This window comes from Thunnus thynnus, chromosome 12 (assembly GCF_963924715.1).
Source record: "Thunnus thynnus chromosome 12, fThuThy2.1, whole genome shotgun sequence".
In the NCBI taxonomy this organism is placed as follows: Eukaryota; Metazoa; Chordata; class Actinopteri; order Scombriformes; family Scombridae; genus Thunnus; species Thunnus thynnus.
The window spans coordinates 30,643,322-30,909,617 of NC_089528.1; the positions used below are offsets into that span (position 1 = coordinate 30,643,322).

General features: G+C 35.9%; 14 protein-coding genes, 1 long non-coding RNA gene and 2 pseudogenes across 21 annotated transcripts; 2 read left to right on the plus strand and 15 right to left on the minus strand.

Annotated features, from left to right (window-relative positions):
- Nucleotides 1–15,118: 15,118 nt before the first annotated feature.
- Nucleotides 15,119–19,402, minus strand: LOC137194727 (uncharacterized). Of its 2 annotated transcripts, none has more exons than XM_067606846.1 (2): nucleotides 16,445–19,402; nucleotides 15,119–16,281 (listed from the first exon to the last, which is right to left on the minus strand). In XM_067606846.1, the coding sequence occupies exons 1-2, from the start codon at nucleotides 16,955–16,957 to the stop codon at nucleotides 15,958–15,960; spliced, it is 837 nt and encodes a 278-aa protein (XP_067462947.1). In that variant the 5' UTR covers nucleotides 16,958–19,402; the 3' UTR covers nucleotides 15,119–15,957. Both variants share the same exon structure in this region; 1 of them encodes a protein (XP_067462947.1).
- On the plus strand, nucleotides 19,291–39,269 carry slc39a6 (solute carrier family 39 member 6). Of its 5 annotated transcripts, none has more exons than XM_067606844.1 (12): nucleotides 19,291–19,371; nucleotides 23,035–23,263; nucleotides 24,135–24,660; nucleotides 26,774–26,930; nucleotides 28,245–28,352; nucleotides 28,507–28,676; nucleotides 29,446–29,640; nucleotides 29,868–29,952; nucleotides 31,413–31,817; nucleotides 32,639–32,719; nucleotides 33,114–33,304; nucleotides 34,203–39,269. In XM_067606844.1, the coding sequence occupies exons 2-12, from the start codon at nucleotides 23,037–23,039 to the stop codon at nucleotides 34,353–34,355; spliced, it is 2,298 nt and encodes a 765-aa protein (XP_067462945.1). In that variant the 5' UTR covers nucleotides 19,291–19,371; nucleotides 23,035–23,036; the 3' UTR covers nucleotides 34,356–39,269. The 5 variants fall into 5 exon arrangements, with proteins under 5 accessions (XP_067462945.1, XP_067462944.1, XP_067462946.1 ...); XM_067606843.1 differs by having other exon boundaries at nucleotides 19,297–19,371; nucleotides 23,032–23,263; XM_067606840.1 differs by lacking the exon at nucleotides 19,291–19,371 and adding an exon at nucleotides 19,538–19,769 and having other exon boundaries at nucleotides 23,032–23,263.
- A 1,148-nt stretch (nucleotides 39,270–40,417) lies between these two features.
- LOC137194740 (uncharacterized) lies at nucleotides 40,418–44,388 on the plus strand. Its single transcript, XM_067606862.1, has 4 exons — nucleotides 40,418–40,476; nucleotides 41,240–41,351; nucleotides 41,495–41,593; nucleotides 42,033–44,388. Exon 4 carries the CDS (start codon nucleotides 42,216–42,218, stop codon nucleotides 43,899–43,901), a length of 1,686 nt encoding a protein of 561 aa, XP_067462963.1. The 5' UTR covers nucleotides 40,418–40,476; nucleotides 41,240–41,351; nucleotides 41,495–41,593; nucleotides 42,033–42,215; the 3' UTR covers nucleotides 43,902–44,388.
- Nucleotides 44,389–49,078: 4,690 nt separating this feature from the next.
- LOC137194728 (uncharacterized) lies at nucleotides 49,079–53,538 on the minus strand. 2 transcript variants are annotated; one of them, XR_010931013.1, is made up of 4 exons: nucleotides 50,826–53,538; nucleotides 50,340–50,723; nucleotides 50,153–50,197; nucleotides 49,079–49,599 (listed from the first exon to the last, which is right to left on the minus strand). It is a non-coding gene; the product is annotated as an uncharacterized lncRNA (long non-coding RNA). The 2 variants fall into 2 exon arrangements; XR_010931012.1 differs by having other exon boundaries at nucleotides 50,340–53,538.
- A 16,189-nt stretch (nucleotides 53,539–69,727) lies between these two features.
- Nucleotides 69,728–76,352, minus strand: LOC137193485 (immunoglobulin lambda-1 light chain-like). Its single transcript, XM_067604703.1, has 5 exons — nucleotides 76,310–76,352; nucleotides 75,906–76,217; nucleotides 73,395–73,496; nucleotides 71,614–71,922; nucleotides 69,728–71,504 (listed from the first exon to the last, which is right to left on the minus strand). The coding sequence occupies exons 1-5, from the start codon at nucleotides 76,350–76,352 to the stop codon at nucleotides 71,338–71,340; spliced, it is 933 nt and encodes a 310-aa protein (XP_067460804.1). The 3' UTR covers nucleotides 69,728–71,337.
- A 4,749-nt stretch (nucleotides 76,353–81,101) lies between these two features.
- On the minus strand, nucleotides 81,102–87,780 carry LOC137194729 (immunoglobulin lambda-1 light chain-like). Its single transcript, XM_067606848.1, has 5 exons — nucleotides 87,738–87,780; nucleotides 87,313–87,645; nucleotides 84,827–84,868; nucleotides 83,046–83,345; nucleotides 81,102–82,936 (listed from the first exon to the last, which is right to left on the minus strand). Exons 1-5 carry the CDS (start codon nucleotides 87,778–87,780, stop codon nucleotides 82,770–82,772), a joined length of 885 nt encoding a protein of 294 aa, XP_067462949.1. The 3' UTR covers nucleotides 81,102–82,769.
- Nucleotides 87,781–91,783: 4,003 nt separating this feature from the next.
- On the minus strand, nucleotides 91,784–98,305 carry LOC137194730 (immunoglobulin lambda-1 light chain-like; annotated as a pseudogene).
- A 4,781-nt stretch (nucleotides 98,306–103,086) lies between these two features.
- On the minus strand, nucleotides 103,087–109,707 carry LOC137194733 (immunoglobulin lambda-1 light chain-like). Its single transcript, XM_067606851.1, has 5 exons — nucleotides 109,665–109,707; nucleotides 109,251–109,572; nucleotides 106,746–106,786; nucleotides 104,914–105,213; nucleotides 103,087–104,804 (listed from the first exon to the last, which is right to left on the minus strand). The coding sequence occupies exons 1-5, from the start codon at nucleotides 109,705–109,707 to the stop codon at nucleotides 104,638–104,640; spliced, it is 873 nt and encodes a 290-aa protein (XP_067462952.1). The 3' UTR covers nucleotides 103,087–104,637.
- Nucleotides 109,708–113,975: 4,268 nt separating this feature from the next.
- LOC137194732 (immunoglobulin lambda-1 light chain-like) lies at nucleotides 113,976–120,275 on the minus strand. The gene is made up of 6 exons (XM_067606850.1): nucleotides 120,233–120,275; nucleotides 119,821–120,140; nucleotides 119,728–119,731; nucleotides 117,661–117,699; nucleotides 115,838–116,137; nucleotides 113,976–115,728 (listed from the first exon to the last, which is right to left on the minus strand). Exons 1-6 carry the CDS (start codon nucleotides 120,273–120,275, stop codon nucleotides 115,562–115,564), a joined length of 873 nt encoding a protein of 290 aa, XP_067462951.1. The 3' UTR covers nucleotides 113,976–115,561.
- Nucleotides 120,276–124,860: 4,585 nt separating this feature from the next.
- LOC137194731 (immunoglobulin lambda-1 light chain-like) lies at nucleotides 124,861–130,786 on the minus strand. Its single transcript, XM_067606849.1, has 5 exons — nucleotides 130,744–130,786; nucleotides 130,322–130,651; nucleotides 127,850–127,891; nucleotides 126,022–126,321; nucleotides 124,861–125,912 (listed from the first exon to the last, which is right to left on the minus strand). The coding sequence occupies exons 1-5, from the start codon at nucleotides 130,784–130,786 to the stop codon at nucleotides 125,746–125,748; spliced, it is 882 nt and encodes a 293-aa protein (XP_067462950.1). The 3' UTR covers nucleotides 124,861–125,745.
- A 6,221-nt stretch (nucleotides 130,787–137,007) lies between these two features.
- Nucleotides 137,008–142,140, minus strand: LOC137194734 (immunoglobulin lambda-1 light chain-like). Its single transcript, XM_067606852.1, has 6 exons — nucleotides 142,098–142,140; nucleotides 141,692–142,005; nucleotides 140,374–140,375; nucleotides 139,182–139,231; nucleotides 137,411–137,719; nucleotides 137,008–137,301 (listed from the first exon to the last, which is right to left on the minus strand). Exons 1-6 carry the CDS (start codon nucleotides 142,138–142,140, stop codon nucleotides 137,135–137,137), a joined length of 885 nt encoding a protein of 294 aa, XP_067462953.1. The 3' UTR covers nucleotides 137,008–137,134.
- A 27,761-nt stretch (nucleotides 142,141–169,901) lies between these two features.
- LOC137193486 (immunoglobulin lambda-1 light chain-like) lies at nucleotides 169,902–175,018 on the minus strand (annotated as a pseudogene).
- Nucleotides 175,019–202,769: 27,751 nt separating this feature from the next.
- On the minus strand, nucleotides 202,770–206,730 carry LOC137194735 (GTPase IMAP family member 9-like). The gene is made up of 2 exons (XM_067606854.1): nucleotides 206,640–206,730; nucleotides 202,770–205,161 (listed from the first exon to the last, which is right to left on the minus strand). Exons 1-2 carry the CDS (start codon nucleotides 206,662–206,664, stop codon nucleotides 204,209–204,211), a joined length of 978 nt encoding a protein of 325 aa, XP_067462955.1. The 5' UTR covers nucleotides 206,665–206,730; the 3' UTR covers nucleotides 202,770–204,208.
- Nucleotides 206,731–207,758: 1,028 nt separating this feature from the next.
- LOC137193459 (GTPase IMAP family member 9-like) lies at nucleotides 207,759–211,782 on the minus strand. Its single transcript, XM_067604682.1, has 2 exons — nucleotides 211,292–211,782; nucleotides 207,759–209,383 (listed from the first exon to the last, which is right to left on the minus strand). The coding sequence occupies exons 1-2, from the start codon at nucleotides 211,320–211,322 to the stop codon at nucleotides 208,404–208,406; spliced, it is 1,011 nt and encodes a 336-aa protein (XP_067460783.1). The 5' UTR covers nucleotides 211,323–211,782; the 3' UTR covers nucleotides 207,759–208,403.
- Nucleotides 211,783–224,770: 12,988 nt separating this feature from the next.
- LOC137193460 (immunoglobulin lambda-1 light chain-like) lies at nucleotides 224,771–229,954 on the minus strand. The gene is made up of 5 exons (XM_067604683.1): nucleotides 229,912–229,954; nucleotides 229,487–229,819; nucleotides 226,986–227,033; nucleotides 225,177–225,485; nucleotides 224,771–225,067 (listed from the first exon to the last, which is right to left on the minus strand). Exons 1-5 carry the CDS (start codon nucleotides 229,952–229,954, stop codon nucleotides 224,901–224,903), a joined length of 900 nt encoding a protein of 299 aa, XP_067460784.1. The 3' UTR covers nucleotides 224,771–224,900.
- A 5,377-nt stretch (nucleotides 229,955–235,331) lies between these two features.
- Nucleotides 235,332–240,854, minus strand: LOC137193461 (immunoglobulin lambda-1 light chain-like). Its single transcript, XM_067604684.1, has 5 exons — nucleotides 240,812–240,854; nucleotides 240,387–240,719; nucleotides 237,931–237,975; nucleotides 236,184–236,492; nucleotides 235,332–236,072 (listed from the first exon to the last, which is right to left on the minus strand). Exons 1-5 carry the CDS (start codon nucleotides 240,852–240,854, stop codon nucleotides 235,906–235,908), a joined length of 897 nt encoding a protein of 298 aa, XP_067460785.1. The 3' UTR covers nucleotides 235,332–235,905.
- An 11,382-nt stretch (nucleotides 240,855–252,236) lies between these two features.
- LOC137193462 (Ig heavy chain Mem5-like) lies at nucleotides 252,237–257,254 on the minus strand. Its single transcript, XM_067604686.1, has 6 exons — nucleotides 257,212–257,254; nucleotides 256,806–257,119; nucleotides 255,496–255,497; nucleotides 254,312–254,361; nucleotides 252,546–252,854; nucleotides 252,237–252,435 (listed from the first exon to the last, which is right to left on the minus strand). The coding sequence occupies exons 1-6, from the start codon at nucleotides 257,252–257,254 to the stop codon at nucleotides 252,269–252,271; spliced, it is 885 nt and encodes a 294-aa protein (XP_067460787.1). The 3' UTR covers nucleotides 252,237–252,268.
- Nucleotides 257,255–266,296: the final 9,042 nt, after the last annotated feature.

Consider the following 266,296-nt stretch of genomic DNA (forward strand, 5'->3'; position numbering starts at 1 on the left):
GCAGAAATAAAATATTAACATGTTTTTAAAAAAAGAGTTTTATATATGTTTATTAATTCCAATTCAAGACAGATTTTTCTTTTTATTGCTTGTGTTCTCTTCAGTCTGTGATGCTGATGAATGATTTTTTTGTCCGTCTCCATACAAACCCTGTGTGACTGTTTCCCATCAGCCCCTGCTCTCCCTCACTGTGGGTGTACAGTACTCACCGCTTCGCTTCATTGATCACCATTCTGACTCGATCAGGCTGTCAATCGGTTAATGAAGAGGACCTATTTGAGACCTGCAGATTTAATCCTTCGGTCCAGCAGGAGCGTTATCGACGGAGCTCTCCTCACACCGGCTCCATGGAGGGTTTTTTTTGGGGGTTGTCACATGACCCCCCCCCCACCCCCACCCCCACACCCACCCCCATGCCAACAGCTTCCTCTGAATCTGCCTCCTAGTGACAATCGATTTAGCCAAGCCACGGATCAGAGAGCAAGCTTACCAAAGCAGCTTGTATTGATTTGACCCCCCAACATGTTATGAAGTCAATTCAGTCTTGACCTATAAGAAACAAGTCGGTCCACAGTAATCATGGATCAGAGAAATAGATACTACCTGGTAATAACATGGTTGAAAAGCTGCATCAGAGGCTCAGAAAACACTGAGTGCTGCGGCGCGGTGATAAGGACTGCTGCAAATATTCATCTAAAACATTTCTGAATGAACAACAATAAAGAAAAAGTGACCACACGGGAAGGAAAAGTGTCCCCTCAACTATTTTATATAAACATCTGATGTTTTTCACGTAATAATTCTGTTGTAGTTGAGTATTCAGCCATGATGGCTCTAAATAAAAACGTATGTATCAAAATATTTGATCAATGGATATCAATTTATATAATGATTATCTTGACAGTCTCAGATACAAGATATGGGTCTTATCACTCCCATCAGAAAGAACAGATTGTGATAACCATCTGTGGAGGTTCTGTCATGACTGTGTAGTGTTTGGACATTAATAATAATATTCAGCCTGAATCAAAGATGTCAATAGTCCTAAAATCAGACAAATTAAACAACCAAATATGAGGTTTGACCATGTGACTCTAAAGGTGATTTTTAACTTTTACCAGTGCTGTCTCTGTGCTATGATGCGCTGTAAATCCTGACTGAAAATCCTCAAATAAACTATTGATGTGTAGACAGTCACACAACTGATTGGTGACTGCTTTCTCAAGGATCTTAGAGAGAAAGGGAAGATTGGATATAGGTCTATAGTTGGCTAAAACACCTGAATCAAGAGTAGGCTTGTTAAGAAGAGGTTTAATTAAAGCTACTTTAAAGGACTGTGGTACATAGCCTGTTACTAAAGACAGATTGATCATATCTAGTAAAGAAGTGCTAACTAAGGGTAAGACTTCCTTAAGCAACCTAGTTGGGATGGGGTCTAAGAGACACGTTGAAGGTTTAGATGAAGAAATCACTGAAGTTAGTTCAGGAAGCTCAATTGGAAAAAAAAACAGACTAAGTATATATCAGGTTTTACAGCTGTTCCTAAGGGTCCTGTATTTGAGGATAAATCGGTGCCTGTTGAGGGCAGGAGGTGATGAATTTTGTCTCTAATAGTTAGAATTTTATCATTAAAGAAGCTCATTAAGCCATTACTACTGAGAGCTATAGGAATACACGGATCAATAGAGTTATGACTCTTTGTCAGCTTGGCCAAAGTGCTGAAAAGGAACCTAGGGCTGTTTTTATTCTCCGCTATTAATGATGAGTAATAGGCAACTCTGGCATTACAGAGGGCCTTCCTAAATGTTTTAAGACTATCTCTGCCAGACTAAGTGAGATTCCTCCAGTTTGGTGGAACGCCAAATCATTTCAAGTTTCTTGATATTTGCTTTAATTTGCGGGTTTGGCAGTAATAACACAGAGCTAACCTCTTCTGTGGCCGACTGATATTATGACCTGTTGTGTTGTTTTTCTTGGGAGGACTGTCTCCAACAGCTGGACTGATGTTGTGCAATATACTGTGGTGAATAGTGGGATACACTTGGCTTTGAATATCGCTTTGAATCAGTGTTTGAAGTGTGCATCACATCTGTGTTACAACTGTTGGCATATTTCAGACATGGGACACACCTGTCTACTGCCTGGTGGTGCATCAACGTGCACTTAAGCGCTCAAGACTATAAGTGTGGGTGTTGGAACAGCCACAATATCTCATCTCTCTAAAAACATGTTTCCTTGATTCTTCTCTCTTCACTTCTTCAGTGGGATGGACTATGACGCAAAGAAAGAACACAAGTAGAGAAACATGGATGCATTTGAAGGATAGACGATTATTATACAGAACCATATATAAAGCTAAACTTACAGAGAAGGCAAAGGTCCCTGTGTGCTTAGTTAAGAACTGGTACTTTACCATTGGCAATTGAGGTAGGCAGATATAAAGGTATTCCTTAAGAGGAACGTTAATGTGTTTTTTGTGATCTTGGTGTTGTCGAGGATGAATTTCATTTTGTATTCTATTGCCCTTTCAATCAATCAATCAATCAGTTTTTATTTATATAGCACCAAATCACAACAAAAGTCATCTCAGGGCACTTTTCACATAGAGCAGGTCTAGATCGTACTCTTTAATTTACAGAGATCCAACAATTCCCCCCATGAGCAGCACTTGGCGACAGCGGTAAGGACAAACTCCCCTTTAACAGGTAGAAACCTTAAGCAGAACCAGGCTCTTGGTGGGCGGCCATCTGCTTTGACCAGTTGGGTTGAGAGAGGAAGAAAGATAGGGGGGGACAGAATTACAGCAATCACAACAATAGCAACAACAACAGCAGCAATAGCCAGGGAAGGACACCAACAGGACTACGAAGGACCGCGAAGGCTCGGCCTGCATCCCAGGGTTCCCTGTGAGATGTACAATGACTTGAGGAATTGTTTGTTTGAAAAGATAGAATTGAAAAACCCTGATTTGTTTTGGTTATCTGATGCTGATGTGTTGAGTTGGCTTTTTAATACGGAAATTTTTATTCTAGCGAGATTTACAGGAGATGCTGGGCAGTTAAGACAGAGGTCATTGTATCCATCATAACAAGACATTTCTTCCATGTAAACTAAATGTTCTGAATTTGTGGAACTGTACAATATGATATGTCATGTGGCCATCCTGGTTATTTTTGTCTAGTGTCTTGTAAGCCCACTTAAATAAACAATTCAATCCATCAACTAATCAAAAATATGGCTAGAGATTTTCTATACTGTTCTTATTGTGAATGAATCCCACGTATTACTCTGTAAATATGTCAAAGAACTTCAGTACAAAGTCAAGAGGTTGTGATGTAGCCCAACAAACTAGCAAAGCTGTAAAGAGAACCACATTCCCGCACATGCTCAGTGGTGCCTTACACAGAACTACTCTCCGGAGACTGAAAACACAATCGCTGTTATTTGTCTTTGGAGCCGTTTTTAAACAAACTAACATGATGAAACTCTTCATGATGAAGAAACATGTGACCCAGTGCAGCTGTGTGGCTCATTGATATGTTTTTAATAGAAACAAGCAATCAAAAAAATAAGCGCCATAAGTGCCAAAATAAATGAATGGATGAAGTATGAAATTAGTAGGACAAATTAGGGCTCGGACACATGACACTGGTTAAATAAATATTTAAATTTTTTTTAAAAAGCACAGAGGGTGTTTGACTCTCATCAGGCTGTCAGACTGTGTGTCTCCGATGTTGAGCAGGGAGGCTGATGGGAATCTGTTCATCGTCAGACTAAATGATATTGACAGCAGTTGTGTCACCGCTCATCAGCTGCTCAAGGACTTCAGTGTGCAACCACTGGCTGTGTTTGCTTGTTAGAAGAGAAACTAGAGAGGAAACTGAACATGATATGAGTCTGAGAGCTGCTGGTGGAAGTCACATCAGGTCAAAAAATACCACTTTCCAAAATGACAAAGGAAATTTTTCAACATTTAATAATTATCTCAAGACTTTTCATAGTGTGTTTATGACTGCTGCAGCTGTGAAACTCGCTCTACTGTTATACTCTTCATTGGTTTCTGTTCATACTGTCACACGTCACACCTGCATTCACTTGTACTGTACATTTTGCATGTTGCTTTTCCTACTATATCTGCATCATCTGTTCATTCATTCTGCCAATTTGTTTTTTTTATATAAGAGAGGGTGTCTGCAGGTCTTGAAAAGTCTTAAATTCAGCTTCTTCAAACAAAAAAAGGGGAGCATTGGTTTTTACGTCTGCTGACCATGTGACTCCAGAAAACAGGAAACATAGGAGTGTTTCTCTTGTGTAAAATCAGTGAGTAGTTGTGTCTTCTTGTAATGTTTCACATGTTTATGAGTTGTTAACAGCTCCACCAAATAGTGATTTTTCCCTCTAAACTTCTCACATGCTTTCATTTCAATAAATGTTCAAATGATCCAATATTTCAGCAAAAATCAAAGAAAAAGTCCAAAAACAGATTAGACCATTAATCATCTCACGACCCCTCAGATTTATCTGCTGACCCTTTGGAGGGGCCCGACCCCTAGGTTGGGAACCACTGGACTAAACTAGCTAACTGTATATAAAGTAGTGTAAACTAGCTCCACCTCCAGCAGCTACAACAGTAACATGCTGCTCTAACACTGATGCTTCACTATTAATAATCTAATGATGTCATATATAATAATATACAATTGTATATAATGAGCTCTTTCATGGCTGATACTTGAAGTACTTTTAGTTGATGATACTTATGTACTTTTACTTAAGTAGGATTTTAAGTACAGGACTTTACTTGAGAAAAGGGGCTGAATACCAGGCTTTCCAGCTGGGTCACAAATTAATTAAAACCAGTGTCATGCAGAGCTTCCGTTTAACATGTTGTAATGAAACTAAAAAAACTCAAATAGCAAACAAAAGACGAAAAAACAGCATACGAACACACCTGAATATGAGACTTAATGCCACTACATTTCACAGCATGCTTCTGGATCACTGAGTTGGATAATTGTTTTGAGTGTCAGACTTGTTTACATATTGAGTGCATTTCTTGAGAACATGGCAGAAAAAGAAATATATATATATATGTATATATATAAAAACAACATGCGTGGGCGAACAATTTCAGCTAAAAGCCATCCATTGTGTTGTCTCTCACACGCATGTCTTCCATTCCTCTCAAAGTCTGAACAAATACCGCTGGTGGAGGCTCGTACAGCTGTCACAGAAAACACACAGCTGAATATCTGAATATTAATGATACAGCAGCAGCTCTGTGATGAGTCCGTCAGTCTGGCGGCGCGCGGCGGCTCACCTGAGCTCTGACTGATCATCAGTCCAGTCACTCAAATAACAGGCAGAGCAGACAAGATGGAGTGTAATACAGGACAATACAGGATTGTCTGTGTGTTTGTGTGTGCTGTTTTTCTGCAGAGTTTGGTCAGCTACATCTTACTGTCGTGTTGAACATTAATAGTTTGTCTATTTCGGTTGGTTTGTTGGGCAGATGTCTGTCCAGATCTGCCATGCTGAGAGACTGAAATCTGAAAATGTGGACTGATGCTACGATCTGGATCATTTTTATCTGCTCTAGCTCAGAAATCACTTCTACTACCACAAAATAGATAAATATTTTAGAAACAAGTTTTAAAAGCAGCATCTAGGCTGCAAAATTGTACATGCATGCGATGATTCTCTCACACTTGAGTCATTGCATTACAAGTTGGTCCTAAACTGGAGTTCCTACATTAAAGCTGATACATTCTGTCATGATACTGTCACCGTCCTGTCATTCCTGTCATTATTGTGTTATTTCTTGTAGACTAGCATCCTGTACGTCTCTCCAGCCTGTTTTCCCCTCCTCAGCCCTGCATCCAGTGTTTCTCCCAGAAAGAAAGAAAGAAAGAGAGATAGATAGACAGACAGATAGGATGTTTCTTATCTTGAGAGCTGAACCCCACTGACACAGAGATAGTAGAAATAAATAACAGAAGGTGGATTTCCTCCAAATCCACTTAGGAAAATCTCCGCCGTATAAGCTATTTATTTAGTTTATATGCTATTTTACTGTAGAAAAACAAACCCGCAGAACGTGGAAACACACATTTGGCGTGACAGAAGGAGGGTTTTTAGCTTTTAAAGGTGAGCTGGAAAGTGAATTTTAAAAGCCAGAAATCTCAGCTGCTGAGCAAGAAGCTACTGAGTCACTGACATCGATTGAAACCGTCAATGCCCATAAATATATTATGGTCATCGTATCTGCTGTGTGTCGGTAAAAATCCAATTTCTCTCCTCTTTGATCACAGAAGAGGCTTCTGAAGCCTTGTCATAAGGTTTATTATTCAGATTAAGCAGTGATGTGACTAACAAGACCTGTGAAAAACAAAGGAACACTCAGCTGTCAGAAAACCAAGAGAGATGTGGAATACGAGTCTGAAAAGCCTGGAAAATAATTCTTAAAAAGGTTAAAATAGACATCTGGAGCAGAAAATACAGTTTCATCATATCATGCCATACACATTTCATCATATATATCGTATTAAATGGCTTAAAAAGAAAGTTGATGAAACTGGCAGACACACTGTAAAACCTTTCACTGGGAAATAATCAATGTATATTTCAACAGAGAAGTGGGTCATTCATCACTTTCCAAATGAATAGCGGTTTTGAATAAAAGCTGAAAGATGAGAATTTCCTTCATCAGAACAAAGAAGAAAACCAAATTGGTTTATACTTTTCATTTGTCCTGCAAAATGCTGCCAGTCACTCAAAACGTTTAACTCAATAAATTCATCATCCAATGTCCCTTTTATTTATTTTTTTTTTTATTTATTTGCACATTAAATACATTTTTTGTAAAATAATCTAAAATTTTATATGTACACACAGACATTTTTATATTATATATAAATACATGTTTTTGCATACATTTGTTCATCTTTACATAAGTTTAAACTAAACAAACACTTGTGCAGCAGATGCATGAAGCTAAAAGCTTTTACTCTCCTTAAATCTCAACACTATATATATATATATATATATATATATATATATATATATATATATATATATATATATATGCTACTATAAATGCTAGATCAGGGGACTTTGAGTAAAGTGTTACCACAACCATTCAACAAGTTACAGTTTTTGTCAAACCCCTCGAAGGAAAATTCTCAAATTCATAGTTATTTTATCGCAACAGTCTATCTTGTTCTACAAATATCTTCAGCTGACACTACTGAAATGACAGATAACTGCAATTCATGACTCTTGTGCTGAAGCAACTGAGGAAAACTGAAGAAAGAATATCGGATGAAGAGACGAGCAACATAAGCAGCAAAATACCCCCATGTCTTCAGAAACAGGATATATAAGTGTATTCTGAAATGAGCTGAAGTGGTATCTCCTGTGTCTCATGTTGCAGTCAGGAAGGTTTGTTGTAAAGAGCCGCCCTCTTGTGGACATTTAAAGTAATACACCAGTAAACATACACAGAGACAGTTCTGTAGTCTCAGTCTATGTGGTGTTGGCACATAAACGTGAACTTGGACATACATTTATTCTCTTAAAAGTTATAATGTTCTACTATGATAAACATAACACAGCAGAATTTCCAGCTCACTCAAAACCTCTAAAACACCCAAAGCAACATCCTAATGAGTCTACAGAACCTTTATTTTACATCTGTCTTTCTCTTCAAGACACTTGGAAACATTTCAAGAATCCCTAGACCTTTAAAAGACCTATGGAGCACACTTAAGAGTCTACAGAACTTGTAGAACCTGTGGTTTCCCCTAGAGCCTTTGAGACCCACCTCAAGAATATCTGTAGTTCTCTTAAGGACTCCTGGAATTGCTTTGAGAACTCTACAACCCAAAGGACCCATGAGACACCTCCAACAGCCTACAGAGCACTTCTAAGAATTTCCATAAACCCACGCCAAAACACCAAATGACACCTGGAAGTTTCTAAAGGACTCAGGGAACATCTACATCAACTCAGGGCCTCTAAAACAATAAAAGCAGGATCTTAATGAGTCTACAGAACATCCTCAACAATCTACAGAACCTTTGAAAAAACATCTGCCTTTCTCTTCAGGACTCTTGGAAACATTTCAAGAATCCTTAGACCTCTAAAGAACCTCTGGAGTCTACAGAACATCTTCAAGATCATCACTGATTGACATTCTCAGTTCTCAATCCTTTAGAACTTATTTAAGTCCTATTTAAGACCAGGACTGTGCTGCACCAGCTGTTTGTAAATCCATCACTAAGTTCTTAGTAACTACTAGCTAGTTTCAAACTAGTGATTTACTTAATCAGGTTGCACCATTAAAAACGCAAGAAATTTCTTAGCTAGTTAACACTTTAGTAATGTGTAAATTGGTTGCTAGGAAACATCTGTAAAACCGTCCAAGAAGAAGCAACCAACAGGAAGTGACTGTAGCATCATGAGCTGTAACATAGAATAACAGTTTTAGGAGCCAAAAGATAAAATAAACTTAACTGCCAATACTTTGTGAATGTAGGTCTGATATTGTTTTATTTCTATCTACATAGCTGCAGAAATATGTGTTTTAGAATCAATAGTATCAATGCAGTTTACAGTGAGAGGTTAATATCTGATTATGCTAAGCTAACAATCATTGTTTTGTCATTTAGTCAAACGATAGTAGCATAAAGTTTTGTAATTTGAGGTATATTGTGTTTTTTCTTTTAAATGTAAAGTGTCAGGTAAGATATGTCAGCTATATTTCATATTACCTCTTTTAACGTTAGCTTTGTCAGTCGGTTCATTCAGCTAGCTTACGCAACTTAACCTGGCAGTTAGTAGCTGTAAATTCATTATAGTAACAATTCATTATAGCAACTAGTTTGTGCTTTTAATTTAGTGACATGTAAATCTACACTGACATTATAACGAGGCTAAATTTGAACTTCCATACAGCTGCTTCAGCCAACTCCAGGACCTAATGTATAGATCCCCAACAAGAGCTCACCAAAAGTCCCCAAAACTGCTGAAACCTCCTCAAGAACATCTGAAACCTGAATGGAACGACTGCACAAAGCCAGAGTTCAGCAATTAGGTTCAACCATGGGCCATTTTTTTTCAGGATTTTTCATTTGGTGTGCAGTTACATGTTCTGTTTGTTTCTTTTAATTAATTTAAGAATCAAATTGATTTATAACATTGTTTAGGACTGAGCTGTGAGACGTTCATGAAGTGGAGCATTGTGGGAATGTCTTGGCGGTTGAACCTGTCCCACGAGTTTAAACCCTGCAGCTAAACTTTAATAGTTAATGACGGACCGGTCGCCTCGTGGCTGACCTGACTGTAATCTCTCCGCTGGCTCAGAGCAGACTACACAGCCACTCATTTATATGGAAATGACTCCGTCCTCTTGGTCTTTCCACACCGTCTGAGAAAAGCCCTGAAGTCAAAAATAAAACGGTGAACCACTAAAGAGGAAACTTTCAACTGATGTAATCTTCCTGTTCGTTAAGTGACTCAGTGGGAGCTGAAGAGTCAGAAGCAGGTGTGAAAAACAATATGAACAGTCATAACAATGTTTTAACACATCTTTACAGGCAGACTGGTGGAAAGTTACTAAGTACATTTACTCATTTACTGTATTTAAGTACAATTTTGAGATACTGGCACTTTACTTGAGTATTTCCATGTGATGCTACTTTCTACATTTCAGAGGGAAATATTGTACTTTCTACTCCACTACATTTATTTGACAGCTTTAGTTACTTTTCAGATGAAGATTTGACACAATGGATAATATAACAAGCTTTTAAAATACAACACATTGTTAAAGATGAAACCAGTGGTTTCCAACCTTTTTGGCTTTTGACGTCTTACAAAAAGCAGTGTGTAGTCGGGGTCACATTTCACATGTCTATGAGTTGTTAACAGCTCCACCTAATAGTGATTTTTCCCTCTAAACTTCTCACATGCTTTCATTTCAATAAATGTTCAAATGATCCAATATTTCAGCAAAAATCAAAGATTAGAGAAAAAGTCCAAAAACTGAAAACAGATTTGTGTATCAGAACTTTGTTTTTTCTTCTTTCCTCTCCCATTAATCATCTCACGACCCCTCAGATTTATCTGCTGACCCTTTGGAGGGGCCCGACCCCTAGGTTGGGAACCACTGGACTAAACTAGCTAACTGTATATAAAGTAGTGTAAACTAGCTCCACCTCCAGCAGCTACAACAGTAACATGCTGCTCTAACACTGATGCTTCACTATTAATAATCTAATGATGTCATATATAATAATATATCAGTCAGAGGGACCAAACCACTACTTTTACTGCAATACTTTAACTACATCAAGCTCATAATACTTATGTACTTTTACTGCAATACTTTAACTACATCAAGCTCATAATACTTATGTACTTTTACTGCAATACTTTAACTACATCAAGCTCATAATACTTATGTACTTTTACTGCAATACTTTAACTACATCAAGTTCATAATACTTATGTACTTTTACTGTAGTAGGATTTTTCATGCAGGACTTTTACATGTAATGGAGTATTTTTACATTGCTGTATTGGTACTTTTACTTAAATAAAGGATCTGAATACTTCTTCCATGATTACAACATTTCTATAATGTTTTTGCTTCTTTGTAATCTAATTAAAGAAAAATCTCAATATAATTACGGGTTTTAATCTATATATTTATACATTTACTCAGACATTTATTCATGTCTTTTTGGTTTGAAGAAATATTGTGTGAGATTCTATGAATCACCTCTGTATCCATTACCAAAATGATGATTGAAAGAATGTAAAATAAAAATAATGCATGGGAGCTGTTGTGTGCAGTTTTCCTCTTTCTTTTTCTGATGTCTACATCTGGTTTTCTGTCAATTCATCATACTTTAGAATAGTATATAATAATAATAATAATAATAATAATAATAATAATAATAATAATAATAATAATAATAATAATAATTTTCAAATATTTGAAGGAGCTGGAAGTCCAAATAAAGCATTGTGCCTGATCAGCTTGGTGTAATTCAGTCTACAGTGCAGCAACATTTCATACTGTAGAAAAACAGAAACACACCTGCCCAGCAGCCACAACTCCATCCAAAACCAATATTGTTCTTGTGGGCTGGGTGAGAGGAGCCTTCAGCCTCGTTTCAACATTTGAGGGGCGGATTAAAAGCTTTCCAGGGGAGGCTTGGACCTGCGTGTTGACCCCTGTATGTCCTGATGGGTTTATGAGTTTTAAAAAAGTAGGAGCAAAAGTTTCTCTGCGGGATAAAATACTGTCACCGGTTGAGTTGAGTTGCAGAAGTTTACTGACTATCATCTATTTAAGTTGTTTATTTAAAATCACACATGAGTTTAAAGGATAAGGCTGCTGATATTCTATATTTTTCTTACTGAAGAAACATGTCACACACGTCATAGCGAGCCGAAGTCGTGACATCACTTCCTGTAGCTACTGTTGGTCTTTCTGAAACAGTGAAGCGTGTTCCTGGAGTTTATTCTCCATATTTGCAGACCGCTCGGCTCCAGCTGCTATCATAAATTTAAACCTTTGTTATTTTAACAAAGTTGAACAACAGAAAGAACTACACCTCCCGTTAAAATAACAACCAGCTTGGCAGCACGGATACGTGCGTCACCATGACTTGGTTTCCATAAAACATCCATAAAACTCCCCGACGCTTTCTGCTAAAGTCATTGTTCATGTTTGTGACTTGTACAGCGTCCTGTTGTTATTACAGACGTGTCTGGTCTTGCTTTTGTTTGGCTTTCTGCTCTTATTTTGCCTTCTGAGTATCCTGCTTGTGCTTTGTCTGTCAAAGCAATTTGTAGACTCTGTTTTTAAAGGTGCTATTTAGTTATAATCATGCCTGAACTCACCGCGACCCCTCCGCTAGTCTTTCCTGTTCAGCCGTGCAATTTAGTGGATTTATGGGAAACATTTGTTATTGGATAAACAACAATATTCAGACGGTTTTTCAGAAAACTCCCGTCCTTCCAGAATCCAAGGCTGGATTTTTAACTTATTAACATTGTTAAACATGTTTTGAATTTTGGTTGTCCTACTTCTGAAGCGAAATCCGGATGTTCTGGTTCTGACTTCGGCTCTCTAAAGAGCTCCTTTGTTGTTCGAAAGCTTTTAAAAACACATCAGTGAGCCACATCGCTGCACTGGTGACATGTTCCTTCAGTACCATGAACACACACACACACACACTGTAGTTTATTTTGGCTCAATCCCACACACACACACACACACACACACACCATCCTGCTGTCAGAAACACTCACTAGAGTGACAAATTCATCCGCCGCTGAAAATAGTCCCCAACAAACGCACCGTTTCCTCCTGCTTTGAGTAATGTTTTAGGACATTACTGAGCTTATATATTACTGAGATGTTTTTAAAGCTTTACACTAAGAACCAATGAGCTTCGGACAGAGTTGGGAAGGAGGAAAAGTGTTGAGGGACAGACTGACACATTGTTGGTTTGGGTGTTTTGACAGGATTTGTTGTAATAATGACAGACTAATCCTTTAACTCTGCTTCATTTGCTTTTTTTTTTTTTACTTCAACAGCTTCATTTCCTGACGTGAACTGAAATACGTTTAAGGTTGTTTGGCCTTGAAGCCTTGTTAGTCTAAATATCTCACCTGACACAGTTTAGACATGAAGTCCAGGTAAATATTACCTTGAGGGGATGTAAACAACAAATAGCAGTGAGAACCACCTAAAAAACAAACAGATTCATGTCTTATGTTCTTGGATTTACGTCACCAACATAAGCAGGTAGCTTCTTTTTAAAGGTGTGTTTTACCTCCTCGTTTTGTCCTTGTTGGTGTTAAAATAGAGAGAAAGATGTCGGCAGAATGACCTCCTTCTGTTTGTTTTGAAGGTGGGTTTGGTTGCAGATTTTTGGCAGCAGGTGATTGTTGGGATCCACCTACATGGGCTCAGTTTTCTGCTCTGTTGGGTGTTATCTCAGCTGTGGCTTTTACCAGCAGATTACAGCCGCAGCAGCTCCAGTAGATTTGTTGTTATCTTAATACACGATATACCGAACCAGATAACTTCACACTGAGAGAAAAGTTAAACAAGAGAATAAAGGACGGGGTTCACAGTTTCTCAAGTGTGTCTTAAAACATCAGTCAGGTGTCCATATGAACAGTGAAAGAGGTTTTCCTCGCTGTAATCATTCCTCCTGTTCATACTGGATATTAAAAGATCCTTCAAATGTGCTTTCAATGGAAGTGATGGAGGCCAAAATCCACAGTGTGTCCACACAGTCATTTAAAAGTAGATGTGAAGCTTATATGAGTCTTCCGCAGTCTGAGTTAGTCACATCAAGTGGATATCTGACACATTTACAGTCTTTTTAGCATCAAAGTCCCTCTTTGTGTTTCATCAGACAGTGTTTCCCTGTTGAGCTGCAGTGGAAGTATAGTAACAAAAAGAGGAACTTTGGCACTAAAAAGACTGTAACGTTGAAAGATATCTACTTGATTTGACTCATTTGGAAGCTTTATATTAGCTTCAAATAAACTTTTAAATACATTTTTGCTCAGAGGGAGGACTTTTTTAATTAATAAAATTGAGAAACTCATCTATGTTTATAATTTGAGGGCACAAATGACTAATTAGAGGGAGTGATCTCTTCCTGACTCCTAGAAAGCTCTCTGTACAACCAGCTAATGTTGAGAATTTTTTCCAGCTAATCCTTTTCCCCTCACTTTTTTTTTTTTTTTTTGCCATCAGACACAAACCTGGACACTGGTACCACTGTCACATGCTACTAAAGCCCAGTCACATGTTCTGCCTGCTATCCTCCTTCACAGCATCTGCTGCAGGTCCTCCTGTGGTGCCTTCAAGTGCTCCTCGTAAAATACTTCCTCAGAGTTTCTTAGCTCCAAAATGAATACTCTATTGTTGTTTTGCATTTACTTGTAGCATTTGCAGTTTCCATCCCAGCGAAGGTAAACTTTGTTGTACGGCATTTCTTAACTCAACATGATGCAGAAGAACTCATCAACGCTTTTATAACTAGCAGACTGGTTTATTGCGCTACCACATCAATTAACAGGTTTGCAACTAATTCAGAACTCTGCTGCTGGGCTTTTAACCCGAATAAAGAAGAGAGATCACATCATGCTGTTCCTGGCTTCATTACATTGGCTCCCTGTAGCTTTTAGAATTGATTTTTATGATCCTCTTGTCGGTTTACAAAGCTTTGTACGGCTTAGGTCTGGCCTCTTTAACACAACTCTTAAATCCATACATTCCTGCAGGAACTTATAGGTCCTCGAATATCCAGCTGAGATTAAGTTTTTTTTTCCATCTACGCCCCTAAACTGTGGAACAGCTGACCAGCAGACATCAAACAGGCAACCTGAGTAGTTTCCTTTAAAAGCTAAAAACTTCTCTTTTTAAAGTTTTTAGCTTTCTTTTTATGCGAAGCACTTTCAATTACTTCCACTGTATGAATCGTACTAAATAAATAAATGTTGATTGATGAATTGCTTTGAATGATTCTGTACGATCACATTCAAACCCCTCATGTGTCTTATACACAATGTTCTTAAAGGAGACATTTTCCCCCATCTTACCCTAATGTAAAAGACATGCTTTAATCCATAAAAGAGGAAACTTCAGCTTCCATTAGGGGCCAAATATCTTCGTTGGAGGGCCAGATTAACCCTTCTGAAGTCCCGTCTTACCACTAGAGGAGATTATGTGTTTGCTGTTTGAGCCCCGTTATGAAATTAAAACGTTCTTTTATTGGAAAGTGCTTTTTGTAATGTATGTTTTATGTCTGTTTCTTTCTTTTATATTTGCTTATGTGTGTATATTGTTTATGGGCATGTATATACATGGACATATGTAAAAAATCTTTGTTTTATTTCTGTTTTTATTTATATTAGTTGAGCACTTTGTAACTGTCCTTCTACTCAAAAACATGTTTTTCTATCTTGTTCCTTCAGTTGGATGTTTGTTCTCTTCTCGGTGCAGAGTTTGTTTTCACATTCATCTGCTGAAAGTGGAAAGTTTCTCTGAGCTCACTGAAAAATCATATTTTTAAGGGGCGGGTCTATAAGCAGGATTTGTGACATCACAACTGGTTTGGAGCCAATCGTGGTTCAATATTCAACTTATTACACAAGTGTGATGTGGAAACTTGAAGCCTCTGCACTGAGAATGTACTTTACATTGAATAGGAAACATCTTGCATCATACAGGAAATTACATACTTTAGAAATATAATTATAAAGTAGTGTAAACTAGCTCCACCTCCAGCAGCTACAACAGTAACATGCTGCTCTAACACTGATGCTTCACTATTAATAATCTAATGATGTCATATAGGGTGGAATCAGGTAATTTGGGACACTTTTTGGTAAAATTACCAGGAGACCATCAAAAAAGCTAGTTACTCACTCCGCCAATGTTTTTATAAATTATCACGAATCTCTACAGTATACCTCTTTTGAAATTATGTTGTAAAGTAGTAGTGTTGTTTAGAAACTACAGACCTTCAAACACACCAAGACACCTTCTCTCACGTTGTTGGCATGTTCAGGTAAAATGGGACAACTGGTAAGGTAAATTGGGACATTCATTTTCAGCTGAAATATTTTTTTTATTTGAACATATAGTGTATAGTACAATTGAACATAGTAATAGAAGGGCTGAACAGAGTAAAATAGGGAATCAGGTGTTGTATGAATACAAAAATAATTAAAAAATGATTTAACCTTAAACCTTAACATAACTCTTAAATGTTTCATATTTCATCCCACTATGTTATTTGGGTTTTAATTTTAATTGTTAAAACTTAAAAGGGCTGAACTTCCCAGTGAAACAAGCCAGAATACTGGTTATGAAACCATTCATAGGCCTACTGTGCGTAGCCTACTGCTACTGTGAAATCATACACAGTCTTTGCAGACAAACCCCTCATCTTCCATTATGCCATAGTCTTCCCCACAGCTCTCGTGGAACCAGCAATGGCACTGTTGACAGCTAATCCACTCCTCTGTCACCCCCATACGTTTTCCTACAGACCTCACAGGGGTGGCTGCTGCAGGTTTGGCTTTCTGCTTGGCTGGCTGCTTGCTTAGCCTTTGTTGGCTTCTTGGTTTTTGTTGGCTTCTTGTGCTGGTAAGTCGATAGCTGGGGGGTTTAGCCCTCTTTTGGATCCCTCTCTCTCTCTTTGGAATGGGAATCAGGTCAATGAATGTCACTGGCTTGGCCTGAGGGGAATCAAGAGACAGAAGACAGAAGGTTGACTTAGGTGACGGATACAGGTAAGTGACAGGTTACAGTGACAGGTAAGTAGTTAAAGGACCATACCAATAGTTTCGAGTGTTCTTGCCTATAGTGGGTAATGTTTTACAGGTTATCTAGGCTACCCACCGTTGAGGTTGATGGCTGCTCATCATCCTTTTGGGTGGTTGGGTCCTCTGGCATTGGGGTAAAGCAGAGGAAGGAGGTATCATCAAGTGGAGACATGATGATTTCCTCTGCACCCAGATCTTCCATGCTCAAAGTCATCTCAGTATGTGAGGGTGGCATGGCGTCTGTGGGTGGCACAGCGGGTGAGGGTGGCAGGGCGGGTACTACAGTGGGTGGCAGTGGCACGGCTCTCTCCGTGGTGGTACTTGGAGCATAGACCTCAGCAGGGACAATGTTTTTGTTCAGGGGAAACATTCCCGTTCCCCTGAAGCCAGCCTGGGCGTTCTCAACTGTGGCAGTCTTCTGCCATGCCTTGTTGAAAAGGGAGAAGAACTCCATTTTTGGCAGCTTGAGTCCTGCTCTCTCTCTGGTCCACCTTCTCCCTTCCTCGTACCAATTTCCTCTTAAAAAGTGCCTTGTCAGCTGGCTGCAGGACATGTGTCGTGTGGGATGGATAGCACATGACGTGAACATTGTTGTCCTTCATCAGCTGGATGAAAGGCATGTTATAGACATGGCTGCTGTGGCCGTCGAGTAGTCCTTCGGCAGCTGCTGCACAAACAGCTTACCCCACTCAACGAAGAGCTCGCTGTTTATCCAGCCATTCTCTGAGACACTGGCAATCACATGACTTGGGCACCCATACAGCCATTCCATCCTCAGTCGTTTTCCTTTGAAAATTACAAGTGTGCGACTGTACTGGCCCACAGCATTGAATGCTGCCAGCACTGTTGTGGTTTCTCCTTTCTCCCCAGCCGTTATTTCCACACACTGTTTCCCCACTTCCCCAACTACCCGTGTGGAGCAGAACTGGTCTTGTAGTCCTGATTCGTCGCAGTTCCACAGATGTGAGGGAACATCCACAATGTTTAGCTCTGTGAGCAGGGCTTCATACTCCTCAAACCATTTTCCCACCACCACTGGGTTCAGGCCTGCAGCCCTTGCTGCAGACAGTGCTTCAGGTTTTTTGATCTTCAGTTCTTTGTGACGTTTCATGAAATTGTTGAACCAGTGGTAACCAGCTGAACCCTTAGCTTCCAAAAAGCATTTAATGCCATTAGCTTTGGCAAAGCTAAAAGCAAGCTTTTGAATATCTTTCTTGCCCGAGGGGAAACCACAATGAGATAGCATTTTTACTATGCTGGAAACTTCTTTTTCTGCTGCCTCTGACAGGTAGGGTTTCCTGCCAGAGGCATGTTTGGAGCCACTGATCTTCCCATTGACCCGTCTTTCCAAATTTGACTTTGGCACGTTCCATGCCCTTGCCAAGAATCTTAGTTTGGGATTCTGCCCTGCCTCCACTGTCTCCCTATATTCTTTAATAGCACCCTCCATCCTGTCCTCTCTCCACTGATTGTATTTTACCTTGACATTCTCTCCCTGTCTTTTCTTCCCTGTCTCTCTCCTTGGTACCATGTCTATAATAAATAGTTTTACAAAATGTTAATTTTAGGCTACTAAACTGTTCAGAGATAGCAAGTGAACAGAGCTAGCATGAATGAATAAACTCTGATCAACTTTTATTACCTACATTAGCCTAGGCTAATGCACATTAGCCTAGCATATTGTGTATCTGTGCGAGGCAAAATGTGTGACATGGCTAATGTACACACATTAGCTTAGGCTAATATACACACTTTAGCCTAGGCTTATGTACACATATTAGCTTAGGCTAATGTACACACTTTAGCCTAGGCTAATGTACATTAGCTTAGGCTAATGTACACACATTAGCTTAGGCTAATGTAGATTAGCCTAGGCTAATCTACATTAGCTTAGCGTGTTGTGTATATGTGTGAGGCAAAATGTGTGACATGGTCAAAATAATACAAGAAAAAGTCTATAAAATTGATTAAATCACAATCTTATTGCAAATATTAACACTTAAACAACTGTCCCAATTTAGCTGAAATTCTAATTACACATCCCATTTTACGAAATGCTGTTTGATAAAATGGGACGGTGCTTCAAATGCTTATTCACAAATAAACAATGTGTATTTGGCAAATATGTCTATTATAATTAAAAGACTTCCTAAAACACTTCATCATAATACAGTTCTGCAAATTGTTAAATAGTCTGTTATTGGTTTAGCACCCTTATTATGCAAAAGTACAATTCAGTATGTCACAGCACTTACTGAGCGATTTGCCTGACCTGATGACCTTGAGGGTTTTGCCACACACTTCCTGGGTACCACAGATACAAAATGATTGTTTTATGTTAAGTAGTATTGTAGCAACAATTCAACGACCTTTTCAGTGATTGGCTGCTAATATTTAAAGAGCAGAGTGCCTCAAAGCTTATATGTCCCATTATACCTGATGTCCCAAATTACCTGACATCACCCTATAATAATATATCAGTCAGAGGGACCAAACCACTACTTTTACTGCAATACTTTCACTACATCAAGCCCATAATACTTATGTACTTTTACTGCAATACTTTCACTACATCAAGCCCATAATACTTATGTACTTTTACTGCAATACTTTAACTACATCAAGCCCATAATACTTATGTACTTTTACTGCAATACTTTAACTACATCAAGCTCATAATACTTATGTACTTTTACTGCAATACTTTAACTACATCAGGCTCATAATAGTTATGTACTTTTACTTGTAATGTAGTATTTCTACATTGCAGTATTGATACTTCTTGCTTAAGTATCTGAATACTTCCTCCACCACTGTCTGCCCTACAGGGGTTTGTTCCGTTTACTCTGCTTTTTTCCCTCCTCCACTCAGGAGTAATTCAGATGTCCGGAAGTCCTTGAATGCAACATTACCACATTGATTATCAGAGCGGAGAAATACCGAGCGGCGCCGTGAAGCTCACATACCAACCGGAGAGGACCAAACACCACACTTACATTACCTGTGAGTAATTCCACACATTTAAAGGTTTGTTTATGTGTGATCTGTAGCTGAGTAGAGATGAAGCGTGTCCGCTCCGCACGGCACGGCGGCGGCAGCGGCTCAGTTTCCGGGTTTGCCGTCTTTGTGCACACGGCACCGGGCTGGTGCAGCGCGCAGAGATCCAACGTGTTTCTGTTTATATCCAGTCAGACACATTCAGTTCTTCACACGGACACGTATGGAGGTAGATTTTTATATGTTTAATGGCTTAATATCGCCGTGAAGCCGAGGCCGAGCCTCCGGGCGGGCAGCACCAGGCCCGAACCTGGGCCGCGGATGACTTCTCTCCGCATCCTCCGGGAAGTTTGACGAAATAAACCCGCGGCTAAGCTAGCTGCTGGCTAACCTAAACTGAAGAGGTGAGGAAGGTTTAAACGTGTTAGCATCAACATGACTTATTCCTGAATATCAAACCATCACGGATTTACATTAATCGTCAGTACAAATGACGAGCCGTTTGTTTATCCAGCGTTTTAAACAGCCATCCGTTAATTTAGATGAACCGGGCGCCAAACTCCGTTTAGAAAACCTGTCAATTTAATATTTAATTTCCTCTCAGTGCGCGAACATCATCACAACATCCATTAAATGTTCGTATAATTATTGATTAGACGTTGTTCTTCAATTCGGCTTTCAACCCAACTAACAAGGAAACCGTTTTTCTAGTTTTATCATCCATTTAATTCTCATCATATTAGACACAGTTCATATTCTGACCCTTCACTGTATCCCCTCATAATTAGAAATGATTCATAAATACATCATAAATACATAAATATATGATTAATACATAAATATATGATTAATCCTTAATGAAGCTTTCAGGGAGCAGAGAGTTTATTCTTTAGTTTTTACACTTTTTGTTTATGGAGAAAAACTATTTACAGTCACACTATATAATAATAGTCATATATCACAGAAAACAGGAGAACATAACAGTTTCAACGATTTATATTAAATGTGAAGAATGCAATAATATTTTTGAATGGTGATATTTATTTTGTAATAAATGTGGGTTATTTCTCTACGAAAACGTGTATCAGCTGCACAAAAATGTTTGGTTAAAGGAAAGAAAAGTGTTTTTGCTGCTCTCAAATGTAAAAATTAGGTCAAATTTGGCTTTAAAACACGACTGTGCTTCAGCTCAGCTGCTAGACTAATAGGATTAATTGAATAACTGGTGTTTTTTTATTGTAATTACTATATCCGGAATTAACCATAATCAGTGAATAATAGATGCTCTGCGCTGACATCTGTCGTCATGCTCTCAGTTGTGTAATAATTCTTTCAAATCACGGTAATTACGGCAACTTTGCAGAACTTGCTTTGCTTTATTTGAGTATTTTAATTTGATGCTACTTTATAAATCTGTCTTTAAAACTTTATTAATATCATTTAGGGTATTTAACACCTATAGATACTGGTGTTATATATATATATATATATATATATATATATATATATATATATATATATATATATATATATATATATAAGGTGTAGCATTTTGCACTTTTTACTCAGATATCTGCCTCTAAAACTGTAAGGAGTTTGATGTGATAGTTGTCACAGCTTTTAGTTTTATTTACATTATTTTATTAAGTGACAAGTCAAACTAACTTGTATTGTTTTGTCTGGCAGATAAAACATGTTTGCGTTATGTTATTCTATTTTTTATATTAATAAACTCTTTTAAAGTTGAACTAATGAACCTTGTGCTTTATTCAGGCTTCAGTCATTATCAGGATGCTCTACCTGATCTACTGCAGGGTTTACGTTAGCCGTAGCATGTGCTTTCTGCTGGTGTAGTTGTCCAGCAGATGCCAAAGAAATAAATGAGTCAGTTCATTAGATAGCCTAATATTGTGTGACCTGTAAGATATGTTGCCAAGGCAACTTAAATATAAACTTATATTATGAAAAAAAATGAGTTTTTGCCTTTGCTGTTAAGACATTGAGAGATTTGGTCAGATGTGACTGAAGCTGGATTCAGACCAGTACAGTCCTGCGCTGTGGCTCGACACCAGTTAACATGACTGTGAATCAGCCGGCAGCTCTGCAGTTAAATAACATGTAAGTGACCAGTAGGAGGTTTAACTTTTCCCAGTGCGGCCCTGGTGAGAGGTGGAGGTGGAGCTGCAGGCTGCCTGCATGGCTGCATTAAAGTAACAACAGCAAGGCTATTATATAATATAATAAACGTAGACTATTATATGACTATTAAAACATACAGACGAGGGGAAAAATTCAAGGAAAAAACAGTCCAGGTCTGAATGCTGGACCCCTACATACAGTGAGGGGATCTGGTGGCTCTGCTCTGCTCTGGGGGGGGGGCATTTTGAACACCTATGGGAGATTTTGGACTGACGTGTCTGACACATCAGTGCAAAATCTACCATAGATGTTCAGTTGGGTTGAGATCTGATGACATATGATTCACATCATCTTCATACTCATCAAACCATCCAGCGACCCCTCGTGCCCCCCCCCAAAGCATCACAGAGCCACCGGATCCCCTCACTGTAGGGGTCAAACATTCAGACCTGGACCGGTTTTTCCTTTAATTTGTCCCCCGTCTGTATGTCCAGTAGTTTTTCCTAAATGGCCGTCAGAAAGAAGTCCAGCGTAAACACAGGAACTCACTAGTACAGATGGAAATCTCTGCTTCCAGCTTCTTAAATGTGAATATTTTCTGCTTTCTTTAATCCTTTTACGACAGTAAACTGAATATCTTTGTGTTGTGGACAAAACAAAACATTTGAGGACGTCGTCACGGGTTTTGTGAGACATGTTTCACCGTTTTCTGACATTTTACGAACCCGAACAACTAATGGAAAAAAAAAAAAAATTGACAGATGGTAAATATTAGTATCAGTTGCTGGAAGGTCGGCTGCAGGTAGACGGCGAGCAGGGAGAGGAGTTTAGGAAGATATGTGGGGATTTATCCAATCAGGGTCGAGTAAATAAGTGTTTGCTGACAGATTGAGAGAGAGGCGGGAGACCGGGGGGGGGGGGGGGGGTTGTGGTGTACGTTGCACAATGGCGGGTATGACGAGGAGCTCCTGTTGCAAATCTGAGGACGCAGTGAGGTAATGAGTCGTATTCAGCCAGGAGACTCAGCAGCAGAGCGGTTAACGGAGTCACCGCAGCCACAAAGTGTTAATACGCAGGATTTAATCAGCGAGGGGGGGGGCGAGGGGGGGGCAGGCATTGAAGCAGGATTTGTTCCTGTACAGGAAACCAAAGCATGAGGAGGATGTTTGTTGAGAAGTTGAGGAAATGATCACTATTTAGATGATTGATTAATAGTTTTAAGTCATTTTTGTCAAACAGAATTGCAGCTGTTGCTGTTTTTATGTGATAATAAACTGTTTCTTTGAGTTTTTGGGTTGTTTGGATGAAAGGATGTGATGATGTCACGTCAGGGCGGGATTAAGAAACTTTTAAGAATGACTCAACATTTAGAGTCACAGAAACATGATTCATGAACTCTGTAGTATGTGTTTGGTGTCTTTTTAAACTAGTTTGTTCTGAAGTTTTTGCATTTTTATGTGTTGTTGTAACTCACCTGGTAGCGTTAATACTCGTTGTTGTTGTTGTTGTTGTTGTTTTCCCCGGCAGCAGAGATGATGACTGAGGCGAAGAGTCGAGCCGTCCGGGTCGTGATGTTCCTCCTCGCCGTGAGTTTGTCCGGCGGCGACGGGTTGACCGGTCCGGACTGCAGCAGCAGCAGCAGCAGCAGCAGCTCGTCCGCCGCGGAGACGAACGGCGCGGCGTGTTTACTGACGGCCGTAGTGGACACACACAGAGCAGAGCAGAGCCAGAGACAACACCTGGAGGCTCTGTTCAACAGGTGAGACCCTCTACGCAGAAAACTCACTGATAACTGTCAGTTTATTTAGTTTTATTATTTCAAGAGACAAAGATTTTGTTTGATGACATCATAGAAGAGTTTATATGGCGACTGATCACTTTAGAGGCTTTTAACTCTGAATGTTTGCTGCTTTCAGCTTCTCAGATGTGATGATTTAATGTTTTTCTTTGTCAAACATGACAGTTAACCTTTGAACCTGGAAAATTATAATTAGCGTTTTTTTTAAACCATTTTCTGACATTTTAAGGACAAAACAATTAATTAATTATTAGGTAACAACTAATGTAAACATTAAAGCAACTTGAGACTAACGCACACAGGAAATTAGAAAATAAAAATGATGTAACAGTAAGTATAAAAGGCTGCAACTAACAGTTATTTTCATTATTGATTAATGTGCTGATTATTACATTTGTGTCGCGTATAAACTTATATAAACTCGTGTATAAAACTTCACTTTTTCAGTTTCATACAAACGTTATTAAAAGTTTTCTTCAGAGATGCAGCGATCGATCAGCTGCCGATCAGATTTACACACACACGTGCACACAGCGGCACAGACAGTAACGTCACACACACACACGTGCACGTTGGTCAGACTTTTAAAGAATCGAAAATTGCAATCTGTAAAATCTTTCTTCTTCTTTTTAATACAGTAGAACTCGCTGTTATTAATCTGTAAAGATCATTAAATAGTTTAAAATGTTGCGTCCTGAAATGTATTAAATGTTTTTACATTAGTTGCTGAGAATAAATGGAAACGTCAGCTGACGGGTCATAAATATCAAACCTGGAAGTTTCAGAGTCGTATTGTGATGATTATTGTTTATTTGTTTTATTGATCTTACAGATACGGAGAAAACGGCACCATCTCTCTGGCTGGTTTAAAGCGTCTCTTACAGAACGTGGGCTTGGGTCGCATCAGGACCGTTATGGCGCAACATCACGAGCAACCGGGCCACCGCGACCACCCGCACCACCATCACCACCACCACCACCACCACAAGGGCCACAACCACCACCACCATCCCCATGACGACAGCGACGACAACTCGCATCACCAGAAACACAGCGAACCCTCGCAGCCCAGGAAGTCCCCGAAGACCCCCGACGTCACCAAAGAGGGCACGACGGGGAAGAAAGCGGAGAACCCGGACAGCCATAACAGTCTGTACGACAAGAAGAGCGCGGCGGCGGTGGCTCAGGAGGTCGGCACCACGGCGGCGTCCAGCGCGCAGCTGATGGTGAAAATGGATGCAGGAGAGGAACCCACCGCAGCCAGACTGGTCACTGAAACTCAGACGCAGGAGGCTGCGGTCACGCACGACCATACGGACCATGATCTCCTTCACAACCGAAGCCTCCCCGCTGCTGAGGTACCACGTTTACAGCGATGAATCGATGAATCTGTCCTTTTTGTTTTCTCGATTGAATCGCGGTCTGTAAAACATCAGAAAACCCAAGAGAGGTCGTCAAAGGTCGTCGTGTTTTTTGTCCAAGCAGCTCTCCAAAACCCAAAAGATATTAAATGTAGAAGTAAGACGTGTAAACGCAGACGGTTCTCACGTTCAGGAAGCTCGAAGTGTCAAAAGTTTGTCTGAAAAATGACATAAACAATTATCAAAATAGTTTCAGATTAATTTTCTGTAAATTCATTAATCTACTAATTACTGCAACTCTAAAAGTTGTGAATATCTGCAAACAATACTCAAAATATACCAAAAATACTAACACTACTAATAGTAATGATTATTAATCATAAATAACTAATAATACTTCTTTAATAATAACTTTTCAGTATTTTTTTGCATATTTTGCACAATATAAACATGTTTTAACCTTTTTTCAGTCTTAACGACAGCTAAACTTCATATTTAGCTTACAAAAGGATCTTTCTTGTCATCTTTTCATCTTTTTTATTGTCTTTCTAGCTTTTCTTTACTGTGTTTTTACTAGTAATGGATCACAAAACTCACGGTTCGGATCGGATCATTTTCATTTTTTCAAAAAAAAAAAAAAAGGAGGAGACAAAACTTTGCTTTCCATATATTCTGTAAAACATTTACAGCAAAGAACTTTTGCCCATGGTCTTAAATGAAAACAGCATTTACGATGTCTAATGTTTAAATAAAATCTATAAAATCTATAAAATATTCAAAGCTCAATTGTTAAATTAAATATGAAACATGACACCTTCCTCTTTTAAACTCGGTAGTGAATGAAACAGCCTGATGTCCACATGATGATGAAACATGAACACACGTCTTGTCCTGCAGCTTGTTGAACGAGACAACAAACAAACGTCCACCGCTAACGTCAGTTAGCAGCTAGATGCTAATTAGCTGCTCAGCTGCAGCACATCAAACAGCGTGTAAACATACCTGCAGATGTTACCCTTCAAAATCCCTGTTAGCGACACGCTGTCTGCTATGACGTCTACTAACAGCAGTTTGTTTACTTTATTTTAAATGAGATGTTATATTTTGCAATTAATCCGCAGTTCACGTGCGTGCTGAACCGTGGACGATCCGTTACACCACAAGTTTTTACATATTTTATCATAACTTTATTTAAATTTGATCTCACCTTTATTCATTATTGTTAATATTATTATTATCATTATTTTTATTATCTAACTCTCTAGAAAGCCAACAAGCGTATTTCACTAAATGTCAAACGTCCTTCAAAACTGAGCGTCACAACTTTAAAGGATGAGTTCACAATTTTTTATAAGTATTTTTTTTAAAACAGCCAAGAGCCCAAATAATGAACACTGAAACATGTTTTTCTTGCTGTAATTATTCCTCCTTTTCATTTTATTTAATCTTTATTTAATCAGGGAGGCTCACTGAGATTAAGATCTGTTTTCTAAAAGAAACCTAAGAACAAAAGAAAACACTCATAAGAACACAATCAGTGGACAGAAACAACACAACTACACAAACCAGAATCTGAAACCAGTTCAGCCAACACTAGTGTGAACATGAAGGAGGTTCAGTAGTAACTGGATTTACTGGATTTAAATGAGAGGAGATGTGAGGCAGTTTGGAAGCTTTATAGACGAATAACACAAGATGTATTTTTCTTCTTCACTGTAAGGAAGTCCAACCAACGTTGTGACGCAGAGAACAATGATGAGTTCATAAGGCTCTATCTTTAAATCTTAGTCATTGTTTCAGTGACACGAGTCATTTCCTCTGAGCCGTCATGCCAGATATTTTATGACGTGACTATTTTGGTACAAACATTTACCCGTCGGCCTCCCGAGATTTACTTGCCAAATAGAAAATCTACCCGCATTTGGCGCTTGGCGGCTGTTAATGTCAGACCCTGCGAAAGGTTGTGAAATGAGTTTTGGGGGAGAAACAAAACCCGCTCTGGATAAATAAAGATTAGGAGAATATATCGTATAAAAATTGAAATGAAGATGTGAGTAAAATGAAGAAACAAATCCTGGTTTTAAGAGACTTGTTTTGTTTTAATCCTCAGTGTCTGAACGCCTCCAGCATCCTCTCCTCACACGGGATGTCTCAGGAAATGAACATGACCCTCGGTGACTTCAGCTTCCTCTGTCCCGCCCTCCTTAACCAGATTGACGGCGGAGCGTGCATCCTGCACAGAGACGCCGCCAAACACGGAGACAGAGGTGAGAGAAAAACGTCCCATCGACCGGATGCTGGACTGAGATTTATTGTGTTTATTTTACGGACGAAAACGTTGTTTGATCGGGAGAATAAAAATTTGAGTTGGCTTTCAGGTTTTTAAAATAGTTTCAACCTTTGACTTTGTGTTTATATCCAAGATAATATTGCACTGTAAACACTCACAGACTGTTAACATGAAAAGTAATGTCTACATATTATTTAGTATTAAGAAGGATGTGGCTGAATAATAAAGGTTTAATACGTTTGTTTTACCTCGTACATGCTTATATTTTTATAGCAGTTCAGTGACGTGATGAAACAGGGTTCATTAAATGCAGTTCCTTGTTTTTTTGGAATATTTTATATTTATTTTCAGATTTATTGTCAACAATTAGAACAGAACAGAAACCCGTCCGTTATAAACCCAGTTAGAAAAATGAAAAAAAAGGAAAGAAAGACAGAAAAAGGTCAGTTCATAGAGTGAAACACAAAGAGACACAGTGTTGTGTCCTTTTAAAGAGGCCTTCTGGCTAAACAGAAGTGATCACATTGCTACTGTGACGTCAGTGATGTGCTTATATATTCTATATATATTCAGAAAGGTATTTTATCCTTTTCTAAGACTACATGTGATCTTTTCAAGAGGAAGATCATCAAAGACCATCTATCAGTGAGGAGAAGGGGAATCAGGTTTCCATAAACTTAATTTGGGAATTAGTCAAAGATCTATTGACAGTTGTGAAATTTCTTAGTAAGCAAAGCTCAGGATCTAATGGGAAGGTGACTCCTGGCGTCACAGAGGTCGCACTGAAAGGGTCTCACCTTAGTGCAAAGCCGGGTACAGTTCACGACCTTTATAACACATCCGAAGCACGTTTCTGACAGTTCAGGTTTGGATTTATGGAGTTTCTGTGGGATGAGGTACAGCTGATGGAGGAAGTTAAAGTCCACCAGTCTGTACTGGGCATTAACGGTAGCTGACGAACCGCTTTGATGTTCAGATCTGATTCCCATCTCGCTCTAGATTGGACCAAATCCAACTTTGGGCCCTCACTCAGCAGCAAGGAGAACATTTTAGAAAAACATCTGTATACATTTCCCTCATGAAGCTGTTTCTCCACAACGGTAAATGCAGATAAAGCCGTTCCACGGTTCTGAGAAAAGATCTTAACTGACGATAGAAGAAGAAGAAAAAGAAGAAGAAGGTCTTGCTGGAGAAGTCATATTGACAAGTCCTTGTTTGTAATAGTCTTCCAAATACTGGATCCCTTTATGATGCCTAATGCTAATAACTTCCTTTTTTGTTTTTGTTCTAGACCACAAACATCATAAACATGCTCACGATCACCATGGTGACCACAACCACTCGGACCACGACCACAGCGGTCGAGAAAGTGGAGAAAGTGGCCGAAACATCGCAACAGGTGAGACCTCAACTGACGAAATAAATGCATTTTTGTTGCTAGTGATGATAAAAAGTAGTAGTTTTATATTTTTATCTGTAAGTTTTTATTAAAGTGTGAAGTTCTATTTCTGAAGAGCGAGATGAAGTCTGGTGTTTTGATCGGTGTGTTGCAGCGTGGGTCGGCGGGTTCGTGTCCATCACGATCATCAGCCTGCTGTCTCTGGCCGGAGTCGTCCTCATCCCGCTCATGAACAGGGTTTTCTTCAAGTTCCTCCTCAGCTTCCTGGTGGCGCTGGCCGTCGGCACGCTGAGCGGCGACGCCTTCTTGCATCTCATACCACACGTGAGTCGGCGTGGCGGCAGATATCCAGTTTTTTAGTTCAAGTTCGAGTCAAATTTTATGTAATTTGAGTCAGTTGTCACCCGTTTGTTTTGAGTGTCCCGTCTTTCCTCAGGCCTGTTTTAGCATTAAAACAGGCAAAGCAATAATGATTAATAACAGTTCATTCGTTTCGAAACCAGTTCTGCCAATATTAGTGCTTACATGAGGAATACTTTTATAGTGCTTCAGACTGAAACAAACAAAATAATAACATGTTAATTAGTGAGCTAAGGAGGTGCTGGTAGTTGGTGGAGCTGCAACCAGTAAAAAGAATTACATTCACCCACAGTGATGCCTTTAATTGTCTTACTTTGTCCGACCAACAGTCCAGAAATGAAAAATATTCAGTTAACTGTTATTTATGTCAAAGAAAAATAGGAAATGCTCACATTTAAGAAGCTGGAAATCATCATATTTTTGGTATTTTTGCTTGAAAAGTGACTGAAGCGATTAATTGATTATCAGAAAAGTTGCTGATTCATCTTCTGTTTAATAAACTAACGGTTGCGGCTCTAGAAGATGGATTTTGTTACAAGCGGACAGAGCTGATCCAACCGGCTGCTGGCTTTAGTTTCATATTTAAGACCATGAAAGTGGTGTCAGTCTTTTTGTTCAACTCTAAGCAAGAAAGCGAGTCAGCGTATTTTTCCCCCAAAATGTCGGGAAACTGGGTTGAAGAGTTGTTCGGTGTTGTTGACTTTCATTCTCTTTATGTGTTTTTACGCCTCAGTCTCAGGGAGGACACCATCACCACCACGACGTCTCCGGGATGAATATGGAGGGACATCATCACCTCCACGATGAACACGAGGAAAACCTGGACGGCGTGTGGAAAGGTCTGACGGCTCTGAGCGGCGTCTACGTCATGTTTCTCATCGAACACTTCCTGACGCTCGGAAAAATGTACAAGGACAAGAAACAAAAGGTCGATCAGTTTCTTTAAGACGTCTGTGAAAATATTTGCATTTGAGAAGCTTGAATCAGAGAATTTGGACTTTTATTTTCTTAAAAAAATGACTCAAAACTGTTGATGGACTATCATAATAGCTAGAGATTAATTTATCTTCACATTGATACCAGCTGAAGTCAAAACGTTTCCATCTGGATACTGCAAACGTCATGAGGTTTAAAGTTGTCCTGTCGTTGTCACAGATCCAGAAGAAGTGGGATCAGAACGACAAAGCGGATCCGGAGAAGCAACCGGCTCTGGAAGAGAACGACCTGAAGCCAACCGAAGGTGAGACGCAACACGAAACAAACACACTGGAGCTGTTTTAACTTTTTTCTCTGAGAAAACCAGGAGTTCTTTAACTTCCTAAAATTATAAAATTGTCCAAAATGTCTGTTAGAATTCAGCTGAGACTAGATTCAAGTAAATCTGATGAAAGTAGAGCTGAATCAGACAAGCTGAACAAAAACCTCAACATGACCTTTGCTCACAGCAAACCACTTCCTGTCCACTAAGAATAACAAAATAACCTATTTTTACCCAACAGTTTTGTTTTCTGCTGCGTTTCTGCTAAAGCTGACATTAGCTTGTTGCAGATATATTGGTATATATATATATAGACACAGTTGTGCTCATAAGTCATAAGAAAATATGACTGATCATGCTGGAAACTTTTGTTATCTTTAGGGATAGTGGTCAAGTGAAGCCATTTATTTTCACATAATTATATTTCCCCTTTTTAAATAATTTTTTAATAAGTTTTAAATAATAATAACTGAAATCACCAAAATGGCTCCTGATCAAAAGTTTACATCCCCTTGAATGTTTGACCTGATAATAAACACACAAGTTGACACACACTGGTTTAAATGGCTATGAAGGGTAAGTTTCCACACCTGTGACTTGTTTGATGGTAATTAGTGTCTGTGTATAAATAGTCAATGAGTTTCTGCACATTTCATCCATGGCTGCTCTGACTTTACTGGATATTGAGCCATGATGAAAGCAAAAGAACTGTCAAAAGACCTACGAGAAAAAGGGAGTTAAACTTTATTAAATCAGGAAAAGGATATAAAAAGATATCCAAAGATTTGAAAACACCAATCAGTAGTGTTCAAGCTCTGATGAAGAAGTGGAAAATGAAGGGTTCTGTTGATACTAAGCGACAGACAGGTAGAACAACAAAGATTTCAGCCACAAGTGCCAGAAAAATTGTTCATATTGCAAAGAAAAACCCACATGCAACTTCAGCTGAAAGTTGCAACTTACAGCTGAAAGTTGCAACTTCAGCTGAAAGTTGCAACTTCAGCTGAAAGTTGCAACTTCAGCTGAAAGTTGCATGTGGCTGTTTTCAAGATGCATAACAAGGAGGTACTCGAACAAAAATGGGCTGCACAGTGAAGTTGCCGGAAAAAAGCCGTTACTATGCCAACGCCACAAAATAGCCTGCTAACAATATGCCAAACAGCACCGAGACAAGCCTCAAAACATCTGGAACAAAGTTATTTAGAGTGATGAGACCAAACTTTAACTTTATGGTCACAACTACAGACACTATGAATGGTTCATATCTCTCAGATTCTGCCAAGGTATGTGAATTTATGAGCACAAATAGATAGTACATAGTTTACATCAGAGAGTATGTAATGTAATGTATGTAAATGTAGTCGTTAAGAATAAACGAGCTGCTTCAACGTTTGTATTTTAACAGTTGGTTGATTTCAGTATTCCTGTTTGTCTTCCTGCAGACGTGGAAACTAACGGCGCCAGTACGTTCGGTGACCACTCCAGCGGCCTGCACGGCAGCAGCGTGGCGGAGGAGGAGCAGGTGATGCTGGCACCGCAGGTGTCCGTCGTCTCGCCGCAGGGTTACGGCCGAGCGTCGGGCGCCGCCGCCGCCTACACCGACGAGGACTGCGAGAACAAATGCCACTCGCACTTCCACGACACGGTGGGCCAGGCCGACAGCATGCACCACCATCACCACGACTACCACCACATCCTGCACCACCACCACTCCCAGAACCACCACCCTCACAGCCACTCCCACTCCTACTCAGAGCAGCACTTCCAGCAGGCCGGCGTGGCCACGCTCGCCTGGATGGTCATCATGGGAGACGGACTGCACAACTTCAGCGACGGCCTCGCTATCGGTGAGCGGGTGATGCGTCTCATGATCGGTCTGAGACGTCAGTGTGGTGACGTGCTGACTTTGGCTTCATGTTATAAATGTTTCCTCGATAAGAAAAGTAGCTTGACACGAACACACCGCTGGGATTAAAACTTATTACTTACTATTAAAACAAAGTAGTGACCAACACTGACACATCATCAGCTTTTAAGTTGATATGTTGAACTTGTTAGCAAACAGTTGCTTATTTCCACATCCAGCAGTTACGGAGCAACATTATCATTCATGTGGAGTCGTGTTTCTGTCCACCTGGTGAATGTAAGTCCAATATTCACTCTCTGTTAGTTCTGTTTTTACTCTCTACCAACTCCTGAGGGAAATATCTGGCTCTTTAGCTGCTAAATGCTCCACTATGTTCACCAGCTAGTCTACAGCTAACTGTGTCTGTTTGCCGTTTGGTACTGAGCAGGTAGTGTACAGTGGCGTTTTACAGCTTTTTCTCTGAAAACAGCTGCCTGCTGTGGCCCAAAACGACGCTATGAGAGCGCTGAGAGTGAACCAAAACAGTAAAGTTGCAGCCGGACAGATAAACAATGAGCTGAAACTCACTATAAAGCTCCGTAAAGCCGAGAGGAGCTGCAGAGTCACTGATAATTCTCTGTAGGTTCATCACTACGAGCCACGACCAACACATTACACACTGACAGACCATGGTTATTATAAAAATATTGATTATAGCAGCTTTAAGCTCAACAGAAATACCAATTAGCTTAGGAAAACACCTCTCAGATGTTAGAAGTAGTCCAGTAATAATAATTGTATGTTTTTTATGTTGTTCTGCAGGAGCTGCCTTCACTGAGGGTCTGTCCAGTGGTCTCAGCACATCTGTGGCTGTTTTCTGTCACGAGCTGCCTCACGAGTTGGGTAAGAGCACATTTCTCATCCAGCATTAGTTACTTAAAGCCACTTAAAGTGAAGTTTTAACATAAACTTAATGTTATTATCGCAGTAATATCTTGATTTATATGTGAAAATGTTCATAAAACTATTCAAAATTGCTTAGTAAAAAGGCTAAACTAATGTTTATCTCAGTCAAATAGATTTTTAGTGTTTTACGCACATAAAAGTAATATAAGTATGTTTATTTAAATTTTCAGTATACTTTATATACATGCGTAACACACATTACAAATAGATTGTAAGTAAAAACAAAATACAATAAATGCAGAACAGAAACCAATACTTCAACGATTAAATGATTCAACTGCAAACAAATGAAAATAAATAAGAAATCTAAATGTCGGACTCCGTTTCCCAGGTGACTTTGCGGTGCTCCTGAAGGCCGGTATGACGGTGCGTCAGGCCATCCTCTACAACGTGCTGTCGGCCATGATGGCGTACCTGGGCATGGTGACGGGCATCTTGATCGGACATTACGCAGAGAACATCGCCACGTGGATATTCGCCCTCACGGCGGGACTCTTCATGTACGTGGCTCTGGTGGACATGGTGAGTTAACGTCTCGTGCACCTGAACGCATCGCAGACTGTACAGCTGACCGCGAACATGCACGTTTGTTCTGCAGCTGCGTGACAGAAAATAACACGTGATAAGTCTTTAAGCATGTTCATGGGATTCCTACCAACTGCTTGCAAAGCAAATATCCCTCGTTTGATAAAGGTTAAAAGTTAAATCTACCAGAATAAACTTTAATATTTAGGAAGCAGTCAAGTACAGAAATGACTCTTTATTCCTTCTACATGGTGTTAAAAGAAACTACTCAGCTGGTTCCCAGTGAGTCAGGAGAAATGAAACCGATTGTTTTCATGCAGTCAGCAGCATCTGTTCCGTCTTGAACGTCTCTGTGAGTGCAGACGGCAGCGGCCTTCACGACCAGATGGCCTCTTCTCACACTCACACACTTTATAAAAAACATGCTGGTTTTATAAAAAAAAAAAAAAAAAAAAAAAAAGCAAACAGAGGAGAGGTGAGCTGTCACAATCAGCTGCTGTCTGGAAAACACAGGAGGAGAAAAAAACAACTTGTGTTGCTCACGTCTGCCCTCTTGTGGCCACATTACAGCATTACATGAATATATAAAACCACAGAAACAAAACAAACCCACAGTTGAGATACTTTTGGATTGAGAATTGATTCTCAGTTCAATAAACAGAAAGGGAAGCACTTTTTTTCTGCTGTTCTTCCTCCAGTTTAGTCTTTCTGTCCACTGACTACTGTAAAACAGTCATCCTCTGCCTTTTTGGGCTCAGTAATAACAGATTCTGGATCAAATTGTGAAACCAAGAATCCGGATCATGAGATTCCCAAAGATTCCCAAAGATTCCCGTCCTACTGTTGTGACACCGTGTCTTCTTTCTTCCTCCTCCTCCTCCTCCTCCTCCTTCAGGTGCCGGAGATGTTGCACAACGACGCCGGGGACCACGGCTTCAGCCACTGGGGTTTCTTCCTGCTCCAGAACGCCGGCATCCTGCTGGGCTTCTGCATAATGCTGCTAATCGCCATTTTCGAGCACAAAATCCAGCTGGACCTGGGATACTGAAAGCAGAGGTGTTTCGATCCTGAGCTCCCACCTTGCATTCCAGTGTCTGTGTCAGAAGTGTAGTGTTTTTGTTTTTTTTTGTTTTTGTTTTGTTTTGTTTTTTTAAATTTCTTGTTCTAGACAAGTCAGAGCTTGATTTTTTTAGTTTTATGTTTTCATCTCGGTCGTCGTAGCTGAAACAGAAGGTACACATGTAGGAGCTTCTGAGGCTCAAATATCTGCAGCTCAAACTGAGAATTAGAAATAACTGAGAATTTTTCTAACATTTTCTTGGACTACAGTTAAAAACATGCAGCATTTCTTCCTGTGTCAACAAACTTGTGATTCCCAAGTGGGAGATAAGAGTCTATAAAATGCCCCCCCCCCCCGTCCAAATCGCTCGTTCGATCAGTTTTCAGTCGATATTTACGATAAATCCAGTAAGACGTGAAAGCAGCGGAAAAAAATGGTATCTGTTTCCCCCATGACGTCACTTGATTGATTTATTTCCTCCATTATGTGTGATATTTACTTTATCTGATGTGTTGGACGTGTTTCTGCTGCTGAATGGAACCACATCAGTATTACAGTAGAGACCAAAGTGCCATAACAGCCCGACTGTTCATACAACGCTGTGCCGGGTAACATTTTTAACGTTCCTCCTCTAAGAACTAAAGGTACGAAAACTTTAAGCCTCGATCTTTTGCCACAGTTATTCTCTGCGTGCACTATTATCCTGATTTAAAGCTGTGACTTAACGATTATCATCGATTTTTAATGTCAGAAATTAGTCAAAAACGTCCTGTTCTGATGCTCCAAAACCACAAAATATTCACATTTCAGAAACTCTTCTTTGCAAAATAACTTAAAATGATGAATCGTTGATCAGAATTGATGGTTTAATGGTTTTTGAGTCTAATTGTCAACATTCCTAAGAGACCATCCAGTCCACAGTTTGTGGTGTTGTTGCTTATTGCAACGATAACGGTAGTAAAAACTACAAATATTCCATAAATGTACACACAGTTACCAGTTTATTAGGTACAACCAGCTGAAAATAACACAATCTAACACAACATTGCATCATTCAGAGAAGAGTTTTGGTTATTTAGTTTTAGATTTACCTTCAGTGATACATATAGGGTGGACAAATAATACAAATAAGAAACACCTGTCAGTGTAACGTGCAGCCCAGAGAGCTGCAACTACTCATTAGTTTCACTATCGATTAATTGGCTGATTATCAATATAATCAATCAATCAATATAAAATCATAAAACAGTGGGAAAATGGGGGGAAATGTCCATCACAGATCACAACACTGAAATATATTCAGTTTATAATGATACAGAAACAGAAAACAGAGAAAAGCAGCAAATTCTCACAAAGCAGAAGCTGGAAGCAGAGAATTTGTCATTTCTGCATAAAAAAAATGACGAAACGATTATTCGATAATCAGAGTTGTTGCGTTAGTTGCATTAGTTTTAGCTAGCTGTACCTAATAAACTGCTGTGTGTGTGTGTGTGTATGTCACAGGGATGACTTCTAAATGCTTATAGAGGGGACTTATAAAAAGTGTTACCCAGTAAGGATCATTTGCCATAAAGAGCAACACACACCGACCTCGTCTCGTAGCGTCGTTTAACGCTTGTTAGAAACAGAAGAAGAACTAGTTATTGTACACCGCTAACCAGGAATGTAAAGATCCTGGAAATGAGCCAATGTGATTTAAAAAAAAATGGAGTGTTGACGTTGGGAAAACAGGACAGCGGCGAATCTCCACGTGGTTTCAATCTGCACTTAATAGACATAGAAAAGATGTCCAGTGCCACAAATAAGAGTCAGGTGATCGGCAGGTAAAACCAGACTGAGAATACGAAGCTGCTTTGTTACACACGTCCATCTAACAGGAGGACGTGTGGAGGTGAATCTAAGTGCCCGACAGTAACCTGCAGCGTTTTATTCAATAACGATCTACCTTTGGTGTCTTGCAGAAGGAGCCTCGTCGGGATCATCAAACTCACTGTGAAGAGTTCTCTGGTACGAATCATCAACGTGTTACACACTCACATCCTCAAACGTTTGAGTCGGTACGTCGTACGTTCAGCTACATCAGCAGGAAATCCGTCCGTTAAACGAACTCGAGTTCAGCCAGATGAAGGAAAAAAAAAAAGTTTCTTATCAGTTTGAAAATGAAGACTCGCCGGGTACAAACACGTAAAACCACAGTCGGCTGTTACAGTTTAAATGCTTTTGAAAGAGTTTGCTGTTAGTTCTGGTGCGTGAGGAAGAATATCTTATAATGTTTAGTTTAACAAAAAAAAAAAAAGAGACAGAAAGATGCAGCTGCGTAGCGTCGAGGCTTCAGACTTGAAATAGATATTAATAGTGATATGAGATAGTCTTTTTAAATAATGCGCTTTCAGTCGCTGGGAGGTCATTTGTTGTTTTTTTGATGTCAAGCTTTGCCTGTTTCAACATGTTGAAAGTCAGTTTTGAACTTTGACCTGTTCTTGATTCATGACTGGACAAGAACAAGATAGAAGTTAATTATGATCTTAAGAGCGTTTTTTCTTGTGACAAAAGGTCAAAAGATAATAATAAGTCTTGTTAATCTGAGGTTATTGAAGGTTTTAGATGAACTTCATAACAGTTTACATTTAGTTCAACAATGATCGATGATGGGTTTGAGTCAGTCCAGTCTGTCGGAACAGCTTCTCCCTCTACGGTCTGACACTTCTATAACCGACACTCCTGCATTCACCTCGCTCTGTGATTGGTCAGCTGTGAGTCAGGGGGTTGAACTTCTCTCTCAGCTCTTTTTTTTTTTTTCCCGCCACCACTGTTTGTTTTTCTGTCACTGTTCATGTGAACATCAGAGTGCAGCAACATTATGAATGTCTTCCAGGAGAGACAGAGTCTGTGCTACATGTGTGTTATTCCCATATTTAAAACAAAAAGGCCGACTTTTCACTCCACTTTTCATTTGTGGCCGTTCGGAAACTAGCAAACACTTCCTGACGATTATCTGACGTATCCGGACGACACGTCTTACGAACAAGTTCCTTTTCAATCATATGTGACCCTCTCAGGAGATCCACTAAAACAACTGAAGACCATTTATTGAAAGAAAAAAGAGGGGAAACTCAGCAGCTAGACGGTTTGCTTTAATGTATTTTTTTTTTGTTTAATTTATTTTTTTATCGTATTGTTACAGTCGGAGAGTTGGCGTGGCAGCTCAAAAAAAAAACAAAAAAACCTTTGTTACAATATTACTCCTGTTAAGTTTGAATGTTTTTTTTTTTTATTATTATTATTATTATCACAGCAGGAACACATGTCAAAGTATAAATGTCCAGCATGAAGTCAGTTTGAATGGTTTTGTGTATTCTTGAGTCTCTGATGTTTAGGTCAAATAAGGTTCCTTCATGTCAAAAGTTCTTTTCTGTCATTTGAAAAAAAAAACAAACAACTTTTAACAGCTCAGAAAACTACAAAAATCAAATTGAATCCAGATGTAAACCTCACTGTGTATATTTCATGTACAATATTATACTGTATGTATATATTTATGTACAATACTGTACAAGTACATTTCATTTGTTGACTGTAGTTTCACTTTCTGTGCTGTTTGTTGTGAAGAGTCTCGACTTAAATTCATCACCGTTTCAATTAATGTGTTTGAATCTAAGAAAAAGGAGGGAATTATTCCTATTTGTTTTTTTTTTTTATCTAAAACAAAAAGTGTTTGAAATGAATTTTGTTCATGGAGGGAACGACAGCAGGTGGATAAAATAATCTAACAGCTGTGTAAGTAATTCATGATGTTTGGTTTTTATTGAAAATGATCAGAGTTGCTGATTTGACCCGATGGTCATTTTTCAGGCTGCGGTTTGTTGTTGTTGTTAAACTTAACATCGTGTCAGAAGGATCATCAGACCCCAACCGAAACTGACAACAAGAGGAAGTTTTAAAAAAAAAAAAATGAACTTCTGCAGCATGTTTCTAGTTTCAGTACAAGTTCCTCAAAATTAAACATGTTGCACAGCTCTTCTCAGAGATAACAAGATTTATTCTCCAAACCGTTTTGTGCTACATTACCTGAAGGCAAGAAAGCCAAAGATGTTTGGTGAATAAAGCAAAGTGTGTATAAAGTGAGTTGTATCATGTAGTTTAAAAAAAAAACGATCAAGTACTGAAAGTTTGCAGCAAAATGTCCTGACTGAGTCCATGATGTGTGACATTTATACATCTATAAAATGTCGACTTTTATTCCCAAACATGTTAAAATGCAGAAAAAAAATCATTGTCAATGTTTAAAAAAGTGAAATGTTGTTGCTACAGCTGAGAAACGGTATATATTTACAGCTTGTTACTCAACTCCTATTTTTTTTTTTTTTTTTTTAAAAGAAGCCCCACGTTACACTACAGATCAGACCAAATTAAGTAAGTTTGCACTGTGTTATATTTCGGCAAATGTCTTGTATATTTTTCTGTAAAAATGATACTTGTTTTTCTTTTTTTTTTTTTTTGTACAAAATATGTTTTTATTTGGCAAATTAAGGTGTTTTGTTGTCACTACCTCTTGAATCATTTTCACCAGTTGCAAAACATTTCGACCACCCGGCCTCCATTAAAAGTACACCTTCACATACACTGACTACTGAAACACCACAATTACTTGGTGCAACAGTTGGTAACAAAGTGACCATCGAGTCCAGTCACCACCTCGAACTGTTTCCAAGAAAAAAAGAGAAATTCACCAAACTGATTTTTTGCTGCCGAGCTCTTTAAACAGTGTTTCTGTTATTTTGTCCACCCCTTGCACCTCTGTATTGAATCACTGACTGCAGTATCCTTCAGGCAGCTTTGATGTTGACTTATTGTGCTCTCTGACATTCCTGAACACAAATAAACTTGGTCACCTTCCCAGAACTCTGCCTGAAGCTCTTTTTGTTTTACCTGAACAGTGACGATGATCATTTATCCAAACTTGTTCTGTAAGAAGCAAAACCACAATATCATTTATCTCTGTCTTATTCTCTAATGTCTTATTCACAGTCAGTTTCAATGACAGGTTCACAGTTTTTCAAGTATGCAACAGTCAGGTGTCTGTATGAACAAACTAACTGATAAATGAAAACAAGCTAAGTTTCAATAAACATACAAATCAGATATAACTTTGGAGTAAGACACATGAGTTTAAAAAAGGATAAAAACATGAGATTTTAGCTCTAACTTTAACCCTAAAACCAAGTTTCAAGTTCAGTTTTTCAAGTGAAGAAACAAAATATTAACTTATTTCCTCTCAAAACATTATTAGTTATGTAATTAATGCAAGGAGACACATTAGCGTAATGAAAAGTGCCCCATGTGTGAAGCAGTGCTGCAGTTTCAGTCTTTATATCCCATCTGAGAGAGAAACACCCCCCTGATCTTTATTCATGAGTAGGAGGCAGTAGTGAAGAGAAGCAGTGTACTGTTGTACACCATGTCCGTGATAATGATAAATGTCAGTGGATGACATAAAAAACAGACAACAAAGGAATATTTCTTTGGTAGAAGGAAGTTTCAATGAAAATTCCTCTCAGTGTTTTCTGTTGATTATCCAGAATAACTTCCTGAAACTCTGCTTAACTACCAGGAAACTGGATTAAAAATATACATTTTAAATGAAAAAGTTTACCTGTCTAGAAAATGGGTAGAAAAATATGAATTTAATACATCAATTCCTAATAACATGCTAAAGGTCATGAGTTGGTCACAGTTCAGACTTTCACAACCTCTTAAATCTGATTTGTTACTTTGCAAAACCCTGAAACCAAACTGAAACTCATCAAAATGTAGTGATTTTAAAGTAGATGAGCTGCTGGAAGAGAACAATATGTTTATGCAGGTGCTCATATGAAACTAGATTTTGCACACTGAAAATGATTGGAGGCTGGGGTGTTATAAATTGTGCATGAAGGAAGCTTATTTACTTTCACTTTCAGGTTTGCAGGCTCTGGTTTCTGGGAAATGATCTGGTTTCTGGGAAGAGTCTTGTAGAGGAAGGGGTGGGGGGGGGAGTATAAAGACAGCCACAGCAGGAGAAACCGAAACACAACTCATCCTTCCTTTCTGTTCAGAGGCAAACTGAGTGGTAAGTTGCTGAATTCATTGAACTGTTAGTCCACTTCATACTTTATGTTGTTTCACTGTCTGTTGAAGATATAAACTGCATGATTTAGAATTTAGAATTATTTTAGTTTTTGTTCGTTTGTGTGATTCCTGCAAGCATTTGTTTTTGAATATCTCTTACTATTTGTCCATATTAGGTTACTGTAGTGAATAGAGAATAGCTGGTTCCCCTTAAAGGTCAGTCCACCTGCAGTGAGCCTGGACAGGTTCCTTCGATAGACGAGTCTCATCTTAGTCTTGAGAAGCTGCAGCATTTATTAACTGACACACTGCAGCCTGTTCTGTACATTTACCGCCAGACTGACAACTTACTGCAAACCTTTTCCTCTGCTCCGCTCACATTCACGTCACTTTTCTGCTGCTCGTTACGCACAAACATTTCGTGTTGCCCTTTGCCTTGTTCTACAGTTTATTTACAAAAACGACTGATGAAAAACTGTTGCTATTTATGTCAAGCTTTCCATTCAAGCACAGCACATGTGTAGTTTTCAGTGATAATAATGGTCAATTTAACACTAAAAAATCAAAGTAATTATTAAAATAAATTTCAGACAAAGGAAGACAAAACATGCATCTTGGTTTTGGCAGATTTAAACAGCAGCTCTGATGGGAAGGCATTCTAACTCCAGGATACATTACTGTCTTTTAATGTAAAGAAAAATAAAAACATGTAAATGAGAGATAATCTAATGTCCTGTCTGCCCTGTTTTTGTGACTCCATGCAGGTTTTTGCTGTTGACACCAATTAGAAGACATCAAGTAACATCAGATTTTGGACACTTTGAACTTCCATAGTGACGTGTTCCTCTGCAGTGCCTATGACAGATGACATGTAAGGTAAATGACAAAATGTGTGAATGTTTTCTATATATTCATCATCCATACTATGGTCATAAAGACAAACTAGGTTTTGAAATAGAATTACAGGACCATCAGTATTTCTTGCTTTTCTAAGACACTTTATTCATTTTGTATTCTAGGAGTTTTGGAGATGATGGTTTAAATCACGAGCAGCATTTTGAATCCCAACAGCTGTTGGATCCTGAGTCAGACGACTGGACTGAGAACAGCCAACAGAGGTTTGTTACTGTAATTCATCTCCAGCAGCTTTTTAGAAATGTAATACTAACATTTTGACTAGAATGGTCAGCAGCTGCAATAAGGAATAAAACCTGCGCCATAGCTGCTAAATTGATCCAAAATTAATCATGAGACTTTGTCTCACAATTATAACGTCATATTCTGACTTAATCTGGGGTTTATTGACGTTTTTTCAATGATGATTCAACACTGAGAATTTCATGTTCATTACAGTGTTGAAAAGCTCCAACTGTCATCTGGCAATTATTATGTGAGAGATGAACTCGACAAAGTTTATTTTACCATCCATCACTAAAGCAGCTGTTGCACAGTTTTAGACTACAAGCAATATGATCACAAAGTGGTTCACTGTCATGGCAGCTCTAACTTTGGGTTGAATTACCTGTAATATTGTTTTTTATATTTCATTTTATACAGATTCAGAGCAGAGATCAACAGAGGCAACACTCACCAACCAGATGGATGAACTTCTCCAACAATAGTGTGTTTTCATCTTCTCATATGAAATAACTTACCTCTCCAAAGGGCTGATCCTGTTACCAATTGAAAATTGTAAACATTAATGTAATATTACAGGCATAATTGCGTACCCTCATCATAATGGCACCTTTTATTCCATTAGACTTTGAAAGATCAAAATCAGATGTTCGGCTTGCTGATGCTGTTCAAGAACAAAGCAAACTGCTAGAACCACAGACAGAGCCTCTTCCTGTTTATAAAATCCCCCTCACACAGGAACAAATCAATGTTCGTGGGTGCAAACGTTTCAGTTTTGGGAAAGAGTCCACTAAACATAATCGTACCATAATGGTTCTTGGAGCAACTGGGGCTGGGAAGTCAACTCTGATCAATGGAATGATCAATTACATTTTAGGTGTTGAATGGGATGATTCATTTCGGTTTAAGTTAGTTGATGAGGGTCAGTCCAAATCACAAGCTCACAGTCAGACTTCTGAAGTCACAGCATACAAAATCAACCACCAGGAAGGCTTTAAGATCGATCACTCTCTGACTATTGTGGACACTCCAGGCTTTGGAGATACAAGAGGTATAGAAAGAGACAAAGAGATCACAGAGCAGCTACGTAATCTCTTCTCTGCTGAGCTTGGTGTCAGTGAAATTGATGCTGTCTGTTTTGTAGCTCAAGCTAGTTTAGCACGACTCACACAATCACAGAAGTATGTGTTTGATTCTGTGCTTTCAATCTTTGGGAAAGATATGGCAGAAAACATCAGGGTTCTGGTGACATTCGCAGACGGCCAACGTCCACCAGTTCTAGAGGCAATCAATGCTTCAGGTGTCCCATGTCCTAAAACAAAAGACGGGCTGCCAATTCACTTCAAATTCAATAACTCAGTGTTATTTGCAGACAACAAATCATCTGCAGCAAAAAGCACAGATGAAGATGATGAAGGTGGAGAATTTGATAAGATGTTTTGGAACATGGGGACAAAAAGTATGAAGAGGTTTTTTGCTGCTCTGAATTTCATAGACACCAAAAGCTTGATGATGATGAGGGAAGTCCTCAGAGAAAGAAAGCAGCTTGAGATTTCAGTTGAAAATTTGCAGAAGCAGGTTAAACTTGGGTTAGCCAAGCTTGAGGAGATAAAAGAGATGACTGAAATACTGAAACAGCATGAGGCAGAGATCAGCAGAAATAAGAATTTTGAGTTTGAAGTCACCTTCAGAAAGCCTGTTCTAGTAGATATTTCTGGTTCTGGAAATTACATCAGCAATTATCAGCAGTGTAACTATACCTGCCACTATCCTTGTACCTGTGGAAATGATGCAGATAAATATAAACACAGGGTGATGGGATCAGGTGGATACTGTATTCAGTGCCCCGGCAAATGTTATTGGAATGTACATTTTAATCAGAAGTACAGATGGGATTATAAGGAGGTTAAAGAAAAACAAACAGTGAAAGAGCTGAAAGAAAAGTTCCTAAAAGCTGCAGAAGCTAAGATGCCTGTTCAGGCTTTGTTTGAAAAACTGAAGGCTGAATATGATCATGTGCAGGTGGAGGTGGTGGCATTGATGGAGAGGTCTGCAAAGTGTTTAAACAGACTCAAAGAGATAGCACTGAAACCAAATCCTCTCACCACTCCAGAGTACATTGACATGCTTATTGAGGGAGAGAAACATGAGGCCAAACCAGGATGGAATCAACGAGTTCAGTCCCTGAAGGACGTGAGAGAAAGAGCAGAGATCAAGGCTAAAGTAGAGAAACGAGAGAAACTCCTCCAGAGTCCACTAAAATGGCTAAATTTTGCATCAGATAATTAAGCCTATAACACCATTTGTATCATATTTGATACATGAGTTTCAGAGACCTCTACATCATCAACAAGATCAATAATTACCTGAAAGACGTATTGTTTACATGGCTCATGTTAGCTGCCCTCTAGTGGATCATCAGAGCAAAGCAGGATGTAGAGATCCCTTTTTTACTAAATTCAAGATGTCTGCCTCTGAGCTGCAGCTCACGTGACTTACCAAGCTACTCATTTTTATATTTTATTAGTTTTACTTATATGCTAAGATGAGCATTAACTGGATTGAAGCAGTATAAAAACATTGTGCACTTTATTTTGTCCCAATGTCATGTTGAAAATGTATGACTCAAATGTGATACAGTATGTATTTCAGATAATATGTCTTTAAATCCCTAAATTATCATCATCATTTCTTTGCTGTTAATAATGCTTATTATTATTATTATTATTATTTATACACTGTTTTAGTTACCTGATTAAACCAAATAAAGATTCAAATTTCATCTTTTTACAAAGGAGTTATGGGTATTTATGAATAGTTGTTGTATAGCTCTTGTATGATATAGAGCAAGAACATGTACTTTCTACATATACATATAATTATATATATACATAAAATATAATAATATAAAATCTGTAGTATCGTTCAACCAGTGTATTCTCTTGTATCCTCTATGAGGAGCTGTGGCACCTTCAGCCAGAGGTTCACACTCCCCCCGGGTACAAAAGGGAACGGTTCACTTTGTGCCAACATCCATTAGACAGCTCTGACTGTGTTGCACAGTTTTTATTACTTTTATTACTATATTTATTATTTAATGAACTTTATCTTGTTGTTGTTGATGGTTACTTTTATATGCTGTATATCTTTGCTGTTGTGACACCATGAATCAAGTGTTATCTTATCTTACTTCATCTTATCTTATGGGAGAGTGTGGTTAAAACAGCACTGTGTGATTTCTACATGAATTTGTTTTGTTTCCGGTCATTGGAAACCCCGACATAACATAGCATAGTAGCAGTTTTTTTTTTTTAAGTTTCAGAGATGAGCAATGCCCAAAACAACAAACAAAAGTTTACTCAGTCAAACTTCCCTCACAAAAAACCCCACAGAATTAAAATAAATGACAAAGCTCTAACCTCATCTCTTAACTGAAAACATGAGAGAAATGATTGCAAAAGAAAAGGGCAACTGCTACTGCTAGTATTAAATATTAACATTTTACAATGAATTAGTCCATGAAATTTATTTTTAAAAATTAGACCAAAAAAAGACTTAACATAAGTCTACAAGAAGCTCTTAGTCCGAACACGTGTTGCTTCTACTTACAATCACTCACAATAAACACAAATCCAAACTGCTGAGGAACAGCCTCCATTGTTGAAGTGGAAGAGGGGAAGGGGAGGTTGTTGTCAGCTGTCCCTCAGCAGCAATCCCTTCAAATGATCCAATCATAGGACATCACCTGCAGCTCATCACACATATAAACACTGAATATACAAGCTGAGCAAGAGAGAGAAATAAAATACCACAACAAATGACTATGGGTCATAACATATGGTTGCTTTCAGATTCTTTAAGAGCTCTGTGCCTCCCTAACTGTATTAACCATCGGCAAGAAATGGACAGTTTCTTGATGCAAGTGTTTGGAGATGCTCCCCATACTCTACTGAGAAATGCTGATAATTATTGGAGCTCATTTGTCCTGGTTATTATTATTAATAATATTATGGTTAATATTATAACACAGCAATGAAACTTCATAAAGTGCAAACATGAAGCTCTGCCATCTGTGCTGCAGTTTGATCTGATTGCAGCTTTAATCTGTAAAAGTTACACCAAATCAAGAATTTATTCATGTAAAATAAACAGCAATTGTATAACTGTATTTATCTACACCGACATCTTAAATACAAAAAAGTTACAGTGACTGCAAAATGTCTTTAATCATAACCTTTTAGCATATAATTACAATTATTCTAATTATTATAAGTATATTCTAAATAATTTCACTATTACCAACAAACATCTGTTTGCCAACATCTAATGGCACCAATGCTCCTGCTGATGGAGGTCATTAAATGACATAAAACATAGATAAGAAGCAATTTATCATATCTAACAAAACATTCAGGTCCTGCAAATATATAATGCAGGTCATTCTTGTCCAATTACAAAACTGTTGGATGGATTGACATGTGTATTTCAGAATTGATTTTACAATTTCCAAACACAATGAATTTTGTTTCACTTAAATTTAATGACAAATTATTATTATTATTATTATTATTAGTAGTAGTAGTAGTAGTATGATTATGATTGTGATCATCATCATTATTATTATTATTATTATTATTATTGTTATTATTATTATTATTATTATTATTATTATTATTATTATTATTAGTATTAATAATAATAATAATAATAATAATAATAATAATAATAATAATAATAATTATGCATAAAGTGCTTCACATCAAGAAAGACATAAAAGACATAAAATGAACATTAAAACATTTAAATATATGTAAGAGGGAAAATAAAACATTTTGATATGAGATAAAATAAAGTGAAAATAGAATACATAATAAAATAAGATTACAAAATAAATAAAAGTAAAATAAAATTAATAAAATAAAAACAAAGTTAAAACATAGAATACATAGAATGTATAAAATCAAGTAAAATTCAGCATTTTAAAAGAAGTGCAGCAGAGCATAGGTGCAAAGCTGAGACAAAAGCTACACTGTAAAAAAGTTATTTCACAGAAATTTACTGTATTATTTTAAAGTTTTTTTTTGTTTTTTCTACATTAAGTGTAAATGCCATAAAAACACAGTAAGTTATTTTTATTAAAAATATTCACCATAAAATAAAGGCTGTAATCTGTAAATTAATATAATGCAATATTATAGTTTTTTTAACATGATTTTTCAGTTACTTAATGGTCTTGAATGTTACGTTACATTGAATTCTATGTAAAAATACAAATAATACACATCCTATTACTGAATGTAAAATTAAGGCAACTTTCTGTTTTTTTACTTTAAAGTTAATGTAAAAAAAAAAAAAAGTTAAAAAAAAAAGTTAAACAAGTAAAAAAAAACACTTACCGTCAAATAATACAGATAAAAATACAGATATTTACTGTAGACATTATCTGCATTTCCAGTCCAGTCCAACTGTTATAAAATAAAAACAAAAAAATATAAAATATTGCTGGAATGCTAAATAAATGTATAAATGTGCACAAAAAAAATGAAAAACATTGCAGAAATACTTTAAAATTACCTAATTTAAATAATGGCTTGTTTTATACAGTATTCTTTTGTAAATTCATAGAATTAATTTCTGGATGTAAAACACAAAACAATTATGTAAAATTATATTCAATAATAATTAATTAAATAATTATCCTCCTTTAACACCCATTAATGGTATCTTGAGAGCTTTAGGCTTTAATTGTATGTGATTATCTCATATATTTACAGTAAATTCATGGTAAAAATATTGATTTGATACTGTACAAAAAAATAGGATCATGCGAAAATGGCTTACAAAAACATAATTTTAATAATCATTACCTTATATAAACATTATCTGAAAGTGATTACAAGCAACTGTCTAATAGATCTACAGACTTTTCCAATTAATGTATGAGATATACTGTATATAAATAGTATTTGACAGTAATTACAAGCAACTAACCAATATATCCATCTGACACTCTTCTTCAGAGGGATATTTTTTGTAGCTCCCTCAATTTGTTTTGAGCATTGCATTGTGGGAGAATATTATCCATCAATAGCACACACAAAAATATATCAAAAGTCAATTTTGTCACTTTTCCATTATGAACACACTAAACATTTAAACCTGCTGTATACTGAATGAGTGATCCAACTGTGGTGAATGATGAATGAGCAGAATACACTGAATGAAACTTAATGACTCTTTTGTCCACTCTACTGCTGTGTTTTTTAGATATATATTGTATAGTCTGAATATACGTTCATATTTCTATCTCCAGTGGATTGGAAAGGCGAGATGTCAATCAAAGACAGTCTATACAGGCCCACACACTCTAATCAAGCAAAATAGGCAAAAACATCTATGTGGGTCTATCATTAGGGGCCTTTAAACTGGGAGAAGCAAAAGAATAAGATGAAACGAAACCCTGGAGCAACATGAAAATGACACTCCCTCTCCCCAGCTGCCAAAAAAAAAAAACAGCAGCAACAAGGGATTTTGCAGCCTTTACATGTTTATTTCATAGTTGTGGTTTCAGGGTGAGTTAACAGCAAAAAAACAAAAGGAAACTAAAGCTAATCAAAATAAAATGACCTATTTAAACATAAAAAAACAAAAATACAAATCACTGACATAACTCCTTAAAAGAAAGAGGAGGAAAGATATTTAAAAAAAATGCCATCCACCCCTACAGAAACTGGGCTATTAAATATATTTACAATACTGTAAATACTGTAGCAACAGCAGGAACAGCAGGAGAAGGACATCCCCACGTCAGTGCGGTCCATGGGGTTTCCTGAGATGAGAAAGCACAAAGAACTCCGGGAAAGAAGTCAAGTTAGTAACATGCATTAATGGTAAATGAATACAAACAGATGGAGAGGAGGAGGAGGAGGAGAGAGGAGCTCAGTGCGTCAATGGAAGTCCCCGGCAGTCTGGGCCTACAGCAGCATAACTAAGGGCTGGTCCAAGGTGAGCTTGGTCGGCCCTAACTATAAGCTTTATCAAAAAGGAAAGTTTTCAGGGTGTCTGCCCCCCCGGACAGAATCTGGAAGATGGTTCCACAAGAGAGGAGCCTGATAGTTGAAGGCTCTGCCTCCCATTCTACTTTTGGAGACTGTAGGAACCACCAGTAAGCTGCATTCTGGGAGTGCAGTTTTCTAGTGGGGTATAAGGGTACTATGAGCTCTCAATAATTACAGAGATCAATGGCATAGAACCAACAGCAAGCATGCCAAAAGTAGTTACAAAAAATGACCAGCAGGTGTCACACTGAGTGAACCTCCTCATCAACAGGTTTGTACACTCAATGTCTCAAAAAATAAATAGAAATGTGGATATGTTGACAGCTAGACAAAAAACAGGCATCTATAGATGGGCATTTATGCAGTGACTAATCTACACAGACAGTGAACATCATATGAAGCATCAACTATTGTGCAGTAAATCAGTTTGGGACATCTCATCCAGGTAGCATCAGTTAGAATCAAGCTCTCACTGGACAGTGGCCTCCATCAGCTGTGATCATGTGGAGCCACTTGATAACTGGCAAAACACACTCAATGTAATTCTGCAGACCGGTTAGAGACTCATCCTACCTGATAGGAAGGGACTGCTTTGCGGCTATTATGGAGATAGGACGAATAATTTCCGCCCACTAATAACTTTTTCGATTTACATTTGACACATGAATATTGTATTGAGATAGACTTGAAAAAGTCCAAACCTATCCTTGAGTCTACTTAAATTTTGAGAATGCTACAGGAGGAGTTCAAGTTCGTTTCCCATACAATATGTTACGTCAACACTGTACTGATAGATATTGACATTTCTGTGAGTGTACTGAGAAGTTACACTGCTGGTCTTGAAGAACTCAGAGACCCCTCGCGCTGATACACTGGAAGACTACGAAGGGCCAGAGTGCATCTCATTTTCATGAACATTTTGTTCTAGACTGAAAATGAAAAAGTAATAATTATTACACAAATAATTATACATCACACAAACATCAAGCACAAAACAGTGTAACAGTTCGACTAATGTAATTTCCAAAAAAATAATGTTATGATGGTTCTATTTTTTTTTTAAAACATTTTTTTTTTCAAACAACCATTGTTGCCCAAGCCAGTGTTTGAGAATTATATATATGTATAAAAATGTTTGCGGCAATGTTTCCAGACTTTACAAACTTGCCAGGGTTGTAAAATACTGACTTGCAGTATTATAAAGTGCTATGCAGTGTTTTGGCATCTGAATAGTCTCAAAACGCATGGATCTATCCCTCAAACTGGACTTCTTGTATCATATTTCATCATCTCACTGCTACCTGAAGCATCATGCCAACACTGATACAGACCATTTTTGGTCTGAACAGGGTTCAGACAGATATTCAGTCTGGTAATAGCTCAGTACATAAAAAGCACTGAGTCTACATATTCTTGAATAATTCAATACATATATACAAATATACTGCTCCTGATGCAGAGAAAATCAAATTTAAAACATACCTCTGATTGCTGTACAAGGGGCAATGTCACTCAGTCAATTAGATCCTGCGGGAACAGATTTATCAAAAAACATGAAATAATTTGTGTTACAGTCCTAATTGCTAATTATTCCAGTTAACAAGGACTTCACAATGAAATGCTTAAGTGACTTTTTAAAATGCAAAATATAAATATTTATCTGACTTACCAATACAATAGCACCTTTCTGGTGAGTGAGTGATTTAGTCCTAAATGTGTACAAAACACATGAATATGAACTTTTGATTAGTTTACAAAATAACAGTCAAGTAAAAACTTCAAATGTAATATGGGCAGGGTTTGAAGTGGAGCTACAATGTTAAATTGATAAAGTTGATCAATAGAAAATGAATCAACAATAATATCTTAATTTTATAAAATTGTTTCACAAGAAAAAATGCCAAAAATGTGTTTGTTCCTGCTTCTCAAATATGCGGATTTGCTGCTTTTCTTTATGTTACATCACTGTGAATTGAATATCTCGGGGTTTGGGACTGTTGGTCGGATGAAACAAGACATTTGAAGAAGTTCCCTTGGGCTTCTGCAAATGACACTAACATTGACAGTTTATAGACAACACAATTAATTGATGAGTCAAGAAATAATCGTTGGAATCATTCAAGCAATACCAACAGTATTTCAGCACACATCATACCGAGATTTCTTTGAAGCTCAAGGAACCTCAGCACGCATGTTTCACTTGAGTCTAAGAGAAAAGAGAAATGACAACGAATGTTAACTTAAAATACATGAAGGACTTAGCATACAAACATGCAGTATGTTCAATAGTAACACAGTTCAGTATTCACAGGTTGAGTCAAGCTATTTATATCCAAAACCAAATTATTTAGCTTAATTTTTCCTGGTTAAAAAAAAGAGTTTTGACTATGTCAGTATCAAATATATCAAATCTTAAGATCAGAGGAGGAAAGTAGTTCTTGGATTGTTTTGTCTGAATAGTTTTTAGAGGCTGTGAAAAAGTGGGTGAGACCTCCATTTTGTCTCCATTAAACTTTGCATTTCCTGCCATACTTGTCATTTGTTTGTTTAGCCAGTCACATTGCTGTCATTTATGGTTCAATCAAGACAGAAAAGTATTGAAGGTCATTATTTATTGTTTCTTGAGTTATAGATTAGCTTAGCTTCTAAGCTACCATACTCACTCACCATGCGGCCAGGAGACAAAATGGAGGCACTGAACCACTTCCTGGTTTTAAGATCTTGCTGACATCACCAGTGATGTCATGGGTTAGACCAAGTGTGAGGGGAATTTATTTTATTTAGTTAAATGTTTGGTTTTGTATTTATGTTATTTGTACTTAATTTGGTTTACGATAAGGAACAATGCTGTTGTTGATGTTTGTGTAAACAATGTTAACCGATACAAGTGACATTGTCATTCACCAGTTGTTGGTCTAAGGGAAAGGACACCCCTGATAGAAATATGGTTCTGCCTTGACAGATTTCAGGGCCTATTTAAAGGGAGAGATGTTAGTTTGGGAGAGAGCAGAAACCAAAGAGGATGTCAGTGTAGCTGTGTGAAGGTAAGTTTGATTTTGCTTGTTTTCATTTGGTCGTCTCTGAGTCTGTCCCTTATCACCGTCCTTGACACTCTGGCAAAGCTTCCTCACAGGTAAAACTTTATTTCACAGTAAAACAGCAAATAATTGTACAAAGCCAGAAAGGGTTGCAGAAATGTTTCATTTTTCTTGTTTCCTATCTTGTCAATTGTCTTTTTGATCCAAAATCCTTTAGGATTTAATTTAACTTTTAAATTGTATTGCATGTAAATGAAGAGATTTGCTTTTTGCCCATTATCTATTCATGTAAGAAAATAAACAGAACACTAGTGGGTCAAAAAATGAGAAGGGGTGAGAGACAGACAGTGATCAGTAGATGCTGAGTAAAAGGGAACAGACAGCTTTACATTATGGTGCTGTAATATCTCTTAACTTCTGGGGTTGTACTAAACAGTCCCTTCATCCCCATGTCCAAACTATGTGAGTGTCAGCATGTGTGTATGTAATACTGTAGGTCAAGGCTGATAATTAGTGTGATTACTGCAAGCGATCACACTATTGTAGCAGCAGCCGGCAGCAGCTCTCAGTAGAGTTGGCACATGTGCACCTGGACAGCGGCGAATGACTTTTATTTATTTTTTTTCTCATCCATCTTCATCCAGCAAATCACCAGGTTAGTTCCTTTTTGCTTTGCTTGGCAGCATTGTCAAAATACATTACATTTCCAATCAGTTTGAATTGTGCTATATGCCCTTGCTTTTGTCATGATAACGATTTGGTACCGTGTCATCCGATCACAACATCAAACAAAAAGCTATTTTACTGGTATATTTTTTTTTTCCTTAAGCCTGTGATCTATTCTTTGAGATTCTTTCCTACTTACTGACAAATCTTGACGATTTGGAGTTTTTGCTCAAATAGTTTTCCTGAAGTGAATTTAATTCCGTTGAAATGTAAAAGGCATAGGACTGAAGATGCAGGAGTTAAGTTTTGAAATCAGTCTTGCTAACTACTACATCTGTACTGTTGCTAAAATAATGTCTTGTTTCAGCAGCAAGTCAACATTTCTGAGAGCGGAGCTGGACTTGTGATTCTGATGCTCTAAATTACACAGTGAGTTTCATTTTACTTTGTGTTATATGACAACATGCCCAAATAACTTAATTTTATGTCGATAATATCCCATCGCTGTCTGTGTAGTGTTGTGTACTTGTAGATTTATTACTCTAGTGGCCTATATGAAACACATCAGCAATATCCCAGTCCTTCAGTGTTGCATCCATCTGGGAATGCAACACTGAAGTGTGCTATTTATACTACTACAGTTTATGATACACACTGTTTTTGTTTTTCAGGTGGTTCACAGAGATAAACACTGAGAGGCACCCCGTCCTTTCACTGAAGATGGAGAAAGATGACATCAGTCAACCCTTGTGTGTTCAGTCTCCTAAAGAAACTAACGGACTCTTGAATGGGACAGCGAACCCTCTCACCCACCCATACAATCAGTCTCTTAACCACACTTTTCAGTTACTCACTGAGTTAGTCTTGGTTACTCATAGTGACTCAGTCACTTTCTCAGTCAGTCATTCGCTCATTACAAACTTTTATAAACACACACTTGGACAGTCTGGTTACAACTTGCATTAGAGGGACATTAATTAGGGGTTTTTAATGGAAAGTACCAATTTAAAAAAAACAAACAGGCACTGATTTTAGATGCAGTTATTTGGTTACAATAATGTGGTGAGCATTAGTACATGGCAACGATTACAGATGTACTGTACCAAACCAGCAGATTCTTAGGCTACAGACATACACCCACTAAAGCTGTCCCATTGATCTTTAACCATATCATTTTTCCAGTTCAGTCTTCCCAGCATTTTTTGACATGCGACAGTTAGAGGAGCATGTTGATATATTTTGTCACTTTAAATGACTTTTGAATGTTTAGCTACCTGAATAAACTCCATGCTTTGTTCTATTACTCTCTAATTGTGTACAAATGTTTAGCATCATTCATTTATAATGTTAATAAAGTGAGACACGGTTTGAAAGAAACACTTTGAAGTTGTATAATTTGTCTTAACATTTGAAGTCACAATTCAAACGGCTGTTTATTCACTGTTGCTGTCTGAGTAATTATGTACAGTAACAAGGTTTGTGGAAAAAAAAATGTAATTTAAACTCACCGTAGTCCTCACTGTTAGCAGTCAGTTAGTTAAACACAGTGGTCCGAGCTGACGTTTCTGCCGCGCTTATTTTATTGCTCTCCTAGTGGCTTTGACAAAGCAAATCTACTCAACAGTGACATGTTCCGTCTTTGGTTAAAGCATGTCTCAGGTTAAAAAAATGAATATATTCCCGCACTACCTTCTGACCTTTGTATCTAGGCAGGCACGTGGCATGTTTGCAACAAGGTGGTTGACTAAAAACATATGTACAACTAACTGCATCATTGTTTGATGTCCCAGAGAACCACTTGCTAGAGGACGTGTCAGAAGTGTCATCGCTCTGCAGGAGAAAGATGTTGACAGTTTGGATCGCACCACTCGGGCTATCCGAGGCCGTGCTGCCAGAGTTTTCCACCCGGTCACTTCTGAAATGGATAATTATGAACTCAGAGTCTACACAGAGAAGCTACCGGAGGCCACCAAGCTCCTCACTACGACAGGTACCACACAAACATCATGTAATGAAACCAAAAACAGTAATGTGTTTGTTTCTGCCAATAGACTGTGCACTCACATACGAGTGATTATTCAGTTGTTGTTGTTAATTGAAAGTCACTGTAGTCCTCACTGTTAGTAGTCAGTGACACAATAGTGTGTCGAGTAGTATGTCGTAGATTTTGCTGTTTACGGTAAAAATCTGTAAGTATGCCGCTTGTGAAAAGTTCAAATTAACAGTAATACACAAGTTACTGTTAATTTACACTGCTTGTAAAAGTAGAAAATAACAGTTGTATGCTCTATTTATAAAGGCACCTACAAACAGAATTTCAGCATGACACTGGTTTCCGTTCCTGCAGTATAATGGCACGTCCTGGGGTCGTGCGGTGTATGGGGCACAAACGACATAGGCTCCACAACCTGGTTTTAAAAGTCACGAGACCTAGGATCTTCAGACCTGACTGGCCAGGCTAGGGCAACCTAGCGGTGTTAACAAATAGCCTGCGGCGGTCAGGTGGTAAGTATGCGCCCCCCCTGTGTCCCGACTATAGGGCAGCACGCAGGGTGTGGTGGTCCAGGGCGGCAGGACCTTGAACGTGGCCCAGTCTTCTCACTCATGCAACAGCCCACAATGCACCACACACGAGGAATCTGACCTTGGCCCCCAAACAATCAAGACTGTAGACTTACATGCAAGTGATTTGACTTTAGAGAGTATTTGGTAGTTGTGGTTAATTGGAACTCACTGTAGTCCTCACGGTTAGTAGTCAGTTACACAATTGTGTGTCGAGTTGTACATATGGTACAAATCTGTAAGTATGCCAAACTTCTCTATCATCTAAACAGTTCCCATATTTACTCTGAACTGACTCTAACTTTAACTAACTCTGAACAGTTTGATCTTTCCCAATGAAAGGCCCTTAAAGTCCTGATAATATCTTAATATCTTGTCATAGAAGAGTGACAAGAAGTTGCAAACTTATCACCAAACAACAACGTCTATTTACAGTCTTAAATAGGCATAACAACAATAAATGAAGTGCACATTATGGCTGTGTGATGGATTTAACTGAGACAGGAACTGAACTGTGTTGTGGCCAAGTAGTTACTGTACCTCATGGTGACTTCTGAAATTAAAAATCAAAGAGAAAGACCGCCACCCTGTGGTCATTCAGAGGAAACACAAAGGGATCCAGACAATGCCATCTATGGTCACCATGGCAACATGATGCTTTTCCTCTAATTCTGCTGTCAAATCAGGAGTGACATCTAGTGGATAAAACAACATAATACTGATCTAGAAAGAAAGAATGAAGCGCTGTAAAAACCATTTGAAATGACTTAAGACACTTTATTTTTAAATACATTGGTGGTAGCTCAGTTTTCTTCTCTGATATTATATACTACTATAAAAATTCTAAAACAATCAGTAAGAATGCTAAGTTCTTGTAAAGTTATGCATTGTATAGCCTATTTTTTTTCTTTTAAATATGACATAATTATTTATTTTTGCATATCTGACTTAAAGAACAGGTTCATAATTTTTTAATTGTGTCTTAAAACATCAGTCAGGTGTCCATATGAACAGTGAAAGAGGTTTTCCTCGCTGTAATTATTCCACCTGTTCATACTGGATATTAAAAGATCCTTCAAATGTGCTTTCAATGTAAGTGATGGAGGTCAAAATCCACAGTGTGTCCACACAGTCATTTAAAAGTTGATGTGAAGCTTATATGATGCTTCAGCAGTCTGAGTTAGTCATATCAAGTGGATATCTGACACATTTACAGTCTTCAAATTTTTGTTTCCTTGGACAGTGTTTCCCTGTTGAGCTGCAGTGGAAATATAGTGACAAAAAGAGGGACTTTGGCACTAAAAAGACTGTGTAACCAGGTAGTAAAATAATAATATTTATGGAAATAACATCCATGCTGAAGAACTTCACCATTGTTGCTCTCTAGCTGGGGATGCTTACGTTGGACAGCAGGGTGTGTGAGTTTATCGTTTAGTGCAGCGATATGCCTGCTGAGTGGACAGGGAACACTGGGAAAAATACAGGAAGTACAACATAACGCACTACTTTCTGCTGAGAATAGCCACTGGTTCCAACAGTGAGATTATTCATCAAGTATCTTATCTTCTTTTGAGATTGTCAGGCATGATTCTGTAAAATAGTGATTTAATGATGTTGGATGCACTTATATAAAAGCCACATGTTGTGCGATTGTTTTGGTAGGATTGCAGATGTTGGTGGATTGAAAGCCACACGTGCGGAGCACAGCTTGCTATCCGTGAATTTAGTATTAAACAGTTTATTTCTGTTTTACTGTTTTGTATTTGTTCATCAAATGCATAAAGCAACATGAACGTTGCTTTTTATGTGAACTGAAAAGACTGCTAAATTTGATGCATTAGCGCTGATATGTTACATGGCAGTGCGGTGAATGTTTTTGTGCTCTTCTGTTTATAGAGGTGCTACTGGCGTATTTATGCTGTATTTGTGACGTATTTGAGCCACTTTTTTGTGCCACTTTTGTCACAATTTCAGTGATGTGTTTTCTGTACTGGAAAAAGTACTGAGTTTTGTTTTTGTTTATTTATTTATTTATTTTTGCTAAATGTTTCTTTTGTAAAATTTCACAACCTGGCCTTTGGTGGAAGCCAAGATTTTTCTATAAGTTGCTCTCCACAACTGGATAACAAAACAAGGAGAATAAAAACCTTCATATTAGCTTCAGATAAACTTATATATATTATAATTATTAATATTTTTGCACAGACGAAAGTCTGTGGATTTTGTGGATTTTGTCCTCCATCACTCACACTGAAAGTGCAATATGAAAAGATCTTCTAATGGTCAGTATTAACAGGAGGAATGATTACAGCAAGAAAAACATATTTCACTGTTCAAAACATGGAGTCAAAGGGGATTTAATGTGACCTTTTGTACACTGAAAAGACCCTTATATGTCAAAGTGAAAATAGATCTCTACAAAGTGATCTAAATGTATTTCAAATATAAAATACATCATCAGCCTTACTAGTAAAACATAAATCTGAAAAGTAATTAGTACGTATAGCTGCGAAATAAACATAGTGGAGTAGAAAGTAAAATATCTCCCACTGAAATGTAGTGGAGTGGATGTATAAAAAAGCATAAAATGGAAATACTCATGTAAAGTACCTCACAATTGCACTTTATTACATTCCTCCCCAGCTGTAAAGTGCACCTTTTCTAAAGACTCGGGTTATTAGGACTCATATAAAACTGTTGACAGCGAATCAACACTTCCTTTCCTGCAGCAGACGGGCCGTGTGGGTTTCTGCTCAGCAGCCTCCACACTGTTCGCTGTGGTTTTTCATTTTATTAACACAATGACGGTTACAACCATCGACTCTGGTTAAAGTATCATTCCAGGAACTTCAGTATGAATTCAGCGCTCGCTGTCTCAGTTTTAATCTGTGTTATTAATGTGTGAGAGAAGCAGCTGAAATCCTAAACTCAGAGCTGAGAAACTGACATAATTAAATAAGGGGAGACGTTCAAACTCCTGCAGTCTGCTCAGGTCCCACAGTCTTTACTGAGCTCACAAATACATTACTCAATTAACTTTTAACAAATAGATAAAAATAAAATAGTTGAATAGTAATAGTCCTAATAGATAATACTAATAATACTTCTTGTAATAATTTTGATACTAAGAACCCAACTTAAATCATATTTTTTATATTTTTATTGAATACCAAACACAAACAAGCATATGTGATATGTATTTACAAAACAAAAAGAAACATCAGATGTATGTAAAAAAAAAACCTCTCCTGTTCATTTTTAATGAAGAGAGCAAAGAAATGTTTCTCATTTGGCAAAAATACAAGTGCACATATACACATATACGTATGTTGGTGTGTACAAAGTTCATTTTCTCACATATTCCACCTTAATTACAATAAATGACTCATTAAATAACAAAACCCAAATTAATAATACTATTAATGTTGTACGTAATTACTTGTGCTAATTTAATAATTAATATAGATTATTTAATAATATAGATTTTATAATTAATATTTGTTTTACTTTCTTGTTGCTGTTTGTTTGATTATCAGTTTCTCTTATGAAGTTGTTTTTGTTCATAAAACAAACACATGTTTAAATTGTGGTGTTTCTGAAATCTTTCATCTTCTTCTAAATTGAGGTTTTTGCCTGCAGAGTGTTTAAATTCACACTGTAAGAACATTTTTAACATTCACTTCCTCTCTTCAACGTTTAAAAAAAATACATCCTACATTTGTTATCATCAATCAGAGCAGCAGAACACAAACCACACTGAGACAAACAAGTCATCTTTTCTACACTGAATCACTTTTCTATTTCTTTCTGTTGTATAAATCTAAATGAACTTAGTTTTCTTATAATCATATTATAGGGAAATGTACCAATCAATTTTGTCTTGATAAAACTGCAAGAGCTGATCAGTATTTTGGTGATTTAGAAAGAAATCAAAAAACACACCCATCATTTTGACATCATTCAGACTTCAGTGCAGACTAATGAAGCCGCTGTGTGATCATTTTTATAGCAACTCTTCAAAGCAGCTCTCTGCTGTTTCTTCATGTGTGTAAACAACAGTTTCATCAGCGTAGAGTCGTACATCCACACTGAAACTATATTACAAGATGATACTGAACCTGTTGGCAAACCACACCTACTTGCTTGTATTTAATAACTTTATGTTTATGTTTGCTTCTCTTTACTTTGTTGTTTCTGTTTAGCTGTAAGCTTTTCTTTGTATCTTCCTGTATATTTGTTTTTAGCACTATGTGAAAGTTTACTGAGATCTACTGACGACAAGAGTCAAATTACTTGTAGGTATCAACAAACTTGGCCAATATAATGGATTCTGTGTCCGATGATTTACATTATTTGAAGCCAAACTGAGATCAATGAAAACATGGACGATTATAAAAGAGAGAAACTGTGATGTTTCAGTTTATTGAGAATGTAACTGAATGACTTTGACAAACCTGCCACCCTCTGCATAAAGTATTAAAAAGAAAATACACAAGAAAGAAAAAATACTGTAAGCACTTACCAAGTAGGTAATGATTCAACTTCATTTTACACTATTATACAAGTCACGATTAAAAGTGGAATTAAACTAGAGCATCAAGATATTAATATTCTACAGAATGTATACGTAGTAACTGCAAAGATACTGTATATGTTTATATATGTATTTATGTTTTCAGGACAACTGTGTCTTAACACAGTGTGTGTGTTTTCAATGAGAAAATGTAAAACCAACCACAACATATCATTACTGACATTTCTGAACACTGATCAAAGTGATAAATGAGATGTGATGGTGAGAAAAGACGAGCAGAAAACAGTCAGTCAGCATGTGTGCAGTTGGTGGACGGTCCCTTGTTTCTGAGGATCATCAGCAGAGAGAGTCCACAGCAGTACACCAGACTCTTCACTATCAGTACTGTGTACAGCACACAGAGCAGCTTCACCTGGTACTGAGACGGGACAGGTGGAGGAAGAGCAGAAACCTCTGAAACAGGAAAAAAACAAATGTCAGTGCTCTGCTCCTCTGCTCTCTCTGACAGCGTCTCCAGATGAAGCTGAATCACTGCTGAACACAGTCACCAAGCCTTCATTACCTTGTTCTGTTTGGGCCTCCACTGTTATCCCCTCGTGCTTGACGTAGCAGTGGTATTTATATGTGCTGTTCTCTTGCTGATGGAGCAGCAGGATGGAGGCGGTGCGTCCCGGCTCTCTGAGCTCCAGCTGCTCTCCCTCAGCAGGGGGCAGATCCTCCAGCGTGCCGTTCTTCTTCTGTCTTTTCCAGGAGAACTGGACCAGAGGAGGAGACATGGCTGAGGCCAGACACAGCAGGGAGCTCTTCCCCTCCAGGTGGGCTCTGGATGCTGCTGGGTACACGCTCACCACGGGCTTCACTACCTGCTCATCTGAAGTTTGACAGCAGCAACAAGCAGCACAGACACACATTCACACAGTCAACAGCAGCTTACAGCACTGCACTGCATTCAGTCTGATCCTGAAAACTACATGATCACTAAACTACTCATCAATACACCACAAACATCATCTACTGGACACTGTATCAATAATCATATCAAACTAAAGCATCATGGAAGCTCATCATATGTCAAATATAAAGATTAAAACATCTTTTACCACTTTATCAATATTTACCACAACATTAGTTACTAATATAATAGAGTTTATAAAGTATAAAATATATCATGACATAACAGCCTCATATAAAATACATTTGCTGATGATTATAGTGTTTTATATCAAATATATTTACCACCATATACTTTAATTAGTAAGAATCAATCAATTATTATAACTTAAGAGCTTTGTCTTTTACATAAAAGCCAATTACCACAATATGTTTGGATATTTCAAATATAATATAATATACTATAATATAATATAATATATAATATAATATAATATAATATAATATAATATAATATAATATAATATAATATAATATAATATAATATAATATAATATAATATAATATAATATAATGACATTTGTCTCAGTAAAATTTAAATTATAGTTTTGTTACTCAGTTAAAATATATCATATTTGTTTTACATTTTTAAATGATTATAGTGTTTATATGAAGTATATTTACCAGCATATACTTTACTGTAATCAGACACACAATACATCAATACTTTTAACAACTTTTTAAAGAGTTTTAGCTTTTTATATAAAACACAATTACCACAACATGTTCAGATATGTAAATAAAATATAATATAATAATATATATTCTTAATTAAATTACAACATGTAAATTATCTGATTCAGTATATTTTCTACCAAACACTTTCTAAAATATTTTTGACATTACATATTTGACATCATGTTGATTTCATAAAACAATTTGATTCATATTAGATGTGAATTAAGATATACAATTATACATTTTATCTATAAATTATATTTAGCTTCATCACACATTTAAAATGAGTTTGCCTTCATGCATTAATTTATCTTCCACTAAAAGACATATTTATCATCATAAACACACAATTATCATGAGATACATTTTACCATTTACAAATATATACTGTATATTTAACACACAATATATTTATCACTATTTGCTTCTAAAATGACATTTAGGAACATTTATTAAATGATGTTTCACATCATATATCATCTTGTTTTTAATAAACAGGAGCTGCTGCTGAATCAGTGAGATTATTAAATACTGTTTATTTGTAACATTACTGATATCAGACTTTTTGGCTGTAAACAAACTTTGATGTGATGCATAAATAAAGAAGAACTTGTGGTGTGCAGTGAGATTTGAAGCTCTTTTCAGGAGTTATTGATTAGTTTTATGGAAGAATGGCTGCATCAAGAATTCTCTACTAAATATGAAAAAACTAACATGTAAAGCCTGAAGCAGCAGAAACTAAAACTAAAAACACATTTTCAACTTGTTCAATAAAATAACTGAAGGAAAATGAAAGTTTAGTCTTACCTGTTACATACAGTTTAGTTCCAGAGCCAAAGATGTCGTAGTCCTTGTTTACTGCCACAGTGAATGAGACTGTGACAAAAACCTGTCTGCTGTTGAACGTGTCAGCTGAGGTGAACGAATCCAAATTATGAACCAGTATCATATTTCATCTCCATAATGTGTTTCTCTAATGTTCATATCAACATGACTGTCTCTTCTTTTATTTGATTTTAGCCACATTAGCAGTGTGACTATATGGATGCTAATGTCAGTCGGTTGGTCGGTCCACCACTTAAGTGCAGATCCATTGGATCTGATTGTAGATCAAAGGATGGGATGGATTGTTCATTAAATGTTGTGCAGACATTCACGGTCCCCAGAGGATTCAATTATTTATTTGACTTGATTGATTCTAACTTTTAATCTAGCGCCACCAGCAGGTTGACATGTTTGGTCCAGACTGAAATATCTTTTCATCTATTGGATGGATTGTCATGTAATTTAGTAGAAATATTCATGTTCCCCTCAGGATGAATTATAATAACTTTGATCCTCTGACTTTTCCTCTAGTGCCACCATCAGGTCAACATTTAAACTCAACTAAGAACTCATTTAAAATCAAACTGACATTTGTAATGATGCAAATTACTTAAAGCTGCTATAATCAATATTTTTATAATAACCATGATGTGTCAGTGTGTAATGTGTTGGTCGTGGTGATGAACCTACAGAGAATTATCAGTGACTCTGCAGCTCCTCTCGGCTTTACGGAGCTTTATAGTGAGTTTCAGCTCATTGTTTATCTGTCCGGCTGCAACTTTACTGTTTTGGTTCACTCTCAGAGCTCTTATAGCGTCATTTTGGGCCGCAGCAGGCAGCTGTTTTCAGAGAAAAAGCTGTAAAAAGCCACTGTACACTACCTGCTCAGCACCAAACAGCAAACAGACACAGTTAGCTGTAGACTAGCTGCTGAACATAGTGGAGCATTTAGCAGCTAAAGAGCCAGATATTTCCCTCAGGAGTTTGTAGAGAGTAAAAACAGAGCTAAAAGAGAGTGAATATTGGACTTACATTCACCAGGTGGACAGAAACATGACTTCAAATGAATGATAATGTTGCTCCGTAACTGCTGGATGTGGAAATAAGCAAGTGTTTGCTAACAAGTTCAACATATCAACTTAAAAGCTGATGATGTGCCAGTGTTGGTCACTACTTGTTTCTGATGAAAACTAGTGGACAAAACATCAGTAAATGCAGGTGTAAAATCCTTCCCTACAACTTAACATTACAACAGTATGTTGTGTGGTTCACTCCAGATGTTTAGATAAGAATGATGGACTAAAATAAAATATTATTGTTGTTGACCAAAGTTCAAAAGTTGTAAAGTTCAAATTTGAGTAGATTTGTTGAGTATTATGAACTAAACCAAGTTAGGATGACATTAGTACCTGTGCTGCCATGCAGGTACATTTTCATAGGAGCTGTAGTTTTTGTTTGCTTGTCAATCAATTGATGTTTAACATTTTGAATTACATAAAGGATTAAATTTCTAATAGTAAATGCTGTAGTGGAGCCATTTGTCTTAGAATATGGACAGTAAACATCAGAACCTGTGGTTAAGGTTTGGTTAGGTTTAGGTAAAGATCATGGTTTGGGTTAAAATGACTTCCTTTTTAAGATGTGGGGAGCTGCATCGTCATGGTTACAATAATAAACACGTGGTTAAAGTTAGGAAATGATGGTGGTCGTGTTAAAAGAAACAAACAGTGTCTGCTGTCATTTCTCTTTTGAAGACAGTCTCAGCTGCTCACAGAGCAAAATCCATTTACATTTACCACATTTCTGTTGAGGGGAAATTGTCATAAATCCAAGAATTGTGTTGAATCTTTTACTAAAGTGAAATTATCTGTTGAAATCTGTTCAAAGATGTGACATGAAGAATGCTGCCTGAAGAGTTTTATTGGGAAAGAACCACAGGAAGTGTTTTCATTAACAGCAGATTATTATTGTGAAGGAGGAATGAACTTTATTCCAGCAGCAGGTCAAAGAAGACCATTTTTATCTTCATCTCAAACTTTCAACTCTGTCAAACATCTTTTTCTATTTATTATTTTCTCAATTTTTGTTATTAAATCAAATGTTAATAAAGTATCACTTTTGATCTCTCCATTATCTTTTATCTGTGTTATATCGTTGTTTATTTGTTTGTTTGTCCTCATCTTGTTGTATCATTGTGCTTCTGTGTTGCTCCTTTGTTCTCACTGTGTGGAACAACAGGAAACCTGCTGAAATAGCTGATAAATAATATCAATGAAATATAATGTTTAAATCAAAATCCTGACACCAGCAGACAAACATTTAGTCCTCAGCTCAGTTTGTTAGTGACTCTGGCTGAGATGGAGGTGGAATATGTGAACCTGGGCTGTGGTTTACTGCTCTCTTCCTGTCACAAACACTGTTTGACATCTGTTCATCTGGAGGTTTTTGTTCAGGCTGCAGGGATCATCTCTCACTGTGGGTATCAACTGTCACACAGCCACAGTAGTAGGTGGCTGAATGTGAGAGTTTAACTGTCTGGATCAACAACTCACTGCCGTTCTGTTTATTTACAGCTGAGAAATCATCTGTCTGAGAATGATTGTACCTTCTATCTATGTTACCATTCGTCGTGTCAATATCAAGAATAAATGTGAATGTTTCTGTGTCTTTCTTCTGTAACCAGAATACAAATGGGTAACTACTGTCACACTGGTCAGTTCCTCCACAGCTGAAGGAGACTTTTTCACCAGCTCTCCTGGTCAATGTTAAATCATCCTGAATCAGCTCTGCTGCCATGGCAACCAGCGCTGTAGAAAAACAGACACACAGATGAAGGTCAGTGTGACAGTGTTTGTTAAAGGTTGAGTTTGTTGGCTCCTGATTGGCTGGAAACACTCACCTGAACACAGACAGCACAGAGCAGCAGCTGGGAGGAAAAGCATTTTGTGCAGTGGTGTTTCCTCTGGTGAACCTGGGGAGAAGTGGCGCTCTGATGCAGCTGAGGCCAAACAAGGACGAGCTGTGAGATCAGACGAGGGCCACGTGGTTTCTAACAGCTCCTCAAACCTCCCATCAGCCCCTGCGGCGGACAGATAAGGCTGCTGTCTGACAGTAGACCTTTTTATAGTAGACATTTTGATTTGTATTTGAAAAGCAGATTTTACTAATAACCTTAAAATCCCCCTCAATTTAAAAATATGTTTTTCCTCTTTTACCTTCAGTTGGATGTTTGAGTTTGTTTTGACAGTTTCTCTGTATCGCCTTAAATCTCAGTTTAACACGTGTACCTACGAGCAGGATTTATGTCATCACAACTAGTTTGAAGTCAATCATGGTCCAATATGCAACTTACACAAGTGTGATTTTAAACCTTGAAGCCTCCAGTACATAAACACTGAAAATGACTTCATAGTGAAGGAGGAGACATCTGATGTTCAGCAGGAAAACTTTAGAAATGAGCAATATACAGATTCAGAAATTCTGGATTTGGAGGCATGACAACGAGCCCAAACATTCAGCCAGAGTCATAAGGAACTATCTTCAGCAACAAGGAGAACAAGGAGTCCTCCAACAGATGGTTTGGCCCCCACAGAGTCAACTATTAAGACTCACAGGCAATTTAGAGTTAGTTTATTTTTAGTGAACTTTGGACTGTGTGGGGAAAAGGAACATTGCAGGGAGATTATGCAAACTCCACACAGAAAAACATTGATCGGCCAGCGGGTCTGATGCCAGAAGCTTCTTTCTGTGAGGTGACAGTGCTAACCACTGCACAAAACCATAACATCTGCATTTTGATTCCAGCTATCATGCCCCTCTCTCTGCCCTGTTTCCTGTCTCTCTGCACTTTCAACTGTCAAATAAAGGGGAAAAACAAAACAAAAAAGAAGGTGTAAAAAGAATAAAAAGGTCTATTATTTATTTATTTATTGTCACTTTTTTTTACAAAGTGAAACTTTTTGGAGCAGATTTTTATATATATATTTTTAGTTTTTTTAATTTACAGTTTGAATCTTGTGTACATTTTGTTTTTGTTGCAATCTGAATCTTTGAACTGAAGTTCATTTTAACTTTGTTTGACACAAAACAGCTTTTGTAAATTTATAATAGTAATAGTATTTTAAATGTATTATTTAATTAACTATTTTGGAGTTGCTTTTATCAAAATCAAAATAAGAACCAGGTTTAATGCCAAGCAGGTTTGTACATACAAGGAATTTACCTCAGTGTTGTGGTGCCTAACAGTCAAAAATATACACAGACTTAAGTAATCCTGAATAACATAAAAAAGAAAGAAATTTACAGTAAAAAATATGTCAAATATATTCTAAGTAAGAAGAGCTGCTACAGGTTTAAATTTTACATTGAAGAGAATGAAATGAAATGTACAAAATATTGACCAGAGTGTGAAAATGTTCAGTGTAAACAGTATATGCAGTATGTAATTAATAATACTAAAACTAATACCAATAATAATAATAATAATAATGATGATCCAATAACAATCATTGTTTTTATATTTTGAATTAGTTGAACTAATTTGATCTAACATGGCACGTTACATTAACACAAAGAGCAGCGTATTTGCTTAATTAGATCTCTCTGAAAAGTTATTCTCAAATCTACTTTTAATGGAATAATACACGAAACCAAACCATACAACAGCCAGACTGTTCCCTTAAGAATCTTCATGATCAGCTGGGATACATTTAATGTTATTCTAAGAAATGTTTGTTCTGCTGCCAAGCTTTTCTATCATCTAAACAGTTCCCATATTTACTCTGAACTGACTCTAACTTTAACTAACTCTGAACAGTTTGATCTTTCCCAATGAAAGGCCCCTGAAGTCCTAATAATATCCTAATATCTTGTCATAGAAGAGTGACAAGAAGTTGCAAACTTATCACCAAACAACGTCTATTTACAGTCTTAAATAGGCGTAACAACAATAAATGAAGTGTACATTATGGCTGTGTGATGGATTTAACTGAGACAGGAACTGAACTGTGTTGTGTCCAAGTAGTTACTGTACCTCATGGTGAGCTCTGAAATTAAAAATCAAAGAGAAAGACCGCCACCCTGTGGTCATTCAGAGGAAACACAAAGGGATCCAGACCATGCGATCCATCGTCACCATGGCAACATGATGCTTTTCCTCTAATTCTGTTGTCAAAACAGCAGTGACATCTAGTGGATAAAACAACATAATACTGATCTTGAAAGTAAGAATGAAGCACTGTAAAAGCCCTTTGAAATGATTTAAGACACTTTATTTTTAATTAAATTGGTGGTAGCTCATTTTTTTGTCTCTGATATTATATACTAGTATAAAAATTCTAAAACAATCAGTAAGAATGCTAAGTTCTTGTAAAGTTATGCAATGTATAGCCTATTTTTTTTCTTTTTAATATTACATAATTATTTATTTTTGCATATCTGACTTAAAGAACAGGTTCATAATTTTTTAATTGTGTCTTAAAACATCAGTCAGGTGTCTATATGAGCAGTGAAAGAGGTTTTCCTCACTGTAATTATTCCACCTGTTCATACTGGATATTAAAAGATCCTTCAAATGTGCTTTCAATGTAAGTGATGGAGGCCAAAATCCACAGTGTGTCCACACAGTCATTTAAAAGTTGATGTGAAGCTTATATGAGTCTTCAGTACTCTGAGTCAGTCATATCAAGTGGATATCTGACACATTTACAGTCTTCAAATTTTTGTTTCCTTGGACAGTGTTTCCCTGTTGAGCTGCGGTGGAAGTATAGTGACAAAAAGAGGGACTTTGGCACTAAAAAGACTGTGTAACCAGGTGGTAAAATAATAATATTCACGGAAATAACATCCATGCTGAAGAACTTCTCCATTGTTGCTCTCTAGCTGGGGATGCTTACGTTGGACAGCAGGGTGTGTGAGTTTATTGTTTGGTGCAGCGGTATGCCTGCTGAGTGGACAGGGAACGCTGGGAAAAATATAGGAAGTACAACATAACGCACTACTTTCTGCTGAGAATAGCCACTGGTTCCAACAGTGAGATTATTTATCAAGTATCTTATCTTGTTTTGAGATTATTATGCATGATTCTGTAAAATAGTGATTTAATGATGTTGGATGCACTTATATAAAAGCCACATGTTGTGCGATTGTTTTGGTAGGATTGCAGATGTTGGTGGATTGAAAGCCACACGTGCGGAGCACAGCTTGCTATCCGTGAATTTGGTATAAAACAGTTTATTTCTTTTTTACTGTTTTGTATTTGTTCATCAAATGTATAAAGCAAAATGAACGTTGCTTTTTTGTGAACTGAAAAGGCTGCTAAATTTGATGCATTAGCGCTGATATGTTACATGGCAGTGTGGTGAATGTTTTTTTGCTCTTCTGTTTATAGAGGTGCCACTGCCGTATTTATGCTGTATTTGTGACGTATTTGAGCCACTTTTTTGTGCTGCTTTTGTCACAATTTCAGTGATGTGTTTTCTGTACTGGAAAAAGTAATGAGTTTTGTTTTTGTTTATTTATTTATTTATTTTTGCTAAATGTTTCTTTTGTAAAATTTCACAACCTGGCCTTTGGTGGAAGCCAAGATTTTTCTATAAGTTGCTCTCCATAATTGAATAACAAAACAAGGAGAATAAAAACCCCACAAATTTGCATTTGAAGTTGTGTGTTGACTTAATCCCCGGCTTCAACTGTAACATTGAAAGATATCTACTTCATTTGTCTCATTTGGACGCTGAAGTAGCTTCAGATGAACTTTTAAATATATTTTTGCAGACAAGGAAGACTGTGGATTTTGTGGATTTTGTCCCCCATCGCTCACACTGAAAGTGCATTATGAAAAGATCTTCTAATGGTCAGTATGAACAGGAGAAATGATTACAGCAAGAAAAAACATATTTCACTGTTCAAAACATGGAGTCAAAGGGGATTTAATGTGACCTTTTGTACACTGAAAAGACCCTTATATGTCAAAGTGAAAATAGATGTCTACAGAGTGATCTAAATGTATTTCAAATATAAAATACATCATCAGCCTTACTAGTAAAATATAAATCTGAAAAGTAATTAGTACCTATAGCTGTGAAATAAACATAGTGGAGTAGAAAGTAAAATATCTCCCTCTGAAATGTAGCGGAGTGGACGTATAAAAAAGCATAAAATGGAAATACTCATGTAAAGTACCTCACAATTGCACTTTATTACATTCCTCCCCAGCTGTAAAGTGCACCTTTGCTAAAAACTCGGGTTATTAGGACTCATATAAAACTGTTGACAGCGAATCAGCACTTCCTTTCCTGCAGCAGACGGGCCGTGTGGGTTTCCGCTCAGCAGCCTCCACACTGTTCACTGTGGTTTTTCATTTTATTAACACAATGACGGTTACAACCATCGACTCTGGTTAAAGTATTGTTCCAGGAACTTCAGTATGAATTCAGCGCTCGCTGTCTCAGTTTTAATCTGTGTTATTAATGTGTGAGAGAAGCAGCTGAAATCCTAAACTCAGAGCTGAGAAACTGACATCATTTAATAAAGGGAGACGTTCAAACTCCTGCAGTCTGCTCAGGTCCCGCAGTCTGTACTGAGTTCACAAATACATTACTCAATAAGTTTAAACAAATAGATAAAAATAAAGTAGTTGAATAGTAATAGTCCTAATAGATAATACTAATAATACTTTTTGTAATAATTTTGATACTAAGAACCCAACTTAAATCATATTTTTTATATTTTTATTGAATACCAAACACAAACAAGCATATGTGATATGTATTTACAAAACAAAAAGAAACATCAGATGTATGTAAAAAAGAAAAAAAAAACCTCCCCTGTTCATTTTTAATGAAGAGAGCAAAGAAATGTTTCTCATTTGGCAAAAATACAAGTGCACATATACACATATACATATGTTGGTGTGAACAAAGTTCATTTTCTCACATATTCCACCTTAATTACAATAAATGACTCATTAAATAACAAAACCCAAATTAATAATACTATTAATATTGTACGTAATTACTTGTGATAATTTAATAATTAATATATATTATTTAATAATATAGATTTTATAATTAATATTTGTTTTACTTTCTTGTTGCTGTTTGTTTTATTACCAGTTTCTCTTATGAAGTTGTTTTTGTTCATAAAACAAACCAATTTTTAAATTGTGGTGTTTCTGAAATCTTTCATCTTCTTCTAAATTGAGGTTTTTGCCTGCAGAGTGTTTAAATTCACACTGTAAGAACATTTTTAACATTCACTTCCTCTCTGCAACGTTTAAAAAAATACATCCTACATTTGTTATCATCAATCAGAGCAGCAGAACACAAACCACACTGAGACAAACAAGTCATCTTTTCTACACTGAATCACTTTTCTATTTATTTCTGTTGTATAAATCTAAATGAACTTAGTTTTCTTATAATCATATTATAGGGAAATGTACCAATCAATTTTGTCTTGATAAAACTGCAAGAGCTGATCAGTATTTTGGTGATTTAGAAAAAAATCAAGAAGCACACCCATCATTTTGACAACATTCAGGCTTCAGTGCAGGCTAATCAAGCTGCTGTGTGATCATTTTTATAGCAGCTCTTCAAAGCAGCTCTCTGCTGATTCTTCATGTGTGTAAACAACAGTTTCATCAGCATAGAGTCGTACATCCACACTGAAACTATATTACAAGATGATACTGAACCTGTTGGCACACCACACCTACTTGTTTGCATTTAATAACTTTATGTTTATGTTTGCTTCTCTTTACTTTGTTGTTTCTGTTTAGCTGTAAGCTTTTCTTTGTATCTTCCTGTACATTTGTTTTTAGCACTATGTGAGTGTCAATAACTTTATTGAGATCCACTCACAACAAGAGTCAAATTACTTGTAGGTATCAACAAACTTGGCCAATATAGTGGATTCTGCGTCCGATGATTTACATTATTTGAAGCAAAACTGAGATCAATGAAAACATGGATGATTATAAAAGACAGAAACTGTGATGTTTCAGTTTATTGAGAATGTCACTCTGAATGACTTTGATAAACCTGCCACCCTCTGCATAATGTATTAAAAAGAAAATACACAAGAAAAAAAAATACTGTAAGCACTTAAATATCTACCAGGTAGCTAATGATTCAACTTCATTTTACAGTATTACACAAGTCACGATTAAAAGTGGAATTAAACTAGAGCATCAAGATATTAATATTAAGAATGTATACTTAGTAACTGCAAAGATACTGTATATGTTTATATATGTATTTATGTTTTAGGACAACTGTGTCTTAACTGTATTCAATGAGAAAATGTAAAACCAACCACAACACATCATTACTGACATTTGTGAACACTGATCAAAGTGATAAATGAGATGAATTGATGAGATGTGATGGTGAGAAAAGGCAAGCAGAAAACAGTCAGTCAGCATGTGTGCAGTTGGTGGACGGTCCCTTGTTTCTGAGGATCATCAGCAGAGAGATTCCACAGCAGTACACCAGACTCTTCACTATCAGCACTGTGTACAGCACACAGAGCAGCTTCACCTGGTACTGAGACGGGACAGGTGGAGGAAGAGCAGAAACCTCTGAAACAGGAAAAAAACAAATGTCAGTGCTCTGCTCCTCTGCTCTCTCTGACAGCATCTCCAGATGAAGCTGAATCACTGCTGAACACAGTCACCAAGCCTTCATTACCTTGTTCTGTTTGGGCCTCCACTGTTCCCCCCTCGTGCCTGACGTAGCAGCGGTATTTATATGTGTAGAGAGCATCCCGATCAACCACCCTGATGGCGACGGTGCGTCCCGGCTCTCTGAGCTCCAGCTGCTCTCCCTCAGCAGGGGTCAGATCCTCCAGCGGGCCGTTCTTCTTCTGTCTTTTCCAGGAGAACTGGACCAGAGGAGGAGACATGGCTGAGGCCAGACACAGTAGGGAGCTCTTCCCCTCCAGGTGGGCTCTGGATGCTGCTGGGTACACGCTCACCACGGGCTTCACTACCTGCTCATCTGAAGTTTGACAGCAGCAACAAGCAGCACAGACACACATTCACACAGTCAACAGCAGCTTACAGCACTGCACTGCATTCAGTCTGATCCTGGAAACTACATGATCACTAAACTACTCATCAATACACCACAAACATCATCTACTGGACACTGTATCAATAATCATATCAAACTAAAGCATCATGGAAGCTCATCATATGTCATATATAAAGATTAAAACATCATTTACCACTTTATCAATATTTACCACAACATTAGTTACTAATATAATAAAATAGAATTTGTAAAATTGAAAATATATCATGACATAACAGCCTCATATAAAATACATTTGCTAATGATTATAATGGTTTATATAAAATGTATTTACCACAATATACTTTAATTAGTAAAAATTAATCATTCATTTTAAAATAAGAGTTTTAGCTTTTACATAAAATCAAATTACCACAATATGTTTGGATATGTCAAATATAATAAAATAAAATCAAAATAAAATATAATAAGGTAAAATTTGTCTCAGTAAAATATAAAGTACAGTTTTATTACTTGCTTCAAATATACTATATTTATATTTCATTTGTAAATGATTATAGTGTCTATATGAAGTATATTTATCACCATATACTTTACTCTAATCAGACACACAATACATCAATACTTTTAACAACTTTTTAAAGAGTTTTAGCTTTTATATAAAACACAATTACCACAACATGTTCAGATATGTAAATAAAATATAATATAATAATATAAATATAATTAAATCACAACATGTAAATTATCTGATTCATTATATTTTCTACCGTACACTAAAATATGTTTTAACATTATATATTTGATATCTTGTTGATTTCATATACAAATTTTATTTATATTAAATATGGATTAATATACAATTATACATTTGATCTATAAATTATAATTAGTTTAATCACACATTTAAAATGAGTTTGCCTTCATGCATTAATTTATCTTCCACTAAAAGACATATTTATCATCATAAACACACAATTATCATGAGATACATTTTACTATTTACAAATATATACTGTATATTTAACACACAATATATTTATCACTATTTGCTTCTAAAATGACATTTAAGAACATTTATTAAATGATGTTTCACATCATATATCATCTTGTTTTTAATAAACAGGAGCTGCTGCTGAATCAGTGAGATTATTAAATACTGTTTATTTGTAACATTACTGATATCAGACTTTTTGGCTGTAAACAAACTTTGATGTGATGCATAAATAAAGAAGAACTTGTGGTGTGCAGTGAGATTTGAAGCTCTTTTCAGGAGTTATTGATTTGTTTTATGGAAGAATGGCTGCATCAAGAATTCTCTACTAAATATGAAAAAAACTAACATGTAAAGCCTGAAGCAGCAGAAACTAAAACTAAAAACACATTTTCAACTTGTTCAATAAAACAACTGAAGGAAAATGAAAGTTTAGTCTTACCTACATACAGTTTAGTTCCAGAGCCAAAGATGTCGTAGTCCTTGTTTCCTCCCACAGTGAATGAGACTGCGACAAAAACCTGTCTGCTGTTGAATGTGTCAGCTGAGGTGAACGAATCCAAATTATGAACCAGTATCATATTTCATCTCCATGATGTGTTTCTCTAATGTTCATATCAACATGACTGTCTCTTCTTTTATTTGATTTTAGCCACATTAGCAGTGTGACTATATGGATGCTAATGTCAGTCGGTTGGTCGGTCCACCACTTAAGTGCAGATCCATTGGATCTGATTGTGGATCAAAGGACGGATGGATTGTTCATTAAATGTTGTGCAGACGTTCACGGTCCCCAGAGGATTCAATTATTTATTTGACTTGATTGATTCTAACTTTGAATCTAGCGCCACCAGCAGGTTGACATGTTTGGTCCAGACTGAAATATCTTTTCATCTATTGGATGGATTGTCATGTAATTTAGTAGAAATATTCATGTTCCCCTCAGGATGAATTATAATAACTTTGATCCTCTGACTTTTCCTCTAGTGCCACCATCAGGTCAACATTTAAACTCAACTAAGAACTCATTTAAAATCAAACTGACATTTGTAGTGATGCAAATTACTTAAAGCTGCTATAATCAATATTTTTATAATAACCATGATGTGTCAGTGTGTAATGTGTTGGTCGTGGCTCGTAGTGATGAACCTACAGAGAATTATCAGTGACTCTGCAGCTCCTCTCGGCTTTACGGAGCTTTATAGTGAGTTTCAGCTCATTGTTTATCTGTCCGGCTGCAACTTTACTGTTTTGGTTCACTCTCAGCGCTCTCATAGCGCCGTTTTGGGCCGCAGCAGGCAGCTGTTTTCAGAGAAAAAGCTGTAAAAAGCCACTGTACACTACCTGCTCAGCACCAAACAGCAAACAGACACAGTTAGCTGTAGACTAGCTGCTGAACATAGTGGAGCATTTAGCAGCTAAAGAGCCAGATATTTCCCTCAGGAGTTGGTAGAGAGTAAAAACAGAGCTAAAAGAGAGTGAATATTGGACTTACATTCACCAGGTGGACAGAAACACGACTCCAAATGAATGATAATGTTGCTCCGTAACTGCTGGATGTGGAAATAAGCAAGTGTTTGCTAACAAGTTCAACATATCAACTTAAAAGCTGATGATGTGTCAGTGTTGGTCACTACTTGTTTCTGATGAAAACTAGTGGACAAAACATCAGTAAATGCAGGTGTAAAATCCTTCCCTACAACTTAACATTACAACAGTATGTTGTGTGGTTCACTCCAGATGTTTAGATAAGAATGATGGACTAAAATAAAATATTATTGTTGTTGATTACACTTCAAAAGTTGTAAAGTTCACATTTGAGGAGATTTGTTGAGTATTATGAACTGAACCAAGTTAGGATGACATTAGTACCTGTGCTGCCATGCAGGTACATTTTCATAGGAGCCGTAGTTTTTGTTTGCTTGTCAATCAATTGCTGTTTGACATTTTGAATCACATAAAGGATTAAATTTCTAATAGTAAATGCTGTAGTGGAGCCATTTGTCTTAGAATATGGACAGTAAACATCAGAATCTGTAGTTAAGGTTTAGTGAGGTTTAGGTAAAGATCATGGTTTGTGTTAAAATGACTTCCTCCTTAAGATGAGGGGAGCTGCGTCGTCATGGTTACAATAATAAACACGTGGTTAAAGTTAGGAAATGATGGTGGTCGTGTTAAAAGAAACAAACAGTGTCTGCTGTCGTTTCTCTTGTGAAGACAGTCTCAGCTGCTCACAGAGCAAAATCCATTTACATTTACCACATTTCTGTTGAGGGGAAATTGTCATAAATCCAAGAATTGTGTTGAATCTTTTACTAAAGTGAAATTATCTGTTGAAATCTGCTCAAAGATGTGATGTGAAGAATGCTGCCTGAAGGCTTTTATTGTGAAAGAGACACAGGAAGTGTTTTCATTAACAGCAGATTATTATTTTGAAGGAGGAATGAACTTTATTCCAGCAGCAGGTCAAAGAAGACCATTTTTATCTTCATCTCAAACTTTCAACTCTGTCAAACATCTTTTTCTATTTATTATTTTCTCAATTTTTGTTATTAAATCAAATGTTAATAAAGTTTCACTTTTGATCTCTCCATTATTTGGCTCTTTTATCTGTGTTATATCGTTGTTTATTTGTTTGTTTGTCTTCATCTTGTTGTATCATTGTGCTTCTGTGTTGCTCCTTTGTTCTCACTGTGTGGAACAACAGGAAACCTGCTGAAATAGCTGATAAATAATATCAATGAAATATAATGTTTAAATCAAAATCCTGACACCAACAGACAAACATTTAGTCCTCAGCTCAGTTTGTTAGTGACTCTGGCTGAGATGGAGGTGGAATATGTGAACCTGGGCTGTGGTTTACTGCTCTCTTCCTGTCACAAACACTGTTTGACATCTGTTTATCTGGAGGTTTTTGTACAGGCTGCAGGGATCATTTCTCACTGTGGGAAACAGGAGCAGTAGTAGGTGGCTGAATGTGAGAGTTTAACTTTCTGGATCTGCAACTCACAGCCGTTCTGTTCTTTTACAACTGAGAAATCATCTTTCTGAGTATGATTGTAATCTTTAGCTTCTTTACCAGTCCTCATGTCAATATCAAGAATCACTGTGAATGTCTCTGTGTCTTTCTTCTGGTACCAGTATACAAATGGGAGTTCACTGTAACACTGGTCAGTTCCTCCACAGCTGAAGGAGACGTTTTCACCAGCTCTCCTGGTCAATGTTAAATCATCCTGAATCAGCTCTTCTGCCATGGCAACCAGCGCTGTAGAGAAACAGACACACATATGAAGGTGAGTGTGACAGTGTTTGTTAAAGGTTGAGTTTGTTGGCTCCTGATTGGCTGGAAACACTCACCTGAACACAGACAGCACAGAGCAGCAGCTGGGAGGAAAAGCATTTTGCTCAGTGGTGTTTCCTCTGGTGAACCTGGGGAGAAGTGGCGCTCTGATGCAGCTGAGGCCAAACAAGGACGAGCTGTGAGATCAGACGAGGGCCACGTGGTTTCTAACAGCTCCTCAAACCTCCCATCAGCCCCTGCGGCGGACAGATAAGGCTGCTGTCTGACAGTAGACCTTTTTATAGTAGACATTTTGATTTGTATTTGAAAAGCAGATTTTACTAATAACCTTAAAATCCCCCTCAATTTAAAAATATGTTTTTCCTCTTTTACCTTCAGTTGGATGTTTGAGTTTGTTCTGAAAGTTTCTCTGTATCACCTTAAATCTCAGTTTAACACTTTTACCCACGAGCAGGATTTATGACATCACACCTAGTTTGGAGTCAATCATGATCCAATATGCAACTTACACAAGTGTGATGTGGAAACTTGAAGCCTCCAATGTACAAACACTGAAAATGACTTTATAGTGAAGGAGGAGACATCTTGTGTTCAGCAGGAAAACTTAAGAAATGAACAATACACAGATTCAGAAATTCTGGATTTGGAGGCATGACAACGAGCCCAAACATCCAGCCAGAGTCATAAAGAACTATCTTCAGCAACAAGAAGAACAAGGAGTCCTGTAACAGATGGTTTGGCCCCCACAGAGTCAACTATTAAGACTCACAGGCAATTTAGAGTTAGTTTATTTTTAGTGAACTTTGGACTGTGTGGGGAAAAGGAACATTGTTGGGAGATTATGCAAACTCCACACAGAAAAACATCGATCGGCCAGCAGGTCTGATGCCAGAAGCTTCTTTCTGTGAGGTGACAGTGCTAACCACTGCACAAAATCATAACATCTGCATTTTGATTCCAGCTATCATGCCCCTCTCTCTGCCCTGTTTCCTGTCTCTCTGCACTTTCAACTGTCAAATAAAGGAAAGAAATGCCCAAAAAAGATGGAGTAAAAAGAATAAAAGGGTCTATTATTTATTTATTTATTTATTGTCATTTTTTGTACAAAGTGAAACTTTTTGGTGCAGATTTTTTATATATATTTTTAGTTTTTTTTTATTTACAGTTTGAATCTTGTGTACATTTTGTTTTTGTTGCAATCTGAATCTTTGAACTGAAGTTCATTTTAACTTTGTTTGACACAAAACAGCTTTTGTAAATTTATAATAGTAATAGTATTTTAAATGTATTATTTAATTAACTGTTTTGGAGTTGCTTTTATCAAAATCAAAATAAGAACCAGGTTTAATGCCAAGCAGGTTTGTACATACAAGGAATTTACCTCAGTGTTGTGGTGCCTAACAGTCAAAAATATATACAGAATTAAGTAATCCTGAATAACATAAAAAAGAAAGAAATTTACAGTAAAAAATATGTCAAATATATTCTAAGTAAGAAGAGCTGCTACAGGTTTAAATTTTACATTGAAGAGAATGAAATTAAATGTACAAAATATTGACCAGAATGTGAAAATGTTCAGTGTAAACAGTATATGCAGTATGTAATTGATAATACTAAAACTAATACCACTAATAATAATAATAATAATGATCCAATAACAATAATTGTTTTTATATTTTGAATTAGTTGAACTAATTTGATCTAACATGGCACGTTACATTAACACAAAGAGCAGCGTATTTGCTTAATTAGATCTCTCTGAAAAGTTATTCTCAAATCTACTTTTAATGGAATAATACATGAAACCAAACCAGACAAAAGCCAGACTGTTCCTTTAAGAAGCTTCATAATCAGCTGGGATACATTTAATGTTATTTTAAGAAATGTTTGTTCTGCTGCTTCTCTATCATCTAAACAGTTCCCATATTTACTCTGAACTGACTCTAACTTTAACTAACTCTGAACAGTTTGATCTTTCCCAATGAAAGGCCCTTAAAGTCCTGATAATATCCTAATATCTTGTCATAGAAGAGTGACAAGAAGTTGCAAACTTATCACCAAACAACGTCTATTTATAGGCGTAACAAAAATAAAAGAAGCGTACATTATGGCTGTGTGATGGATTTAACTGAGACAGGAACTGAACTGTGTTGTGGCCGAGTAGTTACTGTACCTCATGGTGAGCTCTGAAATTAAAAATCAAAGAGAAAGACCGCCACCATGTGGTCATTCAGAGGAAACACAAAGGTATCCAGACCATGCTATCCATTGTAACATGATGCTTTTCCTCTAATTCTGTTGTCAAAACAGCAGTGACATCTAGTGGATAAAACAACATAATACTGATCTTGAAAGAAAGAATGAAGCACTGTAAAAGCCCTTTGAAATGATTTAAGACACTTTATTTTTAATTAAATTGGTGGTAGCTCAGTTTTTTGTCTCTCTGATATTATATACTAGTATAAATTCTAAAACAATCAGTAAGAATGCAAAGTTCTTGTAAAGTTATGCAATGTTTAGCCTATTTTTTTTCTTTTTAATATTACATAATTATTTATTTTTGCATATCTGACTTAAAGAACAGGTTCATAATTTTTTAATTGTGTCTTAAAACATCAGTCAGGTGTCTATATGAGCAGTGAAAGAGGTTTTCTTCGCTGTAATCATTCCACCTGTTCATACTGGATATTAAAAGATCCTTCAAATGTGCTTTCAATGTAATTGATGGAGGCCAAAATCCACAGTGTGTCCACACAGTCATTTAAAAGTTGATGTGAAGCTTATATGAGTCTTCAGCAGTCTGATTCAGTCATATCAAGTGGACATCTGACACATTTACAGTCTTCACATTTTTGTTTCCTTGGACAGTGTTTCCCTGTTGAGCTGCGGTGGAAGTATAGTGACAAAAAGAGGGACTTTGGCACTAAAAAGACTGTGTAACCAGGTGGTAAAATAATAATATTCACGGAAATAACATCCATGCTGAAGAACTTCTCCATTGTTGCTATCTAGCTGGGGATGCTCACGTTGGACAGCAGGGTGTGTGAGTTTATCATTTGGTGCAGCGGTATGCCTGCTGAGTGGACAGGGAACGCTGGGAAAAATATAGGAAGTACAACATAACGCGTTACTTTCTGCTGAGAATAGCCACTGGTTCCAACTGTGAGATTATTTATCAAGTATCTTATCTTGTTTTGAGATTATTATGCATGATTCTGTAAAATAGTGATTTAATGATGTTGGATGCACTTATATAAAAGCCACATGTTGTGCGATTGTTTTGGTAGGATTGCAGATGTTGGTGGATTGAAAGCCACACGTGCGGAGCACAGCTTGCTATCCGTGAATTTGGTATAAAACAGTTTATTTCTGTTTTACTGTTTTGTATTTGTTCATCAAATGTATAAAGCAAAATGAACGTTGCTTTTTTGTGAACTGAAAAGGCTGCTAAATTTGATGCATTAGCGCTGATATGTTACATGGCAGTGTGGTGAATGTTTTTGTGCTCTTCCGTTTATAGAGGTGCCACTGCCGTATTTATGCTGTATTTGTGACGTATTTGAGCCACTTTTTTGTGCTGCTTTTGTCACAATTTCAGTGTTGTGTTTTCTGTACTGGAAAAAGTAATGAGTTTTGTTTTTGTTTATTTATTTATTTATTTATTTTTGCTAAATGTTTCTTTTGAAAAATTTCACAACCTGGCCTTTGGTGGAAGCCAAGATTTTTCTATAAGTTGCTCTCCATAATTGAATAACAAAACAAGGAGAATAAAAACCCCACAAATTTGCATTTGAAGTTGTGTGTTGACTTAATCCTTGGCTTCAACTGTAACATTGAAAGATATCTACTTCATTTGTCTCATTTGGACACTGAATTAGCTTCAGATGAACTTTTAAATATATTTTTGCAGACAAGGAAGACTGTGGATTTTGTGGATTTTGTCCCCCATCACTCACACTGAAAGTGAATTATGAAAAGATCTTCTAATGGTCAGTATGAACAGGAGGAATGATTACAGCAAGAAAAAACATGTTTCACTGTTCAAAACATGGAGTCAAAAGGGATTTAATGTGACCTTTTGTACATTGAAAAGACCCTTATATGTCAAAGTGAAAATAGATCTCTACAAAGTGATCTAAATATATTTCAAATATAAAATACATCATCAGCCTTACTAGTAAAATATAAATCTGAAAAGTAATTAGTACCTATAGCTGTGAAATAAACATAATGGAGTAGAAAGTAAAATATCTCTCTCTGAAATGTAGCGGAGTGGACGTATAAAAAAGCATAAAATGGAAATACTCATGTAAAATACCTCACAATTGCACTTTATTACATTCCTCCCAGCTGTAAAGTGCACCTTTGCTAAAAACTCGGGTCATTAGGACTCATATAAAACTGTTGACAGCGAATCAACACTTCCTTTCCTGCAGCAGACGGGCCGTGTGGGTTTCTGCTCAGCAGCCTCCAAACTGTTCGCTGTGGTTTTTCATTTTATTAACACAATGACGGTTACAACCATCGACTCTGGTTAAAGTATCGTTCCAGGAACTTCAGTATGAATTCAGCACTCACTGTCTCAGTTTTAATCTGTTTTATTGATGTGTGAGAGAAGCAGCTGAAATCCTAAACTCAGAGCTGAGAAACTGACATCATTAAATAAAGGGAGACGTTCAAACTCCTGCAGTCTGCTCAGGTCCCACAGTCTGTACTGAGTTCACAAATACATTACTCAATAAGTTTAAACAAATAGATAAAAATAAAGTAGTTGAATAGTAATAGTCCTAATAGATAATACTAATAATACTTATTGTAATAATTTTGATACTAAGAACCCAACTTAAATCATATTTTTTATATTTTTATTGAATACCAAACACAAAAAAGCATATGTGATATGTATTTACAAAACAAAAAGAAAAATCAGATGTATGTAAAAAAAAACCTCTCCTGTTCATTTTTAATGAAGAGAGCAAAGAAATGTTTCTCATTTAGCAAAAATACAAGTGCACATATACACATATACGTATGTTGGTGTGAACAAAGTTCATTTTCTCACATATTCCACCTTAATTACAATAAATGACTCATTAAATAACAAAACCCAAATTAATAATACTATTAATATTGTACATAATTACTTGTGCTAATTTAATAATTAATACAGATTATTTAATAATATAGATTTTATAATTAATATTTGTTTTACTTTCTTGTTGCTGTTTGTTTGATTATCAGTTTCTCTTATGAAGTTGTTTTTGTTCATAAAACAAACACATTTTTAAATTGTGGTGTTTTTGAAATCTTTCATCTTCTTCTAAATTGAGGTTTTTGCCTGCAGAGTGTTTAAATTCACACTGTAAGAACATTTTTAACATTCACTTCCTCTCTTCAACGTTTAAAAAAATACATCCTACATTTGTTATCATCAATCAGAGCAGCAGAACACAAACCACACTGAGACAAACAAGTCATCTTTTCTACACTGAATCACTTTTCTATTTCTTTCTGTTGTATAAATCTAAATGAACTTAGTTTTCTTATAATCATATTATAGGGAAATGTACCAATCAATTTTGTCTTGATAAAACTGCAAGAGCTGATCAGTATTTTGGTGATTTAGAAAGAAATCAAAAAACACATCCATCATTTTGACAACATTCAGGCTTCAGTGCAGACTAATCAAGCCGCTGTGTGATCATTTTTATAGCAGCTCTTCAAAGCAGCTTTCTGCTGTTTCTTCATGTGTGTAAACAACAGTTTCATCAGCGCAGAGTCGTACATCCACACTGAAACTATATTACCAGATGATACCAACCTGTTGGCACACCACACCTACTTGCTTGCATTTAATAACTTCATGTTTATGTTTGCTTCTCTTTACTTTGTTGTTTCTGTTTAGCTGTAAACTTTTCTTTGTATCTTCCTGTATATTTGTTTTTAGCACTATGTGAAAGTTTACTGAGATCTACTGACGACAAGAGTCAAATTACTTGTAGGTATCAACAAACTTGGCCAATATAGTGGATTCTGTGTCCGATGATTTACATTATTCGAAGCCAAACTGAGATCAATGAAAACATGGACGATTATAAAAAGACAGAAACTGTGATGTTTCAGTTTATTGAGAATGTTTCTCTGAATGACTTTGACAAACCTGCCACCCTCTGCATAAAGTATTAAAAAGAAAATACACAAGAAAGAAAAAATACTGTAAGCACTTACCAAGTAGGTAATGATTTAACTTCATTTTACACTATTATACAGGTCACGATTAAAAGTGGAATTAAACTAGAGCATCAAGATATTAATATTCTACAGAATGTATACTTAGTAATAGCAAACATACTGCATATGTTTATATATGTATTTATGTTTTCAGGACAACTGTGTCTAAACTTTTTTCAATGAGAAAATGTAAAACCAACCACAACACGTCATAACTGACATTTCTGAACACTGATCAAAGTGATAAATGAGATGTGATGGTGAGAAAAGGCGAGCAGAAAACAGTCAGTCAGCATGTGTGCAGTTGGTGGACGGTCCCTTGTTTCTGAGGATCATCAGCAGAGAGATTCCACAGCAGTACACCAGACTCTTCACTATCAGTACTGTGTACAGCACACAGAGCAGCTTCACCTGGTACTGAGACGGGACAGGTGGAGGAAGAGCAGAAACCTCTGAAACAGGAAAAAAACAAATGTCAGTGCTCTGCTCCTCTGCTCTCTCTGACAGCGTCTCCAGATGAAGCTGAATCACTGCTGAACACAGTCACCAAGCCTTCATTACCTTGTTCTTTTTGGGCCTCCACTGTTATCCCCTCGTGCTTGACGTAGCAGTGGTATTTATATGTGCTGTTCTCTTGCTGATGGAGCAGCAGGATGGAGGCGGTGCGTCCCGGCTCTCTGAGCTCCAGCTGCTCTCCCTCAGCAGGGGGCAGATCCTCCAGCCCGCCGTTCTTCTTCTGTCTTTTCCAGGAGAACTGGACCAGAGGAGGAGACATGGCTGAGGCCAGACACAGCAGGGAGCTCTTCCCCTCCAGGTGGGCTGCTGGGTACACGCTCACCACGGGCTTCACTACCTGCTCATCTGAAGTTTGACAGCAGCAACAAGCAGCACAGACACACATTCACACAGTCAACAGCAGCTTACAGCACTGCACTGCATTCAGTCTGATCCTGGAAACTACATGATCACTAAACTACTCATCAATACACCACAAACATCATCTACTGGACACTGTATCAATAATCATATCAAACTAAAGCATCATGGAAGCTCATCATATGTCATATAAAAAGATTAAAACATCATTTACCACTTTATCAATATTTACCACAACATTAGTTACTAATATAATAGAGTTTATAAAATATATAATATATCATGACATAACAGCCTCATATAAAATACATTTGCTGATGATTATAGTGTTTTATATTAAATATATTTACCACCATATACTTTAATTAGTACGAATCAATCAATAATTTTTACTGAAGAGCTTTGTCTTTTACATAAAAGCCAATTACCACAATATGTACATATGTATTTCAAATATAATATAATATAATATAATATAATATAATATAATATAATATAATGACATTTGTCACAGTAAAATTTAAATTATAATTTTGTTACTCAGTTAAAACATATTGTATTTATTTTACATTTGTAAATGATTATAGTGTTTTATATGAAGTATATTTACCAGCATATACTTTACTCTAATCAGACACAAAATACATCAATACTTTTATCAACTTTTTAAAGAGTTTTAGCTTTTTATATAAAACACAATTACCACAACATGTTCAGATATGTAAATAAAATATAATATAATGATATATATTCTTAATTAAATTACAACATGTAAATTATCTGATTCATTATATTTTCTACCAAACACTTTCTAAAATATTGACATTATATATTTTACATCATGTTGATTTCATATAACAATTTGATTTATATTAGATATGGATTAAGATATACAATTATACATTTTATGTATAAATTATATTTAGCTTCATCACACATTTAAAATGAGTTTGCCTTCATGCATTAATTTATCTTCCATTAAAAGACATATTTATCATCATAAACACACAATTAATGAGATACATTTTACCATTTACAAATATATACTGTATATTTAACACACAATATATTTATCATTATTTGCTTCTAAAATGACATTTAGGAACATTTATTAAATGATGTTTCACATCATATATCATCTTGTTTTTAATAAACAGGAGCTGCTGCTGAATCAGTGAGATTATTAAATACTGTTTATTTGTAACATTACTGATATCAGACTTTTTGGCTGTAAACAAACTTTGATGTGATGCATAAATAAAGAAGAACTTGTGGTGTGCAGTGAGATTTGAAGCTCTTTTCAGGAGTTATTGATTTGTTTTATGGAAGAATGGCTGCATCAAGAATTCTCTACAAAATATGAAAAAACTAACATGTAAAGCCTGAAGCAGCAGAAACTAAAACTAAAAACACATTTTCAACTTGTTCAATAAAACAACTGAAGGAAAATGAAAGTTTAGTCTTACCTGTTACATACAGTTTAGTTCCAGAGACAAAGATGAAGTAGCCTCCCACAGTGAATGAGACTGTGACAAAAACCTGTCTGCTGTTGAATGTGTCAGCTGAGGTGAACGAATCATAATTATGAACCAGTATCATATTTCATCTCCATGATGTGTTTCTCTAATGTTCATATCAACATGACTGTCCCTTCTTTTATTTGATTTTAGCCACATTAGCAGTGTGACTATATGGATGCTAATGTCGGTCGGTTGGTCGGTCCACCACTTAAGTGCAGATCCATTGGATCTGATTGTGGATCAAAGGACGGATGGATTGTTCATTAAATGTTGTGCAGACGTTCACGGTCCCCAGAGGATTCAATTATTTATTTGACTTGATTGATTCTAACTTTTAATTTAGCGCCACCAGCAGGTCGACATGTTTGGTCCAGACTGAAATATCTTTTCATCTATTGGATGGATTGTCATGTAATTTAGTAGAAATATTCATGTTCCCCTCAGGATGAATTATAATAACTTTGATCCTCTGACTTTTCCTCTAGCGCCACCATCATGTCAACATTTAAACTCAACTAAGAACTCATTTAAAATCAAACTGACATTTGTAATGATGCAAATTACTTAAAGCTGCTATAATCAATATTTTTATAATAACCATGATGTGTCAGTGTGTAATGTGTTGGTCGTGGCTCGTAGTGATGAACCTACAGAGAATTATCAGTGACTCTGCAGCTCCTCTCGGCTTTACGGAGCTTTAAAGTGAGTTTCAGCTCATTGTTTATCTGTCCGGCTGCAACTTTACTGTTTTGGTTCACTCTCAGCGCTCTCATAGTGTCGTTTTGGGCCGCAGCAGGCAGCTGTTTTCAGAGTAAAGGCTGTAAAAAGCCACTGTACACTACCTGCTCAGGACCAAACGGCAAACAGACAGTTAGCTGTAGACTAGCTGCTGAACATAGTGGAGCATTTAGCGGCTAAAGAGCCAGATATTTCCCTCAGGAGTTGGTAGACAGTAAAAACAGAGCTAAAAGAGAGTGAATATTGGACTTACATTCACCAGGTGGACAGAAACACGACTCCAAATGAATGATAATGTTGCTCCGTAACTGCTGGATGTGGAAATAAGCAAGTGTTTGCTAACAAGTTCAACATATCAACTTAAAAGCTGATGATGTGTCAGTGTTGGTCACTACTTGTTTCTGATGAAAACTAGTGGACAAAACATCAGTAAATGCAGGTGTAAAATCCTTCACTACAACTTAACATTACAACAGTATGTTGTGTGGTTCACTCCAGATGTTTAGATAAGAATGATGGACTAAAATAAAATATTATTCCTGTTGATTAAAGTTCAAAAGTTGTAAAGTTCACATTTGAGGAGATTTGTTGAGTATTATGAACTAAACCAAGTTAGGATGACATTAGTACCTGTGCTGCCATGCAGGTACATTTTCATAGGAGCTGTAGTTTTTGTTTGCTTGTCAATCAATTGCTGTTTAACATTTTGAATCACATAAAGGATTAAATTTCTAATAGTAAATGCTGTAGTGGAGCCATTTGTCTTAGAATATGGACAGTAAAAATCAGAACCTGTGGTTAAGGTTTAGTTAGGTTTAGGTAAAGATCATGGTTTGTGTTAAAATGACTTCCTCCTTAAGATGAGGGGAGCTGCGTCATCATGGTTACAATAATAAACACGTGGTTAAAGTCAGGAAATGATGGTGGTCGTGTTAAAAGAAACAAACAGTGTCTGCTGTCGTTTCTCTTGTGAAGACAGTCTCAGCTGCTCACAGAGCAAAATCCATTTACATTTACCACATTTCTGTTGAGGGGAAATTGTCATAAATCCAAGAATTGTGTTGAATCTTTTACTAAAGTGAAATTATCTGTTGAAATCTGCTCAAAGATGTGACGTGAAGAATGCTGCCTGAAGAGTTTTATTGTGAAAGAGACACAGGAAGTGTTTTCATTAACAGCAGATTATTATTTTGAAGGAGGAATGAACTTTATTTCAGCAGCAGGTCAAAGAAGACCATTTTTATCTTCATCTCAAACTTTCAACTCTGTCAAACATCTTTTTCTATTTATTATTTTCTCAGTTTTTGTTAAATCAAATGTTAATAAAGTTTCACTTCTGATCTCTCCATTATTTGTCTCTTTTATCTGTGTTATATTGTTGTTTGTTTGTTTGTCTTCATCTTGTTGTATCATTGTGCTTCTGTGTTGCTCCTTTGTTCTCACTGTGTGGAACAACAGGAAACCTGCTGAAATAGCTGATAAATAATATCAATGAAATATAATGTTTAAATCAAAATCTTGACACCAACAGACAAACATTTAGTCCTCAGCTCAGTTTGTTAGTGACTCTGGCTGAGATGGAGGTGAAATATGTGAACCTGGGCTGTGGTTTACTGCTCTCTTCCTGTCACAAACACTGTTTGACATCTGTTCATCTGGAGGTTTTTGTACAGGCTGCAGGGATCATTTCTCACTGTGGGTATCTAACTTCCCACAGGAGCAGTAGTAGGTGGCTGAATGTGAGAGTTTAACTGTCTGGATCTTCAACTCACAGCTGTTCTGTTCTTTTACAACTGAGAAATCATCTTTCTGAGGATGATTGTAATCTTTATCTTCTTTACCAGTCCTCATGTCAATATCAAGAATCACTGTGAATGTTTCTGTGTCTTTCTTCTGGTACCAGTATACAAATGGGCGTTCACTGTAACACTGGTCAGTTCCTCCACAGCTGAAGGAGACATTTTCACCAGCTCTCCTGGTCAATGTTAAATCATCCTGAATCAGCTCTGCTGCCATGGCAACCAGCGCTGTAGAAAAACAGACACACAGATGAAGGTGAGTGTGACAGTGTTTGTTAAAGGTTGAGTTTGTTGGCTCCTGATTGGCTGGAAACACTCACCTGAACACAGACAGCACAGAGCAGCAGCTGGGAGGAAAAGCATTTTGTGCAGTGGTGTTTCCTCTGGTGAACCTGGGGAGAAGTGGCGCTCTGATGCAGCTGAGGCCAAACAAGGACGAGCTGTGAGATCAGACGAGGGCCACGTGGTTTCTAACAGCTCCTCAAACCTCCCATCAGCCCCTGTGGCGGACAGATAAGGCTGCTGTCTGACAGTAGACCTTTTCATAGTAGACATTTTGATTTGTCTTTTAAAAGCAGATTGTTACTAATAACCTTAAAATCCCCCTCAACTTAAAAATATGTTTTTCTTCTTTTTCCTTCAGTTGGATGTTTGAGTTTGTTCTGAAAGTTTCTCTGTATCACCTTAAACTCAGTTTAACACTTTTACCTACGAGCAGGATTTATGACATCACACCTAGTTTTAAGTCAATCATTGTCTAGTATGCAACTTACACAAGTGTGATGTTGAAACTTGAAGCCTCCAGTTTACAAACACTGAAAATGATTTTATAGTGAAGGAGGAGACATTAGAAATGGAGAAAACTTTAGAAATGAACAATATACAGATTCAGAAATTCTGAATTAGGAGGCATGACAACGAACCCAAACATTCAGCCAGAGTCATAAAGAACTATCTTCAGCAACAAGAAGAACCAGGAATCCTGTAACAGATGGTTTGGCCCCAACAGAGTCAACTATTAAGACTCACAGGCAATTTAGAGTTAGTTTATTTTTAGTGATCTTGGACTGTGTGGGGAAAAGGAACATTGCAGGGAGATTATGCAAACTCCACACAGAAGAACCTTGATCGGCCAGCAGGTCTGACGCCAAAAGCTTCTTTCTGTGAGGTGACAGTGCTAACCACTGCACAAAACCATAACATCTGCATTTTGATTCCAGCTATCATGCCCCTCTCTCTGCCCTGTTTCCTGTCTCCCTGCACTTTCAACTGTCAAATAAAGGAAAGAAATGCCCAAAAAAGAAGGTGTAAAAAGAATAAAAAGGTCTATTATTTATTTATTTATTGTCACTTTTTGTTCAAAGTGAAACTTTTTGGTGCATTTTTTTATATATATTTTTAGTTTTTTTATTTACAGTTTGAATCTTGTGTACATTTTTGTTTTTGTTGCAATCTGAATCTTTGAACTGAAGTTCATTTCAACTTTGTTTGAAACAAAACAGCTTTTGTAAATTTATAATAGTAATAGTATTTTAAATGTATTGTTTAATTAACTATTTTGGAGTTGCTTTTATCAAAATCAAAATAAGAACCAGGTTTAATGCCAAGCAGGTTTGTACATACAAGGAATTTACCTCAGTGTTGTGGTGCCTAACAGTCAAAAATATACACAGAATTAAGTAATCCTGAATAACATAAAAAAGAAAGAAATTTACAGTATAAAATATGTCAAATATATTCTAAGTAAGAAGAGCTGCTACAGGTTTAAATTTTACATTGAAGAGAATGAAATGAAATGCACAAAATATTGACCAGAATGTGAAAATGTTCAGTGTAAACAGTATATGCAGTATGTAATTAATAAGACTAAAACTAATAATAATGATACAATTTGTCTTTATATTTTGAATTAGTTGAACTAATTTGATCTAACATGGCACGTTACATTAACACAAAGAGCAGCGTATTTGCTTAATTAGATCTTTCTGAAAAGTTATTCTCAAATCTACTTTTAATGGAATAATACATGAAACCAAACCAGACAACAGCCAGACTGTTCCTTTAAGAAGCTTCATAATCAGCTGGGATACATTTAATATTATTTTAAGAAATGTTTGTTCTGCTGCCAAGCTTTTCTATCATCTAAACAGTTCCCATATTTACTCTGAACTGACTCTAACTTAAACTAACTCTGAACAGTTTGATCTTTCCCAATGAAAGGCCCTTAAAGTCCTGATAATATCTTAATATCTTGTCATAGAAGATTGACAAGAAGTTGCAAACTTATCACCAAACAACAACATCTATTTACAGTCTTAAATAGGCATAACAACAATAAAAGAAGCGTACATTATGGCTGTGTGATGGATTTAACTGAGACAGGAAATGAACTGTGTTGTGGCCAAGTAGTTACTGTACCTCATGGTGACTTCTGAAATTAAAAATCAAAGAGAAAGACCGCCACCATGTGGTCATTCAGAGGAAACACAAAGGGATCCAGACCATGCCATCCATGGTCACCATGGCAACATGATGCTTTTCCTCTAATTCTGCTGTCAAAGCAGCAGTGACATCTAGTGGATAAAACAACATAATACTGATCTAGAAAGAAAGAATGAAGCACTGTAAAAGCCCTTTGAAATGATTTAAGACACATTATTCTTAATTAAATTGGTGGTAGCTCAGGTTTTTTTTCTCTGATATTACATACTAGTATAAAAATTCTAAAACAATCAGTAAGAATGCAAAGTTCTTGTGAAGTTATGCCTTGTATAGCCTATTTTTTTTCTTTTTAATACTACATAATTATTTATTTTTGCATATCTGACTTAAAGAACAGGTTCATAATTTTTTAATTGTGTCTTAAAACATCAGTCAGGTGTCCATGTGAACAGTAAAAGAGGTTTTCCTCGCTGTAATCATTCCACCTGTTCATACTGGATATTAAAAGATCCTTCAAATGTGTTTTCAATGTAAGTGATGGAGGCCAAAATCCACAGTGTGTCCACACAGTCATTTAAAAGTTGATGTGAAGCTTATATGAGGCTTCAGCAGTCTGAGTTAGTCATATCAAGTGGATATCTCACACATTTACAGTCTTTTTAGCATCAAATTCGTGTTGTGTTTGTGTTTCCTCGGACAGTGTTTCCCTGTTGAGCTGCAGTGGAAGTATAGTGACAAAAAGAGGAACTTTGGCACTAAAAAGACTGTAACATTGAAAGATATCTACTTGATTTGACTGTGGATTTTGTCCTCCATCACTTCCATTGTAAGTGCATTATGAAGGGATCTTCTAATGGTCAGTATGAACAGGAGGAATGATTACAGCGAGAAAAACATGTTTCACTGTTCAAAACATGGAGTCAAAGGGGATTTAATGTGGCTTTTTGTACACTGAAAAGACAATTATATGTCAAAGTGAAAATAGATCTCTATCAAGTGATCTAAATGTATTTCAAATATAAAATACATCATCAGATGTACTAGTAAAATCTCAATCTGAAAAATAATTAGTACCTATAGCTGTGAAGTAAATGTAGTGGAGTAGAAAGTAAAATATCTCCCTCTGAAATGTAGTGGAGTGGACGTATAAAAAAGCATAAAATGGAAATACTCATGTAAAATACCTCACAATTGTACTTTATTACATTCCTCCCCTGCTGTAAAGTGTACCTTTGCTAAAAACTCCAAAAAAGAAAAAGTGACACGATCTCCAGATGTGTGGCCTTTGTTGGTGGCTGGGCTCAGTTTGACTGTGTGGGTGGAGGGCTCAGTGGAAAAAAGGTTTACAGACAACAAGAGAAAAGACCCACATGACAAATGAGAGGGAGGGAAGTTGATGAGTGTACAGCAGCAGGTGTGAATCTGTTCTCAGTGGTTATTAGGACTCATATAAAACTGCTGACAGCGAATCAACACTTCCTTTCCTGCAGCAGACGGGCCGTGTGGGTTTCTGCTCAGCAGCCTCCACACTGTTCACTGTGGTTTTTCATTTTATTAACACAATGTTGGTTAAAACCATCAACTCTGGTTAAAGAATCGTTCCAGGAACTTCAGTATGAATTCAGCGCTCGCTGTCTCAGTTTTAATCTGTGTTATTAATGTGTGAGAGAAGCAGCTGAAACCCTAAACTCAGAGCTGAGAAACTGACATCATTAAATAAAGGGAGACGTTCAAACTCCTGCAGTCTGCTCAGGTCCCACAGTCTGTACTGAGTTCACAAATACATTACTTAATAAGTTTAAACAAATAGATAAAAATAAAATAGTTGAATACTAATAGTCCTAATAGATAATACTAATAATACTTTTTGTAATAATTTTTATTTTATTATTTAATTTTTATTTAAAAAAAAAAACCTCTCCTGTTCATTTTTAATGAAGAGAGCAAAGAAATGTTTCTCATTTAGCAAAAATACAAGTGCACATATACACATATACGTATGTTGGTGTGAACAAAGTTCATTTTCTCACATATTCCACCTTAATTACAATAAATGACTCATTATATAACAAAACCCAAATTAATAATACTATTAATATTGTACATTATTACTTGTACTAATTTAATAGTTAAAATAGTTAAATTTGTTTTAATTTCTTGTTGCTGTTTGATTTATTACCAGTTTCTATTATGAAGTTGTTTTTATTAATAAAACAAACACATTTTTAAATTGTGGTGTTTCGGAAACCTTTCATCTTCTTCTAAATTGAGGTTTTTGCCTGCAGAGTGTTTAAATTCACACTTTAAGAACATTTTTAACATTCACTTCCTCTCTGCAACGTTTTAAAAAAATACATCCTACATTTGTTATCATCAATCAGAGCAGCAGAACACAAACCACACTGAGACAAACAAGTCATCTTTTCTACACTGAATCACTTTTCTATTTCTTTCTGTTGTATAAATCTAAATGAACTTAGTTTTCGTATAATCATATTATGTGGAAATGTACCAATCAATCTTGTCAGTATTTTGGTGTTTTAGAAAGAAATCAAAAAACACATCCATCATTTTGACAACATTCAGGCTTCAGTGCAGACTAATGAAGCCACTGTGTGATCATTTTTATAGCAGCTCTTCAAAGCAGCTTTCTGCTGTTTCTTCATGTGTGTAAACAACAGTTTCATCAGCGTAGAGTCGTACATCCACACTGAAACTATATTACAAGATGATACTGAACCTGTTGGCACACCACACCTACTTGCTTGCATTTAATAACTTTATGTTTATGTTTGCTTCTCTTTACTTTGTTGTTTCTGTTCAGCTGTAACCTTTTCTTTGTATCTTCCTGTACTTTAGCACTATGTGAAAGTTTACTGAGATCTACTGACGACAAGAGTCAAATTACTTGTAGGTATCAACAAACTTGGCCAATATAGTGGATTCTGTGTCCGATGATTTACATTATTTGAAGCCAAACTGAGATCAATGAAAACATGGACGATTATAAAAGACAGAAACTGTGATGTTTCAGTTTATTGAGAATGTTGCTCTGAATGACTTTGATAAACCTGCCACCCTCTGCATAATGTATTAAAAAGAAAATACACAAGAAAGAAGAAATACTGTAAGCACTTAAATATCTACCAGGTAGCTAATGATTCAACTTCATTTTACACTATTACACAAGTCACGATTAAAAGTGGAATTAAACTAGAGCATCAAGATATTAATATTCTACAGAATGTATACTTAGTAACTGCAAAGATACTGTATATGTTTATATATGTATTTATGTTTTTAGGACAACTGTGTCTAAACTGTATTAAATGAGAAAATGTAAAACCAAGCACAACACATCATTACTGACATTTCTGAACACTGATCAAAGTGATAAATGAGATGAATTGATGAGATGTGATGGTGAGTAAAGGCGAGCAGAAAACAGTCAGTCAGCATGTGTGCAGTTGGTGGACGGTCCCTTGTTTCTGAGGATCATCAGCAGAGAGAGTCCACAGCAGTACACCAGACTCTTCACTATCAGCACTGTGTACAGCACACAGAGCAGCTTCACCTGGTACTGAGACGGGACAGGTGGAGGAAGAGCAGAAACCTCTGAAACAGAAAAAAAACAAATGTCAGTGCTCTGCTCCTCTGCTCTCTCTGACAGCGTCTCCAGATGAAGCTGAATCACTGCTGAACACAGTCACCAAGCCTTCATTACCTTGTTCTGTTTGGGCCTCCACTGTTCCCCCCTCATGCCTGACGGAGCAGCGGTATTTATATGTGTAGAGAGCATCCCGATCAACTACCCTGATGGCGACGGTGCGTCCCGGCTCTCTGAGCTCCAGCTACTCTCCCTCAGCAGGGGGCGGATCCTCCAGCGGGCCGTTCTTCTTCTGTCTTTTCCAGGAGAACTGGACCACAGGAGGAGACATGGCTGAGGCCAGACACAGCAGGGAGCTCTTCCCCTCCAGGTGGGCTCTGGATGCTGCTGGGTACACGCTCACCACGGGCTTCACTACCTGCTCATCTGAAGTTTGACAGCAGCAACAAGCAGCACAGACACACATTCACACAGTCAACAGCAGCTTACAGCACTGCACTGCATTCAGTCTGATCCTGGAAACTACATGATCACTAAACTACTCATCAATACACCACAAACATCATCTACTGGACACTGTATCAATAATTATATCAAACTAAAGCATCATGGAAGCTCATCATATGTCATATATAAAGATTAAAACATCATTTAACACTTTATCAATATTTAACACAACATTGATTTCTAATATAATAAAACAGAATTTGTAAAATTGAAAATATATGATGGCATAACAGCCTCATATAAAATACATTTGCTAATGATTATAATGGTTTATATAAAATGTATTTACCACAATATACTTTAATCATTCATTTTAAAATAAGAGTTTTAGCTTTTACATAAAAGCAAATTACCACAATATGTTTGGATATGTCAAATATAATAAAATAAAATCAAAATAAAATATAATGAGGTAAAATTTGTCTCAGTAAAATATAAAGTACAGTTTTATTACTCGCTTAAAATATACTATATTTATATTACAATTCTAAATGATTATAGTGTTTTATATGAAGTATATTTACCACCATATACTTTACTCTAATCAGACACACAATACATCAATACTTTTAACAACTTTTTAAAGAGTTTTAGCTTTTATATAAAACACAATTACCACAACATGTTCAGATATGTAAATAAAATATAATATAATAATATAAACATAATTAAATTACAACATGTAAATTATCTGATTCATTATATTTTCTACCAAACACTTTCTAAAATATTTTTGACATTATATGTTTGATATCATGTTGGTTTCATATACCAATTTTATTTATATTAAATATGGATTAAGATATACAATTATACATTTTATCTATACATTATATTTAGTTTCATCACACATTTAAAATGAGTTTGCCTTCATGCATTAATTTATCTTACACTAAAAGACATATTTATCATCATAAACACACAATTATCATGAGATACATTTTACCATTTACAAATATATACTGTATATTTAACACACAATATATTTATCACTATTTGCTTCTAAAATTACATTTAGGAACATTTATTAAATGATGTTTCACATCATATATCATCTTGTTTTTATTAAACAGGAGCTGCTGCTGAATCAGTGAGATTATTAAATACTGTTTATTTGTAACATTACTGATATCAGACTTTTTGGCTGCAAACAAACTTTGATGTGATGCACAAATAAAGAAGAACTTGTGGTGTGCAGTGAGATTTGAAGCTCTTTTCAGGAGTTATTGATTAGTTTTATGGAAGAATGGCTGCATCAAGAATTCTCTACTAAATATGAAAAAACTAACATGTAAAGCCTGAAGCAGCAGAAACTAAAACTAAAAACACATTTTCAACTTGTTCAATAAAACAACTGAAGGAAAATGAAAGTTTAGTCTTACCTGTTACATACAGTTTAGTTCCAGAGCCAAAGATGAGTCCTCACAGTGAATGAGACTGTGACAAAAACCTGTCTGCTGTTGAATGTGTCAGCTGAGGTGAACGAATCCAAATTATGAACCAGTATCATATTTCATCTCCATGATGTGTTTCTCTAATGTTCATATCAACATGACTGTCTCTTCTTTTATTTGATTTTAGCCACATTAGCAGTGTGACTATATGGATGCTAATGTCAGTCGGTTGGTCGGTCCACCACTTAAGTGCAGATCGATTGGATCTGATTGTGGATCAAAGGACGGATGGATTGTTCATTAAATGTTGTGCAGACGTTCACGGTCCCCAGAGGATTCAATTATTTATTTGACTTGATTGATTCTAACTTTTAATCTAGCGCCACCAGCAGGTTGACATGTTTGGTCCAGACTGAAATATCTTTTCATCTATTGGATGGATTGTCATGTAATTTAGTAGAAATATTCATGTTCCCCTCAGGATGAATTATAATAACTTTGATCCTCTGACTTTTCCTCTAGCGCCACCATCAGGTCAACATTTAAACTCAACTAAGAACTCATTTAAAATCAAATTGACATTTGTAGTGATGCAAATTACCTAAAGCTGCTATAAACAATATTTTTATAATAACCATGATGTGTCAGTGTGTAATGTGTTGGTCGTGGCTCGTAGTGATGAACCTACAGAGAATTATCAGTGACTCTGCAGCTCCTCTCGGCTTTACGGAGCTTTATAGTGAGTTTCAGCTCATTGTTTATCTGTCCGGCTGCAACTTTACTGTTTTGGTTCACTCTCAGCGCTCTCATAGCGTCGTTTTGGGCCGCAGCAGGCAGCTGTTTTCAGAGAAAAAGCTGTAAAAAGCCACTGTACACTACCTGCTCAGCACCAAACGGCAAACAGACACAGTTAGCTGTAGACTAGCTGCTGAAGATAGCGGAGCATTTAGCAGCTAAAGAGCCAGATATTTCCCTCAGGACTTGGTAGAGAGTAAAAACAGAGCTAAAAGAGAGTGAATATTGGACTTACATTCACCAGGTGGACAGAAACACGACTCCACATGAATGATAATGTTGCTCCGTAACTGTTGGATGTGGAAATAAGCAAGTGTTTGCTAACAAGTTCAACATATCAACTTAAAAGCTGATGATGTGTCAGTGTTGGTCACTACTTGTTTCTGATGAAAACTAGTGGACAAAACATCAGTAAATGCAGGTGTAAAATCCTTCCCTACAACTTAACATTACAACAGTATGTTGTGTGGTTCACTCCAGATGTTTAGATAAGAATGATGGACTAAAATAAAATATTATTCCTGTTGATTAAAGTTCAAAAGTTGTAAAGTTCACATTTGAGGAGATTTGTTGAGTATTATGAACTAAACCAAGTTAGGATGACATTAGTACCTGTGCTGCCATGCAGGTACATTTTCATAGGAGCTGTAGTTTTTGTTTGCTTGTCAATCAATTGTTGTTTAACATTTTGAATCACATAAAGGATTAAATTTCTAATAGTAAATGCTGTAGTGGAGCCATTTGTCTTAGAATATGGACAGTAAACATCAGAACCTGTGGTTAAGGTTTAGTTAGGTTTAGGTAAAGATCATGGTTTGGGTTAAAATGACTTCCTCCTTAAGATGAGGGGAGCTGCGTCGTCATGGTTACAATAATAAACACGTGGTTAAAGTCAGGAAATGATGGTGGTCGTCTTAAAAGAAACAAACAGTGTCTGCTGTCGTTTCTCTTGTGAAGACAGTCTCAGCTGCTCACAGAGCAAAATCCATTTACATTTACCACATTTCTGTTGAAGGGAAATTGTCATAAATCCAAGAATTGTGTTGAATCTTTTACTAAAGTGAAATTATCTGTTGAAATCTGCTCAAAGATGTGACGTGAAGAATCCTGCCTGAAGGCTTTTATTGTGAAAGAGCCACAGGAAGTGTTTTCATTAACAGAAGATTATTATTGTGAAGGAGGAATGAACTTTATTCCAGCAGCAGGTCAAAGAAGACCATTTTTATCTTCATCTCAAACTTTCAACTCTGTCAAACATCTTTTTCTATTTATTATTTTCTCAATTTTTGTTATTAAATCAAATGTTAATAAAGTATCACTTTTGATCTCTCCATTATTTGTCTCTTTTATCTGTGTTATATTGTTGTATGTTTGTCTTCATCTTGTTGTATCATTGTGCTTCTGTGTTGCTCCTTTGTTCTCACTGTGTGGAACAACAGGAAACCTGCTGAAATACATGATAAATAATATCAATGAAATATAATGTTTAAATCAAAATCCTGACACCAACAGACAAACATTTAGTCCTCAGCTCAGTTTGTTAGTGACTCTGGCTGAGATGGAGGTGAAATATGTGAACCTGGGCTGTGGTTTACTGCTCTCTTCCAGTCACAAACACTGTTTGACATCTGTTCATCTGGAGGTTTTTGTACAGGCTGCAGGGATCATTTCTCACTGTGGGTATCAACTTTAATACAGGAGCAGTAGTAGGTGGCTGAATGTGAGAGTTTAACTGTCTGGATCTTCAACTCACAGCCGTTCTGTTCTTTTACAACTGAGAAATCATCTTTCTGAGGATGATTGTAAACGTTAGCTTCTTTACCAGTCCTCATGTCAATATCAAGAATCACTGTGAATGTTTCTGTGTCTTTCTTCTGGTACCAGTATACAAATGGGTATCTACTGTGACACTGGTCAGTTCCTCCACAGCTGAAGGAGACTTTTTCACCAGCTCTCCTGGTCAATGTTAAATCTTTCTGAATCAGCTCTGCTGCCATGGCAACCAGCGCTGTAGAAAAACAGACACACAGATGAAGGTGAGTGTGACAGTGTTTGTTAAAGGTTGAGTTTGTTGGCTCCTGATTGGCTGGAAACACTCACCTGAACACAAACAGCACAGAGCAGCAGCTGGGAGGAAAAGCATTTTGTGCAGTGGTGTTTCCTCTGGTGAACCTGGGGAGAAGTGGCGCTCTGATGCAGCTGAGGCCAAACAAGGACGAGCTGTGAGATCAGACAAGGGCCACGTGGTTTCTAACGGCTCCTCAAACCTCCCATCAGCCCCTGCGGCGGACAGATAAGGCTGCTGTCTGACAGTAGACCTTTTCATAGTAGACATTTTGATTTGTCTTTTAAAAGCAGATTGTTACTAATAACCTTAAAATCCCTCTCAACTTAAAAATATGTTTTTCCTCTTTTTCCTTCAGTTGGATGTTTTAGTTTGTTTTGACAGTTTCTCTGTATCACCTTAAATCTCAGTTTAACACTTTTACCTACGAGCAGGATTTATGACATCACAACTAGATTGGAGTCAATCATGGTCCAATATGCAACTTACACAAGTGTGATGTGGAAACTTGAAGCCTCCAGTTTACAAACACTGTAAATGACTTTATAGTGAAGGAGGAGACACACACAGAGAGCCCCCACAGAGTCCTGATTTCAACATCATGGAGTCAGTCTGGGATTAACATGAAGACACAGAAGCAGCTGAGACGCCTGAATAACTGTGTGCAGGTGAACTGAGGAGAACTGCTGCTGTTTTAAAGGCAAAGCTGCACACAGCAAATATTGATTTGCTTTAGTTTTCTGCTGTTTACTCAACTTTGTATCAAGTTAATTGATAAATAAAAGTTATTCATGGCATTAAAAGATCCTCACTTTACACTAGTACCTAAAACCTAGATATACAGTACTGTATATCTACTTATCTTTTGTAGATGGAAAAGGGAGCTAAAACAGACAACTATTACGACTCACAGGCAATTTAGAGTTAGTTTATTTTTAGTGAACTTTGGACTTTGTGGGGAAAAGGAACATTGGAGGGACATTATGCAAACTCCACGCAGAAAAACCTCGATCGGCCAGCGGATCTGACGCCAGAAGCTTCTTTCTGTGAGGTGACAGTACTAACCACTGCACAAAACCATGACATCTGCATTTTGATTCCAGCTATCATGCCCCTCTCTCTGCCCTGTTTCCTGTCTCTCTGCACTTTCAACTGTCAAATAAAGGAAAGAAATGCCCAAAATGTGAAAGTTTTTGGTGCAGTCTGATTTTTTTAAAAATATTTATTTAGTTTTTTCATTTACAGCTTGAATCTTGTGTACATTTTGTTTTTGTTGCTGAATCTTTGAATTGAGGTTCATTTTAACCTTGTTTGACACAAAACAGCTTTTGTAAATTTATAATAGTAAATAGTAAATAGTTGCTTTTATCAAAATCAAAATAAGAACCAGATTTAATGCCAAGCAGGTTTGTACATACAAGGAATTTACCTCAGTGTTGTGGTGTCTAACAGTCAAAAATATACACAGAATTAAGTAATCCTGAATAACATAAAAAAGAAAGAAATTTACAGTATAAAATATGTCATATATATTCTAAGTAAGAAGAGCTGCTACAGGTTTAAATTTTACATTGAAGAGAATGAAATGAAATATACAAAATATTGACCAGAATGTGCAAATGTTCAGTGTAAACAGTATATGCCGCGTGTAATTAATAATACTAAAACTAATGATAATGACACAATTTGTCTTTATATTTTGAATTAGTTGAACTAATTTGATCTAACATGGCACGTTACATTAACACAAAGAGCAGCGTATTTGCTTAATTAGATCTTTCTGAAAAGTTATTCTCAAATCTAATTTTAATGGAATAATCACGAAACCAAACCAGACAACAGCCAGACTGTTCCTTTAAGAAGCTTCATAATCAGCTGGGATACATTTAGTGTTATTCTTAGAAATGTTTATTCTGCTGCCAAGCTTTTCTATCATCTAAACAGTTCCCATATTTACTCTGAACTGACTCTAACTTTAACTAACTCTGAACAGTTTGATCTTTCCCAATGAAAGGCCCTTAAAGTCCTGATAATATCTTAATATCTTGTCATAGAAGAGTGACAAGAAGTTGCAACCTCATCACCAAACAACAATGTCTATTTACAGTCTTAAATAGGCGTAATAACAATAAATGAAGTGTACATTATGGCTGTGTGATGGATTTAACTGAGACAGGAACTGAACTGTGTTGTGTCCAAGTAGTTACTGTACCTCATGGTGACTTCTGAAATTAAAAATCAAAGAGAAAGACCGCCACCCTGTGGTCATTCAGAGGAAACACAAAACCATGCCATCTATGGTCACCATGGCAACATGATGCTTTTCCTCTAATTCTGCTGTCAAAACAGCAGTGACATCTAGTGGATAAAACAACATAATACTGATCTTGAAAGAAAGAATGAAGCACTGTAAAAGCCCTTTGAAATGACTTAAGACACTTTATTTTTAATTAAATTGGTGGTAGTTCAGGTTTTTTTCTTTGATATTATATACTACTATAAAAATTCTAAAACAAACAGTAAGAATGCAAAGTTCTTGTAAAGTTATGCATTGTATAGTCTATTTTTTTCATTTTAATATTACATATTTATTTATTTTTGCATATCTGACTTAAAGAACAGCTTCATAATTTTTGAATTGTGTCTTAAACGTCAATTAGGTGTTCATATGAACAGTGAAAGAGGTTTTCCTCGCTGTAATCATTCCTCCTGTTCATACTAGATATTAAAAGGTCCTTCAAATGTGTTTTCAATGGAAGTTATGGAGGCCAAAATCCACAGTTTGTCCACACAGTCATTTAAAAGTTGATGTGAAGCTTATATGAAGCTTCAGCAGTCTGAGTTAGTCATATCAAGTGGATATCTGACACATTTACAGTCTTCACATTTTTGTTTCCTTGGACAGTGTTTCCCTGTTGAGCTGCGGTGGAAGTATAGTGACAAAAAGAGGGACTTTGGCACTAAAAAGACGGTGTAACCAGGTGGTAAAATAATGATATTCACAGAAATAACATCCATGCTGAAGAACTTCTCCATTGTTGCTCTCTAGCTGGGAATGCTTACGTTGGACAGCAGGGTGTGTGAGTTTATCGTTTAGTGCAGCGGTATGCCTGCTGAGTGGACAGGGAACGCTGGGAAAAATACAGGAAGTACAACATAATGCGCTACTTTCTGCTGAGAATAGCCACTGATTCCAACTGTGAGATTACTTCTCAAGTATCTTATCTTGTTTTGAGGTTGTTATGCATGATTCTGTAAAATAGTGATTTAATGATGTTGGATGCACTTATATAAAATCCACATGTTGTGCGATTGTTTTGGTAGGATTGCAGATGTTGGTGCATTGAAAGCCACACGTGCGGAGCACAGCTTGCTATCCATGAATTTGGTATGAAACAGTTTATTTCTGTTTTACTGTTTTGTATTTGTTCATCAAATGTATAAAGCAAAATGAACGTTGAAGGCTGCTAAATTTGATGCATTAGCGCTGATATGTTACATGGCAGTGCGGTGAATGTTTTTGTGCTCCTCTGTTTATAGAGGTGCCACTGCCGTATTTATGCTGTATTTGTGACGTATTTGAGCCACTTTTTGTGCCGCTTTTGTCACAACTTCAGTGATGTGTTTTCTGCACCGGAAAAAGTACTGAGTTTTGTTTTTGTTTATTTATTTATTTATTTTTGCTAAATGTTTCTTTTGTAAAATTTCACAACCTGGCCTTTGGTGGAAGCCAAGATTTTTCTATAAGTTGCTCTCCACAACTGGATAACAAAACAAGGAGAATAAAAACCTTCATATTAGCTTCAGATAAACTTATATATATTATAATTATTAATATTTTTGCACAGAAGGAAGACTGTGGATTTTGTCCCCCATCACTCACACTGAAAGTGCATTATGAAAAGATCTTCTAATGGTCAGTATGAACAGGAGGAATGATTACAGGAAGAAAAACATATTTCACTGTTCAAAACATGGAGTCAAAGGGATTTAATGTGACAAAGACCCTTATATGTCAAAGTGAAAATAGATCTCTACAAAGTGATCTAAATGTATTTCAAATATAAAATACATCATCAGCCTTACTAGTAAAATATAAATCTGAAAAGTAAATAGTACCTATAGCTGTGAAATAAACATAGTGGAGTAGAAAGTAAAATATCTCCCTCTGAAATGTAGTGGAGTGGACATATAAAAAAGCATAAAATGGAAATACTCATGTAAAGTACCTCACAATTGCACTTTATTACATTCCTCCCCAGTTGTAAAGTGCACCTTTTCTTAAAACTCTGGTTATTAGGACTCATATAAAACTGTTGACAGCGAATCAACACTCCCTTTCCTGCAGCAGACGGGCCGTGTGGGTTTCTGCTCAGCAGCCTCCACACTGTTCGCTGTGGTTTTTCATTTTATTAACACAATGTTGGTTAAAACCATCAACTCTGGTTAAAGTATCGTTCCAGGAACTTCAGTATGAATTCAGCGCTCGCTGTCTCAGTTTTAATCTGTGTTATTAATGTGTGAGAGAAGCTGCTGAAATCCTAAACTCAGAGCTGAGAAACTGACATCATTAAATAAAGGGAGACATTCAAACTCCTGCAGTCTGCTCAGGTCCCACAGTCTGTACTGAGTTCACAAATACATTACTCAATAAGTTTAAACAAATAGATAAAAATAAAATAGTTGAATAGTAATAGTCCTAATAGATAATACTAATAATACTTTTTGTAATAATTTTGATACTAAGAACCCAACTTAAATCATATTTTTTATATTTTTATTGAATAGCAAACACAAACAAGCATATGTGATATGTATTTACAAAACAAAAAGAAACATCAGATGTATGTAAAAAAAAAAAAAAACCTCTCCTGTTCATTTTTAATGAAGAGAGCAAAGAAATGTTTCTCATTTAGCAAAAATACAAGTGCACATATACACATATACGTATGTTGGTGTGAACAAAGTTCATTTTCTCACATATTCCTCCTTAATTACAATAAATAACTCATTAAATAACACAACCCAAATTAATAATACTATTAATATTGTACGTAATTACTTGTGCTAATTTAATAATTAATACAGATTATTTAATAATATAGATTTTATAATTAATATTTGTTTTACTTTCTTGTTGCTGTTTCTCTAATGAAGTTGTTTTTATCCATAAAACAAACCAATTTTTAAATTGTGGTGTTTCTGAAATCTTTCATCTTCTTCTAAATTGAGGTTTTTGCCTGCAGAGTGTTTAAATTCACACTGTAAGAACATTTTTAACATTCACTTCCTCTCTTCAACGTTTAAAAAAATACATCCTACATTTGTTATCATCAATCAGAGCAGCAGAACACAAACCACACTGAGACAAAAGAGTCATCTTTTCTACACTGAATCACTTTTCTATTTATTTCTGTTGTATAAATCTAAATGAACTTAGTTTTCTTATAATCATATTATAGGGAAATGTACCAATCAATTTTGTCTTGATAAAACTGCAAGAGCTGATCAGTATTTTGGTGATTTAGAAAGAAATCAAAAAACACACCCATCATTTTGACAACATTCAGGCTTCAGTGCAGACTAATCACACCGCTGTGTGATCATTTTTATAGCAGCTCTTCAAAGCAGCTTTCTGCTGTTTCTTCATGTGTGTAAACAACAGTTTCATCAGCGTAGAGTCGTACATCCACACTGAAACTATATTACAAGATGATACCAACCTCTTGGCACACCAGACCGACTTGCTTGTATTTAATAACTTTATGTTTATGTTTGCTTCTCTTTACTTTGTTGTTTCTGTTTAGCTGTAAACTTTTCTTTGTATCTTCCTGTATATTTGTTTTTAGCACTATGTGAAAGTTTACTGAGATCTACTGACGACAAGAGTGAAATTACTTGTAGGTATCAACAAACGTGGCTAATATAGTGGATTCTGTGTCCGATGATTTACATTATTTGAAGCCACACTGAGATCAATGAAAACATGGACGATTATAAAAGACAGAAACTGTGATGTTTCAGTTTATTGAGAATGTAACTCTGAATGACTTTGACAAACCTGCCAACCTCTGCATAAAGTATTAAAAAGAAAATACACAAGAAAGAAAAAATACTGTAAGCACCTAAATATCCACCAGGTAGCTAATGCTTCAACTTGATTTTACACTATTATACAAGTCACGATTAAAAGTGGAATTAAACTAGAGCATCAAGATATTAATATTCTACAGAATGTATACTTAGCAACTGCAAATATACTGTATATGTTTATATATGTATTTATGTTTTCAGGACAAACGTAAAACCAACCACAACATATCATTACTGGTATTTCTGAACACTGATCAAAGTGATAAATGAGATGAATTGCTGAGATGTGATGGTGAGAAAAGGCCAGCAGAAAACAGTCAGTCAGCATGTGTGCAGTTGGTGGACGGTCCCTTGTTTCTGAGGATCATCAGCAGAGAGATTCCACAGCAGTACACTAGACTCTTCACTATCAGCACTGTGTACAGCACACAGAGCAGCTTCACCTGGTACTGAGACGGGACAGGTGGAGGAAGAGCAGAAACCTCTGAAACAGGAAAAAAACAAATGTCAGTGCTCTGCTCCTCTGCTCTCTCTGACAGCGTCTCCAGATGAAGCTGAATCACTGCTGAACACAGTCACCAAGCCTTCATTACCTTGTTCTGTTTGGGCCTCCACTGTTATGCCCTCGTGCTTGATGTAGCAGTGGTATTTATATGTGCTGTTCTCTTGCTGATGGAGCAGCAGGATGGAGGCGGTGCGTCCCGGCTCTCTGAGCTCCAGCTGCTCTCCCTCAGCAGGGGGCAGATCCTCCAGCGGGCCGTTCTTCTTCTGTCTTTTCCAGGAGAACTGGACCAGAGGAGGAGACATGGCTGAGGCCAGACACAGCAGGGAGCTCTTCCCCTCCAGGTGGGCTGCTGGGTACACGCTCACCACGGGCTTCACTACCTGCTCATCTGAAGTTTGACAGCAGCAACAAGCAGCACAGACACACATTCACACAGTCAACAGCAGCTTACAGCACTGCACTGCATTCAGTCTGATCCTGGAAACTACATGATCACTAAACTACTCATCAATACACCACAAACATCATCTACTGGACACTGTATCAATAATCATATCAAACTAAAGCATCATGGAAGCTCATCATATGTCATATATAAAGATTCAAACATCATTTAACACTCTTTATCAATATTTACCACAACATGAATTTCTAATATAATAAAATAGAATTTGTAAAATTGAAAATATATCATGACATAACAGCCTCATATAAAATACATTTGCTGATGATTATAGTGTTTTATATTAAATATATTTACCACAATATACTTTAATTAGTAAGAATCAATCAATAATTTTAACTTAAGAGCTTTGTCTTTTACATAAAAGCCAATTACCACAATATGTTTGGATATTTCAAATATAATATAATATAATATAATATAATATAATATAATATAATATAATATAATATAATATAATATAATATAATATAATATAATATAATATGATGACATTTCTCTCAGTCAAATTTAAATCATAGTTTTGTTACTCAGTTAAAATATATTATATGAATTTTACATTTGTAAATGATTATAGTGTTTTATATGAAGTATATTTAACAGCATATACTTTACTCTAATCAGACACACAATACATCAATACTTTTAACAACTTTTTAAAGAGTTTTAGCTTTTATATAAAACACAATTACCACAAAATGTTCAGATATGTAAATAAAATATAATATAATAATATAAATATAATTAAATTACAACAGGTAAATTATCTGATTCATTATATTTTCTACCAAACACTTTCTAAAATATTTTTAACATTATATATTTGACATCATGTTGATTTCATAAACCAATTTGATTTATATTAGATGTGAATTAAGATATACAATTATACATTTTATCTATAAATTATATTTAGCTTCATCACACATTTAAAATGAGTTTGCCTTCATGCATTAATTTATCTTCCACTAAAAGACATATTTATCATCATAAACACACAATTATCATGAGATACATTTCACCATTTACAAATATATACTGTATATTTAACACACAATATATGTATCACTACTTGCTTCTAAAATTACATTTAGGAACATTTATTAAATGATGTTTCACATCATATATCATCTTGTTTTTAACAAACAGGAGCTGCTGCTGAATCAGTGAGATTATTAAATACTGTTTATTTGTAACATTACTGATATCAGACTTTTTGGCTGTAAACAAACTTTGATGTGATGCATAAATAAAGAAGAACTTGTGGTGTGCAGTGAGATTTGAAGCTCTTTTCAGGAGTTATTGATTAGTTTTATGGAAGAATGGCTGCATCAAGAATTCTCTACTAAATAAGAAAAAACTAACATGTAAAGCCTGAAGCAGCAGAAACTAAAACTAAAAACACATTTTCAACTTGTTCAATAAAACAACTGAAGAAAATGAAAGTTTCGTCTTACCTACATACAGTTTAGTTCCAGAGCCAAAGATGGGGTAGACATATCCTCCCACAGTGAATGAGACTGTGACAAAAACCTGTCTGCTGTTGAATGTGTCAGCTGAGGTGAACGAATCCAAATTATGAACCAGTATCATATTTCATCTCCATGATGTGTTTCTCTAATGTTCATATCAACATGACTGTCTCTTCTTTTATTTGATTTTAGCCACATTAGCATTGTGACTATATGGATGCTAATGTCAGTCGGTTGGTCGGTCCACCACTTAAGTGCAGATCGATTGGATCTGATTGTGGATCAAAGGACGGATGGATTGTTCATTAAATGTTGTGCAGACGTTCACGGTCCCCAGAGGATTCAATTATTTATTTGACTTGATTGATTCTAACTTTTAATCTAGCGCCACCAGCAGGTTGACATGTTTGGTCCAGACTGAAATATCTTTTCATCTATTGGATGGATTGTCATGTAATTTAGTAGAAATATTCATGTTCCCCTCAGGATGAATTATAATAACTTTGATCCTCTGACTTTTCCTCTAGCACCACCATCAGGTCAACATTTAAACTCAACTAAGAACTCATTTAAAATCAAACTGACATCTGTAATGGTGCAAATTGCTTAAAGCTGCTATAATCAATATTTTTATAATAACCATGATGTGTCAGTGTGTAATGTGTTGGTCGTGGCTCGTAGTGAGGAACCTACAGAGAATTATCAGTGACTCTGCAGCTCCTCTCGGCTTTACAGAGCTTTATAGTGAGTTTCAGCTCATTGTTTATCTGTCCGGCTGCAACTTTACTGATCTGGTTCACTCTCAGCGCTCTCATAGTGTCGTTTTGGGCCGCAGCAGGCAGCTGTTTTCAGAGAAAAAGCTGTAAAAAGCCACTGTACACTACCTGCTCAGCACCAAACAGCAAACAGACACAGTTAGCTGTAGACTAGCTGGTGAACATAGTGGAGCATTTAGCAGCTAAAGAGCCAGATATTTCCCTCAGGAGTTGGTAGAGAGTAAAAACAGAGCTAAAAGAGAGTGAATATTGGACTTTCATTCACCAGGTGGACAGAAACACGACTCCAAATGAATGATAATGTTGCTCCGTAACTGCTGGATGTGGAAATAAGCAAGTGTTTGCTAACAAGTTCAACATATCAACTTAAAAGCTGATGATGTGTCAGTGTTGGTCACTACTTGTTTCTGATGAAAACTAGTGGACAAAACATCAGTAAATGCAGGTGTAAAATCCTTCCCTACAACTTAACATTACAACTGTATGTTGTGTGGTTCACTCCAGATGTTTAGATAAGAATGATGGACTAAAATAAAATATTATTGTTTTTGATCAAAGTTCAAAAGTTGTAAAGTTCAAATTTGAGGAGATTTGTTGAGTATTATGAACTAAACCAAGTTAGGATGACATTAGTACCTGTGCTGCCATGCAGGTACATTTTCATAGGAGCCGTAGTTTTTGTTTGCTTATCAATCAATTGATGTTTAACATTTTGAATCACATAAAGGATTAAATTTCTAATAGTAAATGCTGTAGTGGAGCCATTTGTCTTAGAATATGGACAGTAAACATCAGAACCTGTGGTTAAGGTTTAGTTAGGTTTAGGTAAAGATCATGGTTTGGGTTAAAATGACTTCCTTGTTAAGATGAGGGGAGCTGCATCGTCATGGTTACAATAATAAACACGTGGTTAAAGTGAGGAAATGATGGTGGTCGTGTTAAAAGAAACAAACAGTGTCTGCTGTCGTTTCTCTTGTGAAGACAGTCTCAGCTGCTCACAGAGCAAAATCCATTTACATTTACCACATTTCTGTTGAGGGGAAATTGTCATAAATCCAAGAATTGTGTTGAATCTTTTACTAAAGTGAAATTATCTGTTGAAATCTGTTCAAAGATGTGATGTGAAGAATGCTGCCTGAAGAGTTTTATTGTGAAAGAGACACAGGAAGTGTTTTCATTAACAGCAGATTATTATTTTGAAGGAGGAATGAACTTTATTTCAGCAGCAGGTCAAAGAAGACCATTTTTATCTTCATCTCAAACTTTCAACTCTGTCAAACATCTTTTTCTATTTATTATTTTCTCAGTTTTTGTTATTAAATCAAATGTTAATAAAGTATCACTTTTGATCTCTCCATTATTTGTCTGTTTTATCTGTGTTATATTGTTGTTTGTTTGTTTGTCTTCATCTTGTTGTATCATTGTGCTTCTGTGTTGCTCCTTTGTTCTCACTGTGTGGAACAACAGGAAACCTGCTGAAATAGCTGATAAATAATATCAATGAAATATAATGTTTAAATCAAAATCCTGACACCAACAGACAAACATTTAGTCCTCAGCTCAGTTTGTTAGTGACTCTGGCTGAGATGGAGGTGAAATATGTGAACCTGGGCTGTGGTTTACTGCTCTCTTCCTGTCACAAACACTGTTTGACATCTGTTCATCTGGAGGTTTTTGTTCAGGCTGCAGGGATCATTTCTCACTGTGGGTATCTCTCTTCCAACAGGCGCAGTAGTAGGTGGCTGAATGTGAGAGTTTAACTGTCTGGATCAACAACTCCCAGCCGTTCCCTTTATTTACAGCTGAGAAATCATCTTTTTGAGAATGATTGTACCTTCTATCTATGTTACCATTCGTCGTGTCAATATCAAGAATCAGTGTGAATGTTTCTGTGTCTTTGTTCTGGCACCAGTATAGAAATGGGCGTCCACTGAAACACTGGTCAGTTCCTCCACAGCTGAAGGAGACTGTTTCACCAGCTCTCCTGGTCAATGTTAAATCATCCTGAATCAGCTCTGCTGCCATGGCAACCAGCGCTGTAGAAAAACAGACACACAGATGAAGGTGAGTGTGACAGTGTTTGTTAAAGGTTGAGTTTGTTGGCTCCTGATTGGCTGGAAACACTCACCTGAACACAGACAGCACAGAGCTGCAGCTAGGAGGAAAAGCATTTTGTGCAGTGGTGTTTCCTCTGGTGAACCTGGGGAGAAGTGGCGCTCTGATGCAGCTGAGGCCAAACAAGGACGAGCTGTGAGATCAGACGAGGGCCACGTGGTTTCTAACAGCTCCTCAAACCTCCCATCAGCCCCTGTGGCGGACAGATAAGGCTGCTGTCTGACAGTAGACCTTTTCATAGTAGACATTTTGATTTGTCTTTTAAAAGCAGATTGTTACTAATAACCTTAAAATCCCCCTCAACTTAAAAATATGTTTTTCCTCTTTTTCCTTCAGTTGGATGTTTGAGTTTGTTCTGAAAGTTTCTCTGTATCACCTTAAATCTCAGTTTAACACTTTTACCTACGAGCAGGATTTATGACATCACACCTAGTTTGGAGTCAATCATGGTCCAATATGCAACTTACACAAGTGTGATGTGGAAACTTGAAGCCTCCAGTTTACAAACACTGAAAATGACTTCATAGCGAAGGAGGAGACATCTGATGTTCAGCAGGAAAACTTAAGAAATGAACAATATTTACAGATTCAGAGATTCTGGATTTGGAGGCATGACAACGAACCCAAACATTCAACCAGAGTCATAAAGAACTATCTTCAGCAACAAGAAGAACAAGGAGTCCTGCAACAGATGGTTTGGCCCCACAGAGTCAACTATTAAGACTCACAGGCAATTTAGAGTTAGTTTATTTTTAGTGAACTTTGGACTGTGTGGGGAAAAGGAACATTGCAGGGAGATTATGCAAACTCCACACAGAAAAACCTCGATCGGCCAGCGGGTCTGACGCCAGAAGCTTCTTTCTGTGAGGTGACAGTGCTAACCACTGCACAAAACCATGACATCTGCATTTTGATTCCAGCTATCATGCCCCTCTCTCTGCCCTGTTTCCTGTCTTTCTGCACTTTCAACTGTCAAATAAAGGGAAAAAAAAACAAAAAAGAAGGTGTAAAAAGAAAAAAAGGTCTATTATTTATTTTTTAAATTCACTTTTGTGTACAATGTAAAACATTTTGGTGCAGATTTTTGTATATATATTTTTGTTATTTTATTTACAGTTTGATTTGTTTTTATTGAAATCTGAGTCTTTGAACTGAAGTTCATTTTAACTTTGACACAAACAGCTTTTGGAAAGCAATAATAGTAATTGTATTTTAATTGTATTATTTAATTAACAATTTTGGAGTTAGGGTTAGGGAATTTACCTTAGTGTTGTGGTGCCTTATATTTTGAATTAGTTGAACTAATTTGATCTAACATGGCACGTTACATTAACACAAAGAGCAGCGTATTTGCTTAATTAGATTTTTCTGAAAAGTTATTCTCAAATCTACTTTTAATGGAATAATACATGAAACCAAACCAGACAACAGCCAGACTGTTCCTTTAAGCAGCTTCATAATCAGCTGGGATACATTTAATGTTATTCTAAGAAATGTTTGTTCTGCTGCTTTTCTATCATCTAAACAGTTCCCATATTTACTCTGAACTGACTCTAACTTTAACTAACTCTGAACAGTTTGATCTCTCCCAATGAAAGGCCCTTAGAGTCCTGATAATATCTTAATATCTTGTCATAGAAGATTGACAAGAAGTTGCAACCTCATCACCAAACAACATCTATTTACAGTTTGAAATAGGCATAAGAACAATAAATGAAGCGTACATTATGGCTGTGTGATGGATTTAACTGAGACAGGAACTGAACTGTGTTGTGGCCAAGTAGTTATTGTACCTCATGGTGACTTCTGAAATTAAAAATCAAAGAGAAAGACCGCCACCCTGTGGTCATTCAGATGAAACACAAAGGGATCCAGACCATGCCATCCATGGTCACCATGGTAACATGATGCTTTTCCTCTAATTCTGCTGTAAAAGCAGCAGTGACATCTAGTGGATAAAACAACATAATACTGATCTTGAAAGAAAGAATGAAGCGTTGTAAAAGCCCTTTGAAATGATTTAAGACACTTTATTTTTAATTAAATTGGTGGTAGCTCAGTTTTTTGTCTCTCTGATATTATATACTAGTATAAATTCTAAAACAATCAGTAAGAATGCAAAGTTCTTTTAAAATTATGCAATGTATAGCCTATTTTTTTCTTTTTAATATTACATAATTATTTATTTTTGCATATCTGACTCAAAGAACAGGTTCATAATTATTTAATTGTGTCTTAAAACATCAGTCAGGTGTCCATATGAACAGTGAAAGAGGTTTTCCTCGCTGTAATCATTCCTCCTGTTCATACTGGATATTAAAAGATCCTTCAAATGTGTTTTCAATGTAAGTGATGGAGGCCAAAATCCACAGTGTGTCCACACAGTCATTTAAAAGTTGATGTGAAGCTTATATGAGGCTTCAGCAGTCTGAGTCAGTCATATCAAGTGGATATCTGACACATTTACAGTCTTCAAATTTTTGTTTCCTTGGACAGTGTTTCCCTGTTGAGCTGCGGTGGAAGTATAGTGACAAAAAGAGGGACTTTGGCACTAAAAAGACAGTGTAACCAGGTGGTAAAATAATAATATTCACGGAAATAACATCCATGCTGAAGAACTTCTCCATTGTTGCTCTCTAGCTGGGGATGCTAACGTTGGACAGCAGGGTGTGTGAGTTTATTGTTTAGTGCAGCGGTATGCCTGCTGAGTGGACAGGGAACGCTGGGAAAAATACAGGAAGTACAACATTACACGCTACTTTCTGCTGAGAATAGCCACTGATTCCAACTGTGAGATTATTTCTCAAGTATCCTATCTTGTTTTAAGGTTGTTATGCATGATTCTGTAAAATAGTGATTTAATGATGTTGGATGCACTTATATAAAAGCCACATGTTGTGCGATTGTTTTGGTAGGATTGCAGATGTTGGTGGATTGAAAGCCACACGTGCGGAGCACAGCTTGCTATCCATGAATTTGGTATGAAACAGTTTATTTCTGTTTTACTGTTTCGTATTTGTTCATCAAATGTATAAAGCAAAATGAACATTGCTTTTTTGTGAACTGAAAATGCTGCTAAATTTGATGCATTAGCGCTGATATGTTACATGGCAGTGCGGTGAATGTTTTTGTGCTCTTCTGTTTATAGAGGTGCCACTGCCGTATTTATGCTGTATTTGTGACGTATTTGAGCCACTTTTTTGTGCTGCTTTTGTCACAATTTCAGTGATGTGTTTTCTGTACTGGAAAAAGTAATGAGTTTTTTTTTTTGTTTATTTATTTATTTATTTAGAAGGAAGTCTGTGGATTTTGTGGATTTTGTCCCCCATCACTCACACTGAAAGTGCAATATGAAAAGATCTTCTAATGGTCAGTATGAACAGGAGGAATGATTACAGCAAGAAAAACATATTTCACTGTTCAAAACATGGAGTCAAAGGGATTTAATGTGACCTTTTGTACACTGAAAAGACCCTTATATGTCAAAGTGAAAATAGATCTCTACAAAGTGATCTAAATGTATTTCAAATATAAAATACATCATCAGCCTTACTAGTAAAATATAAATCTGAAAAGTAAATAGTACCTATAGCTGTGAAATAAACATAGTGGAGTAGAAAGTAAAATATCTCCCTCTGAAAAGTAGTGGAGTGGACGTATAAAGAAGCATAAAATGGAAATACTCATGTAAAGTACCTCACAATTGTACTTTATTACATTCCTCCCCAGCTGTAAAGTGCACCTTTTCTAAAAACTCGGGTTATTAGGACTCATAAAAAACTGTTGACAGCGAATCAGCACTTCCTTTCCTGCAGCAGACGGGCCGTGTGGGTTTCTGCTCAGCAGCCTCCACACTGTTCGCTGTGGTTTTTCATTTTATTAACACAATGACGGTTACAACCATCGACTCTGGTTAAAGTATCGTTCCAGGAACTTCAGTATGAATTCAGCGCTCGCTGTCTCAGTTTTAATCTGTGTTATTAATGTGTGAGAGAAGCAGCTGAAATCCTAAACTCAGAGCTGAGAAACTGACATCATTAAATAAAGGGAGACATTCAAACTCCTGCAGTCTGCTCAGGTCCCACAGTCTGTACTGAGTTCACAAATAAATTACTCAATAAGTTTAAACAAATAGATAAAAATAAAGTAGTTGAATACTAATAGTCCTAACAGATAATACTAAAAATACTGTTTGTAATAATTTTGATACTAAGAACCCAACTTAAATCATATTTTTTATATTTTTATTGAATACCAGACACAAACAAGCATATGTGATATGTATTTACAAAACAAAAAGAAACATCAGATGTATGTAAAAAAAACCCCTCTCCTGTTCATTTTTAATGAAGAGAGCAAAGAAATGTTTCTCATCTGGCAAAAATACAAGTGCACATATACACATATACGTATGTTGGTGTGAACAAAGTTCATTTTCTCACATATTCCACCTTAATTACAATAAATGACTCATTATATAACAAAACCCAAATTAATAATACTATTAATGTTGTACGTAATTACTTGTGCTAATTTAATAATTAATATAGATTATTTAATAATATAGATTTTATAATTAATATTTGTTTTACTTTCTTGTTGCTGTTTGTTTGATTATCAGTTTCTCTTATGAAGTTGTTTTTGTTCATAAAACAAACACATGTTTAAATTGTGGTGTTTCTGAAATCTTTCATCTTCTTCTAAATTGATGTTTTTGCCTGCAGAGTGTTTAAATTCACACTGTAAGAACATTTTTAACATTCACTTCCTCTCTTCAACGTTTAAAAAAATACATCCTACATTTGTTATCAGCAATCAGAGCAGCAGAACACAAACCACACTGAGACAAACAAGTCATCTTTTCTACACTGAATCACTTTTCTATTTCTTTCTGTTGTATAAATCTAAATGAACTTAGTTTTCTTATAATCATATTATAGGGAAATGTACCAATCAATTTTGTCTTGATAAAACTGCAAGAGCTAATCAGTATTTTGGTGATTTAGAAAGAAATCAAAAAACACACCCATCATTTTGACAACATTCAGACTTCAGTGCAGACTAATGAAGCCGCTGTGTGATCATTTTTATAGCAGCTCTTCAAAGCAGCTCTCTGCTTTTTCTTCATGTGTGTAAACAACAGTTTCATCAGCGTAGAGTCGTACATCCACACTGAAACTATATTACAAGATGATACCGAACCTGTTGGCACACCACACCTACTTGCTTGCATTTAATAACTTTATGTTTATGTTTGCTTCTCTTTACTTTGTTGTTTCTGTTCAGCTGTAACCTTTTCTTTGTATCTTCCTGTACTTTAGCACTATGTAAACGTTTACTGAGATCTACTGACGACAAGAGTCAAATTACTTGTAGGTATCAACAAACGTGGCCAATATAGTGGATTCTGTGTCCGATGATTTACATTATTTGAAGCCAATCTGAGATCAATGAAAACATGGATGATTATAAAAGACAGAAACTGTGATGTTTCAGTTTATTGAGAATGTTCCTCTGAATGACTTTGACAAACCTGCCACCCTCTGCATAAAGTATTAAAAAGAAAATACACAAGAAAGAAAAAATACTGTAAGCACTTAAATATCTACCAGGTAGCTAATGATTCAACTTCATTTTACACTATTATACAGGTCACGATTAAAAGTGGAATTAAACTAGAGCATCAAGATATTAATATTCTACAGAATGTATACTTAGTAACTGCAAATATACTGTATATGTTTATATATGTATTTATGTTTTCAGGACAACTGTGTCTTAACTGTTTTTAATGAGAAAATGTAAAACCAACCACAACATATCATTACTGACATTTCTGAACACTGATCAAAGTGATAAATGAGGTGAATTGCTGAGATGTGATGGTGAGAAAAGGTGAGCAGAAAACAGTCAGTCAGCATGTGTGCAGTTGGTGGACGGTGCCTTGTTTCTGAGGATCATCAGCAGAGAGATTCCACAGCAGTACACCAGACTCTTCACTATCAGCACTGTGTACAGCACACAGAGCAGCTTCACCTGGTACTGAGACGGGACAGGTGGAGGAAGAGCAGAAACCTCTGAAACAGGAAAAAAATAAATGTCAGTGCTCTGCTCCTCTGCTCTCTCTGACAGCGTCTCCAGATGAAGCTGAATCACTGCTCAACACAGTCACCAAGCCTTCATTACCTTGTTCTGTTTGGGCCTCCACTGTTATCCCCTCGTGCTTGACGTAGCAGTGGTATTTATATGTGCTGTTCTCTTGCTGATGGAGCAGCAGGATGGAGGCGGTGCGTCCCGGCTCTCTGAGCTCCAGCTGCTCTCCCTCAGCAGGGGGCAGATCCTCCAGCGGGCCGTTCTTCTTCTGTCTTTTCCAGGAGAACTGGACCACAGGAGGAGACATGGCTGAGGCCAGACACAGCAGGGAGCTCTTCCCCTCCAGGTGGGCTGCTGGGTACACGCTCACCACGGGCTTCACTACCTGCTCATCTGAAGTTTGACAGCAGCAACAAGCAGCACAGACACACATTCACACAGTCAACAGCAGCTTACAGCACTGCACTGCATTCAGTCTGATCCTGGAAACTACATGATCACTAAACTACTCATCAATACACCACAAACATCATCTACTGGACACTGTATCAATAATCATATCAAACTAAAGCATCATGGAAGCTCATCATATGTCATATATAAAGATTAAAACATCATTTAACACTTTATCAATATTTACCACAACATTAGTTACTAATATAATAGAGTTTATAAAATATAAAATAAATCATGACATAACAGCCTCATATAAAATACATTTGATGATGATTATAATGTTTTATATCAAATATATTTACCACCATATACTTTAATTAGTAAGAATCAATCAATTATTATAACTTAAGAGCTTTGTCTTTTACATAAAAGCCAATTACCACAATATGTTTGGATATTTCAAATATAATATAATATAATATAATATAATATAATATAATATAATATAATATAATATAATATAATATAATATAATATAATATAATATAATGACATTTGTCTGAGTAAAATTTAAATTATAGTTTTGTTACTCAGTTAAAATATATTATATTTATTTTACATTTTTAAATGATCATAGTGTTTTATATGAAGTATATTTACCAGCATATACTTTACTCTAATCAGACACACAATACATCAATACTTTTAACAACTTTTTAAAGAGTTTTAGCTTTTATATAAAACACAATTACCACAACATGTTCAGATATGTAAATAAAATATAATATAATAATATATATTCTTAATTAAATTACAACATGTAAATTATCTGATTCATTATATTTTCTACCAAACACTTTCTAAAATATTTTTAACATTATATATTTGATATCATGTTGATTTCATAAAACAATTTGATTTATATTAAATATGGATTAAGATATAGAATTATACATTTTATCTATAAATTATATTTAGCTTCATCACACATTTAAAATGAGTTTGTCTTCATGCATTAATTTATCTTCCACTAAAAGACATATTTATCATCATAAACACACAATTATCATGAGATACATTTTACCATTTACAAATATATACTGTATATTTAACACACAATATATTTATCACTATTTGCTTCTAAAATTACATTTAGGAACATTTATTAAATGATGTTTCACATCATATATCATCTTGTTTTTATTAAACAGGAGCTGCTGCTGAATCAGTGAGATTATTAAATACTGTTTATTTGTAACATTACTGATATCAGACTTTTTGGCTGTAAACAAACTTTGATGTGATGCATAAATAAAGAAGAACTTGTGGTGTGCAGTGAGATTTGAAGCTCTTTTCAGGAGTTATTGATTTGTTTTATGGAAGAATGGCTGCATCAAGAATTCTCTACTAAATATGAAAAAACTAACATGTAAAGCCTGAAGCAGCAGAAACTAAAACTAAAAACACATTTTCAACTTGTTCAATAAAACAACTGAAGGAAAATGAAAGTTTAGTCTTACCTACATACAGTTTAGTTCCAGAGCCAAAGATCCAGTAGCCTTTTCCTCCCACAGTGAATGAGACTGTGACAAAAACCTGTCTGCTGTTGAATGTGTCAGCTGAGGTGAACGAATTCAAATTATGAACCAGTAGCATATTTCATCTCATATTTCATGTGTTTCTCTAATGTTCATATCAACATGACTGTCTCTTCTTTTATTTGATTTTAGCCACATTAGCAGTGTGACTATATGGATGCTAATGTCAGTCGGTTGGTCGGTCCACCACTTAAGTGCAGATCGATTGGATCTGATTGTGGATCAAAGGACGGATGGATTGTTCATGAAATGTTGTGCAGACGTTCACGGTCCCCAGAGGATTCAATTATTTATTTGACTTGATTGATTCTAACTTTGAATCTAGCGCCACCAGCAGGTTGACATGTTTGGTCCAGACTGAAATATCTTTTCATCTATTGGATGGATTGTCATGTAATTTAGTAGAAATATTCATGTTCCCCTCAGGATGAATTATAATAACTTTGATCCTCTGACTTTTCCTCTAGCGCCACCATCAGGTCAACATTTAAACTCAACTAAGAACTCATTTCGTGGCTCGTACTGATGAACCTACAGAGAATTATCAGTGACTCTGCAGCTCCTCTCGGCTTTACGGAGCTTTATAGTGAGTTTCAGCTCATTGTTTATCTGTCCGGCTGCAACTTTACTGTTTTGGTTCACTCTCAGCGCTCTCATAGCGTCGTTTTGGGCCGCAGCAGGCAGCTGTTTTCAGAGAAAAAGCTGTAAAAAGCCACTGTACACTACCTGCTCAGCACCAAACGGCAAACAGACACAGTTAGCTGTAGACTAGCTGCTGAACATAGTGGAGCATTTAGCAGCTAAAGAGCCAGATATTTCCCTCAGGAGATGGTAGAGAGTAAAAACAGAGCTAAAAGAGAGTGAATATTGGACTTTCATTCACCAGGTGGGCAGAAACACGACTCCAAATGAATGATAATGTTGCTTGCTGTGGAAATAAGCAAGTGTTTGCTAACAAGTTCAACATATCAACTTAAAAGCTGATGATGTGTCAGTGTTGGTCACTACTTGTTTCTGATGAAAACTAGTGGACAAAACATCAGTAAATGCAGGTGTAAAATCCTTCACTACAACTTAACATTACAACAGTATGTTGTGTGGTTCACTCCAGATGTTTAGATAAGAATGATGGACTAAAATAAAATATTATTGTTGTTGACCAAAGTTCAAAAGTTGTAAAGTTCAAATTTGAGTAGATTTGTTGAGTATTATGAACTAAACCAAGTTAGGATGACATTAGTACCTGTGCTGCCATGCAGGTACATTTTCATAGGAGCCGTAGTTTTTGTTTGCTTGTCAATCAATTGCTGTTTAACATTTTGAATCACATAAAGGATTAAATTTCTAATAGTAAATGCTGTAGTGGAGCCATTTGTCTTAGAATATGGACAGTAAACATCAGAACCTGTGGTTCAGGTTTAGTTAGGTTTAGGTAAAGATCATGGTTTGGGTTAAAATGACTTCCTTGTTAAGATGAGGGGAGCTGCGTCGTCATGGTTACAATAATAAACACGTGGTTAAAGTTAGGAAATGATGGTCGTGTTAAAAGAAACAAACAGTGTCTGCTGTCGTTTCTCTTGTGAAGACAGTCTCAGCTGCTCACAGAGCAAAATCCATTTACATTTACCACATTTCTGTTGAGGGGAAATTGTCATAAATCCAAGAATTGTGTTGAATCTTTTACTAAAGTGAAATTATCTGTTGAAATCTGCTCAGAGATGAGATGTGAAGAATGCTGCCTGAAGGCTTTTATTGTGAAAGAGACACAGGAAGTGTTTTGATTAACAGCAGATTATTATTGTGAAGGAGGAATGAACTTTATTCCAGCAGCAGGTCAAAGAAGACCATTTTTATCTTCATCTCAAACTTTCAACTCTGTCAAACATCTTTTTCTATTTATTATTTTCTCAATTTTTGTTATTAAATCAAATGTTAAGAAATCAAATGTTGAGATGGAGGTGAAATATGTGAACCTGGGCTGTGGTTTACTGCTCTCTTCCTGTCACAAACACTGTTTGACATCTGTTCATCTGGAGGTTTTTGTTCAGGCTGCAGGGATCATTTCTCACTGTGGGTATCAACTTTCACGCAGGAGCAGTAGTAGGTGGCTGAATGTGAGAGTTTAACTGTCTGGATCAACAACTCCCAGCCGTTCCCTTTATTTACAAATGAGAAATCATCTTTCTGAGGATGATTGGACCTTCTATCTATGTTACCATTCGTCGTGTCAATATCAAGAATATATGTGAATGTTTCTGTGTCTTTCTTCTGGTACCAGTATAGAAATGGGCGTTCACTGATACACTGGTCAGTTCCTCCACAGCTGAAGGAGACTTTTTCACCAGCTCTCCTGGTCAATGTTAAATCATCCTGAATCAGCTCTGCTGCCATGGCAACCAGCGCTGTAGAGAAACAGACACACAGATGAAGGTCAGTGTGACAGTGTTTGTTAAAGGTTGAGTTTGTTGGCTCCTGATTGGCTGGAAACACTCACCTGAACACAGACAGCACAGAGCAGCAGCTGGGAGGAAAAGCATTTTGTGCAGTGGTGTTTCCTCTGGTGAACCTGGGGAGAAGTGGCGCTCTGATGCAGCTGAGGCCAAACAAGGACGAGCTGTGAGATCAGACGAGGGCCACGTGGTTTCTAACAGCTCCTCAAACCTCCCATCAGCCCCTGCGGCAGACAGATAAGGCTGCTGTCTGACAGTAGACCTTTTCATAGTAGACATTTTGATTTGTCTTTTAAAAGCAGATTGTTACTAATAACCTTAAAATCCCCCTCAACTTAAAAATATGTTTTTCTTCTTTTTTCCTTCAGTTGGATGTTTGAGTTTGTTCTGAAAGTTTCTCTGTATCACCTTAAATCTCAGTTTAACACTTTTACCTACGAGCAGGATTTATGACATCACACCTAGTTTGGAGTCAATCATGATCCAATATGCAACTTACACAAGTGTGATGTGGAAACTTGAAGCCTCCAGTATATAAACACTGAAAATGACTTTATAGTGAAGGAGGAGACACACACAGAGAGCCCCCACAGAGTCCTGAATTCAAAATCATGGAGTCAGTCTGGGATTAACATGAAGACACAGAAGCAGCTCAGATGCCTGAATAACTGTGTGCAGGTGAACTGAGGAGAACTGCTGCTGTTTTAAAGGCAAAGCTGCTCACAGCAAATATTGATTTGCTTTAGCTTTCTGCTGTTTACTCAACTTTGTATCAAGTTAATTGATAAATAAAAACTATTCATGGCATTAAAAGATCCTCACTTTACACTAGTACCTAAAACCTAAATATACAGTAGTGTATATCTACTTATCTTTTGCAGGGAAAAGGGAGCTAAAACAGACGACTATTAAGACTCACAGGCAATTTAGAGTTAGTTTATTTTTAGTGAACTTTGGACTGTGTGGGGAAAAGGAACATTGGAGGGAGATTATGCAAACTCCACACAGAAAAACCTCGATCAGCCAGCAGGCCTGATGCCAGAAGCTTCTTTCTGTGAGGTGACAGTGCTAACCACTGCACAAAACCATAACATCTGCATTTTGATTCCAGCTATCATGCCCCTCTCTCTGCCCTGTTTCCTGTCTCTCTGCACTTCCAACTGTCAAATAAAGGGAAAAAAAAACAAAAAAGAAGGTGAAAATAGAAAAAAAGGTCTATTATTTGTTTATTAAATTCACTTTTTTGTACAATGTAAAACATTTTGGTGCAGATTTTTTGTATATATATTTTTGTTATTTTATTTACAGTTTGATTTGTTTTTATTGAAATCTGAGTCTTTGAACTGAAGTTCATTTTAACTTTGACACAAACACCTTTTGGAAAGCAATAATAGTAATTGTATTTTAATTGTATTATTTAATTAACAATTTTGGAGTTAGGGTTAGGGAATTTACCTTGGTGTTGTGGTGCCTTATATTTTGAATTAGTTAAACTAATTTGATCTAACATGTCACGTTACATTAACACAAAGAGCAGCGTATTTGCTTAATTAGATCTTTCTGAAAAGTTATTCTCAAATCTACTTTTAATGGAATAATACATGAAACCAAACCAGACAACAGCCAGACTGTTCCTTTAAGCAGCTTCATAATCAGCTGGGATACATTTAATGTTATTTTAAGAAATGTTTGTTCTGCTGCCAAGCTTTTCTATCATCTAAACAGTTCCCATATTTACTCTGAACTGACTCTAACTTTAACTAATTCTGAACAGTTTGATCTTTCCCAATGAAAGGCCCTTAAAGTCCTGATATGATCATAGAAGAGTGACAAGAAGTTGCAAACTTATCACCAAACAACAACATCTATTTACAGTCTTAAATTGGCATAACAACAATAAAAGAAGCGTACATTATGGCTGTGTGATGGATTTAACTGAGACAGGAACTGAACTGTGCTGTGGGCGAGTAGTTACTGTACCTCATGGTGACTTCTGAAATTAAAAATCAAAGAGAAAGACTGCCACCTTGTGGTCATTCAGAGGAAACACAAAGGGATCCAGACAATGCCATCTATGGTCACCATGGCAACATGATGCTTTTCCTCTAATTCTGCTGTGAAAGCAGCAGTGACATCTAGTGGATAAAACAACATAATACTGATCTTGAAAGAATGAATGAAGCACTGTAAAAGTCCTTTCAAATGACTTAAGACACTTTATTTTGAATTAAATTGGTGGTAGTTCAGGTTTTTTTTCTCAGATATTATATACTACTATAAAAATTCTAAAACAATCAGTAAGAATGCAAAGTTATGCATTGTATAGTCTATTTTTTTCATTTTGATATTACATATTTATTAATTTTTGCATATCTGACTCAAAGAACAGCTTCATAATTTTTTAATTGTGTCTTAAAGCATCAGTCAGGTGTCCATATGAACAGTGAAAGAGGTTTTCCTCGCTGTAATCATTACTCCTGTTCATACTGGATATTAAAAGATCCTTCAAATGTGTTTGCAATGTAAGTGATGGAGGCCAAAATCCACAATGTGTCCACACAGTCATTTAAAAGTTGATGTGAAGCTTATATGAGGCTTCAGTAGTCTGAGTTAGTCATATCAAGTGGATATCTGACACATTTACAGTCTTCAAATTTTTGTTTCCTTGGACAGTGTTTCCCTGTTGAGCTGCGGTGGATGTATAGTGACAAAAAGAGGGACTTTGGCACTAAAAAGACGGTGTAACCAGGTGGTAAAATAATGATATTCACGGAAATAACATCCATGCTGAAGAACTTCTCCATTGTTGCTCTCTAGCTGGGGATGCTAACGTTGGACAGCAGGGTGTGTGAGTTTATCGTTTAGTGCAGCGGTATGCCTGCTGAGTGGACAGGGAACGCTGGGAAAAATACAGGAAGTACAACATAACGCACTACTTTCTGCTGAGAATAGCCACTGGTTCCAACAGTGAGATTATTTATCAAGTATCTTATCTTGTTTTGAGGTTGTTATGCATGATTCTGTAAAATAGTGATTTAATGATGTTGGATGCACTTATATAAAAGCCACATGTTGTGCGATTGTTTTGGTAGGATTGCAGATGTTGGTGGATTGAAAGCCACACGTGCGGAGCACAGCTTGCTATCCGTGAATTTGGTATAAAACAGTTTATTTCTGTTTCACTGTTTTGTATTTGTTCATCAAATGTATAAAGCAAAATGAACGTTGCTTTTTTGTGAACTGAGAAGACTGCTAAATTTGATGCATTAGCGCTGATATGTTACATGGCAGTGCGGTGAATGTTTTTGTGCTCTTCTGTTTATAGAGGTGCCACTGCCGTATTTATGCTGTATTTGTGACGTATTTGAACCACTTTTTTGTGCCGCGTTTGTCACAATTTCAGTGATGTGTTTTCTGTACCGGAAAAAGTACTGAGTTTTGTTTTTGTTTATTTATTTATTTATTTTTGCTAAATGTTTCTTTTGTAAAATTTCACAACCTGGCCTTTGGTGGAAGCCAAGATTTTTCTATAAGTTGCTCTCCACAACTGGATAACAAAACAAGGAGAATAAAAAGCTTCGTATTAGCTTCAGATAAACTTATATATATTATAATTATTAATATTTTTGCACACAAGGAAGACTGTGGATTTTGTGGATTTTGTCCCCCATCACTCACACTGAAAGTGCATTATGAAAAGATCTTCTAATGGTCAGTACGAACAGGAGGAATGATTACAGCAAGAAAAACATATTTCACTGTTCAAAACATGGAGTCAAAGGGGATTTAATGTGACCTTTTGTACACTGAAAAGACCCTTATATGTCAAAGTGAAAATAGATCTCTACAAAATGATCTAAATGTATTTCAAATATAAAATACATCATCAGCCTTACTAGTAAAATATAAATCTGAAAAGTAATTAATACCTATAGCTGTGAAATAAATGTAGTGGAGTAGAAAGTAAAATATCTCCCTCTGAAATGTAGTGGAGTGGATGTATAAAAAAGTATAAAATGGAAATACTCATGTTAAGTACGTCACAATTGCACTTCATTACATTCCTCCCCAGCTGTAAAGTGCACCTTTTCTAAAAACTCAGGTTATTAGGACTTATATAAAACTGTTGACAGCGAATCAACACTTCCTTTCCTGCAGCAGACGGGCTGTGTGGGTTTCTGCTCAGCAGCCTCCACACTGTTCACTGTGGTTTTTCATTTTATTAACACAATGACGGTTACAACCATCGACTCTGGTTAAAGTATCGTTCCAGGAACTTCAGTATGAATTCAGCGCTCGCTGTCTCAGTTTTAATCTGTGTTATTAAAGAGAGCAAAGAAATGTTTCTCATTTAGCAAAAATACAAGTGCACATATACACATATACGTATGTTGGTGTGAACAAAATTCATTTTCTCACATATTCCACCTTAATTACAATAAATGACTCATTAAATAACAAAACCCAAATTAATAATACTATTAATGTTGTACGTAATTACTTGTACTAATTACTAATAATTAATATAGATTATTTAATAATAGAGATTTTATAATCAATATTTGTTTTACTTTCTTGTTGCTGTTTGTTTGATTATCAGTTTCTCTTATGATGTTGTTTTTATTCATAAAAAAAACACATTTTTAAATTGTGGTGTTTCCAACAAGACAACATTCAGGCTTCAGTGCAGACTAATCAAGCCGCTGTGTGATCATTTTTATAGCAGCTCTTCAAAGCAGCTCTCTGCTGTTTCTTCATGTGTGTAAACAACAGTTTCATCAGCGTAGAGTTGTACATCCACACTGAAACTATATTACAAGATGATGCTGAACCTGTTGGCACACCACACCTACTTGCTTGTATTTAATAACTTTTTGTTTATGTTTGCTTCTCTTTACTTTGTTGTTTCTGTTCAGCTGTAAGCTTTTCTTTGTATCTTCCTGTATATTTGTTTTTAGCACTATGTGAAAGTTTACTGAGATCTACTGATGACAAGAGTCAACTTACTTATAGGTATCAACAAACTTGGCCAATATAGTGGATTCTGTGTCCGATGATTTACATTATTTGAAGCCAAACTGAGATCAATGAAAACATGGACGATTATAAAAGACAGAAACTGTGATGTTTCAGTTTATTGAGAATGTTTCTCTGAATGACTTTGACAAACCTGCCACCCTCTGCATAAAGTATTAAAAAGAAAATACACAAGAAAGAAAAAATATTGTAAGCACTTAAATATCTACCAGGTAGCTAATGATTCAACTTCATTTTAAACTATTATATAAGTCACGATTAAAAGTGGAATTAAACTAGAGCATCAAGATATTAATATTCTACGGAATGCATGCTTAGTAATTGCAAAGATACTGTATATGTTTATATATGTATTTATGTTTTCAGGACAACTGTGTCTTAACACAGTGTGTGTGTTTTCAATGAGAAAATGTAAAACCAACCACAACACATCATTACTGGTATTTCTGAACACCGATCAAAGTGATAAATGAGATGAATTGATGACATGTGATGGTGAGAAAAGGCGAGCAGAAAACAGTCAGTCAGCATGTGTGCAGTTGGTGGACGGTGCCTTGTTTCTGAGGATCATCAGCAGAGAGAGTCCACAGCAGTACACCAGACTCTTCACTATCAGCACTGTGTACAGCACACAGAGCAGCTTCACCTGGTACTGAGACGGGACAGGTGGAGGAAGAGCAGAAACCTCTGAAACAGGAAAAAAATAAATGTCAGTGCTCTGCTCCTCTGCTCTCTCTGACAGCGTCTCCAGATGAAGCTGAATCACTGCTGAACACAGTCACCAAGCCTTTATTACCTTGTTCTGTTTGGGCCTCCACTGTTATCCCCTCATGCTTGACGTAGCAGTGGTATTTATATGTGCTGTTCTCTTGCCGATGGAGCAGCAGGATGGAGGCGGTGTGTCCCGGCTCTCTGAGCTCCAGCTGCTCTCCCTCAGCAGGGGGCAGATCCTCCAGCGGGCCGTTCTTCTTCTGTCTTTTCCAGGAGAACTGGACCAGAGGAGGAGACATGGCTGAGGCCAGACACAGCAGGGAGCTCTTCCCCTCCAGGTGGGCTGCTGGGTACACGCTCACCACGGGCTTCACTACCTGCTCATCTGAAGTTTGACAGCAGCAACAAGCAGCACAGACACACATTCACACAGTCAACAGCAGCTTACAGCACTGCACTGCATTCAGTCTGATCCTGGAAACTACATGATCACTAAACTACTCATCAATACACCACAAACATCATCTACTGGACACTGTATCAATAATCATATCAAACTGAAGCATCATGGAAGCTCAACATATGTCATATATAAAGATTAAAACATCATTTACCACTTTATCAATATTTAACACAACATTAGTTACTAATATAATAGAGTTTATAAAGTATAAAATATATCATGACATAACAGCCGCACATAAAATACATTTGCTGATGATTATAGTGTTTTATATCAAATATATTTACCACCATATACTTTAATTATTAAGAATCAATCAATTATTATAACTTAAGAGCTTTGTCTTTTGCATAAAAGCCAATTACCACAATATGTTTGGATATTTCAAATATAATATAATATAATATAATATAATATAATATAATATAATATAATATAATATAATATAATATAATATAATATAATATAATATAATATAATGTGATGACATTTGTCTCAGTAAAATTTAAAGTATAGTTTTATTACTTGGTTAAAATATATTATATTTATGTTACATTTGTAAATGATTATAGTGTTTATATGAAGTATATTTACCAGCATATACTTTACTCTAATCAGACACACAATACATCAATACTTTTAACAACTTTTTAAAGAGTTTTAGCTTTTATATAAAACACAATTACCACAACATGTTCAGATATGTAAATAAAATATAATATAATAATATAAATATAATCAAATTACAACATGTAAATTATCTGATTCATTATATTTTCTACCAAACACTTTCTAAAATATTTTTGACATTATATATTTGACATCATGTTGATTTCATATAACAATTTGATTTATATTAAATATGGATTAAGATATACAATTATACATTTTATCTATAAATTATATTTAGCTTCATCACACATTTAAAATGAGTTTGTCGTCATGCATTAATTTATCTTCCACTAAAAGACATATTTATCATCATAAACACACAATTATCATGATACATTTTACCATTTACAAATATATACTGTATATTTAACACACAATATATTTATCACTATTTGCTTCTAAAATGACATTTAGGAACATTTATTAAATGATGTTTCACATCATATATCATCTTGTTTTTAATAAACAGGAGCTGCTGCTGAATCAGTGAGATTATTAAATACTGTTTATTTGTAACATTACTGATATCAGACTTTTTGGCTGTAAACCAACTTTGATGTGATGCACAAATAAAGAAGAACTTGTGGTGTGCAGTGAGATTTGAAGCTCTTTTCAGGAGTTATTGATTAGTTTTATGGAAGAATGGCTGCATCAAGAATTCTCTACTAAATATGAAAAAACTAACATGTAAAGCCTGAAGCAGCAGAAACTAAAACTAAAAACACATTTTCAACTTGTTCAATAAAACAACTGAAGGAAAATGAAAGTTTTGTCTTACCTACATACAGTTTAGTTCCAGAGCCAAACTTGTAGTACCAGTCTGTTCCACCCACAGTGAATGAGACTGTGACAAAAACCTGTCTGCTGTTGAATGTGTCAGCTGAGGTGAACGAATCCAAATTATGAACCAGTATCATATTTCATCTCCATGATGTGTTTCTCTAATGTTCATATCAACATGACTGTCTCTTCTTTTATTTGATTTTAGCCACATTAGCAGTGTGACTATATGGATGCTAATGTCAGTCGGTTGGTCGGTCCACCACTTAAGTGCAGATCGATTGGATCTGATTGTGGATCAAAGGACGGATGGATTGTTCATGAAATGTTGTGCAGACGTTCACGGTCCCCAGAGGATTCAATTATTTATTTGACTTGATTGATTCTAACTTTGAATCTAGCGCCACCAGCAGGTTGACATGTTTGGTCCAGACTGAAATATCTTTTCATCTATTGGATGGATTGTCATGTAATATAGTAGAAATATTCATGTTCCCCTCAGGATGAATTATAATAACTTTGATCCTCTGACTTTTCCTCTAGCGCCACCATCAGATCAACATTTAAACTCAACTAAGAACTCATTTAAAATCAAACTGACATTTGTAATGATGCAAATTACTTTAAGCTGTTATAATCAATATTTTTATAAAAACCATGATGTGTCAGTGTGTAATGTGTTGGTCGTGGCTCGTAGTGATGAACCTACAGAGAATTATCAGTGACTCTGCAGCTCCTCTCGGCTTGTTTATCTGTCCGGCTGCAACTTTACTGTTATGGTTCACTCTCAGCGCTCTCATAGCGTCGTTTTGGGCCGCAGCAGGCAGCTGTTTTCAGAGAAAAAGCTGTAAAAAGCCACTGTACACTACCTGCTCAGCACCAAACGGCAAACAGACACAGTTAGCTGTAGACTAGCTGCTGAACATAGTGGAGCATTTAGCAGCTAAAGAGCCAGATATTTCCCTCAGGAGTTGGTAGAGAGTAAAAACAGAGCTAAAAGAGACTGAATATTGGACTTTCATTCATCAGGTGGACAGAAACACAACTCCAAATGAATGATAATGTTGCTCCGTAACTGCTGGATGTGGAAATAAGCAAATGTTTGCTAACAAGTTCAACATATCAACTTAAAAGCTGATGATGTGTCAGTGTTGGTCACTACTTGTTTCTGATGAAAACTAGTGGACAAAACATCAGTAAATGCAGGTGTAAAATCCTTCCCTACAACTTAACATTACAACAGTATGTTGTGTGGTTCACTCCAGATGTTTAGATAAGAATGATGGACTAAAATAAAATATGATTGTTGTTGATTACAGTTCAAAAGTTGTAAAGTTGACATTTGAGGAGATTTGTTGAGTATTATGAACTAAACCAAGTAAGGATGACATTAGTACCTGTGCTGCCATGCAGGTACATTTTCATAGGAACCGTAGTTTTTGCTTGTTTGTCAATCAATTGCTGTTTAACATTTTTAATCACATAAAGGATTAAATTTCTAATAGTAAATGCTGTAGTGGAGCCATTTGTCTTAGAATATGGACAGAAAACATCAGAACCTGTGGTTAAGGTTTAGTTAGGTTTAGGTAAAGATCATGGTTTGAGTTAAAATGACTTCCTCCTTAAGATGAGGGGAGCTGCGTCGTCATGGTTACAATAATAAACATGTGGTTAAAGTTAGGAAATGATGGTGGTCGTGTTAAAAAAAAAAAAAACAGTGTCTGCTGTCGTTTCTCTTGTGAAGACAGTCTCAGCTGCTCACAGAGCAAAATCCATTTACATTTACCACATTTCTGTTGAGGGGAAATTGTCATAAATACAAGAATTGTGTTGAATCTTTTACTAAAGTGAAATTATCTGTTGAAATCTGCTCAAAGATGTGACGTGAAGAATGCTGCCTGAAGGCTTTTATTGTGAAAGAGACACAGGAAGTGTTTTGATTAACAGCAGATTATTATTGTGAAGGAGGAATGAACTTTATTCCAGCAGCAGGTCAAAGAAGACCATTTTTATCTTCATCTCAAACTTTCAACTCTGTCAAACATATTTTTCTATTTATTATTTTCTCAATTTTTGTTATTAAATCAAAAGTTAATAAAGTTTCACTTTTGATCTCTCCATTATTTGGCTCTTTTTTCTGTGTTATATTGTTGTTTTTTTGTTTGTTTGTCTTCATCTTGTTGTATCATTGTGCTTCTGTGTTGCTCCTTTGTTCTCACTGTGTGGAACAACAGGAAACCTGCTGAAATAGCTGATAAATAATATCTATGAAATATAATGTTTAAATCAAAATCCTGACACCAACAGACAAACATTTAGTCCTCAGCTCAGTTTGTTTGTGACTCTGGCTGAGATGGAGGTGAAATATGTGAACCTGGGCTGTGGTTTACTGCTCTCTTCCTGTCACAAACACTGTTTGACATCTGTTCATCTGGAGGTTTTTGTACAGGCTGCAGGGATCATTTCTCACTGTGGGTATCAACTGTAGTACAGGAGCAGTAGTAGGTGGCTGAATGTGAGAGTTGAACTGTCTGGATCAACAACTCCCAGCCGTTCCCTTTATTTACAAATGAGAAATCATCTTTCTGAGGATGATTGGAACTTCTATCTACGATACCATTCGTCATGTCAATATCAAGAATATATGTGAATGTTTCTGTGTCTTTCTTCTGGTACCAGTATACAAATGGGCGTTCACTGATACACTGGTCAGTTCCACAGCTGAAGGAGACTTTTTCACCAGCTCTCCTGGTCAATGTTAAATCATCCTGAATCAGCTCTGCTGCCATGGCAACCAGCGCTGTAGAAAAACAGACACACAGATGAAGGTGAGTGTGACAGTGTTTGTTAAAGGTTGAGTTTGTTGGCTCCTGATTGGCTGGAAACACTCACCTGAACACAGACAGCACAGAGCAGCAGCTGGGAGGAAAAGCATTTTGTGCAGTGGTGTTTCCTCTGGTGAACCTGGGGAGAAGTGGCGCTCTGATGCAGCTGAGGCCAAACAAGGACGAGCTGTGAGATCAGACGAGGGCCACGTGGTTTCTAACAGCTCCTCAAACCTCCCATCAGCCCCTGCGGCAGACAGATAAGGCTGCTGTCTGACAGTAGACCTTTTCATAGTAGACATTTTGAATTGTATTTGAAAAGCAGATTGTTACCAATAACCTTAAAATCCCCCTCAACTTAAAAATATGTTTTTCTTCTTTTTCCTTCAGTTGGATGTTTGAGTTTGTTCTGAAAGTTTCTCTGTATCACCTTAAATCTCAGTTTAACACTTTTACCCATGAGCAGGATTTATGACATCACACCTAGTTTGGAGTCAATCATGGTCCAATATGCAACTTACACAAGTGTGATGTGGAAACTTGAAGCCTCCAGTACATAAACACTGAGAATGACTTCATAGTGAAGGAGGAGACATCTGATGTTCAGCAGGAAAACTTTAGAAATGAGCAATATACAGATTCAGAAATTCTGGATTTGGAGGCATGACAACGAGCCCAAACATTCAGCCAGAGTCATAAAGAACTATCTTCAGCAACAAGAAGAACAAGGAGTCCTGTAACAGATGGTTTGGCCCCCACAGAGTCAACTATTAAGACTCACAGGCAATTTAGAGTTAGTTTATTTTTTGTGAACTTTGGACTGTGTGGGGAAAAGGAACATTGTTGGGAGATTATGCAAACTCCACACAGAAAAACCTCGATCGGCCAGCGGGTCTGATGCCAGAAGCTTCTTTCTGTGAGGTGACAGTGCTAACCACTGCACAAAACCATAACATCTGCATTTTGATTCCAGCTATCATGCCCCTCTCTCTGCCCTGTTTCCTGTCTCTCTGCACTTTCAACTGTCAAATAAAGGGAAAAAAAAACAAAAAAGAAGGTGTAAAGAGAATAAAAAGGTCTATTATTTATTTATTTATTGCCGCTTTTTGTACAAAGTGAAACTTTTTGGAGCAGATTTTTCTATATATATTTTTAGTTTTTTTTTAATTTACAGTTTGAATCTTGTGTACATTTTGTTTTTGTTGCGATCTGAATCTTTGAACTGAAGTTCATTTTAACTTTGTTTGACACAAAGCAGCTTTTGTAAATTTATAATAGTAATAGTATTTTAAATGTATTGTTTAATTAACTATTTTGGAGTTGCTTTTATCAAAATCAAAATAAGAACCAGGTTTAACGCCAAGCAGGTTTGTACATACAAGGAATTTACCTCAGTGTTGTGGTGCCTAACTCAAAAATGTACATAGAATTAAGTAATCCTGAATAACATAAAAAAGAAAGAAATTTACAGTAAAAAATATGTCAAATATATTCTAAGTAAGAAGAGCTGCTACAGGTTTAAATTTTACATTGAAGAGAATGTAATGAAATGTACAAAATATTGACCAGAATGTGAAAATGTTCAGTGTAAACAGTATATGCAGTATGTAATTAATAATACTAAAACTAATACCACTAATAATAATAATAATAACACAATAACAATAATTGTTTTTATATTTTGAATTAGTTTGATCTAACATGGCATGTTACATTAACACAAAGAGCAGCGTATTTGCTTAATTAGATCTTTCTGAAAAGTTATTCTCAAATCTACTTTTATTGGAATAATACACGAAACCAAACCAGACAACAGCCAGACTGTTCCTTTAATAATCTTCATGATCAGCTGGGATACATTTAATATTATTTTAAGAAATGTTTGTTCTGCTGCTTTTCTATCATCTAAACAGTTCCCATGTTTACTCTGAACTGACACTAACTTTAACTAACTCTGAACAGTTTGATCTTTCCCAATGAAAGGCCCTTAAAGTCATGATAATATCTTAATATCTTGTCATAGAAGAGTGACAAGAAGTTGCAAACTTATCACCAAACAACAACGTCTATTTACAGTCTTAAATAGGCATAACAACAATAAAATAAGTGTACATTATGGCTGTGTGATGGATTTAACTGGGACAGGAACTGAACTGTGTTGTGTCCAAGTAGTTACTGTACCTCATGGTGACTTCTGAAATTAAAAATCAAAGAGAAAGACCGCCACCCTGTGGTCATTCAGAGGAAACACAAAGGGATCCAGACCATGCCATCCATGGTCACCGTGGCAACATGATGCTTTTCCTCTAATTCTGCTGTCAAAGCAGGAGTGACATGTAGTGGATAAAACAGCATAATATTGATCTTGAAAGAAAGAACGAGGCACTGTAAAAGCCCTTTGAAATGACTTAAGAAATGAAAGACACTTTATTCTTAATTAAATTGGTGGTAGCTCATTTTTTTTTCTCTGATATTATATACTACTATGAAAATTCAGTAAGAATGCAAAGTTCTTGTAAAGTTATGCATTGTATTGTCTGTTTTTTTCATTTTAATATTACATAATTATTTATTTTTGCATATCTGACTTAAAGAACAGGTTCATAATTTTTTAATTGTGTCTTAAAACATCAGTCAGGTGTCTATATGAGCAGCGAAAGAGGTTTTCCTCGCTGTAATCATTCCTCCTGTTCATACTGGATATTAAAAGATCCTTCAAATGTGTTTTCAATGTAAGTGATGGAGGCCAAAATCCACAGTGTGTCCACACAGTCATTTAAAAGTCATTTAAAAGTTGATGTGAAGCTTATATGAGGCTTCAGCAGTCTGAGTTAGTCATATCAAGTGGATATCTGACACATTTACAGTCTTCAAATTTTTGTTTCCTTGGATAGTGTTTCCCTGTTGAGCTGCGGAGGGACTTTGGCACTAAAAAGACAGTGTAACCAGGTGGTAAAATAATAATATTCACGGAAATAACATCCATGCTGAAGAACTTCTCCATTGTTGCTCTCTAGCTGGGGATGCTTACGTTGGACAGCAGGGTGTGTGAGTTTATCGTTTAGTGCAGCGGTATGCCTGCTGAGTGGACAGGGAACGCTGGGAAAAATACAGGAAGTACAACATAATGTGCTACTTTCTGCTGAGAATAGCCACTGGTTCCAACAGTGAGATTATTTCTCAAGTATCTTATCTTGTTTTGAGGTTGTTATGCATGATTCTGTAAAATAGTGATTTAATGATGTGGGATGCACTTATATAAAAGCCACATGTTGTGCGATTGTTTTGGTAGGATTGCAGATGTTGGTGGATTGAAAGCCACACGTGCGGAGCACAGCTTGCTATCCGTGAATTTGGTATAAAACAGTTTATTTCTGTTTCACTGTTTTGTATTTGTTCATCAAATGTATAAAGCAAAATGAACGTTGCTTTTTTGTGAACTGAAAAGGCTGCTGAATTTGATGCATTAGCGCTGATATGTTACATGGCAGTGCGGTGAATGATTTTGTGCTCTTCTGTTTATAGAGGTGCCACTGCCGTATTTATGCTGTATTTGTGATGTATTTGAGCCACTTTTTTTGCCGCTTTTGTCACAATTTCAGTGATGTGTTTTCAGTACTGGAAAAAGTACTGAGATTTGTTTTTGTTTATTTATTTATTTATTTTTGCTAAATGTTTCTTTTGTAAAATTTCACAACCTGGCCTTTGGTGGAAGCCAAGATTTTTCTATAAGTTGCTCTCCACAACTGGATAACAAAACAAGGAGAATAAAAACCTTCATATTAGCTTCGGATAAACTTATGTATATTACAATTATTAATATTTTTGCACAGAAGGAAGTCTGTGGATTTTGTGGATGTTGTCCCCCATCACTCACTCTGAAAATGCATTATGAAAAGATCTTCTAATGGTCAGTACGAACAGGAGGAATGAATACAGCAAGAAAAACATATTTCAGTGTTCAAAACATGGAGTCAAAGGGGATTTAATGTGACCTTTTGTACACTGAAAAGACCCTTATATGTCAAAGTGAAAATAGATCTCTACAAAGTGATCTAAATGTATTTCAAATATAAAATACATCATCAGCTTTACTAGTAAAATATAAATCTGAAAAGTAATTAGTACCTATAGCTGTGAAATATACATAGTGGAGTAGAAAGTAAAATATCTCCCTCTGAAATGTAGTGGAGTGGATGTATAAAAAAGCATAAAATGGAAATACTCATGTAAAGTACCTCACAATTGCACTTTATTACATTCCTCCCCAACTGTAAAGTGTACCTTTGCTAAAAACTCGGGTTATTAGGACTCATATAAAACCGTTGACAGTGAATCAACACTTCCTTTCCTGCAGCAGACGGGCCGTGTGGGTTTCTGCTCAGCAGCCTCCACACTGTTTGCTGTGGTTTTTCATTTTATTAACACAATGACGGTTACAACCATCGACTCTGGTTTAAGTATCGTTCCAGGAACTTCAGTATGAATTCAGCGCTCGCTGTCTCAGTTTTAATCTGTGTTATTAATGTGTGAGAGAAGCAGCTGAAATCCTAAACTCAGAGCTGAGAAACTGACATCATTAAATAAAGGGAGACGTTCAAACTCCTGCAGTCTGCTCAGGTCCCACAGTCTATACTGAGTTCACAAATACATTACTCAATAAGTTTAAACAAATAGATCAAAATAAAATAGTTGAATAGTAATAGTCCTAATAGATAGTACTAATAATACTTTTTGTAATAATTTTGATACTAAGAACCCAACTTAAATCATATTTTTTATATTTTTATTGATTACCAAACACAAACAAGCATATGTGATATGTATTTACAAAACAAAAAGAAACATCAGATGTATGTCAAAAAAACCCCTCTCCTGTTCATTTTTAATGAAGAGGGCAAAGAAATGTTTCTCATTTAGCAAAAATACAAGTGCACATATACACATATACGTATGTTGGTGTGAACAAAGTTCATTTTCTCACATATTCCACCTTAATTACAATAATTGACTCATTAAATAACAAAACCCAAATTAATAATACTATTAATATTGTACATAATTACTTGTGCTAATTTAATAATTAATACAGATTATTTAATAATATAGATTTTACAATTAATATTTGTTTTACTTTCTTGTTGCTGTTTGTTTGATTACAAGTTTCTCTTATGAAGTTGTTTTTGTTAATAAAACAAACACATTTTTAAATTGTGGTGTTTCTGAAATCTTTCATCTTCTTCTAAATTGAGGTTTTTGCCTGCAGAGTGTTTAAATTCACACTGTAAGAACATTTTTAACATTCACTTCCTCTCTGCAACGTTTAAAAAAATACATCCTACATTTGTTATCATCAATCAGAGCAGCAGAACACAAACCACACTGAGACAAACAAGTCATCTTTTCTACACTGAATCACTTTTCTATTTCTTTCTGTTGTATAAATCTAAATGAACTTAGTTTTCTTATAATCATATTATATGGAAATGTACCAATCAATTTTGTCTTGATAAAACTGCAAGAGCTAATCAGTATTTTGGTGATTTAGAAAGAAATCAAAAAACACACCCATCATTTTGACAACATTCAGGCTTCAGTGCAGACTAATCAAGCCGCTGTGTGATCATTTTTATCGCAGCTCTTCAAAGCAGCTCTCTGCTGTTTGTTCATGTGTGTAAACAACAGTTTCATCAGCGTAGAGTCGTACATCCACACTGAAACTATATTACAAGATGATACCAACCTGTTGGCACACCACACCTACTTGCTTGCATTTAATAACTTTATGTTTATGTTTGCTTCTCTTTACTTTGTTGTTTCTGTTTAGCTGTAAGCTTTTCTTTGTATCTTCCTGTATATTTGTTTTCAGCACTATGTGAAAGTTTACTGAGATCTACTGACAACAAGAGTCAAATTACTTGTAGGTATCAACAAACTTGGCCAATATAGTGGATTCTGTGTCCGATGATTTACATTATTTGAAGCCAAACTGAGATCAATGAAAACATGGACGATTATAAAAGACAGAAACTGTGATGTTTCAGTTTATTGAGAATATTACTCTGAATGACTTTGACAAACCTGCCACCCTCTGTATAATGTATTAAAAAGAAAATACACAAGAAAGAAAAAATACTGTAAGCACTTAAATATCTACCAAGTAGCTAATGATTCAACTTCATTTTACACTATTATACAAGTCACGATTAAAAGTGGAATTAAACTAGAGCATCAAGATATTAATATTCTACAGAATGTATACTTAGTAACTGCAAATATACTGTATATGTTTATATATGTATTTATGTTTTTAGGACAACTGTGTCTAAACTGTTTTTAATGAGAAAATGTAAAACCAACCACAACACATCATTACTGACATGTCTGAACACTGATCAAAGTGATAAATGAGATGAATTGATGAGATGTGATGGTGAGAAAAGGCGAGCAGAAAACAGTCAGTCAGCATGTGTGCAGTTGGTGGACGGTCCCTTGTTTCTGAGGATCATCAGCAGAGAGAGTCCACAGCAGTACACCAGACTCTTCACTATCAGCATTGTGTACAGCACACAGAGCAGCTTCACCTGGTACTGAGACGGGACAGGTGGAGGAAGAGCAGAAACCTCTGAAACAGAAAAAAAACAAATGTCAGTGCTCTGCTCCTCTGCTCTCTCTGACAGCGTCTCCAGATGAAGCTGAATCACTGCTGAACACAGTCACCAAGCCTTCATTACCTTGTTCTGTTTGGGCCTCCACTGTTCCCCACTCGTGCCTGACGTAGCAGCGGTATTTATATGTGTAGAGAGCATCCCGATCAACCACCCTGATGGCGACGGTGCGTCCCGGCTCTCTGAGCTCCAGCTGCTCTCCCTCAGCAGGGGGCAGATCCTCCAGCGGGCCGTTCTTCTTCTGTCTTTTCCAGGAGAACTGGACCACAGGAGGAGACATGGCTGAGGCCAGACACAGCAGGGAGCTCTTCCCCTCCAGGTGGGCTCTGGATGCTGCTGGGTACACGCTCACCACGGGCTTCACTACCTGCTCATCTGAAGTTTGACAGCAGCAACAAGCAGCACAGACACACATTCACACAGTCAACAGCAGCTTACAGCACTGCACTGCATTCAGTCTGATCCTGGAAACTACATGATCACTAAACTACTCATCAATACACCACAAACATCATCTACTGGACACTGTATCAATAATCATATCAAACTAAAGCATCATGGAAGCTCATCATATGTCATATATAAAGATTAAAACATCATTTACCACTTTATCAATATTTACCACAACATTGATTTCTAATATAATAAAACAGAATTTGTAAAATTGAAAATATATGATGGCATAACAGCCGCATATAAAATACATTTGCTAATGATTATAATGGTTTATATAAAATGTATTTACCACAATATACCTTAATTATTCATTTTAAAATAAGAGTTTTAGCTTTTACATAAAAGCAAATTACCACAATATGTTTGGATATGTCAAATATAATAAAATAAAATCAAAATAAAATATAATAAGGTAAAATTTGTCTCAGTAAAATATAAAGTACAGTTTTATTACTTGCTTAAAATATACTATATTTATATTACAATTCTAAATGATTATAGTGTTTATATGAAGTATATTTACCAGCATATACTTTACTCTAATCAGACACACAATACATCAATACTTTTAACAACTTTTTAAAGAGTTTTAGCTTTTATATAAAACACAATTACCACAACATGTTCAGATATGTAAATAAAATATAATATAATAATATAAACATAATTAAATTACAACATGTAAATTATCTGATTCATTATATTTTCTACCAAACACTTTCTAAAATATTTTTAACATTATGTATTTGATATCATGTTGATTTCATATACCAATATTATTTATATTAAATATGGATTAAGATATACAATTATACATTTTATCTATACATTATATTTAGTTTCATCACACATTTAAAATGAGTTTGCCTTCATGCATTAATTTATCTTCCACCAAAAGACATATTTATCATCATAAACACACAATTATCATGAGATACATTTTACCATTTACAAATATATACTGTATATTTAACACACAATATATTTATCACTATTTGCTTCTAAAATGACATTTAGGAACATTTATTAAATGATGTTTCACATCATATATCATCTTGTTTTTATTAAACAGGAGCTGCTGCTGAATCAGTGAGATTATTAAATACTGTTTATTTGTAACATTACTGATATCAGACTTTTTGGCTGTAAACAAACTTTGATGTGATGCATAAATAAAGAAGAACTTGTGGTGTGCAGTGAGATTTGAAGCTCTTTTCAGGAGTTATTGATTAGTTTTATGGAAGAATGGCTGCATCAAGAATTCTCTACTAAATATGAAAAAACTAACATGTAAAGCCTGAAGCAGCAGAAACTAAAACTAAAAACACATTTTCAACTTGTTCAATAAAACAACTGAAGGAAAATGAAAGTTTAGTCTTACCTGTTACATACAGTTTAGTTCCAGAGCCAAAGATGTAGTAGCCCCAGCCGCTCACAGTGAATGAGACTGTGACAAAAACCTGTCTGCTGTTGAATGTGTCAGCTGAGGTGAACAAATCCAAATTATGAACCAGTATCATATTTCATCTCCATGATGTGTTTCTCTAATGTTCATATCAACATGACTGTCTCTTCTTTTATTTGATTTTAGCCACATTAGCAGTGTGACTATATGGATGCTAATGTTAGTCGGTTGGTCGGTCCACCACTTAAGTGCAGATCGATTGGATCTGATTGTGGATCAAAGGACGGATGGATTGTTCATTAAATGTTATGCAGACGTTCACAGTCCCCAGAGGATTCAATTATTTATTTGACTTGATTGATTCTAACTTTGAATCTAGCGCCACCAGCAGGTTGACATGTTTGGTCCAGACTGAAATATCTTTTCATCTATTGGATGGATTGTCATGTAATTTAGTAGAAATATTCATGTTCCCCTCAGGATGAATTATAATAACTTTGATCCTCTGACTTTTCCTCTAGCGCCACCATCAGGTCAACATTTAAACTCAACTAAGAACTCATTTAAAATCAAACTGACATTTGCAATGATGCAAATTACTTGAAGCTGTTATAATCAATATTTTTGTAATAACCATGATCTGTCAGTGTGTAATGTGTTGGTCGTGGCTCATAGTGATGAACCAACAGAGAATTATCAGTGACTCTGCAGCTCCTCTCGGCTTTACGGAGCTTTATAGTGAGTTTCAGCTCATTGTTTATCTGTCCGGCTGCAACTTTACTGTTTTGGTTCACTCTCAGCGCTCTTATAGCGTTGTTTTGGGCCCCTGCAGGCAGCTGTTTTCAGAGAAAAAGCTGTAAAAAGCCACTGTACACTACCTGCTCAGCACCAAACGGCAAACAGACACAGTTAGCTGTAGACTAGCTGCTGAACATAGTGGAGCATTTAGCAGCTAAAGAGCCAGATATTTCCCTCAGGACTTGGTAGAGAGTAAAAACAGAGCTAAAAGAGAGTGAATATTGGACTTTCATTCACCAGGTGGACAGAAACACGACTCCAAATGAATGATAATGTTGCTCCGTAACTGCTGGATGTGGAAATAAGCAAGTGTTTGCTAACAAATTCAACATATCAACTTAAAAGCTGATGATGTGTCAGTGTTGGTCACTACTTGTTTCTGATGAAAACTAGTGGACAAAACATCAGTAAATGCAGGTGTAATATCCTTCCCTACAACTTAACATTACAACAGTATGTTGTGTGGTTCACTCCAGATGTTTAGATAAGAATGATGGACTAAAATAAAATATTCCTGTTGATTACAGTTCAAAAGTTGTAAAGTTGACATTTGAGGAGATTTGTTGAGTATTATGAACTAAACCAAGTTAGGATGACATTAGTACCTGTGCTGCCATGCAGGTACATTTTCATAGGAGCCGTAGTTTTTGTTTGCTTGTCAATCAATTGATGTTTAACATTTTGAATCACATAAAGGATTAAATTTCTAATAGTAAATGCTGTAGTGAAGCCATTTGTCTTAGAATATGGACAGTAAACATCAGAACCTGTGGTTAAGGTTTAGTTAGGTTTAGGTAAAGATCATGGTTTGGGTTAAAATGACTTCCTCCTTAAGATGAGGGGAGCTGCGTCGTCATGGTTACAATAATAAACACGTGGTTAAAGTCAGGAAATGATGGTGGTCGTGTTAAAAGAAACAAACAGTGTCTGCTGTCGTTTCTCTTGTGAAGACAGTCTCAGCTGCTCACAGAGCAAAATCCATTTACATTTACCACATTTCTGTTGAGGGGAAATTGTCATAAATCCAAAAATTGTGTTGAATCTTTTACTAAAGTGAAATTATCTGTTGAAATCTGCTCAGAATGTGATGTGAGAAATCCTGCCTGAAGCCTTTCATTGTGAAAGAGCCACAGGAAGTGTTTTCATTAACAGCAGATTATTATTGTGAAGGAGGAATGAACTTTATTCCAGCAGCAGGTCAAAGAAGACCATTTTTATCTTCATCTCAAACTTTCAACTCTGTCAAACATCTTTTTCTATTTATTATTTTCTCAATTTTTGTTATTAAATCAAAAGTTAATAAAGTTTCACTTTTGATCTCTGCATTATTTGTCTCTTTTGTGTGTGTTATATCATTGTTTGTTTGTTTGTTTGTCTTCATCTTGTTGTATCATTGTGCTTCTGTGTTGCTCCTTTGTTCTCACTGTGTGGAAAAACGGGAAACCTGCTGAAATAGCTGATAAATAATATCAATTACATATAATGTTTAAATCAAAATCCTGACACCAACAGACAAACATTTAGTCCTCAGCTCAGTTTGTTAGTGGCTCTGGCTGAGATGGAGGTGAAATATGTGAACCTGGGCTGTGGTTTACTGCTCTCTTCCTGTCACAAACACTGTTTGACATCTGTTCATCTGGAGGTTTTTGTTCAGGCTGCAGGGATCATTTCTCACTGTGGGTATCAACACAGGAGCAGTAGTAGGTGGCTGAATGTGAGAGTTGAACTGTCTGGATCAACAACTCACTGCTGTTCTGTTTATTTACAGCTGAGAAATCATCTTTCTGAGAATGATTGTAACTTCTATCTATTTTACCATTCGTCATGTCAATATCAAGAATCAGTGTGAATGTTTCTGTGTCTTTCTTCTGGTACCAGTATACAAATGGGTATCTACTGTCACACTGGTCAGTTCCTCCACAGCTGAAGGAGACTGTTTCACCAGCTCTCCTGGTCAATGTTAAATCATCCTGAATCAGCTCTGCTGCCATGGCAACCAGCGCTGTAGAGAAACAGACACACAGATGAAGGTCAGTGTGACAGTGTTTGTTAAAGGTTGAGTTTGTTGACTCCTAATTGGCTGGAAACACTCACCTGAACACAGACAGCACAGAGCAGCAGCTGGGAGGAAAAGCATTTTGTGCAGTGGTGTTTCCTCTGGTGAACCTGGGGAGAAGTGGCGCTCTGATGCAGCTGAGGCCAAACAAGGACGAGCTGTGAGATCAGACGAAGGCCACGTGGTTTCTAACAGCTCCTCATACCTCCCATCAGCTCCTGCGGCGGACAGATAAGGCTGCTGTCTGACAGTAGACCTTTTCATAGTAGACATTTTGATTTGTCTTTTAAAAGCAGATTGTTACTAATAACCTTAAAATCCCCCTCAACTTAAAAATGTGTTTTTCTTCTTTTTCCTTCAGTTGGATGTTTCAGTTTGTTTTGAAAGTTTCTCTGTATCACCTTAAATCTCAGTTTAACACTTTTACCTACGAGCAGGATTTATGACATCACAACTACTTTGAAGTCAATCATGGTCCAATATGCAACTTACACAAGTGTGATGTGGAAACTTGAAGCCTCCAGTACATAAACACTGAAAATGACTTCATAGTGAAGGAGGAGACATCTGATTTTCAGCAGGAAAACTTTAGAAATGAACAATATTTACAGATTCAGAAATTCTGGATTTGGAGGCATGACAACGATTCCAAACATTCAGCCAGAGTCATAAAGAACTATCTTCAGCAACAAGAAGAACAAGGAGTCCTGCAACAGATGGTTTGGCCCCCACAGAGTCAACTATTAAGACTCACAGGCAATTTAGAGTTAGTTTATTTTTAGTGAACTTTGGACTGTGTGGGGAAAAGGAACATTGCAGGGAGATTATGCAAACTCCACACAGAAAAACATCGATCGGCCAGCGGGTCTGACGCCAGAAGTTTCTTTCTGTGAGGTGACAGTGCTAACCACTGCACAAAACCATAACATCTGCATTTTGATTCCAGCTATCATGCCCCTCTCTCTGCCCTGTTTCTGCACTTTCAACTGTCAAATAAAGGAAAAATATGCCCATAAAAGAAGGTGTAAAAAGAATAAAAAGGTCTATTATTTATTTATTTATTGTCACTTTTTGTACAAAGTGAAATGTTTAGTTTTTTTATTTACAATTTGAATTTTGTTTTTGTTGCAATCTGAATCTTTGAACTGAAGTCCATTTTAACTTTGTTTGAAACAAAACAGCTTTTGTAAATTTATAATAGTAATAGTATTTTAAATGTATTATTTAATTAACTATTTTGGAGTTGCTTTTATCAAAATCAAAATAAGAACCAGGTTTAATGCCAAGAAGGTTTGTACATACAAGGAATATACTTCAGTGTTGTGGTGCCTAACAGTCAAAAATATACACAGAATTAAGTAATCCTGAATAACATAAAAAAGAAAGAAATTTACAGTATAAAATATGTCAAATAAATTCTAAGTAAGAAGAGCTGCTACAGGTTTAAATTTTACATTGAAGAGAATGAAATGAAATGTACAAAATATTGACCAGAATGTACAAATGTTCAGTGTAAACAGTATATACAGTGTGTAATTAATAATACTAAAACTAATACTACTACTACTAATAATAATACAAGTTGTCTTTATATTTTGAATTAATTGAACTAATTTGATCTAACATGGCATGTTACATTAACACAAAGAGCAGCGTATTTGCTTAATTAGATCTTTCTGAAAAGTTATTCTCAAATCTACTTTTAATGGAATAATACATGAAACCAAACCAGACAAAAGCCAGACTGTTCCTTTAAGAAGCTTCATAATCAGCTGGGATACATTTAATGTTATTCTAGGAAATGTTTGTTCTGCTGCCAAGCTTTTAAATCATCTAAACAGTTCCCATATTTACTCTGAACTGACTCTAACTTTAACTAATTCTGAACAGTTTGATCTTTCCCAATGAAAGGCCCTTAAAGTCCTGATAATATCTTAATATCTTGTCACAGAAGAGTGACAAGAAGTTGCAAACTTATCACTAAACAACAATGTCTATTTACAGTCTTAAATAGGCATAACAACAATAAAAGAAGCGTACATTATGGCTGTGTGATGGATTTGACTGAGACAGGAACTGAACTGTGTTGTGTCCAAGTAGTTACTGTACCTCATGGTGAGTTCTGAAATTAAAGATCGCCACCCTGTGGTCATTCAGAGGAAACACAAAGGGATCCAGACCATGCCATCTATGGTCACCATGGCAACATGATGCTTTTCCTCTAATTCTGCTGTCAAAACAGCAGTGACATCTAGTGGATAAAACAACATAATACTGATCTAGAAAAGAAGAATGAAGCGATGTAAAAGCCCTTTGAAATGATTTAAGACACTTTATTTTTAATTAAATTGGTGGTAGCTCAGTTTTTTTTCTCAGATATTATATACTACTATAAAAATTCTAAAACAATCAATAAGAACGCAAAGTTCTTGTATAGTCATGCATTGTATAGCCTTTTTTTTCTTTTTAATATTACATAATGATTTATTTTTGCATATCTGACTGAAAGAACAGGTTCATAATTTTTGAATTGTGTCTTAAAACATCAGTCAGGTGTCCATATGAACAGTGAAAGAGGTTTTCCTCGCTGTAATCATTCCTCCTGTTCATACTGGATATTAAAAGATCCTTCAAATGTGCTTTCAATGTAAGTGATGGAGGCCAAAATCCACAGTGTGTCCACACAGTCATTTAAAAGTTGATGTGAAGCTTATATGAGTCTTCAGCAGTGTGAGTTAGTCATATCAAGTGGATATCTGACACATTTACAGTCTTTTTAGCATCAAATTCCTTCTTTGTGTTTCCTCAGACACTGTTTCCCTGTTGAGCTGCAGTGGAAGTCTAGTAACAAAAAGAGGAACTTTGGCACTAAAAAGACTTGAAAGATATCTACTTGATTTGTCTCATTTGGACACTGAAGCTTCATATTAGGTTCAGATAAACTTTAAAATACATTTTTGCACAGAAGGAGGACTGTGGATTTTGTCCTCTATCACTTCCATTGTAAGTGCATTATGAAGGGATCGTCTAATGGTCAGCTTGAACAGGAGGAATGATTACAGCAAGAAGAACATGTTTCACTGTTCAAAACATGGAGTCAAAGGGGATTTAATGTGACCTTTTGTACACTGAAAAGACCCTTATATGTCAAAGTGAAAATAGATCTCTACAAAGTGATCTAAATGTATTTCAAATATAAAATACATCATCAGCCTTACTAGTAAAATATAAATCTGAAAAGTAATTAGTACCTATAGCTGTGAAGTAAATGTAATGGAGTAGAAAGTAAAATATCTCCCTCTGAAATGTAGTGGAGTGGATATATAAAAAAGCATAAAATGGAAATACTCCTGTAAAGTACCTCACAATTGCACTTTATTACATTCCTCCCCAGCTGTAAAGTGCACCTTTGCTAAAAACTCGGGTTATTAGGACTCATATAAAACTGTTGACAGCGAATCAACACTTCCTTTCCTGCAGCAGACGGGCCGTGTGGGTTTCTGTTCAGCAGCCTCCACACTGTTCACTGTGGTTTTTCATTTTATTAACACAATGACGGTTACAACCATCGACTCTGGTTAAAGTATCGTTCCAGGAACTTCAGTATGAATTCAGCGCTCGCTGTCTCAGTTTTAATCTGTGTTATTAATGTGTGAGAGAAGCAGCTGAAATCCTAAACTCAGAGCTGAGAAACTGACATCATTAAATAAAGGGAGACATTCAAACTCCTGCAGTCTGCTCAGGTCCCACAGTCTGTACTGAGTTCACAAATACATTACTCAATAAGTTTAAACAAATAGATCAAAATAAAATAGTTGAATACTAATAGTCCTAATAGATAATACTAATAATACTTTTTGTAATAATTTTGATACTAAGAACCCAACTTAAATCATATTTTTTATATTTTTATTGAATAGCAAACACAAACAAGCATATGTGATATGTATTTACAAAACAAAAAGAAACATCAGATGTATGTAAAAAAAAAAAAAAAACCTCTCCTGTTCATTTTTAATGAAGAGAGCAAAGAAATGTTTCTCATCTAGCAAAAATACAAGTGCACATATACACATATACGTATATTGGTGTGAACAAAGTTCATTTTCTCACATATTCTCACCTTAATTACAATAAATGACTCATTAAATAACAAAACCCAAATTAATAATACTTTTAATGTTGTACGTAATTACTTGTACTAATTACTAATAATTAATATAGATTATTTAATAATATAGATTTTATAATTAATATTTGTTTTACTTTCTTGTTGCTGTTTGTTTGATTATCAGTTTCTATTATGAAGTTGTTTTTGTTAATAAAACAAACACATTTTTAAATTGTGGTGTTTCTGAAATCTTTCATCCTCTTCTAAATTGAGGTTTTTGCCTGCAGAGTGTTTAAATTCACACTGTAACAACATTTTTAACATTCACTTCCTCTCTGCAATGTTTAAAAAAATACATCCTACATTTGTTATCATCAATCAGAGCAGCAGAACACAAACCACACTGAGACAAACAAGTCATCTTTTCTACACTGAATCACTTTTCTATTTCTTTCTGTTGTATAAATCTAAATGAACTTAGTTTTCTTATAATCATATTATGTGGAAATGTACCAATCAATTTTGTCAGTATTTTGGTGTTTTAGAAAGAAATCAAAAAACACACCCATCATTTTGACAACATTCAGGCTTCAGTGCAGACTAATCAAGCCACTATGTGATCATTTTTATAGCAGCTCTTCAAAGCAGCTCTCTGCTGTTTCTTCATGTGTGTAAACAACAGTGTCTTCAACGTAGAGTCGTACATCCACACTGAAACTATATTACAAGATGTTACCGAACCTGTTGGCACACCACACCTACTTGCTTGTATTTAATAACTTTATGTTTATGTTTGCTTCTCTTTACTTTGTTTTTTCTGTTCAGCTGTAAACTTTTCTTTGTATCTTCCTGTATATTTGTTTTCAGCACTATGTGATAGTTTACTGAGATCTACTGACGACAAGAGTCAAATTACTTGTAGGTATCAACAAACTTGGCCAATATAGTGGATTCTGTGTCCGATGATTTACATTATTTGAAGCCAAACTGAGATCAATGAAAACATGGACGATTATAAAAGACAGAAACTGTGATGTTTCAGTTTATTGAGAATGTTTCTCTGAATGACTTTGACAAACCTGCCACCCTCTGTATAATGTATTAAAAAGAAAATACACAAGAAAGAAAAAATACTGTAAGCACTTAAATATCTACCAGGTAGCTAATGATTCAACTTCATTTTACACTATTATACAAGTCACGATTAAAAGTGGAATTAAACTAGAGCATCAAGATATTAATATTCTACAGAATGTATACTTAGTAACTGCAAATATACTGTATATGTTTATATATGTATTTATGTTTTCAGGACAACTGTGTCTAAACTGTTTTCAATGAGAAAATGTAAAACCAAGCACAACACATCATTACTGACATTTCTGAACACTGATCAAAGTGATAAATGAGATGAATTGATGAGATGTGATGGTGAGAAAAGGCCAGCAGAAAACAGTCAGTCAGCATGTGTGCAGTTGGTGGACGGTCCCTTGTTTCTGAGGATCATCAGCAGAGAGATTCCACAGCAGTACACCAGACTCTTCACTATCAGCACTGTGTACAGCACACAGAGCAGCTTCACCTGGTACTGAGACGGGACAGGTGGAGGAAGAGCAGAAACCTCTGAAACAGAAAAAATACAAATGTCAGAGCTCTGCTCCTCTGCTCTCTCTGACAGCGTCTCCAGATGAAGCTGAATCACTGCTGAACACAGTCACCAAGCCTTCATTACCTTGTTCTGTTTGGGCCTTCACTTTCCCCCCCTCGTGCCTGACGTAGCAGCGGTATTTATATGTGTAGAGAGCATCCCGATCAACCACCCTGATGGCGACGGTGCGTCCCGGCTCTCTGAGCTCCAGCTGCTCTCCCTCAGCAGGGGGCAGATCCTCCAGCAGGCCGTTCTTCTTCTGTCTTTTCCAGGAGAACTGGACCACAGGAGGAGACATGGCTGAGGCCAGACACAGCAGGGAGCTCTTCCCCTCCAGGTGGGCTCTGGATGCTGCTGGGTACACGCTCACCACGGGCTTCACTACCTGCTCATCTGAAGTTTGACAGCAGCAACAAGCAGCACAGACACACATTCACACAGTCAACAGCAGCTTACAGCACTGCACTGCATTCAGTCTGATCCTGGAAACTACATGATCACTAAACTACTCATCAATACACCACAAACATCATCTACTGGACACTGTATCAATAATTATATCAAACTAAAGCATCATGGAAGCTCATCATATGTCATATATAAAGATTAAAACATCATTTAACACTTTATCAATATTTACCACAACATTGATTTCTAATATAATAAAACAGAATTTGTAAAATTGAAAATATATGATGGCATAACAGCCTCATATAAAATACATTTGCTAATGATTATAATGGTTTATATAAAATGTATTTACCACAATATACTTTAATCATTCATTTTAAAATAAGAGTTTTAGCTTTTACATAAAAGCAAATTACCACAATATGTTTGGATATGTCAAATATAATAAAATAAAATCAAAATAAAATATAATAAGGTAAAATTTGTCTCAGTAAAATATAAAGTACAGTTTTATTACTTGCTTAAAATATACTATATTTATATTACAATTCTAAATGATTATAGTGTTTTATATGAAGTATATTTACCAGCATATACTTTACTCTAATCAGACACACAATACATCAATACTTTTAACAACTTTTTAAAGAGTTTTAGCTTTTATCTAAAACACAATTACCACAACATGTTCAGATATGTAAATAAAATATAATATAATAATATAAACATAATTAAATGACAACATGTAAATTATCTGATTCATTATATTTTCTACCAAACACTTTCTAAAATATTTTTGACATTATATATTTGATATCATGTTGATTTCATATACCAATTTTATTTATATTAAATATGGATTAAGATATACAATTATACATTTTATCTATACATTATATTTAGTTTCATCACACATTTAAAATGAGTTTGCCTTCATGCATTAATTTATCTTCCACCAAAAGACATATTTATCATCATAAACACACAATTATCATGAGATACATTTTACCATTTACAAATATATACTGTATATTTAACACACAATATATTTATCACTATTTGCTTCTAAAATTACATTTAGGAACATTTATTAAATGATGTTTCACATCATATATCATCTTGTTTTTAATAAACAGGGGCTGCTGCTGAATCAGTGAGATTATTAAATACTGTTTATTTGTAACATTACTGATATCAGACTTTTTGGCTGTAAACAAACTTTGATGTGATGCATAAATAAAGAAGAACTTGTGGTGTGCAGTGAGATTTGAAGCTCTTTTCAGGAGTTATTGATTTGTTTTATGGAAGAATGGCTGCATCAAGAATTCTCTACTAAATATGAAAAAACTAACATGTAAAGCCTGAAGCAGCAGAAACTAAAACTAAAAACACATTTTCAACTTGTTCAATAAAACAACTGAAGGAAAATGAAAGTTTAGTCTTACCTGTTACATACAGTTTAGTTCCAGAGCCAAAGATGGGGTAGTACCAGCCGCTCACAGTGAATGAGACTGTGACAAAAACCTGTCTGCTGTTGAATGTGTCAGCTGAGGTGAACGAATCCAAATTATGAACCAGTATCATATTTCATCTTCATGATGTGTTTCTCTAATGTTCATATCAACATGACTGTCTCTTCTTTTATTTGATTTTAGCCACATTAGCAGTGTGACTATATGGATGCTAATGTCAGTCGGTTGGTCGGTCCACCACTTAAGTGCAGATCCATTGGATCTGATTGTGGATCAAAGGACGGATGGATTGTTCATTAAATGTTGTGCAGACGTTCACGGTCCCCAGAGGATTCAATTATTTATTTGACTTGACTGATTCTAACTTTGAATCTAGCGCCACCAGCAGGTTGAGATGTTTGGTCCAGACTGAAATATCTTTTCATCTATTGGATGGATTGTCATGTAATTTAGTAGAAATATTCATGTTCCCCTCAGGATGAATTATAATAACTTTGATCCTCTGACTTTTCCTCTAGCGCCACCATCAGGTCAACATTTAAACTCAACTAAGAACTCATTTAAAATCAAACTGACATTTGCAATGATGCAAATTACTTGAATCTGTTATAATCAATATTTTTGTAATAACCATGATCTGTCAGTGTGTAATGTGTTGGTCGTGGCTCATAGTGATGAACCAACAGAGAATTATCAGTGACTCTGCAGCTCCTCTCGGCTTTACGGAGCTTTAAAGTGAGTTTCAGCTCATTGTTTATCTGTCCGGCTGCAACTTTACTGTTTTGGTTCACTCTCAGCGCTCTTATAGCGTTGTTTTGGGCCCCTGCAGGCAGCTGTTTTCAGAGAAAAAGCTGTAAAAAGCCACTGCACACTACCTGCTCAGCACCAAACGGCAAACAGACACAGTTAGCTGTAGACTAGCTGCTGAACATAGTGGAGCATTTAGCAGCTAAAGAGCCAGATATTTCCCTCAGGAGTTGGTAGAGAGTAAAAACAGAGCTAAAAGAGAGTGAATATTGGACTTTCATTCACCAGGTGGACAGAAACACGACTCCAAATGAATGATAATGTTGCTCCGTAACTGCTGGATGTGGAAATAAGCAAGTGTTTGCTAACAAATTCAACATATCAACTTAAAAGCTGATGATGTGTCAGTGTTGGTCACTACTTGTTTCTGATGAAAACTAGTGGACAAAACATTAGTAAATGCAGGTGTAAAATCCTTCCCTACAACTTAACATTACAACAGTGTGTTGTGTGGTTCACTCCAGATGTTTAGATAAGAATGATGGACTAAAATAAAATATTATTCCTGTTGATTACAGTTCAAAAGTTGTAAAGTTGACATTTGAGGAGATTTGTTGAGTATTATGAACTAAACCAAGTTAGGATGACATTAGTACCTGTGCTGCCATGCAGGTACATTTTCATAGGAGCCGTAGTTTTTGTTTGCTTGTCAATCAATTGTTGTTTAACATTTTGAATCACATAAAGGATTAAATTTCTAATAGTAAATGCTGTAGTGGAGCCATTTGTCTTAGAATATGGACAGTAAACATCAGAATCTGTAGTTAAGGTTTAGTTAGGTTTAGGTAAAGATCATGGTTTGGGTTAAAATGACTTCCTCCTTAAGATGAGGGGAGCTGCGTCGTCATGGTTACAATAATAAACACGTGGTTAAAGTTAGGAAATGATGGTGGTCGTGTTAAAAGAAACAAACAGTGTCTGCTGTCGTTTCTCTTGTGAAGACAGTCTCAGCTGCTCACAGAGCAAAATCCATTTACATTTACCACATTTCTGTTGAGGGGAAATTGTCATAAATCCAAGAATTGTGTTGAATCTTTTACTAAAGTGAAATTATCTGTTGAAATCTGCTCAGAGATGAGATGTGAAGAATGCTGCCTGAAGGCTTTTATTGTGAAAGAGACACAGGAAGTGTTTTCATTAACAGCAGATTATTATTGTGAAGGAGGAATGAACTTTATTCCAGCAGCAGGTCAAAGAAGACCATTTTTATCTTCATCTCAAACTTTCAACTCTGTCAAACATCTTTTTCTATTTATTAATTTTGTTATTAAATCAAAAGTTAATAAAGTTTCACTTTTGATCTCTCCATTATTTGTCTGTTTTATCTGTGTTATATTGTTGTTTGTTTGTTTGTCTTGATCTTGTTGTATCATTGTGCTTCTGTGTTGCTCCTTTGTTCTCACTGTGTGGAACAACAGGAAACCTGCTGAAATAGCTGATAAATAATATCAATGAAATATAATGTTTAAATCAAAATCCTGACACCAACAGACAAACATTTAGTCCTCAGCTCAGTTTGTTAGTGACTCTGGCTGAGATGGAGGTGAAATATGTGAACCTGGGCTGTGGTTTACTGCTCTCTTCCTGTCACAAACACTGTTTGACATCTGTTCATCTGAAGGTTTTTGTACAGGCTGCAGGGATCATTTCTCACTGTGGGTATCTCTCTTCAAACAGGAGCAGTAGTAGGTGGCTGAATGTGAGAGTTTAACTGTCTGGATCGACAACTCCCAGCCGTTCTCTTTATTTACAAATGAGAAATCATCTTTCTGAGGATGATTGGACCTTCTATCATCTTTACCAGTCCTCATGTCAATATCAAGAATAAACGTGAATGTTTCTGTGTCTTTCTTCTGGTACCAGTATACAAATGGTTCTCCACTGTAACACTGGTCAGTTCCTCCACAGCTGAAGGAGACGTTTTCACCAGCTCTCCTGGTCAATGTTAAATCTTTCTGAATCAGCTCTGCTGCCATGGCAACCAGCGCTGTAGAGAAACAGACACACTAATGAAGGTGAGTGTGACAGTGTTTGTTAAAGGTTGAGTTTGTTGGCTCCTGATTGGCTGGAAACACTCACCTGAACACAGACAGCACAGAGCAGCAGCTGGGAGGAAAAGCATTTTGTGCAGTGGTGTTTCCTCTGGTGAACCTGGGGAGAAGTGGCGCTCTGATGCAGCTGAGGCCAAACAAGGACGAGCTGTGAGATCAGACGAGGGCCACGTGGTTTCTAACAGCTCCTCAAACCTCCCATCAGCCCCTGTGGCGGACAGATAAGGCTGCTGTCTGACAGTAGACCTTTTCATAGTAGACATTTTGATTTGTCTTTGAAAAGCAGATTTGTTACTAATAACCTTAAAATCCCCCTCAACTTAAAAAATATGTTTTCCCTTTTTTTTCTTCAGTTGGATGTTTGAGTTTGTTTTGACAGTTTCTCTGTATCACCTTAAATCTCAGTTTAACACTTTTACCCACGAGCAGGATTTATGTCATCACACCTAGTTTGGAGTCAATCATGGTCCAATATGCAACTTACACAAGTGTGATGTGGAAACTTGAAGCCTCCAGTTTACAAACACTGTAAATGACTTTATAGTGAAGGAGGAGACACACACAGAGAGCCCCCACAGAGTCCTGAATTCAACATCATGGAGTCAGTCTGGGATTAACATGAAGACACAGAAGCAGCTGAGACGCCTGAATAACTGTGTGCAGGTGAACTGAGGAGAACTGCTGCTGTTTTAAAGGCAAAGCTGCACACAGCAAATATTGATTTGCTTTAGCTTTCTGCTGTTACTCAACTTTGTATCAAGTTAATTGATAAATAAAAGTTATTCATGGCATTACCTAAAACCTAGATATACAGTACTGTATATGTACTTATCTTTTGCAGATGGAAAAGGGAGCTAAAACAGACAGCTATTAAGACTCACAGGCAATTTAGAGTTAGTTTCTTTTTAGTGAACTTTGGACTGTGTGGGGAAAAGGAACATTGGATGGAGATTATGCAAACTCCACACAGAAAAACCTCGATCGGCCAGCAGGTCTGACGCCAGAAGCTTCTTTCTGTGAGGTGACAGTGCTAACCACTGCACAAAACCATAACATCTGCATTTTGATTCCAGCTATCATGCCCCTCTCTCTGCCCTGTTTCCTGTCTCTCTGCACTTTCAACTGTCAAATAAAGGAAAGAATTGCCCAAAAAAGAAGGTGTAAAAAGAATAAAAAGGTCTATTATTTATTTATTTATTGTCACTTTTTGTACAAAGTGAAACTTTTTGGAGCAGATTTTTTTATATATATTTTTAGTTTTTTTATTTACATTTTGAAGCTTGTGTACATTTTGTTTTTGTTGCAATCTGAATCTTTGAACTGAAGTTCATTTTAACTTTGTTTGACACAAAACAGCTTTTGTAAATTTATAATACTAATAGTATTTTAAATGTATTGTTTAATTAACTGTTTTGGAGTTGCTTTTATCAAAATCAAAATAAGAACCAGGTTTAATGCCAAGCAGGTTTGTACATACAAGGAATTTACCTCAGTGTTGTGGTGCCTAACAGTCAAAAATATACACAGACTTAAGTAATCCTGAATAACATAAAAAAGAAAGAAAGTTACAGTAAAAAATATGTCAAATATATTCTAAGTAAGAAGAGCTGCTACAGGTTTAAATTTTACATTGAAGAGAATGTAATGAAATGTACAAAATATTGACCAGAATGTGCAAATGTTCAGTGTAAACAGTACATGCAGTATGTAATTAATAATACTAAAACTAATACCACCACTAATAATAATAGTAATACAATAACATAAATTGTCTTTATATTTTGAATTAGTTGAACTAATTTGATCTAACATGGCACGTTACATTAACACAAAGAGCAGCGTATTTGCTTAATTAGATCTTTCTGAAAAGTTATTCTCAAATCTACTTTAAATGGAATAATACATGAAACCAAACCAGACAAAAGCCAGACTGTTCTTTCAAGAATCTTCATGATCAGCTGGGATACATTTAATATTATTTTAAGAAATGTTTGTTCTGCTGCTTTTCTATCATCTAAACAGTTCCCATATTTACTTTGAACTGACTCTAACTCAAACTAACTCTGAACAGTTTGATCTTTCCCAATGAAAGGCCCTTAAAGTCCTGATAATATCTTAATATCTTGTCATAGAAGATTGACAAGAAGTTGCAAACTTATCACCAAACAACAACGTCTATTTACAGTCTTAAATAGGCGTAACAACAATAAATGAAGCGTACATTATGGCTGTGTGATAGATTTAACTGAGACAGGAACTGAACTGTGTTGTGGCCGAGTAGTTACTGTACCTCATGGTGAGTTCTGAAATTAAAAATCAAACAGAAAGACTGCCACCCTGTGGTCATTCAGAGGAAACACAAAGGGATCCAGACAATGCCATCTATGGTCACCATGGCAACATGATGCTTTTCCTCTAATTCTGCTGTCAAAACAGCAGTGACATCTAGTGGATAAAACAACATAATACTGATCTAGAAAGAAAGAATGAAGCACTGTAAAAGCCCTTTGAAATGATTTAAGACACTTTATTCTTAATTAAATTGGTGGTAGCTCAGGTTTTATTTCTCTGATATTATATATTACTATAAAAATTCTAAAACAATCAGTAAGAATGCAAAGTTCTTGTGAAGTTATGCCTTGTATAGCCTATTTTTTTCTTTTTAATATTACATAATTATTTATTTTTGCATATCTGACTTAAAGAACAGCTTCATAATTTTTTAATTGTGTCTTAAAACATCAGTCAGGTGTCCATGTGAACAGTAAAAGAGGTTTTCCTCGCTGTAATCATTCCTCCTGTTCATACTGGATATTAAAAGATCCTTCAAATGTGTTTTCAATGTAAGTGATGGAGGCCAAAATCCACAGTATGTCCACACAGTCATTTAAAAGTTGATATGAAGCTTATATGAGGCTTCATCAATCTGAGTTAGTCATATCAAGTGGATATCTCACACATTTACAGTCTTTTTAGCATCAAATTCCCTCTATGTGTTTCCTCGGACAGTGTTTCCCTGTTGAGCTGCAGTGGAAGTATAGTAACAGAAAGAGGGACTTTGGCACTAAAAAGACTGTAACATTGAAAGATATCTACTTGATTTGACTGTGGATGTTGTCCTCCATCACTTCCATTGTAAGTGCATTATGAAGGGATCTTCTAATGGTCAGTATGAACAGGAGGAATGATTACAGCGAGAAAAACATGTTTCACTGTTCAAAACATGGAGTCAAAGGGGATTTAATGTGGCTTTTTGTACACTGAAAAGACAATTATATGTCAAAGTGAAAATAGATCTCTATCAAGTGATCTAAATGTATTTCAAATATAAAATACATCATCAGATTTACTAGTAAAATCTCAATCTGAAAAATAATTAGTACCTATAGCCGTGAAGTAAATGTAGTGGAGTAGAAAGTAAAATATCTCCCTCTGAAATGTAGTGGTGTGGATGTATAAAAAAGCATAAAATGGAAATACTCATGTAAAATACCTCACAATTGTACTTTATTACATTCCTCCCCTGCTGTAAAGTGCACCTTTGCTAAAATCTCCAAAAAAGAAAAAGTGACAAGACCTCCAGATGTGTGGCCTTTGTTGGTGGCTGGGCTCAGTTTGACTGTGTGGGTTGAGGGCTCAGTGGAAAAAAGGTTTACAGACAACAAGAGAAAAGACCCACATGACAAATGAGAGGGAGGGAAGTTGATGAGTGTACAGCAGCAGGTGTGAATCTGTTCTCAGTGGTTATTAGGACTCATATAAAACTGCTGACAGCGAATCAACACTTCCTTTCCTGCAGCAGACGGGCCGTGTGGGTTTCTGCACAGCAGCCTCCACACTGTTCACTGTGGTTTTTCATTTTATTAACACAATGTTGGTTAAAACCATCGACTCTGGTTAAAGAATCGTTCCAGGAACTTCAGTATGAATTCAGCGCTCGCTGTCTCAGTTTTAATCTGTGTTATTAATGTGTGAGAGAAGCAGCTGAAATCCTAAACTCAGAGCTGAGAAACTGACATCATTAAATAAGGGGAGACGTTCAAACTCCTGCAGTCTGCTCAGGTCCCACAGTCTGTACTGAGTTCACAAATACATTACTCAATAAGTTTAAACAAATAGATCAAAATAAAATAGTTGAATACTAATAGACCTAATAGATAGTACTAATAATACTTTTTGTAATAATTTTGATACTAAGAACCCAACGTAATCATATTTTTTATATTTTTATTGAATACCAAACAGAAACAAGCATATGTGATATGTATTTACAAAACAAAAAGAAAAATCAGATGTATGTAAAAAAAAACCCTTGCCTGTTCATTTTTAATGAAGGGAGCAAAGAAATGTTTCTCATTTGGCAAAAATACAAGTGCACATATACACATATACGTATGTTGGTGTGAACAAAGTTCATTTTCTCACATATTCCACCTTAATTACACTAAAAGACTCATTAAATAACAAAACCCAAATTAATAATACTATTAATATTGTACATAATTACTTGTGCTAATTTAATAGTTAATATAGATTATTTTATACTATAGATTTTGTAATTAATATTTGTTTTACTTTCTTGTTGATGTTTGTTTTATTATCAGTTTCTGTTATGAAGTTGTTTTTATTAATAAAATAACCCAATTTTTAAATTGTGGTGTTTCTGAAATCTTTCATCTTCTTCTAAATTGAGGTTTTTGCCTGCAGAGTGTTTAAATTCACACTGTAAGAACATTTTTAACATTCACTTCCTCTCTTCAACGTTTAAAAAAATACATCCTACATTTGTTATCATCAATCAGAGCAGCAGAACACAAACCACACTGAGACAAACAAGTCATCTTTTCTACACTGAATCACTTTTCTATTTATTTCTGTTGTATAAATCTAAATGAACTTAGTTTTCTTATAATCATATTATATGGAAATGTACCAATCAATTTTGTCTTGATAAAACTGCAAGAGCTAATCAGTATTTTGGTGATTTAGAAAGAAATCAAAAAACACATCCATCATTTTGACAACATTCAGGCTTCAGTGCAGACTAATCAAGCCACTGTGTGATCATTTTTATAGCAGCTCTTCAAAGCAGCTTTCTGCTGTTTCTTCATGTGTGTAAACAACAGTGTCTTCAGCGTAGAGTCGTACATCCACACTGAAACTATATTACAAGATGTTACCAACCTCTTGGCACACCACACCTACTTGCTTGCATTTAATAACTTTATGTTTATGTTTGCTTCTCTTTACTTTGTTGTTTCTGTTTAGCTGTAAACTTTTCTTTGTATCTTCCTGTATATTTGTTTTCAGCACTATGTGAAAGTTTACTGAGATCTACTGACGACAAGAGTCAAATTACTTGTAGGTATCAACAAACTTGGCCAATATAGTGGATTCTGTGTCCGATGATTTACATTATTTGAAGCCAAACTGAGATCAATGAAAACATGGACGATTATAAAAGACAGAAACTGTGATGTTTCAGTTTATTGAGAATGTTGCTCTGAATGACTTTGATAAACCTGCCACCCTCTGCATAATGTATTAAAAAGAAAATACACAAGAAAGAAAAAATACTGTAAGCACTTAAATATCCACCAGGTAGCTAATGATTCAACTTCATTTTACACTATTACACAAGTCATGATTAAAAGTGGAATTAAACTAGAGCATCAAGATATTAATATTCTACAGAATGTATACTTAGTAACTGCAAATATACTGTATATGTTTATATATGTATTTATGTTTTTAGGACAACTGTGTCTAAACTGTATTTAATGAGAAAATGTAAAACCAAGCACAACACATCATTACTGACATTTCTGAACACTGATCAAAGTCATAAATGAGATGAATTGATGAGATGTGATGGTGAGTAAAGGCGAGCAGAAAACAGTCAGTCAGCATGTGTGCAGTTGGTGGACGGTCCCTTGTTTCTGAGGATCATCAGCAGAGAGATTCCACAGCAGTACACCAGACTCTTCACTATCAGCACTGTGTACAGCACACAGAGCAGCTTCACCTGGTACTGAGACGGGACAGGTGGAGGAAGAGCAGAAACCTCTGAAACAGAAAAAAAACAAATGTCAGTGCTCTGCTCCTCTGCTCTCTCTGACAGCGTCTCCAGATGAAGCTGAATCACTGCTCAACACAGTCACCAAGCCTTCATTACCTTGTTCTGTTTGGGCATCCACTTTTCCCCACTCGTGCCTGACGGAGCAGCGGTATTTATATGTGTAGAGAGCATCCCGATCAACCACCCTGATGGCGACGGTGCGTCCCGGCTCTCTGAGCTCCAGCTGCTCTCCCTCAGCAGGGGGCAGATCCTCCAGCGGGCCGTTCTTCTTCTGTCTTTTCCAGGAGAACTGGACCAGAGGAGGAGACATGGCTGAGGCCAGACACAGCAGGGAGCTCTTCCCCTCCAGGTGGGCTGCTGGGTACACGCTCACCACGGGCTTCACTACCTGCTCATCTGAAGTTTGACAGCAGCAACAAGCAGCACAAACACACATTCACACAGTCAACAGCAGCTTACAGCACTGCACTGCATTCAGTCTGATCCTGGAAACTACATGATCACTAAACTACTCATCAATACACCACAAACATCATCTACTGGACACTGTATCAATAATCATATCAAACTAAAGCATCATGGAAGCTCATCATATGTCATATATAAAGATTAAAACATCATTTAACACTTTATCAATATTTACCACAACATTGATTTCTAATATAATAAAATAGAATTTATAAAATTGAAAATATATCATGACAAAACAGCCGCATATAAAATACATTTGCTGATGATTATACTGATTTATATTAAATGTTTTTACCACCATATACTTTAATTAGTAAAAATCAATCATTAATTTTAACATAAGAGTTTTAGCTCAATACATAAAAGCACATTACCACATGTTTGGATATGTCAAATATAATAAAATAAAATAAAAAAAACAAAAAACAAAATAAAATATAATGAGGTAAAATTTGTCTCAGTAAAATATAAAGTATAGTTTTATTACTTGCTTAAAATATACTATATTTAAATTACAATTCTAAATGATTATAGTGTTTTATATGAAGTATATTTACCAGCATATACTTTACTCTAATCAGACACACAATACATCAATACTTTTAACAACTTTTTAAAGAGTTTTAGCTTTTATATAAAACACAATTACCACAACATGTTCAGATATGTCAATAAAATATAATATAATAATATATATTCTTAATTAAATTACAACATGTAAATTATCTGATTCATTATATTTTCTACCGTACACTTTCTAAAATATTTTTGACATTATATATTTGATATTATATTGATTTCATATAACAATTTGATTTATATTAAATATGGATTAAGATATAGAATTATACATTTTATCTATAAATTATATTTAGTTTAATCACACATTTAAAATGAGTTTGCCTTCATGCATGAATTTATCTTCCACCAAAAGACATATTTATCATCATAAACACACAATTATCATGAGATACATTTTACCATTTACAAATATATACTGTATATTTAACACACAATATATTTATCACTATTTGCTTCTAAAATGACATTTAGGAACATTTATTAAATGATGTTTCACATCATATATCATCTTGTTTTTAATAAACAGGAGCTACTGCTGAATCAGTGAGATTATTAAATACTGTTTATTTGTAACATTACTGATATCAGACTTTTTGGCTGTCAACAAACTTTGATGTGATGCATAAATAAAGAAGAACTTGTGGTGTGCAGTGAGATTTGAAGCTCTTTTCAGGAGTTATTGATTAGTTTAATGGAAGAATGGCTGCATCAAGAATTCTCTACTAAATATGAAAAAACTAACATGTAAACCAGAAGCAGCAGAAACTAAAACTAAAAACACATTTTCAACTTGTTCAATAAAACAACTGAAGGAAAATGAAAGTTTAGTCTTACCTACATACAGTTTAGTTCCAGAGCCAAAGATGAGTCCTCACAGTGAATGAGACTGTGACAAAAACCTGTCTGCTGTTGAATGTGTCAGCTGAGGTGAACGAATCCAAATTATGAACCAGTATCATATTTCATCTCCATGATGTGTTTCTCTAATGTTCATATCAACATGACTGTCTCTTCTTTTATTTGATTTTAGCCACATTAGCAGTGTGACTATATGGATGCTAATGTCAGTCGGTTGGTCGGTCCACCACTTAAGTGCAGATCCATTGGATCTGATTGTGGATCAAAGGACGGATGGATTGTTCATTAAATGTTGTGCAGACGTTCACGGTCCCCAGAGGATTCAATTATTTATTTGACTTGATTGATTCTAACTTTGAATCTAGCGCCACCAGCAGGTTGACATGTTTGGTCCAGACTGAAATATCTTTTCATCTATTGGATGGATTGTCATGTAATTTAGTAGAAATATTCATGTTCCCCTCAGGATGAATTATAATAACTTTGATCCTCTGACTTTTCCTCTAGCGCCACCATCAGGTCAACATTTAAACTCAACTAAGAACTCATTTAAAATCAAATTGACATTTGTAGTGATGCAAATTACCTAAAGCTGTTATACACAATATTTTTATAATAACCATGATGTGTCAGTGTGTAATGTGTTGGTCGTGGCTCGTAGTGATGAACCTACAGAGAATTATCAGTGACTCTGCAGCTCCTCTCGGCTTTACGGAGCTTTATAGTGAGTTTCAGCTCATTCTTTATCTGTCCGGCTGCAACTTTACTGTTTTGGTTCACTCTCAGCACTCTCATAGCGTTGTTTTGGGCCGCAGCAGGCAGCTGTTTTCAGAGAAAAAGCTGTAAAAAGCCACTGTACACTACCTGCTCAGCACCAAACGGCAAACAGACACAGTTAGCTGTAGACTAGCTGCTGAAGATAGCGGAGCATTTAGCAGCTAAAGAGCCAGATATTTCCCTCAGGAGTTGGTAGAGAGTAAAAACAGAGCTAAAAGAGAGTGAATATTGGACTTACATTCACCAGGTGGACAGAAACACAACTCCAAATGAATGATAATGTTGCTTGCTGTGGAAATAAACAACTGTTTGCTAACACGTTCAACATATCAACTTAAAAGCTGATGATGTGTCAGTGTTGGTCACTACTTGTCTCTGATGAAAACTAGTGGACAAATCATCAGTAAATGCAGGTGTAAGATCCTTCCCTGCAACTTAACATTACAACAGTATGTTGTGTGGTTCACTCCAGATGTTTAGATAAGAATGATGGACTAAAATAAAATATTATTCCTGTTGATTACAGTTCAAAAGTTGTAAAGTTGACATTTGAGGAGATTTGTTGAGTATTATGAACTAAACCAAGTTAGGATGACATTAGTACCTGTGCTGCCATGCAGGTACATTTTCATAGGAGCCGTAGTTTTTGTTTGCTTGTCAATCAATTGTTGTTTAACATTTTGAATCACATAAAGGATTAAATTTCTAATAGTAAATGTTGTAGTGGAGCCATTTGTCTTAGAATATGGACAGTAAACATCAGAACCTGTGGTTAAGGTTTAGTTAGGTTTAGGTAAAGATCATGGTTTGGGTTAAAATGACTTCCTCCTTAAGATGAGGGGAGCTGCGTTGTCATGGTTACAATAATAAACACGTGGTTAAAGTTAGGAAATGATGGTGGTCGTGTTAAAAGAAACAAACAGTGTCTGCTGTCGTTTCTCTTGTGAAGACAGTCTCAGCTGCTCACAGAGCAAAATCCATTTACATTTACCACATTTCTGTTGAGGGGAAATTGTCATAAATCCAAGAATTGTGTTGAATCTTTTACTAAAGTGAAATTATCTGTTGAAATCTGCTCAAAGATGTGACGTGAAGAATCCTGCCTGAAGGCTTTTATTGTGAAAGAGCCACAGGAAGTGTTTTCGTCAACAGCAGATTATTATTGTGAAGGAGGAATGAACTTTATTCCAGCAGCAGGTCAAAGAAGACCATTTTTATCTTCATCTCAAACTTTCAACTCTGTCAAACATCTTTTTCTATTTATTATTTTCTCAATTTTTGTTATTAAATCAAAAGTTAATAAAGTTTCACTTTTGATCTCTCCATTATTTGTCTCTTTTTCTGTGTTACATTGTTGTTTGTTTGTTTGTTTGTCTTCATCTTGTTGTATCATTGTGCTTCTGTGTTGCTCCTTTGTTCTCACTGTGTGGAACAACAGGAAACCTGCTGAAATAGCTGATAAATAATGTCAATGAAATATAATGTTTAAATCAAAATCCTGACACCAACAGACAAACATTTAGTCCTCAGCTCAGTTTGTTTGTGACTCTGGCTGAGATGGAGGTGAAATATGTGAACCTGGGCTGTGGTTTACTGCTCTCTTCCTGTCACAAACACTGTTTGACATCTGTTCATCTGGAGGTTTTTGTACAGGCTGCAGGGATCATTTCTCACTGTGGGTATCAACACAGGAGCAGTAGTAGGTGGCTGAATGTGAGACTTGAACTGTCTGGATCAACAACTCCCAGCCGTTCCCTTTATTTACAGCTGAGAAATCATCTTTCTGAGGATGATTGGACCTTCTATCTACGATACCACTCGTCATGTCAATATCAAGAATAAATGTGAATGTTTCTGTGTCTTTCTTCTGTAACCAGTATAGAAATGGGCGTCCACTGAAACACTGGTCAGTTCCTCCACAGCTGAAGGAGACTTTTTCACCAGCTCTCCTGGTCAATGTTAAATCATCCTGAATCAGCTCTGCTGCCATGGTAACCAGCGCTGTAGAGAAACAGACACACAGATGAAGGTGAGTGTGACAGTGTTTGTTAAAGGTTGAGTTTGTTGGCTCCTGATTGGCTGGAAACACTCACCTGAACACAGACAGCACAGAGCAGCAGCTGGGAGGAAAAGCATTTTGTGCAGTGGTGTTTCCTCTGGTGAACCTGGGGAGAAGTGGCGCTCTGATGCAGCTGAGGCCAAACAAGGACGAGCTGTGAGATCAGACGAGGACCACGTGGTTTCTAACAGCTCCTCAAACCTCCCATCAGCCCCTGCGGCGGACAGATAAGGCTGCTGTCTGACAGTAGACCTTTTCATAGTAGACATTTTGAATTGTCTTTTAAAAGCAGATTGTTACTAATAACCTTAAAATCCCTCTCAACTTAAAAATATGTTTTTCTTCTTTTTCCTTCAGTTGGATGTTTGAGTTTGTTCTGAAAGTTTCTCTGTATCACCTTAAACTCAGTTTAACACTTTTACCTACGAGCAGGATTTATGACATCACACCTAGTTTTAAGTCAATCATTGTCTAGTATGCAACTTACACAAGTGTGATGATGAAACTTGAAGCCTCCAGTTTACAAACACTGAAAATGATTTTATAGTGAAGGAGGAGACATTAGAAATGGAGAAAACTTTAGAAATGAACAATATACAGATTCAGAAATTCTGAATTAGGAGGCATGACAACGAGCCCAAACATTCAGCCAGAGTCATAAAGAACTATCTTCAGCAACAAGAAGAACCAGGAATCCTGTAACAGATGGTTTGGCCCCAACAGAGTCAACTATTAAGACTCACAGGCAATTTAGAGTTAGTTTATTTTTAGTGAACTTTGGACTTTGTGGGGAAAAGGAACATTGGATGGAGATTATGAAAACTCCACACAGAAGAACCTTGATCGGCCAGCAGGTCTGACGCCAGAAGCTTCTTTCTGTGAGGTGACAGTGCTAACCACTGCACAAAACCATAACATCTGCATTTTGATTCCAGCTATCATGCCCCTCTCTCTGCCCTGTTTCCTGTCTCTCTGCACTTTCAACTGTCAAATACAGGAAAGAAATGCCCAAAAAAGAAGGTGTAAAAAGAATAAAAAGGTCTATTTTTTATTTATTTATTGTCCCTTTTTGTTCAAAGTGAAACTTTTTGGTGCATTTTTTTATATATATTTTTAGTTTTTTTTAATTTACAGTTTGAATCTTGTGTACATTTTGTTTTTGTTGCGATCTGAATCTTTGAACTGAAGTTCATTTCAACTTTGTTTGAAACAAAACAGCTTTTGTAAATTTATAATAGTAATAGTATTTTAAATGTATTGTTTAATTAACTGTTTTGGAGTTGCTTTTATCAAAATCAAAATAAGAACCAGGTTTAATGCCAAGCAGGTTTGTACATACAAGGAATTTACCTCAGTGTTGTGGTGCCTAACAGTCAAAAATATACACAGACTTAAGTAATCCTGAATAACATAAAAAAGAAAGAAATTTACAGTATAAAATATGTCAAATATATTCTAAGTAAGAAGAGCTGCTACAGGTTTAAATTTTACATTGAAGAGAATGAAATGAAATGTACAAAATATTGACCAGAATGTGCAAATGTTCAGTGTAAACAGTATATGCAGTATGTAATTAATAATACTAAAACTAATAATAATGATACAATTTGTCTTTATATTTTGAATTAGTTGAACTAATTTGATCTAACATGGCATGTTACATTAACACAAAGAGCAGCGTATTTGCTTAATTAGATCTTTCTGAAAAGTTATTCTCAAATCTACTTTTAATGGAATCAATCAATCAATCAATCAATCAATCTTTATTTATATAGCGCCATATCACAACAGAAGTCATCTCAAGGCACTTTTCACATAGAGCAGGTCAAGACCGTACTTTTTAATTTACAGAGACCCAACAATTCCCCCATGAGCAAGCACTTGGCGACAGCGGTAAGGAAAAACTCCCCTTTAACGGGTAGAAACCTCAAGCAGACCCCGGCTCTTGGTGGGCGGCCATCTGCTTTGACCGGTTGGGTTGAGAGAGAGAAAGAGAGAGGGAAAGGGGGAGGGGGGACAGAAGAAAAACAATGACAACAACAAACAACAACAAGCACAAGCATCAACAGACAGGGAAGGATGCCATCAGGACTGTGAAGGACCGCGAAGGTTCGGCCCGGGAGTCAGGTTTTCCTGTGAGATGAGAAAGCACAAAAAACTCCGGGGAAGAAGCAAAGTTAGTGACATGCATTGATGTTACATGAATGCATACAGATGGAGAGGAGGAGGAGGAGAGAGGAGCTCAGTGCATCATGGGAAGTCCCCCAGCAGTCTAGGCCTATAGCAGCATAACTAAGGGCTGATCCAAGGCGAGCCTGGTCGGCCCTAACTATAAGCTTTATCAAAAAGGAAAGTTTTAAGCCTACTCTTAAACATAGAGAGGGTGTCTGCACCCCGGACTGAATCCGGTAGATGGTTCCATAGAAGAGGAGCCTGATAGCTGAAGGCTCTGCCTCCCGTTCTACTTTTAAAGACTGTAGGGACCACCAGTAAGCCTGCATACTGGGAGCGCAGTGTTCTAGTGGGATAATACGGTATTATGAGCTCTTCAAGATATGATGGTGCCTGACCATTAAGGGCTTTGTAAGTTAGGAGAAGGATTTTAAATTCTATTCTAGATTTTACAGGAAGCCAATGTAGCAAAGCTAAAATGGGAGAAATGTGATCTCTTTTTCTAGTGTTAGTCAATACACGTGCAGCTGCGTTTTGGACCAGCTGGAGGAATAATACATGAAACCAAACCAGACAACAGCCAGACTGTTCCTTTAAGAAGCTTCATAATCAGTTGGGATACATTTAATATTATTTTAAGAAATGTTTGTTCTGCTGCCAAGCTTTTCTATCATCTAAACAGTTCCCATATTTACTTTGAACTGACTCTAACTCAAACTAACTCTGAACAGTTTGATCTTTCCCAATGAAAGGCCCTTAAAGTCCTGATAATATCTTAATATCTTGTCATAGAAGAGTGACAAGAAGTTGCAAACTTATCACCAAACAACAACATCTATTTACAGTCTTAAATAGGCATAACAACAATAAAAGAAGCGTACATTATGGCTGTGTGATGGATTTAACTGGGACAGGAACTAAACTGTGTTGTGTCCAAGTAGTTACTGTACCTCATGGTGAGTTCTGAAATTAAAAATCAAAGAGAAAGACCGCCACCATGTGGTCATTCAGAGGAAACACAAAGGGATCCAGACCATGCCATCCATAGTCACCATGGCAACATGATGCTTTTCCTCTAATTCTGCTGTCAAAGCAGCAGTGACATCTAGTGGATAAAACAACATAATACTGATCTAGAAAGAAAGAATGAAGCACTGTAAAAGCCCTTTGAAATGATTTAAGACACTTTATTCTTAATTAAATTGGTGGTGGCTCAGGTTTTTTTTCTCTGATATTACATACTAGTATAAAAATTCTAAAACAATCAGTAAGAATGCAAAGTTCTTGTAAAGTTATGCAACGTATAGCCTATTTTTTTTCTTTTTAATATTACATAATTATTTATTTTTGCATATCTGACTTAAAGAACAGCTTCATAATTTTTTAATTGTGTCTTAAAACATCAGTCAGGTGTCCATGTGAACAGTAAAAGAGGTTTTCCTCGCTGTAATCATTCCTCCTTTTCATACTGGATATTAAAAGATCCTTCAAATGTGTTTTCAATGTAAGTGATGGAGGCCAAAATCCACAGTGTGTCCACACAGTCATTTAAAAGTTGATGTGAAGCTTATATGAGGCTTCAGCAGTCTGAGTTAGTCATATCAAGTGGAGATCTCACACATTTACAGTCTTTTTAGCATCAAATTCCCTCTTTGTGTTTCCTCGGACAGTGTTTCCCTGTTGAGCTGCAGTGGAAGTATAGTAACAAAAAGAGGAACTTTGGCACTGAAAAGACTGTAACGTTGAAAGATATCTACTTGATTTGACTGTGGATTTTGTCCTCCATCACTTCCATTGTAAGTGCATTATGAAGGGATCTTCTAATGGTCAGTATGAATAGGAGGAATGATTACAGCGAGAAAAACATGTTTCACTGTTCAAAACATGGAGTCAAAGGGGATTTAATGTGGCTTTTTGTACACTGAAAAGACAATTATATGTCAAAGTGAAAATAGATCTCTATCAAGTGATCTAAATTTATTTCAAATATAAAATACATCATCAGATTTACTAGTAAAATCTCAATCTGAAAAATAATTAGTACTTATAGCTGTGAAGTAAACATAGTGGAGTAGAAAGTAAAATATCTCCCTCTGAAATGTAGTGGTGTGAATGTATAAAAAAGCATAAAATGGAAATACTCATGTAAAATACCTCACAATTGTACTTTATTACATTCCTCCCCTGCTGTAAAGTGTACCTTTGCTAAAAACCCCAAAAAAGAAAAAGTGACACGACCTCCAGATGTGTGGCCTTTGTTGGTGGCTGGGCTCAGTTTGACTGTGTGGGTGGAGGGCTCAGTGGAAAAAAGGTTTACAGACAACAAGAGAAAAGACCCACATGACAAATGAGAGGGAGGGAAGTTGATGAGTGTACAGCAGCAGGTGTGAATCTGTTCTCAGTGGTTATTAGGACTCATATAAAACTGCTGACAGCGAATCAACACTTCCTTTCCTGCAGCAGACGGGCCGTGTGGGTTTCTGCTCAGCAGCCTCCACACTGTTCACTGTGGTTTTTCATTTTATTAACACAATGTTGGTTAAAACCATCGACTCTGGTTAAAGTATCGTTCCAGGAACTTCAGTATGAATTCAGCGCTCGCTGTCTCAGTTTTAATCTGTGTTATTAATGTGTGAGAGAAGCAGCTGAAATCCTAAACTCAGAGCTGAGAAACTGACATCATTAAATAAGGGGAGACGTTCAAACTCCTGCAGTCTGCTCAGGTCCCACAGTCTGTACTGAGTTCACAAATACATTACTCAATAAGTTTAAACAAATAGATAAAAATAAAATAGTTGAATAGTAATAGTCCTAATAGATAATACTAATAATACTTTTTGTAATAATTTTGATACTATTTTTATTGAATACCAAACACAAACAAGCATATGTGATATGTATTTACAAAACAACATAAACATCAGATGTATGTAAAAAAAGAAAAAAAACAACCTCTCCTGTTCATTTTTAATGAAGAGAGCAAAGAAATGTTTCTCATTTAGCAAAAATACAAGTGCACATATACACATATACGTATGTTGGTGTGAACAAAGTTCATTTTCTCACATATTCCACCTTAATTACAATAAATGACTCATTATATAACAAAACCCAAATTAATAATACTATTAATATTGTACATAATTACTTGTACTAATTTAATAGTTAAAATGGTTAAATTTGTTTTAATTTCTTGTTGCTGTTTGTTTTATTACCTGTTTGTTTTTATTAATAAAACAAACCAATTTTTAAATTGTGGTGTTTCGGAAACCTTTCATCTTCTTCTAAATTGAGGTTTTTGCCTGCAGAGTGTTTAAATTCACACTTTAAGAACATCTTTAACATTCACTTCCTCTCTGCAACGTTTAAAAAAAATACATCCTACATTTGTTATCATCAATCGGAGCAGCAGAACACAAACCACACTGAGACAAACAAGTCATCTTTTCTACACTGAATCACTTTTCTATTTCTTTCTGTTGTATAAATCTAAATGAACTTAGTTTTCGTATAATCATATTATAGGGAAATGTACCAATCAATTTTGTCAGTATTTTGGTGTTTTAGAAAGAAATCAAAAAACACATCCATCATTTTGACAACATTCAGGCTTCAGTGCAGACTAATCAAGCCACTGTGTGATCATTTTTATAGCAGCTCTTCAAAGCAGCTTTCTACTGTTTCTTCATGTGTGTAAACAACAGTTTCATCAGCGTAGAGTCGTACATCCACACTGAAACTATATTACAAGATGTTACCAACCTCTTGGCACACCACACCTACTTGCTTGTATTTAATAACTTTATGTTTATGTTTGCTTCTCTTTACTTTGTTGTTTCTGTTTAGCTGTAAGCTTTTCTTTGTATCTTCCTGTATATTTGTTTTCAGCACTATGTGAAAGTTTACTGAGATCTACTGACGACAAGAGTCAAATTACTTGTAGGTATCAACAAACTTGGCCAATATAGTGGATTCTGTGTCCGATGATTTACATTATTTGAAGCCAAACTGAGATCAATGAAAACATGGACGATTATAAAAGACAGAAACTGTGATGTTTCAGTTTATTGAGAATGTTGCTCTGAATGACTTTGATAAACCTGCCACCCTCTGCATAATGTATTAAAAAGAAAATACACAAGAAAGAAAAAATACTGTAAGCACTTAAATATCTACCAGGTAGCTAATGATTCAACTTCATTTTACACTATTACACAAGTCACGATTAAAAGTGGAATTAAACTAGAGCATCAAGATATTAATATTCTACAGAATGTATACTTAGTAACTGCAAAGATACTGTATATGTTTATATATGTATTTATGTTTTTAGGACAACTGTGTCTAAACTGTATTCAATGAGAAAATGTAAAACCAACACATCATTACTGACATTTCTGAACACTGATCAAAGTGATAAATGAGATGAATTGATGAGATGTGATGGTGAGTAAAGGCGAGCAGAAAACAGTCAGTCAGCATGTGTGCAGTTGGTGGACGGTCCCTTGTTTCTGAGGATCATCAGCAGAGAGATTCCACAGCAGTACACCAGACTCTTCACTATCAGCACTGTGTACAGCACACAGAGCAGCTTCACCTGGTACTGAGACGGGACAGGTGGAGGAAGAGCAGAAACCTCTGAAACAGAAAAAAAACAAATGTCAGTGCTCTGCTCCTCTGCTCTCTCTGACAGCGTCTCCAGATGAAGCTGAATCACTGCTCAACACAGTCACCAAGCCTTCATTACCTTGTTCTGTTTGGGCCTCCACTGTTCCCCACTCGTGCCTGATGGAGCAGCGGTATTTATATGTGTAGAGAGCATCCCGATCAACCACCCTGATGGCGACGGTGCGTCCCGGCTCTCTGAGCTCCAGCTGCTCTCCCTCAGCAGGGGGCAGATCCTCCAGCGGGCCGTTCTTCTTCTGTCTTTTCCAGGAGAACTGGACCACAGGAGGAGACATGGCTGAGGCCAGACACAGCAGGGAGCTCTTCCCCTCCAGGTAGGCTCTGGATGCTGCTGGGTACACGCTCACCACGGGCTTCACTACCTGCTCATCTGAAGTTTGACAGCAGCAACAAGCAGCACAGACACACATTCACACAGTCAACAGCAGCTTACAGCACTGCACTGCATTCAGTCTGATCCTGGAAACTACATGATCACTAAACTACTCATCAATACACCACAAACATCATCTACTGGACACTGTATCAATAATCATATCAAACTAAAGCATCATGGAAGCTCATCATATGTCATATATAAAGATTAAAACATCATTTAACACTTTATCAATATTTACCACAACATTGATTTCTAATATAATAAAACAGAATTTGTAAAATTGAAAATATATGATGGCATAACAGCCTCATATAAAATACATTTGCTAATGATTATAATGGTTTATATAAAATGTATTTACCACAATATACTTTAATCATTCATTTTAAAATAAGAGTTTTAGCTTTTACATAAAAGCAAATTACCACAATATGTTTGGATATGTTAAATATAATAAAATAAAATCAAAATAAAATATAATAAGGTAAAATTTGTCTCAGTAAAATATAAAGTACAGTTTTATTACTTGCTTAAAATATACTATATTTATATTACAATTCTAAATGATTATAGTGTTTTATATGAAGTATATTTAAAAGCATATACTTTACTCTAATCAGACACACAATACATCAATACTTTTAACAACTTTTTAAAGAGTTTTAGCTTTTATATAAAACACAATTACCACAACATGTTCAGATATGTCAATAAAATATAATATAATAATATAAACATAATTAAATTACAACACGTAAATTATCTGATTCATTATATTTTCTACCAAACACTTTCTAAAATATTTTTGACATTATATATTTGATATCATGTTGATTTCATATACCAATTTTATTTATATTAAATATGGATTAAGATATACAATTATACATTTTATCTATACATTATATTTAGTTTCATCACACATTTAAAATGAGTTTGCCTTCATGCATTAATTTATCTTCCACTAAAAGACATATTTATCATCATAAACACACAATTATCATGAGATACATTTTACCATTTACAAATATATACTGTATATTTAACACACAATATATTTATCACTATTTGCTTCTAAAATTACATTTAGGAACATTTATTAAATGATGTTTCACATCATATATCATCTTGTTTTTAATAAACAGGAGCTGCTGCTGAATCAGTGAGATTATTAAATACTGTTTATTTGTAACATTACTGATATCAGACTTTTTGGCTGTAAACAAACTTTGATGTGATGCATAAATAAAGAAGAACTTGTGGTGTGCAGTGAGATTTGAAGCTCTTTTCAGGAGTTATTGATTTGTTTTATGGAAGAATGGCTGCATCAAGAATTCTCTACTAAATATGAAAAAACTAACATGTAAAGCCTGAAGCAGCAGAAACTAAAACTAAAAACACATTTTCAACTTGTTCAATAAAACAACTGAAGGAAAATGAAAGTTTAGTCTTACCTGTTACATACAGTTTAGTTCCAGAGCCAAAGATGAGTCCTCACAGTGAATGAGACTGTGACAAAAACCTGTCTGCTGTTGAATGTGTCAGCTGAGGTGAACGAATCCAAATTATGAACCAGTATCATATTTCATCTCCATGATGTGTTTCTCTAATGTTCATATCAACATGACTGTCTCTTCTTTTATTTGATTTTAGCCACATTAGCAGTGTGACTATATGGATGCTAATGTCAGTCGGTTGGTCGGTCCACCACTTAAGTGCAGATCCATTGGATCTGATTGTGGATCAAAGGACGGATGGATTGTTCATTAAATGTTGTGCAGACGTTCACGGTCCCCAGAGGATTCAATTATTTATTTGACTTGATTGATTCTAACTTTTAATCTAGCGCCACCAGCAGGTTGACATGTTTGGTCCAGACTGAAATATCTTTTCATCTATTGGATGGATTGTCATGTACTTTAGTAGAAATATTCATGTTCCCCTCAGGATGAATTATAATAACTTTGATCCTCTGACTTTTCCTCTAGCGCCACCATCAGGTCAACATTTAAACTCAACTAAGAACTCATTTAAAATCAAATTGACATTTGTAGTGATGCAAATTACCTAAAGCTGTTATAAACAATATTTTTATAATAACCATGATGTGTCAGTGTGTAATGTGTTGGTCGTGGCTCGTAGTGATGAACCTACAGAGAATTATCAGTGACTCTGCAGCTCCTCTCGGCTTTACGGAGCTTTATAGTGAGTTTCAGCTCATTGTTTATCTGTCCGGCTGCAACTTTACTGTTTTGGTTCACTCTCAGCGCTCTCATAGCGTCGTTTTGGGCCGCAGCAGACAGCTGTTTTCAGAGAAAAAGCTGTAAAAAGCCACTGTACACTACCTGCTCAGCACCAAACGGCAAACAGACACAGTTAGCTGTAGACTAGCTGGTGAACATAGTGGAGTATTTAGCAACTAAAGAGCCAGATATTTCCCTCAGGAGTTTGTAGAGAGTAAAAACAGAGCTAAAAGAGAGTGAATATTGGACTTACATTCACCAGGTGGACAGAAACACGACTCCACATGAATGATAATGTTGCTCCGTAACTGTTGGATGTGGAAATAAGCAAGTGTTTGCTAACAAGTTCAACATATCAACTTAAAAGCTGATGATGTGTCAGTGTTGGTCACTACTTGTCTCTGATGAAAACTAGTGGACAAAACATCAGTAAATGCAGGTGTAATATCCTTCCCTACAACTTAACATTACAACAGTATGTTGTGTGGTTCACTCCAGATGTTTAGATAAGAATGATGGACTAAAATAAAATATTCCTGTTGATTACAGTTCAAAAGTTGTAAAGTTGACATTTGAGGAGATTTGTTGAGTATTATGAACTAAACCAAGTTAGGATGACATTAGTACCTGTGCTGCCATGCAGGTACATTTTCATAGGAGCCGTAGTTTTTGTTTGCTTGTCAATCAATTGTTGTTTAACATTTTGAATCACATAAAGGATTAAATTTCTAATAGTAAATGCTGTAGTGAAGCCATTTGTCTTAGAATATGGACAGTAAACATCAGAATCTGTAGTTAAGGTTTAGTTAGGTTTAGGTAAAGATCATGGTTTGGGTTAAAATGACTTCCTTGTTAATATGAGGGGAGCTGCGTCGTCATGGTTACAATAATAAACACGTGGTTAAAGTTAGGAAATGATGGTGATCGTGTTAAAAGAAACAAACAGTGTCTGCTGTCGTTTCTCTTGTGAAGACAGTCTCAGCTGCTCACAGAGCAAAATCCATTTACATTTACCACATTTCTGTTGAGGAAAAATTGTCATAAATCCAAGAATTGTGTTGAATCTTTTACTAAAGTGAAATTATCTGTTGAAATCTGCTCAGAGATGAGATGTGAAGAATGCTGCCTGAAGGCTTTTATTGTGAAAGAGACACAGGAAGTGTTTTCATTAACAGCAGATTATTATTGTGAAGGAGGAATGAACTTTATTCCAGCGGCAGGTCAAAGAAGACCATTTTTATCTTCATCTCAAACTTTCAACTCTGTCAAACATCTTTTTCTATTTATTAATTTTGTTATTAAATCAAAAGTTAATAAAGTTTCACTTTTGATCTCTCCATTATTTGTCTGTTTTATCTGTGTTATATTGTTGTTTGTTTGTTTGTCTTGATCTTGTTGTATCATTGTGCTTCTGTGTTGCTCCTTTGTTCTCACTGTGTGGAACAACAGGAAACCTGCTGAAATAGCTGATAAATAATGTCAATGAAATATAATGTTTAAATCAAAATCCTGACACCAACAGACAAACATTTAGTCCTCAGCTCAGTTTGTTTGTGACTCTGGCTGAGATGGAGGTGAAATATGTGAACCTGGGCTGTGGTTTACTGCTCTCTTCCTGTCACAAACACTGTTTGACATCTGTTCATCTGAAGGTTTTTGTTCAGGCTGCAGGGATCATTTCTCACTGTGGGTATCTCTCTTCAAACAGGAGCAGTAGTAGGTGGCTGAATGTGAGAGTTTAACTGTCTGGATCGACAACTCCCAGCCGTTCTCTTTATTTACAAATGAGAAATCATCTTTCTGAGGATGATTGGACCTTCTATCATCTTTACCAGTCCTCATGTCAATATCAAGAATAAACGTGAATGTTTCTGTGTCTTTCTTCTGGTACCAGTATACAAATGGTTCTCCACTGTAACACTGGTCAGTTCCTCCACAGCTGAAGGAGACGTTTTCACCAGCTCTCCTGGTCAATGTTAAATCTTTCTGAATCAGCTCTGCTGCCATGGCAACCAGCGCTGTAGAGAAACAGACACACTATCGAAGGTGAGTGTGACAGTGTTTGTTAAAGGTTGAGTTTGTTGGCTCCTGATTGGCTGGAAACACTCACCTGAACACAGACAGCACAGAGCAGCAGCTGGGAGGAAAAGCATTTTGTGCAGTGGTGTTTCCTCTGGTGAACCTGGGGAGAAGTGGCGCTCTGATGCAGCTGAGGCCAAACAAGGACGAGCTGTGAGATCAGACGAGGGCCACGTGGTTTCTAACAGCTCCTCAAACCTCCCATCAGCCCCTGCGGCGGACAGATAAGGCTGCTGTCTGACAGTAGACCTTTTCATAGTAGACATTTTGATTTATATTTGAAAAGCAGATTGTTACTAATAACCTTAAAGTCCCCCTCAACTTAAAAAATATGTTTTCCCTCTTTTTCCTTAAGTTAGATGTTTGAGTTTGTTTTGAAAGTTTCTCTGTATCACCTTAAATCTCAGTTTAACACTTTCACCTACGAGCAGGATTTATGACATCACAACTAGATTGGAGTCAATCATGGTCCAATATGCAACTTACACAAGTGTGATGTGGAAACTTGAAGCCTCCAGTTTACAAACACTGTAAATGACTTTATAGTGAAGGAGGAGACACACACAGAGAGCCCCCACAGAGTCCTGATTTCAACATCATGGAGTCAGTCTGGGATTAACATGAAGACACAGAAGCAGCTGAGACGCCTGAATAACTGTGTGCAGGTGAACTGAGGAGAACTGCTGCTGTTTTAAAGGCAAAGCTGCACACAGCAAATATTGATTTGCTTTAGCTTTCTGCTGTTTACTCAACTTTGTATCAAGTTAATTGATTAATAAAAGTTATTCATGGCATTAAAAGATCCTCACTTTACACTAGTACCTAAAATCTAAATATACAGTACTGTATATCTACTTATCTTTTTCAGATGGAAAAGGGAGCTAAAACAGACAACTATTAAGACTCACAGGCAATTCAGAGTTAGTTTATTTTTAGTGAACTTTGGACTGTGTGGGGAAAAGGAACATTGCAGGGAGATTATGCAAACTCCACGCAGAAAAACCTCGATCGGCCAGCAGGTCTGACGCCAGAAGCTTCTTTCTGTGAGGTGACAGTGCTAACCACTGCACAAAACCATAACATCTGCATTTTGATTCCAGCTATCATGCCCCTCTCTCTGCCCTGTTTCCTGTCTCTCTGCACTTTCAACTGTCAATTAAAGGAAAGAAATGCCCAAAAAAGAAGGTGTAAAAAGAATAAAAAGGTCTATTATTTATTTATTTATTGTCACTTTTTGTACAAGGTGAAACTTTTTGGAGCAGATTTTTTAATATACATTTTTAGTTTTTTTATTTACAATTTGAATCTTGTGTACATTTTGTTTTTGTTGCAATCTGAATCTTTGAACTGAAGTTCATTTTAACTTTGTTTGAAACAAAACAGCTTTTGTAAATTTATAATAGTAATAGTATTTTAAATGTATTATTTAATTAACTATTTTGGAGTTGCTTTTATCAAAATCAAAATAAGAACCAGGTTTAATGCCAAGCAGGTTTGTACATACAAGGAATTTACCTCAGTGTTGTGGTGCCTAACAGTCAAAAATATACACAGAATTAAGTAATCCTGAATAACATAAAAAAGAAAGAAATTTACAGTAAAAAATATGTCAAATATATTCTAAGTAAGAAGAGCTGCTACAGGTTTAAATTTTACATTGAAGAGAATGAAATGGAATGTACAAAATATTGACCAGAATGTGAAAATGTTCAGTGTAAACAGTATATGCAGTATGTAATTAATAATACTAAAACTAATACTACTGCTAATAATAATAATACAAGTTGTCTTTATATTTTGAATTAGTTGAACTAATTTGATCTAACATGGCACGTTACATTAACACAAAGAGCAGCGTATTTGCTTAATTAGATCTTTCTGAAAAGTTATTCTCAAATCTACTTTTAATGGAATAATACATGAAACCAAACCGGACAAAAACCAGACTGTTCCTTTAAGAAGCTTCATGATCAGCTGGGATACATTTAATGTTATTTTAAGAAATGTTTGTTCTGCTGCTTTTCTATCATCTAAACAGTTCCCATATTTACTCTGAACTGACTCTAACTCAAACTAACTCTGAACAGTTTGATCTTTCCCAATGAAAGGCCCTTAAAGTCCTGATAATATCTTAATATCTTGTCATAGAAGATTGACAAGAAGTTGCAAACTTATCACCAAACAACAACGTCTTTTTACAGTCTTAAATAGGCGTAATAACAATAAATGAAGCGTACTGAACTGTGTTGTGGTCGAGTAGTTACTGTACCTCATGGTGAGTTCTAAAATTAAAAATCAAAGAGAAAGACCGCCACCCTGTGGTCATTCAGAGGAAACACAAAACCATGCCATCTATGGTCACCATGGCAACGTGATGCTTTTCCTCTAATTCTGCTGTCAAAACAGCAGTGACATCTAGTGGATAAAACAACATAATACTGATCTTGAAAGAAAGAATGAAGCACTGTAAAAGCCCTTTGAAATGATTTAAGACACTTTATTTTTAATTAAATTGGTGGTAGCTCAGGTTTTTTTCTCTGATATTATATACTACTATAAAAATTCTAAAACAATCAATAAGAATGCAAAGTTCTTGTAAAGTTATGCATTGTATAGCCTTTTTTTTTCTTTTTAATATTACATAATTATTTATTTTTGCATATCTGACATAAAGAACAGGTTCATAATATTTTAATTGTGTCTTAAAACATCAGTCAGGTGTCCATATGAACAGTAAAAGAGGTTTTCCTTGCTGTAATCATTCCTCCTGTTCATACTGGATATTAAAAGATACTTCAAATGTGTTTTCAATGTAAGTGATGGAGGCCAAAATCCACAGTATGTCCACACAGTCATTTAAAAGTTGGTGTGAAGCTTATATGAGGCTTCATCAATCTGAGTTAGTCATATCAAGTGGATATCTGACACATTTACAGTCTTTTTAGCATCAAATTCCCTCTTTGTGTTTCTTCAGACAGTGTTTCCCTGTTGAGCTGCAGGTGGAAGTATAGTAACAAAAGGAGGAACTTTGGCACTGAAAGACTGTAATGTTGAAAGATATCTACTTGATTTGTCTCATTTGGACGCTGAAGCTTCATATTAGCTTCAGATAAAATTTTAAATACATTTTTGCACAGAAGGAGGACTGTGGATGTTGTCCTCTATCACTTCCATTGTAAGGTCATTATGAAAACATCTTCTAATGGTCAATATGTACAGAAGGAATGATTACAGCAAGAAAAACATGTTTCACTGTTCAAAAGATGGAGTCAAAGGGGATTTAATGTGACCTTTTGTACACTGTAAAGACCCTTATATGTCAAAGTGAAAATAGATCTCTACAAAGTGATCTAAATGTATTTCAAATATAAAATACATCATCAGCCTTACTAGTAAAATATAAATCTGAAAAGTAATTAGTACCTATAGCTGTGAAATAAACATAGTGGAGTAGAAAGTAAAATATCTCCCTCTGAAATGTAGTGGAGTGGACGTATAAAAAAGCATAAAATGGAAATACTCATGTAAAGTACCTTACAATTGCACTTTATTACATTCCTCCCCAGCTGTAAAGTGCACCTTTGCTAAAAACTCGGGTTATTAGGACTCATATTAAACTGTTGACAGTGAATCAACACTTCCTTTCCTGCAGCAGACGAGCCGTGTGGGTTTCTGCTCAGCAGCCTCCACACTGTTCGCTGTGGTTTTTCATTTTATTAACACAATGACGGTTACAACCATCGACTCTGGTTATTGAGTGTAGTTACATAAAAGTACATCTTGTTAATACATTTTGGTTCTGACTCACCAACATCTTTTTGAACCAGGTTCGATCAGTTTCTCACTTTAAGGCAACTGCATGGAAGCCACCTTGATACGATCAGAAGGTCAACGAGAGAATGATTCATTCATTTAATCGATTGAATGAATATTTCATTGAATGAATAGCTTTTATTTAGTGAAGTCTGAATCCGGTTGGAACATTTCCTTGTCTGATACAGTCATTACATGTGAGCTAGAAATGAACTGCAGCCACTACAATGTCCTCTTAGGCACTGATAAACACATATTTCTATTATCATCTTTAAAGTTATGCTAATACAAGACATTACATGATTAATTCAAGAGGATACATTATACATTGCTGTGTGTCTTTATTATAAAAACAGTTTCTTTTTAATGTACAACGCATATTAAAGAAACAGTTGTTAAATAATCATTAAGGTGCAAATAAAAAATATGTCATCTCATTTCAGTGCACTGATGCAAAATTTGAATTTATTTTGAATCTGATATGTTATAAAGAACAGAGATTTTCACAAGTCCAGAGACTTGACTAGGGACCAAGTCAGGCTGGATCCTGATCAGGGGCGGAGCGGGAATAAAAATCCCCCAACTCACCTTGTGCCCTCTGACAACTCACCTGTGCTCCACAGTGAGCAGGTGAAAGTCATGAGCTGGCTGTGGGAGGCAAAGCACTGGAAATAAAATAGAAGTCCCTCGATAACATGAATGTTTCATATAAAAAAAAAAAATACAAAAAAGGAAATAAAAATCCCCACTTTTTACTCCTCATAGTAAACTTTCACAGCAGCAGTCTTACTTTGAGCACCTGTTTCGGGTGTCATCAGCCCTTGAGCCACAAAACCCACTTGGTTTGGGTTTGGAAAAGATCATGGTTTGTGTTAAAATGATCATTGAAACGTGGTTAAATGTGGCAAACAGCCATCGTCACTACGGCCGCTAGATGGCGACTGTAACTCAAAGATGACCACCTTACCAATGGATGATAACCGCCTGCTGAGCCCATCAGGAGGTAGAGTAGAGCCATACTACCTCATATCCATAGATCCCCATGACAACTGATAACGGCCATTTAATGGGCTGATAACAGCGATGACTTGAGCATAAACAATGATTTGATTGCTTAATGATTCATTTAGTCTGATGTCTTGTCAAATTTGTGGAATTCTGGGTAATGTAGTTAGGTGAATGAATTCAGCATCTACAAGTGTGTTGAGAAAGTTTTGAAACTAAATCCAGTCAGCTGTGATTTACAGTGTGACATCATTAGTTTATTAATAGTGAAGCATCAGTGTTAGAGCAGCATGTTACTGTTGTAGCTGCTGGAGGTGGAGCTAGTTTCAACTACTTTATATACAGTTAGCTAGTTTAGTCCAGTAGTTCCCAACCTAGGGGTCGGGCCCCTCCAAGGGGTCACCAGATAAATCTGAGGGGTTGTGAGATGATTAAATCAAATCTTTTTTCAGTTTTTGGACTTTTTCTCTAATCTCTCATTTTCTGTTGAAATATTGGATCAGTTGAACATTTATTGAAATGAAAGCATGTGAGAAGTTTAGAGGGAAAAATCACTATTTGGTGGAGCTGTTAACAACTCATAGACATGTGAAATGTGACCCCGACTACACACTGCTTTTTGTAAGACATCAAAAGCCAAAAAGATTGGAAACCACTGGTTTCATCTTTAACAATGTGTTGTATTTTAAAAATTCACTGTTTACATAATGTGGTCACTAAATGTGGACGAGCTGCACGTATACGTCTGTGTCACAGACATCTATGTGATGTTGTGGTGTTTTTAAGCTTAAAGCATGTGTGTGTGTGTGTGTGTGTGTGTGTGTGTGTGTGTGTGTGTGTGTGTGCGCGCACGTGAGCGAATATGAGGGGCTGTTAGGGACATTACTCTGAATTGACATATGAAACCAAAATCATTCACATACTATACTGAAAACCACACACACATACAAGTGAAATGCTTTTACATACACAAGTGAAACGCTCTCATAAAAACTATCAATCAATCAATCAATCAATCTTTATTTATATAGCGCCATATCACAACAGAAGTCATCTCAAGGCACTTTTCACATAGAGCAGGTCAAGACCGTACTCTTTAATTTACAGAGACCCAACAGTTCCCCCATGAGCAAGCACTTGGCGACAGCGGTAAGGAAAAACTCCCCTTTAATGGGTAGAAACCTCAAGCAGACCCCGGCTCTTGGTGGGCGGCCATCTGCTTTGACCGGTTGGGTTGAGAGAGAGAAAGAGAGAGGGAAAGGGGGAGGGGGGACAGAAGAAAAACAATGACAACAACAAACAACAACAAGCACAAGCATCAACAGACAGGGAAGGATGCCATCAGGACTGTGAAGGACCGCGAAGGTTCGGCCCGGGAGTCAGGTTTTCCTGTGAGATGAGAAAGCACAAAAAACTCCGGGGAAGAAGCAAAGTTAGTGACATGCATTGATGTTACATGAATGCATACAGATGGAGAGGAGGAGGAGGAGAGAGGAGCTCAGTGCATCATGGGAAGTCCCCCAGTAGTCTAGGCCTATAGCAGCATAACTAAGGGCTGATCCAAGGCGAGCCTGGTCGGCCCTAACTATAAGCTTTATCAAAAAGGAAAGTTTTAAGCCTACTCTTAAACATAGAGAGGGTGTCTGCACCCCGGACTGAATCCGGTAGATGGTTCCATAGAAGAGGAGCCTGATAGCTGAAGGCTCTGCCTCCCGTTCTACTTTTAAAGACTGTAGGGACCACCAGTAAGCCTGCATACTGGGAGCGCAGTGTTCTAGTGGGATAATACGGTATTATGAGCTCTTCAAGATATGATGGTGCCTGACCATTTAGGGCTTTGTAAGTTAGGAGAAGGATTTTAAATTCTATTCTAGATTTTACAGGAAGCCAATGTAGTGAAGCTAAAATGGGAGAAATGTGATCTCTTTTTCTAGTTTTAGTCAGTACACGTGCAGCTGCGTTCTGGACCAGCTGGAGAGTCTTTAGAGACTTGTTAGGGCAGCCTGATAATAAGGAATTGCAATAATCCAGCCTAGAAGTAACAAATGCGTGGACTAGTTTTTCTGCATCTTTTAGGGACAGGATGTGCCTGATTTTTGAGATATTACGTAAGTGAAAAAAAGCAGTCCTTGAAATTTGATTTATGTGGGAGTTAAAGGACATATCCTGATCAAAGATAACTCCCAGATTCCTTACGGTGGTACTGGAGGCCAGGGTAATGCCATCCAGAGCAGCTTTATCATTAGATAATGTGTTTCTAAGGTGTTTAGGGCCAAGCACAATAACTTCAGTTTTATCTGAATTTAGTAGTAGAAAATTGCAACTACTGAAAAGCTTTCACACTTACTAGTAAAATGTGCTCACACAAAGTACTTGACATCAGAGCCAGTATTGTTCCATCTGTAAATAGCCTATCCATCTCCTCTTCATCATATTATCTATATTATAGAATAATATATTATTATATTATTAGCAACTCAGCATCTTCCTCTGCCCTCATGTCCTGTGGTGTCCTCCAAGGCTCCATGCTTGATCCAATCCTCTTCCTCATCTATTTGCTTCCGCTAGGTCACATTATTGAAAAACACAACATTTCTTTTCACTGTTATGTGAATGACACACAGATCTACCTCTCCCCTAGAGCCTAATAACTACAATAAACTAAATGACCTCAATAACTGTCTTTGAGACATCAAACCTTGGAGGGCTGCAAACCTTCTCCAGCTTAATGAGAATAAAACTAGTAAATAAAGTTATTTTGTTTGGACCACAGCATTTGACCAACATTTCTCCTCATCTTGGCACACTCTCCTTCTGTTAAATCACATGCAAAAAATCTTGGAGTCATTTTTGATTCAGGATTGAAGTTTGATAAACAAATCAATCAGGTTGTAAAATAAAGTTCAATGCAGCTCTGTATCATCATTTCTCTGTACCTCTGACCTGGAGAAAGTTATTCATGCCTTCATATCCTCCTGTCTTAATTATTGCAACTCGTTATATATTGACATCACTCAGTCTTGTTTATCATGTCTCCATCTAGTACGAAATGCAGCAGCAAGAGTTTTGAGGAGGTCAAAAAAGAGGAGGGAGCATATTACTCCCATTCTTGTCTCTCTACACTGGCTGCCTGTTAGCTACAGAACCGATTTTAAAATCCTTGTTTAAGGTGTTAAGGTGTTCTCTTATATTACAGAACTCTGTCCACATATCACACGGTCAGAGAACTGAGATCTTCTGGACAAAGACTTCTGTCTGTCCTGAGATCCAGGACAAAGTGTTATGGATACAGGGCTTTCTCTATCGCTGCCCCAAAACTATGGAATTATCTTCCTCCCACCATCTGATTCTCCCCCATTATTGAGATTTTCAAGTCATCTGAAAACATATTTAACTTTGACTAACTTAATCCAGCTCAGATATTTCTCCTGAAGTCTTTGGAGGTCTGTGTTGCCACTATGGGCTCTATGTGACCGTGTGCCTTTACTAGTATTATTATTACAGTTATTATTATCATCTTTTGTTTTTGTCTTCCTCTCTGTGTGCCTTGAAGCACTTTGTATCAACCATGTTGTGTATAAAGTGCTATATAAATAAGGTTAATTTGATTTGACACTTAACCTTAGATATCCTTCATGTTCACACTAATGTTGGCAGAACTGGTTTCAGGTACGATGCACCTTTTAAATGGAATGAACTGCAAACTGCTCTCAAACTTGAGTCTTACATTCTTCTTGGAGATTTTGTGATCTTTGTGTAGTAGGATTGCAGTGAAGGAGGACTCCCTTTCAGCCTTTTTATGACTTCTCCTAAAGTGACCCAGAATATACAAAAATGAAAATATTTCAAGTTTTTTATTATAATGCAGCTGATAGATATTTTTGTACATGGAGGGTCTGGTGTCGTTGCAGCTGAAACATCAGCTTGTCTAATCAGGTGAGAAAGGTAACTAAATACCAGAGACACAGTATTCTTTTGCAATCCAACTGCCTTTAATAAATTACTAAAGCGTATGCATACAGCCTCCCCAAGGTCTGCAGCAAGAGGAGCCCCTTGAACAGTTCACACACTTCACCACACTTTATACTTTTAGCCTCCACCAACATAACCGTCAATACAAGCACCTCTGTGCAGTCACACTTCTTTGTCTGCAAACACCTGTTTCCTCAGTCAATAACAATTCCATATTCTTGTTCTTGCATTCAGTTCCCATGATCACTTCTTTAGAATTAGTCACCACATGCCATGCACTTCAGATAACCTTTCTATTTCTTCTCTCCATTTCATCTACACAAACAAGGTGTGAGATCTTACTTAAAACAGAACACTGTGGTTACAGCATATAAAAAGTCAAGAGTGCATCTTGTTCTTTTAAAGGCAAAACTGATCAGTTGAATACACTACACTGGATTAATGATCATCAAAGTATTAATACAATAATATAGTAATTTCTCCAACAGTACACTTCTAACGTCATGTTTTCCTCCACAGTGGAGAGCTGGAATGAATATATAAAAAAGTGATGTTACTTTATATACATAGTACATGGTTATGTACAGTATATACAGACTGCTCAAATATACAGTCATGAATGAAATATATAGATGTTGTTGCACATTTTGTATTTTAGACTAAAATAAACAATCATAATAATATTTTTTTAGGTAGAAATAAGATGATATACAAGACAGTACAGTATAAATGCAATATAGGGTAATGTTTGTATATATACAACTTTTCAAACACAGAGATAACTCAGAAATGCATTCAACCAACATATAAAAACACAATAAAAGCTAAATAAAATCAATTTAAGTACAGTAAAATAAAATAGACCTAAATAATAGCAGATCACTTATACAGTGATAATGCAACTACAGGGCAGTAATAAGATTCCTCAAATTCAATTAGGAAAAAAAGGGCAGTAGAGAAATTAATAATTCAAATAATAATAATGCCTTGAAACATTTTTAAAAAGAAAAAAAGAATAGAAACCTTACAAGAAATGCAGAACATCACAGTTTTAAACTGTATTTAACCTTTACATACTGATCATTTTCTGACTCTTTACAGTGTCTCCTCATAATGAGTCTCTATAAAACTTCTGCTTCACTGTTTCCACAGGGTGTGGTTGCTCGATGTGGACGAGATGCAGGAGGTCATCTGCATCACAGACGAAGGCGGTGGTGTTTTTCAGCTTAAAGCATAATTAGTCTCTGTACCAAATTTCTGAACCACAAATCTATATTTCATACATAAATACCTCATCAGTCATTAATAAAGGGGTGATTGATCCTTAATGGAGCTTTATGGTTTTATGCTATTTGTTTATAGAGAAAAAAACATTTACAATCACACTGTATTATGGTCAAATTTATAAAAAAAACAGGAGAACATATCAACCACCATGATTTTCAGTGAATGTGAAGAATGCAACAAGATTTTTGAATATATACGGGTCAAATTTAACCCAGAACACCTTCCATGTACAAAAATGTGCTTCAGCTGCATTATAATAAAAAATGTAATGTAATATTTCCATTGTTGTATATTCCAGGTCACATGAAGTGTCAGGTTGAAGTAACAGTGTTGAAGTTGCTTTTATTGCTCTCAAATGTACAAATGGGTCAAATTTGACCTGAACAGTATGCAGTTAGAGTCCATTATCCTCCTTGCAGCTCTGTGCTGCACAGTAACTAAATGCTGCTTCTCCATGTTCAGTTTGCACTTTGAGAATAGTTAGCAGCCCATTTTAATATTTTAAACATTTTACAAACCTTATTTCTGGTCTCTGGTCAGGGGCATCACTAGAGATTTATGGTTAGGGGGGATGGGGGAGGATTTTTTTTTTAAATGGCCCCAAAATGTCTCTTTGTCATGAATTTTTAGAGTAGCAATAGGTGTCAAATTAACACAATAGATCTGTCTCTTCATAGTTTGTAATAGGCACCGATCTAATATGACTTAAATGCTTTCTATCCACTTACAACAGGCACAGATCAAACAAAGGTACTGAAATCAAGGAATTCTAACTCTTCTCTCTTAGATAAGTTGCAGATCCTAGGTATGTTATTCATACACAGACCAATGTTTGATGTGTGAACCTCTGAAACTAAAAATGTCATAAAATAATTTAGGCTACTTTATGCCTATTATGAGTAATAGGCCTTTGTTATAAGCTTAAACAACTCCCACTTGCTTTCTTCTCGCGCACACAGCGCAAAGACACTACAGCCACACACACACACACATCTTCGTTGGTATGGAAGTTCTTAAGCATAAGTGAAGACGACACAAAGCTCACAATTTGTAATACCTTAAAGTGAAAAAAAAACTTATTTAATTCTTATGAAGAAATTTAGAATTGCCAAAAATCCAATAAGATTGCAACCAGTGCATCATTAATATTAATATGGAATCACAGCTGTGTCATTTTTGTTTGATGTAGACTTTTTTTATTTGTATGTCAGCTCTTTGACCATGCCAGAGTGAAGCACTGGAGCCCATCTTAGGACTTGACTTAGACTAAACCTTAATGACTTAGACTTGGACTTGAGACTCGACTTGGACTCGAGACTTAGTGACTCGATTACAACACTGCCTCCATCAGACCTGCTCCTTCAGCCCTGTCAGTCTCCTCCATCTTCCTCCTCTCCCTCTCCTCGCATGTTTTCAGTAACACGGTATTTTATTAAACGCAGATTTACAAGAACTCAAGGCTCGATGAGTGATCAACCACTTTAAATTTGTATTTGTCTGAACTGGCAAAATCTTCTCACTTGACTGGCCTTCAGCGGAGCTGCCGCTTTTTTTGAAGAAATGTCGTATATCCATCTACAGGTTGAGGAATTGAGGAATATGAAATTGTGTTATGATCAACACAATGTGACCTTTTCACTGACATTAAATAAAAATAAAATATATTAATAACATAGTTCTGTTATTTGCATTTTATTTTAGTGTAACATAAATATGGTCATAGAAAAAAACAGTTAAGATATTTAGGGAATGATGGTAGGAGGATATCTGGAATAAGACACATTTTAGAGATTACACACATATCAAAGAAGATTCCTGCACAGAGCCAGATATTAAATATAATTTAGAGAGTAGACAAAGGTCCTTGTGTGTTTAATTAAGAGCTGAAACTTAACTCATGTCAATTGAATCCTGAAGTTCAGTGTTTTATGTGATCTTTGTGTAGTAGGATTGTAGTGAAAGAGGACTCCTTTCAGCCTGACATTTTATGACTTATGACCCAGAATATACAAAAAGTAAAACATATAAACGTTTTTATTAAAATGCAGCTGATACACATTCTTGTACATGGATGGTCTGGTGTCGTTGCAGCTGAAACATCAGCTTGTGTAGTCAGGTGAGAAAGGCAACTAAATACCAGAGACACAGTATTCTTTTGCAGTCCAACTGCCTTTAATAAATTACTGAAGTGTATTTCCCGGAGCCCTGCAGGAAGAGGAGCCCCTTGAACAGTTCACATAAACATTTTATACTTTCAGCCTCCACCCAACATGACTGTCAACACACACACACTTTGTGTGCAGTCACACTTCTCTGTCTGCAAACACCTGTTTCCTGTAAGATAATCAATATTATAAAAATGTTTACATGTTGTTGCACATTTTGTATTTTAGTCTAAAATAAATATATATAATTTGTAGGTAAAATAAGACGATATATAAGACAGTGCAGTATACATACAATATAGGATAACGTTTGTATATATAGAACTTTTCAAACACAGAGACGACTCAGAGTGCTTCACACAAGTTGAAGAAATGCATTCAAACATTTAAAAACACAATAAAAGTAAAATAAGATACCAAAATAATAGCAGATCACTTATTATAAAGTCATAATGCAACTACAGCGCAGTAATAAGATTCCTCAAATTCAATTAGGAAAAAAGGGCAGTAGAGAAATTAATAATTCAAATAATAATAATGCCTTGAAACATTTTTTAAAAATACAAATTTAAAAGAATAGAAACCTTAAAAGAAATGCAGAACATCACAGTTTTAAACTGTATTTAACCTTTACATACTGATCATATTCTGACCCTTCACAGTGTCTCCTCATAACGAGTCTCTATAACTTAAATGCTTCACTTCCACAGGATGTGGTTGATCGATGTGGACGAGATGCAGGAAGTCATCAGTGTCACAGACTTAAATGCTTTCTATCCACTTACAACAGGCATAAATCAGTGCAGAAGTCCTAAAGCCCCCCTAAAATAGGCCTAGCGACGCCCTGATGTAAACAACCACATAGTGAAAAATGAAAAAGATACTGTCTTTACATTCATGCTTTTTTCTGTAACTAAAACCAAAAGAGATAATTTAAAAAAATTTCTCTAAGATTTGTCTTATTCACTCTTCACTCTTATCCTTCTACCATCATTCCCTAAATATCTTGAGTAGTTTTTCTATGATTATATTTATATTACATGAAAATTGTTCCTGGAAATGAAATGCAAATAACAGAACTATGTAAGATCACTGCTAGCAATAGACATTTTTGATCATCTTAAATTAGTTTCACTTTTAACTGTGAAGCATTATGTGACTGCAGGAACTACAAAAATAAAGATTCATTTATTATTTACTTCCAGGTCATTAGTAGCTTGCTGATTGATTATATGAGTAAATATTGATTTTTTAGACTCTGCTGAGTACAGTTGAATAAGCTTCCATTTGGGGGTCTGAGGTCAAAAGTCAGAGGTCAGTGCAATGATAACAGAGCAGTACAGTAATGAGCTCTGCTAAGGGTCAAACTGCATATTTTCAGTGGAAGTTGTGCATTAATGTTTCTGATAAAGACGATGAGCTCTTTAATGAAGAACATCCTGTGATATTCACACATTTTGTTCTCCAAATTTGTTTTGTTTCTTTTCTTTTCACCACGTCTTTACCTTCACATTGTTAGTATTTTCTGTTGTGTAAATGTAAATATTCTACATACGATTGTCCTCATCTCTCATTTTTCATCTCGTCTCATTTTGTCTTTTTGTCTATTCTCTGATTCCTCTTTTATCACAACACAGTGTTTATATTTAGTATTTATGACATTACACATTTTTTGAATGAACATTTTTTTATTATGATACCACTGATTGTTTATATTTGTCTTTTTACTATCATTTTGTTATTATGTGACAGTTTGCAGAAAGATTTATGTACCTAAAATCATCATCATCACAATGGTCATGATGAAGGTGGAATTTGATCTTGTTCTTTTTGTTACTGCTGTGACATAAACCAGACTGACAGTGATGGAAAAGCATTAACATGTATGTTCGTTTTGTTTGTTGGGTTTTTGCAGCTTTACCACTGACAGGAAGAGTCCAGCAGCAGAATGTGCATGTTGTTCAGAAAAAAAAAGAACAACGCAGCAGAGGCAGCACGAGGCTTTGAGGTCAAGTTAGCATCTGACAAACATCCGAAAGGGGACAGAGAAGAACAATAAAACATTAGAATATTTCCAACACAAGTGATGAAAACAAAAACTGAGTGAAAAGAGTTTCCTCTAAGAAAGCATAAAACACTTAAAATAAAAAGATAAATGTTACAACAGCCTCCTCTATTCTCTTACAGAAGGTCACCTCCTCTTCAAAACTGTTTGGTTAAATCTTTCAGAAGCCTGACAAATCAGATTTCTTACTTCTTCAAAGGCAACTTTAGACATTGTGTGCAATGTAATAATACTTACAACTGCAAGAGATTTAACATCTATTAACTGGTAAAAAGTTTTCTATTGGCCAGTTTATAAACTGCATCTTCACAAATATAGTCTACATGTTGACCTGCTATTGTGGAAAGAACTACATAGGACAAACCAAAAGAGCTCTTAAAATCTGTATTTCTGAGCACAAAACAGCCATCAAAACAGGAAATCTGAACCATGCAATGGCCAAACATGGCCGACCATCCTCCCTTCATTTGTTTGGCCTTAAAAAAGTAGACTTTATCAGAGAAGGTGATACTCCAAACTATCTTTCCCAAACACAGATGTTTTGGATTAACAGGCTCAGTGGTCAAAACAACAGTCAGGAGTCCAAATGAACACTGAAACCTGTTTTTCTTGCTGTAATCATTCCTCCTGTTCATACTGACCATTAGAAGATCCCTTCATAATGACCTTACAATGGAAGTGATCCTTCTGTACAAAAATGTATTTAAAAGTTTATCTGAAGCTAATATGAAGCTTCAGTGTCCAAATGAGTCAAATCAAGTAGATAACTTTCAACGTTACAGTCTTTTTAGTGCCAAAGTTCCTCTTTTTGTTACTATACTTCCACCGCAGCTCAACGGGGAAACACTGTCCAAGGATGACATGATATGAATATGATGCTAAAAAGACTAAATGTGTGAGATATCCACTTGATATGACTAACTCAGACTCCAGAAGCCTCATATAAGCTTCACATCAACTTTTAAATGACTGTGTGGACACACTGTGGATTTTGGCCTCCATCACTTCCATTGAAAGCACATCTGAAGGATCTTTTTATAACTAGTATGACCAGGAAGAATGATAACAGCGAGGAAAACCTCTTTCAGTGTTCATATGTACACCTGACTGCTGTTTTAAGACTTGAAAAACTGAACGTGTCTTTTAATAGGAGTCATACATAGTTTGTTATTAATGGTGCAAATGATGAGAGAACAGTTATTGTCAAAAACTGAAAATGTACAGAACTTAAGTTTAAGTTTACAGCTGAGTCTTCAGTAAATTGACTTTATTAATGATGAAACTAATCATAATCAAAAATTAAAAAATTAAATCATCTTCTCAGATGATGATAAGACACTGATCATTATAAGATATGGAGGTGATAATTGGTAAATGTTTTTTTCTTTGGTGACTGTGATGAACTATGTTACATAGGCAGACTGAATGGAAACAATGAAAACTACATGTGTCAGTGTGTGTGTGTGTGTGTGTGTGTGTGTGTGTGTGCCCACTTCCACTCCACTTTCTTTTGTGTTTTTTTCACCTGTTGTTTGTGTGTGAACATTCTAATATTTTAATGTTGATTTGTGATTTATTGTTTACCGTGAGGACACAAAAAATAAGTGAAGTTTTATTGTTGTGTTTAACTTTGACTGACGAGATATACACACTCAAAAATGGAGGTACGAGACAAGAACACTTTTGCACTCACAGGTACACTTTTGAAGAATGTTCCCTCAAAAGTACGATATTGGTCTTTAAAAGGCCAGAAGTGCACCTTCTGACTAACAGAAAGGGTACAAAGTGATTTAAAACAAAAGAAAGAACAAATTTGTAAAATTTCAACCCTAAGGGTACCTGCAGCATTGAAATACATATGTAGCTCATAGATAATAATTATAATCGTTATTATTATGGTTATAACGATTATGATTATGATTATGATTATGATTGTGATTATGATTATGATTGTGATTATGATTATGATTATGATGATGATTATTATTATTATTATTATTATTAGTAGTAGTAGTAGTAGTAGTATAGTTATAGTTAAGGTATTTAGAGCTATTATTATTTATTGTTATTATTATTATTGTCATCATTTCATTTATTTAAATGTCTTTTTACTTGTGTTGCTCTTATATGTATCTTGATGCCTTTTATGCTCTATGTAAAGCACTTTGAATTGTGTTGTTGTTGAAATGTGCTATACAAAGAAAGTTGCCTGAAACTGATACAGCATATTTGACTTGTACATGCCCACAAGCCTCATTTAGGAAATCTTTACTCTTGTTATTTTATACACTGACATGGATACATCTTATGTGTAACTATATTTGCAATGAAATAACTTTTTATTACATCATAAATGCTGTCATTTTTATTTGAAAGATGATCTTCTCATTGATGACAATAAACAGTCAAGAAGCAATTATTGTGTGGACAATTCTAGTACATTTTTGTCTCCTTAAAGTCCAGGATAGCTTGTCACTGAGGTGGTACCCTTTCGGAGTACAGCAGTATACCCTTTCAATGGGTACATTGCTGTACTATAGTTTAAAGGTACTTTTATGTCATGAAGGGTACACAATTGTCTCTCAAAAAGGTACCCTCCCAACAACAAGCATTTGTACCCTTTTGGGTACATACTGGTAGCCCTATTTTTCAGTGTGTAGGGTGTTTCTAGCACCATATAACTTAATCACACACACTGCACCGACTGAAATGTTGTCTTTGAATCTCCAACAAGATGCACAATAAAACATCATGTGACATATGAGCTTGAATCCCACAGAATATACAGTGATAGATATTTACTAGTCTTATGATCACTGATTACAGCTATCAGACATTAATAGAACTGGATCCTTCATGGATAGAATTCATATGCATATGTGTGTAAAAAAATAAATCTGATAAATTAACTATAACCTGCACTGTTTTCTACCATCAGTGATCTCTGATACCTCAAATACTTTACACTGCACAAGAGCTTTGAATCCATTTTGATCAATGAATAGGCTCAAACATTCAGAAACAAAATAGATTTTTTATGCATCTTCTTGACCATCTGTGGCACTACTGAACAACTATTGATCATCTTGTGTGATTAACGACACATATGGACTAATATTGCAGAAATACATCCAGTAATAAAACAATAACTATATGCCCAACAATAGAATATTGATTAACATCCAACTTCTATATTTATAAATCAGACCAAACAAGAAAATGAAAAAAGTGAAAGTGAAGATTTACAAGAAGTCACAGCAGTGAATTAAAGCTTTTTCAGTCCAGGATCGGAAAGTCTTTGTTGTTTTCTTGATTCAAATGTTTTGGAATCTTTGAATCTTTTATTCCAGTTTCCTTTCCGACCCTTCATCATACATGAGACTCATCTGACCACCTGCTGGCTATAAAAGTGTAAAAGCAATCAGAGTAGCTGCTGATCCAAACCTTCTCTGTGTTCTTCATCACATTTGGTGTCTGTATTTGTGCACAGATTGAACAAATTAAATTCTCTCACTTTTTTGTATTTTCCCTCCTTTCTCTGGGTATAAAAGTCCTGCAGGACCAAATGACAGTGAGAGAGAACTTTTTCTATCCTGTGTGAGACGTTAGGATCAGCAACAGTCTTTTACTTGTTTCGCTTGATATTTTATGGATAAAAAGTTGTTGAGTAATTCCTCGACAACAGCAGATGTCACTTTCACATTAATTTGCTCTCGCTGTGTGGAGGTGGGTGAGTTCTTGTGTTTGGATCATTTTTTTTTATTAACTGATAGATGATTTGCAAAACTAGAGATAAACAGACATGAATCATTTGAGTTAACAGTTGGATTATTGAATTTCTCTTCTCTCTAGCTTGAAATTCTTGGTGTTCCTTCAGTTTTTTCTCTTGTGTTTCCTCTAACTTATCAACTTATTCTCTCTCTTTCTGTCAGCCTTCTGTTTCCTCCACAGTTAATATTTTCCTCTCTTTCCTTCATCAGTTCCTCCTGCTCTTTGAGCATTTTCTCTTCGTCCTCTTTCAGGATTTGTTGTTTCTTCTCTTTTATTGCTCTCTCTGCTCTTTGGAACATTTTGGTGGTGTAGTGGCTCCATTCTGATCTTCTTGAGCAGCTGTTTGACCTGAGAATGATCCTTAAAGTCATTAATGAACACATATTACTGGCTGTACTACCATGAAGGTATGGGGTCCAGGAGAAGCATAAGAAATGCACTGGGCAATATCTTCAACTGTTGTCTCTTCATCTATCATAGTGTCAAACAATCTCTGGCTGTCAAACTTTTATTTATCATAACTACTAATTGGAAAAGATCTTCATTATTTTTTTCATGCAAAGACAAATTGTTTACTTATTAGTCACATAATTCAATTACTTTTACACCAAATGAGGAGTGGGTTGGCATGCATGGGAGAGACTTATTATTTGTTAGGCGTCTATTTGAACAAATGCTGAAATGACTCCAATAGCTGCATAATGACCGATTTGCTGTTCTCTGCCATCTTTCTGGCCTGTTGTTCTACCTTTTTCTTCAGTTTTTTCATTTTATTTTTGATTTTTTCCATATATTCTTCCTTTAATGTTTTCTCTCTCTCCCTGTCACCATTCACTCCGATCAGCTTTAGCTGATACTCTACCTCTATTTCCTTCATCAGTTCTTCCTGCTCTTTGCGGTTTTGCTCTTCTTTCTCTTTCAAGATTTGTTGTTTCTCCTCTTCTATCACTCTCTCTGCCTTTTGGAACATTTCAGTTCAAATAAAGTAGCTTCCTCCATTCTTCTCACTTATATTTCTTATCTTATCGAGCAGCTCGCTGACCTGAGAGCGATCCTCCAGCTCATAATTGAACACATGATACTGGCCGTTATATACTGGCCACAAGTTCCTGCAGATCTTCGCTGTCCTTCAAGAACTTCTCAATAGTTTTCCCTTTGAGAAGGTCACCATGGGTAAAGAGAACCATGCAGTATTTGTTGGCGTCCTCACTAAAGATTTCCTGAATCTTCTCCATCGTCTTTTTTTCTTCCTCTGTAAATGTGCCCAGTCTGATGATGACCAGGAAGATATGAAGTCCAGGTGAAGCATAAGCAATGCTCTGGGCAATATCTTCAGCTGTCTTCTCTTTATTGTTACTGGTGTCAAACAGACCCGGAGTGTCGATAACAGCAACCTTTTGTCCATCCACAGCACCAGTAGCCTTTTTACAGTGTTTAGTCAAAGATTTCGCACAGACCTCAGATTTAAATTCCTTTTTTCCTAGAATGGTGTTTCCTGTGGCGCTCTTCCCAGCTCCAGTCTTCCCCACCATCACAATCCTGATCCGCTCATTATTGCTGTAGGCTGTGGGAGGTGTAGACCTGCCAATTGAAAAGAAGGACAAACAATAAAAGGGATGGGTAACTGTGGTTGGAAAGGCTCAAGTTATGTCTACACAGTTTTAGGGTACATGAGTGTTTTGTCTCTCAGTTGCTGAAGATTCTTAATTCTTTCTTTCATCTTTATTTTTATGTTTGTGGTTTCTATCCTGTAAAAATGGCCCAAAGTTATTGTTTAAGGAGAATTCTAATCATACCAGATTACTGTATTTGTACTATTTTAAATTTTTTTGATTTGATCTTTGATGTTGCTGAATCATTATGGTTCTAGTACCAAAAGACTCATCGACACACCCAACTTATTCTATTCTATTCGTATGTACAATGTATGGGTTTCAGTGTTTATGTTTGTGATATCAGAGAAAACTGTACACACTGATGGATCCTTCCTCTAGATGTAAAACACAGTGGATTCATATGGATATACTGTATAATATGTGTGATCTGCAAAAGGTTTGATAGATAAAACTTACTGCTACAAAGTGTGTCTAAATATGGCTGAATTGTGGTTCATAACTGCAAACTGGCTTTTTAACATAATGACTGTTGGTTTATTGTACTGTAAGATGTTAAATGTGTGTTAAAGACATTTGTAAAAACCTGTGCTCACCTTCATGTTGAAATAAACCTGTAAATGAAACATTTATGACATGTTACATATATTTTATGACTTAAATATTGAATTATTAAACTCACATCATGAAAACAATAAAAATCTATAACCACTGAAAGGATTGAATCAACAGTCCTCAGCTGTGCGATGGATTCAATAGGTTAAAATACAAAAACAAAGACTAAGGTCATTGGACCATGTTTTCCTGAAATAGGGTGCAGGCGCAGATCCAAGTCTTAACTCCTAGCACATGTGGGTGTGACCAACTATTTTTTTGCAGTTTTTCTGACAATCAGAGTTGGTGCTACTCATGCACAGCCAGGTGCAAAGTGGAGGAGAGACATTATTAGTGGGAGGTACACAGAATCAGCAGGTGGAGTCGGGGAGAGCTTCAGTAATGACCAATCACATGAGCTCCTCTTATCCCCTTTAAACGCAGCAACATTTGAAACAAATACAAAATACAAAGCTACACACAACAGCACATCACATACACCCACAATGTCAACCAGAAATCAACAATGCAAGCATGTCAAACCAAAAGCAAGATCATTTGAGAAGACAATGAGATCAAATCCAGACCCAGTGGCCACAGAGCTGAGCAGCCTTCAGCAGATTATTCAACCTGTTTATGAATGTTTCTTGTTCTCAGGTCTCTCTTGGAAAACAGATCTTAATCTCAATGAGATTTCCTGATTAAATAAAGATAAAATACAATAAAATATAGTAATAGCATAGTTCTGTTATTTGCAAAGGTTAGAGTCCAATATCCTCCTTCCATTAAAAATGAAAAGGATGCTCTGTCTTCACATTCATGCTTTTTTCTAGAAATGTAACTAAAACAGAAATATCCTTGTTAAAAAGTTTCAGACAACCAAAACAAGCAGGATTCTTCAGCTGGATTTGCTCAAATAGTGGACTCATCAGGTCACTGGAGCAATGAAACACCAAATGAAGCTGCAAGGTGGATATTGGACTCCAACCTTTGCATACTGTTCAGGTCAAATTTGACCCATTTGTACATTTGAGAGCAATAAAGCAGCTTCAACACTGTGTTACTTCAGCTTTCAGACATTTTGTGTGACCTGGAATATACAGAAATATAAAAATATTTCAACTCTTTATTATAGTAAAGCTAATACACATTTTTGTACATGGAGGGTGTTCTGGGTTAAATTTGACCCGTATTTATTCAAAAATCTTGTTGCATTCTTCACATTCATTGAAAATCATGGTGTTTGATATGTTCTCCTGTTTAATGTAACATTGGAACATAATACAGTGTGATTGTAAATGTTTTTTCTCTATAAACAAATAGTGTAAAACCATAAAGCTCCATTAAGGATCAATCACCCCTTTATTAATGACTGATGAAGTATTTATGTATGAAATATAGATTTTTGGTTCAGAAGTTTGGTACAGAGACTAATTATGCTTTAAGCTGAAAAACACCATTCATCTGTGACGCAGATATCTTTGTGCATCTCGTCCACATCGAGCAACCACACCCTGTAGAAACAGCGAGGCAGAAGTTTAGTTTGGAGACTAATTATGAGGAGACACTGTGAAGGGTCAGAATATGATCAGTATGTAAAGGTTAAATCCAGTTAAAAACTATGATGTTCTGCATTTCATTTAAGGTTTCTATTCTTTTAAAATTGCATTTTTAAACATGTTTTGATGCATTATGTAAAGCACCTTGTGTATAAAATTTAGTACACAAATAAACTTTTTCTCTTTGATTGATTAATTTCTCTACTGCCCTTTTTTTCCTAATTGAATTTGGGGAATCTTATTACTGCGCTGTAGTTGCACTATGACTTTATGAGTGATCTGCTGTTATTTTGGTCTATTTTATTTTATTGTACTTAAACTGATTTATTTAGCTTTCATTGTGTTTTTAAATGTGCAATAAAATGTATACATTTCATTCATGACTGTATATTTGAGCAGGCTGTATATACTGTACATAACCATGTACCATATGTATAAAGTAACTAATCACTTTTTATCCATACAATATTTATTCCAGCTCACCACTGTGGAGGAAAACATAATGTTAGAAGTGTACTGTTGGAGAAATTACTATATTATTGTATTAATACTTTGATGATCATTAATCCAGTGTAGTGTATTCAACTGATCAATTTTGCCTTTAAAAGAACAAGATGCACTCTAGACCTTATCTATGACCTTTTATATGCTGTAAGCGCATTGTTCTGTTTTAAGTAAGATGTCGATGTTGTGTAGATGAAATGAGAGTCTTGTCTGTTAGGAAATAAGAAATAATAAGAATCTATCTATAGTTTATCTGAAGTGCATGACACATGGTGACTGATTCTAAGGATACGATCATTGGAAAAGGGAAACTGAATGCAAAAACAGGAAGTGTGCAAGACAGACATGACATCATATATGGAATTGTTGTTTATTATCTTACAGGAAACAGGTGACAGGTCAGAGAAGTGTGACTGCACACAAGGTGCTTGTGTTAACATTTGTGTTGGGTGGAGGCTGACAGTATAAATTGTTGTGTGAACTTTTCAAGGGGTTCCTCTTCCTGCAGAGCTCAGGAGCCTGTATTCATACACTGTAGTAATTTATTAAAGGCAGTTGGACTGCAAAAGAATACTGTGTCTCTGGTATTTAGTTGCTTTTCTCACACCCTCCATGTACAAAATGTGTATCAGCTGCACTACAGTGAAAAAGTTGAAATATTTTCATTTTTGTATATTCTGGGTCACTTTAGGAGAAATCATAAAATGTCTGTCTGAAAGGGAGCCTTCCCTCCACTTCAATCCTGCTACACAAAGATCACAAAAATCACTGAACTTCGGGACTCATATGACACAAGTAAAGAGAAATCTGTAATTTTAATGAAGGTAACGGTCTGTTTCATTTGGTCAATGGTGTCATACCCTCTCTACCAGAGTATACACCTATAAGATAATACATTGGTGTTGTGGTTGTTCGACAGGAACTGTTTATTCAGTTTTAAACCACGTTTTTATGATACACCTTTTAACTATATCTTTTAACCGGATGAAGGATTTTAGTCATCGTACGTCTGGATCTTAAGTTATCAGAGAAACAAGCTGAGTAAACGTTAGCAGCAGCTCAGCTAGCAGCCCCTCCAGGAAGTCCTGTTCCCGCTGAAAAGCGTCACAGAAACACTGATTTTTTTTTACGTGAAATTGCTTTATTCAGTGTTTTTACCTGTTTTAATCAAGAGGTCTGTTTGTTTTGGAGAGGAGGAGACCTCTGCGGATAATTTGGCTCCCAGTAAAAACATCCTGAACGATGACCACTGGAGTAATCCTAACTTGAAGAAGCTGGTTGTTTAACATTGAAGATCACAACTCCCATGATCCCATGCTACTTCACAATGTCATCACACTCCATCTTTGTTATTGTTTTGATTGAGAGACGGCTGAAATTACATATTGTGCATTTATTGTGCGACAAAGGTCCTTAATACAAGGACATCTGTCTACTCTCTGAATTATATTTAATATCTGACCCTGTGCAGGAATCTTCTTTGATATGTGTGTAATCTCTAAAATTTATTCCAGATATCCTCCTACCATCATTCCCTAAATATCTTTAGTAGTTTTTCTATGACTATATTTATATTACACTAAAATTGGATTAAAGGGATTGTTTTAATGAGCAAATCCGGTTGTGGAGGGAAGAAGGGAGGGGGGCTGGCGATGGCAGGGGGCAGACAAGCTGTAGAGGAGTGGTATGGTGGAGCTTGGCTGGTGGCTGGGTGAATATGGCTTGGAGTAGCTGAAGAGTGTAGAGAGCGATGACGAGTTGGCACTGGAGACCTGGACACAGAAGAAGATGGATTAGTAATTTGCAGAAGAGATCACAGGAAAATAACTCAAGTACAAAGAATACTGAGCGACCAAGAAAGAGTAGCTACCACTGAGTTGACTGAACAATCTAGCAATGAGTGGAAGGAGAGCTGGACAACTTGAGCTGTGAGTTGATGAGCTGATTGCAGACAGGTGTGGAACTGAACCATGTTCCAGGTCAGGGAGCATATGAATGGGAACAGACAGGAGGAGGAGACACGGGAAGACTGGGAAAAACAGAGAAACATAGGGAGAAAAACTGGAGCCAGAGCCCTAACATTTTGATCATCTTTAATTAGTTTCACTTTTAACTGTGAAGTATCATGTGACTGCAGGAACTACAAAATCAAGATTCCTTTATTTTCTAGGTTCTTAGCAGCTTGGTGAATGATTATATGAGTTAATGTTGAATAAGCTTCCATTTGGGGATCTGAGGTCAGAAGTCTGCAATGATGATAGAGCAGTACAGTGATGAGCTCTGCTAAGGGTTCAAACTGCATGTTTTCAGTGGAAGTTGTGCATTAATGTTTCTGATAAAGACAATGAGCTCTTTAATGAAGGACGTCCTGAGATATTCACACATTTTGTTTCTTTTCTTTACATCACTTCTTTGTCCTTTTAGCTTCACATTGTTCATATTTTCTGTTGTGTAAATGTAAATATTCTTCATAGGATTGTCCTCCTCTCTCATTTTTGCATCTTTTCTCCTTTTGTGTCTTTTTCTCTATTCTCTGATTCATCCTTTATTACATTATCTTCTCATGAACGTAAGTAATCTTGCTTTTAATTTGACAAGCTTACATCATTAATTTCTTGTTGACATTGTGGGTGTATGTCGTGCTGTTGTGTGTAGCTTTGTATTTTGTATTATGTGTCCTGTGTGTTTTTTGCTTTGTACTTTTTGTTATTGTGCTGTTATATGTTTTAATTGTGACCTGCTGAAGGGACTGCAGATGAAAATGAGCTATAAGCTAACTCTGGTGCAGTACATCAAATGGTAACATTTATGTTTAATACTGTACAACAAATAAATAAATATTTAGTATTTATGACTTTACACATTTTGTTCATTGTGAACTCACTGACTGTGTATATTTGTCTTTTTTTTCTATCATTTGGTTATTATGTTACAGTTTGCAGAAAGATTTGTGTACCTAAAATCATCATCATCATCATCACAATAGTCATGATGAAGGTGGAACTTGACCTTTTTCTTTTTGTTACCTGTGACCTGCTGTGATATAAACCAGATTGACAGTGATGGAAAAGCATTTACATGTTTGTTGGTTTCTACAGCTTCACTGCTGACAGGAGGAGTGCAGCAGGATGTGCATGTGGTTCAAAAGAAAAAAAAAAAAAGAACGAATCAGCAGCAGCACAAGACTTTGAGGTCAAGTCAGAATCTGACAAACGTCCAACAGCAGAAAGAGAAGAAGAAGAATGCAACATCAGAATATTTTCAACACGTGGTGAAAACAAAAACTGAGTGAAAAGAGTTTCCTCTAAGAAAGCATAAAACACTTAAAATAAAAAGATAAATGTTACAACAGCCTCCTCTATTCTCCTACAGAAGGTCACCTCCTCTTCAAAACTGTTTGGTTAAATCTTTCAGAAGCCTGACAAATCAGATTTTCTTACTTCTTTGAAAGGCAACTTTAGACATTGTGTTCGATGTAATAGTAGTTACAATTGCAAGAGATTTAACATCTATTAACTGGTAAAAAGTTTCTATTGGCCAGTTTATAAACTGCATCTTCACAAATATAGTCTACATGTTGACCTGCTATTGTGGAAAGAACTACATAGGACAAACCAAAAGAGCTCTTAAAATCTGTGTTTCTGAGCACAAAACAGCCATCAAAACAGGAAATCTGAACCATGCAATGGCCAAACATGGCCGACCATCCTCCTTTCATGTCTTTGGCCTAAAGAGTAGACCTCATCAGAGGAGGTGATACTCCAAACTATCTTTCCCAAACACAGATGTTTTGGATTAACAGGCTCAGTGGTCAAAACAACAGTCAGGAACACAAATGAACACTGAAACCTGTTTTTCTTGCTGTAATCATTCCTCCTGTTCATACTGACCATTAGAAGATCCCTTCATAATGACCTTACAATGGAAGTGATGAGGGACAACATCCACAGTCCTCCTTCTGTACAAAAACGTATTTAAAAGTTTATCTGAAGCTAATATGAAGCTTCAGCGTCCAAATGAGTCAAATCAAGTAGATATCTTTCAACGTTACAGTCTTTTTAGTGCCAAAGTTCCTCTTTTTGTTACTATACTTCCACCTGCAGCTCAACAGGGAAACACAAAGAGGGAATTTGATATTATAAAGACTGTAACTTGATATGACTAACTCAGACTGCTGAAGCCTCATATAAGCTTCACATCAACTTTTAAATGACTGTGTGGACACACTGTGGATTTTGGCCTCCATCACTTCCATTGAAAGCACATTTGAAGGATCTTTTAACGGCCAGTATGAACAGGAGGAATGATTACAGCGAGGAAAACCTCTTTCGCTGCTCATATGGACACCTGACTGCTGGTTTAAGACTTGAAAAACTGAACCTGTCTTTGAATATGTGTCATAGATAGTTTGTTATTAATGATGCAAATGATGAGAGAACAGTTATTGTCAAAATAAGTCACACAGGTAAAACTGGAATTAACAGGAGTCAACAATCTGCAAACTGCTTACATGTTTCTTGGTCGGGTCCCAAACTGACGAACTTGTAGGCTGAAATCTTTGTTCTTATAAATAATGTTCTGGTCCAATAAATCCTGACAGCAGGGTTGGGAGTAATCCCCAAAGATTGTAGACATTCATACTTACGAAATATTCTTTTGATTGGAGCAGAAATATGTAACTGGACATTGAGGATGCAGCTTCCACATGAGAACAGAAAAACAGGTTAAAGTGTATGAAATGAAAAAAAAAGCTGAAGACAAAAACATTTGAAAAACACTGAAATAATGTCTCAGACATAAATAAAATTAACATCAATTTTATGTCATAATGCAACTTTTTAATTATGAATCCATCCGTTCCTATTATTTACTCACTTTTTATTTGTTCTTTGTTTTTTTCTTACTAATTTTTTTATGTCTGTTTTTAGTTTTTTTTTTTTTTTTGACACATTTTCTTTTTGGTTGGTTTTCTGTTTTCTGTTTTTTTGTTTGTTGCGTGTTCATGCTCATCTTTCTGAACCTGCACCTGGAAGCATTTTTGTACGTCTTAAGTTTGATGTTCCTTCAACTCTCACAAACACAATGTAATTTATTCCCTCTTGTAGTTTTGTATAAAGAAACACATCATATCATATCATAATTTAATCACACACACTGCACCGACTGAAATGTTGTCTTTGAGTCTCCAAAAAGTTTTACAATAAAACATCATGTGACACATGAGCTTTAACTGTATATACAGTATATACAGTGATAGATATTTACTAGTCTTATGATCACTGATTGCAGCTATTAGACATTAATAGAACTGGATCCTTCATGGATAGAATTCATATGCATATGTGTGTAAAAAAATAAATCTGATAAATTAACTGTAATTTACGTTGTTTTCTGCCATCAGTGATCTCTGATACCTCAAATACTTTTCACTGAATGAGAGCTTTAAATCCATCAAAAAATAGGCTCAACCTCAAACATTCAGAAACAATATAATCATTTATTTTTTTAATGAAGATTTTTTATGCATCTTCTTGACCATCTGTGGCACAACTGAACACCTATTGATCATCTTATGTGATTAATAACACATATGGACTAATATTGCAGAAATACATCCAGTAATAAAACAATAACTGTCAATCATGAATTATCTGCTATTGTTACAAAATATGCCCAACAATAGAATATTGATTAACATCCAACTTCTATATTTATAAATCAGACCAAACAAGAAAATGAAAAAGTGAAAGTGAAGATTTACAAGAAGTCACAGCAGTGAATTAAACCTTTTTCAGTCCAGGATCAGAAAGTCTTTGTTGTTTTCTTGATTCAAATGTTTTGGAATCTTTGAATCTTTTATTCCAGTTTCCTTTCCGACCCTTCATCATACATGAGACTCATCTGACCACCTGCTGGGTAGAAAAGTGTAAAAGCAATCAGAGTAGCTGCTGATCCAAACCTTCTCTGTGTTCTTCATCACATTTGGTGTCTGTATTTGTTTACATATTGAACATATTAAATTCTCTCACTTTTTTGTATTTTCCCTCCTTTCTCTGGGTATAAAAGTCCTGCAGGACCAAATGACAGTGAGAGAGAACTTTTTCTATCCTGTGTGGGACGTTAGGATCAGCAACAGTCTTTTACTTGTTTCGCTTGATATTTTATGGATAAAAAGTTGTTGAGTAATTCCACGACAACAGCAGATGTCACTTTCACATTAATTTGCTCTCGCTGTGTGGAGGTGGGTGAGTTCTTGTGTTTGGATCATTTTTTTTATTAACTGATAGATGATTTGCAAAACTAGAGATAAACAGACATGAATCATTTGAGTTAACAGTTGGATCATTGAATTTCTCTTCTCGGCTTCTAGCTTGAAATTCTTAATGTTCCTTCAGTTTTTTCTCTTGTGTTTCCTCTAACTTATCAACTTATTCTCTCTCTTTCTGTCAGCCTTCTGTTTCCTCCACAGTTAATATTTTCCTCTCTTTCCTTCATCAGTTCCTCCTGCTCTTTGAGCATTTGCTCTTCGTTCTCTTTTAGGATTTGTTGTTCCTTCTCTTTGATTGCTCTCTCTGCTCTTTGGAACATTTTGGTGGTGTAGTGGCTCCATTCTGATCTTCTTGAGCAGCTGTTTGACCTGAGAATGATCCTTAAAGTCATTAATGAACACATATTACTAGCTGTACTACCATGAAGGTATGGGGTCCAGGAGAAGCATAAGAAATGCACTGGGCAAGTCACACTTGTTGCTTGGAACAGATCTTCATTAATATTTTCATATAAAGAAAAATTTTTACCTACTAATTATATAATTCAATTAATTTTAAACTGACTGGGGAGTGGGTTGGCATGCATGGGAAGAGACTGATTACTTGTTTTGGTGTTCATGCTGCTCAACTGTTTGTATTGTTATCTTCTATCTCCGTTTGAAAAGTAAGAGCAGTTGAAGAAGTGAAGCAATCACATTAAAAGTTTGAATTAGCACTTGGATGACACGGTTGCTGTCCTCTGCTTCCTTTCTGGCCTGAAGTTCTTGCTTTTCCTTCAGTTTTGTCATTTTATTTTTGATTTCTTCTTCACATTCTTCTTTTAATGTAGTCTCTCTCTCAGTGTCACCCTTCACTTGTCTGAGCTGTTGCTGAAACTTTTCCTCTATTTCCTTCATCACTTCCTGCTCTTCGCTGTTTTGCTCTTCTTTCTCTTTCAGGATTCGTTGTTTCTCCTCTTCTATCACTCTCTCTGCCTTTTGGAACATTTCGGTGGTGTAGTAGCTTCCTCCATTCTTCACATTTATATATCTGATCTTCTCGAGCAGCTTGCTGACCTGAGAATGATCTTTCACCTCATTATTGAACACGTGGTACTGGCCGTTACATCTGGACACAAGTTCCCTCAGATCTTCGCTGTCCTTCAAGAACTCCTCAATAGTTTTCCCTTTGAGTTGGTCACCATGGGTAAAGAGAACCATGCTGTATTTGTAGGCTTCCTCACCAAAGATTTTCTGAATCTTCTCCACCGTCTGTTTTTCTTCATCTGTGTATCTGCCCAGTTTGATGACGACCAGAAAGATATGAGGTCCAGGTGAAGCATAAGAAATGCACTGGACAACATCTTTAACCGTTTCCTTTTCAGTGTTCCTAGTGTCAAACAGGCCCGGAGTGTCGATAACAGAAACCATTTGTCCATCCACCTCACCAGGAGCCTTTTCACAGCATTTTGTTGAAGATATAGCAGATAATTCTGATTTAAATTCCTTTTTTCCCAGAATGGTGTTTCCTGTGGCGCTTTTCCCAGCTCCAGTCTTCCCCACCATCACAATCCTGAGCTGCTCATTATTGTTGTAGGCTGTGGGAGGTGTAGGGATGAAGGCTGGAAAAAGGACAAACAGTATGGTTACAATATCCTGTAAAATGGCCCAAAGTTATTGTTTAAGGGGAGTTCTAAAACTATACTGAATTATTTCTACTATTTTAATATTTTTGATTTGATCTTTGATGTTGCTGAATCATTATGGTTCTAGTACCAAAAGACTCATCAAAACAGCTCACTGAGCCTACCGGTGTTTAATAAACATGATTTAGATAATATTCTGCATGAGAAATAAAGAAAAAAAATAAAATTCTGTGATAATAATCCTCCGCTCATAGTGATCAATACTATCTTATTGTCTTATTTCTTCTTTTATGTATAGAAAGCCATTCATCTGGTATTTACATTACTCTACCAAAAATAAAAAACCTCCGATCCAAAATTGAATTGATCTGAAATTTGGTAAATTCTTGTAGGCTAATTATGAATGTATATGTGTTCCCCCTGCTGATAATTGTCTGGCGCCGACTCTGACACACACACACACACACGCTATCACACCCGGAGAGAACAGCATGAGCGGAGAGCCTGCGGTGACAGTGAAGTGAAGATGACGACAACTATGATTAAGAAGCCAATGAGAACTTTATCAAACCACCTGTTCAACAGGCATAAACATTTAGAAAAGTGATATTTCCTTCTGCTTTGTCCGCAGTTTCCCAGCTTGTTTTACACAACCACACACCACGCTCGTTAAGATAATAGTGAATTGTTAATTGTAACAAGTTTAAACGAAAGCTGTCTGTATGTAGCCTAACTGTTTATCTTTGCCACGCATCTTAAAATTTGGCAGATCCTTGTAAATTTAGCTACAGGCTGAGACGGCAGCCCCCTACCGGCGGTACCTACAGGCAGTGGATCACATCAGCAGCAGAGGGAGGACAGAGGACAGAATCAATGACTAATACTGACTGATGTCTGTGTTCTTCATTCTTTCTAAACTTCACCCAGTACTTTGATGTCAGAAATATTTATGTTACTGACATTTTAGATTTGTTTCCAGTGAGATATTAATTGATTTTATATGGTGACTTTACTATTACAACTACTATTAAACTATATTTACAACATTACTGTTGTTGCCGCTCTAGAAACAATATTTAATTGTATTTAAAATGTAAATCAATTCTAATCCTACTCTGATTTTTTTCTTTGTTTTAAAATGCTAATTAAAAAGAAAAGAAACTTTAGTAATAAAACATAACCGGTAAGAGTATAGATTAAGAACTGGGCCGACAAGAGTATGGATAAGCTAAAGATAGAATCCTAACATACCCATCTCTACAGCTGGTTAGTGCCAGTGTTCATCTAGCCTCTGGACATAAAACTGAAAGAAATTATCATTTGTCTACTGATTTCTATGCGATCTCAATTTAAGAGCCCAGTGTCACCGTTGACTGATCTCTGATATCAGTCAAAACACAAGTTTTAGTCCACTAAATAAATTAATAATAAATGATAGTTATATATTAACTTACCGTGTTTTAATATGCCGATATTCATTTTCGTTTTAAAGAGAGAAGAGTAGATCTGCTGCTGAAGTGAAAGTAGAATAAGAATCTATCTGCCACTCTGCCTCTTTATATAACTTCATACAAACCACCCCCACTGTTGACACCAAATAATTAGACAGGAATAATTTGCGTCCCACTATAACCACCATGATATGATGAGTGTGTTACAGACTTATTTAAATGTTACGTAAATGTTTTATTTTTTTGCCATCACAAACACCCAAAAATGACAATGGAAAAATGATGCATTTTCAGATAGACATGACATCTCTATAACGATTGATTCAAATTTAATCATTACATTTAACATTGGTTAACTTTGCTATTTCTTTTTCCACAAAATTTTCATGTTTTAATTCAATCCTTAAATGATTCACTGTGATTCATTTTCTTTTTATAATCTAGATACCCAGTCCAGAGTCCAGTCCTTCGGTATGTTCAGGATTCCTTTAGGTAACTGTAAATGGAAAACAAGTTCCCTCTCCAAGAAATGCCACCAATTCTTTTGAATTACCAAAACTACTGTGGACGCACTGAATGTGTACGGCCCTTAGAACTGAAATTTGTTGTCACAACGTGATGTCAGTAAACATGGATGCCCATGTTAACTGACAACAGATGCTATTTGCACTAAATTATAAAAGACTTCTGTGTTTCACTTGTAGCAGAAATAAATCAACAGATACTTACATACTTGAACTTATTTGTACATGGTTCATGTGTCATCATATAATAGTCCCAGTATGGCAGTGTCATCAGATTATTTGTAGTATGTGGTAATGAGTGAAGGGTTGATGCAGTCGTTTGCCTTCATGTGTTGTAATGATGGTTTGAGATTTTCCACATTTTGGTGTTTTTGAGATATATTAAATTAAGGTTTTTGTAACTGATTTTTTTTGTGCTTCAGCATTTTGCCCAACTGTATTTGAGCTGACACTCTCCTCTTAACTGGTTAACTTTACTCATTTCTTTTCCCACAAAGTTCTCACTGTCGTATGTTTAATTCAACCCTTAAATGACAAATTCTGATTCACACACATGATTGTATCATTTTATTTTTATCACAGTATTTAACATCTTGAATATCCAGTCCTTCCACATGTTCACAGACATTAAACAGTAGACCGTGTTCACTTCCCCCATCTGCATTTACAAGAAATGGCGCACATTCTTGTAATTGCCAGTTTGTACTCATAATGTGCAGGGGTCCTACTCTCCTACTCTCTTCACAACATGATGACAAATAACCATTGGGCTCTGCAAACCCAGTCAACAGATGCTACTTTCACAAGATTGTGAGCTTTTGAAACACTTCTGAGTTTGACTTTCAGCAGAGCTTTTAATGTAATATTGTTCTATTTACTGAAGAAGTCCAAGTGTCTGCTGCTCATAAGCAGCAGAATAAGAAAATGTTGTCAGAGGGCCAGTGTTTACGTTTATTCCCACATCTGACCATGAATGTAGCAAAAACAACACAAAAAAGGTTCAAAGGAATATTTGTGCCTAATTCTAACCAAGCTTTAACCTTAGTGGAGGCAGCTCAGAAAAAATTGTATGAATCAGTTTGTAAAAAGGTGATTTGAAATGGTTTTGGAGGGCACAGACAGATGATACCATCCTGCTGAGAGGAACATCAGTTCAGGAATCAAATCTGTTTATGTGTATCACAAACATTTTTTTTTGGAGGACTTGATGCATGGAGTGTACTGTACAGTTTTCATAATATCATTATAGTTTATTATAGTTTATCACATTTGTAATTACATGATATTTCATGAATCTGGATATGTACATTTGTCTGTATTGACCACTGAAAGAAAATACAATGCATCCTCCAACCATTAGGGGTCGGTTATGCTGGCATAAGTGGTCCCTGAAAGGAAAGGGACCCAGGAGGGAGATCTGAGGAGGCAGGCATCCGGGAAAAGAGATTTGAAGGTGGGGGCACCCAAAGAGAGAGACTGAAGATACTGCATTTGGATGCTCTTGTGCTTTCTTTGTTTCCTTTATTTTCCTCTCCAGTCTCTCCAGTGTTTTGCGCATTTGCTCTTCTTTCTCCCTCAGGATTTGTCTTTTCTTGTCTTTGATCGCCCTCTCTGCCACCTGCAACATTTCTTTGGTGTAATGACTTCCTCCATTCTTCTCTATTATATTTCTGATCTTCTTGAGCAGCTCAGTCACCTGAGAACGATCCTCCACCTCATTACTGAACACATGATACAGGCCTTTACATTTGTCTACAGCTTCCTGCAGGTCTTCACTGTCCTTCAAGAACTCCTCGATGGGTTTTTCTTTGAGCAGGTCACCATGGGTAAAGAGAACCATGCTGTATTTGTTGGCATCTTCTCCCAAAATTTCCTGAATCTTCTGCACAGTCTTCTTTTCTTCTTCTGTGAATCTGCCCAGTCTGATGACAACCAGGAAGATATGAGGTCCAGGAGAAGCATAAGAAATGCTCTGGGCAATATCTTGAACTGTTTTCTCTTCAGTGTTCCTGTTGTCAAACAGACCTGGAGTGTCGATAACAGCAACCTTTTGTCCATCCACCTCACCAAAGGCCTTATTACAGAGTGTAGTCAGAGATTTAGGGGAGAACTCAGATTTAAAGTACTGTTTTCCCAGAATGGTGTTTCCTGTAGCGCTCTTCCCAACTCCAGTCTTCCCCACAATCACAATCCTGATCAGCTCATTATTGTTTCTGGTAGATTCTGAGAGAGAGAAAAGATATCATTAATTCTCAGCTGTGTTAATAAAACAGTTTAGCTCTGTACTCTATTTGGGACATTTATAGTGCAAAGAAGAGTTTGTATGAAATGTAAAAACTTTGCACATATCAGTGCAACATTGTGCAGAGCATGGCCAGTTATTTCCAAAGGAGTGAGAGGCTGCGCTCTATTAAGATTAGTGAGTGTGCACTAGCCCCAATTTTACACCAGGTTTTGCAGCCAAAGTTCAATTAAATTGAGCTTAAACCACAAATGAAGCTTTGGCATGAATTCAATAAGGAAGATCTCTATCCTCACACTCTCTCTTTACACTCAAACAAACAAGGTTGGATGGAACATTGTACACACAGTATGTTTACATGGTTTAGATATTTTTTATAGAAATAAAACTGGAGTGAGAGGAGGAATTTTAAAGTTGTCATTTGTATTACAGGATCAATGGATAGATGACAGGAAATCAAATATTTTTTGCATACAAGTAGGGGAGACCAGGGATGGTTGTAACACCTAAAATTCCTCCAATCAGAAACAAGCTACAGTGATTACACTCACTCTGCACATGTTCAGTTAGGTTGTCTTCTTGCTTGCAAAAAAGGAGCCATGTTTGAAACACACAGCGAAAGTTACCAGCAAAAGTGTTTTTTCAAGGTAAAAATTTAACTTTTCTATCAGATGTATTTTTTGGATACTGTCCTGAGATCAAATGTCTAGGAATCCAAACAAGTATTATTAGAATTACTGTTTTGTAAGCTAAAAAATAGAAATGGCTAACATGTGTCAAACTAGCAGTCAAGCTAATTCACATGAAGTGAAAGCACGGCTGGTGATACTAAGACAGTTTTAACGCCTTGTTACAACCGTCCCTAAACCGAGTTTCATTTATATAAGGCCTACATAAACTGGATGGATGGCTGGATGGATAGATAGATAGATAGCAAATTAAATGTAAAATGTCATGTTAAGTTAATGATAATCAGTTGCATGCTAATAGTCAGTGGAAACACGTTTGCTTACAGCATGCTAAATATCAGAAAGAGGAAAACAGACAGGGGAGTCCCACTTCCTTTGCTGCAGAGGGCTTCAGATAGCATAAACCAGGATAAATCAGTCAGGACAGTGGCCAAATAATATGGCATTTGTCATGTGACCTTGTACTGAATGCTGTCCTCAAACTAATCCATTTTGATTTTATGTTTAACCCTTTTTGAGGATGTGTGTTCTACCCATTAAATCATTTTCTTGCATTATAATTTGATGGCTTCCCCTCTTTTTTGTCATGTAGCGTAAAAAAAGGTATTCATTATTCAAAAAAAGAGAAAAAAAAGAAATGAATAGTCACAATAACATGCGTGTTAAATAAACTTTTTTCATTCTGAGTATTTGATTGATTAATTACATATATTTTAGACATGTTGCAACCATCCCTGGCATGTGTTACGTAACAGTGGACTGACTGTATTTAAATCAATTTCCAACCTGTACATCTTTCATAAAACCACCTACATACATTGTTTCACTAGCTGACACATTGAAGTTTATAATATAGCAAATTGACTGTTCCAGTGTAAGTGTTTTTGATTTATCAGGAAAATTGCAAAAAGTGTTACAAGTGTCCCTGGTTTCCCCTAGGCCTACCTCCTGGAAATATGTGAAAAAAGTGTGACTGTGTGGATGAGGATAATCCGTCTGTTTGCTCTGTGAAACTCTGATAAACTGGCTGTTATTCAAACTTGATCTCAGCAAGATAATCTAATTTCAGTCACACTCCTGCCATCTTTTCACTGAAAATTCCCTCTCCTTCCAGTCATTCCCTGCAGTTCATCAGTGACCACAGACGGAGAAATGTAGAGAAAATAGTTCACTGAACTCTTGGAGAATTCATTGACTTACCAGGTTTTGCTGCTTTTGCATTGCTGACCATGTTTGGTTCACAGAAGCAGGACAGATGTGCTGCAGAGGTGAAGATTCACCGTTTTTTTCGCTGACAGCGCTCCCTCTCTTCATTCATTCTCCAGCTCGCTCGACCACAGCCGCTCTCTTTCTCTCTCTATCTCTCTCTCTCTCGCGGATGCTCTCTTTTTTAAAAAAACAAAAAAAACAAGTCGTCACAGAAAGGCCTAACTTTACTTTAAATGCTATCGGATGAAGAGAAATGTCTTCCCCTCCCTCTAGCTGTGACTGTACATTCAATACTTGTTTTCTCCAAAAGTTGACTCTTCCGACCGCAGTTGGGTGCTGCGCCGCTGCCGCAAAAATGCACTCAGCCGAGACTCACTACCCCTGTTCAAATAAATGGGAGGACCGACGTTTTCGCCGCACCGCTTGATTTGGTCTGAGTAGTGTCCTCAAATACACACATGACACTGTGGACAAGTAGCAGTGTGAAATCTAGGTGTGTATAGTTAATTTATAGATCAGGACTAAAAGCCTAAGTAACAAAAGGGAACCCACATTAATTCTACCATTTACTGTACTCAGAGGTTGAATACTAAAGTACTGTAAAAACCACTTGAGAAAGTAGGCCTACAGCATAATTACTCCGTAGTTATGGTGTAATCTTTCTACTAACGGTGCACCAGTACAGTACTTACCAATACATATATGTAGGTAGAGGAAATCAAGATGTGAAATTATGGAATAAGGGGGTAAAAATTTAGGCACTTATAAAGAATTTATACTGTAGTTATTTTGAACTACTGGGTACCTATTTTATTATTACAGAGTATGAACGACCCACTGAGCAATAATCTGGAAATTTGGGAAGAATTGACAGTAAATTTGAAACAAACTGTTCTCACAATGTCCTCTGTAGTTACAGAGTAAGTTATGTTGGTTGTTCCCCCCTTGTTACGAGAAGTTACAGGGTAAGTACAGGGTGTGTGGGCTGAAATCTGAAGTGTACATTGTATGTCTTCTATCGTACTAAAACCAAAATCTTACATCCTTCACTTAAAACCTTTATTTAACATACTTCTTATTTGAAATAAATTAGAAACTTTCAAGGAACAAATAGCATTAAATTCTTTATTTCTTTGTTTTTCTTGCATTGCTTCTTCATTTTATTCTTCTTTTCCATCTTCCTTTCCACTCCTGATGAAGATGACAGGGTTGAGGTAGAGACGAGGGGAAAGAAGCTGGTGCTCCGTGGCCATATGTTGACCCTATAGAGAAAAACTGTAATGTCAGTCTCTTAACCGTAATTTATAGTGTGAGATATCTGGATTTCTGACAGTTATGATGTCTCACACTTGGTGAGAAGCCATAAGAATCAATTTGTTGGCTACACAACCGCAAAGCCATCATTGCTGGCATTCTAGATGTGAACAAATACAATATTAATGGGCTATGTGAGGCTATACAGGAAATATAATTTCCAGTAATTACTAGTTGCCAGCAAAGTCATCACAAATTAATATAAGCTCCAATGAGGATGTGTTGAAAGTTTCGCCAATGCAGCAGATTAGCTTAGTGTAGGTTGCTATGTGCATAAAATCACCTGAACATGTTTCAGCTTCTAAGACACAAACCCACAAATGTTATACTGTATTACATTGAATTTAATGACATTACTATTAGAGCAATCATTAGTATTAGCTTGTAAAAACTGCAGGGTACCGCTTTGCTCTTTTAGCTGGGCGCTTAGCATAAGCTTGGACGTGAAGTCCAGTAGTTAACAAATGATTATCAAGCTAACACTCCAACAGCATCTTTCTTTTGTTCAATTATCGCTACATATAACATGAGCCACAAACCAGACAGCTGTGTGCCAATAAATATATTCAGATTATTACTCACTATATGTTTGCTGTTGAGTAGGTTAGCAGAAAACATCCTACCAGCATACACCTGTACGGTGGGCGCGCAGAGAGTCTTTTCCATTTCTTTATAGAAAACACTCCGTCGCCCCCTGCTGTGATCTAATATGAATGAAGCATAACCATTCTACTTTGATGACAAATATGAAAGGTTATAAGTCACAACTGTAATAAAAAAAATAACATACATACATAGTAACAACATAGTACTCTTGCATTATTATTGTCTTTATGGCATTGCTTTTATTGTTTTTCCTGGAAACTACTTACTGAAAACATAGGCAATCTGTTTTAAGATTAGAAAACAAAACATTCTTAGATAAACAAAATGATGACAGATAACTTATTCCAATTGGAAGGAGCCCGAAACATAAAAGCTTTTTTACCAACTTCCTTAGACACAAAAAGGACCGAAAAAAGGATCTGATCAGACCGTCTTAGTGAATAATTTGACATATAAGGAACAAAAAATTGTTTTGGACAATAAGGATAGTTGAAGTTAATACATTTAAAAATAAATTGGTACCAGTGAAATTGACGCCTTATCTCAAGAAGGAGCCATCTGAGTGTGTCGAACATTATGCAATGGTGTGTAAAAAAAGAACAACCTAGTACAAATCTGCAGAGTCTGTTATATATAACACTGAGGGGATAAAGATTAGTTTTAGAAGCATTCTGGAAAACAGTGTCAGCATAGTCCATTATTGGTAATATAAGTTGTGAAACAAGTCTCTTTCTAACATTAAGTGTAAAACAATGTCTGGAACGATACAGAACACCAACACCAAAATTTACTTTTTTCATGACCTGATCAATGTGTGGTTTAAAGGTAAGTTCAGAGTCAATCCACGCACCTAGATATTTGATTTTTTCTATTTTCTACTTTTCTACTACTAACATTTTTCACTGTTCCTCTAAAATATGTTGTGTTCTCACCTTTTTATTCAAACCTCCTTTTTATTGGGTTTTGCAGGATTATACAACATTTGTGTCATAGACAAATACAATTGTCATTTATAATGTCCCATAAAGGAACAATGGCATTTATTTTTATAGAGAAGGGGCTGCAGTCTTTTCTTTTCTGACAAATGAATGTTTTGTCAAAGATATCATGTGTGAGTTAAACTTTCTAAGCTAATGTTGATCTGTTAGTGTGAATTTGTAAAATGCAGGAAAATCATAGTTAATATAAAAGCTTTTATTATAGCACCCCCATGTGGCCAATCAATGTAGCTTCTAAGACACTCAAGAAAACACACACACACACACTGCATTTGCAAACACAAACTGAGGTCAAATAATTGAAACTAAAATCTGCATTACAACATTTTATTAACTTTATTGAGTGTAGTTACATAAAAGTACATCTTGTTAATACATTTTGGTTCAGACTCACCAACATCTTTTTGAACCAGGTTCAATCAGTTTCTCACTTTAAGGCAACTGCATGGAAGCCACCTTGATACGATCAGAAGGTCAACGAGAGAATGATTCATTTAATCGATTGAATGAATATTTTATTGAATGAATAGCTTTTATTTAGTGAAGTCTGAATCTGGTTGGAACATTTCCTTGTCTGATACAGTCATTACATGTGAGCTAGAAATGAACTGCAGCCACTACAAAGTCCTCTTAGGCACTGATAAACACATATTTCTATTATTATCTTTAAAGTTATGCTAATACAAGATATTACATGATTAATTCAAGAGGATACATTATACATTGCTGTGTGTCTTTATTACAAAAACAGTATCTTTTTAATGTACAACGCATGTTAAAGAAACAGTTCAGTCATTCTTTATGTTCATTCAGTGAATCCACAACTGATGCTCAACACTGCAGACTGTCCTCTGTAAGTGCTTTGTTAAATAATCATTAAGGTGCACATGAAAAATATGTCATCTCATGTCAGTGCACTGACACAAAATTTGAATTTATTTTGAATCTGATATGTTATAAAGAACAGAGATTTTCACGAGTCCAGAGACTTGATTAGGGACCAAGTCAGGCTGGATCCTAAACAAGGGCGGAGTGGGAATAAAAATCCCTCAACTCACCTTGTGCCCACTGACAACTCACCTGTGCTCCACAGTGAGCAGGTAAAAGTCATGAGCTTGCTGTGGGAGGCAAAGCTCTGGAAGTTAAATGTTACTTTATGTATTTATGTCACATCGATCCATAATGTTTTGAGACATTATAATACTTCAGACAGGACAGATGGCACCTATCAACATTGAACAGGACTGTAATATGTGTTTTACAATTACGCTACAAAATAATGATGTTTTATCGTGTCACAACTCTATGGTTCAGGTCTGGTTAGGTTGAGTCACAACAACAGCTTGGTTAGGGTTTGGAAAAGATCATGGTTTGGGGTAAAATGATCACTTGAAACATAGTTAACATGATAACCAACCGTAATCACTATGACCATTAGATGGCGACTGTAACTCAAAGATGACCACCTTACCAATGGATGATAACGGCCTGCTGAGCCCATCAGGAGGTAGAGTAAATGTGACCCCAACTACACACTGCTTTTTGTAAGACGTCAAAAGCCAAAAAGGTTGGAAACCACTGGTTTCATCTTTAACAATATGTTGTATTTTAAAAGCTTGTTATATTATCCATTGTGTCAAATCTTCATCTGAAAAGTAACTAAAGCTGTCAAATAAATGTAGTGGAGTAGAAAGAACAATATTTCCCTCTGAAATGTAGTGGAGTGGAAGTATAAAGTAGCATCACATGGAAATACTCAAGTACAAGTACCTCGAAATTGTACTTGAGTAAAGTACTTGAGTGAATGGACTTAGATATTTTCCACCACTACACTTTTTTAATGTGTTTACATTTTTTCAAAGTCTGTTTAATACAATACCCACATCACCACATGTACACCGAGTTTTTGTAATAATTCATTGTGTTCATACTGAGTGATTTCTTACAAGTATAAAAGAGATGGTTTAGACCTTGTTATACTTATAAAATAATGTTTTAGTCCAATGAATCCTGAAACAGCAGTATTGAGAGTAATCCCTGAACATTGTAGACATTCATAGTTATGAAATAGTCTTTTGATTACAGCAGAAATATGTAACTGGACATTATCTCAGTGAGGATGAACCTTCCACAAGAGAACAGAAAACAGGTTAAAGTGTATGAAATAGAAAAAACATTTGAACTGGAACTAAGTTTCATGTAATAATTTTCTTAAAATTATGAATCCATCCACTCTTGTTATTTACTCCTGTTTTATTTGTTCTCTTAGTTTTTGATTTAGTTTTTTTGTTTCCTGTTTTTTATTTGTTTTCTGTCTCATTTCTGGTGCCCAGAAAGATTAATTATCTTCATTCTTTTAAGATCACTTTTGTACATTTTAAGTTTGATGTTTCTCCAACTTTCACAAACACAATGTAATTTATTCCCTCTCCCCCAGTTTTGTATAAAGAGATCTTGGGAAACGTATCATATCATAATTTAATCATTGACTGAAATGTTGTCTTTGAATCTCCAACAAGATGTACAATAAAACATCATGTGACACATGAACTTTAACCCCACAGTGATAGATATTTACAAGTCTTATGATCACTGATTGCAACTATTAGACATTAATAGAACTGGATCCTTTCATTCATATGTATATGTGTGCAAAAAATGAAATCTGATAAATTAACTATAATTTACGCTGTTTTCTGCCATCAGTGATCTCTGATACCTCAAATACTTTACACTGAATGAGAGCTTTAAATCCATCAAAAAATAGGCTCAACCTCAAACATTCAGAAACAATATAATCATTTACAATGAAGATTTTTTATGCATCTTCTTGATCATCTGTGGCACTACTGAACAATTATTGATCATTTTGTGATTAATAACACATATGGTCTAATATTGCAGAAATACACCAAGTAATTAAACATTAACTATCAATCATGAATTATCTGCTATTGTTACAAAATATGCTCAACAATAAAATATTGATTAACACACAACTTCTGAACTTATAAATCAGACCAAACAAGAAAATGAAAAAAGTGAAAGTGAAGATTTACAAGAAGTCACAGCAGTGAATTAAAGCTTTTTCAGTTCAGGATCAGAAAGTCTTTGTTGTTTTCAAATGTTTTGGAATCTTTGAATCTTTTATTCCAGTTTCCTTTCCGACCCTTCATCATACATGAGACTCATCTGACCAACTGCTGGCTATAAAAGTGTAAAAGCAATCAGAGTAGCTGCTGCTCCAAACCTTCTCTGTGTTCTTCATCACATTTGCTGCCTGTATTTGATTATTTTTAACCAGACATGTATTTTGTCTTCCTCTGCTTGTGTATTTGTATATTTCTATTTATGTGCTGTTACTTAAACTGTTTTTGTTTTTGTTACCTGCCTAGGGACTACGGATGTAAATTAGCAGTTTTTGCTAACTCCGGCATGTTTACATCTTGTATTGTACACTGATGTTCATTAATGTGCTCTGTCCTTATCAATTAAACAACTACATAAATAAACTAGAAAATGCAATTTCTGTAGAAATTGCGTGTGATTGCTGAAAGCGAATTTAGATTGCATAACTGGAAGCTGAACACTATTGAAAAATCTAGTGAGATTAAAATCTACAACAAGTGGAATTTAACCTACACCCTCATGTTTATAAGACAGACATGCTATGCACTGACCTAACATGTCACAGAGCAACACCTGGCCAGATTCTGCTATTTAGTCTGTCAATTGCATGAAATTGACAAAAAAGCAGTTCAGTTCAGCTCAGCTCAGCTCAGCTCAGCAAGCAGATCGACATCACCTGGACTCCTTCATCCTTCAACTCTACTGAGTTCTGTCCTAAGCAGGGCTCAAACTCACAATCTTTGGATCTAAAAGGAGTTTAGAAATGACATGAGCTTAAACCACTGGCCTACTCAGACATACTATGTGGCACAGGAAAAGATGTATTTGACAAGCATATCAATCCACATTTTAGGTAATAGTGTTAAGGTGAGCTAGAGTGGAATTGAATTATGGTACAGGATAAAAATGTGAAGCAACTTTGTACATGAGAGCAATATTATGAGGAGCACTGCAGTGAGCAGGTATCAAACACACAACCTTGTGTGTCTCTAAGGTATTGTTGATCATGAGAGCAGTGTCCTAAACCACTGAGCCAACAGTCATTCACAAAAATAAAAGGAAAAAATCTCCATTTTGATGAGGAAAATGTATTTGTCTAAAACCAGAGCTTGAAGCCCAGAGATTTGTACATCATTAGTGAAGATGAGAATGAATGACATGTGTAAAAAGTGTTTGAAGGAAGAGAGAATCTGTAAGTTTAAGAAACCAGAGTGAGAGGAGACACACATCCTGCAGACTGTATTGCAGTCAATGAGAACATGACAGGGACTCTCTATCAATTAAGGTTCAGATCTCAAAAACTAAACCAGAGTGAGGACGGTGTAACCAGGTGGTAAAATAATGATGTTCACGGAAATAACGTCCATGCTGAAGAACTTCTCCATTGTTGCTATCTAGCTGGGGATGCTTACGTTGGACAGCAGGGTGTGTGAGTTTGTCGTTTGGTGCAGCGGTATGCCTGCTGAGTGGACAGGGAACGCTGGGAAAAATACAGGAAGTACAACATAACGTGTTACTTTCTGCTGAGAATAGCCACTGGTTCCAACAGTGAGATTATTTCTCAAGTATCTTATCTTGCTTTGAGTCCTGATTTCAACATCATGGAGTCAGTCTGGGATTAACATGAAGACACAGAAGCAGCTGAGACGCCTGAAAAACTGCGTGCAGGTGAACTGAGGAGAACTGCTGCTGTTTTAAAGGCAAAGCTGCACACAGCAAATATTGATTTGCTTTAGCTTTCTGCTGTTTACTCAACTTTGTATCAAGTTAATTGATAAATAAAAGTTATTCATGGCATTAAAAGATCCTCACTTTACACTAGTACCTAAAACCTAGATATACAGTACTGTATATCTACTTATCTTTTGCAGATGGAAAAGGGAGCTAAAACAGACAACTATTGAGACTCACAGGCAATTTAGAGTTAGTTTATTTTTAGTGAACTTTGGACTGTGTGGGGAAAAGGAACATTGGGGGAAGATTATGCAAACTCTACACAGAAAAACCTCGATCGGCCAGCAGGTCTGACGACAGAAGCTTCTTTCTGTGAGGTGACAGTGCTAACCACTGCACAAAACCATAACATCTGCATTTTGATTCCAGCTATCATGCCCCTCTCTCTGCCCTGTTTCCTGTCTCTCTGCACTTTCAACTGTCAAATAAAGGAAAGAATTGCCCAAAAAAGAAGGTGTAAAAAGAATAAAAAGGTCTATTATTTATTTATTTATTGTCACTTTTTGTACAAAGTGAAACTTTTTGGTGCAGATTTTTTAATATATATTTTTAGTTTTTTTATTTACAGTTTGAATCTTGTGTACATTTTGTTTTTGTTGCAATCTGAATCTTTGAACTGAAGTTCATTTTAACTTTGTTTGACACAAAACAGCTTTTGTAAATTTATAATAGTAATAGTATTTTAAATGTATTAGTTAATTAACTATTTTGGAGTTGCTTTTATCAAAATCAAAATAAGAACCAGGTTTAATGCCAAGCAGGTTTGTACATACAAGGAATTTACCTCAGTGTTGTGGTGCCTAACAGTCAAAAATATACACAGAATTAAGTAATCCTGAATAACATAAAAAAGAAAGAAATTTACAGTAAAAAATATGTCAAACATATTCTAAGTAAGAAGAGCTGCTACTGGTTTAAATTTTACATTGAAGAGAATGAAATGAAATGTACAAAATATTGACCAGAATGTGAAAATGTTCAGTGTAAACAGTATATGCAGTATGTAATTAATAATACTAAAACTAATACTAGTGCTAATAATAATAATACAAGTTTTCTTTATATTTTGAATTAGTTGAACTAATTTGATCTAACATGGCACATTACATTAACACAAAGAGCAGCGTATTTGCGTAATTAGATCTTTCTGAAAAGTTATTCTCAAATCTACTTTTAATGGAATAATACATGAAACCAAACCAGACAAAAGCCAGACTGTTCCTTTAAGAAGCTTCATAATCAGCTGGGATACATTTAATGTTATTTTAGGAAATGTTTGTTCTGCTGCCAAGCTTTTCTATCATCTAAACAGTTCCCATATTTACTCTGAACTGACTCTAACTTTAACTAACTCTGAACAGTTTGATCTTTCCCAATGAAAGGCCCTTAAAGTCCTGATAATATCTACATATCTTGTCATAGAAGAGTGACAAGTTGCAAACTTATCACCAAACAACAACATCTATTTACAGTCTTAAATAGGCATAACAACAATAAAAGAAGTGTACATTATGGCTGTGTGATGGATTTAACTGAGACAGGAACTGAACTGTGGCTGAGTAGTTACTGTACCTCATGGTGAGTTCTAAAATTAAAAATCAAAGAGAAAAACCGCCACCCTGTGGTCATTCAGAGGAAACACAAAGGGATCCAGACCATGCTATCCATGGTCACCATGGCAAAATGATGCTTTTCCTCTAATTCTGTTGTCAAAACAGCAGTGACATCTAGTGGATAAAACAGCATAATACTGATCTAGAAAGAAAGAATGAAGTGCTGTAAAAGCCCTTTGAAATGATTTAAGACACTTTATTTTTGATTAAATTGGTGGTAGCTCATTTTTTTGTCTCTGATATTATATACTAGTATAAAAATTCTAAAACAATCAGTAAGAATGCAAAGTTCTTGTAAAGTTATGCATTGTATAGCCTATTTTTTTTTCTTTTTAATATTACATAATTATTTATTTTTGCATATCTGACTTAAAGAACAGGTTCATAATTTTTTAATTGTGTCTTAAAACATCAGTCAGGTGTCTATATGAGCAGTGAAAGAGGTTTTCCTCGCTGTAATTATTCCACCTGTTCATACTGGATATTAAAAGATCCTTCAAATGTGCTTTCAATGTAATTGATGGAGGCCAAAATCCACAGTGTGTCCACACAGTCATTTAAAAGTTGATGTGAAGCTTATATGAGGCTTCAGCAGTCTGAGTTAGTCATATCAAGTGGATATCTGACACATTTATAGTCTTCAAATTTTTGTTTCCTTGGACAGTGTTTCCCTGTTGAGCTGCAGTGGAAATATAGTGACAAAAAGAGGGACTTTGGCACTAAAAAGACTGTGTAACCAGGTGGTAAAATAATAATATTCACGGAAATAACATCCATGCTGAAGAACTTCTCCATTGTTGCTCTCTAGCTGGGGATGCTTACGTTGGACAGCAGGGTGTGTGAGTTTATCGTTTAGTGCAGCGGTATGCCTGCTGAGTGGACAGGGAACGCTGGGAAAAATACAGGAAGTACAACGCGCTACTTTCTGCTGAGAATAGCCACTGGTTCCAACAGTGAGATTATTTATCAAGTATCTTATCTTGTTTTGAGGTTGTTATGCATGATTCTGTAAAATAGTGATTTAATGATGTTGGATGCACTTATATAAAAGCCACATGTTGTGCGATTGTTTTGGTAGGATTGCAGATGTTGGTGGATTGAAAGCCACACATGCGGAGCACAGCTTGCTATCCGTGAATTTGGTATGAAACAGTTTATTTCTGTTTTACTGTTTTGTATTTGTTCATCAAATGTATAAAGCACAATGAACGTTGAAGACTGCTAAATTTGATGCATTAGCGCTGATATGTTACATGGCAGTGCGGTGAATGTCTTTGTGCTCTTCTGTTTATAGAGGTGCCGTATTTATGCTGTATTTGTGACGTATTTGAGCCACTTTTTTGTGCCGCTTTTGTCACAATTTCAGTGATGTGTTTTCTGTACCGAAAAAAGTAATGAGTTTTGTTTTTGTTTATTTATTTTTTATTTTTGCTAAATGTTTCTTTTGTAAAATTTCACAACCTGGCCTTTGGTGGAAGCCAAGATTTTTCTATAAGTTGCTCTCCACAACTGGATAACAAAACAAGGAGAATAAAAACCTTCATATTAGCTTCAGATAAACTTATATATATTATAATTATTAATATTTTTGCACACAAGGAAGTCTGTGGATTTTGTGGATTTTGTCCCCCATCACTCACACTGAAAGTGCATTATGAAAACACCTTCTAATGATCAGTACAAACAGGAGGAATGATTACAGCAAGAAAAACATATTTCACTGTTCAAAACATGGAGTCAAAGGGGATTTAATGTGACCTTTTGTACACTGAAAAGACCCTTATATGTCAAAGTGAAAATAGATCTCTAAAAAGTGATCTAAATGTATTTCAAATATAAAATACATCATCAGCCTTACTAGTAAAATATGAATCTGAAAAGTAATTAGTACCTATAGCTGTGAAATAAACATAGTGGAGTAGAAAGTAAAATATCTCCCTCTGAAATGTAGTGGAGTGGACGTATAAAAAAGCATAAAATGGAAATACTCATGTAAAGTACCTCACAATTGCACTTTATTACATTCCTTCCCTGCTGTAAGGTGCACCTCTGCTAAAAACTCGGGTTATTAGGACTCATATAAAACTGTTGACAGCGAAACAACACTTCCTTTCCTGCAGCAGACGGGCCGTGTGGGTTTCTGCTCAGCAGCCTCCACACTGTTCACTGAGGTTTTTCATTTTATTAACACAATGACGGTTACAACCATCGACTCTGGTTAAAGTATCGTTCCAGGAACTTCAGTATGAATTCAGCGCTCGCTGTCTCAGTTTTAATCTGTGTTATTGATGTGTGAGAGAAGCAGCTGAAATCCTAAACTCAGAGCTGAGAAACTGACATCATTAAATAAAGGGAGACATTCAAACTCCTGCAGTCTGCTCAGGTCCCACAGTCTGTACTGAGTTCACAAATACATTACTCAATTAACTTTTAACAAATAGATGAAAATAAAATAGTTGAATAGTAATAGTCCTAATAGATAATACTAATAATACTTTTTGTAATAATTTTGATACTAAGAACCCAACTTAAATCATATTTTTTATATTTTTATTGAATACCAAACACAAACAAGCATATGTGATATGTATTTACATATCACATAAACATCAGATGTATGTAAAAAAGAAAAAAAAAAACCTCTCCTGTTCATTTTTAATGAAGAGAGCAAAGAAATGTTTCTCATTTGGCAAAAATACAAGTGCACATATACACATATACATATGTTGGTGTGAACAAAGTTCATTTTCTCACATATTCCACCTTAATTACAATAAATGACTCATTAAATAACAAAATCCAAATTAATAATACTATTAATATTGTACATAATTACTTGTGCTAATTCAATAATTAATACCGATTATTACAGATTATTTAACTTTCTTGTTGCTGTTTGTTTGATTATCAGTTTCTCTTATAAAGTTGTTTTTGTTCATAAAACAAACACATTTTTAAATTGTGGTGTTTCTGAAATCTTTCATCTTCTTCTAAATTGAGGTTTTTGCCTGCAGAGTGTTTAAATTCACACTGTAAGAACATTTTTAACATTCACTTCCTCTCTGCAACGTTTAAAAAAATACATCCTACATTTGTTATCATCAATCAGAGCAGCAGAACACAAACCACACTGAGACAAACAAGTCATCTTTTCTACAATTAATCACTTTTCTATTTCTTTCTGTTGTATAAATCTAAATGAACTTAGTTTTCTTATAATCATATTATATGGTAATGTACCAATCAATTTTGTCTTGATAAAACTGCAAGAGCTTATCAGTATTTTGGTGATTTAGAAAGAAATCAAAAAACACACCCATCATTTTGACAACATTCAGGCTTCAGTGCAGACTAATCAAGCCGCTGCGTGATCATTTTTATAGCAGCTCTTCAAAGCAGCTCTCTGCTGTTTCTTCATCTGTGTAAACAACAGTTTCATCAGCGTAGAGTCGTACATCCACACTGAAACTATATTACAAGATGATACCAACCTCTTGGCACACCACACCTACTTGCTTGCATTTAATAACTTTATGTTTATGTTTGCTTCTCTTTACTTTGTTGTTTCTGTTTAGCTGTAAACTTTTCTTTGTATCTTCCTGTATATTTGTTTTTAGCACTATGTGAAAGTTTACTGAGATCTACTGATGACAAGAGTCAAATTACTTGTAGGTATCAACAAACTTGGCCAATATAGTGGATTCTGTGTCCGATGATTTACATTATTTGAAGCCAAACTGAGATCAATGAAAACATGGACGATTATAAAAGACAGAAACTGTGATGTTTCAGTTTATTGAGAATGTTACTCTGAATGACTTTGATAAACCTGCCACCCTCTGCATAATGTATTAAAAAGAAAATACACAAGAAAGAAAAAATACTGTAAGCACTTAAATATCTACCAGGTAGCTAATGATTCAACTTCATTTTACACTATTACACAAGTCATGATTAAAAGTGGAATTAAACTAGAGCATCAAGATATTAATATTCTATAGAATGTATACTTAGTAACTGCAAAGATACTGTATATGTTTATATATGTATTTATGTTTTCAGGACAACTGTGTCTTAACTGTTTTCAATGAGAAAATGTAAAACCAACCACAACACATCATTACTGACATTTCTGAACACTGATCAAAGTGATAAATGAGATGAATTGATGAGATGTGATGGTGAGAAAAGGCCAGCAGAAAACAGTCAGTCAGCATGTGTGCAGTTGGTGGACGGTCCCTTGTTTCTGAGGATCATCAGCAGAGAGAGTCCACAGCAGTACACCAGACTCTTCACTATCAGCACTGTGTACAGCACACAGAGCAGCTTCACCTGGTACTGAGACGGGACAGGTGGAGGAAGAGCAGAAACCTCTGAAACAGAAACAAAACAAATGTCAGTGCTCTGCTCCTCTGCTCTCTCTGACAGCATCTCCAGATGAAGCTGAATCACTGCTGAACACAGTCACCAAGCCTTCATTACCTTGTTCTGTTTGGGCCTCCACTGTTCCCCCCTCGTGCCTGACGTAGCAGCGGTATTTATATGTGTAGAGAGCATCCCGATCAACCACCCTGATGGCGACGGTGCGTCCCGGCTCTCTGAGCTCCAGCTGCTCTCCCTCAGCAGGGGGCAGATCCTCCAGCGGGCCGTTCTTCTTCTGTCTTTTCCAGGAGAACTGGACTAGAGGAGGAGACATGGCTGAGGCCAGACACAGCAGGGAGCTCTTCCCCTCCAGGTGGGCTCTGGATGCTGCTGGGTACACGCTCACCACGGGCTTCACTACCTGCTCATCTGAAGTTTGACAGCAGCAACAAGCAGCACAGACACACATTCACACAGTGAACAGTAGCTTACAGCACTGCACTGCATTCAGTCTGATCCTGGAAACTACATGATCACTAAACTACTCATCAGTACACCAAAAACATCATCTACTGGACACTGTATCAATAATCATATCAAACTAAAGCATCATGGAAGCTCATCATATGTCATATATAAAGATTAAAACATCATTTACCACTTTATCAATATTTACCACATTAATTTCTGATATAAGAAAAGAGAATTTGTAAAATTGAAAATATATCATGACATAACAGCCGCATATAAAATACATTTGCTAATGATTATAATGGTTTATATAAAATATATTTACCACCATACACTTTAATCAGTAAATTTAAAATTAAAAAATCATTAATTTAAAAATAATAGTTTTAGCTTTTACATAAAAGCAAATTACCAACATATGTTTCGACATGTCAAGTATAATAAAATAAAATAAAATAAAATAAAATAAAATAAAATAAAATAAAATAAGGTAAAAATTAGTCTCAGTAAAACATAAAGTACAATTTTATTACTTGCTTAAAATATATTATATTTATATTTCATTTGTAAATGATTATAGTGTGTATATGAAGTATATTTACCAGCATATACTTTACTCTAATCAGACACACAATACATCAATACTTTTAACAACTTTTTAAAGAGTTTTAGCTTTTATATAAAACACAATTACCACAACATGTTCAGATATGTAAATAAAATATAATATAATAATATAAATATAATTAAATTACAACATGTAAATTATCTGATTCATTATATTTTCTACCAAACACTAAAATATGTTTTAACATTATATATTTAACATCATGTTGATTTCATAAACCAATATGATTTATATTAATTATAGATTAAGATATACAATCATACATTTTATCTATAAATTATATTTAGCTTCATTACACATTTAAAATGAGTTTGCCTTCATGCATTAATTTATCTTCCACTAAAAGACATATTTATCATCATAAACACACTGATTTTACCAAAACACATTTTACCATTTACAAATATATACTGTATATTTAACACACAATATATTTATCACTATTTGCTTCTAAAATTACACTTAGGAACATTTATTAAATAATGTTTCACATCATATATCATCTTGTTTTTAATAAACAGGAGCTGCTGCTGAATCAGTGAGATTATTAAATACTGTTTATTTGTAACATTACTGATATCAGACTTTTTGGCTGTAAACAAACTTTGATGTGATGCATAAATAAAGAAGAACTTGTGGTGTGCAGTGAGATTTGAAGCTCTTTTCAGGAGTTATTGATTAGTTTTATGGAAGAATGGCTGCATCAAGAATTCTCTACTAAATAAGAAAAAACTAACATGTAAAGCCTGAAGCAGCAGAAACTAAAACTAAAAACACATTTTCAACTTGTTCAATAAAACAACGGAAGGAAAATGAAAGTTTAGTCTTACCTGTTACATACAGTTTAGTTCCAGAGCCAAAGATGAAGTAGCCATATCCTCTCACAGTGAATGAGACTGTGACAAAAACTTGTCTGCTGTTGACTGTGTCAGCTGAGGTGAACGAATCCAAATTATGAACCAGTATCAGATTTCATCTCCATGATGTGTTTCTCTAATGTTCATATCAACATGACTGTCTCTTCTTTTATTTGATTTTAGCCACATTAGCAGTGTGACTATATGGATGCTAATGTCAGTCGGTTGGTCGCTCCACCACTTAAGTGCAGATCCATTGGATCTGATTGTGGATCAGAGGACGGATGGATTGTTCATTAAATGTTGTGCAGACATTCACGGTCCCCACAGGATTCAATTATTTATTTGACTTGATTGATTCTAACTTTGAATCTAGCGCCACCAGCAGGTTGACATGTTTGGTCCAGACTGAAATATCTTTTCATCTATTGGATGGATTGTCATGTAATTTAGTAGAAATATTCATGTTCCCCTCAGGATGAATTATAATAACTTTGATCCTCTGACTTTTCCTCTAGCGCCACCATCAGGTCAACATTTAAACTCAACTAAGAACTCATTTAAAATCAAACTGACATTTGTAGTGATGCAAATTACTTAAAGCTGCTATAATCAATATTTTTATAATAACCATGATGTGTCAGTGTGTAATGTGTTGGTCGTGGCTCGTAGTGATGAACCTACAGAGAATTATCAGTGACTCTGCAGCTCCTCTCGGCTTTACGGAGCTTTATAGTGAGTTTCAGCTCATTGTTTATCTGTCCGGCTGCAACTTTACTGTTTTGGTTCACTCTCAGCGCTCTCATAGCGTCGTTTTGGGCCGCAGCAGGCAGCTGTTTTCAGAGAAAAAGCTGTAAAAAACCACTGTACACTACCTGCTCAGCACCAAACGGCAAACAGACACAGTTAACTGTAGACTAGCTGCTGAACATAGTGGAGCATTTAGCAGCTAAAGAGCCAGATATTTCCCTCAGGAGTTGGTAGAGAGTAAAAACAGAGCTAAAAGAGAGTGAATATTGGACTTACATTCACCAGGTGGACAGAAACACGACTCCAAATGAATGATAATGTTGCTCCGTAACTGCTGGATGTGGAAATAAGCAACTGTTTGCTAACAAGTTCAACATATCAACTTAAAAGCTGATGATGTGTCAGTGTTGGTCACTACTTGTTTCTGATGAAAACTAGTGGACAAAACATCAGTAAATGCAGGTGTAAAATCCTTCCCTACAACTTAACATTACAACAGTATGTTGTGTGGTTCACTCCAGATGTTTAGATAAGAATGATGGACTAAAATAAAATATGATTGTTGTTGATTACACTTCAAAAGTTGTAAAGTTGACATTTGAGGAGATTTGTTGAGTATTATGAACTAAACCAAGTTAGGATGACATTAGTACCTGTGCTGCCATGCAGGTACATTTTCATAGGAGCCGTAGTTTTTGTTTGCTTGTCAATCAATTGATTTTTAAAATTTTGAATCACATAAAGGATTAAATTTCTAATAGTAAATGCTGTAGTGGAGCCATTTGTCTTAGAATATGGACAGTAAACATCAGAACCTGTGGTTAAGGTTTAGTTAGATTTAGGTAAAGATCATGGTTTGGGTTAAAATGACTTCCTTGTTAAGATGAGGGGAGCTGCGTCGTCATGGTTACAATAATAAACACGTGGTTAAAGTTAGGGAATGATGGTGGTCGTCTTAAAAGAAACAAACAGTGTCTGCTGTCGTTTCTCTTGTGAAGACAGTCTCAGCTGCTCACAGAGCAAAATCCATTTACATTTACCACATTTCTGTTGAGGGGAAATTGTCATAAATCCAAGAATTGTGTTGAATCTTTTACTAAAGTGAAATTATCTGTTGAAATCTGCTCAAAGATGTGATGTGAAGACTGCTGCCTGAAGGCTTTTATTGTGAAAGAGCCACGGGAAGTGTTTTCATTAACAGCAGATTATTATTGTGAAGGAGGAATGAACTTTATTCCAGCAGCAGGTCAAAGAAGACCATTTTTATCTTCATCTCAAACTTTCAACTCTGTCAAACATCTTTTTCTATTTATTATTTTGTCAATTTTTGTTATTAAATCAAATGTTAATAAAGTTTCACTTTTGATCTCTGCATTATTTGTCTCTTTTATGTGTGTTATATTGTTGTTTGTTTGTTTGTTTGTCTTCATCTTGTTGTATCATTGTGCTTCTGTGTTGCTCCTTTGTTCTCACTGTGTGGAACAACAGGAAATCTGCTGAAATAGCTGATAAATAATATCAATGAAATATAATGTTTAAATCAAAATCCTGACACCAACAGACAAACATTTAGTCCTCAGCTCAGTTTGTTTGTGACTCTGGCTGAGATGGAGGTGAAATATGTGAACCTGGGCTGTGGTTTACTGCTCTCTTCCTGTCACAAACACTGTTTGACATCTGTTCATCTGGAGGTTTTTGTACAGGCTGCAGGGATCATTTCTCACTGTGGGTATCAACTTTAATACAGGCGCAGTAGTAGGTGGCTGAATGTGAGAGTTGAACTGTCTGGATCTCCAACTCACAGCCGTTCTGTTCTTTTACAACTGAGAAATCATCTTTTTGAGTATGATTGTAATCATTATCTATGTCACCAGTCCTCATGTCAATATCAAGAATAAATGTGAATGTTTCTGTGTCTTTCTTCTGTAACCAGTATACAAATGGGGATTCACTGTAACACTGGTCAGTTCCTCCACAGCTGAAGGAGACTTTTTCACCAGCTCTCCTGGTCAATGTTAAATCTTTCTGAATCAGCTCTGCTGCCATGGCAACCAGCGCTGTAGAGAAACAGACACACAGATGAAGGTCAGTGTGACAGTGTTTGTTAAAGGTTGAGTTTGTTGGCTCCTGATTGGCTGGAAACACTCACCTGAACACAGACAGCACAGAGCAGCAGCTGGGAGGAAAAGCATTTTGTGCAGTGGTGTTTCCTCTGATGAACCTGGGGAGAAGTGGCGCTCTGACGCAGCTGAGGCCAAACAAGGACGAGCTGTGAGATCAGACGAGGGCCACGTGGTTTCTAACGGCTCCTCAAACCTCCCATCAGCCCCTGCGGCATAGTAGACATTTTGATTTTTATTTGAAAAGCAGATTTGTTACTAATAACCTTAAAGTCCCCCTCAACTTAAAAAATATGTTTTCCCTTTTTTTCCTTCAGTTGGATGTTTGAGTTTGTTCTGAAAGTTTCTCTGTATCACCTTAAATCTCAGTTTAACACTTTTACCTACGAGCAGGATTTATGACATCACAACTAGATTGGAGTCAATCATGGTCCAGTATGCAACTTACACAAGTGTGATGTTGAAACTTGAAGCCTCCAGCTTACAAACACTGTAAATGACTTAATAGTGAAGGAGGAGACACACACAGAGAGCCCCCACAGAGTCCTGATTTCAACATCATGGAGTCAGTCTGGGATTAACATGAAGACACAGAAGCAGCTGAGACGCCTGAAAAACTGCGTGCAGGTGAACTGAGGAGAACTGCTGCTGTTTTAAAGGCAAAGCTGCACACAGCAAATATTGATTTGCTTTAGCTTTCTGCTGTTTACTCAACTTTGTATCAAGTTAATTGATAAATAAAAGTTATTCATGGCATTAAAAGATCCTCACTTTACACTAGTACCTAAAACCTAGATATACAGTACTGTATATCTACTTATCTTTTGCAGATGGAAAAGGGAGCTAAAACAGACAACTATTAAGACTCACAGGCAATTTAGAGTTAGTTTATTTTTAGTGAACTTTGGACTGTGTGGGGAAAAGGAACATTGGAGGGAGATTATGCAAACTCTACACAGAAAAACCTCGATCAGCCAGCAGGTCTGACACCAGAAGCTTCTTTCTGTGAGGTGACAGTGCTAACCACTGCACAAAACCATAACATCTGCATTTTGAATCCAGCTATCATGCCCCTCTCTCTGCCCTGTTTCCTGTCTCTCTGCACTTTCAACTGTCAAATAAAGGAAAGAAATGCCCAAAATGTGAAACTTTTTGGTGCAGTCTGATTTTTTTCCAAATACATTTTTAGTTTTTTTATTTACAGTTTGAATCTTGTGTACATTTTGTTTTTGTTGCGATCTGAATCTTTGAACTGAAGTTCATTTTAACTTTGTTTGACACAAAACAGCTTTTTGTAAATTTATAATAGTAATAGTATTTTAAATGTATTATTTAATTAACTATTTTGGAGTTGCTTTTATCAAAATCAAAATAAGAACCAGGTTTAATGCCAAGCAGGTTTGTACATATAAGGAATTTACCTCAGTGTTGTGGTGCCCAACAGTCAAAAATATACACAGAATTAAGTAATCCTAACATAAAAAAGAAAGAAATTTACAGTATAAAATATGTCAAATATATTCTAAGTAAGAAGAGCTGCTACAGGTTTAAATTTTACATTGAAGAGAATGAAATGAAATGTACAAAATATTTACCAGAATGTGCAAATGTTTAGTGTAAACAGTATATGCAGTATGTAATTAATAATACTAAAACTAATACTACTACTAATAATAACAATACAAGTTGTCTTTATATTTTGAATTAGTTTAACTAATTTGACCTAACACGGCATGTTACATTAACACAAAGCGTATTTGCTTAATTAGATCTTTCTGAAAAGTTATTCTCAAATCTACTTTTAATGGAATAATAAATGAAACCAAACCAGACAAAAGCCAGACTGTTCCTTTAAGAAGCTTCATAAACAGCTGGGATACATTTAATGCTATTCTAGGAAATGTTTGTTCTGCTGCCAAGCTTTTCTATCATCTAAACAGTTCCCATATTTACTCTGAACTGACTCTAACTTTAACTAACTCTGAACAGTTTGATCTTTCCCAATGAAAGGCCCTTAAAGTCCTGATAATATCTTAATATCTTGTCATAGAAGATTGACAAGAAGTTGCAAACTTATCACCAAACAACAACGTCTATTTACAGTCTTAAATAGGCATAACAACAATAAATGAAGCGTACATTATGGCTGTGTGATGGATTTAACTGAGACAGGAACTAAACTGTGTTGTGGCCAAGTAGTTACTGTACCTCATGGTGAGTTCTGAAATTAAAAATCAAAGAGAAAGACCGCCACCCTGTGGTCATTCAGAGGAAACACAAAGGGATCCAGACCATGCGATCCATGGTCACCATGGCAACATGATGCTTTTCCTCTAATTCTTTTGTCAAAACAGTAGTGACATCTAGTGGATAAAACAACATAATACTGATCTTGAAAGAAAGAATGAAGCACTGTAAAAGCCCTTTCAAATGACTTAAGACACTTTATTCTTAATTAAATTGGTGGTAGCTCAGGTTTTTTTTCTCTGATATTATATACTACTATAAAAATTCTAAAACAATCAGTCAGAATGCAAAGTTCTTGTAAAGTTATGCATTGTATAGTCTATTTTTTTCATTTTAATATTACATATTACATATATTTATTTATTTTTGCATATCTGACTCAAAGAACAGCTTCATAATTATTTAATTGTGTCTTTAAACATCAGTCAGGTGTTCATATGAACAGTGAAAGAGGTTTTCCTCGCTGTAATCGTTCCTCCTGTTCATACTGGATATTAAAAGATCCTTCAAATGTGTTTTCAATGTAAGTGATGGAGGCCAAAATCCACAATGTGTCCACACAGTCATTTAAAAGTTGATGTGAAGCTTATATGAAGCTTCAGCAGTCTGAGTTAGTCATATCAAGTGGATATCTGACACATTTACAGCCTTCAAATTTTTGTTTCCTTGGATAGTGTTTCCCTATTGAGCTGCGGTGGAAGTATAGTGACAAAAAGAGGGACTTTGGCACTAAAAAGACAGTTTATTTCTGTTTTACTGTTTTGTATTTGTTCATCAAATGTATAAAGCAAAATGAACGTTGTTTTTTGTGAACTGAAAAGGCTGCTAAATTTGATGCATTAGGGCTGATATGTTACATGGCAGTGCGGTGAATGTCTTTGTGCTCTTCTGTTTATAGAGGTGCCACTGCCGTATTTATGCTGTATTTGTGACGTATTTGAGCCACTTTTTTGTGCTGCTTTTGTCACAATTTCAGTGATGTGTTTTCTGTACCGGAAAAAGTACTGAGTTTTGTTTTTGTTTATTTATTTATTTATTTTTGCTAAATGTTTCTTTTGTAAAATTTCACAACCTGGCCTTTGGTGGAAGCCAAGATTTTTCTATAAGTTGCTCTCCACAACTGGATTACAAAACAAGGAGAATAAAAACCTTCATATTAGCTTCAGATAAACTTATATATATTATAATTATTAACATTTTTGCACACAAGGAAGTCTGTGGATTTTGTGGATTTTGTCCCCCATCACTCACACTGAAAGTGCATTATGAAAAGAATTTTAATGGTCAGTATGAACAGGAGGAATGATTACAGCAAGAAAAACATATTTAACTGTTCAAAACATGGAGTCAAAGGGGATTTAATGTGACCTTTTGTACACTGAAAAGACCCTCATATGTCAAAGTGAAAATAGATCTCTACAAAGTGATCTAAATGTATTTCAAATATAAAATACATCATCAGCCTTACTAGTAAAATATAAATCTGAAAAGTAATTAGTACCTATAGCTGTGAAATAAACATAGTGGAGTAGAGAGTAAAATATCTCCCTCTGAAATGTAGTGGAGTGGACATATAAAAAAGCATAAAATGGAAATACTCATGTAAAGTACCTCACAATTGCACTTTATTACATTCCTCCCCAGCTGTAAAGTGCACCTTTTCTAAAAACTCGGGTTATTAGGACTCATATAAAACTGTTGACAGCGAATCAACGCTTCCTTTCCTGCAGCAGACGGGCCGTGTGGGTTTCTGCTCAGCAGCCTCCACACTGTTCACTGTGGTTTTTCATTTTATTAACACAATGACGGTTACAACCATCGACTCTGGTTAAAGTATCGTTCCAGGAACGTCAGTATGAATTCAGCACTCGCTGTCTCAGTTTTAATCTGTGTTATTAATGTGTGAGAGAAGCAGCTGAAATCCTAAACTCAGAGCTGAGAAACTGACACCATTAAATAAAGGGAGACATTCAAACTGCAGTCTGCTCAGGTCCCACAGTCTGTACTGAGTTCACAAATACATTACTCAATAAGTTTAAACAAATAGATCAAAATAAAATAGTTGAATACTAATAGTACTAATAGATAATACTAATAATACTTTTTGTAATAATTTTGATACTAAGAACGCTACTTAAATCATATTTTTTATATTTTTATTGAATACCAAACACAAACAAGCATATGTGATATGTATTTACAAAACAAAAAGAAACATCAGATGTATGTAAAAAAAACAAAAACCTCTCCTGTTCATTTTTAATGAAGAGAGCAAAGAAATGTTTCTCATTTAGCAAAAATACAAGTGCACATATACACATATACGTATGTTGGTGTGAACAAAGTTCATTTTCTCACATATTCCACCTTAATTACAATAAATGGCTCATTAAATAACAAAACCCAAATTAATAATACTATTAATATTGTACATAATTACTTGTACTAATTTAATAATTAATATAAATTATTTAATAATATAGATTTTATAATTAATACTTGTTTTACTTTCTTGTTGCTGTTTCTCTAATGAAGTTGTTTTTATCCATAAAACAAACACATTTTTAAATTGTGGTGTTTCTGAAATCTTTCTTCTTCTTCTAAATTGAGGTTTTTGGCTGCAGAGTGTTTAAATTCACACTGTAAGAACATTTTTAACATTCACTTCCTCTCTGCAACATTTAAAAAAATACATCCTACATTTGTTATCATCAATCAGAGCAGCAGAACACAAACCACACTGAGACAAACAAGTCATCTTTTCTACACTGAATCACTTTTCTATTTATTTCTGTTGTATAAATCTAAGTGAACTCAGTTTTCGTATAATCATATTATAGGGAAATGTACCAATAAATTTTGTCTAGATAAAACTGCAAGAGCTAATCAGTATTTTGGTGATTTAGAAAGAAATCAAAAAACACACCCATCATTTTGACAACATTCAGGCTTCAGTGCAGACTAATCAAGCCGCTGTGTGATCATTTTTATAGCAGCTCTTCAAAGCAGCTTTCCGCTGTTTCTTCATGTGTGTAAACAACAGTTTCATCAGCGTAGAGTCGTACATCCACACTGAAACTATATTACAAGATGATACCAACCTCTTGGCACACCAGACCGACTTGCTTGTATTTAATAACTTTTGCTTCTCTTTACTTTGTTGTTTCTGTTCAGCTGTAAACTTGTCTTTGTATCTTCCTGTATATTTGTTTTTAGCACTATGTGAAAGTTTACTGAGATCTACTGACGACAAGAGTGAAATTACTTGTAGGTATCAACAAACGTGGCTAATATAGTGGATTCTGTGTCCGATGATTTACATTATTTGAAGCCAAACTGAGATCAATGAAAACATGGACGATTATAAAAGACAGAAACTGTGATGTTTCAGTTTATTGAGAATGTAACTCTGAATGACTTTCACAAACCTGCCACCCTCTGCATAAAGTATTAAAAAGAAAATACACAAGAAAGAAAAAATACTGTAAGCACCTAAATATCCACCAGGTAGCTAATGATTCAACTTCATTTTACACTATTATACAAGTCACGATTAAAAGTGGAATTAAACTAGAGCATCAAGATATAATATTCTACAGAATGTATACTTAGTAACTGCAAATATACTGTATATGTTTATATATGTATTTATGTTTTCAGGACAAATGTAAAACCAACCACAACATATCATTACTGGTATTTCTGAACACTGATCAAAGTGATAAATGAGATGAATTGATGAGATGTGATGGTGAGAAAAGGCCAGCAGAAAACAGTCAGTCAGCATGTGTGCAGTTGGTGGACGGTCCCTTGTTTCTGAGGATCATCAGCAGAGAGAGTCCACAGCAGTACACCAGACTCTTCACTATCAACACTGTGTACAGCACACAGAGCAGCTTCACCTGGTACTGAGAAGGGACAGGTGGAGGAAGAGCAGAAACCTCTGAAACAGAAAAAAAAAACAAATGTCAGTGCTCTGCTCCTCTGCTCTCTCTGACAGCGTCTCCAGATGAAGCTGAATCACTGCTGAACACAGTCACCAAGCCTTCATTACCTTGTTCTGTTTGGGCCTCCACTGTTATCCCCTCGTGCTTGACGTAGCAGTGGTATTTATATGTGCTGTTCTCTTGCTGATGGAGCAGCAGGATGGAGGCGGTGCGTCCCGGCTCTCTGAGCTCCAGCTGCTCTCCCTCAGCAGGGGGCAGATCCTCCAGCGGGCCGTTCTTCTTCTGTCTTTTCCAGGAGAACTGGACCACAGGAGGAGACATAGCTGAGGCTAGACACAGCAGGGAGCTCTTCCCCTCCAGGTGGGCTCTGGATGCTGCTGGGTACACGCTCACCACGGGCTTCACTACCTGCTCATCTGAAGTTTGACAGCAGCAACAAGCAGCACAGACACACATTCACACAGTCAACAGCAGCTTACAGCACTGCACTGCATTCAGTCTGATCCTGGAAACTACATGATCACTAAACTACTCATCAATACACCACAAACATCATCTATTGGACACTGTATCAATAATCATATCAAACTAAAGTATCATTGAAGCTCATCATGTGTCATATATAAAGATTAAAACATCATTTACCACTTTATCAATATTTAACACAACATTAGTTACTAATATAATAGAGTTTATAAAACATAAAATACATCATGACATAACAGCCTCATATAAAATACATTTGCTGATGGTGATAGTGTTTTATATTAAATATATTTACCACCATATACTTTAATTAGTAAGAATCAATCAATAATTTTAACTTAAGAGCTTTGTCTTTTACATAAAAGCCAATTACAACAATATGTTTGGATATTTCAAATATAATATAATATAATATAATATAATATAATATAATATAATATAATATAATATAATATAATATGATGACATTTGTCTCAGTAAAATTTAAATTATAGTTTTGTTACTCAGTTAAAATATATTATATTTATTATTTGTTTTTAAATGATTATAGTGTTTATATGAAGTTTATTTACCAGCATATACTTTACTGTAATCAGACACACAATACATCAATACTTTTAACAACTTTTTAAAGAGTTTTAGCTTTTATATAAAACACAATTACCACAACATGTTTAGATATGTAAATAAAATATAATATAATAATATATATTCTTAATTAAATTACAACATGTAAATTATCTGATTCATTATATTTTCTACCAAACACTTTCTAAAATATTTTTGACATTACATATTTGACATCATGTTGATTTCATAAAACAATTTGATTTATATTAGATGTGAATTAAGATATACAATTATACATTTTATCTATAAATTATATTTAGCTTCATCACACATTTAAAATGAGTTTGCCTTCATGCATTAATTTATCTTTCATTAAAAGACATATTTATCATCATAAACACACAATTATCATGAGATACATTTTACCATTTACAAATATATACTGTATATTTAACACACATTATATTTATCACTATTCACTGATTCAGCAGCTGCTGCTGAATCAGTGAGATTATTAAATACTGTTTATTTGTAACATTACTGATATCAGACTTTTTGGCTGTAAACAAACTTTGATGTGATGCATAAATAAAGAAGAACTTGTGGTGTGCAGTGAGATTTGAAGCTCTTTTCAGGAGTTATTGATTAGTTTTATGGAAGAATGGCTGCATCAAGAATTCTCTACTAAATATGAAAAAAACTAACATGTAAAGCCTGAAGCAGCAGAAACTAAAACTAAAAACACATTTTCAACTTGTTCAATAAAATAACTGAAGGAAAATGAAAGTTTAGTCTTACCTACATACAGTTTAGTTCCAGAGACAAAGATGAAGTAGCCATATCCTCCCACAGTGAATGAGACTGTGACAAAAACCTGTCTGCTGTTGAATGTGTCAGCTGAGGTGAACGAATCCAAATTATGAACCAGTATCATATTTCATCTCCATGATGTGTTTCTCTAATGTTCATATCAACATGACTGTCTCCTCTTTTATTTGATTTTAGCCACATTAGCAGTGTGACTATATGGATGCTAATGTCAGTCGGTTGGTCGGTCCACCACTTAAGTGCAGATCCATTGGATCTGATTGTGGATCAAAGGACGGATGGATTGATCATTAAATGTTGTGCAGACGTTCACGGTCCCCAGAGGATTCAATTATTTATTTGACTTGATTGATTCTAACTTTTAATTTAGCGCCACCAGCAGGTCGACATGTTTGGTCCAGACTGAAATATCTTTTCATCTATTGGATGGATTGTCATGTAATTTAGTAGAAATATTCATGTTCCCCTCAGGATGAATTATAATAACTTTGATCCTCTGACTTTTCCTCTAGCGCCACCATCAGGTCAACATTTAAACTCAACTAAGAACTCATTTAAAATCAAACTGACATTTGTAACGATGCTGATATAATCAATATTTTTTATAATAACCATGATCTGTCAGTGTGTAATGTGTTGGTCGTGGCTCGTAGTGATGAACCTACAGAGAATTATCAGTGACTCTGCAGCTCCTCTCGGCTTTACGGAGCTTTATAGTGAGTTTCAGCTCATTGTTTATCTGTCCAGCTGCAACTTTACTGTTTTGGTTCACTCTCAGCGCTCTCATAGCGTTGCTTTGGGCCGCAGCAGGCAGCTGTTTTCAGAGTAAAAGCTATAAAAACCCACTGTACACTACCTGCTCAGGACCAAACGGCAAACAGACAGTTAGCTGTAGACTAGCTGCTGAACATAGTGGAGCATTTAGCAGCTAAAGAGCCAGATATTTCCCTCAGGAGTTGGTAGAGAGTAAAAACAGAGCTAAAAGAGAGTGAATATTGGACTTACATTCACCAGGTGGACAGAAACACGACTCCAAATGAATGATAATGTTGCTTGCTGTGGAAATAAGCAAGTGTTTGCTAACAAGTTCAACATATCAACTTAAAAGCTGATGATGTGTCAGTGTTGGTCACTACTTGTTTCTGATGAAAACTAGTGGACAAAACATCAGTAAATGCAGGTGTAAAATCCTTCACTACAACTTAACATTACAACAGTATGTTGTGTGGTTCACTCCAGACGTTAAGATAAGAATGATGGACTAAAATAAAATATTATTCCTGTTGATTAAAGTTCAAAAGTTGTAAAGTTGACATTTGAGGAGATTTGTTGAGTATTATGAACTAAACCAAGTTAGGATGACATTAGTACCTGTGCTGCCATGCAGGTACATTTTCATAGGAGCCGTAGTTTTTGCTTGTTTGTCAATCAATTGATGTTTAACATTTTGAATCACATAAAGGATTAAATTTCTAATAGTAAATGCTGTAGTGGAGCCATTTGTCTTAGAATATGGACAGTAAACATCAGAACCTGTGGTTAAGGTTTAGTTAGGTTTAGGTAAAGATCATGGTTTGGGTTAAAATGACTTTCTTGTTAAGATGAGGGGAGCTGCGTCGTCATGGTTACAATAATAAACACGTGGTTAAAGTCAGGAAATGATGGTGGTCGTGTTAAAAGAAACAAACAGTGTCTGCTGTCGTTTCTCTTGTGAAGACAGTCTCAGCTGCTCACAGAGCAAAATCCATTTACATTTACCACATTTCTGTTGAGGGGAAATTGTCATAAATCCAAGAATTGTGTCGAATCTTTTACTAAAGTGAATTTATCTGTTCAAAGATGTGACGTGAAGAATCCTGCCTGAAGGCTTTTATTGTGAAAGAGCCACAGGAAGTGTTTTCATTAACAGAAGATTATTATTGTGAAGGAGGAATGAACTTTATTCCAGCAGCAGGTCAAAGAAGACCATTTTTATCTTCATCTCAAACTTTCAACTCTGTCAAACATCTTTTTCTATTTATTATTTTCTCAATTTTTGTTATTAAATCAAATGTTAATAAAGTTTCACTTTTCATCTCTCCATTATTTGTCTGTTTTTTTCTGTGTTATATTGTTTGTTTGTTTGTCTTCATCTTGTTGTATCATTGTGCTTCTGTGTTGCTCCTTTGTTCTCACTGTGTGGAACAACAGGAAATCTGCTGAAATAGCTGATAAATAATATCAATGAAATATAATGTTTAAATCAAAATCCTGACACCAACAGACAAACATTTAGTCCTCAGCTCAGTTTGTTTGTGACTCTGGCTGAGATGGAGGTGAAATATGTGAACCTGGGCTGTGGTTTACTGCTCTCTTCCTGTCACAAACACTGTTTGACATCTGTTCATCTGGAGGTTTTTGTTCAGGCTGCAGGGATCATTTCTCACTGTGGGTATCAACTTTCACACAGGAGCAGTAGTAGGTGGCTGAATGTGAGAGTTGAACTGTCCGGATCTGCAGCTCCCAGCCGTTCCCTTTATTTACAAATGAGAAATCATCTTCTTGAGAATGATTGTACCTTCTATCTACTTTACCATTCGTCGTGTCAATATCAAGAATCGGTGTGAATGTTTCTGTGTCTTTCTTCTGTAACCAGAATACAGATGGGTAACTACTGTCACACTGGTCAGTTCCTCCACAGCTGAAGGAGACTGTTTCACCAGCTCTCCTGGTCAATGTTAAATCTTTCTGAATCAGCTCTGCTGCCATGGCAACCAGCGCTGTAGAGAAACAGACACACAGATGAAGGTCAGCATGACGGTGTTTGTTAAAGGTTGAGTTTGTTGGCTCCTGATTGGCTGGAAACACTCACCTGAACACAGACAGCACAGAGCAGCAGCTGGGTGGAAAAGCATTTTGTGCAGTGGTGTTTCCTCTGGTGAACCTGGGGAGAAGTGGCGCTCTGATGCAGCTGAGGCCAAACAAGGACGAGCTGTGAGATCAGACGAGGGCCACGTGGTTTCTAACAGCTCCTCAAACCTCCCATCAGCCCCTGCGGCGGACAGATAAGGCTGATGCTGCTGTCTCACAGTAGACCTTTTCATAGTAGTAAACTTAGAATCCCCCTCAACGTAAAAATATGTTATTCTTCTCGTGCCTTCAGTTGGATGTTTGAGTTTGTTTTGACAGTTTCTCTGTATCACCTTAAATCTCAGTTTAACCCTTTTACCTACGAGCAGGATTTACGACATCACAACTAGTTTGAAGTCAATCATGGTCCAATATGCAACTTACACAAGTGTGATGTGGAAACTTGAAGCCTCCAGTACATAAACACTGAAAATGACTTCATAGTGAAGGAGGAGACATCTGATGTTCAGCAGGAAAACTTTAGAAATGAGAAATATACAGATTCAGAAATTCTGGATTTGGAGGCATGACAACGAGCCCAAACATCCAGCCAGAGTCATAAAGAACTATCTTCAGCAACAAGAAGAACAAAGAGTCCTGTAACAGATGGTTTGGCCCCACAGAGTCAACTATTAAGACTCACAGGCAATTTAGAGTTAGTTTATTTTTAGTCAACTTTGGACTGTGTGGGGAAAAGGAACATTGCAGGGAGATTATGCAAACTCCACACAGAAAAACATCGATCGGCCAGCGGGTCTGATGCCAGAAGCTTCTTTCTGTGAGGTGACAGTGCTAACCACTGCACAAAACCATAACATCTGCATTTTGATTCCAGCTATCATGCCCCTCTCTCTGCCCTGTTTCCTGTCTCTCTGCACTTTCAACTGTCAAATAAAGGAAAGAAATGCCCAAAAAAGAAGGTGTAAAAAGAATAAAAAGGTCTATTATTTATTTATTTATTGTCATTTTTTGTACAAAGTGAAACTTTTTGGAGCAGATTTCTTTATATATATTTTTAGTTTTTTTTTATTTACAATTTGAATCTTGTGTACATTTTGTTTTTGTTGCAATCTGAATCTTTGAACTGAAGTTCATTTTAACTTTGTTTGAAACAAAACAGCTTTTGTAAATTTATAATAGTAATAGTATTTTAAATTTATTATTTAATTAACTATTTTGGAGTTGCTTTTATCAAAATCAAAATAAGAATCAGGTTTAATGCCAAGCAGGTTTGTACATACAAGGAATTTACCTCAGTGTTGTGGTGCCTAACAGTCAAAAATATACACAGAATTAAGTAATCCTGAATAACATAAAAAAGAAAGAAATTTACAGTATGAAATATGTCAAATATATTCTAAGTAAGAAGAGCTGCTACAGGTTTAAATTTTACATTGAAAAGAATGAAATGACATGTACAAAATATTGACCAGAATGTGCAAATGTTCAGTGTAAACAGTATATGCAGTATGTAATTAATAATACTAAAACTAATACTACTGCTAATAATAATAATACAAGTTGTCTTTATATTTTGAATTAGTTGAACTAATTTGATCTTACATGGCACGTTACATTAACACAAAGAGCAGCGTATTTGCTTAATTAGATCTTTCTGAAAAGTTATTCTCAAATCTACTTTTAATGGAATAATACATGAAACCAAACCAGATAAAAGCCAGACTGTTCCTTTAAGAAGCTTCATAATCAGCTAGGATACATTTAATGTTATTTTAAGAAATGTTTGTTCTGCTGCCAAGCTTTTCTATCATCTAAACAGTTCCCATATTTACTCTGAACTGACTCTAACTTGAACTAACTCTGAACAGTTTGATCTTTCCCAATGAAAGGCCCTTAAAGTCCTGATAATATCTTCATATCTTGTCATAGAAGATTGACAAGAAGTTGCAAACTTATCACCAAACAACAACGTCTTTTTACAGTCTTAAATAGGCGTAATAACAATAAATGAAGCGTACTGAACTGTGTTGTGGCCAAGTAGTTACTGTACCTCATGGTGAGTTCTAAAATTAAAAATCAAAGAGAAAGACCGCCACCCTGTGGTCATTCAGAGGAAACACAAAGGGATCCAGACCATGCCATCTATGGTCACCATGACAACATGATGGTTTTCCTCTAATTCTGCTGTCAAAACAGCAGTGACATCTAGTGGATAAAACAACATAATACTGATCTTGAAAGAAAGAATGAAGCACTGTAAAAGCCCTTTGAAATGACTTAAGACACTTTATTTTTAATTAAATTGGTGGTAGCTCAGGTTTTTTTTCTAAGATATTATATACTACTATAAAAATTCTAAAACAATCAATAAGAATGCAAAGTTCTTGTGAAGTTATGCATTGTATAGACTTTTTTTTTTTTCTTTTTAATATTACATAATTATTTATTTTTGCATATCTGACATAAAGAACAGGTTCATAATATTTTAATTGTGTCTTAAAACATCAATCAGGTGTCCATATGAACAGTAAAAGAGGTTTTCCTCGCTGTAATCATTCCCCCTGTTCATACTGGATATTAAAAGGTACTTCAAATGTGTTTTCAATGTAACTGATGGAGGCCAAAATCCACAGTGTGTCCACACAGTCATTTAAAAGTTGGTGTGAAGCTTATATGAGGCTTCAGCAGTCTGAGTTAGTCATATCAAGTGGATATCTGACACATTTACAGTCTTTTTAGCATCAAATTCTCTCTTTGTGTTTCCTCGGACAGTGTTTCCCTGTTGAGCTGCAGGCGGAAGTATAGTAACAAAAAAAGGAACTTTGGCACTGAAAGACTGTAATGTTGAAAGATATCTACTTGATTTGATTTGTCATTTGGACGCTGAAGCTTCATATTAGCTTCAGATAAAATTTTAAATACATTTTTGCACAGAAGGAGGACTGTGGATGTTGTCCTCTATCACTTCCATTGTAAGGTCATTATGAAAACATTTTCTAATGGTCAGTACGAACAGGAGGAATGATTACAGCAAGAAAAACATGTTTCACTGTTCAAAACATGGAGTCAAAGGGGATTTAATGTGACCTTTTGTACACTGAAAAGACCCTCATATGTCAAAGTGAAAATAGATCTCTACAAAGTGATCTAAATGTATTTCAAATATAAAATACATCATCAGCCTTACTAGTAAAATATAAATCTGAAAAGTAATTAGTACCTATAGCTGTGAAATAAACATAGTGGAGTAGAAAGTAAAATATCTCCCTCTGAAATGTAGTGGAGTGGATGTATAAAAAAGCATAAAATGGAAATACTCATGTAAAGTACCACACAATTGCACTTTATTACATTCCTCCCCAGCTGTAAAGTGCACCTTTGCTAAAAACTCGGGTTATTAGGACTCATATAAAACTGTTGACAGCGAATCAACACTTCCTTTCCTGTAGCAGACGGGCCGTGTGGGTTTCTGCTCAGCAGCCTCCACACTGTTCGCTGTGGTTTTTCATTTTATTAACACAATGTTGGTTAAAACCATCGACTGTGGTTAAAGAATTGTTCCAGGAACTTCAGTATGAATTCAGCGCTCACTGTCTCAGTTTTAATCTGTGTTATTAATGTGTGAGAGAAGCAGCTGAAATCCTAAACTCAGAGCTGAGAAACTGACATCATTAAATAAAGGGAGACGTTCAAACTCCTGCAGTCTGCTCAGGTCCCACAGTCTGTACTGAGTTCACAAATACATTACTCAATTAACTTTTAACAAATAGATCAAAATGAAATAGTTGAATACTAATAGTCCTAATAGATAATACTAATAATACTTTTTGTAATAATTTTGATACTAAGAACCCAACTTAAATCATATTTTTTATATTTTTATTGAATACCAAACACAAACAAGCACATGTGATATGTATTTACAAAACAAAAAGAAACATCAGATGTATGTAAAAAAAAACCCTCTCCTGTTCATTTTTAATGAAGAGAGCAAAGAAATGTTTCTCATTTAGCAAAAATACAAGTGCACATATACACATATACATATGTTGGTGTGAACAAAGTTCATTTTCTCACAAATTCCACCTTAATTACAATAAATTACTCATTAAATAACAAAACCCAAATTCATAATACTATTAATATTGTACGTAATTACTTGTACTAATTACTAAAAATTAATATAGATTATTTAATAATATAGATTTTATAATTAATATTTGTTTTACTTTCTTGTTGCTGTTTGTTTGATTATCAGTTTCTATTATGAAGTTGGTTTTTGTTCATAAAACAAACACATTTTTAAATTGTGGTGTTTCTGAAATCTTTCATCTTTTTCTAAATTGAGGTTTTTGCCTGCAGAGTGTTTAAATTCACATTGTAAGAACATTTTTAACATTCACTTCCTCTCTTCAACGTTTAAAAAAATACATCCTACATTTGTTATCAGCAATCAGAGCAGCAGAACACAAACCACACTGAGACAAACAAGTCATCTTTTCTACACTGAATCACTTTTCTATTTATTTCTGTTGTATAAATCTAAATGAACTTAGTTTTCTTACAATCATATTATATGGAAATGTACCAATCAATTTTGTCTTAATAAAACTGCAAGAGCTGATCAGTATTTTGGTGATTTAGAAAGAAATCAAAAAACACACCCATCATTTTGACAACATTCAGGCTTCAGTGCAGACTAATCAAGCCGCTGTGTGATCATTTTTATAGCAGCTCTTCAAAGCAGCTCTCTGCTGATTCTTCATCTGTGTAAACAACAGTTTCATCAGCGTAGAGTCGTACATCCACACTGAAACTATATTACAAGATGATACCGAACCTGTTGGCACACCACACCTACCTGCTTGCATTTAATAACTTTATGTTTATGTTTGCTTTTCTTTACTTTGTTGTTTCTGTTTAGCTGTAAACTTTTCTTTGTATCTTCCTGTACTGTTTTTAGCACTATGTGAAAGTTTACTGAGATCTACTGACGACAAGAGTCAAATTACTGGTAGGTATCTTTAAACTTGGCCAATATAGTTGATTCTGTGTCCGATGATTTACATTATTTGAAGCCAAACTGAGATCAATGAAAACATGGACGATTATAAAAGACAGAAACTGTGATGTTTCAGTTTATTGAGAATGTTACTCTGAATGACTTTGATAAACCTGCCACCCTCTGCATAATGTATTAAAAAGAAAATACACAAGAAAGAAAAAAATACTGTAAGCACTTAAATATCTACCAGGTAGCCAATGATTCAACTTCATTTTACACTATTATACAAGTCACGATTAAAAGTGGAATTAAACTAGAGCATCAAGATATTAATATTCTACAGAATGTATACTTAGTAACTGCAAAGATACTGTATATGTTTATATATGTATTTATGTTTTCAGGACAACTGTGTCTTAACTGTTTGCAATGAGAAAATGTAAAACCAAGCACAACACATCATTACTGACATTTCTGAACACTGATCAAAGTGATAAATGAGATGAATTGATGGGATGTGATGGTGAGAAAAGGCGAGCAGAAAACAATCAGTCAGCATGTGTGCAGTTGGTGGACGGTCCCTTGTTTCTGAGGATCATCAGCAGAGAGAGTCCACAGCAGTACACCAGACTCTTCACTATCAGCACTGTATACAGCACACAGAGCAGCTTCACCTGGTACTGAGACGGGACAAAAGCTGCTGGTGGAGGAAGAGCAAAAACCTCTGAAACAAGAAAAAAACAAATGTCAGTGCTCTGCTCCTCTGCTCTTTCTGACAGCGTCTCCAGATTAAGCTGAATCACTGCTGAACACAGTCACCAAGCCTTCATTACCTTGTTCTGTTTGGGCCTCCACTGTTCCCCCCTCGTGCCTGACGTAGCAGCGGTATTTATATGTGTAGAGAGCATCCCGATCAACCACCCTGATGGCGACGGTGCGTCCCGGCTCTCTGAGCTCCAGCTGCTCTCCCTCAGCAGGGGGCAGATCCTCCAGCGGGCCGTTCTTCTTCTGTCTTTTCCAGGAGAACTGGACCAGAGGAGGAGACATGGCTGAGGCCAGACACAGCAGGGAGCTCTTCCCCTCCAGGTGGGCTGCTGGGTACACACTCACCACGGGCTTCACTACCTGCTCATCTGAAGTTTGACAGCAGCAACAAGCAGCACAGACACACATTCACACAGTCAACAGCAGCTTACAGCACTGTTCTGCATTCAGTCTGATCCTGGAAACTACATGATCACTAAACTACTCATCAATACACCACAAACATCATCTACTGGACACTGTATCAATAATCATATCAAACTAAAGTATCATTGAAGCTCATCATGTGTCATATATAAAGATTAAAACATCATTTAACACTTTATCAATATTTACCACAACATTAGTTACTAATATAATAGAGTTTATAAAATATAAAATACATCATGACATAACAGCCTCATATAAAATACATTTGCTGATGATGATAGTGTTTTATATTAAATATATTTACCACCATATACTTTAATTAGTAAGAATCAATCAATAATTTTGAACCAGGAGAGAAGAACCAGGAATCCTGTAACAGATGGTTTGGCCCCAACAGAGTCAACTATTAAGACTCACAGGCAATTTAGAGTTAGCTTATTTTTAGTGAACTTTGGACTTTGTGGGGAAAAGGAACATTGGATGGAGATTATGCAAACTCCACACAGAAGAACCTTGATCGGCCAGCGGGTCTGACGCCAGAAGCTTCTTTCTGTGAGGTGACAGTGCTAACCACTGCACAAAACCATAACATCTGCATTTTGATTCCAGCTATCATGCCCCTCTCTCTGCCCTGTTTCCTGTCTCTCTGCACTTTCAACTGTAAAATAAAGGAAAGAAATGCCCAAAAAAGAAGGTGTAAAAAGAATAAAAAGGTCTATTATTTATTTAGTTATTGTCGCTTTTTGTACAAAGTGAAACTTTTTGGAGCAGATTTTTTTATATATATTTTTTGTTTTTTTTATTTACAGTTTGAATCTTGTGTACATTTTGTTTTTGTTGCGATCTGAATCTTTGAACTGAAGTTAATTTCAACTTTGTTTGAAACAAAACAGCTTTTGTAAATTTATAATAGTAATAGTATTTTAAATGTATTGTTTAATTAACTGTTTTGGAGTTGCTTTTATCAAAATCAAAATAAGAACCAGGTTTAATGCCAAGTAGGTTTGTACATACAAGGAATTTACTTCAGTGTTGTGGTGCCTAACAGTCAAAAATATACACAGAATTAAGTAATCCTGAATAACATAAAAAAGAAAGAAATTTACAGTAAAAAATATGTCAAATATATTCTAAGTAAGAAGAGTAATAATAATGATACAATTTGTCTTTATATTTTGAATTAGTTGAACTAATTTGATCTTACATGGCACGTTACATTAACACAAAGAGCAGCGTATTTGCTTAATTAGATCTCTCTGAAAAGTTATTCTCAAATCTACTTTTAATGGAATAATACATGAAACCAAACAACAAAAGCCAGACTGTTCCTTTAAGAAGCTTCATAATCAGCTGGGATACATTTAATGTTATTTTAAGAAATGTTTGTTCTGCTGCCAAGCTTTTCTATCATCTAAACAGTTCCCATATTTACTCTGAACTGACTCTAACTTTAACTAACTCTGAACAGTTTGATCTTTCCCAATGAAAGGCCCTTAAAGTCCTGATAATATCTTAATATCTTGTCATAGAAGATTGACAAGAAGTTGCAAACTTATCACCAAACAACAACGTCTATTTACAGTCTTAAATAGGCGTAATAACAATAAATGAAGTGTACATTATGGCTGTGTGATGGATTTGACTGAGACAGGAACTGAACTGTGTTGTTGCCAAGTAGTTACTGTACCTCATGGTGACTTCTGAAATTAAAAATCAAAGAGAAAGACCGCCACCCTGTGGTCATTCAGAGGAAACACAAAGGGATCTGGACAATGCCATCTATGGTCACCATGGCAACATGATGCTTTTCCTCTAATTCTGCTGTCAAAACAGCAGTGACATCTAGTGGATAAAACAACATAATACTGATCTTGAAAGAAAGAATGAAGTGCTGTAAAAGCCCTTTGAAATGATTTAAGACACTTTATTTTTAATTAAATTGGTGGTAGCTCAGGTTTTTTTTTTTCTCAGATATTATATACTACCATAAAAATTCTAAAACAATCAGTAAGAATGCAAAGTTCTTGTAAAGTTATGCATTGTATTGTCTATTTTTTTTTCATTTTAATATTACATACTTATTTATTTTTGCATATCTGACATAAAGAACAGTTTCATAATATTTTAATTGTGTCTTAAAACATCAGTCAGGTGTCCATATGAACAGTGAAAGAGGTTTTCCTCGCTGTAATCATTCCTCCTGTTCATACTGGATATTAAAAGATACTTCAAATGTGTTTTCAATGTAAGTGATGGAGGTCAAAATCTACAACGTGTCCACACAGTCATTTAAAAGTTGATGTGAAGCTTATATGAGGCTTCAGCAGTCTGAGTTAGTCATATCAAGTGGATATCTGACACATTTACAGTCTTTTTAGCATCAAATTCCCTCTTTGTGTTTCCTCGGACAGTGTTTCCCTGTTGAGCTGCAGTGGAAGTATAGTAACAAAAAGAGGGACTTTGGCACTAAAAAGACTGTAACGTTGAAAGATATCTATGTGATTTGTCTCATTTGGACGCTGAAGCTGAACAGGAGGAATGATTACAGCAAGAAAAACATGTTTCACTGTTCAAAACATGGAGTCAAAGGGGATTTAATGTGGCTTTCTGTACACTGAAAAGAACCTTATATGTCAAAGTGAAAATAAATCTCTACAAATTGATCTAAATGTATTTCAAATATAAAATACATCATCAGCTTTACTAGTAAAATATAAATCTGAAAAATAATTAGTACTTATAGCTGTGAAGTAAATGTGGTGGAGTAGAAAGTAAAATATCTCCCTCTGAAATGTAGTGGAGTGGACGTATAAAGAAGCATAAAATGGAAATACTCATGTAAAATACCTCACAATTGTACTTTATTACATTCCTCCCCTGCTGTAAAGTGTACCTTTGCTAAAAACTCCAAAAAAGAAAAAGTGACAAGACCTCCAGATGTGTGGCCTTTGTTGGTGGCTGGGCTCAGTTTGACTGTGTGGGTGGAGGGCTCAGTGGAAAAAAGGTTTACAGACAACAAGAGAAAAGAACCACATGACAAATGAGAGGGAGGGAAGTTGATGAGTGCACAGCAGCAGGTATGAATCTGTTCTCAGCGGTTATTAGGACTCATATAAAACTGCTGACAGTGAATCAACACTTCCTTTCCTGCAGCAGACGGGCCGTGTGGGTTTCTGCTCAGCAGCCTCCACACTGTTCGCTGTGGTTTTTCATTTTATTAACACAATGTTGGTTAAAACCATCGACTCTGGTTAAAGAATCGTTCCAGGAACTTCAGTATGAATTCAGCGCTCGCTGTCTCAGTTTTAATCTGTATTATTAATGTGTGAGAGAAGCAGCTGAAATCCTAAACTCAGAGCTGAGAAACTGACGTCATAAAATAAAGACGTTCAAACTCCTGCAGTCTGCTCAGGTCCCACAGTCTGTACTGAGTTCACAAATACATTACTTAATAAGTTAAAACAAATAGATAAAAATAAAATAGTTGAATAGTAATAGTCCTAATAGATAATACTAATAATACTTTTTGTAATAATTTTGATACTAAGAACCCAACTTAAATCATATTTTTTATATTTTTATTGAATACCAAACACAAACAAGCATATGTGATATGTATTTACAAAACAACATACACATCAGATGTATGTAAAAAAAAAAAAAAACCTCTCCTGTTCATTTTTAATGAAGAGAGCAAAGAAATGTTTCTCATTTAGCAAAAATACAAGTGCACATATACACATACACGTATGTTGGTGTGAACAAAGTTCATTTTCTCACATATTCCACCTTAATTACAATAAATGACTCATTAAATAACAAAACCCAAATTAATAATACTATTAATATTGTACATAATTACTTGTACTAATTTAATAGTTAAAATAGATTATTTATATAATAATAGAGATTTTATAATTAATATTTGTTTTAATTTCTTGTTGCTGTTTGTTTTATTACCAGTGTCTCTTATGAAGTTGTTTTTATTTATAAAACAAAGCAATTTTTAAATTGTGGTGTTTCTGAAATCTTTCATCTTCTTCTAAATTGAGGTTTTTGCCTGCAGAGTGTTTAAATTCACACTGTAAGAACATTTTTAACATTCACTTCCTCTCTTCAACGTTCAAAAAAATACATCCTACATTTGTTATCAGCAATCAGAGCAGCAGAACACAAACCACACTGAGACAAACAAGTCATCTTTTCTACACTGAATCACTTTTCTATTTATTTCTGTTGTATAAATCTAAATGAACTTAGTTTTCTTATAGTCATATTATGTGAAAATGTACCAATCAATTTTGTCTTGATAAAACTGCAAGAGCTAATCAGTATTTTGGTGATTTAGAAAGAAATCAAAAAACACACCCATCATTTTGACAACATTCAGGCTTCAGTGCAGACTAATCAAGCCGCTGTGTGATCATTTTTATAGCAGCTCTTCAAAGCAGCTCTCTGCTGATTCTTCATCTGTGTAAACAACAGTTTCATCAGCGTAGAGTCGTACATCCACACTGAAACTATATTACAAGATGATACCGAACCTGTTGGCACACCACACCTACCTGCTTGCATTTAATAACTTTATGTTTATGTTTGCTTTTCTTTACTTTGTTGTTTCTGTTTAGCTGTAAACTTTTCTTTGTATCTTCCTGTATATTTGATTTTAGCACTATGTGAAAGTTTACTGAGATCTACTGACGACAAGAGTCAAATTACTTGTAGGTATCAACAAACTTGGCCAATACAGTGGATTCTGTGTCCGATGATTTACATTATTTGAAGCCAAACTGAGATCAATGAAAACATGGACGATTATAAAAGACAGAAACTGTGATGTTTCAGTTTATTGAGAATGTTACTCTGAATGACTTTGATAAACCTGCCACCCTCTGCATAATGTATTAAAAAGAAAATACACAAGAAAGAAAAAATACTGTAAGCACTTAAATATCTACCAAGTAGCTAATGATTCAACTTCATTTTACACTATTATATAAGTCACGATTAAAAGTGGAATTAAACTAGAGCATCAAGATATTAATATTCTACAGAATGTATACTTAGTAACTGCAAATATACTGTATATGTTTATATATGTGTTTATGTTTTTAGGACAACTGTGTCTTAACTGTATTTAATGAGAAAATGTAAAACCAGCCACAACACACCATTACTGACATTTCTGACCACTGATCAAAGTGATAAATGAGATGAATTGATGAGATGTGATGGTGAGAAAAGGCGAGCAGAAAACAGTCAGTCAGCATGTGTGCAGTTGGTGGACGGTCCCTTGTTTCTGAGGATCATCAGCAGAGAGAGTCCACAGCAGTACACCAGACTCTTCACTATCAGCACTGTGTATAGCACACAGAGCAGCTTCACCTGGTACTGAGACGGGACAGGTGGAGGAAGAGCAGAAATCTCTGAAACAGAAAAAAAAACAAATGTCAGTGCTCTGCTCCTCTGCTCTCTCTGACAGCGTCTCCAGATGAAGCTGAATCACTGCTGAACACAGTCACCAAGCCTTCATTACCTTGTTCTGTTTGGGCCTCCACTTTTCCCCACTCGTGCCTGACGTAGCAGCGGTATTTATATGTGTAGAGAGCATCCCGATCAACCACCCTGATGGCGACGGTGCGTCCCGGCTCTCTGAGCTCCAGCTGCTCTCCCTCAGCAGGGGGCAGATCCTCCAGCGGGCCGTTCTTCTTCTGTCTTTTCCAGGAGAACTGGACCAGAGGAGGAGACATGGCTGAGGCCAGACACAGCAGGGAGCTCTTCCCCTCCAGGTGGGCTCTGGATGCTGCTGGGTACACGCTCACCACGGGCTTCACTACCTGCTCATCTGAAGTTTGACAGCAGCAACAAGCAGCACAGACACACATTCACACAGTCAACAGTAGCTTACAGCACTGCACTGCATTCAGTCTGATCCTGGAAACTACATGATCACTAAACTACTCATCAATACACCACAAACATCATCTACTGGACACTGTATCAATAATCATATCAAACTAAAGCATCATGGAAGCTCATCATATGTCATATATAAAGATTAAAACATCATTTACCACTTTATCAATATTTAACACAACATTAGTTACTAATATAATAGAGTTTTTAAAATATAAAATATATCATTACATAGCAGCCTCACATAAAATACATTTGCTGATGATTATAATGTTTTATATAAAATATATTTACCACCATACACTTTAATTAGTAAATTTAAAATTAAAAAATCATTAATTTAAACATAATAGTTTTAGCTTTTACATAAAAGCAAATTACCAACATATGTTTCGACATGTCAAGTATAATAAAATAAAATAAAATAAAATAAAATAAAACAAAATAAAATAAGGTAAAAATTAGTCTCAGTAAAACATAAAGTACAATTTTATTACTTACTTAAAATATATTATATTTATATTTCATTTGTAAATGATTATAGTGTTGTATATGAAGTATATTTACCAGCATATATTTTACTCTAATCAGACACACAATACATCAGTACTTTTAACAACTTTTTAAAGAGTTTTAGCTTTTATATAAAACACAATTACCACAACATGTTCAGATATGTAAATAAAATATTAATAAATAAAATAAATATAATTAAATTACAACATGTAAATTATCTGATTCATTATATTTTCTACCAAACACTTTCTAAAATAAACCAGTATGATTTATATTAAATATGGATTAAGATATACAATTATACATTTTATCTATAAATTACATTTAGCTTAATCACACATTTAAAATGAGTTTGCCTTCATGCATTAATTTATCTTCCACTAAAAGACATATTTATCATCATAAACACACAATTATCATGAGATACATTTTACCATTTACAAATATATACTGTATATTTAACACACAATATATTTATCACTATTTGCTTCTAAAATTACATTTAGGAACATTTATTAAATGATGTTTCACATCATATATCATCTTGTTTTTAATAAACAGGAGCTGCTGCTTAATCAGTGAGATTATTAAATACTGTTTATTTGTAACATTACTGATATCAGACTTTTTGGCTGTAAACAAACTTTGATGTGATGCATAAATAAAGAAGAACTTGTGGTGTGCAGTGAGATTTGAAGCTCTTTTCAGGAGTTATTGATTAGTTTTATGGAAGAATGGCTGCATCAAGAATTCTCTACTAAATATGAAAAAACTAACATGTAAAGCCTGAAGCAGCAGAAACTAAAACTAAAAACACATTTTCAACTTGTTCAATAAAACAACTGAAGGAAAATGAAAGTTTAGTCTTACCTGTTACATACAGTTTAGTTCCAGAGCCAAAGATGTCGTAGGTCCAGCCGCTCACAGTGAATGAGACTGTGACAAAAACCTGTCTGCTGTTGAATGTGTCAGCTGAGGTGAACGAATCCAAATTATGAACCAGTATCATATTTCATCTCCATGATGTGTTTCTCTAATGTTCATATCAACATGACTGTCTCTTCTTTTATTTGATTTTAGCCACATTAGCAGTGTGACTATATGGATGCTAATGTCAGTCGGTTGGTCGGTCCACCACTTAAGTGCAGATCCATTGGATCTGATTGTGGATCAAAGGACGGATGGATTGTTCATTAAATGTTGTGCAGACATTCACAGTCCCCAGAGGATTCAATTATTTATTTGACTTGATTGATTCTAACTTTTAATCTAGCGCCACCAGCAGGTTGACATGTTTGGTCCAGACTGAAATATCTTTTCATCTATTGGATGGATTGTCATGTAATTTAGTAGAAATATTCATGTTCCCCTCAGGATGAATTATAATAACTTTGATCCTCTGACTTTTCCTCTAGCGCCACCATCAGGTCAACATTTAAACTCAACTAAGAACTCATTTAAAATCATACTGACATTTGTATTGATGCAAATTACTTAAAGCTGCTATAATCAATATTTTTTATAATAACCATGATGTGTCAGTGTGTAATGTGTTGGTCGTGGCTCGTAGTGATGAACCTACAGAGAATTATCAGTGACTCTGCAGCTCCTCTCGGCTTTACGGAGCTTTTAGTGAGTTTCAGCTCATTGTTTATCTGCAACTTTACTGTTTTGGTTCACTCTCAGCGCTCTCATAACGTCGTGTTGGGCCGCAGCAGACAGGTGTTTTCAGAGAAAAAGCTGTAAAAAGCCACTGTACACTACCTGCTCAGCACCAAACGGCAAACAGACACAGTTAGCTGTAGACTAGCTGCTGAACATAGTGGAGCATTTAGCAGCTAAAGAGCCAGATATTTCCCTCAGGAGTTGGTAGAGAGTAAAAACAGAGCTAAAAGAGAGTGAATATTGGACTTACATTCACCAGGTGGACAGAAACACGACTCCAAATGAATGATAATGCTGCTCCATAACTGCTGGATGTGGAAATAAGCAAGTGTTTGCTAACAAGTTCAACATATCAACTTAAAAGCTGATGATGTGTCAGTGTTGGTCACTACTTGTTTCTGATGAAAATTAGTGGACAAAACATCAGTAAATGCAGGTGTAAAATCCTTCACTACAACTTAACATTACAACAGTATGTTGTGTGGTTCACTCCAGATGTTTAGATAAGAATGATGGACTAAAATGAAATATGATTGTTGTTGATTACACTTCAAAAGTTGTAAAGTTCACATTTGAGGAGATTTGTTGAGTATTATGAACTAAACCAAGTTAGGATGACATTAGTACCTGTGCTGCCATGCAGGTACATTTTCATAGGAGCCGTAGTTTTTGTTTGCTTGTCAATCAATTGTTGTTTAACATTTTGAATCACATAAAGGATTAAATTTCTAATAGTAAATGCTGTAGTGGAGCCATTTGTCTTAGAATATGGACAGTAAACATCAGAAACTGTGATTAAGGTTTAGTTAGGTTTAGGTAAAGATCATGGTTTGGGTTAAAATGACTTCCTTGTTAAGATGAGGGGAGCTGCGTCGTCATGGTTACAATAATAAACACGTGGTTGAAGTTAGGAAATGATGGTGGTCGTGTTAAAAGAAACAAACAGTGTCTGCTGTCGTTTCTCTTGTGAAGACAGTCTCAGCTGCTCACAGAGCAAAATCCATTTACATTTACCACATTTCTGTTGAGGGGAAATTGTCATAAATCCAAGAATTGTGTTGAATCTTTTACTAAAGTGAAATTATCTGTTGAAATCTGCTCAAAGATGTGATGTGAGAAATCCTGCCTGAAGGCTTTTATTGTGAAAGAGCCACAGGAAGTGTTTTCATTAACAGCAGATTATTATTTTGAAGGAGGAATGAACTTTATTCCAACAGCAGGTCAAAGAAGACCATTTTTATCTTCATCTCAAACTTTCAACTCTGTCAAACATCTTTTTCTATTTATTATTTTCTCAATTTTTGTTATTAAATCAAAAATTACTAAAGTTTCACTTTTGATCTTTCCAATATCTTTTATCTGTGTTATATTGTTGTTTGTCTTCATCTTGTTGTATCATTGTGCTTCTGTGTTGCTCCTTTGTTCTCACTGTGTGGAACAACAGGAAACCTGCTGAAATAGCTGATAAATAATATCAATGAAATATAATGTTTAAATCAAAATCCTGACACCAACAGACAAACATTTAGTCCTCAGCTCAGTTTGTTTGTGACTCTGGCTGAGATGGAGGTGAAATATGTGAACCTGGGCTGTGGTTTACTGCTCTCTTCCTGTCACAAACACTGTTTGACATCTGTTCATCTGGAGGTTTTTGTACAGGCTGCAGGGATCATTTCTCACTGTGGGTATCAACTTTCACACAGGAGCAGTAGTAGGTGGCTGAATGTGAGAGTTTAACTGTCTGGATTTGTAACTGACAGCCGTTCTGTTCTTTTACAACTGAGAAATCATCTTTCTGAGGATGATTGTAATCATTATCTACGTTATCAGTCCTCATGTCAATATCAAGAATCACTGTGAATGTTTCTGTGTCTTTCTTCTGGTACCAGATTACAAATGGTTCTTCACTGTCACACTGGTCAGTTCCTCCACAGCTGAAGGAGACTGTTTCACCAGCTCTCCTGGTCAATGTTAAATCATCCTGAATCAGCTCTGCTGCCATGGCAACCAGCGCTGTAGAGAAACAGACACACAGATGAAGGTCAGTGTGACAGTGTTTGTTAAAGGTTGAGTTTGTTGGCTCCTGATTGGCTGGAAACACTCACCTGAACACAGACAGCACAGAGCAGCAGCTGGGAGGAAAAGCATTTTGTGCAGTGGTGTTTCCTCTGGTGAACCTGGGGAGAAGTGGCGCTCTGATGCAGCTGAGGCCAAACAAGGACGAGCTGTGAGATCAGACGAGGGCCACGTGGTTTCTAACAGCTCCTCAAACCTCCCATCAGCCCCTGCGGCGGACAGATAAGGCTGCTGTCTGACAGTAGACCTTTTCATAGTAGACATTTTGATTTGTATTTGAATAGCAGATTTTACTAATAACCTTAAAATCCCCCTCAACTTAAAAATATGTTTTCTTCTTTTTCCTTCAGTTGGATGTTTGAGTTTGTTTTGAAAGTTTCTCTGTATCACCTTAAATCTCAGTTTAACACTTTTACCTACGAGCAGGATTTATGACATCACACCTAGTTTGGTGTCAATCATGGTCCAATATGCAACTTACACAAGTGTGATGTGGAAACTTCAAGCCTCCAGTACATAAACACTGAAAATGACTTTATAGTGAAGGAGGAGACACACACAGAGAGCCCCCACAGAGTCCTGATTTCAACATCATGGAGTCAGTCTGGGATTAACATGAAGACACAGAAGCAGCTGAGACGCCTGAATAACTGTGTGCAGGTGAACTGAGGAGAACTGCTGCTGTTTTAAAGGCAAAGCAGCTCACAGCAAATATTGATTTGCTTTAGCTTTCTGCTGTTTACTCAACTTTGTATCAAGTTAATTGATAAATAAAAGTTATTCATGGCATTAAAAGATCCTCATGTTACACTAGTACCTAAAACCTAGATATACAGTACTGTATATCTACTTATCTTTTGCAGATGGAAAAGGGAGCTAAAACAGACAACTATTAAGACTCACAGGCAATTTAGAGTTAGTTTATTTTTAGTGAACTTTGGACTGTGTGGGGAAAAGGAACATTGGAGGGAGATTATGCAAACTCCACGCAGAAAAACCTCGATTGGCCAGCAGGTCTGACGCCAGAAGCTTCTTTCTGTGAGGTGACAGTGCTAACCACTGCACAAAACCATAACATCTGCATTCTGAATCCAGCTATCATGCCCCTCTCTCTGCCCTGTTTCCTGTCTCTCTGCACTTTCAACTGTCAAATAAAGGAAAGAAATGCCCAAAAAAGAAGGTGTAAAAAGAATAAAAAGGTCTATTATTTATTTATTTATTGTCACTTTTTGTCCAAGGTGAAACTTTTTGGTGCAGATTTTTTAATATATATTTTTAGTTTTTTTATTGAAATTTTGAATCTTGTGTACATTTTGTTTTTGTTGCGATCTGAATCTTTGAACTGAAGTTCATTTTAACTTTGTTTGACACAAAACAGCTTTTGTAAATTTATAATAGTAATAGTATTTTAAATGTATTATTTAATTAACAATTTTGGAGTTGCTTTTATCAAAATCAAAATAAGAACCAGGTTTAATGCCAAGCAGGTTTGTACATACAAGGAATATACTTCAGTGTTGTGGTGCCTAACAGTCAAAAATATACACAGAATTAAGTAATCCTGAATTACATAAAAAAGAAAGAAATTTACAGTATAAAATATGACATGGCACGTTACATTAACACAAAGAGCAGCGTATTTGCTTAATTAGATCTTTCTGAAAAGTTATTCTCAAATCTACTTTAAATGGAATAATACATGAAACCAAACCAGACAAAAGCCAGACTGTTCCTTTAAGAAGCTTCATAATCAGCTGGGATACATTTAATGTTATTCTAAGAAATGTTTGTTCTGCTGCCAAGCTTTTCTATCATCTAAACAGTTCCCATATTTACTCTGAACTGACTCTAACTTTAACTAACTCTGAACAGTTTGGTCTTTCCCAATGAAAGGCCCTTAAAGTCCTGATAATATCTTAATATTAGAAGTTGCAAACTTATCACCAAACAACAACGTCTATTTACAGTCTTAAATAGGCATAATAACAATAAATGAAGCGTACATTATGGCTGTGTGATGGATTTGACTGAGACAGGAACTGAACTGTGTTGTGGCCGAGTAGTTACTGTACCTCATGGTGACTTCTGAAATTAAAAATCAAAGAGAAAGACCGCCACCCTGTGGTCATTCAGAGGAAACACAAAGGGATCCAGACCATGCTATCCATGGTCACCATGGCAACATGATGCTTTTCCTCTAATTCTGTTGTCAAAACAGCAGTGACATCTAGTGGATAAAACAACATAATACTGATCTAGAAAGAAAGAATGAAGTGCTGTAAAAGCCCTTTGAAATGATTTAAGACACTTTATTTTTAATTAAATTGGTGGTAGCTCATTTTTTTGTCTCTGATATTATATACTAGTATAAAAATTCTAAAACAATCAGTAAGAATGCAAAGTTCTTGTAAAGTTATGCAATGTATAGCCTATTTTTTTTCTTTTTAATATTACATAATTATTTATTTTTGCATATCTGACTTAAAGAACAGGTTCATAATTTTTTAATTGTGTCTTAAAACATCAGTCAGGTGTCTATATGAGCAGTGAAAGAGGTTTTCCTCGCTGTAATTATTCCACCTGTTCATACTGGATATTAAAAGATCCTTCAAATGTGCTTTCAATGTAATTGATGGAGGCCAAAATCCACAGTGTGTCCACACAGTCATTTAAAAGTTGATGTGAAGCTTATATGAGTCTTCAGCAGTCTGAGTTAGTCATATCAAGTGGATATCTGACACATTTACAGTCTTCAAATTTTTGTTTCCTTGGACAGTGTTTCCCTGTTGAGCTGCAGTGGAAATATAGTGACAGGAAGAGGGACTTTGGCACTAAAAAGACGGTGTAACCAGGTGGTAAAATAATAATATTCACGGAAATAGCATCCATGCTGAAGAACTTCTCCATTGTTGCTCTCTAGCTGGGGATGCTTACGTTGGACAGCAGGGTGTGTGAGTTTATCGTTTAGTGCAGCGGTATGCCTGCTGAGTGGACAGGGAACGCTGGGAAAAATACAGGAAGTACAACATAACGCGCTACTTTCTGCTGAGAATAGCCACTGGTTCCAACAGTGAGATTATTTATCAAGTATCTTATCTTGTTTTGAGATTATTATGCATGATTCTGTAAAATAGTGATTTAATGATGTTGGATGCACTTATATAAAAGCCACATGTTGTGCGATTGTTTTGGTAGGATTGCAGATGTTGGTGGATTGAAAGCCACACGTGCTGAGCACAGCTTGCTATCCGTGAATTTGGTATGAAACAGTTTATTTCTGTTTTACTGTTTTGTATTTGTTCATCAAATGTATAAAGCAAAATGAACGTTGCTTTTTTGTGAACTGAAAATGTTGCTAAATTTGATGCATTAGCGCTGATATGTTACATGGCAGTGCGGTGAATGTTTTTGTGCTCTTCTGTTTATAGAGGTGCCACTGCCGTATTTATGCTGTATTTGTGACGTATTTGAGCCACTTTTTTGTGCTGCTTTTGTCACAATTTCAGTGATGTGTTTTCTGTACTGGAAAAAGTAATGAGTTTTGTTTTTGTTTGTTTATTTATTTATTTATTTTTGCTAAATGTTTCTTTTGTAAAATTTCACAACCTGGCCTTTGGTGGAAGCCAAGATTTTTCTATAAGTTGCTCTCCATAATTGAATAACAAAACAAGGAGAATAAAAACCCCACAAATTTGCATTTGAAGTTGTGTGTTGACTTAATACCCGGCTTCAACTGTAACATTGAAAGATATCTACTTCATTTGTCTCATTTGGACACTGAATTAGCTTCAGATGAACTTTTAAATATATTTTTGCAGACAAGGAAGACTGTGGATTTTGTGTATTTTGTCCCCCATCGCTCACACTGAAAGTGAATTATGAAAAGATCTTCTAATGGTCAGTATGAACAGGAGGAATGATTACAGCAAGAAAAAACATGTTTCACTGTTCAAAACATGGAGTCAAAAGGGATTTAATGTGACCTTTTGTACACTGAAAAGACCCTTATATGTCAAAGTGAAAATAGATCTCTACAGAGTGATCTAAATATATTTCAAATATAAAATACATCATCAGCCTTACTAGTAAAATATAAATCTGAAAAGTAATTAGTACCTATAGCTGTGAAATAAATGTAGTGGAGTAGAAAGTAAAATATCTCTCTCTGAAATGTAGCGGAGTGGACGTATAAAAAAGCATAAAATGGAAATACTCATGTAAAGTACCTCACAATTGCACTTTATTACATTCCTCCCCAGCTGTAAAGTGCACCTTTGCTAAAAACTCGGGTTATTAGGACTCATATAAAACTGTTGACAGCGAATCAACACTTCCTTTCCTGCAGCAGACGGGCCGTGTGGGTTTCCGCTCAGCAGCCTCCACACTGTTCACTGTGGTTTTTCATTTTATTATTACAATGACGGTTACAACCATCAACTCTGGTTAAAGTATTGTTCCAGGAACTTCAGTATGAATTCAGCACTCACTGTCTCAGTTTTAATCTGTGTTATTGATGTGTGAGAGAAGCAGCTGAAATCCTAAACTCAGATCTGAGAAACTGACATCATTAAATAAAGGGAGACGTTCAAACTCCTGCAGTCTGCTCAGGTCCCACAGTCTGTACTGAGTTCACAAATACTTTACTCAATTAACTTTTAACAAATAGATCAAAATGAAATAGTTGAATACTAATAGTCCTAATAGATAATACTAATAATACTTTTTGTAATAATTTTGATACTAAGAACCTAACTTAAATCATATTTTTTATATTTTTATTGAATACCAAACACAAACAAGCATATGTGATATGTATTTACAAAACAAAAAGAAACATCAGATGTATGTAAAAAAAAACCCTCTCCTGTTCATTTTTAATGAAGAGAGCAAAGAAATGTTTCTCATTTAGCAAAAATACAAGTGCACATATACACATATACGTATGTTGGTGTGAACAAAGTTCATTTTCTCACATATTCCACCTTAATTACAATAAATGACTCATTAAATAACAAAACCCAAATTAATAATACTATTAATATTGTACATAATTACTTGTGCTAATTTAATAATTAATACAGATTATTTAATAATATAGATTTTATAATTAATATTTGTTTTACTTTCTTGTTGCTGTTTGTTTGATTATCAGTTTCTCTTATGAAGTTGTTTTTGTTAATAAAACAAACACATTTTTAAATTGTGGTGTTTCTGAAATCTTTCATCTTCTTCTAAATTGAGGTTTTTGCCTGCAGAGTGTTTAAATTCACACTGTAAGAACATTTTTAACATTCACTTCCTCTCTTCAACGTTTAAAAAAATATATCCTACATTTGTTATCATCAATCAGAGCAGCAGAACACAAACCACACTGAGACAAACAAGTCATCTTTTCTACACTGAATCACTTTTCTATTTCTTTCTGTTGTATAAATCTAAATGAACTTAGTTTTCTTATAATCATATTATATGGAAATGTACCAATCAATTTTGTCTTGATAAAACTGCAAGAGCTAATCAGTATTTTGGTGATTTAGAAAGAAATCAAAAAACACACCCATCATTTTGACAACATTCAGGCTTCAGTGCAGACTAATCAAGCCGCTGTGTGATCATTTTTATAGCAGCTCTTCAAAACAGCTCTCTGCTGTTTCTTCATGTGTGTAAACAACAGTTTCATCAGCGTAGAGTCGTACATCCACACTGAAACTATATTACAAGATGATACCGAACCTGTTGGCACACCACACCTACTTGCTTACATTTAATAACTTTATGTTTATGTTTGCTTCTCTTTACTTTGTTGTTTCTGTTCAGCTGTAAACTTTTCTTTGTATCTTCCTGTATATTTGATTTTAGCACTATGTGAAAGTTTACTGAGATCTACTGACGACAAGAGGCAAATTATTTGTAGGTATCAACAAACTTGGCCAATATAGTGGATTCTGTGTCCGATGATTTACATTATTTGAAGCCAAACTGAGATCAATGAAAACATGGACGATTATAAAAGACAGAAACTGTGATGTTTCAGTTTATTGAGAATATTACTCTGAATGACTTCGACAAACCTGCCACCCTCTGCATAATGTATTAAAAAGAAAATACACAAGAAAGAAAAAATACTGTAAGCACTTAAATATCTACCAAGTAGCTAATGATTCAACTTCATTTTACACTATTATATAAGTCACGATTAAAAGTGGAATTAAACTAGAGCATCAAGATATTAATATTCTACAGAATGTATACTTAGTAACTGCAAATATACTGTATATGTTTATATATGTATTTATGTTTTCAGGACAACTGTGTCTTAACTATTTTCAATGAGAAAATGTAAAACCAACCACAACATATCATTGCTGGTATTTCTGAACACTGATCAAAGTGATAAATGAGATGAATTGATGAGATGTGATGGTGAGAAAAGGCCAGCAGAAAACAGTCAGTCAGCATGTGTGCAGTTGGTGGACGGTCCCTTGTTTCTGAGGATCAGCAGCAGAGAGAGTCCACAGCAGTACACCAGACTCTTCACTATCAGCACTGTGTACAGCACACAGAGCAGCTTCACCTGGTACTGAGACGGGACAGGTGGAGGAAGAGCAGAAACCTCTGAAACAGGAAAAAAACAAATGTCAGTGCTCTGCTCCTCTGCTCTCTCTGACAGCGTCTCCAGATGAAGCTGAATCACTGCTGAACACAGTCACCAAGCCTTCATTACCTTGTTCTGTTTGGGCCTCCACTGTTATCCCCTCATGCTTGACGTAGCAGTGGTATTTATATGTGCTGTTCTCTTGCTGATGGAGCAGCAGGATGGAGGCGGTGCGTCCCGGCTCTCTGAGCTCCAGCTGCTCTCCCTCAGCAGGGGGCAGATCCTCCAGCGTGCCGTTCTTCTTCTGTCTTTTCCAGGAGAACTGGACCAGAGGAGGAGACATGGCTGAGGCCAGACACAGCAGGGAGCTCTTCCCCTCCAGGTGGGCTGCTGGGTACAAGCTCACCACGGGCTTCACTACCTGCTCATCTGAAGTTTGACAGCAGCAACAAGCAGCACAGACACACATTCACACAGTCAACAGCAGCTTACAGCACTGCACTGCATTCAGTCTGATCCTGGAAACTACATGATCACTAAACTACTCATCAATACACCACAAACATCATCTACTGGACACTGTATCAATAATCATATCAAACTAAAGCATCATGGAAGCTCATCATATGTCATATATAAAGATTAAAACATCATTTAACACTCTTTATCAATATTTACCACAACATGAATTTCTAATATAATAAAATAGAATTTGTAAAATTGAAAATATATTATGACATAACAGCCGCATATAAAATACATTTGCTGATGATTATACTGTTTTATATTAAATGTTTTTACCACAATATACTTTAATTAGTAAAAATCAATCATTAATTTTAACATAAGAGTTTTAGCTCAATACATAAAAGCTCATTACCACATGTTTGGATATGTCAAATATAATAAAATAAAATAAAATAAAAAAAAACAAAATAAAATATAATGAGGTAAAATTTGTCTCAGTAAAATATAAAGTATAGTTTTATTACTTGCTTAAAATATACTATATTTAAATTACAATTGTAAATGATTATACTGTTTTATATGAAGTATATTTACCAGCATATACTTTACTCTAATCAGACACACAATACATCAATACTTTTAACAACTTTTTAAAGAGTTTTAGCTTTTATATAAAACACAATTACCACAACATGTTCAGATATGTAAACAAAATATAATATAATAATACATATTCTTAATTAAATGACAACATGTAAATTATCTGATTCATTATATTTTCTACCAAACACTTTCTAAAATATTTTTGACATTATATATTTGACATCATGTTGATTTCATATAACAATTTGATTTATATTAAATGTGAATTAAGATATTCAATTATACATTTTATCTATAAATTATATTTAATCAATCACACATTTAAAATGAGTCTGCCTTCATGCATTAATTTATCTTCCACTAAAAGACATATTTATCATCATAAACACACAATTATCATGAGATACATTTTACCATTTACAAATATATACTGTATATTTAACACACAATATATTTATCACTATTTGCTTCTAAAATTACATTTAGGAACATTTATTAAATGATGTTTCACATCATATATCATCTTGTTTTTAATAAACAGGAGCTGCTGCTGAATCAGTGAGATTATTAAATACTGTTTATTTGTAACATTACTGATATCAGACTTTTTGGCTGTAAACAAACTTTGATGTGATGCATAAATAAAGAAGAACTTGTGGTGTGCAGTGAGATTTGAAGCTCTTTTCAGGAGTTATTGATTAGTTTTATGGAAGAATGGCTGCATCAAGAATTCTCTACTAAATATGAAAAAACTAACATGTAAAGCCTGAAGCAGCAGAAACTAAAACTAAAAACACATTTTCAACTTGTTCAATAAAACAACTGAAGGAAAATGAAAATTTAGTCTTACCTGTTACATACAGTTTAGTTCCAGAGCCAAAGATGTCGTAGAACTCGTTTCCTCCCACAGTGAATGAGACTGTGACAAAAACCTGTCTGCTGTTGAATGTGTCAGCTGAGGTGAACGAATCCAAATTATGAACCAGTATCATATTTCATCTCCATGATGTGTTTCTCTAATGTTCATATCAACATGACTGTCTCTTCTTTTATTTGATTTTAGCCACATTAGCAGTGTGACTATATGGATGCTAATGTCAGTCGGTTGGTCGGTCCACCACTTAAGTGCAGATCGATTGGATCTGATTGTGGATCAAAGGACGGATGGATTGTTCATTAAATGTTGTGCAGACGTTCACGGTCCCCAGAGGATTCAATTATTTATTTGACTTGATTGATTCTAACTTTTAATCTAGCGCCACCAGCAGGTTGACATGTTTGGTCCAGACTGAAATATCTTTTCATCTATTGGATGGATTGTCATGTAATTTAGTAGAAATATTCATGTTCCCCTCAGGATGAATTATAATAACTTTGATCCTCTGACTTTTCCTCTAGCGCCACCATCAGGTCAACATTTAAACTCAACTAAGAACTCATTTAAAATC

Coding starts and splice junctions, on each gene's coding strand:
- LOC137193461 (XM_067604684.1), bottom strand. CDS start 240,854: ATGCTTTTCCACCCAGCTGCTGCTCTGTGCTGTCTGTGTTCAG. Junction 237,976..240,386: donor TGTGAAAGTTGATACCCACA/GTGAGAAATGAT, acceptor TCACTGTGGGAG/GATATGGCTACTTCATCTTT. Junction 236,073..236,183: donor GGAGGCCCAAACAGAACAAG/GTAATGAAGGCT, acceptor TTTCTGTTTCAG/AGGTTTCTGCTCTTCCTCCA.
- LOC137193462 (XM_067604686.1), bottom strand. CDS start 257,254: ATGCTTTTCCTCCCAGCTGCTGCTCTGTGCTGTCTGTGTTCAG. Junction 252,855..254,311: donor AACTAAACTGTATGTAACAG/GTAAGACTAAAC, acceptor GTCAAACTTCAG/ATGAGCAGGTAGTGAAGCCC. Junction 252,436..252,545: donor GGAGGCCCAAACAGAACAAG/GTAATGAAGGCT, acceptor TTTCTGTTTCAG/AGATTTCTGCTCTTCCTCCA.
- slc39a6 (XM_067606844.1), top strand. CDS start 23,037: ATGATGACTGAGGCGAAGAGTCGAGCCGTCCGGGTCGTGATGTTCCTC. Junction 28,677..29,445: donor TCTTGCATCTCATACCACAC/GTGAGTCGGCGT, acceptor TTTACGCCTCAG/TCTCAGGGAGGACACCATCA. Junction 31,818..32,638: donor CAGCGACGGCCTCGCTATCG/GTGAGCGGGTGA, acceptor GTTGTTCTGCAG/GAGCTGCCTTCACTGAGGGT.
- LOC137194732 (XM_067606850.1), bottom strand. CDS start 120,275: ATGCTTTTCCTCCCAGCTGCTGCTCTGTGCTGTCTGTGTTCAG. Junction 120,141..120,232: donor TCTGTGCTGTCTGTGTTCAG/GTGAGTGTTTCC, acceptor GTTTCTCTACAG/CGCTGGTTGCCATGGCAGCA. Junction 115,729..115,837: donor GGAGGCCCAAACAGAACAAG/GTAATGAAGGCT, acceptor TTCCTGTTTCAG/AGGTTTCTGCTCTTCCTCCA.
- LOC137194734 (XM_067606852.1), bottom strand. CDS start 142,140: ATGCTTTTCCTCCCAGCTGCTGCTCTGTGCTGTCTGTGTTCAG. Junction 142,006..142,097: donor TCTGTGCTGTCTGTGTTCAG/GTGAGTGTTTCC, acceptor GTTTCTCTACAG/CGCTGGTTGCCATGGCAGCA. Junction 137,302..137,410: donor GGAGGCCCAAACAGAACAAG/GTAATGAAGGCT, acceptor TTTCTGTTTCAG/AGGTTTCTGCTCTTCCTCCA.
- LOC137194735 (XM_067606854.1), bottom strand. CDS start 206,664: ATGAATATCGGCATATTAAAACACG. Junction 205,162..206,639: donor TATCGGCATATTAAAACACG/GTAAGTTAATAT, acceptor TCCTTTTTCCAG/CCTTCATCCCTACACCTCCC.
- LOC137193485 (XM_067604703.1), bottom strand. CDS start 76,352: ATGCTTTTCCTCCCAGCTGCTGCTCTGTGCTGTCTGTGTTCAG. Junction 71,923..73,394: donor TGGAACTAAACTGTATGTAG/GTAAGACTAAAC, acceptor GTCAAACTTCAG/ATGAGCAGGTAGTGAAGCCC. Junction 71,505..71,613: donor GGAGGCCCAAACAGAACAAG/GTAATGAAGGCT, acceptor TTCCTGTTTCAG/AGGTTTCTGCTCTTCCTCCA.
- LOC137194731 (XM_067606849.1), bottom strand. CDS start 130,786: ATGCTTTTCCTCCCAGCTGCTGCTCTGTGCTGTCTGTGTTCAG. Junction 127,892..130,321: donor TACTACAGTTGATACCCACA/GTGAGAAATGAT, acceptor TGGGTGGAACAG/ACTGGTACTACAAGTTTGGC. Junction 125,913..126,021: donor GGAGGCCCAAACAGAACAAG/GTAATAAAGGCT, acceptor TTCCTGTTTCAG/AGGTTTCTGCTCTTCCTCCA.
- LOC137194727 (XM_067606846.1), bottom strand. CDS start 16,957: ATGTTCACGTCATGTGCTATCCATCCCACACGACACATGTCCTGCAGC. Junction 16,282..16,444: donor AGCAGCCATCAACCTCAACG/GTGGGTAGCCTA, acceptor GATTCCCCTCAG/GCCAAGCCAGTGACATTCAT.
- LOC137194729 (XM_067606848.1), bottom strand. CDS start 87,780: ATGCTTTTCCTCCCAGCTGCTGCTCTGTGCTGTCTGTGTTCAG. Junction 84,869..87,312: donor TGGGAAGTTAGATACCCACA/GTGAGAAATGAT, acceptor TCACTGTGGGAG/GCTACTTCATCTTTGTCTCT. Junction 82,937..83,045: donor GGAGGCCCAAAAAGAACAAG/GTAATGAAGGCT, acceptor TTCCTGTTTCAG/AGGTTTCTGCTCTTCCTCCA.
- LOC137193460 (XM_067604683.1), bottom strand. CDS start 229,954: ATGCTTTTCCTCCCAGCTGCTGCTCTGTGCTGTCTGTGTTCAG. Junction 229,820..229,911: donor TCTGTGCTGTCTGTGTTCAG/GTGAGTGTTTCC, acceptor GTTTCTCTACAG/CGCTGGTTGCCATGGCAGCA. Junction 227,034..229,486: donor TATTAAAGTTGATACCCACA/GTGAGAAATGAT, acceptor TCACTGTGAGAG/GATATGGCTACTTCATCTTT.
- LOC137194733 (XM_067606851.1), bottom strand. CDS start 109,707: ATGCTTTTCCTCCTAGCTGCAGCTCTGTGCTGTCTGTGTTCAG. Junction 106,787..109,250: donor TACTGCGCCTGTTGGAAGAG/AGATACCCACAG, acceptor TGTGGGAGGATA/TGTCTACCCCATCTTTGGCT. Junction 105,214..106,745: donor TGGAACTAAACTGTATGTAG/GTAAGACGAAAC, acceptor GTCAAACTTCAG/ATGAGCAGGTAGTGAAGCCC.
- LOC137193459 (XM_067604682.1), bottom strand. CDS start 211,322: ATGGTCAGCAATGCAAAAGCAGCAAAACCTG. Junction 209,384..211,291: donor TGCAAAAGCAGCAAAACCTG/GTAAGTCAATGA, acceptor TCTCTCTCTCAG/AATCTACCAGAAACAATAAT.
- LOC137194740 (XM_067606862.1), top strand. CDS start 42,216: ATGGCACCTTTTATTCCATTAGACTTTGAAAGATCAAAATCAGATGTT.